Source organism: Ambystoma mexicanum, chromosome 5q (genome assembly GCF_040938575.1).
Source record: "Ambystoma mexicanum isolate Mex_15411 chromosome 5q, UKY_AmexF1_1, whole genome shotgun sequence".
Taxonomy (NCBI): domain Eukaryota; kingdom Metazoa; phylum Chordata; class Amphibia; order Caudata; family Ambystomatidae; genus Ambystoma; species Ambystoma mexicanum.
Window position 1 is genome coordinate 567,877,923 of NC_090933.1, and position 288,358 is coordinate 568,166,280.

The following is a 288,358-nucleotide window of genomic DNA, read 5'->3' on the forward strand; positions in this document are numbered from 1 at the left end:
TTCCACAGCAAAAGTGGCCTGCCTGTGGGTCTGTCAAAAATCTCTGTGCAGCAGAGGGCTGCTGTGATGACAGCTGTCAGGAGCCTGCCTGATTAAACTTTAACATGTATACACTGAAATCAAATGTTTGCAATCTAAGAGGCCTGTTACTGATAGTAACCCATAGTGTAATTGTTTTGATCCCATGGTTCAAAATCTCGAATGAGAATTTTAGCTGTGATTTGATACAAGTTGGTTTTATGCTAAGGAAAAATTCAACAGAATTAACAATTAAATTAAGCCTGGCTGAAGCTACCAAACTGGAATAACAGGTTTTCTCACAGAAGGAAGGTCTTTCCCCAAGCAGGAAATCACACAGATGTGTTAATTATAGGGTAGGAAAGAACCTGGTCTACAGAGGCAAGAGGAACAATGACCAGCTGTCCAAAGGAAATGTGAGGTGTAAAGACAGTCATAAATGGCCTCTACCAGGAGCAAACAGGGAGGAGACTGCTCCTGAACAGCAGGGAGACAAAAAGAGGCGGACCCAAACAACCATCTCTGGCTGAACATTAACAAAGAACATTCTTTTTAAAGACTTGCCAGTCAAAATTGTAAAGTAACAGTAACAGTAAAGCAACAGATTTGTGAATCTAAATTTTGACTGCATGTTCAGAAATTTGTTTAAGAATTGGTCATTGTGTTCCTAGTGAAAAGGGCAATATTCTGTGAAAAGCGGAGACAAGATCCCACAGCTACAGGGTTTTGAGGAGTAGCTGCTATGTAAAATATGTAATCTGTGTATGTGATTGTTATAGAGGTTGCACATGTGTAAATATGTTTTTTGCCAAAAGTAGATTTTGTGTTCCAGGGGCTAGGGGTGGATTCTCAGCCTCATAAAATCACACCATAAAGGTGACACTCTGTTTTTCTCCTCCTATCAAGGCAAAGAGTAGACTCTGACGAAATCACCTGTCAAAGGGGCAAGCTTAGGCTAAACCGGCCCACACACCCCCTTTATGACATCTGTTCATAGCATAAATAGACACAGCTCACCACACAAAAAGACAGACAGATTCACTCACATCCTGATGCTGGCGGAGCACCCTGCTGCTGAACTCTACATCTTCTCTGCTCCAGACTCCAGAAACTTGGCAAAGCAGAAACCCATTGCATAGCTGAACCATTTTCAGCTAGGCCTCAAATTCGAGAACCGGAACCCCACAAACCTAAGGGGAAGCATCATACTACAGCCGGGCTGCACTGTACTGCTTGCCTGCTGAAAATAAATATCATCATAACCAAGAAGGGCAGATCCAGTCCAGTCCTGTGCCATGCTGTGACCAGAGTGCCTTGCAGATCCAGTCCAGTCCTGTGCCGTGCTGTGACCAGAGTGCCTTACTGATCCTGCCCATTCCGATGTGCTCAGCCATAAGTCCTAAACCAGATCCTATCCCCTGACCAGAACTGATGGTTCCATTTAAAAACTTATCCAGTGAGTATCTATAGGAAGAACTGTGTCACTAGCATATGTACTTTGCATAGTCCAATCCCTATCTTAAATTCAACCTATCTTCTATTCAGAACCTGTATTGTTAGGAGTATTTTTGAATTGTCTGAACGCTCTATCCAAACTATCCTATCTTTCGTCCTGTACTAGTATTGTTAAAACTATCTTTGCGCTGATCTTTTCTCATCTGAAGAAGGCGAGTTTCCTCCGCAGGCAGTCATTCTGAACAAGTGACTGCGTTCCTGTGTGGTATTCATTTTGTTCATAGTCATCCTCTAGTGTAAGAAACCCTTTTGTCATTTTAAAAGCGCATTCCTGATTTCCCTTCATGCGTCTATCTCGAAAAAATTACCTCTACTAAAAAGCCTATAATGCCCTCAGTTTTTATGCTAGAAACAATAATTCAACTTCTGCTTGTAGCTAAAATCCACAGCTATAAATCACACATATAACATTCCAAATCAATACGGTTCTCCCATTATCACAAATATCGCGCAGTGAAAAGTTTGCCGCAAATTTTCATTTTGGGAAATTCTTACACGCGTAAAACAGCTTTTAATTGCCTCCGACTTGAGTTTTAAGATTTCAAATTGTTTCTTGAAATTAAATCATTGCTCGTGTTTGTGTGCAACTATCCAAAGCTGCTCCCATAAGAATTTATAATAATTTCAGCAATTTTGACCACATTTAGTGTTTTTACCCAGTCCATTCTAAAGATAACTTCAAAAGCCATTCTGATAGCTTGACAGTCAATTCCGTTTTCTCTTGTGTTTGAAAGGGGGGACATTGGATTGATATTCTGTTTGAATTCTGCCATTCCTGAATACCTGCTCTCTCCTCCTATCTCTTTACATTGCCTATTGGGGGGTTGAGGGGTGTGCAGGGGGAACCTTTAACCAGAGTGCTATCCGATCTGAAGCCAACACAAAAGTATTATTTTCTGTGCTGAATTGTTTTGCTCGCTACTTTCCTTGTGTATTAAAAAGATCATTCAGTGTTACATCACCCCATTGGTGATTGTTGTGTACCTATTAAAACATATTGTGATAACATTTTAAATACATAAATAAATCTTTACCCTTGCAAACCAGCCTGATTCCTGGATCAGTGTCACCGGGGGTCAGGGGGTTCCAGAAGAAGGGCGTGATATGAGTGGTATATCGTTCAGAATAAAGAATTTTTTAGACAAAAATAAATAAGGATTTCAGTTGTGCACTACATGCTAGGCATCGGCTTGTGTGTGTGCCGGATTGAAATCACTTACACAAGCAAATGTTCTCTTTATTAGAAGGTACCACAGGGAATGACGCCCTTTCACTGGCTCATTCTGTCTTTATCCAATGTCCAGGAGAATGCCTCTCCTCTCCTGATATATGTTAATGCCATTCCCAATAGAACCAGGGAGAATTATTACCTTCCCCTGCTGTCTCCAGTACCACTCTCAGCCCAGTGCCAAGAGACTACCTCCTTTCTCTTGGCGTTACTTTATACAGTTCACAAGGCAAGGCATAATGACTACCTTCCCCTGTCTTTAACATGCGTTCTGGGCCTGCAGCAGAAAAATGGCTCCCTTCTCCTGGTGTTGCTTGATTTGATTCACAATATGGCCAGGGCGAATGACTCCCTTCCCCTGGCGTCTTTATCACTTCTCATTGTCTGAAACCAGGAGAATGACTACCTTCTCATGCTATTGTTTAATACAGTTCTTTCCCACTTTTATGGTTCCAAACCCTTCTCTGGAGGTCAGTGGTTTCCTCACTACCAGTGTGCTGATGAAGATTTCATCTGATGCTTTCCTTTTCACTTGCGTGGACCGAGGCCTTTCTCTGGTGGTCAGTGGTTTCCTTGTTACCACTGCACTGACACAGATTTTCTCTGGTGTGCTCCTTATTGGTAGTGTCCCAGAACCTTCTCTGGTGGTCAGTCATTCTGCACTACCACTGCACTGAGGAAGATTTCCTTTGATGCGCTTCTTCTTACACTTGTGGTCCCAGACCCTTCTCTGACGGTCAGTGGTTTCCTTATTACCACTGCGCTAAGGAAGATTACCTTTGATGCTAGCCATCTCACTGCTGGGTTCCCAGACCCTCCTTTCATTATGCCCATTAATGTCCTTGCTAATACTGTGCCATAGCCTCTGTGTCAACCCCTGTGTCCCCTCCCATTTTCATGTACCTCCCCTTACCTCTTAAGGGGCTTTGGTACCTTGCCAGGACTTCCTCAGACCAGGGCACACTTATCTGGTTCTGTGGGCTTCTCTCATATGCACTCGTGGCTTCACAGCATCTTCCTGGCTTCGGAATGTGGTTTGCCTTCACTGGGCAGGAGAAGAACTTCCTTGGCATCCTCTTGGCACTCTCCGCTTCTCCACAGCTGTCGGTCGGCATTCAAATCTCCCACACTGGACTCTTTGGGTGCCGGCTGCTTTCCCCAACAGAACTGGTAACCGCTGCTCCTGCAACCACTATGCTTCTAGATATGCCTGGATCCGGCTCCATGGCCGGGCTTCTCTGATATAACAGTCCTTCGTTCATTTTTATATTTTGTATCCAGTTCCTTCCATGAGGATTACACAAGTCTATCCTAATCATCATGCCTCCTTGGGGCCACCTTGTACCAGTGTTAGCACAGTTAATGATCTTTATGTCGCCTATATTCTTCCTCATCCTAGTACTTTTGGTCTTAGGCCCAATGTTCCAACAATCCATAGGCCTGTTCTCAATGTAGTGGCTCTGGACATTAGGGAGGACTAAGGAATGTCGGGGAGTGCCAACATTCCTTGGGATGTACCCCAGATTATTGCCCTTTTCCCCAGACGGGGAGTGCCTCCCCATGAGGTCCTCCTGCATTAAACCACCCCTAAGGGGGCTATTGGTTATGGGCTGCACCTCCCTGTCTCATGACAAAGGGCTCCCCGCTGGGGAGAAGTGATGACACCTTGTGAATCATCACAATACAAAGAAGAGAGGAACAGAAGACAAACATTGCAAAGAAAGTATTTCACTTCAGATAAGCACAACACAACAGGTGTTCCAAACATGATCTCAGCTTGATGGCAAGAAAATAATAGCCTCAGTTTATACACAAGACATTTTATTTACATATGAGCACTAAAATAGCCCTCAGTCAATCTCGCAAAAAAAATACATTCACATGAATTCCAAATTACAAGACTTCCCCACTTGTCACGGCGTCCAAATACAACCTAGGCCCCACTTGGGACAGAAACCATTTGAAGAATAGAACACAATGTGTGGATCCCAATATATTTCATCAAAACCATCCCCTTATGGTTAATCACTGTGGAGAAATGGAAAGGTTACTTCTCGGATAGTTGAAAGCATCTATGTATTTATTCTCATAAAAGAAAATATCAAGGAATAAGAAAATATAATAAGGCACTCGGAACAGAATCACAGTTTACAAATCTGCATTTAATTTGGCATATAATATACTATTATCTTACACCATTTTGCTAAGCAAACCAAAGCACGTGTTCCATCCAAGGACCCATGGACCCGCCCACTGCTCTCTTTTCCCAACATCTACCCCTTGCCTCTGCGAGGAAATAATTCATTAGGTATACTCATGAGGGTTTCTACGGTGGAATCCTCCTCTTCTAATGGCTCCCATCTGAATCCTGATGACCCCTCTGACTTCTACTAGATCTTAGGCTTCTGGATTTTTTCAAACAATCCACGAAAATATGTCAACAACAAGTTATGGCTGATGTAAAAACATTCTCCAACTGGATACACAAACATCATCTGAGCCGATCCCTAAACAAACTTTGAGCAGATGCCCAAGCAGACTACCTATAGTGCCTGGACTGTTATCAATTAGCACTGAGACCAAGGGTAAAGGCTTTCTGCAAGCTAAGTAATTAATTTGCTAAAAACACAGGGATAGGCCCTAAGCCTTGGTTCTCTGCACAAAGCTATTCCCTAGATTAATATAGGATTGTCTCTCTACACACTAAATATGACTATATATATATACTTGCAGTTTAAACCTGTACAGTGCCTCACTATGTTGTCTTCTATGAGTGATGTGAGTGAATGATTGGATACATGCTAGCTCAAAAACACTTATTCAGAAAAGTGCCCACATCTAAAAGCATTCCTCATCTATGTATTTTGTAGAGATCTGTATAGTGCCTATTAAAGCTTTCTCAAGTGCAGCAATGCACTTCTAAGCACTGCAGCCTAAACAACATCAGGCAATGACACATCAGCAATTGCAACATGTACTTGTAATAAGACAAATCATGTCTTTATAGTCATAACACCAGACCTGATCTGCTTACCTCACCAGGTGACCCAAGCCAGGTCAGTCCTGTTAGGCCTTTAAAGCAAAAACTAAACCAAGGGTCTATTATGAACTTAAATAAGGCATGAATCAGTGGCATCCCTACTCCTCTTGTTTTCTGCACAGTGGATTGGGCAAAGCTACATGTCAAGGGAGACATGCCTTTCCCAATTTGGGTGGGAGAATAATTGCATCAGAATTGGTGCACCCCAGACTATGATAATTACCATCAACATTAGATTGCCCTGATAACAGAGCAGAGGTAGCTTATTCATTATCAGCCTGGTTGACATGAAGTGGACCAGAAATGTGTACTCCCTAAAAAGGGATGCATATTCCCCAGAAAGACAATATGGAGTACAAATATGTCCAACAAAAAATAGGAAACAATTGACATGTAGAAGTTTATCCCCTGCGTCCACCCACAAGGTTCAACCAATATTTTCAGATCAGTTGAACCAGCAGAGAAGTGGAATGGGAAAGAGCTCTAGTAATATTACTGCTTGATCTGAAGAAAATCTTTAAGGGGAACATTGAACTTTAAATTGTCATGAATTAGTAGGAGCAAATAAGTACACATTTCAAAATGGTATCTCTTCTAAAGTTAACTATATTTCCAATTGTCTACTAGTTACCCTCATTTGTCCCTGAAAAATTATTTAATTTGAAACATACAGAAAATAGTGATTAGTATCCTCCCAGTTTAAAATCATATCTGGAGTTATGCTTGGAAAGCTCCCATAGGAAGTGAAATGACTGGGCTCGGACTCTGGCCCATAGCTGTTTTGGCCACCCTTTCACACCCTAGCCTAAACAAATATGAGTCTCTCTATGGTATCCCGAGGTGCCCTTAACCAGGTTTCCTAGACTGTTACTAGATGTGGTTGTCCTTAAATGCAGACAGCACATTTCCTTCACTGCCAAAACATCTGATTTTAAGTGTGGCTAATTTGTTGTTCACCTTAAAGGATGGCGCACCAGTGCCACTCTCCTATGCTGGCCTCCAATACTAGTTGTCAGGGCTCAGTAATAAAGCAAAGAAGACTTCTCGGGGGATTGTAGAAGTAAAACACTCACTGGGATATTTGCATAACCAAAATACTTTGCATGCAAACACATATTCAAAGCTTCACCATGATATAATGGAACACTTTAAGAATAGATAGAAAATGTATGACTCTACATAAACACAAGTTTGCAGGAAAAACATGATTTTATTACAACATCGCATGGCTTTAATATTGTTGGATAGGATTTTGCAAGTGATCAATGACACCTTGATTTACCATCTCATACCATTTGTTAAGGTCTCTTTCCAAAGGAAATCTAAAAACCTCCTAAGTATGCTGCTTGTCAGGAGACTAGTGTAGTCTATTCTTATATCTATTGCCGTAATGCTAGGTATGAGTAATGCCAGATATAGTTCCATATTCTTTGTAGGAAACGAAAATGAGAAGGCAATGTAGCCTTTCCCCTTACAGACTAGTGGAATCACTGCTAAAGTAGGAAAGACCAGGCATGAAATATGCCTACCCTACATCCTTGAGGGCACATTAAACTGGTCTGTATGACCCCACTTCTGTGGTTGGTGTAATGTCAACAGGACTAGATTAGGATACTGGGGCTAGTTAGTATAATTTCGTTTGCTTAACAGAAAAAGAAAATGACAAGTACCTGCTACTGCTTGAACAGTGTGAATGCTTTAGAAAGCAGTAATTGAGTGCACTGCTAATACATTTCTGAGCTGCGCAGTGAAATAATCTCACCTTAGAGGGAACAAAACCCTCAACTGGGTTTCTTGTGAAAAGCACATTTAAACCCTTTTGAATCAAGAGGTTGCTAAAAAGGATATGGCTAATTGAGAGCCATTCCTCTATCAATACCTTCAGGTAAGCCCCTTTAATTTCAGCAGTCCAGCTGTTTAACAAATCTCACATTTGTTTCAGTGGTTCTGAATCTCAATTCAATGTTGGCTTGAGTAAATTCCTCAATCTTTAGTTGAGGATCTTGCTGTCCATCCTCTCTTCAACTACTGATGTTCTATACTACCATGACCCAGCACACTCCATGCAGCCCCAGCCAGTGCTGGAAATCGACACAGTGTACTGTGGGAACTCACCCCCATTCACAGGGAAAGGGTGGAGGGGGTGGATTGTCAGTAGTGTGGGCAGGACTGGGGGCAGAGTTACGTTTCAAATTCTATGTGTGCCTTGAATATAGGATGCTGGCTGCTTTGCATAAAACAAAGTGGATTTTGGGAACATAAGAATGACCACCAATTTATTAAACATGTCTGTGCTAGTTATTCAAATGTACCTTTCTTCTGAGCATGTAATGTACCCATTGTTTATGTTCATGTTCTCTATCAGAATAGCCACCCTGACAGTAAAATGTGTGCAAAGCATTAGACGTATATACAGCTTTGGATGATTTAGCCATTTGAGCTTTGGCTATTGAGCAAACGAGACTTTCAGACATCTGTGAAGGCGCTGCATTTCGCCGCTCAGCTGCATGCATAGAAGCATTGTGTCTCTATGTGTACAACTGAGTGTGAAGACATGCAATGAGCACCATAATACCCCCCTAAAGTTGAGGAAAGTCTTTATCCTTGGCTACCACTCCAGGCAATTTCTCAGAGACACAGTGTTCAGGAGATTCACAGCACTCCCACGTGGAGAGCCTCCACAACTGAGGGGTGGAGGGGTGGAGGGGTTAGGGCCTCATGTCTACATGGACTAGTGCTCCACAGAGCTCAGCTCTGTCTTGTTCTGGTGGAACAATTCTTCTTCTGGCCCCAGCAATATCGGTGCTATTTGAGGATGTTATTCAGAATGCTGAGTATGTTCCAATAGTCTAGCAATATAATGTACAAATATGTGCCTAATCGTGTGTGTAGCTATGGTAAGCACTCCTATTCAGACATACTTAAATTATAACTGGAGTAAGATCCACTCTTTGTATTCCACTAAATAACCACACTCAAAAGTGTAAGCTGAACACAGGTGAGTAGGCTAGCACCCAGTATAAATGGCTGTTTACTCATGGAACACCAGAGGAAATTCTCATCAGGTCACCCACCCCTCACCGTACTTAATAACCATCAAATTATTTGTCTGCAAGAAACTTGGCCCACCACAACGCCTTGCTGTGAGGGATTCCTCACCTTCCTCAATCCAGCAATAGTCAAAAACCAAGGTAGTCCTGCATCGGGACTCCCTACCCTGATCAAAATCAACCCACATTGGACTGTACTTAATACTGAAAACATCAACTCTTGGACACAAATCACAACAATAAGAACTACAGAACTCCCCCTGGTGGCCCAGGATAAACCATCTTCCAAAATAAACGGGAGTATAATTGCAATACTCAACCTCTACTGGAACCCAGCAGCCATTGCCAATGAAAGGTTTATTGATGGGGTATTCTTGTCAATTGATACACTAATCGCCAATAACCCGGCAATCAAAATCATAATCTCTGGAGACCTAAATATCCACCTGTACACACAAACCAACCAAATTTGTCCATACAAGCCAGAAGGTGGATGAAAGAAATTGCTACTCGTAACCTCATTCTACTAGAACATGCTACAGACAGCTCGAACAAAATCATTCCAACTTGGTCTAGAGGAAGCTCAAGTGCTATAATTGATTACATCTTTCTATCGGCACACTTGCACAAACTAATAACGAAAGTACAAACGTTGATATCAGACAAAAGCGACCATAACAATTAACTATACATGGATGCGGCCTAGCTCAGCAACTCAAAACCAAACCGCAATGTACGCTTGTACTAACCAATACAACAACCAGATTGCGCATTCCTCAGCAAGCGATGTCTACATTACCAAAGACTCTTCAAACCCTAAAAGATGCGGACAAGCTTAAATACCAATGGATTGTGATACCCTTCCAAAAACCAAATCAAACTAATTCCCTGAAACAACATCGTCACACACATAATGACGAAACAGCCAAAAGGAAAAGTCCTTACGTCAACTTAACAAACTCAAAACACCAGAAAACAGAGACATAGCAAAGAAACTGAAACAACAGTACTCGAACTCGAGAAAATCCCCCAAAAAAATCCTATAACAGCTGGACGCTGAAAACACCATGAAGACTTACAATACGAGAGAACTGTGGAACTTATTAAACAACAACTCTCAGATTCAACATAAATTGACAGCCAACGTCTCTCAAAAAGCCTGGACTCTCCACTTTTCAAATATGTACAAAGCTCGGCCTGTGCAAACGACTGACAAAAGTACTCTCATCAAAACAAAATGGCAAGTAAACGTAGATCACGATGACTTCATGTTGGAGATTAAAACATTAAACTCTTCAAGAGCACCCGGGCCTGATGGCACTTCCAACGCATTCATCAAAGAAGACCCTTCCACATGGGCAACGTTTATGTGCAATCTTCAAAGTCTGATTACACTCAACCAGATTCCAAATTCCTGAAGGACCGCAATAATTGTTCCTATACACAAACAGGGAGTACGAGATGACCCAGCAAATTTTCACCCGATCGCTCTATTCGATCCACTAGGAAAATTGTGTCATGACCCTTGCCCCTGGCCCTCACTGGCAAGTCAGCCTTCCAGTTAGGGCCAGGTCAAAGGCCTTAAAACCTCATCCAAGACTCATCGCCAGGCTCATAACCATCATGAAGACCAACATTAGAATGGGACTATTTATTTGGAACTATTTAACTTGGGGGTGGGGGGTTCAGCAATCAGCCAACATGGAGGCACACACATAGCTCAGATACAAGGAACTGAGCTATGCGGTCTAGTCGTTTGGGTGTGGCAGGCCTGGGACTACTTTACCTGGACTACTTTGGGAGTGGCCACGCTGAGACTATTTTACCTTGACTACTTTACCTCAGCCTATTTAAACCGCACCCAAACAGCAGAACATGCTTTGCGTTATTCTGCTGTGGGCAGCGTAACGCTCACCATGTCCAGTTCTTTGATGCCAGCTTACCTGAAACCAAGGACCTGCAGAGAGAGAAAGAACACTACGAAACCTACCTGGAACAGTATCCTGTCTTCAATCCATCGCTGACTTCAGTTCCACTCACCTGAAGGTACGAACTTCATCATCCGGCACCGCATGCATACTGGAATACCATAACCTGGAAAGAGGAGAAAGACAGACAGCATTAGTAAGCGTTTACTCACGTTTCCTCCCGAATGAAGAAAGACACATAATTCCTACCTGGGTAGTCATCTCCTGGTCAGTATCATTGCTGGAACATTACGGTGCTCGACGAGGAACATCACAACCTGCAAAAGAGAAAAGACACAGGTTAGCAATATAAAAGGCGAAACAGCGCCACGCATCGTGCATTACTCACCGGACAGCATTGCGCACACCGCGCTTTCGCCTACCATGCTAATCTTCAAACTGCATGACAACACCAAAATACCTTTCCATACCTAGAAGGAAAGAAGCAAGACATTATTATTCGAACTAAGAGGAACATAAGAACTGAATACAAGGACTGTAAAGCAGCAAACCTACGGAGTCACAGCAGGCTTGGATTCCCACAGGGGGGTTGCACCAGTGAGTTAACTTGGTCGCTGCTCGCCCCCCACATCTACGCGCCCCTGCCACGAGGAGCAGGACGGAGAATCCACCTTTTACAATATTAAGGTGAGGAGAAGGCCCAAGGGGGAGGAAGGAGTTGAGGCCAAGAAGGTGGGAACACATAAAGACAATCTGGTATTGAATCCAGCTCTCCTATATTGCAGACCTATCTTTAACCACAGGCCTTACCAAGGGACCGGGAGAGGGTTCGAGAGTGCACATCATCCAACCAGGGCTGGGTGGCGTCCCCGTGGATACCAGGTGAGTGTAACAAATTGTTTGCATCAATCCTCCTAAAGCATTTGACTACCTGGGCAACTGACACTGGAAGATGTTCTGCCAGATAAACTGGCTTCACTGCAAATGTCGGAACCAACATCAATCTGATACTCTTAAATCTAATCAAATATGAGGCCATCAACAACCATACCACCATACACACGGCCTTCATTGACTTACACATGGCATTTGATGCCATATAAAGAGAAATACTCTGGATCAAACTGAAAGCATGGAAATGCCCAGATGGAAATGCCGAACAGACATCCTAGAACCTTTCAAACTATTATATTCTAAAACATCGATCAAGGTCAGACTATCGAAAGAAGGGGCAACTACAGAATCCATCGACACCCATACTGGCCTAAAACAAGGAGGCACACTTGCTGCAACCCTATACAATCTCTTCACGGCTGACATCGAGGAACACATATTCAGCATTACAAAGAATCCACCAAAGATAAACTCCATCCCAGTTCCAATCATGGTATACGCTGATGATATTATCCTTCTCGATAAGACCCAATCAGGACTGCAAACAAGCTTGACTTCATTAAGCACATACATGAACACAAACGAATTGTCCATTAACATCGCAAAAACCAAAACAATGCCCTAGCTAAGATTCCATTCAAAAAATAAAAACAAGCTACTTTCATCCTTGATGGGACACACCTAGAAACTGTCACCACCTTCAAATAACTTGGCATCCCAATAAACCAATACAAAACAGAAGAACAATGGCTAGACAAAATCGAACAGAAATCGCAAGCATTAGCTAGACAGGCGTGTCTTATACACCTCAAATACGGGAAATTCTCTTTCAAGCCTATCATTGCATACTACACGCAAGAATTCATCCCCATCATCACCTTTGGGACAGAGCCAATGCTCAATGCAAGGACCATCGACTGGACAAAATATGAAGCAATCTTCTGGCGCAAGATTTTACACCTAGCAACGTCGTACCCAATGCCAAGAATAAGATACGAGATGTCAACCCAATCACTAGAATCGATTGTACTCTGGAAGCGACTGGACATATTCTGGAAAATACGAACTGATCAGAAAACACCAGCCATAGAAACCCTGAGGCTCCACCCTGAAACATTTAACAAGACAGTACTCCGAGATTGGAAACAGAAGCTCCTCTAAGATATGGCCAACAAGGACATCTCAGAGGAACTTTTAACGCTTCGCCCTCAAATTGCAAAAACTAAACTCTTGCATAACGACTGGATAAAAGCAATCCAAATCAAAAACCCTTATCAACAGAATCTTCAATGTATCACAGATATTCGACCAGTTCACGAACTACCAAAATATCTCTCAATCTTTCCAGATCCCAACATCAGATCAACGTTCCTGAGAATTCGACTAAACATGATAACCACAAGAGCAAATCTCGCCATCGCAAGGCAAATACCTTTCGTGGATCAATACTGCTGATTCATAACCAAAACTCTTCATCACCTTGTGATGGAATGCCAGGCACTTTCTGTCCAACGGGAACAATTTGGCGGCTTCTTCAAACTTTCAGCGCAGCAAATGGGAACAGAGGAAAGATGGTCCATGCTACTGAGCGGTCAAAAGAACAATTATACTTACACAATCACTTTATTTCTACAATCAATTCTGGAACTTAACAAATGGAGGCAATGGGTCCCCATCACTCTCGAACTCTACTTAAGTCTCTCTATAAATGGAAAAGTTTACAATTAAGCTACAACATTTTAATTAAAAAAAAGAAAAAATGGCTGTTTACTTTTCCAAAACAGTTATCTAGCATCAGTTCCACAGTTGCTGTAGCTTGGATGCACGTGCAAATGCCCATGTATGCGGACAACCATGTGTGTTGTTGACAGAGCAAGAGCATATAATCTCCAGGGCACCTGCTATAAGCTCAAGCCTGTACGCTGATGGCTATTGTCACAGCATGACTCTCACAAGTGATTTCTTATGAAGTTGACTTTTGCATGGGAGGGTGGACAGATCAACTGACGCTATGCCACAAGAGCCACTGTACAAGGCAGGCATAGAGGTATTCTAGGAGGATCACTGGAGGCAAACTGTCAGAGCATGTCCACAGCACAATATTGCCACACAGAAGATGGCATCAGATGAGTGAATCATAAATTAAATTCATCATCACATTTACAGTATTGAATCTGCTTAAACATACATTATTACGAAGACTCCACTGACAGGTACAAAATAGTGTTACTGTTAAGGACTATAGAAAATAAACATACAGTAAAATGGTTTTGATTGACAAAAGAGTACCACGACAAAAAGATAGAGTGTACAAATACATTCAGGCAATGTATAACTTTCACTTGACTCTATCAGTTCTGGTGAGCTACAAGCACACTGCTCAAATCTGCCACACATATCTTAAGGAAATAAAGTAAGAATGTACACAGGGTTGGAAATTGCTGGACATATTTTGCTCCTGGATCTAGCCGAGGCGACCTTGGTTACCTGTACAACTATATACCAACAACTACCAAGAGCTACCTTTAGCTCCACTGGTGTCATACAAACATAGGTATGTGACATTCACTTTGTGTATTTGGGAATGTTTATAAAGAAGCCTTAGGACATATCTAGAGCTCATTTGAAGCACAATAGATCAGACACAAAGAAGTAAATGTGTACACTATTTCACGGGATACTTAGGTTTGTGGTGTGCTATGTATTATCTCCTTGTACCAAAGAGTTATATCCTTCCTACCCTGTGATGCCCAATACCCAATAGCTGGTTTTATATCCAAACAATCTAGAACAACATGTTGTTAATTAAAGGAGAGCCTGAATGATGGGAATGCATTGCCTAGTGGAAGTGACTTAGCTTGCTAAAAGTCATCAGCAATCTTATTTTTGCTATGAGGCTCTAACCAAGCACTTAGGGTGGGTGGCTTTCCCAACTGAGTGTTCCTACACCAGGTTCGCCAATGCTCTGTCTATGATGGCCGCTTGAGCATAGCACAGATATGTAAACCCCTTTACCAGGGTGTTCGTGCTTCCAGCATGTCTTTTATAGGTGATCTTTCATTTGAAATTGCCTTGGATATGCGAAAGTGACAGGTGCATAGGTACTGTGATAAACTCATATTAGAGTCAAAGAGAATTTTTTATTCATTGCGTATTTATAATGCGCATATACAGCCAAATGGTGTTTCAAGGTGCATCAAGACAAAAAAGGGGCGGGAGAACAAGGGTGAAGCGAACCAAACAAAAACATTCCTACTACGGCATGAAACAATACGGAACATGCAAATGCTGAGCAAGAAAGCAGGTGAGAGGTGGAGAGCAGGTACAAGTAGGTAAAAAGCATTTTGGAAAGCCAGACAAGCAAGTATGACAAAGTAGGTATGATGACTGCAGACTGGAAAAGCCTTGCTTCATGGCATGAGGGTCTACATCAGGATTCCATTTATGGTAAGTGGGGGGCTACATCAAATGTGCAGGTTAAAAAGGGAAAAGGCAACGTTGGGCTAGGTACACAAAATGGGAAAGCCTCTCCTCATGGTATGGAGGCTACATCAAATCTCCCGGTGCAATTAGGGAAAAAGCCACATTAGGAAGGGTGCACAATTTGGAAAGGCCTCACCTCAAGGTAATGAGGGCTACGACAAAAAGGCAGGTTATAGGTAGTACAGTGCAGGGCTGGCTGAGAGTGTCAATCCGGTGGTACAGGTAGGTTGCAAACACAGTACAGTGCAGGGCTTAGCGTGTCAGTCAGGATGTTAAGATAGGTAAAGTAAAGAACGCATCAGGAGTAGAAGGTAAGCAGTGGTATCATCATGAGTGCACAGTTTGGAGAAAGCCTCAACTCGTGAAGCGTGGGGCTGGTATGCAATCTGCCTGAGGAAGGTTTATGGCTCCAAAATGTGCACAGGGATAGTCGGAAGATCCCGGGTAGGCGTGGCATGGAAACAGGTGGGTAACGAACAGACTACAAGGTTAAGGTAAAGGAATTGGTGTAGAGTGCCTGCTGGAAACGCAAGCAGTGCAGGGCTGCCAGGAAGGGTCTGAAGCAATATCATGCAGATGTAGGTAAAGGCAATGAACAATGCGGTTTCTGACAGGCATGGAGAAGGAATAGTGGGGAAAGAGGGAATCGGCCTGCTGCAGGAGGGCCATTACACTGGCAGCTGTCACATCAGTCGCTATGGCAGGAATATGGACATAAGAGGGTGCATAACGGCGGTGTTTCCCATTATAGCCGGACTCGTGAGGCAGAGCAGAGCTGCAATGAAGTAATTTTAATGGTTAGAACCATTCAGCCCAGGCCAGGAGATAGGCAGGATGATGCTGAATCAAACAAAAGAAACTGCAGCCATGGCGGCTAGGCCTGGACAGGGCCAGACAGGGGGGATTCCTTTGGTAAAGCTTAGGGCACCACATTAGGTTAACATCATTAATACTGCCCAATCAAGACTTTCAATGGCCTGAGATAATTTCCCTTTGCTACCAATGCCCTGATGGAACCTTTGTCTCCGCTTTTAGGTACAGGTACTATGATGTAGGAGACATTTGGAATCAAGAAGGGCATCATGACCAAGCACCCATAGACTTCATTTAGGCACTCTATACAGATAGAGTCCATCTCAAATTCCAGAAGCCAGGTATTTTCCCTAAAAGAAAAAACAAATAAGGGTGGCCTTCTCCCAAATGTCTCTCTCTCGCTCTCTCTCTCTCTCTCTCTCTCTCTCTCTCTCTCTCCCTCTCCCTCTCTCTCTCTCTCTCTATTCCTCTCACGCTCAATGTCGGTAATTAGGGCACAGCCTCAGTAACAACAGTGCTAGTCCATAGAATGCACAAGAGGGTTACTTTCAAATGTTCCAGATGTGTACCCTGAGCACTTATGCTCAACCTGAGTCTAGTTGAGGGCTTTCTGCATTCCTGTAATCCACAAAAAATCCAGTCTCTGAGGAACTATAATACTGTCCAGCTCTTTTCGAAGATGACATAGGTGTCAGCCGGGATGGAGGAAGAGGGCTGAATTCATAATGACCTGTCTTTAGTGGAACCTCTCTGCTCTTCCCTGAGCTATTGTTAGCCTAACTGACCCCAATTGGAACCTCCACCTAATCCATGGACCTGCCTAGGGCCTGACCTGGCCTTCCAGAACCATTCTCCTCTAACTGTGGGAGGAAGGGTAACACATCCCCTCAAGTCCAGAAGCTTTTACCAGGAGATACATCTCCTCTGAACCATACTTAAAAGAGGCACACACATACCAAAGGCCAGTCTCACAAAAGGGAGTTGCACACCAAGGGGCCTTTGAAGCTGCAAGCTTTCAAAGTAGGTGGGGTTAGTGTAGACAGAGATGACAGAGGGGAACTGAGAAGGGTTTCATCAACTTGCTTGTCTGTGGGGGCTTTATTTCCTTCCTGTCCTGTCCACTTCCTAGAGGTGAGGGAACTCCAGCAGGTGCCAGCCTCCTTGGAATGGGAGTGCAGAATAGGAAGGACTCATCTTCTCCTAGAATCCTAGATCCTCTGGAGTAGGGCCCACAGCAACTGAGAAGCCGGACGTAGACAAGACTCTTGTTTGAACATTTCTAGCCATCCTGGAACATATGTTATTGTGTTAAAAGCTTTCAAAACACCCAGGACCCACATTACTTACTTTGTCACTCTCGTTGATGTTTGAACCGCCACTTGCATTCTGTAAACCACTTCAACCAGTAGCATTCACTCTAATAACAGCTCACCAATGCTGAAACCTTCATACTGCTGACGCAAACATTTAGCAATGTTTCGAACCACCAGGACCATCATGTCAAAATAATCAGGACTTTGACAGAGCATTGTGTCACACACTGACCCTGCAGTACCCATTATCCCAAACAAGCTTAACCGTTGAACCGACCCTGGTGGGCTAATTTGACTGCGCTACTTGAATACCTCATTGAACCGCACAGAGCTCTGCTTTGAACCTGACTCAATGCTGACTCACAGACGGGATAAACAACACTTCCCACATTCAAACCACATTGCCCTTGCAAGTACAGAGCCTAGAAGCCTACTTCGACCCTTCCAAATGATCCAAGATCAGGAATATAGCATTGTTGAGAAGCCTAGATCCCGGATCCATTCCAGGCACCCTAGTGACTGATGTACCCCCTTTCTGCAACTTTTTCTAAATAAGACATATGCTTTTCATGCGATATTGCTGTAATTTCATTTCTATTCACCCCTGCTCCAGTACCCAAGGTACTATCACATATACGTCCTGGATCTTGTGTGTTCTTTTCATAGGGTTGGCTTGTTGTTATGGTTTTCACTTTAGTTATTTGCACTCTTGATTGCTTAAATAAAGTATATATGTATATTTATAGAAACATGATTGAGCATTATTTTATTTTGGTGTCTTTATGCTATTGCAGTTGAGTTGTTACTGTTATCACATTAACACCACTTTTAAGAGTATAGTCTGCCCTTGGCATGCTTTTCCAAAAAAAATAAAGGAAGTATATATTTTCACTATGCCTGTTTCACCTTTCTGATTAGGGTCACTGTTGGTTTGTAGAAGTGTGAGTAGTGAGTAGGCAGTTTAGCCACTACGCATCCCTCTGATCCTGCAGAGCAGTAGTCATTTTGTCACAAGGCCATTTTAGAATGATTTCTGCTAGATGAAGAGATGAGTCTGATGGAATTCCAAGAGACCAAGATGGGCCCGACGAGACTCCAGACCAGCTTGTTTTCTGCAAAATTGATCTAGCCGACAAATGGCTACAACCTTTGACAATGTCTGTAACTGCCCTTGTAGATCAGATAAAACGTGAGCAATTATTTGAAGCCCTACCACCGCCCATCCAAAGGTTTTTATGGCAACATCACTGCTCAATCCTTAATGAGGTGCTCAGTATAGCCTCTTTCTACCAGAAAGCTAGGAGTAGCTGCTAACATATCAGAAGGGGATAGTACAACAAACAGGGCCTATTCTCAGTATATCCAGGCATACAAGGCCTAAATCCCAAAGATAACCATTTGCACAGAAAACCTTTAGAAGAGCAAATTCCTCACTTGGACCACAAGCCAGTGCTCCGATTATCTGTGGCTACCCCACAGCAAGTACACTGCTATGAGTGCAGGAACTGGGGTCATATTGCGAAGCTGTCCTCAAAGGGATAAGCACAAGAACCAATGGAGATCAGGCCTACTCTGCATATGATGAGGAGGAACAGAGTGCCATCCTCTCAGACAATACTCATATATCTGCCAAGTGCAAGTTGACCGGGAATCCACTTATGCATTACTGGACTGGCGAGCTAACAGCGGGGAGTACTTGTTTTGGGACACCCCACAGAGATGGGATGCTTCCATACAGATATGATGCATCCACAGGAAAATTAAACCCTACACAACTCCACAACTTGGCAGCAGCGATTACAGATCAAGCATCGAGAGACGGGAGATGTTGGTCTCGGCTGCATTGCTCCCCTCCCTGCGGGCCTCGGTATTCATTGGTTCAGAAATGCTGATTTTGAAGAATTTATCAGTGAGCTGATGGAGAATTATGAAGGGAGGATCCATTCCCCCACACGGACTTAGATTCCCAATAACACCCCACCATTGGAAAGCATGGAAGGAAAAGAGAACATTATGAAAGGAGTGGAATATGGCATTGGGTCTGATGAATCTACAAACTGGAACCCGGGCGATAGGGGCAAAGAATTACAAGCAGCCCAGTTAACCGACCTGAGCCTAAGAATTGCCTGCAAGCAAGCTGAAGGGGGTGTCAAACCGACAAACCCAAAGGAACCTTTTTTTATCAAACTGAATGGAGTAGTGTATCAGGTTACAGTTGATAGGACTGGGAAAGAAGTACAACAGCTATTAGTTTCCCAAGCCTGCAGAGAAGTCACTATAGAAATGGCTCATGGACAACCAAGAAGAGGTCATCAAGATGCTGAAAAAACCCAACTATCCCTGCTGCTGAGATGCTGCTGGCCAGGCATATATGGCAAACTGTCTCAACATTGCCAACAGTGTCCTATATGTCAACTCAAAAACATAACCACTACACCAAATGCCCCCTTAAAATGTATGCCCCTAACCAAAGTACCATTTCAAAGGATCAGCATAGATATTGTGTGACCCCTCAAATAATTCCACTGGGGATAACTATACATTCTGGTGATATTGGACTATGCAACTATATACTCTGAGGCCTTTCCCATGAGGGGAGTATCCACACAACTGGAATGTGACATACTAACGCCCCTTTTTTTACAAGTCTCTTCACCAAAGGAGATCATAACCAATCAGGGCTCCAATTTATTGACCACTGCCAAGAAGCAGGTTTTCCAGTTACTCCAGGTGAACCTGCTGTGGACAGCCATATATCACATGCAGACAGATGGTCTGGTACAGTAGTATAATAAAATAAATGATATGCAAAACCATGGACCCACAAGGGAAAAGCTGACACAAGCTGTTTCTGCTAATTCCATTGACGTTACATGACGCTCCACAGTCCTCCACTAGGTACACCTCTTTTTAAGTCCTCTTCAGATTACATCCCCAAATAATTTTAAACATCATCCTGGAAGAGTAGGAAGAACATGTGGAAAACATAAAACCATTGGGGGAATACATGGAGGACCATAAGCCGCTTATCACCACTCTACAAGACATAGCCAACAGGAACTTGGTCAAAGCCCAAGACCACCAGGAACAACAACACATCAAGGGTACATGTATGAGAAGTTTCCAGCCGGTAGACTGGGTTCTAGTACCCATTGCCTCCAGTGAAAATATAATGTTGCCTCAGTGGAAGGGGATGGGGACCAGAACACAATAATTCAAGCTCTCAATCCCATCACCTATAATGTGTAGTCTCCTGAAGAGATTGGACGATCCTACACTGAGCATGGGACTGTTGTCCCACAATCAACAGGAATACCCAGAAATGTTCCCTATAAGCCCGTTGGCTTGACTCCATTTAACCCTGGAGAGCACCTTTACGGAAGACCAACGACTGACCCTGGCAGACTCTCTACACCCCTGCAGGATAGTGTCATGAAATCTACTCAGAAAATCAATCACAGCCGAGCATGCACTTAAACCCAACCATGAGCTTGGGTATGACAAAACACATACAGGATCCCCAGAGAAAGATGCTAAACCATCTTACAAGAAGTAACATGTATGCTCCATCTTGGTATCACTGAACAATCCCAGACCCACGGTGCTCATCTATAGTCCTGGTACCAAATCCCAATGGTTTAACTAGACTCTGCATGGACATTCAGCAACTGTCGACCTACAGGACCTATCCTGTTCCTACAGCAGACACACAATTTAGATATTGGGATCAGCATGTTACATCAGCACATTTAGCTCACAGGAAGGTATTGGCAAATACTCTCAGAACAGATGATAAAAAGAAAAGACTATTGCAGCCCCACAAGTCTTTTGCCACTTCACAGTTGTAACAGGGCAAGTATACTTTGACTGTGGCACTTCAATGGTCTCAGTTTGTTATCAGAGGAAGAACAGAGTGCTTCCAAGTTCGATAGGGAACAGTCCATTTGCATAGATATTTTGGGGAAATAGACGTGTGTGCTCTCCACAAAAGAATCAGTGCCTTTTATGTGGGCTGCTGCTCTATGGAGAACCAGAACAGTTCTAATGTTTGATACAAGATGTGATCCTTTCTCCTCAGGTAACAGACAAGCCTCACAGTTTGGATTTGTATCATCTGGAGTTCAACCCATATAAATCTGGAGATGCCCAGGACAAAGCCTGGAGATGTCCAGAGCCTTAATCAGAGTGGCCTGAGGGTCAGGAGAAAACAGAAGACATATGTGTGCAATGAGGCCACGATGGTATTGGCCACTCTTTATCATAGTACTACTGTTTTTTCTAAATAAAGTGTGGTATTGAAAAGAACAACTAGATTGAGAACAACCCTAACGGAAGCTAAAGAGGGCCTAGTAAAGGGGAGATTGCATGTCCCAACTCAAGGTCTTTACATGAGACGTTCTGACTTACCTGCATTGAAGCAAAGTCAGTTATCTCGATCCATGCCTGGATTCGAAGCAAACTATTCAATTTCAATTATTTTTCCACAGTGCTTGGATTAACGTTAACAAACAACTGGATGTCATCAGAATTAATTTGATACCCATTTCAAACCTCTTAAACAGAATTTATTGGAGGATGTAAGTAAGATTTGAAGAGCACAGCTGAGACTGCAGAAACTTGAGGGGTCCTGCAGGTGACTCTCATTTCCCCTCCAATGTCCCCCAAATTATACCCACTGAGACATCCCAGTCAACAATAATTCGATCCATTTTTATGCACTTGCACGTTCTTAATGTCACTGGGCCTAGTGAGATTGTTGTTTTTGTTCTCCCTTTTTCCCCTCCATTTGCTTGGTCATGCTCTGAAACACTTGTGTACGAATGCGATATAAATAAAATTTCATATCATATCATATTAAGCTTTACATGTAACCCCAAACACGGAGAAGGCCTGTCAGGGAAAATCCAACAGGATCAGCACTGTGGAGTGATCCCAGTCGCGCAACTTTAATAGAACATCTCTGATATCCAGTATGCAAGTTTCTGTCCCTCTCCTAGGGACAAATCCTGATTTCTAGTCATGCAACAGTCAGTGTTCTGTCCGATTGTGTAGTTGTGTGGTTATCCACTATCCATGCTACAAGCACACATTGGGAAATGAGTCTACAGTTGACAACCAACCCCTGAGATTTTCTTAAGCGCGGTGTGATTATGCCCTTTTCATGACTCTCATGGCAGATCTCTTCACCAAAAGATTCATGAGCATGAGCCGCTTTTCTCCGTTCACTGGAGAAGTCGCTCGCCGTGTACGGACATAGCCACAGCTCCGGCAGTTCCACTCGCCAGCAAGACTGATCAGACCTTGCAGCGTGATCGAATCTGACACGGGACCCCACCTTGAGTGAATTTTGACAGAGCTGCGCCACAAACATCACAGCAATTATGCTAAGTGCAGAACCTCCGGCTAATAGCCATGAATAAGCTAACTTCTAGTGTCGAATATCGGTTCTTCTAGAGGCAGCTTTAATCATCACCTGCCATGGCATTTTACCTGGGTCAAGTCATAATCCACAGGCACCACCTGAACTAGCCAAACTCACGAAACTCCTGCAGCCTCTGTTCAAAATAAGAACAGTGCACAGCACGGCCACACCATAGGAAGTCTACGATTCCAACAGTAATATTACACCTCAAAAATACCCCTGGTCAAACTTCAGGGAGACTGAGGTCCCTGTGTTTGCCACGAAGAAGGCTGAAACTTTTGACGCTGCCAATCCTGGCCAGCCGTACCGTGTCACAGAGCTTTACTTAACCCCACTAATCCTTTTCTTTTTCTTTGTTTATCATGCTGTGGTTTATTACTCTAAGAAACTCTCCACGACTATTTTGCAACACAGGCAAACACGTTGCCAAATTTGGCAAAGATTTACACAACCAGATATGATCAAAATCTGATCATACACACACATTAATCTTTAGCCTTCAATGTAACCACCTACATGACTTAATCCTAACCTATGTGGGGAAATGTTGATACATACTTGTCGCAGATAAAAATATTTAATTGCTTTCTGATCTTTCTGTATATTGTTCCTACCACACAACTAGTTTATGTAACCCCTTTAATGTGGGTTCTGTTCAATAATGTTTTTACTTTTTATTTACTTCAACTTTTTCTTTTTACAAATCTATGAATGTTTGAAATAATTTCTACATTGAAAATAAATTCTCATACCTTTGAAGACATATCTGTATTCTTCTCGCTCTCCCTTTCTCTTGATGACTCAATTTCTGAGCATTAGTACTGTTCTCCTCTAAATATCTATGACTAACACCTCCAAATAACTTGGTGAACACATGTGGATTTTCCCCTTCTTTTTTGCTTCAATACTGTTTACTGTCCCCAAAAATCCACAATAGCAAATCGGGACATCCCTACCTTTTCGTGTATGTTCTGACTTACCTGTATTGAAGCAAAGTCAGTTATCTCGATCCATACCTGGATTTGAAGAAAACTATTCAATTTCAATTATTTTTCCACAGTGTTTGGATTAACCTTGACAAACAACTGGATGTCATCAGGATACATCTGATACCCCATTTCAAACCTCTTAAACAGAATTTATTGGAGGATGTAAGTAAGCTTTGAAGAGCACAGCTGAGACTGCAGAAACTTGAGGGGCCCTGCAGGTGACTCTCCCATTTCCCCACCAATGTCCTCCAAATTACACCCACTGAGATGTCCCAGTCAACAATAATAAGTTCCATCTTTATGCACTTGCACGTTCTTAATGTCACTGGGCCTAGTAAGATTGTTATTTTTGTTCTCCCTTGTTCCCCTCCCTTTGCTTGGTTGTGCTCTGAAACACTTGTGTACGAGCGCGATATAAATAAAATATATCATATCATCTTAAAGCTTTACATGTAACCCCAAACATGGAGAAGGCCTGTCAGGGAGAATCCAACAGGATCAGCACTGTGGAGTGGTCCTAGTCGTGCAACTTTAATAGAACATCTCGGATATCCAGTATGCAAGTTTCTGTTTTCCTGATTTCTAATCATGCAACAGTCAGTGTTCTGTCTGTGTAACTGTGTCTTTACATTTGTATCCACTATCCATGCTACAAGCACACATTGGGAAATGAGTCTACAGTTGACAACCAACCACTGAGATTTTCTTAAGTGGGGTGTGATTATGCCCTTTTTATAACTCTCATGGCAGATCTCTTCACCAAAAGATTTATTAAAAAGCTTTTAACAAAGCCTCGAAAATGGTGGCCATTATGTTGTTAAACATTTTGGTCGACCAAGGATTTAGAGGTATCGAGTTGCCCCTGTTCTTGTGAAAGACATTTATTTTATTATGTGTGTTTGTTCATGTCATGCGAGTAAATAGTCTTACACCACTTATAACATGTAGTCCTGCACGTTGTCACTTTAACTCAACCTTTTCTTTTTCTGAGTTAATACATGGACATTTCTAATAGGACTAAACTTGCTATACTATATTTTTGAAGCATACTATCTTACCTCTACTTTAAGCGTATTCCTATTATTTAGAATGGACGTGATAATCAACAAAAGAGATTGACTTGAGATCACGTGTTGTGGAAGAACTCGGAATGTTGACCTGTGGATGTGATGATGGAAATTCAATGCCACGAGTAGCAGGAAAGGTCATCATTCGGCAGGAGCAATTAAGAAGTATTAGGCTAGGTGATTTTTAAACAGGAGACATCTGCATTGAGAACTGGACAGTGGATAGGAGACCACCAGTGGTGGCTGGTGATTTTGAACGAGGATGAAAGAGCAACTTTGTTGGCCGAATTGGCAAGCAAACTCAGTGATCGAGCTTCAACCCCTTAAGTGGGAACATTTGGGAAAAATGCAGTCCAAACTGTGCAATTAACTGCACAATTTCTCACAAAAATTGCAAAAAAAGCATGAGGTGTAGGTACTAATGATCATCATAATTACATTTACATTAAAATGAACTATATCCTAGCTATTTGTTTTGAACCTAGTCAACCTCGTCAGTGCACCTCCACCCCTGGACATCATCAGAAGCAAAATATAGTCAATGAGTGGGTGGGTTGGCAGTTTGGTTAGAGCCAATATAAGATAAGTGGGAGCCCATTTCAAAATGATATTTGAATCCTTCTTTCCTACAAATGGGAAGCCCCACCTGCATATGATTACAAAAAATGCATTGATATGGGCTAGTTCAGTGGCATGTGCCCAGTGGCTGCATGTTATTACGGGGCAGGTTTATTGCCCTCTCTATAGCATAACAAAGAAAGTCATTCAGGAAACAGCAAGGCATCCATCAAACCCTAAGGGGCTGATTCATGGAAAATCAGGGATTTGTGTGCCATTTTGCGTGCAAACAGTGTCCTTCGAATCATGGAATTGACTGTGCAGCACTTTTTCCTGACCTGCGTGGACTTTGCACAGGCTCGGCACGTCTCTTCAAGTGGTTGAGTGCCTTGCGCAAGACACCACACAGAGCATGGGCGAGGCCTGTGTTTGCATGTCAGATTTAGAGGTGAGTGTGTGCAACAGGGGTTCTGATCAGAGTTAGGGGTCCGCATGCACTGTGCAGGAACGGTTTACGGGTGTTCACCTACAGATTTTACGAGTTTACCCGAGTTACGGTACAAAGTACGCTTGTTGTCGGGGTGCCGGTAACAGTTATGGGGACTGCGTGCAGGGTGCTTGAAATGCAGGGGCGCTTGCGAGAGACCACACGCACTGTTTGAAGGGTGCGTGTATTCATTTCCTTTGCATGGGGGGGTGTCGGGGCGTTCTTGATACAAATTGCATATACAGTTCTTTGTGCAGGGAATTCCATGAAAATGTGGGCGCACATTTTTTATTCTGCACGCAGGCTTGCACAGTGTCCTTCTCGGCGCGCAGACTTTGCAGGAAAAACTTTCACTTTTCCATCTGCCCCAATTGACTAATTTAAGAAAAAAGTAAATAGTAATAATGTGCCTATTAATGGTTTAAAAACATGACCACCTGCATAATTTGTTAAATTTCCATCATTCGGACATGGGCCCACAGGGCTGAGACAGTGAGAAAGATCTATAATTTTTCATTATCAAATGTGACTTTGCGTGCCCACACTCCCCTCCCTCAACACGTTACAAACATAGGTGAGGAGCTCTGCCCAGGATATCGGACTGTAAGACCCTGGTGATGTGACCAGCAGCGAGGCAGGTGCGGTCCAACAGGTTGGTGTGACTGAAGGTGACGAATGCATGAAGAATGTATGTCTGACATGAAATAATGACTGGAGAAGGGAGTCTGCTTTTTGCATTATTAGGCGCTAGGATGTCATATTTGTGGTGATTTTGCAGATTTTCCACTAAACCAATGGCACGATGGGAAAACTGAAAAGTCACGTGTGCCTTGTTTAGTTACTTCCCATAAAATGCTATTGCTGCTGACAAAGTAATGCGAAACTGAAGTAAAATTATAATACAAATACATCTGGAAACATCCCTTACCCCTAAATGTGTAATTCTAAATACAACTGAGAATGAAGTTAAGTGCACAGACATTACATTCTGTGCAGGACAATACTTCAGAAGGTTAAATGAAAATCTGGATCAGGGCAAGACAAAGCTGTCTGGAGAGAAACAATTACATTATTGCGACAACTTTCTACAGCTGCTAACGTTTAGACCCATAAAGTCAATTACTTGAAATAGGCAATTAAATATGCCATGCACATTTTTTAGAACCGTGAATAGCACCATATCATTGGATTCATTTTAAACGAAGTACACGTACACGAGGGACAATGAATCTTGATATAGCATGCATTGTTTCTGTCATGATTAACTGCCACTATTAGCTTGGCAATCAAATGTACTGACTTTCGCTATAGTTTCTGGGTATCATGTTACAGAAGTGTCAATATAATACAGGCTATTTTGAGCCCCAGATATATTCACCTACAAGGTGAACACCTATCGCTGCTGCCGGGGGTCAACAGAATATATATGTATGAAGAAGGGAAAGGCATAGCACATTGCACATTTCCAGTGACTCTCTCATATTCTTTCCTACTGCTCAGTCCTGAAAAAATTGACTTTGTAGCACACAAACATAAAATCTTCATCAACAATTTGATTGCATTTATATATCAAAAGGTTCAAACCTATTACAAATATAAAACATTTGCATACATGTGTTTGGTCTAAGAAGCCCCTCACACGTTTCTAGAAAAATACAGCAATCAAAACATTCTACACATATACACATTACTCACAAGCAACTCTAAGTAAAACATCATATAAAGACACAATAGGATACACAGATGAATTGCACTTGATCCAATTCGTTTATGCCACACTCATAGGCCTGACATCCAGTTTTTGATTCTTTTATCTTGGGTGTTCCAGTTCACATAAAACACTGACTGCTTATTGTGCATGGTAGTTTCCACGTATAGAAGAAACAAATCGACCGTCCTACTTAATAGGAGGCAACCTTTTTGCCTAGCATATTTCTGTATGGATTTATATATTTGTATGAAATTTGACTATGGTTTGTGTACTTTTCAAGTCATCTTTATAAAACAGAGTATTAGTGAAAGCCAAACATGGGGGTAAGAGGGCAAAGGATGAGATGGCGAGAAAGCCAGGAATATTTGCCCAGGATGTGGTGGAGAGTTTACAGTCCTGGAGAATGAAGGGGTTATTATCCAAGGTTCTTGTCCTTTGCGGATTTTCAGGGCAGAAGTCCTGTAAATAGGCTCTATCGCACTATAGGCCAATTATGCAGTAGACACAATCTGCCCTGTCTGCCCCATGGCCAATCATTGCCCTAACATGTCATTTTTGGAAGCTGGCTGGAGTTTATTTCTTCTGAGAGCAAAACAAACATCTCTATCTGTAGCTTCTGAAATAAAAACATGTTGCTAGTTTCGACAATATGGTCAAATGTATACACAATTAAAATTGAAACAATTGGGGAACTGCTGCAAACACAGCAGTTAACTTTAGTTAGCAAAACACATAACTGTATTTTTGTCACTGTCTTCCACAGTCAGATGGTGTTTTCAAACAAATGTTTCAACAGAAACTTTTGCATGCACTACTTTTATATCTGTAAGAAATGTGTACAGTTTCCTTAATTGCAGACTGTTCTCAAATCCCGTCTTCTCTCCTGGGCAAGTCCTTTTATCTCACTATGCCTTATCTGCCAAAATAAAAAAGTCTATATGGGGTATTCAGCTCACGCTGTTTGCTTCCTACATCAGCAAATATTCCTGCACGTACAGTGCTTCAGGCTGTCTGAGCTCTGCAGCTTGTACTCAAAGGGGTGTAGGGGCTATGCCACTCGCTCTAACCAACCATCCTCCACTAGAGACCACCTCTTTAATTATAATGTTACAGTTTCTGTTCCAAAATGATCCTAGGTAGTTTCATTCATCTCAAAAGGTCAGGGTATATAAAGGTGGAGGTCTGTTGGGAGGGCCAAGTTGTTGCAGGTTTGTTCCAGTAGAGAAAACCGGCTGTTCTGCTAATTGTCTTGGATGCAGCAAAGCTGCTTTTGACTTTGCAACCAAACGGGAATTATATTGACTGTCTGGTTTCTCTGTCATTGTTCACCAGCCTGCAGAATCAAGAACTGTTAAACAATTTCATTTTAGAGCAGGCTACCCATGTAATCTTAGTAATTGGCTGGGCTGTATTTCACCTTACCAAGCTCTCTATTAATGATCTATTGTTTTTTTCCTGTCCCCAATAGTCTTAGGTTTTCAGGAAAATATCTGTCCAAGATCCCTGTAAAAACTGCAGATTCTTTATGGAAAAGGGATAGAATTGGTGAGGATATAAACACTTTACAATTATGAACTGCTGACAAGTAGAAACTATAAAGACACTTTATAGAAACGGCTATATAGAAATGACTGACATTTTTTTACAAGGAATCTGTGCAATTATAGTAATTGGAAGTAAAATAAATATGTGTACCTTATTAAATGCCCTTCTGAAAAATATTCTGTTAGAGTAACTTTGGGAAAGCTACTAAAAGTATTTGGCAACGTTAATCACATCTACTTAAAAAGAAAACTTCCAACTACTAACTGTTAACCACTTTGCAAAGTACAAGGATGTATGTTGGTTGATATTGGAAGTTAAAACACTTGGTGAAGAAGAGACATCCATAGAGTTCTGATTCTCGTATCTTGAATGGATCTTAAGACTTAAACAGCAGAGCAATGGCACAAGCAAGTCTGTGGGAAGACCTATTATTATCCTGTAACCAGGGAGTGCTTCCAATCATTTAAGCAACTACCTTGGCAGGCTTGCTCTTAACTTAAGTCTATAGTTTTATTGTTGGGCTTGATATTTGTTCACTGTATAAGGATGGTTAAGCTTTTGACTGCATGAGAAGAGATTACGTGGTATCATATTACAAAACTATTACACTGCAGACATTACATTTAAGCATATATTGATGCCTCATCAGTTGATCAGTACCATACAATCTCTAAATTATACATCAAATGGGGAGCAAGTCAGTGACAAATTGAGGAAACTATGCAGGCCATAGAAGTCTTCTGTTTAACTTTCCAAGATGACTGCACGCACTTAGGGGCATCTACTATCAAATGCAAAACAGGATTCGATCTTAACATTCATACTAATGAACTGATAATATCTCCAGTAATGGATTTGGGGTTGCACAATTCCAATAGTGCACCTCTATAGCAGACAATTAGGTGACAATTGAACAGGAAAAGTGGGCTGGTAAGGAAAACGACATAATGTTGAGGCATGATGATATGGCTAGACATACTGCAACACTAGCATATGGCAATGGAGGAATTGATGAGGCTAATACAATAATTACCTAAAGTGAAGCATGTTCAACATTCCTGTACACACCAGCAACTTTTTAAAATGATAATAAGGCTATAGTAGTCTACATAAAATGCCCTCTAACTAAAGAAGGTAGAGTGTCGAAAAGGAGAGTGTGTAACACCCAAATCCAGAAACGAGTAGGTGATTGTTATGAAATGATCATATACGTTTCTCAAAAATAATATTAAATGTATAAGAGCATATTATAGATACATTGCACATTGTAGCTATGCATTAGGTGGGATACATACTGTGCTGAGTTGCTTCTGTGTCCTGTTGGACTGAATTAATATGTGTGAGTTCATAAGACTGGCATATGACTGATATATTTGTTTTTGATGTAAGTGAACAGTAAACAACGTCTTGTGTTAAGACCTTCAGAATGGTACTTTTTAAAATCATATTGAAGAATTCATTTAAATCATTTTACCAATAACAATAATTCAAATAAGTGTATGTTTTGAATTCCTGATTTATGTGTAACTTTGTCATGCGGCCATGTTTGCTTCAAGGATTTTGGGGCCTGATTCACAATGATTTGCACTCCAACATATTAGGAGATACCCTTAAGGGCTCAGATTGTCTGCTGGTATGCTGTCTATGATATGCTGATGTGAAAACGTGATCACTCCCTAAAAAATGCACGACTCACAATTAACCCTGTGGCCCAGCACACAGCATGATGTCCTTGACAACTGTCTGAATGGTAAAGATTGAGCGCTTGAAATGACGTCAAGAACAGGTTTTTCAGCAGTAAGAGATATGTGCGCAGTGGATTTAATGTTGCTCACTTTCTGCATATGCAGTGGAATAACTGAAATGAAACTGTGAAGACAGTATACCTAAGGGATTTACAGCATCTAAACCACACTTTAGAAACATCTGAGATTCCAGCTCATTACAGGCAGCACCAGGACTAGTCAGAGGAGGTTGTGGTAACAAAGGAGCAGGAGGTGGTAGCAACTGATCTGGAAATGGTAATATCTGGGAGGGGGTTGGGACTAGTGGACATGACAAGGAGTGAGAGGAGTGGGGGAAGCAACCCTGTATTGAGTAAGTGCACTAAGGCAATGGTTTGGCTTGCACCAAGGCATTTTGAGAAAGTAAATGAAGGAAGGAGACACCAGCAGGAAGGACAGATGAGGAGCCATGAGGGTATTGAGGAAAGTAGGCCCTTTAAAAACGGAGAGATAAGGACCCTAAGCAGTGAGAGGGTTAATAACCAACCAATGAGTCAAGTACCTGAGTTCTCTGCTAATCTGAGAAGATATTGTACAATATATTGAATGCAATTGGAACACACAATAGCTAAACAAAATGTATTTTGCATTACTGTTCACCTCTATAATGTATTATCCCAGAGGCAACATGTGTAAAATAATCTTTAAATTGAGCAAGCGTTACTTTTGCGCAGCCCGGTTACACAAAAGTTATGACAGGTGCATATAAGTACGCAAGAAATACAAAATGTATTCAAGTCACAATAGTCATTATTAGTATTGAATTATCTTTCATTATCATCTGCTAAACTCAAAGATACACCACTGCCCTATGTTCTATTTTGAACGTCACTTTAAATGGACAAATGGAGATAAATGCAGCTGGGCATGACTACCTTTGAAGCTTGTTTCCCACGGCAAAGACGACAAAAATGTAGCTTTCTGGTGCATCATAGGCCTATGATTAACGAGTAACTGATCCAATTAAGCTGAGTTGCACACCTAGATGGACATTGAGACAATTCGTATTCATTCATTCATTCACGTCATTTGTATTGTGCCATTCACCATAGGCATGGTCCCAAAGTGCTGTTTGTTGAATGCCACAGGGGACCAAAGTCCAAAGTATGAAACATCAAGAGGTGCAATTATGCGTGTGTGCATTACGGCCTTTAAAGTTACGAGAGTTTGGCCACGTCCCTGCTACTCACCCATGTCTAAATGTGTAAGAGGATAGACAATTATGTGTGTAGCTAAAGTTCAAATTTTTGTTGGGAAAAATAGACGCAATCTTATGATATTGGGGTTGTGCAAATAGTTTTTTGAATTACATGTGAAAGCAGATGAATGTGAGATTGAGGCCGTGCCTTGGGCTAAATTCGGAAGGTGAAGTGTTAGAGAGGAATAAATAGGTTAGTCAGACATTAAACATTGCCCACCCCATGGACTCCATCGAGGTGCAAAGCAATACTCACTGTGAACAGGGTCGGACTGGGACAAGAAATAGGCCCGGACACCCAAAGAAAAGTGGCCCACCCCTCACCCCAAAAAAGTGGCCCACCCCTCGCCTCAAAAAAGTGGCCCTCAAACCATCATCCGTGAATTGCGTCAATTCACGACTTTAGAGAAAATGCTACTTATGGAGGGTTCATGTGTCTGTTACATTACAACACAACTCATAAAATAACAACTTTGCATACAAGAATGGATCACCATATGTATCATTAATATCTGTATTTATAGATCCATATTGTCAAAATACTGTGATTGCAAGCTGACGTCCAAGGCCAAATGATAATATTTTATTGTATTGCACTTACGCTTAAATTCTTATTTATAGAACACATATGCATACAATATCACCTAACCTGTGTTGGTACTCATTTATCGACCTCAGAAGCTTGAAAGGGTGAGATGGCCTTGTTGGGATTTAAACGTGCAACCTGCAGATCACACACACACACATTGCAGCAGTGAGTGCTGAACCCACTGAGCTATCATATCATCTATAGCAAAATGAGCAATTATTATGTAGTGGATACCATTAAACTGGTAACTGAGATTTAACAGCAGACCAGTTAAGTTCAGTTTGGTACGCCCTGTGCTAAACCTATGTCAAATACCAACATGTCCCAGCTCCCCACTCCATCCCAGCTGGAAGGGTTAGCATTTCATCAGTTCTGCGCTTACCTTCTGCTCGCACCGCGCATGACGCACGCTTATCTGCTTCTGCTTGGGTAACGGAGGCACAGCATTATTTGCACCAAGAGTACACATGCACTTAGGATCTGCGCAGGATTTGAATTAATTGCCACTTGGCTCTAAGCCCAGAGACCTACATTGGCAGCTCTACCCAGGACCCTGGGTATATACTTCCAGCATGGCAAATTTCGTTGCATATTATGGGTCCCAGAAGCTGTCACTGGCCACATCTTTCACGATAAGTCAGTGAATGGTGTGATTCTGGTTTATGAACTTCTGCTCTACGTGGCTAAAGGTTGCATTCAGGGAATATGGCATGAGAGGAAGTAAACATATGTCGATCATCAAGCCCAAACACTGTAGAAATTCTATATGATCCTCAAGGGGACAAGGTAATGTGTCCATACGGTGCTGGCTAGTATCAGGGCGGTGCATCTCTTACCTCAGCTCAGGGTTGTTTGCGTCTCTCCGTCTCTCCGCTACCAGCAGCAGGCAGGCAGTCTCAGCCACCTGTGGTGGTGGTGGTGGTGAGTGGGCTGTGGGGTAGGGGGTCAGAGGGTCGCCTCTGTGCTGGCTGGCTAGCTGGCCTGGGTGGCTGCCTGAGTCAGTGCCGCTCTGTGCCCTCCTGAGCTGGCTGGGGCAGGGTCAGCAGCCCTCTCTGGCTGTTGCTTCACACTGCTGCTTTGTCTGGACTCCGAGTCCATCCGAGACTCCTAGACTCAGTGAGGACAACAGCCGCCTGGCCTCCTCCGGACACCGGCCTCCTCCTCCACCTCGACTCGCACAGCCTGTGGCACTGGTCCTCCTGAGTCCTGGACTCCTGGGCCCTGGCAGTGGTCCTCCTTTCTGTCTGTGCGTGCGTGGCTGAAGCCTTGAAGGAGCTCTGCAAGCTGCAGCCCGACCTCTCTGCGCTGTGAGTCTGTGTCAGGGCAAGTTCAGCTCAGCACAGTCGATAGCAGGGTCAGAGAGAGGCTGCCGGGCCCAAGCAAAATATAGTCAGTAGGGGGCAGGCAGTGCCAGTGAGGGCTGGTGGCGACACGAAGTCTTGCTGCATTTTAATTGACAATAGTTGTTTTCAATTTGCAAAGTGGCGTGCAACAAATTGGTTGCTTGCATCCTGCAAAGTTGAAATCAACTTTAATGTGCACGCCCCTTGCCCAGCCCAACTCTGCAGGCATCCTGCCTCCAGGCTCCTCAGCCTGCCCTGCCGCCTCAGACCAGGTGTGAGTTCTCACACCGACAGTTGCTGCAAACAAACACTATCTCCTCTTGAGTGATGCTCTCTCTGTGTGAGCGGAGCATGAGCCGGGCTCGAGCACCATCTGGTCCGGACCACCCGTCTACTTTTTTGTGTGCATAACCATAATTGCATGCATGGAAATCAATACAAGGTAACAAGTGTTACCTTGCTTTGATTATGCTGCCCTGGCCCCAGCAAGCCCAACCCCTTGGGCTGAGGCAGCTCCGCCCAGCATTGCCGCTCCCTCCCAGTGTTTTGTAACACTGACTGCTGCTGGCGCCAGGGTGTCGCGGCCGGGCCGCGGCAGTTGGCCGCCGGCCCGCCGCATTTATCAAAGAAAGGTAACACTTCAGTGTTACCTTTCTCTGCATCTGCGGCGGGCTGGCGGCGGCGGGCGCAGGGCTGCAATTGCAAAGGATCTGTAAGTTGCTTACTTACAGATCCTTTGCAACTTGCATCCATCCGTCCGGCGAGGCTGAGGCCTTGGGGGCTGGTTCCGAAGTGTGAAGGCTTCACAATGAAGCCCATGCCTGGGCCGAAACCGGCCCACATGGTCTTCAGGAACCGGCCCCCAGGTCTCCAGCCATGATTTTGAATCGGCCACGGGCCGATGGGCCGACGACCCAATCCGACCCTGACTGTGAATATCCATCTAAGTGCAATAAAATACACACACAGCTTGTTCATTTAAGTGTGATACATTACCCATCCCCAGGTCCCTCCAAGTGCAATACAAATTCCCACCTTAAAATGTCCAGGTGCAGTGGCAATGCCCAGCCTCATTTGTATCATTGTGATACATTGTCAATCTCCAAATGATTCAAATGCAACTACTTGTCCTGCTCCTCAGCAATCCATTGCTTGCCATCAAGGTACCTTTCAGTGCGAAACATTGCCCACCGTCAAAAAAGATTTTAGTTTAATACCTGGCTCATTCTTAGAATTCTTATCAAGTGCGAGATACTGGATGCTTTCCAGGGACGTTGTTTCGCCAAAATGCTGGACGTAATGGAAGTTACATCACATGACCCTTGACCTCTGATGACATCACAGGAAGGGATGTCATTTGACCCCACCGTGAGGTGTCATCATGGGAAGCAATGGAATGCAACCTTTCATCCCTTGACAAAGCAGGAAGTGGCATCACATAGCATTATTCCCAAGTACACTACAAAAAATATGGTCATGAAATCACTATAATGTGAAATACATTTCATACAAGAATGGTTCACCGTATTTATCAGTAATATCACTGTGTATAGGCCCATATTACCAAATTACTGTGAAGACAAGCAGACATCCAAGGATGTTAGGGAGAATTTTCCAGAATGGCACATTCCCCTTACCTACTGAGTCCCTCAGCAGCTTTACTGGATTTTTAGGATTTATTTGTTTCTCCTGGTAAGAGTGTGAGCCTTTTTTTCCTAATCGTACATGTGTTTTTCTGTGTGTTGTACATTTTTGTGCTCATGGACTATGGAGACTCACCTACTCCATAGGCATCATCCTTTTACTGTGTGTCACATAGCACCTTTACTGCAGTGACACAGGGTTATCTTTTTAAACTTCCCTCTTTAAACTCCATTTTCTGGGACTGACTACTGTCTCCCAGAACATATAAAGTTGCAATTGGCTTTACTAGTCTTTTTAAATTTACAGACCCAGTACAAACTATCTTCCGATAGAGTACCGGAAGAGTTAATAGTTTTCTGATTCTCTTGGAACATTATTTTGTTCCCCTTCCTCTAAGATTTGGCTGGAGGCAGTGGTATCTACCATTTTTAATTTACCGCAAGCTATGAAAATAGCCTTGGTATTGTTAGAGGCTATGTTTGTAGCCTCGAACTTTAATCCACTGGACCTCTTTTACTTTTATTTGGTTCCGGTTGGGTTTATTCGCCATTTCTTTTTGTAAAGGTCTTTCTCGTGTTTTACTCTGCGCGGCAAACCAGGTTTGGTTCCTTTGTTCGCCGTCCTTTGGCGGGTTTCTGCACAGAAGCCCTCCTTAGGCACCTGAGTGTCTGGGTGGACAGGATGGGAGGGAGGGGCTTGAGGCCCCCTGCACTGGGTCTCCTTGGAGACCCAAGTCGTACTCTAGTTTGATTGGCTAGGTGGCCGTCCTGCCAGGACAGCCACCCTGCTTTGTGATTGACAGCCAGGTTGTGTGAATGGGGGAAAACTGCTTAAAAGCAGGTCTCTGGGACTTTGAAGGCAGAGTCGCCACTGGAACGAGAGAACCAACGAGGAGCTGAAGGAAGAGGACTGCTGCAACTAGTAGACATCCCGGTGAAGCACTGCTACAGGTCCAAATCACCCTAAACTCCGATGACAGAGAAGATCTGCAAGGAGTCTTCTTCCCTTGAGCTTGGTGGGACCAACCAGCACGCCAAACACCAAACGCCGGCCTTCGTCTACTGGAATTTGCTATGCATCGCTGCAGTGAACCGGATAGCCAGGAGGAATGGAACCTGCTTGGGTTTTAAGGAGCGCCCCTTTTATTCAATGCTTTGATCTGCTGCTGGCTTCTTCCCATGGCAGTGCAGGACCCTCCAGTCTTCCTCGTTGTTGTCACCACGACAGTCGCTTCAGGAACCGTGAGCCTGTAGGAATTGCATTCTTCTTCATTTAAAGTACTGTGCAAATTTTGGTCTTTCATTCCATCCGACCGCGGTGTAAGTGTTTGAAATCGTTCGCCTCTCCGAAGACTTGTCCTTCTCTTCTCTTTAGAATAATTTTTCTTCCGACCAACTTTGTTTTGAACTCTTGGCAAAGACTTAACCGCAAACTACTCTGAACTGTGTGATCCTCTGCAAAGACTCTGAACCATTAACATTGGCCCAGGCCTATTGATTTGATCCTAGTTGTAGTAAGCCTTTTCTAGATTGCCCTGCCTATTACTTGTTGATGTTGTTGATTTTGGATAACCTTGTCTTTTCCTCCCTTTTAAATTGCTGCCCTGCCATTTTGCTAACACTTCATTTTGGGCTTAGCTTGTCCAGAATTGATTGGGAGTTATTGTAGTGTATTAAGATTGTGATTTTCTGCTGCTTTATATTAGTGAATTGTTTTATAACTGCTGGTGTAAATAAATGTATATTCTTTTACTCAGAAACCTTGAATCAGTGTTTGTTTCAACCATAGTAATTGTAGTCGTTTGTGTAACCACTGATACTGCTCACTTTACTTTTGAGATAAGTCTGGCTCCTCAGCCATCACTACCACTTTACTGTGTAGTACAGGCTTATGCCAAAGGTGCATTTGTACATATACGTGTAGTCTTAATTGTGTGTGGTGTTCCCAAAGGGTACTGCATATGATTCTGCCTAACAAAGGCGAAATATAATGATGTGTTATTGCATAGCACTTACACTTAAGTGCTTCATATAGAACAAATACACATACAATAACACCCAACCTGTGTTAGTACTCATTAACTACCTCAGAAGGATGAAAGGCTGAGTTGAGGTATTTAAACAAGACTAAATCCGTGACTCCCCCCTGAGGTGTGCTTTAAATAAACCTTTAATGAGTCTAGCAATTATTATATAGAATTCCAGAAAGACAAATTATTTGTTATTCTTATTCTTTCTTATTTAAGGTCACTACTCAAAGTGTTACACTTGTGTAACCCACTGTTTTTTTAAGAGGCTTGACAAGAAAACCAGCCACTCCAGAAACAATGACCCACAGCCCAGGTGCATAAATGTGTTTAGGGGTAGCAAGGAGACCACTGGGGTAGCAAGGGAGACCTCAGCGGTGACTCCTGGTGACCCCCAAATTATGTCCCTGATGCCTTCTGATTCTTTTGGGCACTGAAACCTGGTTGCTTTCCTGGAAGTGGGGCAGTGGTTCAGAGGGAAGTGAGTGGTGGGCAGAGCTCAGAGGATAAATAAAAGACGAAGCAAGGTAACTGAATGGCAGAGGGTGGGAGCAGGGACAGGGTGGGGGTGTCTGCTGCTGGTAAGAGTGTGTGTGTGGTAGAGGGAGGTGATAGTGGTTCAGGATGCTGGCAGCAAGAGTCCGTATTTTAGGGCCTTCCTGCCTGAAAGAGAGGTGATCCTCTATGAGATGGAGGATGAGGCGAAGTGAGTTCCAGAAGGTGGGTGCTAGAACGGAGAAGGAGGCGCATCATAGTCTGGGCGACTTGAAGGGGGCACTGCCAGGGGGTGTGCTTAACCTGATCTGAGTAATCAGGTTAGGAGATACCAAGTGAGTTTGTTTTGGAGGAATTCATGGCCTTTCATGTGGATAGCATGGTGGCTAATGCACAAGGCTTTGAAAGTGGCACGTCGGCTGTTTGGTAGCCAGTGGATTACCCTGAATGCAGAGGAGATGTGTTCTCTAGGAGAGAGTCCAAGGAGAAGCCTTGCTGCAGAGTTTTGGATCCGTTGGAGCTTATTGAGTCAGACAGCAAGTGGGAACTGGCGTTGTCTAGGTAAGAGTGCATGATGGCCATGATTGAAGACACTCTGTGTGGGTAAGAGACATGAGAAGAAATCTGCTTGAGGATACAGAGGTGGGAGTTGCATGATTTGGAGACACCATTGATGTGGCGATAGAGGGTAATGTCCGAGCTAAAGGTGCATCCTAGGTTTTTGACTGAGAATGATGCAATGGGTGAGGGCCTTAAGGAAGGCAGCCAAGGGTTAGGTTGGGGAAGGAGAGCTGTTTTGCAGCAGATTAAGATTTTGTTTTTTCCAGGATTGAGGAGAAGGTGGTTGTGCGTAATCCAGCAGTCTATGTCCGAGAGGCAGGCATAACGGTCTGGAAGGTGGGAAGTCGGCGAGTTGGGGATCTTGAAAATAATCTGCATGTCATTGGTGTAGTTGTAGCAGGCAAGATTGTGGGAGCATATAAGAGTGGGGATGGGGGAAAGGTAAAGGTTGAAGAGGAGAGGGGAGAGGGAAGCTCCCTGAGGGAAACTGTGATTCTGTTTGTGAGAGTGGAGTGTCAGATTGTGTTAAAGGATTGATTAGTGCGGCACAGCCTTCAGAGTCGGATGCTCTTTTCAGGTCATCCCAGATTGTGACAAGGGAGGTTTTGGTTCCATGGAAGGTTCTGAAGCCTGACTGGGCTGACTGGGCTGTGGGGTCAAATATAGCCCCTGAATGCCAGAAATAAAGAGGCCAGAGTGATTTGGGGTATCCCATTGAAGTCTAAAGCCAGCACATAAATGGTGATGTTGTACATGAGGCCTATTGAACTACAGATAGGCCTAAATCTCAAATGAAGGAGACAAATGCTGGGAGGTTCAAAAGTGTGACAATGTGCACAGTGCATTTCAGTAAGGAAAGGCAAAAACATGTGGCTGAAAATGCTGTTTTACTAAATCCATGGAGAGTTGCACTTTTTACTTAAAGAGACAGATGGCAGCATGTACATTATCTTCAATGTAATACCAGATTGTGGTCCAGAAATCTCAAGTGAAAGCAAGCTTATTGCAATTATAAGAAATAAAAGAACTTCCTTGTTTTTCTTCATCCCAATGACAGTATACAAAGAGAAGTGCCCATTTGGTTTCAAGGTAAACATGGTGTTCTCATATAACGGCCCTTTGTATGGACCTTGCAGAAGTGATACTCATGTCTTTTGCAACTGTGAGATTAAAGAAAATACATTATACATAGATATGATGCCTGGATGCCTTATAAAATGCTTCATGAAAAATGTGTAGTGTAAGTTTAAAAGCCATTTCTTGCAGAATTGTACATGCAGCTGGGCAATTCTACTGAAATGACACTTTCACCTCCAAGACCTTTCCTCTGCTTGTCCCGGAGAGGGAGGTCTGGTTGTCAACAATCAATCAGGTTCGTATTTTAGGGCCTTCCTGCCTGAAAGAGAGGTGATCCTCTATGAGATGGAGGATGAGGCGAAGTGAGTTCCAGAAGGTGGGTGCTAGAACGGAGAAGGAGGCGCATCATAGTCTGGGCGACTTGAAGGGGGCACTGCCAGGGGGTGTGCTTAACCTGATCTGAGTAATCAGGTTAGGAGATACCAAGTGAGTTTGTTTTGGAGGAATTCATGGCCTTTCATGTGGATAGCATGGTGGCTAATGCACAAGGCTTTGAAAGTGGCACGTCGGCTGTTTGGTAGCCAGTGGATTACCCTGAATGCAGAGGAGATGTGTTCTCTAGGAGAGAGTCCAAGGAGAAGCCTTGCTGCAGAGTTTTGGATCCGTTGGAGCTTATTGAGTCAGACAGCAAGTGGGAACTGGCGTTGTCTAGGTAAGAGTGCATGATGGCCATGATTGAAGACACTCTGTGTGGGTAAGAGACATGAGAAGAAATCTGCTTGAGGATACAGAGGTGGGAGTTGCATGATTTGGAGACACCATTGATGTGGCGATAGAGGGTAATGTCCGAGCTAAAGGTGCATCCTAGGTTTTTGACTGAGAATGATGCAATGGGTGAGGGCCTTAAGGAAGGCAGCCAAGGGTTAGGTTGGGGAAGGAGAGCTGTTTTGCAGCAGATTAAGATTTTGTTTTTTCCAGGATTGAGGAGAAGGTGGTTGTGCGTAATCCAGCAGTCTATGTCCGAGAGGCAGGCATAACGGTCTGGAAGGTGGGAAGTCGGCGAGTTGGGGATCTTGAAAATAATCTGCATGTCATTGGTGTAGTTGTAGCAGGCAAGATTGTGGGAGCATATAAGAGTGGGGATGGGGGAAAGGTAAAGGTTGAAGAGGAGAGGGGAGAGGGAAGCTCCCTGAGGGAAACTGTGATTCTGTTTGTGAGAGTGGAGTGTCAGATTGTGTTAAAGGATTGATTAGTGCGGCACAGCCTTCAGAGTCGGATGCTCTTTTCAGGTCATCCCAGATTGTGACAAGGGAGGTTTTGGTTCCATGGAAGGTTCTGAAGCCTGACTGGGCTGACTGGGCTGTGGGGTCGAATATAGCCCCTGAATGCCAGAAATAAAGAGGCCAGAGTGATTTGGGGTATCCCATTGAAGTCTAAAGCCAGCACATAAATGGTGATGTTGTACATGAGGCCTATTGAACTACAGATAGGCCTAAATCTCAAATGAAGGAGACAAATGCTGGGAGGTTCAAAAGTGTGACAATGTGCACAGTGCATTTCAGTAAGGAAAGGCAAAAACATGTGGCTGAAAATGCTGTTTTACTAAATCCATGGAGAGTTGCACTTTTTACTTAAAGAGACAGATGGCAGCATGTACATTATCTTCAATGTAATACCAGATTGTGGTCCAGAAATCTCAAGTGAAAGCAAGCTTATTGCAATTATAAGAAATAAAAGAACTTCCTTGTTTTTCTTCATCCCAATGACAGTATACAAAGAGAAGTGCCCATTTGGTTTCAAGGTAAACATGGTGTTCTCATATAACGGCCCTTTGTATGGACCTTGCAGAAGTGATACTCATGTCTTTTGCAACTGTGAGATTAAAGAAAATACATTATACATAGATATGATGCCTGGATGCCTTATAAAATGCTTCATGAAAAATGTGTAGTGTAAGTTTAAAAGCCATTTCTTGCAGAATTGTACATGCAGCTGGGCAATTCTACTGAAATGACACTTTCACCTCCAAGACCTTTCCTCTGCTTGTCCCGGAGAGGGAGGTCTGGTTGTCAACAATCAATCAGGTTCATTGCTTAAAAATACAAAGAAATACATTGACATTGATGGAAACCATTGTGGCAATATATAAAGCCCTGCTTGTTTTTTAGAAGAAGTGACCGTGAGGTCACAACTCCCATAAAATGTGAATTAAAGCTATAGCAGGGACCATTGGGAGGCCAAGGAGGGATAGGCTAAAATAAACATAAGCCAGCAACAGGCTGGTCACATGTTTAAGCAGAAATGAAACTTAGAGGGACAAAGGTGGGGGCTAGAGGGAGCGAGGCCTCTGAAGCTGGGGTTTAATTAAAAGAAAACTACATTCTATTGCATAAAAAGGGCAGCGCATATGCCAAAATGCTCATCTGAGACTTTTATTAAAGGTGACAATAATCCCCTTTGAACCATGACAATTTTTGTGCGATAAACATAACAGAAGTTATTAAGGAAAATTTGATTTGGGCCTTCCCATGATTCTGAGAGATTTGAAAGTTGCTGTGAGGGTGAAAGACAAAATTAACATGGGAACGATGAAGTGTCATATTTTTCACTGGTGCGGCTCCTGAGTTTACAGTGAAAAACTGTATCTCTGTACAGGAAGGGCATGCCGACTTCAGATTAGCACCATCTGATTTGCCTTCAAATGAAATTCTTAAAAACATATCCATAGATGTAAAGATTTGAAACATTAGGGTACTTGCCAAGTTGATAGATTTTCAGAGTTTAAACAGGCCAAACCCAATTGTCAGTTTGCGATGACAAAGCTTTCTCCTCTCCCAGCTTTCTTAACTCACACCCCTAAACTTCTTGTCCTACTAGCACTCAGGTGAGAGTGGGGTGGAGAGAAGCAACCAATCCCTTACGAGGGAATCATGACAGGTTAAGGATGTAATTTTCCCTATAGGTAGACCAGTTTGCATCAGAACTGGGCTTTTTTACTTTATTTGGGGAGGTAACCTGCTGTTGAGAAACACCCAAGCAGAGAGGCTCCAAATCTGGTATTGGACACAGGGACCAGAAGACATAGTAGCTTACTAGGACCCCTTGGAGAAACCGTAAGGGACTATCCTTGACTGATACCCTTGCTGTCCCAGTGGTGCCCTGCTGTTCCCTGATGCACAGTCCAAGACTTCTCTTGTAAGTAAAACTATCTCAAAGCCATAGCCTGTCTAGGCCCTGCATTTCTCAAATACTGCTCTAGTTATTTCCCCATAGCAAAATACCTTGTTTGTCTTTGTAGATCATTAGCACATTCAATTAAATTAAATCAATTTGCGGGGCCGCTGTTCCGCATGTTCGTGATGGCTGCCTAGCTGTACATCTCTGATCCGGACCAGACCCTGAATGAAATATAATCCGCTTTAGGAGCCACCCGGCGATGAGATTTGAGATTTCCTGTAAAGTTTGTTTATAACAGGCTGGAGAACACCCGACATGTTTATTAAAGCAAACCGACAACAACCGGCTGAGAAAATCATTTTGTAAAAGCTGAGCGAGTGCAAAAAGGAGCTGAGGCTGACCGCAGGAACCACGAGATAAACAATCAAGCCCACAGGGTGAGCTGAGCGCAGAGTCTGTGAGGGAGGAGGAGCTTATTTGGATTGCCATTACTCGTCCACGCTCAGCACAGACATCCTCTCCATACGGGAAAGCTTTATGGCAGTGGGACACTTTGGTCATCCATCCGACATGGAGACTGATCTGGTTGATTGCGGTGCAGCTCTTTGAACGGAGGCAGTGAGTTTGGTTCGGGCCGACACATGGACGCATTATAGCCTGTCTGGCCCTTGAGGTGCCGCTGACTATCCCGCCGTGGTGCTGCCGACTCTGCAGGACCTGTCACCTGAACGGGTGCGTGCTCCGGTGAGCTGTAGAGGCCGCCAAAGCGGTGAACTGCAGTTCAATTTATGCTCAGCATTAGCTGCAGAATTCCTCGTGCCCACCTTCCAGGACCTCACCGGCTAGCCCGGAGGTGGCGTGGGATACATATCCGGCGGTCAGGCCCTACGAAGAGGACCCCCATCGAACACCACTCAGCTGGAGGTTATGAGTACTACGGGTAAGGAGTGATGTCCCCTCCCCTGCCCACGCTCCTAGCCTCACACCTTGACCAGGCTATAGTATTACTTCAGCGCGAGACCGACCACACAATAGGGGCAGTGCCATCTTCCCCGCTTGCACCCTGTGCCACACTTGCAGTGGAGGCTCGCTGTCCCAGCAAAAATTTACCTCCTGACCACACGGCCTGATGCGGATCCTTGCAACTGGGAGATGGGACTACCCACTTTGTGATCGGAGAGGGGAGCCTGCATAACTGTTGGGAACTCCATTTGGACAGAAATAAAACGGGCACAGCAATATGATTATACGCCCGCCCTAAAATGTATTACCCAAAGTTACAGCCACACTCCCCCAGAATGTGGGAGAATACAGTCCATTCCTCAACCCGGGTTGGGGTCGGCGTGAGATGCTCATGGACACCATATTGAGAACATTCAAAATAATACATTCACGCCCAAACTCTACAACTTGATTTTTCTGGATATGGGTGCACAGCAGTTGACGCAGATCCAGCAACAGACCACAAACATCTCTGCACCTGCCACTCTAACTGAAATGCTGAACTAGAATGTGATGGATGCCCTGGCATGGGGTGGAGAAAACGAGGTGAGAACACCCGTCAATAACGTTCAACTGATTGCCACGAACACTGTGAGTAAGGAGTGATACCTAGCCCATGTTTACATGTGTGTCCTGATACACAATCTTGGCCACATGGCCTTCCAGTTACACAAGTCAGAGATAAGCAGTGCTGCAACCTACCCCCAGCCATGTGCACTACACCACAGGTGCGGCAGGTACTACCAGCTCAATCAGGTCATAACTATAGACACAAGTGGCCCAAGGGGGGCACTGTTGGATGAGAGGCAGGGACTACTGTTGCACTGTGGAGCATTTACATGCTGCAGCAATGCTGATCACTGCACTCTTCAAATAATACAAGAAGCGCAGGGACATATAGGTCTAACACAAAAAAGTGGTCCGTACCCGAAGATGTGGGAGAACACAATCTATCCCTCTAGCCAAAGCACAATACATGTGAAGCACTCTACGGCAAAATAGAGTGAACACCCTGAGTAACCTGGGCTGACCGAAAATCTTACACATAGCCTCGAGCGTCAGTGTGCCACAGGCATGACACTTGACCCAGTAAGGTCCGTACAGAAGACAGCACAGTCTACTCCCCAGGATATTTGGTACAGGTTCATTGAATCTGTCCCAATGTCCCTGTTGAACCATGGGGAAACTGTTGCCTGAATATATCACGCAGTGCAGCTTGGGCTAGACAATACCAGATCACTGTCAAACATCGAAAGACTCGGACTGTGAATATGGTCCCCATGGCATGCTGAGATACAGACACATAAGAGACATAGTGCTCACGGTTGACCAGCGATGTGAAATGCAGCCATCAATAACAAAACCCATCCTGAACACGCCGGCCTAATCAAAGCGAGTTGAAGGCCTCAACTGGGCGACTCCGCAGGGGCAGACTCCACTGCACGAAACAGTCTACTCCTGAGCACTATCCCATCAACAATTCTGTTCAACATTTCTTGTCAGTTGGTCTATAGATCAGCCTCTATACAACCAATCTTTGATAATAACAAAGGGCTTTGGAACTAGGAAAAAGGGCCAGATGGACTTGTTCACGAACACTCAGACACCAGTGGCAGCGTCAACAATGTCCTTGACTGGGGATATCCCAACAACGTCTGCAACCAACTCTAGAGACGATCATTTACTTGCCACCATGCAAAATGGATTTTTATCCGTAAATATATAACTCAACAATATCGTGTCCACCATGCATGAGTTTGCACATTATTCTGGGCATAACATTAATCATTCGAAATCAGAACTGTTTATACCTGCTACCGAACGCCCATTAAATGCCAGTGGATTCAAATGGGCACCTGTCTGAGTTCACTACTTGGGCATAATCATGTCCAGAGAAAGACGAACACTAAATGTGGACAACCACAAAACGTTCCTACAGCTGTTAGCTGTGAAACTCCAACTGTGGGCCTAACTTCCTATGTATTTATGTGGTCGGGTAGCACTCCTGGAAATGGTGGTTCTCCCCAAACTATTCTACTATTTTGGCAATATTCCCCTTTGGCCTGGCAGAGTATTTTTTACCAGACTGAATTACCTGGCTACCTCATTTGTGTGGGACAAGGGAGCTGCGAGAATGAAATGGGATTAACTAGTGGAACCGTACCCGAGTGGTGGCATTGCTCCACCGGACTTCAGCTCTATTATTTAACTGCACAAGCCCAATTCGCGAAACACTGTCCCGATCAAGAAGATACCACCACACATATCCATATAGAAAGGTATGCATCATCCCCCACTGATCTCAGATCTGTAATGTTTAGCATTCTCCATAAAGACCCCTATAGTTATGACCATGTCAGTGCTAAAGTCCTTGCTTGGTCCATGATATATAGGAGAATAAATGTAGAGGTACCTTACGACCCTGAGGCCCCGCTCAGGCACTTCCCCGGAATCTCCCCCACATTTGACAACGCCATACAGAGAACATGGGACCCAGATAAACAACAAGTTCCCAGAGGGAAAATATGTGAATCTGGGTGATTTTGTGAATACAATTGGGGAGGCCAGCTAAAATTGCTCCTATATCACTGCATGAGGGCCGCTTTAGGTGAGAGATGGCAAACATTTCCAGAAGAACCTACCACACAAGAGTGTATTCGTGCGATAACCACCAGAGATGGGGTGAGGGCAGGTGTTTCCAATCTATATGCACTGATACAAACACATTCCATATCCCTGAATACTATTAAAACAACATGGGACGCAGACCTGGGTATGACATTGGGTGAAGAACAATGGCGCAAATGCTGCCAATTGACCAAAACAGTGTCGCTAAATGCTGGCCTACAAATGATCCAGTTCAAAATATTAAACCAACTTCTTTACACCCCAGTCAAAATGCCAAATTCACAGAGAACTGCTCAGGGGAATGTTTGAAATGTGGGGAACCACGTGTGAACACTTTCCATATCTATTGGGCATGCCCGCTGATTGCTGTGTTCTGGAGTAGCGTTGCTGATATACTTGAGCAAATAACACAAATCCTGGTCACCCTTACCCCCTTGAAATACCTATTTGGGGATATTGGTAAAGTGGCTGAAACCACTAGAAGACTATTCAATGTGATGCACTGTAGCGAAACGATACATACTTAAATACTAGAAGGCCACATATGCTCCCCAAACGAACAATTTCCTTTGAGATTTGACATTTGTGAATGAATGTGAAGAGCATTATGCATTATCTATGCTAGTAACAAACAGCCCTAAAGATTTTTGGGCTCCATTTAGGATTTATTTTTGTGAAATGTTATCTAATAATGACGTTTCCTCAGCCTCTACACCTTGATCATCTAATCCCTGTATAAACGCATATTGTTGTAACCACATTGCATTGCAGAAAATATTGGGGTACTATGTTAACATCAACATGACTGTTTGATAAATCAAATTTAAAAAAAATGTAATTAATGAATTCCCCTATAGTAATCATGGGATGTGTTTTGTTAGCATTATGTATTAACAGGCTCCTCCTAGTGTGTTTCGAGTGGTATAGACATAAAGATTTGATTCACTATTTGTAATAAAACCCCTGAATTAGGTACAGAAAGAGGGGTCCTGAATCCAAAAGAATTAATTCCCAAAACCCTGTTTCCAAGTGAGTGTGTAGGAATGCAAATCAAAATTCCTCATCGATCCCCTGCACTGTAAATCAGAAACGTGAAGCCTTTTTTTCCCTCATATTGCATCTCTAGTCAAAGGTGCAAAACAGTTTTTCCCATTGAATCTCTGTTCCAAAGAGTGTATTTTTCTATCAGAACCCAAAACCATTTTCCCATTGTGTTCCCAATCTCTGCTACTTGCCTTCAGTTCAAGGGGGGTCAAGTCTAATTGATGTTTGGAGGGTGGGGTTTTCTGGGAGAAAAGGTATGATGACCAAATCAGCAATCACTGTGCCTTGAATTGTAATTTTTCTGTATTGGTGGGTGATTTGAAAAGAAAGTTGCAGGAAATTGTGACTGTATATCTAAGTATTATCTCTTTGTTGGTGCCATTACGGAGGTCATTTTCATGCTTGTGTTGCCACAGCATTGGTGGCTGATGTTAGTCTGCTTGTCAAATTTGGTTTAAAAAAATAATAAATCTATATCCTTACTACACACCGGCCTCGTTCCTAGTCCATTGTGGCACTGGGCATTTCTTGGGTTTCGGTGTGAGACTGGTTGGAGGCCTTACCAAAGTGAATCCAAATAATAGTGTTTTGTTGTGTGCCACCTTAATTCGGGGGAAAGGAACTCCCTGAGTTGAGTGTGACCATGTAATAAACTGCAACAAAACTGGGGGCTCGTTCGAGATTGGCAAAGAGTTTTCACTCATGGCAGTGTAGTAGTAGCAGACTTGAGTGTTATTGCATTGGAGTGGATGGAAAGTTGTGTTGCGTTATGAAGGCGCCATTCTAATAAGTACCATGGGTTCCAGGGCTGTGTATAGATAAAACAGTGTTGATTTCAGTTGTCATTGTGAGTAGAACCTAAGCAGGAACAGGTTGAAGATATTTGCCCTTGCATAGGGAGCATATTAGGTGCGAGGTTAATGGGTAGAACAGGAGCATGATAAAATGTGGCAAGCTAGAATGATTCAGGAGGTTACCTATGCAAATGTTGATATGTGAAACGATAATGGGCTGTTACATCAGGCCTTGACACACTTTTATATGACAGACCAGCAGAGATGAGCAAATTAAAATGGCTCAGCTCACAGCATATATGTACTTCCATATGATGATCATGGAAGAAAGACACCATGATAGTGTAGCCTATGTGCAAAACCAGGCTGATCTTTTGGATCAAGCAGAGAGAGAGATTTGAAACAATAAGAGGAAAAAGTGCAACAGAGCTACAATTCAGAGTACACATTAGAAAACATTATTCAGCAGTTAAAAGATGAGTTAGTGACACAACAGCAGGTAAATTTAGAGCGAGAGGCTCCATTTTCTGCACTGAAAGGAGAGTATCACCATGGTGTTGAAAATTTGAGCAGGAGCCAACACAAATTAAGTGAGCAGGCTGTTCACAATAGAGCCTGCTTAGAGGGCATTTTTTCATTTCAAACTCAGATTAAAGAACTGAAACCTGAAAGTAGATAGTTGGTCATTAGGTATGTCATTTCCCAGTGTGAATTTGATAAAATGCGCCAAGATCTGAACACCCTAAAATAACAGAGTGAGCAGTTCAGGGAAGAAAATACCAAATTGTGTCAGGAGAAAAATACCTTGTTTAAGGAAGTGCGTCAGGGAAGGACAGACATAGAGAAAAGTGAGTTATGTTCTCAGGAACTGACTGGCATGAGGTTAGAAAATGAAAAGTAAAGGGAACATGTCAGGCAAGCAGATTTTGACATAGAGCAGACAACTCAGTCCAAAATTGCACACAAAATTGCACACAGGGAAGAGATTACTCTCCTGGTTTGAATATGTTCAGACAATACAAGCCAAAGAAAAGGAAAATTAGTCCCTTTGTGAGTACAAGGGGCTCAGAGACTGACTACCGGCACAAAAAAAGGGATAGAAGCTACTCAAGCACTTGTATCAGAGTTAAAAACTCAGGCCTCTATATATCACCAATAGATAATGGCAGAGGAAAACAAATCTGGGAGGTTGGAAATGGAAATAGCCAAATACAACCAGGCTTTGAGGCACCCCAACCAGTTAGAGTATGGAAAAGCACCCTCCAATCATGGGGTAATGACCTCTTTACCAGGGACCTCAAACCAACTCACCACCTCATATGTACATGGTGCCGCTACCTTCCTGCCTGCCAGTTTTCAAGAACAGGGAAACACAAGGCAGCTGGACTCAACCAGGCCTAGTCCAACTGAGCCGGAAGGCCAGTCCTTATCAGATATTGACGGGGATTCATCTCTACCAAGAATTAAAAATACCCAAGCATGTACTTCTGACAAGGTGGGCTCCTATGATGAAAAGATCAGGGAGTTAGACTGGCAGAAACTAAAGTTACAAAGGGACCACCTGGTCCACTTTGCAGACAGAAAAGAACCAGAGTCTAGGCCGCAAAAGAGTATTTTAAAAACCTTCACACATTTAGGGAGGTGGGGTAATTCACCACCATACCCGAAAGAAGGGATGAGGAAGATGAGTACTCCCCTGTGCGAAAAGGGGTGTACAAGGAAAGTGACCCTGAGAGCCCACAGCACTAAGGGGAGAAAATACCAGATCTCATCATTCTGGGAGCGATTTCCAGTCTCATAGAGGTAGGGAGCGCCTAGAGGACAAGGAATGGACCGCCAATAGTAGCAGCTCTGAGTCAGAGTGTAAGTGGACTCAGGTGCAGCAGAAAAGGAAGTCTGCCAAACAGAAGAGAGGTCTTGTGAAAGACACAATTCGGCAGATAAAGGCTGTAAAGAGCTTTATGACTTCCTACCAGAAGAACGTCAAATTCTCAGTATGGGAGCATCTAGAACTTTATGACCAAATGATGACTTCATTTGGTATCAAGAATGATACAAATTCCATGGAATTTGTCAAATGGACATTCTACCCGGAATACTCCAGCTTTGCAGGGCTGGAGGACCTAGATCACCAAAGATGGTTCACCTATGAGGCGGCTATCTTAAAGCATTTCTCCATTCACAGAAACCCTCAGGAGTTCCGCAAGGCAGCCTACAACCTGCAGTGTGGGGAAGACTAAGCACCCAGAGAGTTTGTGCAAGAGCTGAAGCAGGCATTTGCACAGACCTCTAGGTGGGTGAACACCAATAGCCAGGAGTTCATTAACACTTACTTCTATGCGCTCCCGAAATACATTATGACCCGCATGGTAAGGGACTTCCATGAGCGTAGGACCCTGGATTGGGTGATAGAAAAGGCCACCCAGATTTATGAAGTAGAAAAAAGCCCTCTGAAAATAAAAATAACCCTAAAAACCTCAAACCGTCAAACACACCCACTGCTTCAAAGGTGTCAGAGGTTAAAAATACCCCCAAAATGGACTTGGAAAGGGGGGGCCTAAGAATAATCCACCCGCTAACACCAATAAGCAAAATAAGAGACAGAGGAGACCCTCTGATCCAACCCAATTTGGTGGTAGCCAGGCAGGGTATGAGACCAACGCTCCATCTGACCCTACTACCCATGTCAACACTAGATACAAGGTTAACAGACCCATTCTTGGGGTATGTATGGACTCCCCTGGCACAAGGGGGCCCAAACAGGTAATTACTGACCCAGGAAACCTCCCTCCAAACTTTTCTCAGCAGGGAAGAAATACTCCACCCCCCAACCTCAGTTTCTTTCCCAGATAATCTTCAAACCCCAATTTCCAGAACAATTCTCATCTCTCTCCCTGCTGCTTTCAGGACAATAGATTCCCAAATCAGGGAGAAGGGAGACCAAGGATGGAGGGTTATCAGGGAAACTCCCAATACCGAGATACTCTGGGAGAATGGACAGCTACCCTTACCGTGAGCAGGAAAGGCATGAATCCAGACCCCCCCTACCAACTAGAAAGGATGTCTCAAGTGGAGCTCCAGGTCCAACACTTAACATAGGACTTGGGTGTCATGCTGAGGACTCAGCTTAGCCCTCAAATGGAAATTGCTGCCCAGAACAGCGTGACACCTGGGTCTGGTGCCCCAGAGCAATGACGGGAAGAAACCTCTGACAACCGGTTCCACAGGAGGGAGCCCGGGGAGAAGGGAGATGCAAAGCCATAGAGGAAGCTTCCTTTCTCACCAGAACAAAACCCCTGGAAACCTCTGAATCTGAACACAAATCTTCTACCCCTGAAAAGCTGGAACCTAGGGAACAGAGGTTAAGTAGGAAAAATCAAGAGCAAAAGAGAACCCACTTTGTGGAGGAAGTCCGCATCATCCTGTTTGAAGGGAAGAATCCCTGGAGGATTCCAGGTAGAAAATCTTCTCTTTCAGGGATGGAGGGATCCCTATGAAGGAAAAATGGGTTCCAGGGTAAGTATGGAGACTGACCCAGAAAAACAAATTCGTAAACCCCACCAATGTCACCCAGATGACCGTGAAAGCACTGAGGGATCCTCCATCAATCAGGTTCAGGTAACTGTCTCCAGGAAAAGGGGCACAGTAAAGAATCAGGGGAAAAGGGGGACTCCCCCATTCCCTTTGTTGCTGGGTGCTAAATCTTCTTTACAGGTTACTGGACTCTGACAAAGAAAACTGTTCAAGATCACAATGTGTAGGAGTGCAATACAAAATATATTGCCAAGCTAGGACAAAATGCACATTTTCTTAGTCCCCTTTAAGACAGAGAAGGAAGATTGTATGCCTCGGCCAAGGTATAGGGTCAATATGCATTATCAGCACTGGTGAACACTGGGGGGAGTCACCAAATTCCCCTCAAAACCCTTTTGGGAGAACTCCAAAACTTTGATGAGAATGATATTTCCATCAAAGGGACTGCGGACCTGGAGATCAAAATTGGGGGACATAGGGTGAAACACCCGGTGATAGTCGTCACTCCAGAGGGCACACCTTATCTACTGGGGAATGATCACCTTTGGGGGTTATCACCAATGATTGACTTTGTGAACAAGGCAATCTGGCCTAACCGGACAATCAAAGTACACATTATGTGAGTTTAAATGGTACATGCCACATGATTGAACAATGGTCCGACAAACTAGAATTCCACTTTAGGACAATCAAGTCCCAGATATCACTGTCATCTCTGTAGGTTATGGGAACCCTTCTTCATTTTTCCAAATAATGAACCTCCCTCCCAGTTTTAAGTGACATTCCACACTGGAAGGAAATGCTCTGTAATTTTATACCAATCCACAATCAGAAGAAAACCTAAATCCTATGATAAACGATGATGGAAAACCAGCTCCAAGTTTGACCGACATCCACAAAATGGGTGAACAGATGTTTTTCCCCATTCAGGTAAATGGGGGGGCTGTCCTCGGCAGAGTATGCCTGAATAAGGGAAGAAGCTTCATCTGCAAATCATTATTCCGGAAACTCCCAAAAAGATTAGACCATCACCACGTTTAAGGTGATTGATAAGTGGGAAATGGGCGGGGAAACTCCAATTTCAAACATCTGCCTAGCAGGTGCATGCTTAAAAACGTCCATTGGCGATAAAAAAGTATAGCACATAACTGTTGGGTTGTGAGAGATGCCCCCTCCACCTTTTACTTAGGCAGTGACATTCTCAATTGATTTGCAATTAATTTGGACCTAATTAAAAAGAAAGCCTGGTCCAGACTGGGGGGGGGTGACCCCATGGGCTTTGACAACACCAAGAAAGCATTTTGGTCAGCTCAATTACTGCCGTATGCAGTTAAAGTTCAAGAGAGAGAAGAGGTTACCATCCCAGGACAGGACAGGTGCAACAATTTACAATTCTCCTAAAAATTAAGCGAGGACAGAACCTCAAAAATAAGGACGCTTATGTACATCTTAAATATCACCTCCAACAGCAAGGTTTGTATTTGCATCTGACACCCCTAGTTGACCTAGAACATGACACCATATTATACTATTGGTGGATAACAGAGACCCTAGAAGTACCACTTTGGTCGTAGACACCTTTATTGTAATGGTGGTTGATGCCCAGCATTATTCTATTTATTTAGGTAATGAGATCATTGGAATAATTCCATAAGACTGTTACAATTTTGACAAAGATATCCCTCCAGAAAAGATTTCCACCCGGCAAGGGAGACATTTCTTGGTATACTCTTCCTACCCTTACAGTGTGGAAGAAGTGACCTGTGACATCATGAAAGGATGAGGTGGTATTTCGAATCAACAGTGACTACCTCACATCCTTGAAACTTCATGTGCAAGCCAACACCATAACAAGAGATCTCTCCAGCCATCTGGAGGATACCACCGTAAATGCCAAAGCCGAGGTCTTTCCAGGCTTTAAGCAGATGATCGAAGAATGAATCAAACTCACTGATGCCTGTGGGACCGAGGAACAAAAGCAGAAGCTGAAACAGGTATTTTTGGATTTTTAGGATATCTTTGCCATGGATTCATATGACTTTTGATGCACAAAGATGCATTCAACCTCCATACCTACAGACCCTGAGATGGCTCCAGTGTTTGTGAAGCAATACCGGTTGCCTCTCACATCTATGGAGTCACTCATGAGGATTATTAAAAACTATTTCACAGTTACTACTGCTAATGAGAATGTTAGTTTGCAAACGCCTCACATGAACACCACATATTCACTACTTAAGCAAAAACGTTGCTTTGCAGTTACTGCATTTACCCCCTGTTGACCATGTTGGAACACTGTACTACTGCGTAGCCTCTCGGTTGAGGCACTGACGATAATAAGTCTCGCCCACGTACATTGCCTGTATTACTGTCTATAATACTACCGAGCCTGGCATTGTGTTAATTACGCAAATCAAACCGACTGCCTGGATTATCTCAGCCTATTTGCGCCCAAATTACCAGCGCTGCCACCTCAGAACTTACCTCTATACTGCTTTCCATGTCTGCATTTAACCTAGCAATGCTCATTGCCTGCTTTTAACTGGGGATTGCATTTAGCCCTGTACTGCCTTCCATGACTGCATTTAACCCAGCACTGATCATTGCCTGCTTTTATTTGGGGATTGCATTTAGCCCTGTACTGCCTTGCATGACTGCATTTAACCTAGCACTACTCATTGCCGGTGTCCAGTTATAATGTGAACTGCAAAAAGCTGAATGCAAAAATGTCGAAAGAAAAAAGTCGAAAAAAGAATTCAAATGTGTTTTTTTAAATTTGTATGTTTTTTTGGGGGGTCTAGCTAGTAAATAAACAGGGGGTTGGTGGGAACCCACCCATTAAAAAAAAAGAAATAAAAAAAAGCACATTCGGAATTATTTTTTTTCGACATTTTTGCAGTCGACATTTTTGCAGTCGACATTTTCACTATAAACCCTCATTGCCTGCTTTTAATTGGGGATTGTATTTAGCCCTGTACTGCCTTCCATGACTGCATTTAACCTAGCACTGCTCATTGCCTGCTTTTAACTGGGGTTTGCATTTAGTATAGTAATGCCTACCAGCGCATTGCTGTATCTAGCCTACACACCACAACCTATCTATGGCCTCTCCGTCCAACAAAACAGCTAGGATACTACCCTGTCTCACTATTTACAACATATTATTATACATAATCTCCAACAACGACCCCCTAAACACAACAAAATATCAATCCTGCAGCAGCACAAAAATGATTCAATCTGGCTATAATCCACCTACCAAGAAAGCCAGAACAGCCACACAGTACTGTGCTACCACGGTACTGTGCTCAGTCAACATTAAGCCTACCACATTCCTTCAACCCCTCAAACAAACAGGTGTAAAACCCATAACTGAGATTGCCTACGAATAGTTCACATCACAAGAATGGATCAACCTATTTGCCAGGAAACCCACATCGAATATACCCTGCCCTACCATAATCAGGAACTCAAGACTAGGTCATAGACGCATCAAAAGACACTGTAAGGCACCCTCCAACCACGCCCTCAAACGCCATAACACAGACCAAGACCAGACAAATTTCCCTCAACCTTCACCGAACATTCCAAATAAAAACGCTAGACACCAATTGCCTGCAACTAGCAACAATGAGACTGTTCAAGGAGGCCTCATGAATGCCAACTCATTAACAGCCCATGCAATGGATATCAATGACCATTTACTATCCAACAACCTAGACCTCTTAGCTATCACAGAGACATGGCTCCACCCAGCCTAATGCCCGCTCTTCTCGCTATCCATACCAGACCAATACACTATCCTCAGACAAGCCAGACCATCCTCCAAAGGTGGAGGAGTCGCCATTATCGCCAAATCCTCCTTAGGCCTCAGACAAGTCGCTAGCCCAACACTCCCTTCCACAGACCACCTATCATTTCATTTATACTGCCCCTATAACATTCACAAACCATTACAGCCCATCTGATCTATAGACCCCCTGGCCCTCTCACCTCCTTTGAAGAAGACATCACTCTATTGCTCACCAACAACACTAAACCAAGCTCACAAACCCTCCTTCTGTGAGACTTTTACTTGGGCCTCCATGACTCTTAAGACATCAATGCACAAGTAATCAGTAACAGCCTCAAAGATCTTAGATTCACCCAAAGACTCACACATCCCACGCATTCTAAAGGAAGACTGCTAGACTGGATAGCTGACTGCAACTGTAACACCACTATTACCGCCAAGCAATCGCTTGCATGGACCGACCATCACGCCATCCTCTTCTCCATTCTCAGAAACACCTCTACGCAAGACAAATCAATAGCCCCACCTAGATCAACCAGACATACTAGAGATATTTCAACTAAGCTAAGATACTCCCACTATTGAAATCAATCCTACAGATGGTCACAGACACCAATCTTATCGAAGACCCAACGCAATTGGTTAACCTCTACAATACCACCATCCTCAATGCCATTGACAAAATAGCACCTATAAAACTTTGCAAAACTAAACCCATTGCCCACCTAAATATTTGGTACACCCCACATTTGAGATCACTAAGAAAAATCTGGAAAAACCTCCCCTCATCCCTTAACAAAGAAAACTTCATTTCAGCTGCAGCGACATTCAAATCTGCCATCTTCCTAGCTAAATCTGAATCCTACAATGACCGTATTCAGAATGCAAAATCCAACACTAGAGAACTGTTCATCATACTTAGAGAACTTGAATCACCAACACCACCTCCTACCTGCACTAAGGATGTCATATGGTGTCAGAACACCCAGAAAGCATTATCAGATAAAATGTAACTCCTACAAAGACAAATTGAGTCGAAAAAGGTGAACCTAGCCAACAATCTTCCTTCACTCATAGCACCTACACCGCCGACTGATCACTAGAAACTATTCAAATTCACCCCACTCAGTGTCAAAGAGGTAGAAGACATCATCCTTAGCCTAAAACCCTCCCGATGTATGGGTGACATTTACCCTGCACCTATCATAAAGGAAACAGAAAAGGAGATTGTCCCCTTCATTACCTCAATAATCTACGCTACCTTCAAATCCAACCCTATTCCTGCTAACCTTAAGGATGCATAGGTCATGCCTCTCCTCAAGAAACCTACATTGGACCCCAATAACACGACAAACTATAGACCAATCACCACGGTACCCTTCCTCCTGAAGATCATTGACGGAGCAGCCTACCTACAAATCCAACACCACCTAGAAAACAACAATCTGTTAGGACTACGACAATCTGGATTCCGCCCAAGACATGGCACTGAGACTGCCCTGATAGATCTAGTAACCCAAATTGAACAGATCAAAGACTCAGGCATCCTTGCCCTCCTCCTCTTACTTGACCCAACAGCATCATTCGACCTTGTTGACCATAACAACCTCTGCAACCACCTTTCCTCAGCAGCAGCACACTTTTCTAATGATGCCATTGCCTGGATTCAATCATTCCTGAGCAATAGAATGACCAGAGTATTCACACCAACAGCCACTGCCTCACCATCGAAAGTCACTTGCGGAGTACCACAAGGCTCTTGTGTCTCCCCTCTACAACATATTCACAAAACCAATATTCGACATACTTGACCAACTAGGTATTTCATACACCAACTATGTGGATGAAACACAAATCCTCACACACATCACAGGCAAGCACGGTATAGACACACAACGACTCAATGACATCTATCTCATCATCCAAGCTTGGATGGCACAACATGGCCTCTGTCTCAATGACAACAAGACCTGCAATAAGATCAAAGTCTCAAAAGACGTAAAAACATTAGGTATGTACATTGACTCCACTCTCTCACTAGGAAGACAAATCAATGCCACAGCATCCACCACTGCCTACACATGTAAGCTCATCAATGCTTGCATACCCTTCCTGACACCTTCCAATTGTATCACCCTGGCCAGAGCACTGGTACTAACCAAACTAGATTACTGCAATGCGCTATACTTAGGCACAAGTCAACATATCCTGCACAAACTTCAAATCTACCCAAATGTAACGGTCACCTGACTCCCACAGAGGCACTGGCCTGGTTCGCGCTGCTGTGACCTCTTCTAAGGTGATGCGCAGGGTTCGGAAGACGGACTGGACCGGGCCCCCAAATCTGGCTTGTCTGGCTCGCAGAAGTATCCTGGCTCGCAGAAGTATCCTTCTGTAGGCGAAAATAGGGGATTAACTGTCTGCGGGGTAATGCAATCAGCCTCCCACTTTCCCCTCTCACCCTCCTCGAAACCTTTCTGTGATTCCCCATAGCGTCTCACGTTAGGGTTTGGAAGGATGAGCTCTCCATCCTGCTTCTGATGCAGGGGCGCGTTGGTATCCAGTTACTTCACTGGATTTTCGGATTGGTGAGAACCAAACTTGCTTCGCTTCCAGGTAAGTTTTTTGATAAGAGGTTCCCCTTGTGTCCATGCATTAATGTACTAATGCTAGTGTCTTTTTCCCCATAAGGGCCGGGGTACGGAATGCCGGGGAACAGGCACCGACCCGAGATGAGAGGTGAAATCCTTGTAGAAATCAGGTAAGTCTTTTATGAGAGTTTTTTGGTAATGTCTTTTCATTCGCTCATTAACGCTAATGTCTCTTTTTCCCCTTAGGTGCCGGGGTCCGGAAATGCCAGGATGCGGCGCGGACCCGAATTGTAGAGGGAATGAATCAACAGGTAAGCCTTAACATGGAGATTTAGCTTTCCTTATTCCCTTCTCTCTCTCACCTTTTCTTCTTGTCTTTTTTCTCCCTAGGCGCTGGGGCGTGACTGCAAATCCGGATGATCGCTGCTGAACATGGAGGCGCCCTGTAAAGGTGAGTGGAATGCGGCGCTGCAACGATCGACGCGATGAGCTTTTAAATAAAAGTCTTCCTTTTCAGGATTGTCGGCGAGATGTCTCTGGGATGCAGATTTAGCAGGTAAGGACTTTTCCTTCTTCTGCTCTCTTCTCTTCCTTTGCAGGTGATCCAGGATGCTGGTAGGCGTGGCAGAAGTCAGGATGCAGGAGCAGACACGGTGAGCGTCCAGCTGCTAGATGCAGAACAACGCGAAGCATGTGTGGCTGTTCGGGTGGGGTTTAAATAGCCTTAGAAGAAGTTCCAGGTATGTATCCTTCCTCCAATCAGGTATGTATCCTTCCCCGACCACGCCCAGATGGTAAATTAGTTCCACAGGTAAAGTAGTTCCTTTCAGGCCTCAAGGAGGCCGGGATCCTGCAGCATGGTTTGCATCAGGTAAGTGCCCCCATGCACTCCCATAATGAGCCTGGCGCCTGTGGCGCCAGGACTGATGTCTTTTATGAGCCTGGCGCCATAGGCGCCAGGACACTGTCCAAAGGGCCCCTATATGGGGTTGCTGGGTCCTTCCTTGGGGACTGGATGTCCACTTTCGGGGACGCAGGGCTTGAACCGGCTCCCCGGGAGCAGGCATCATGACACCAAACAATGCACTCAGAGCAGCCACTAACTTCCCAACAAAACTACACATCTCGGAATTGAGACGTAATGTTAACTGGCTCTCAATAAACCAAAGAATTAAGCTCAAAACCCTCACACGCACACATAAATGTATACACAACCAAGCACCAACCTCTGCAACAAATTCAACCTGAACAATTCAGCCATACTAACCAGATCATCCTTATCCAATCACCTGATTAGACTAGAACCCTCATTCAACAAGTTCCGGAAGGAAGCTAAATCCTGGCTCACACTGAACAAAAATTAATCCTGCCAACCTTGCCACACAACTTCCTCTTGTGAGTTCTCTCACGACATTCTGCACTACTGTGAAAAAATGTCACAATGTATAAATGGTGACTATATGACCTTTGATAACTATACTTTTCAAGGAGTTCCCCCCTCCTCACCTAAATCCGTTCTTTACCGGTGTTCTTGGAGGCTGCCTTCTTTCGGATGGATCGGGTTTTGAAGAAGGCGGCCTGTGTCTCTGCCGAATCCAGAATGCATTCAGTTTTCCAGGAGGTCGAATCCAGGAGGCAAGATAAGTTCGCTAGAACTAGAAACCTGGAGGATAGAGAAAAGGGGGGGTGGTTTGAGGAAGGGATAGCGGAGTGGAAAGAAGAAGAACCGCGAGCTACGGAGCCCACGTCTGGTCGCTAATCGCTATAGCATTGAGACCCGCGGAGCCGTGCAAGGCATGGTCTAGAAATAGAGAAGGTTACGTCCAACGCATGGAACGAGAAGGGAATGCGTTGGACGGCCATATTGGAGGTATTAGTTAGTTTAAGTCCGTTGTGACAAGGACCATGAGGCCCAAAAGGGGCGCACCCTGCGATTCATGACAGCATGCCTCCTCCGAAGACCCTTCCCTCCTGGTTTGTCCGGGTGGATGAGGTGGAACCTTCTGAGCAGCCGTGAGGCCTTGATGTTTGGGAGAGGTTCCCAAGTTATTTCGCTAGGAGGATATCCTTTCCATTCAACCAGGTATTGAAGCTGGCCCCTTCTATACCTGGAGTCACAAATCTGAGATACCTCATATTCCAATTGGTCATCGACCAGTACAGGAGGAGGTCTGGAGGGTTTCTGGGAGGATGGATAGTAGGGTTTCAATAAGGATGTGTGAAACACTGGGTGTGGATTCAGGCAACTCGATCCGATAAGAAACAGGATGTATAATTTCATTAATGGAAAATGGACCATAGTACCGAGGGGCCAGTTTACTAGGCCGTAGATGTCAGGGTAGTAATTTGGAGGACAACCAGATCTGATCACCGACTGCATAAGAAGGGCCAGGTCTTCTTCTGGAATCTGCATATTTCTTGGTTTGTTTCCTGGCCTTCTCCAAAAATTCTTTGGCTTCTTTATGTATGTTGATAAGGGTTTCAATCCAGGAGTCAACTGTAGGTACTGGTGTAGATTGGGGAAGAACAGAAGGTAGGACCGACGGATGAAATCCTTGACTGCAATAAAAGGGGCTGATCTTAAGTGCCGAATGGTCAGAATTATTGTAAGCGAATTCAGCCACGGGTATCAGGAGTGACCAGTCATCCTGGACCTTGGTGGCGAAGCATCGAAGATACTGTTCCAGGGTTTGGTTGACACGTTCTGTGATTCCGTTGGTTTGAGGGTGGTAACCTGACGAAAGGGCACGTTGGATCCCTAAGCATTGACAGAGATGTTTCCAGAATTGTGAGATGTATTGAGGTCTGCGATCCAAAACGATCTTGCAAGGAAGTCTATGCAAACGGAATATGTGTTCCAGGAAGATTCCTGCTAGCTCAGAGGAGGATGGTAATTTACGCAGGGGCGTAAAATGAGCTATATGAGTGAACAGGTCTATGGTTACCATGATGGTGGTATACCCACGGGATGATGGCAGTTCCACAATGAAGTCTGTAGCGATGATCTCCCAAGACCTAGTTAGCAATGTAGGTTGTAGTAGAAGGCCCGCTGGTTTCTTGTTATTGTGTTTATTTTGACTGCAGACAACACAGGATTGAATGTACTGCCGTATGTTGGGTCCCATCCTAGGCCACCAGAATTACCTTTGTATCAGACGGAGGGTATTGGTGACACCACAATGTCCGGAGTGTAGGGTATCGTGGCAGAGATTCATTATTCTTTGTTGTAGTCTTTTTGTAGGGATGAACAAGAGATTGTCTTTGAACAAATAATGTTCCCGGACCTTTACATTCCAAGGATTTCTTTTGGATTTGTCCTTCCACGGATCAGAGGATTGGGTTTGGGCTTGGATTTCTTCGAGGAGGTTGACTGCCTGGGCCACAAAGATCTTGGGGGAAAACATCTGAGGATATGCCTTGTCTTCAGTGGGCTCGTAGTCTGGTCTTCGAGATAAGGCGTCAGCGATCAGGTTTTGTGATCCAGGAATGTGAGTGATATGGAACTGGTACTGGGCAAAGAAGTATGCCCAACGTGCCTGACGACTGTTCCTACACTCCAAAGACTGTAGAATGTGGAGGTTTCAGTGGTCAGTTCGGACCTGAACTGGATGTTTAGCTCCCAAAAGTAAATGTCGCCATTCAGTGAAGGCTTGGCGGATGGCTAACAATTCTTTTTCCAGGACTGAATAATGTGTTTCACTAGGAGTCAGAATTCGTGAGAGGAAAGCAATTGGGTGTTCCAGTTTGTCTCCTAATTCTTGTTTCAGGACTGCCCCAATGGCATAATTTGAAGCATCTGTTTCTACCAGAAAAGGACGGCTAGTATCAGGTTGAGCCAAGATAGGAGCTTGTGTAAACTCTGTCTTTAAATGCTGGAACGCCATATCTCGCGGTGTTGACCAGAGGAAGGGAGTGTCTTTCTTCAGGAAAGCAACAATCGGTTGAACTATCTCAGAGAAATTAGATATGAATTTCTGGTAGAAATTGGCGAGTCCCAGGAAAGATTGAATTTGTTTCACGGAAGTAGGAGCAGGCCAGGTGAATATGGCTTTTACCTTTGAAGGGTCCATACCGATTCCTTCTGGGGTAAGAATAAACCCAAGGTAGTGGACGGAGGTCAAATGAAACAAACATTTTTCAGGTTTGGCCAGGAGTTTATGATCTCAGAGTCTCTGCAACACTGTCTTCACATGCTCTTCATGTTGTTTAGGATCCTTGGAAAAGATCAATATGTCATCCAGATATACAATAACAAAGAGAAACAGCATGTCAGAGAACACCCTATCCATAAAACGTTGGAAAATTGCCGGGGCGTTAGCCAATCCGAAGGGCATGACTAGGTACTCAAAATGGCCAAAGGGTGTTCTGAAGGCAGTCTTCCATTTGTCTCCTTCCCTGACACGGATCAAATGATAGGCGCCCCTGAGAGCCAACTTGGTGAATATCACTGTGCCTCTCACGGCTTCCAGGATATCCAAAATCAGGGGTAACGGGTACCCATCCTTGAGGTTACATTGATTTAGGCCGCGATAATCAAGGCAGAGTCTGAGTTCCTTGGTATCCTTCTTGGGAACAAAGAATAGAGAAGCACCAGCAGGGGATTTCGAAGGTCTTATGGTGCCATTTTGAAGGTTGCTATCCAGGTATTCTCTTAGGGCCTTCTTCTCGGGTTCGGAAAGAATGAACATCCTGCCGAAGGGAATCACTGCAGAGGGTTCTGTATCTATTGCGCAGTCTTCAGGTCTGTGTGGGGGTAAGGCCTGGACAATGGCAGTCGAAAACACATCAGCATAAGTTTGGTAGACTTCAGGAACTTGCATGACATTGAATACCATTAGTGGTGTCTGTTGTTCCTTTGTTGGTTCTTTTGGGTGTGTTAATGGAGGTTCTAGGGATAGACAATGAGACATGCAAAACTCTGAGCCTAGGAATAGGGAACCCGCAGACCAATTGATATATGGATTGTGTTTCTGTAGCCAGGGCATGCCCAATACCAAGGGGTAATGAGCTGACTTAATAATGTCAAAACTGATCAGTTCTCGATGGTGATTTACTGAAAGCTGGATCTCCTTGGTCTGAAAGCTTATGGGTCCTGATGTGAGGGGTCTTCCGTCGATAGCCTCAACAGGCTGCATGGTGCTTCGTGACTCGTAGGGAATTTGATCAACCCACTCATGATCGATGAAAATTCCCTTAGCTCCGCAGTCTACCAGGGCCAAAATGGAATAGTTCGTATTCTTGGATGGTGATAAAAAGGCCTGCAGTACCACCAAATTGTTTTGTCCAGGGGTGTTCAAGGATGGGATGGATGTGGAGCAAACATCTCTCTCCCGAAGCTCTGATCCATCTAGGTTCGGGAGCTGGCATTTCCCAAACGCTGAGGGGGTGCTAAAGGACACTCTCTAACCAAATGCTTATCTGAGGCGCAGTACATGCACAAGCCCGTATGAATTCTCCTCATTCTCTCTTGTGGAGATATGCGTCCACGAAAGGCCCCAATCTGCATGGGCTCGGATTCTGAAACTGGGCTTGTGTTGATTTCCGGTCTGGGGGTACCCTCAAATGATACCTTGGAAGGAGTTCCCCTGGATTTCTTCTTTTCTGACTTCCTTTCCTGGATACGGAAGTCAATCTGCATGGCAAGATCCATTAGTGCCTGGAATGAGCTTGGTGGTGCCACTCTGGCCAGCTCTTCCTTAATTTCTTCGTTCAATCCTCTCCTGAACAGGGTAAAACCTGCCTCAGTGGACCAGTCAGCTTCCTTTGCCAGTTGTTTAAATTGGGTAACATACGTGAGCATATCCTGGGCCCCTTGCTGAAAGTCTAACAAGCGTTCTTGTGCGCTATAGACCTTCTCAGGGTGGTCAAACATGTCTTTTAGGGCACGTATAAACCCATCATAATCGTCCAGGAGGGCAACGCTGGAGTTAACGAGGGGAGTGGCCCAAGTTAAGGCATTCCCGGAAAGGTGAGAGATTATAAAACCCACCATGGCCATGGGGCTCGCAAAATAGTAAGGCTTGAAGGTAAAATGAACCAAGCACGAATCCAGGAATGCACAAAGGGTCTTTTCGGAGCCGTCGTATTTATCTACAACTCCGCCCAGTATAACACTCTCTTTTGTAGCAGAATCCCGGGATAGCACCAATTGTTTGAGAGCGGCGTTCTCTGCTCTCAGATTCTGTACCTCGGTTGATAGTTCCTGCATACTACGCATCAAGTCCTGCACGGCAGCCTCCATGTCGATATTGCTTTCGATTGGGTGGCGTCTCAAATTGTCAAGGAGTTCCCCCCTTCTCACCTGAATCTGTTCTTTACCGGTGTTCTTGGAGGCTGCCTTCTTTCGGATGGATCGAGTTTTGAAGAAGGCGGCCCGTGTCTCTGCCGAATCCAGAATGCGTTCAGTTTTCCAGGAGGTCGAATCCAGGAATCCAGGAAGCAAGGTAAGTTCGCTAGAACTAGAATCCAGGAGGATAGAGAAGGTGGGGAGTTCGAGGAAGGGATAGCGGAGTGGAAAGAAGAAGAACCGCGAGCTACGGAGCACACGTCTGGTCGCTAATCGCTATAGATTTAAGACGCGCGGAGCCGCGGAAGGCGTGGTCTAGAAATAGAGAAGGTTACGTCCAACGCATGGAGCGAGAAGGGAATGCGTTGCACGGCCATATTGCAGGTATTAGTTAGTTTAAGGCCGTTGTGACAAGGACCACGAGGCCCAAAAGGGGCGCACCCTGCGATTCATGACAATACTTCCTGCAAAGTGTACAAACAATGTATATGAATATGCCTGTAAATTTATATATGCCAGTAGCTGTAAATACTGTAACGCCTGTACTAAGAAATGTGCCCAGCTGCCTCAGGGTTTAGAGCACTATACAAATAAATATAAACACAATACAATACAATACAATGTAATACCAGATTGGCTCCAGAAATCTCAAGTGAAACCATGCTTATTGCAATTGTAAGAAATAAAATAACTTCCTGTTTTGTCCTTATCCCAATGACAGTATGCAAAGAGAAGTGCCCACTTGGTTTCAAGGTAAACATGGTTTTCTCATATAACCCCCCTGGGTATGGACACTCCAAAGTGATACTCATGTCCTTTGCAACTGTGAGATAAAAGGAAAGACGTGACACATGGATATAAGGCCAGGATAATTTATAAAATGCCTCATGTGAAATGTATTCTGTGTGAGTTTAAAAGCCATTTCTTGCGGAATTGTACATGCAGTTGGGCATTTCAACTGAAATGACACTTTAACCTAAAAGACATTTCATTTCTCTTCTTGTCCATGAGAGGTAGATCTGGTTGTCAACAATCAATCGGGTCCATTGCTTAAAAATACAAAGACATACACTGCCATTGATGGAAATCATGGTCGAAATAGATAAAGCCCTGGCTGTTTTTCAGCAGAAGTGACCTTGAGGTCACAACACTCGTAAAATGTGCATTAAAGCTATAGCCAGGACCATTGGGAGGCCAAGGAGGGATAGGCTAAGATAAACATGAGCCAGCATCTGGTTGGCCAAATGTTAAGGAAAAATTAAGCTTAGAGGGATAAAGGTTGGGGCTAGAGTGAGCGAGGCCTGTGAAGCTGGGGTTGATTTAATAGAAAAATACATTGTATTGCATAAAAAGGGAAGCTTATATATAAGAATGCTCATTCCAGACTTTTATTAAAGGTGACAGTAATCGCCTGTGAACCATGTCAAAACAATGTTTGTGTGAAAAACATAACAGAAGTTATTAAGGAACATTTGATATGGCCCTTCCCATGATTCGGATAGACTTGAAAGATGGTGTCAGTATGAAGGACAAAATTAATATGGGAACTATGAAGTGTCATATTTTTCCCTGACGCGGCTCCTGAGTAAACAGAGGGGGTGGAGATAACCAACCAATCACTTCCGCGGGAATAATGATAAGTGTGTGATGTCATTTGCCCTATAAGTAGACCAGTTTGCATCAGTTTATTCTGGGAGGTAACCTGCTGCTGAACTCTGGCGAGAACTCTGGCGAGAAACATCCAAGCAGAGAGGCCCCAAATCTGGCATTGGTGTCAAGGACCAAGAGACATAGAAGCTGACTGGGACCCCTTAGAGGAGCCAGAGGGGACTATCCTTGTCTGACACCCTTGCTGTCCCAGTGGTAACCTGGTTTTCCCTGATGCCCACTACAATGCCTCTCTTGTAAGTAAAACTCTCCCAAAGCCATGGCCTGTGTAGGCCCTGCAGTTGTAAAGTAATGTTCTAGTTATTTCCCAATATCAAAATACCCTGTTTGTCTATGTAGATAATTAGCATATTTAATTAAAGTTAATCAATTAATTCCCATTGAAATCACAGGATATGTTTTTTTAGCATTCAAAACTAAAAGGTTCCTCTGTGTGTTTCTTTCTGGCATTGTCATACACATTTGATTGACTATTTGTAAGAAAACCCATGACTTCAGTGCAGAAAGGGGGGTCCTGAATCCAAAAGAATGAATCCCCAAAACCCTGTTTCCAGTGAGTGTGTAGGGTGCAAAACGAAAGTCCCCACTGATCCCCTGCATTGTAAATCAGAAGTGTGAAGTATTGTATTTCTTTTTCATGTGTGGTGTAAAACATGAAATTGTCCCTTTGTGTGCTCTGACCCAAACCACAGAGCCCTGCCTGCTCTTTTTAGTCTATGGCAAAAACATATTTTCCCATAGTTTTTCTTTCCCCCATATTGCATCTGTATTCAAAAGTGCAAAATTATTTTTCCCCTTGAATCTCTATTCCAAAGAGTGCATTTTTCTATCAGAACCCAAAATGATTTCCCATTGTGTTCTCACTCTCTGCCACTTGCCTTCAGTTCAGACGGAGCAAGTATAATTGATGTTTGGAGGCTGGGGGTTGCTGGGAGAAAACATATTACAACCAAATCAGCAATCACTGTGTGCCTTGAATTATTATTTTGTCTGTACTGGTGGGTGATTTGAAAAGAAAGCTGCAGGAAATTGTGAATGTATATCTTAGTATTATCTCTTTGTTGGTGCCATAACAGAAGTCATTATCGTTCTTGTGTTGCCACAGCATTGGTGGCTGATTTTAGTCTGTCAAATGTGGTTTAAATAAATTAATAAATACATATTCTTACTACACACCAGCCTAGTTCCCAGTCCATTGTGGCACTGGGTGTTACTTGGGATTGGGTGCGAGACGGGTTGGAGGCCTTACCAAATTGAATCCAAATAATAGTGCTTTGTTGTGTGCCACCTTGATTGGGGGGAAAGGAACTCACTGAGCTGAGCGTGACCGCATATTAAACTGTGACAGAGCAGGGTTTAGAAGGCCTTGGAATTCTATGAAGAAGCTAAACTGGGAGAAGGCTGTGTGATCTGCAGTTTGCCAATGAAGCGATTGTTAGAAATGGGGCAGTATTTGGAGGGGATCAAGAGCAGACTTTTTTAGTGACAGTTTGATGTGAGAGTTTTTGAATGCATCTGGGAGAAATCCAGATGTTGTTGAGTGGTTGATGATACATTTGGCACTGTTTCCTGTGCAGGTAGAGGAAAGAATGTTTTTGAGGAGGGAAGGGGCAGGGGTCCCCAGGGTATCCTGCGTGGCGGCTATTTTAGAGAAGCCTTAGGATCTCCGGGTAGGTAGAAGGAGGATCCTTGTCAGGGTCAACGAAGGTGGGGGGAGCTAGTGTGGGAGAGAGGTTGATAGTTTAGTGTTGATGGTAAAGTCCCTTGAAATGTTGTAGTAGTGGTCAGACAGAGCATCACAGAGTGCTTGGGAGACATGGGAATGAGATGTTAAACAGAAAGGAGTCTTATACTTGAATTTGCATTCCAGAAAATTATTTTTGTGGTGTATGAACAGTTTTAATCAGCTTGTCCTGATTTCGCCCTAGTATTATAGATGAGCCCTAGTTTTCAGGACACAATCCATCAAAGTGAATAAGTGCCAGCCCAGCCTTGAACCCTTTGACTCATGGCTTGATCTTACAATATCAGCATGCATGTCTGTTCTGAGGGCATTAAACAATGGAAAGACAAAAGGGCAACTAAATAATGCTGCGAGATCCGTCCCCCTTAGCTAGACCTACGGACGTTTCAAAACATAAAGGATCTTGCAGCAACCATGTGGGCCCTCCTATAAGCATTGAAATTCACCAAAAGAAGACAACTGTAAACATTAAACCTTAAAGACCACTAAATAATACAAATCAGTATAATATTTTATTAAATTAGCATACGAAATTGCATAGTTTCATCAAAAAAGTTAAAAAAAATACAGTGGCTATCACTGAAGCACTTAAAACCCTGTTTAGAATCACATAAACATTGATACACATAATAAAGTGCACAGTAAGCCCGAAACAATCGGGAAACTAAAAAAGCTCTGATACAAACAACTGGCTTCAATAACGAGTTGTAAGAACAGAGTGTGAAGACCCAATTTCATGAAAACAAAATGTTATTTGTTTTTAATACTAACCTAAGGGGTAGTCCCTACTTTACCGGGTACTGCCTCTCTATACCAAATGCCTAATTGAATGAATCCACCTGAAATTTAATCGGCGGTTCTAAATAGTTAAATATAACTTAATTGCATTTAAATGTTGGCAATGATACACCATACTCACTAACCCTGTTTTGAGGGCAGGCATCTTAAGGCACCTAGGTCATCCCGTTAAAGTTAATAGTTAGCTTAGATGGGGCTTTTAGTGCACAGTAATACAAAAATAAAATTGCAATACTGGATTAATTTAGGAAGGCACAAAATAAAATCACTCTTTTGTTCATAGCTTCTAAATAATTTGTTTTATTTAAGAACTGAAAACAGATTTTGGATTCAGTGAATCATTCTCCATAATACAAAACTAAACACAATATATTCACACCTATCAATTATTAATATCAATTAGGGCTGTACCAAATAGCATATTTAGTATTCGGCCGAATACAGAATAGTTTGTCAACTTTTCCGCCGAATCTGAATATGAAGCCGAATAGTTGCTTTATTTAATAAATCATGTTCCAAACTTCAAAAAACACACTTATTAAAAAAACAAATAAAGCACCATTTTGTGCATTATATACTTTTATTTCTCTTCATTGTAATATTATGTAGCATCTTTATTTAAATTATAAAAGCCAGAAATAAAGCATATTTAACCAAAATGAAGGGACCAAATGTACAGAAGATTGTTCCACAGTCATTGCCAGTTAAAGTAGGAGGCTTCACAAAAGCCAAAGGACTGCCTTTGTGAATCAAATACATTGCATTCTCTATCCAGTTGCAAAGTCGATGCGGTCGAGTTTCGAAACTTCTTTGCAGCTCACATAGAAATGTATTAAATGGTTCATGTCGGCTCATGTAGAACACACGTCAAGAGGAAATCTGAAATGCGTGAACTCCATCTCACAACTATTCACGCTACCCAAACAAATGCTGCTCACTTCTCACCTATCCTAGCCAATCCTTCTTGCCAATACACAAACATGTGCAACTTATAATTCCTGATAAATACCAAATAATGTTAAACTCAGGACTCAAGTCCTTAACATATGCAACTGGAAGTGACATGACAGGAACTGAAAGTATCTATGCACATTTCTTTGAGTTTATTTTTCCAACTGAAAAAAGTGCACATTGCATATAAACATTCTCCAAAAGAAAAGATGTTCCTGTATGAGCAGATGAGCACCTTTTTGTCCAAGAATCTGTAACAAAACATGCCCTAAAGAGTAGATTACAATATGAGATATTTTTCAGCTCTGTGATAGCAATTTATCTGGCCTAATTCTATTCAGTTTTGCAAGTCTATATTTGCCTTTCTGAGTTCATGTTGCATTGTATTGAAATGAGAATGTCAAAGTATTTGGCAAGAGCCGAATAGCAAGAAACTATTCGGCCGGAGCAGAATAGCTTTTTTTCAGCTGGAATTCAGCGAATACTTACTCGAAGCCGAAGTTAGGTACAACCCTAATATCAATACATATTTCAATTACATTTCATATTACAAGTTATGGGGGCATCTAGCATGTCTATAGATTTAGGAATCCCATGGGGTTTCAGAAGTGTAAACCTCCATAATGGGAAATGTTCATAACAGAAATTATGAGAGAATAATGGGTTTGACTCCAAATCTGAGCAGTAATCCAGACGTGGATGCAGAACCTCCCGTTGTTACATGATAAAATGCGTGGAACAATCAAAATAAAGGAGAGGATAATTGAAAGGGTCTGTATGTGAAGGGAACTAATGACAAGTGCAGACCAATGAGAATGCTTTGCACTAAATTATGCTACATGTGTGAAATGTAGCATCTATTTAATCGCAAACACATAGAGATTAGGGGGTGTTTTTGGAAAGTCTGTAGAGGAAAGGACTTTTCCGATTGGAAAGGTGCTGAGTGTGCTTCTTCTTGGGTTATAGTTGATGGGAACTGCCTTAAGAAGACCTTTTTTCCAGAGGGTGCCTGGTGCAAAAAAGGTTTCCCGATACAGGACCACATTGCCTGAAAGTGAGTCTGAAAGCAGGGAGTAGACTAACACCAGAGCTAACCTGGAAGAGATTGCCTGGAGCTGTTGATGTCTCTAACCGCCCTGTGTCTTAAAAAGACAAAAAGCGAGTATAACAATCATTGTGCATTCAGATATCTGCCTGTAATTAGTTCAACCCCTGTAAGCAATTGGAACCCCTTCAGAGGAATGTTTTACGAGATGGGCCACTATTGGGGACTGGACTATAAGGGAAGCATTGGGGAAGTGTATTTAAAAATAAAATGCCATATAATGTGTACCTAGAACAGATTCAGAGCACATGCATGTGTGCACGGATTTCTTTTTGTGGCAGTTTGGATGTATGATTGGCATTTGTGAATATTTGAAATGTATGAATGCGGTGTTGTACAGGCCAGGCCTTGCTCCAAGAGCCCACTTTTTCTTGGCCCGGTTGCTGCAATGTTTGCTGTGCATGAACATTTCAAAAGTAGATCTGTGGCCTGGTAGTGGGTAGAGAGGGGTCCACTATTGTTTGGGAATGTTGATCCACTGATTGGTGTATTCTGAGCTTTTGGAAGTTCTACGGTTAGTGCCCTGACACTGTTTAAGAAAAATGCATGAGGTTCTTGGGTGGCTGGCTCATTTGCCTTTGAATGATTCTGAGAAAGGTAAATATAGTGTGTGGAAAAAGAGGCATCTGAGCGCTAAGTGTATTCAGTAACAAATCAGAAACAATTACCTTTTCAAAGAATTATCATCATCTGTGTGTGTTTACAATTCACCATGCTATGACACATTGGAAACACTTGATCCAATTTTATACCACAAACTATATACCAGAGCACCTAATAAATGAAGACTGGGCCATTTAAGGTATCAAGATACTTTATATATATGACCAGCCAGTGAACCCGCAAATCTCCCAATCCCACACAGTTTTCTTATTCTGCGCTACACTGTTAGAAATGCACAAAGAGAATTTAAGCACATGCGTTTTTTCATTTGAAGTGCCACTCCCATTCCAGAAACAGAACACATGTTTGGCCCTCTCTGTGTTTGCAGGCACCTGTGATTGTCCACGGGAATGTTAATGCTCTTTACCTGCTGAATGTTAAACAGGCATGGCGGAGTGACCTGGTGGCACATGTGATCAATCTGTGAACAAACGCATGTATCCGTGGACTGCAGGCAAACAACACACAGGGCCTCATTATGAGGTATGCCGGTAGCCATGCCGCGATTGGCGGCATGGCTGCTGGCAAAACCGCATCTGTGTCCGTGTCCTCGGAATAAGGACTTACCGGACCATTCCGAGTTCGGATGGCCCGGTAATTCCTCACTCGAGGACACGGACACGGTTCATCCCCATTCCCATTACAGCCCCCATAGGGCTGAATGGGAATGGGAGAGGGAGTAAAAAACGGGCCATTACGAGATGACCCGTTGTTTGCTCCCTCTTCCCCTCGCGGGACCCGGTAAGCACGCCTGGTTTTCCCAGGCGTGCTTAACGTGTCCCGCGAGGGGACATCGTAATGTGGCGGAATGGGTTGAACGGCGCCGCAGCCTTTTACGGTGCCGTTTAACCCGTTCCGCCAGGGTCATAATGAGGCCCACAGTATCCTGTATTGTCTTTCTACCCATGTATCTCTAAATCACTCTGACTAACTGCATTCAAAGAGCTACAGAGGTGTCTTCCAATCAAATTCACAAACTCTCAACGTAACCTTCTCATATCAGCTCAAGAGCTCAACATTGAGAGTGTATTTGTGCTGTGAATCTGAGCCTGCTGTATCAGAAGCTGCCATACAAAGGTTTACAGTTACTCTTGCATGAACTACATTTATCACATCTAAGAAGACATTCTGCAGATATGTTGTAATAAAGTATTTGGAAAAAATGTTCAAGGATGTTAAAACAATACCATAGCATGTAAAAATGTACTTTATAGTAGCACACAACTTTTTCGATTTATGTAAAAAAATCATAATCTGTGAATTCCATTATAAATGCCTTTTTGAATTTGAAACAAAGCGATTATGGAAATAAGTAATATTGGCTAGTGTATTGAGAAAGTATTTTACTATCATTATTTGCATTCAATACAGGGTAACCAGAATATATAGTTTTACAAAGGTAGCGGGCGCCCCTCTCTCGCAAGAACAGGCATGATAACCTGTTCAGTGGTTATTAACCACTTGAGAGTTCGCAGCGACTGCTTTTACTCACTGTGCCTTTCACAGATGGGAAATATCCATTTGCATATCAGTCTTTGTCCTGCAGTCCAGCACCGAAATACAATGGCAATTCCAATCTGAACGAGAGTACCACCAGCAACCCCATACACGTGTTTCACCCTTGTTGGGGATCATCAGTGAGGTGAAGTTGATGCCTCTCTAAGCACAGTGAGAGGGAGACCACGTCTGGTTGCCCCCAGGAGACCTAGGGTTACCAATCCCAGGTTCCTTAAAAAATAGTTTTACAAAGGTAGCGGGCGCCCCTCTCTCGCAAGAACAGACATGATAATCTGTTCAGTGGTTATTAACCACTTGAGAGTTCGCAGCCACTGCTTTTACTCACTGTGCCTTTCACAGATGGGAAATATCCATTTGCATATCAGTCTTTGTCCTGCCCAGGGGCAGTCCAGCACCGAAATACAATGGCAATTCCAATCTGAACGAGAGTACCACCAGCAACCCCATACACGTGTTTCACCCTTGTTGGGGATCATCAGTGAGGTGAAGCTGATGCCTCTCTAAGCACAGTGAGAGGGAGACCACGTCTGGTTGCCCCCAGGAGACCTAGGGTTACCAATCCCAGGTTCCTTAAAAAATAGTTTTACAAAGGTAGCGGGCGCCCCTCTCTCGCAAGAACAGACATGATAACCTGTTCAGTGGTTATTAACCACTTGAGAGTTCGCAGCCACTGCTTTTACTCACTGTGCCTTTCACAGATGGGAAATATCCATTTGCATATCAGTCTTTGTCCTGCCCAGGGGCAGTCCAGCACCGAAATACAATGGCAATTCCAATCTGAACGAGAGTACCACCAGCAACCCCATACACGTGTTTCACCCTTGTTGGGGATCATCAGTGAGGTGAAGCTGATGCCTCTCTAAGCACAGTGAGAGGGAGACCACGTCTGGTTGCCCCCAGGAGACCTAGGGTTACCAATCCCAGGTTCCTTAAAAAATAGTTTTACAAAGGTAGCGGGCGCCCCTCTCTCGCAAGAACAGACATGATAACCTGTTCAGTGGTTATTAACCACTTGAGAGTTCGCAGCCACTGCTTTTACTCACTGTGCCTTTCACAGATGGGAAATATCCATTTGCATATCAGTCTTTGTCCTGCCCAGGGGCAGTCCAGCACCGAAATACAATGGCAATTCCAATCTGAACGAGAGTACCACCAGCAACCCCATACACGTGTTTCACCCTTGTTGGGGATCATCAGTGAGGTGAAGCTGATGCCTCTCTAAGCACAGTGAGAGGGAGACCACGTCTGGTTGCCCCCAGGAGACCTAGGGTTAACAATCCCAGGTTCCTTAAAAAATAGTTTTACAAAGGTAGCGGGCGCCCCTCTCTCGCAAGAACAGACATGATATAACCTGTTCAGTGGTTATTAACCACTTGAGAGTTCGCAGCCACTGCTTTTACTCACTTTACTCACTGTGCCTTTCACAGATGGGAAATATCCATTTGCATATCAGTCTTTGTCCTGCCCAGGGGCAGTCCAGCTAAAACTATTTTTTAAGGAGCCTGGGATTGGTAACCCTAGGTCTCCTGGGGGCAACCAGACGTGGTCTCCCTCTCACTGTGCTTAGAGAGGCATCAGCTTCACCTCACTGATGATCCCCAACAAGGGTGAAACACGTGTATGGGGTTGCTGGTGGTACTCTCGTTCAGATTGGAATTGCCATTGTATTTCGGTGCTGGACTGCCCCTGGGCAGGACAAAGACTGATATGCAAATGGATATTACCCATCTGTGAAAGGCACAGTGAGTAAAAGCAGTGGCTGCGAACTCTCAAGTGGTTAATAACCACTGAACAGGTTATCATGTCTGTTCTTGCGAGAGAGGGGCGCCCGCTACCTTTGTAAAACTATTTTTTAAGGAACCTGGGATTGGTAACCCTAGGTCTCCTGGGGGCAACCAGACATGGTCTCCCTCTCACTGTGCTTAGAGAGGCATCAGCTTCACCTCACTGATGATCCCCAACAAGGGTGAAACACGTGTATGGGGTTGCTGGTGGTACTCTCGTTCAGATTGGAATTGCCATTGTATTTCGGTGCTGGACTGCCCCTGGGCAGGACAAAGACTGATATGCAAATGGATATTACCCATCTGTGAAAGGCACAGTGAGTAAAAGCAGTGGCTGCGAACTCTCAAGTGGTTAATAACCACTGAACAGGTTATCATGTCTGTTCTTGCGAGAGAGGGGCGCCCGCTACCTTTGTATAACCAGAATATATGTTTAAAAGCCTTCAAATAATGATCTCATTACATACGAGTTCTGACACCACTGCTGACCTGTAATAAGAAAATTACATCACTGCTGTTGTCTAATCAGTTATCATGCTTCAGTTGTGAGGTCATGATGTCTCCTGCTTGAGCCAGCACAGAATTGAATTCCAATTACAGCACTTAATTAAATCCGTGCAATGCTTTTGAAATTATTTTATTGTACAAAAGCTTGCTATAAAACTTTACATCGATTAACGGATAAGGAAATGTTTATGGTTGTAGCTTTATTTTGTGCATTGAGTATAACACATGAGAGGAAGAATCTGTATGGTATTGCTTATTTCAAGATCCATTTTAATAAAACTGCATACATTTTGTTTTCTGGAATAAATAAGAAGATTCATAATAACTATTCTGCAATTGCAGCAGATTGAGATTGATAATATGTATCAGCAAATGTAACAGGATTTGAAATTGTTGGGAGGTGGGAGCTGTTTTGCTCCTGCTTCAAGCCTAGGAGAGCCTAGTTGGCATGAAACAAACAGCTTTCAGGAGTTAAATTTAGCTCTCCAGGGTAACTGGTGCTATACAACTATATCTATGGGACATTACATTTGTGTGTGGTTATGAATGTGGATAAGGAAGCATTAGGACAAATTTAGAAGACATTTAAAGGGTAATGGATCATACAAATGGGACACAAAGTTAAAGTTTACATCTCATGGTGAGTAATAGACCACGGTTCTGAGTGCAAGTTTTAAAATGTGCTACTACATTTGGTAGTTCATATTAATGCTATTTGCAGATAGCACATTTAACACTATATAGTGGAAAACATATCATTGTTGCATAGATCAACTGCAGTCTCACAGAAGTACACAACGATCTTTGAAACTATGCTATACTCTGCTATACTTTCAGCACTATAAATTAAAATTACATGTTCTTCATTTCTTAAATAGAAGACATTCTATCATTTACAGTCTAAAGTAGCAATTGCAATATTTAAAATGAATAAACCTAACAACGTGAACATACAAAGAGCACATCCAGTCCTTTTATTTCTGTTTTAATACAGTAATGGAATAGTAACAATAGCATTTTAAACTTGGTATTGACACACTTTAAAAAGGCTGCACGGTGAAACAAAGTCATGCTTAGTATAACCGACTGCATCTATTCTCATCAGGAGCACAACATGTATGAAACTTCTTTACATTGCAAAGTGCATTTAATTTGTACATTTAATATGTGCATTTAATGAGCAGATAGAAATGTCCCTTTAATTTCAGGGGACAATATCAGAGTTAAAGAATGCATTCAAAAGCATGCACTTATTTCATATGTTGTGTAAATTCCACAAAATAATTAACATTGCCTTTTTAATTTCCACAGAAGCAGAATTACTGACTAATATTTGTTGACCAATATTTGTTCTGCATTTCGCAGCCCAGAGAAAGATTACTTTTTAATTCTGGTTTCTGCAGAATTTAAAATGTGCATATGCTATCAAGTTTGTTAAAACTGAAACAATTCTGCTTTGGTTTTTTCAAATTTAGGAGGCATTTCTGCACTTTAAAATTCACATGCTAAATGTACAAATGAGCAAATGGCAAATGAGATGCACAGTGAAATGTACAGGAATTATATACATACTTGCTCCTGATGGGAATATGTGCATTGGGTTGTGCAAAGCATGATTTAGTTTGACTGTACACATTTGCTGTTACGTGGAGCAGTAGCAAGCTTTAATTGCTGTTGTTACTATTCCATTGCAGTTTTCAAAGAGAGTTTGAAGGACTAGCATGTGCATTTTGCATGTTCACGTTTTTCTTTTTCTTTTCTATCATTTGCAAATTATGAAATTGGTAGTTTGTAATTGAAATAATGTCAATGTCAATATATTTTGTATATATATTTTACAAATGAAAACCACTGTATTGTTTTTGTAGTTATGTGACGCATGCACAAAGTGTAGATCTATTTTTTGCACTGTAAACGTTTTATTGTGCTATGTAGAAATGGTGGAAATAATGGAACTGCCGTATATGGTAGCACATTTCAACACTTGCACTCAGAACTAAGATATATTAGTGGATGTATACGTAAATAATGACAGAATAAAACATTTTAAATGTACTAGCATACCTGTATTTGTAGGTTAAGGGCATTGCTATATTGATATCAACAGTTTATAATGTGGAAGAGTTTAATTTAGCATACAGTAAAAATGTATAGTGGTAGGATATTGTACATTCTTAAATGTATATACTATATTGCCTTAACATACTTCCCATATTTTCAAATGGAATAATAAACCCTACATGCAGGATTTCTTCTTAGAAGCTTATGCTTTGGATCCTGGTAATGTAAAGCTGAAATAGCTTCTAGATCAGTATTTCTGGTTTGCAATCCAAAAATGTGTCATTGCCTTTGTATTTCCTGCCATACATGTTACCAAAAGAGAAGCCAAGAGATGTGGTCCCGGTTTGCACACAGGTGGTATGTGGGTGTTGGTCCTGATTGCACAGCAGCCTACACTAATATGATAAAAAATAGTAATTAGTAGGTGCCATTTACTATTATATTTTACTGATGAAATAAACTTGTTGTAAAGTAAAGAATATATCTTAAATAAATCTAAAATATATTTTCCAAAGGTCCCTCATGCGTGCTACTTGTACAGGGCGAGACAAGCATAGCATACGAAGATGGGGAAGAGCTCCAACAGCCATTAATGTAACACACACAGCATTACTCTAAGGTTCCAGGCAACGAAACACTTGTGGCAGCCTACTTTCATCACTCCCATATGCGGTGCTGTTCAAAAGTATTGTCATGGGTATCAGGCAGGTAGTTGGGGCAAGCTGGGTGGAGGCTTGGCAGGCCTGGGCATAGGCACACAAAGAACCCATAGCAAATCCCTCCTTTAATTCCTTCCTAGTGTTTGTAGAAACTTCCTGATTACCATTTCCTTTTGCCAAACAGGAAGTGCATGATGATTCATGAGCTCTCTATTGTTTGGGTGTGGCTGGTTATATAAACCACACCCAAGATCTTCCGTGCTTCGTCTTGCTTACTGTGAACTGTATCAGCAACACACTTACTGTGCTCTGGATCAGCCAGCTTCTGCTTACCTGCTCCGGATCATTCTGCTTCTGCTTACCTGCTCCGGATCATCCTGCTTCTGCTTACCCGCTCCAGATCATTCTGCTTCAGCTTACCTGCTCTGGAAGAACCTCCGTTCTTACTCCACGCCGCAGCTATCACCAGTCAAGAGGGGACTTCTACACTGGCACCTGTAAGAACAAAGAAGAATTGCGTTAACACGCGCACATCAGTAACACTGCGCATTCTCACTGAATCTTCCACGACGCTGGAATCCAGGTCAGTTGTACGAGCGCACAAACCCCTGCAAAAGAAAGAAGAGCCATTATTCATTGTGCTCGCCCCAATAACGCGGACACTTATTTCACTGCGCTCGCGGTGCATACTTAGCAAAAGCCTCTGTGAATACTTACCCAACCACCAAGTCTCCAGTAGCGCTAAATCCGGACTCGAGGCGCTAATACCACATAATTTTTCCTGCAAGGGAAAGGGAGAGACATTACCAGGTGCACTCGAATTGAAGGCGCTGTGCAAACCTACCAGTAGCTAGCTTCTACACGCAGCGCTACTCACCGACGAAAATCCTGGCAAACAAAGACAATACGGACAATTTTAGATACTCAACATTCTCCGCGCAATGTTCACTTGTGGGAAGGACTTTCTAGCCAGTGAAGAAACTGGCACCTTGAACACTCGGCCTATTTGTGAAGGCAAAAAACAGCATTTGGCATCTGAACTCAGCCTACAGACATTGGCACCAATCAATTGCACCCCTGCGAATGCAGCATGGAGTGCACATCCTACTAAAGATCAAGGTAAGCCCATAGGTGGACATCACAACACACAGTAAAGAGAAGGGAAGGGCCCCGGGGAATCAGGTGAATTCAGGTCTGAGTGTACACCTTGTATTTGACAGGTATTCTTCCGGGTGAAACGGGAAGTGAAGACTCGGGGTCAAGGGAGGCTCGGCCAACGCTCCTGCAGAGACACAGGTGAGTGTGACAAGTATTATGATGCAGATACAATCGACACAAGGTTTGGCCCTGTCCCCAGACATTCACAGAGATGAACATACGCACAAGTTGACAAGTGACCTGTAAACAGCTACATTAAACATTAGGCACTGCATTTAAAAGCTTGTGTTCTACATTATAACATTCAATAATGTTCTTCTGTATCCCCTGGCAGTTCATGTTTGAATAAAGCTGGGTGTTCTCGTGCACTTGTAGTTACTCGATTTTCATCAGTTTGTTTCATTATTCATTATCGATTGCTGCCACCTTAACAACATCTTCGGCTCTCTCTCTACAAAAGTGAAACATGCATTATATGTGCAGCATAAAATGCACACAGAGGTGCAGAGCATGCTCCAATAACTTTAAAAAGGGCAGTGAACTCGTAATAAAAAATTCAACTGCTTGACGAAAGATTAACAGAAGATGGCCATTAAAGATTATGATGCAATGAGACTACTTTTTGTGGAAGTGTCAGACATGAGTCTCTGCAAGGCTGCATGATTTGCAAATGGAGCTTTGTTATTGTGTCATCTTAATCAAGTATAAACTGACATGGTGTTTTTCTTTTATTTTAAGTTGTACTTTTATTGCTTTTATCAACTGTTTTCATGTATGGTTATTTGAATATTTGCAATTGGTTTTGTGAAAGATGTATCACATCTCTGTTTTTATCTTGATGTACAATGTCCCACTCAATTTGGGCCGGAGATGCACTCTTTTGAATTTAAAAACTAAATGATAAAAAATAAGCAGGTCGTTTTGACCGATTCCGAGATAAAGTCAGTTAATTCCTGGGAAAGGAAACAGTGGCAGTAAAACTTTACTGCCACTTTTTTCCAATCTATGGTATACTGCCCTAGTAATAATAATAATAATAATAGTAATAATAATAATAATAATAATAGTAGTAATCATCATCATCATCTCTGATTCCCTTAATGTGTACATTGTCCTATCATTTGTAAAGTGCTGTATTGCTTCTCGAAGCCAGGTCTGCGCTCAATAACTATCCAAATAATGATAACAGCTTTTTCTTTAATTTGACAGTTGGAGATGGAGAGTTGAGAAGTCTTAATGTGCTTTTCTGTTCGTCCTCTCCGACTGCCAAATCCACCTAGTTGTACACCAGCCTGCATCTTCATGCAAACGGAAAAGCAATAGATTCCTATGGAACGTTTCTGACTTTACGACCTGGTAAAAAAGATTCCATAGCATTCCATTGTAAATGCCACCCGCAATTGATTATTGCAGGAAGCAAAAGCACTTTTCCGCCAACGTAGAGGAAAAGTAAGGTGTTAAAGCAATTTCGCCAATATTTTAAAGTTTATTTTTCCGCTACTTGGTGGAAAAGTGGATAATTACGTGGTGAGGACCTTTTGCAAACGGGCCTGACCCCCTACAATTTGCATTTTTTTTTAAATAAAATGAGCCCCATAGAAAGGTAAAACTAGTTCGAATCTACTCTTAAGAACAGTGGCAAAAGAATGTGCACAGGAGCTTGCTGCTATGGATTGTCAAGAAATAATTTGCAATCCTTCTGTGCCACTAGTCAATGGCTAAAAAGCACTTTATATGCTAATCCATGAAGCCTCCTGTCGAGAAAAACGATTGTCAGGCCATTATATTACTGGTAATATTAATACGAACACTTTCTATGTTAATATTTGTATCATCTAAAAGATTAGTAGGTGTGCAACACATGTACTCTTGTAATACATCTGATGTACGAGTTGTTTAGGGACATTAAATAAGCGATCAAGCCTTTTAAATTTTAAAATTTGACAATAAACATGAAGAAATACGTCTTTAGAAATAAATCACTTTTTGTCCATCACTTCTAAGACTCAAAACAAGATAAATGCATCACAGTTGAATGCGAAGATATTGGAAAGTCTGAGAACATTACAATGATTTGTTGCAGCTCTGAAGTGCTATCTGGCATGGCCAGAATGTGTCCACTAACCAAAGTTAACAGGCGCGAGCATTTCATGGGATTTCCCCTATGGATTCGGGCCATTATGAGCTGGTTCAGTCCACACAGCAGTCATTGACCCGAAAAATGCACCGCACGTTAGACTGGGTAAAACATGGAAACAAGCAGCTTCCCAAAGGCAGGTGGCAGTGTGTTGGGCTGAACCAAGTTCCTGGAGGCACACCTAGCGGTGAAGTCTGAGAGAAAAGGTGAGGATGATGAGGGGGAAGCACAGCCACCTGAAGAGTAGTCCCTCTCTGCCAAGTATTTGCGGACTATCCAGGAAGTGCGCCCAAACAAAGATGGCGTTGTCGAGAGGACCTACCTGTGCAGAGAACACAAGGGTTTAATGCTGGAGATGGCCCACATTTACAACAGGTTGATTTGCTAACAAAACAGCTTGATCATTGTGTTCATTAATAGACTTCAGGCGCCCAGAAACATTTTGCTGTATTAGGGAACTTTTTGGCAGTTTCTTGTACCCACCGAGAGAGGGAAGGATGAGCGTTACTGACAGGCTGTCATTCTGTGAGAGGGTCGATTTTAAGAAGAGGGGAGGGTGATTTTGGGAAAGGAGCATTTTGCTTTATGCAGGGCTTACATGAGCATTACTGAATTCTATATTTTTTCAGTGGTAGAGAAAGAGCTCCTGAGAGAGAGAGATTGAAAGTGATTCATTTGGAAGGCATCTTTTGTTTAGAGAAGAGAAATTAGGTACTCACACAATTTATTGAATAGTGTATATAGTGATGTACTTGCTTACGCGTGGGAGCAGCACTGCGCGCCTACTAGCACGCACCCACACCATCATGCAGTGACACAAAGCGGCATCACTGCAAAAAATTAAAGGGATCTGGTCAAGTGCACAAGCTCAAAGTCTGCTACAACGTGAGCAGTTTGTAGGCTGAATTATCGGTGCTGCTACTTGCCCGCCACAGGAGTCTCAATATGTGGGGTTCTGAAGCCAAGGTCAAGTTCCTCTATGAGGTTAGCAGACATGCCAAACCTCCCGATTTATATTGGAGATTTCCGAATTTTCTATTTAAAGTATTATTATTTTTTCCATCTGAAATAATTCTATCCCCTATGAATTTCTAATTAATTTCGCCTGATTTCTCTGATGAAATCTCCCTCCCAGGTGCTTCTGCATGTTGGCGGGTATGGGTTAGTTTACTAAGAGGCCTTCCTGCCTGGTAATCCTATTAGGCTAAACCATTTCCAGGCCCACTTGAACACTGATCAATATTTTTGGATTCAGGGACGTCCTCACAGTGAGGATACAACTCAAGGAAACTTGTGAATTCAGTTGCCACTACTTATTTGCTGCTGGATACGCCAAGTCCTGATCTTCCTCATCACAGTCCTGATTTCACAGAGGTGTCGTCTCAATGAATAACTCTGACGAGGAAGCTGGATGATGGGGTAGTGTACCTATTACTTACTGGTAATCTTTGTTACTCTATTTCTGTATCTTTCTCATCACAATTCTTACTACTTTTAGGCGACAGTGATGAGGAAGCCAGACAATTGGGTAATGATCAGGGAGTGGAATCAATAATTTCAGGGATTTTGGTTCTGTAATGCAACAACACACAGCCTGCTTGAGGAGGAATTTGCACCAAGCACCTTGATTGAACATGTAACCACAAAACCTATAACAGCTTTCACACTAGTTCATTCAAATAGTTAAATTCAATTGCCACTAAGGATATATTGTTTATGATATGATAATGATATGATATGGCATTTATAATGCGCCTATACACAAGTGTTTCAAGGTGCAACGAGGCAAAGGAGGGGAAACAGAGGGAAGACAGAGACAACAATCCTACTAGGCGAGGTGACACTGAGATCGTGCAAGTGCAGGAGAGAGCGGAAGGGGAAAAGTGCAAGGTGAAAGGGGGGGGGAAGTGCAGTACATAGGATAACAGTTAAATAATTAAAGACAATAAATAAAAGTGCGGCCAGCTGGTGGCAAGGGTAAGTGCAGACGTCAGGTGTCAGGTGCTAGTAGGCGCTGTAGGGATGCAGAACAGTCCCCTAGTGCAAAGGTTGCCAGGGGGGGAAGTGAAGGTGTGCAACTGGTGGGGAGGGGACCTTTGCCCGGAATCAGAGGGTAACCAGGTAACCAGTGCAGTTTCAGATTCAGCCAGAAGATCAGCAGGGGAGAGGAGGGGTGAAAGCAGAAGCAAAGAGGAAGGTCTTGAGGTGCTCCTGGAACCAGAGATGGTTCTCCTCAAGTTTCAGAGTGGCTGGGAGGCTGTTCCAGAGGGAAGCCACAGCAGAAGGAAGAGATCTACCACCACTCACTGCTTGGAGAAGCAACTGACCCTGAGGGAGTTGGAGGCAGATGAGCGAAGAGCTCGAGAAGGAAGGTATTTAGAGAGTTGAAGGTATTGAGGTCGCAGGCCCCAGAAGGCCTTGTGGACAATGCAGAGCATTTTGAAATTAATCCTTGCCGCCACTGGGAGCCAGTGCAGATATTTCAGTCCTGGAGAGATACGATCCCTGGGCTTGAGGCCAAGGACAAGTCTTGCAGTCCTGTTTTGGATGAGTTGCAGAGGGCAGAGAATAGAGGCAAGCAGATTTAGAAAGAGGCCATTTTTAGAAAGAGGCAGTTGCAGTAGTCCAGCCTAGAGAGAACCAGAGCTTTGGAGACAGTGAGCTTCCGGGGGAAGGAGAGGAATGGAAGAATACATCTGAGGCGGTGCAGCTGGAAGTGTGACTTCTTAGAGACATCACAGATGTGAGGAGAGAAGGAAAGTGTGGAGTGGAAGATGACCCCAAGGTTTTTAGCCTCACAGGTGGGAGCAGGGAGGATAGCTGGGAGGGAGATGTCCCGGGAGGATAGCTCAGCGGCAGCGTGCGCGTCTTGGAAGCAAGACGACACAAAGCAACAACAGGTTCGATCCCCGGGTCTGCGCTTAGAAACCTCTGGGTGTTTAAGCGCGTTATAAATACGTAACTAAGACAACAAAAAAAACACAATTACGCAACTAAGAAAAACAAACAATTCCTGTAACAGCGCCTCGATTCCTGCGGGCTGTGTGAGCGCTTTATAAATGTAAAAATAAATAAAAATAAAATAGGAAGAGGGCCAATAGAGGCCGGCCAGAGAGTGACAGGAAAGGAGGGAGCAGGTGTGATGATGAAGAGAATCCCGGTTTTACTGGCATTAAGGCAAAGATCATTGGGATGGGATCAATGCCAGGGGTATTGGAGGGTGGTGAATGATGGACAAGCATTGGCATAGATAGTGGTAGGATGATTGAGTGCATGACAAAACAACACATCACATGCTTGATGAGAAATGTACTCTGTTATATTAACTAAATTATTTTTTATTTATTCAACAGGTCGTTTGGTTTACAAATCGAAAACCTTTAACCCTATGCTCCAAAGTGTGCATATAACAATGCCATTCCCGTAGTCCGAGCTGTTATCCAAATTCCAGGCTGGAATCGCGAAATAGTCAAGTCCTAACATCTTTAAATTCCTTACCTAGGCCTTTATGCGCTCTGAATTGGAAGTTATTTGGCAATGATCTTCGCCTGTTTGTTCAACTTGTGCCTTCGTGGTGGTTCCTTCAGGCGAAAGAGCATTTAGTTTCTAAAGAATTACAATGACCAGTTTTAAGAGGGCTATGTTGATGTACATTTTTTCCCCCTCAATCAGAATTCGCCACCAATCATCCGCACTTCTGCAGGTATAGTTTCGCAGGATAGACCTCAGAAAGTTTTCACGTTCATTCCTTAAACCAAGGCAATTTAAGGTCAGGTGTTTCAAAGACTTTGTCAACCCGGGATCCTCACATAGTCTGCACCCAGAATCTCCTCTAAGGATGTTTCTTCTTTGTAGTATTTCTCCAGTTGGCAGTACATTAAGTCTGAATTTCATAAAGAGTGATGGAAAATACCAGTTTGGAAATAGGGTCAAGTAGCAAGGCAACTGATTAAGCTTTCCAGGCTGTGACCAAAAATCATCATAGTTCTTGTATTTCCAGTTGTGTTGCTGGGTTTCTATCCAGTCAGCAGTGTACAATTTTCTTTTTGTTTTGTCTGGATTTGTTAGTAGATCATCCCCTGTTTCATTCAGGTTCGCTAAGGTTGCTTGACAGGTTCCTTACCATTTGGATAGGACAACATCCGTCCGATCTTTCAAGGCTTTTTTCAGGATGCTGAAGCCCCCTGTTGCGTCCTCCTCCAGGCATTTACGGTAAAAGTAAATTGTTTTCCAGTCAGCTATGGCTTTTATTGAGGTCAGAGCCAGCTCTCTCCTTATGATTTGTATTGGTAGAGAATTGGTGAGCTGGAGCACCTTCTGCCAAAACAGGCTCTCCAAAATCGGCCATGTTTGAGCTGGAAAAAGCATTGACGTTTCGGCTCCATAGGACAATATGGGAACAACTTTCATCCTATAAAATTTCTCCAGAGGCATTAGAGTAAATCGACAATACCTCTTCATTACAATGTTCCCTTGCGAGGCAAGTAAACTGCTTTTCGTCTTAGCCCCTCTATTCTTGGTGCCTCACTTTTGGTGTTGTTAATTCAAACGCCCAGATATGTGAAAGAGTTAACTTCCACATTTTTTGGCCTTTTAGCGACCATCCAATCTTGCTGTTTGAAAAATACACCCACAAACAAATGTATACTATACTACACACTAGCAAGAACATGCATTTAAATCCGAAAACTACAAATATGGGAGAACTGAACACATTTTTGGAGGGGAAGGATAGTATTCAGGAGCAGCAGTATTATTGGTGAATGTTGGGTGTGTGACACATGTGACAAAGGCTAACGAATGGAACTGGGGAGTGATTGGGGGCTGGGCGCTGGGAAACCCCGCAGATCCATGAAATAGGCAAACGTTGGATCCCTTAGGAGCAGCAGTCTATCCCAGCCCCCTCTCCCACCCTACTCTGCCCCTCCACATTATCACCCCTAGACCTGCCTCTCCAGACATCTCCCACCGCATCTCCTACACAGACCCCAACCAAACCATCCCAGCCCACCCACACCCACCTTAGTGCCCTTCATGCACCTCCTTCCCAAGCGCAGCTCGGGCTTCCCTCTCAAACCCATCTTTCTCGGCTGCCCCATTGACCCTCACACACACACACACACACACACACCACTGGCACCCCAGAATCCTTTAAAATACAGAATCCACACAACCCTGACCCTCTCATCTGCCTACATCACCCTATCTCCACCCAGATCCTTGTCTGTACCTCTCACTTACACCCTTGTGACCTCCCCGAATTCACCCAACCCAGTGAAATCCCTCTTCAACCTATCCATCGATACCCCTTGCATTGATCCCATTCAGCCCTCTCTACACTCCTATTGAAATCTGCAACCCAATCCCATCCCGATCTTACACCCTCCTACCTGTCCACCTCCATTCATCATCAATCCCCCTCGACAACCCCAGTTTCTGCCCTGAACCCACTCCATCCCCCATTCCTACCACCCACTCCACACCTCAAATGAGGGTTCCTCTGAAATCCCCTCTCACACACACCCTCCACTCACCACCACTAAACTGCACCACCCCTTAGGAACTGCACACCACAAGCACTCTTCTCACACTCCAAGAGTGCTCCCATCATCCTCCCACAACATAGACAACTATCCTTCGCTTAACAACCCCACTCCTCCTATTATCCCCCACACTCCTCCCGTCACCGCCCCTCTGATCTCCCTGATTCATACTGACCCCTCAATGGGGCCCCACTAAGGGATCTCTGCCCTCACTGACCCCCCTTGCATGCCCTCCACAACCCCCCTCTCCGGGAGCCAAAAACCACCATCCAGTTAAACAACTTTCATGCATCTTAATTAACGCCAGATTTGTTGCCAAAACGCAACATATATAACATAATTTCCTCTGACGGCCTTAACATCTTTTTCATCACAGAAAACAGGTTCATCTGAGGACCTCTGACCCATTGGACATGAAGCATTTCCCCCAGGCTACACAGAAATGATGCACAAAGAACCAGGACGTGAGGCGCGATCGCAATAATCCACACATCACACCTCACCATCTCACACTCTGAGGAACAAGCCTGCAGTGCAGACTGTGAATCCCTACTAGTGAAATGTATCATCACCCCCTCTCTTACCTAGACCTTCTTACTCATATACAGACCTCCCATCTACAACAGAAACTTTGCTGATGCCCGAAGCGACTCCCTACCGGCCAGCCTGGTCACCCACCCCTCTCTCACCATACTAGGATACCTCCACGCATGGTTTGATGTCTCACATAACCCTATGAACTGACTACTCCTGGGTAACCTGGAAGCACTCAACATGGCATTACTGATATCAGGTGCCACACAGTACACAGGACATACCACTTACCACCACCAGATCCTCCTCCCACAGACAAGGCTCTACCCCCAGGTGGTTCACCCCTTCCCTCAAAACACAAAACCACACCCTGGAACACTGATCTCAGGCTGCCCCATCCCCCCAGAATAGTGATGCGTACACCAGTCAGATCAAACCCTACAAGGCAGAAATCTGGAAGGTCAAATAATCAGTCTACTGGAACAGAATCTCTAACACCCGTAACAGCAGCACGGAACTCCACAAGATCATCTCAGAATTCAAGGCCCCTTCCTGCACTTCCTCACTTGCTCCCCACTCATAGTATTCTGTGACACCCTCACGGACCACTTCCAAATCATAGCAGTGGAAAGAAACCACACCATCAGCGCTAAACTAGCAGTGCTTCCAACCCGTTCACTTGCACTCTTGTCCAACCACACAATCCTTCCCACCACCCTCCCTATCTTCTCCTCCTTCTCTCTCATCTTATGACCCCAATTCCTGAAACTTCTTGTTTGCAGTCATCCGTCCAGACCCTAGAGATCCATGCCCTCTGCTCTTCTAAAATATATTCTTTCCTCAACTTGTGCAGGCAGCATTGCAAGTACTATCATTAACTATTCCATCACCTCAGGCATTTTCCCAGCAGCTTTCACGACATCTCACAACACACCCCTGCTCATAAAACTCTCCCTTAACCCTTCCTACCGGCCAATTACAGACTTATCTCTAACACCCGCTTCATAACCAAAATTATTGACCAAACAGCCTACTCCCAGCTTTTACTCTTCACCAAATCCAACCTCCTACTTGACTCCACCCTGTCCGTTGTCAGTCCCCTATGAAGAACAAAATCATTCCTAATCTCCATTGAGGATGACCTCAAAAGAACCACAGACTCAGAGGGCTGTGCCACGCTTACCCTCCTCATCCTCCTCATCCTTTCGGTGGCCTATGACTCTATCGACCACCACACCCTGACGGACAGACTCCACTCGCTCAGCATCAGGGACACAGCATTAAGGTGAATTTCCTCCTTCTTGCTAACCAATCACAAATTACCCACATTCTTCTCGACCCCCCCATCCTGTCATCAACAGAGTAACTCAGGGTACCTCCCCACACCCCCCCCACTCTTTTACCTCAACCTGAGCCCTGTGAAGAATCCTACGGATCCCTCACTAAAACCCTGCCTAAAGTCTCCTCCAGGTGGACAGGGAAAGGCAGACTCTTCTTGATCCTGACCTTGGGGGTGGTGTACTGCAGGGGTATCACCTGGGAGGAGACAGGGCCCAGGGTGGTGAGGAGATCCTGTGGGATGTGATGCAGTATTTGTCCTCTGAAAGGATGTGCCTGTCTGGGTTGCCAAAACAGGTGATGGCATGTTGCCATTAGAGTGTCCCTGGCACACATATAAGATCTGTGACCCGAGGTACAGCTCTGTTACATCTCTGTTAAATCTGAGCATACCTTGTCAATAGAAAGACCTTTTGAGAATAAATACCCTTCTTACTCCCTAAGGTGTAATATAAAATGATCTAGAGAAAATGCCTTAAATCCAATGTGCTCCTCTGTAATAACCAATCCTAACGGTCCATCTTTCACTGAGTTTAAAGGAAACACATCTATCCTTAAAAATAGCTCAATCGTTGAGAAAACAAACTTTACTAATGGGGACTAAAAATCCCATAATCCCAGAAGTACTGGAAAAGGAAGAGGGCTACAGAGACATACTGTAGCTGTAGTCAGGCAATTGAGCATAACAGCCCACACCTGTAGGAACCTGGGAGACATGTAGCCTAATTGCCATGGTTGCCGAGCTGTGACATGCTGGAGACTGACGCAAGAAGCAAGTGTCAAGCCGTGGGTCTCGGGAGCGAGAGGGGCTCCTAAAACATGTGGCCGGACTGGAGAAACCTTTTCAGGAGAAGGGTGTGGAACCCCAGTGGGCCAGAAGGAGTAGAATTTGTGGCAGAAGTCAGAAAAGCTGCGACATGCAGAGCAAGTGTCTAAGAAGCCTGTGAGTGAAGCACAGTGTTCTAACACATTGCGCGAGTATTGCAAGCAACAGTATCCAGCTCCCTGTTAACTCGTGTAACACTTTAAGGGAGTAAAAGTTGTTTGATGCATCTAATTTACCCTGAACAGTGGCAATGTAGCACTCGCGTATATCGTGAAAGGTCTTTTACTCGAATGAGAAGCTAACGGTACTAAAAGCCATTGTTCCATTATTAAAAGACTGTTACTGCCTGAAGGAGTGACCAAGTCTTCCTAATTTAGGAGAGGGAATGCTGCTAAAACCATTAGCGAATACCTAACTTTGACAATACAAGACTTACAATCTTTAACTACATCAAAGAATGGTTGCGTGTGCCTAATTGTGTTTCCCAAAGGGGGCCTGAACTCTATCCTTTACTTTCACAAGGGAATACAATTGTATACCAATCTTTAAACCTTGAAAACTATATCAAGAAGAGGTCATGTGCGCCTAATTCTGATTTTCAAATAAATACTGAATTCTATTCTTTATTCTTACACGACATACCTCTCATTAAAAGTTGTTGTGAAGTCGTATAAAAGTTGAAGAGGAAAACAAGAGCCTCACCATATTCCCATTGAAACCAACCTTTCCCAGGTTTAAGGCGCAATCTAAAAGTACTGTGAAGTTGAAAACAGTGGGCCTCATTATGAGTTTGCCGGTCCAGTAACAACAGTGCCGGTAAGCTACCGGCACTGTTGTTACCGGACCGACATACTCCAAGTTCTGCCAGCGGGGGTGCCCTTCCACCCACCAGGTATAACCTGAATAGGCACCCGCTCGCAGACTTTGACGGATGCACCGGCACTGTTGCACACAGTGCTGTAAGGATATTTGGCGTGTTACAGCACAGAGTACAGCACTACTACACAGGTAGCAAACAGCACAGAGTACAGCACTACTACACAGGTAGCAAACAGCACAGAGTACAGCACTACTGCACAGGTAGCAATTTTTTTTTGCAGCACCACCACAAGGGTGCGGTGCATTGCTATATGTGTTACCAGATTAACAAGAAAAGACAGGCTATTCAGTCAAAAACGATTTTAACATATAAGATGCAAATCTATTTTTACAGTTAAAAGCACAAGTGCACATTCAAAAATGCACACTATTTTTCACCTGAAATGCCTATGGTGCGAGAGACACATTTGAAAATAATAACTAACCTTACTGACAACTAACCTGACTAATGAAACATAATCCACTAATAAAAATGTGTCTCCACTGCAGAATTAGGCCTATTCTGAAAGTGAACTTTTAAACGCACATCCATTTTTTATTTTTTCCTTCTCTCTGCTGCCCTGTCCTCATAATTACAGGAAGCAAAAGAGCTCGAAAGAACAGGAAATCAGTTGGTTACAAAGTATTACTATAAAAATGAGCCATTGTGTAGAGAAGGAGGAGATGGCATGATTGATTCTGATTGGAGCAGCGTCATAGCAAGTATCATGCTAGAGGGAGTGATCAGAGTTTTGCTGGGGGGAGTTGGAGGAGAAGGAAAGGCAGTCAAGATTTGGCAGAGCTGGGAGGAAGACCTTTTCCTGGTTGGAGCATTCCTATCTGCAAAAGCTGACAATTCCAGGCAATGACCCCGGTTTGAGAAGGCAGGCGTTCCTTTTACTGGGGTTAATCTTCAAGGGAGACACATTCAGAAAGAGAACAGCCAAAGAAAACTCTGAACAGATAAGGTAATTACATAAGTGTGGGAGCTGAGTGTGTTCGAGGCGATAATGTTCAGTCAGAGTAGGAAAAGAGATTCCGGTGCCTTAATCACATGTTAATGTTGCAAATTATGTTCTGTTCTCTGCCAGTTTTTTTTTCAGTGTATTTCAGACAATGCTGTTAATATGCTGTTTTAGTTATTTCTGTAAAGAGTGAGATCGTGTTTAAATGCAACTTTTATAATACAGAAAAATATTTGAAAGCAGGCGGGTGGGGTGTCTTCTATTTACCAATAAAGTGCTGATGAGGGGAGATTTTTAAACAATGCAATTGTCATTTTAAGACAGATGTGTGCATGACATATTCAGTATGGAGAGTTGAGAGTGATTGTTTGTAGCATAGCTCGTTGGAGGTACATGAGCCAATGGGAAGAGAGACTCTCTGAACATAGTTCCCTACCGTATATAAGGTAGTGGAAATTACCACAAAATTACCACATATAGCAGCTCTCTGTCGTAAATAAGTCAGTGAGATCGCCCATGGTGGCACACTAACACTAACACTGAAAATGTGGTATTCCTAAAATGTAGGTCTGAGGTCTCTCTAGTGATTACACGAAAAATCTAAGCAAAGATAAGGGATTCTGGACATTGGGGCCACAAATAAAACAAGGGAATTATGCTCACCAAAATACCACCAACCACGCATTCCAACCACGCATACCAAATATGCATGTCTGGGTGCTGAAATAATGCATGTCCACTGTATTATTGTTGTACAGGGCCCAATCTGAATACGAGGAGTGATTATTGCTAAGTTATTTTTCGGCGGTAATAAAATACCGTCAGGCCCCAAATCTCCACAAAATACCCTACATATTTATGGTGCGTTGCAGGCCGGGAAAGTGATCATAGAGTACCTACTGGGCATGGCAAGCGTGTCTCACACTGCCATTTGCACATTAAAGGGAACCCATTTTATAATAGCAGTGTGCCACTAAAAACGAATTTCAGAATGTCACAAAGGGAAACCACATTCTCAGATCTAGTGCAATATTTAGAGGCAAAGTTATTTGCACATGGGAATTGGTCTTCGAATAGCACATTAGAATGGAGTAACCGCATTCAGGGTGAGGTGCAGAAAGAAAAACTAGACAATATTTTTGCAGAAGGCAGCATAATTCAGGTCTGCCTTACAAGATTATTGAATGCAGCCGATAAAAGTGCAGAGAAAGACTGTTTAATACGGCTATGCGGCAAAATATGGTTTATTTTAAACAAGTCCCTGCGAATGCAAGAGAATGATACTCAGCTAATTAACAGGTTAAAGACTGAATTAGATGGGGCAAGTAAAAATCAGGAAATGTTGAGAGCAGAATTGGATGTATGCCAAAAAGACATGCAATTAAAATGCAGAGACTTTGATACTCAGTTATCCAAAAGCAAGAAACAATTTGAAGATAGTGAGCAAGAATTGACACACTTAAAAGCCTTAGTGGATCACATTAGGCAGGATAAAGATGAGGTTGTTTCAGAAATGCAGATTTTACAAAAAGAACATTGTGAAAAAGAAGGTGATCTCCAGAGTGCAGAACAAGAAATGATTAAAATGATCCAAGAAAGAGACAAGAGAAATAAAGAGTTCAATGAATGCCAAATGCAAATGTGCGAAATGCAGGAGGTGATTAATAAAATGAGTGATGAAAATAATTATTTGCAAAATGAAGCAACCAGACTCCTTAAAAAGTGTAAGGACTTAGAACAGCAAATGTGCATTCCCAGGTCCCAGGAGAGGCGGCAGGGTACCACATTCAATGGAGTGGAGGTGAATTCTAGCTCTGCCCAAAGAGCTAGTGCTCCAGTGACTGGGCCGGTGACTGAACTTGGTTGCAGCGCCCTTGGGGGATTTAATACTCCCATTGGGGGCGGCCACCAATCTCATACACCTGAAAACAGGAGTGAATCACAAAATAGTGCAATTCCATGCATGGCAACAAGTAGCCCCATAAAAATAATGAAATCCATTAAAGCCCTGATCAAACCATTTAAAAAGGGAGGTGAATGCTGCATTGAGGATCACTTTGAAGCGGTGCATGACATTTTTAAAGCACTCCAGATACCTAAGGAACAGTACAGACAATATTTTCATTTAACTTTAGATGCCCTGACGGCCAGCATCATAAGGGGATTAAATGAACAGCAGAATATGACATGGCTGGAGTTTGAAAAAGAAATTAGGCGTCATTTTTCTCCTTTTCAGTCATTGCAGGAGGCAAAGAAAGTCGCGTACACAATTACTGCTGGACCTAATATATCCCCTCGCCAATTTTTACAAGACTTAAAAAGAGCATTTTCTCGCTTTGATGTATCTTTTGACTCAAATTCCAATGAGTTTAAAACTGCATACTTCTATGGGCTACAGAAAGACATCATATCCCAATTGGTCCGTGAATTTGACCGTGACAAGTCCCTTGAATGGATTGTACATCAAAGCACAAAACTATATGAGGTACTCTATTGTCAGGGTAGAGAAAGTGATAAAATGAAAGATACTAGACCTAAATCTAAAGAACCCTCAGCCACAGTAATGGAAATCAGGTCAGCCAAAATGTCCCTTGAGTCTGCTCAAAGCCAAGGTAAAAATAATGTGACACCTGAACCAAGGGGTAATCAACAAAGATCGCCATTTCCTGTACCAATGTTCCAATCACATGATCCTAGTAATAGAGAGAGCTACATCAGCCCTAGGTATTTAGGGGACAGACCCCGGGTAGGATACCGGCCTGATATGGCAGGTATGAACAATAACCAGAGACAAAATCAAGATCAAAGAAATGATGGTCCCTACCAGTCATTGGGGACACAGAGCAGATTTGATCCCAGCACCATGATATATGGTAATCAGGATAGGCCCCGATATGTGGATCGATTTACTGATAATGGAAATCAACATAGGGGCCAGTACCCACAATCTGAGAGACAGGACATGAGGCAAAACGTGAACCACAGTCCATGCCAGTACAATGATTCCCCACCAGGGGACTTTAATCAAAGGGTGGGTGCAACCCGCTCCCCTCCACAAATGAATCAAGAGTTCAGAAACCATCCCAACCGACATCAATCACCTGAGAGGTATCAGAATAGATCCAATCAGGGGGAAAACAACCAATATCGACCTAGGCCACAGAAAGAGGATCCTAGAGAGATGGAAAGGTTCCAGTGCCTTGAGGCCCAAGTGAAAATGTTAGCTGAGCAAATAGGAAAGCTCTATACAGCGCAAAAACAACCTTCCAAAGAGGGGGCTGATGGCCATAGCAATGACCGGGGGGCTTCCGAAAAGTGACTAAGTACTCATGATAACTGCAGTGCCAAAATGACAGATTGCTCTGATATAATTTTGCATAACGACTCTGAGATGCCTAATGGATTAAAAATGAAAGTACCAGTAAATGAATTTGTGACAGAAAGTGCAAATACTTCTAAAAAAGAGGTACGGTTTAACTTAGAGCTAAATAAAACAGTAAAGATTTGCACAAATGAAAAAGAAACATTAGGAATTCCAAAAGAACAAAGGAACGGATTTAAGAAAAATGACTCATGCATGGGGAATACCAGTGAACAGGGAGTAAGTGGGGATGCTATAGCTCCTTCCCTGGGCAAGCAAAACAATGACCAAACACAGACAAAAAAAGGAAATACTCACAAGGAGGGTACAAGTCAATCACCTGAAGAATTCTTTGAGCCACATATTTTTGAAGAGACTGAAAGGGCTGGTCTGACACTAAATGATTACAAATGCACAGAATTAAAAAATGACAAATTGCTGAATGATGTTGTTACACATGTTCAGTTGGAGGATTGTAATGTGGTCTCTGATGTTACCCAGATGGATGGGCGAACAGTGGCCACACTCCAAAAAACCTCTGATCATGCAGAAATGAATAAAGTCTCTCGCGCAGAAATGGGTAAAAAGGAGGGAAAAATGTCTTTTCATTTACCAATGTGCTTAGCCAAAAGTGAAAAAGATCTGAGAAAGGTGAGCCCTGAAATCAGTAAGAATTCACATTTCTTAGGTGTATTAGAGGAAGTTGAGGCCAGATATTATGCACCCATCACTGTAGAAGAAAAATGCCACACCTTTGCTATGATTGACACTGGCGCACAGGCCACAATTATGTCCAAGGAGCTGGTAAAGAGTATCAATGAAGGGAGGCCTCCACAGAGTCAGATCACAGTGAAGGAAAATCAAGGCCCAGTGCATAACTTTAATGGGGAGGAGGTGCCCATCATAGGTGTAACTGAGGTTGACATAAAAATAGGAAAGCACAGAATGAAACAAGAGGTATTATCACATCTATTTGTGAAATTCCATTTCTGATGGGGACAGATTGCCTGAAAAGATTGTCTCCTCTCATAGATGGGGTGAATGGAGTGCTGTGGTCCTTAACCAAAAAACCATTGAGGCCTAAGAAATTAAAATCACAAAACAGCAATATAAATGAATGTCACACCGTTGCCAAAACAAATGATGCTGTGGAGGTATATCTCCAGAATAGCCGCATACCTAGTGTCACTGTCATATTAATGTGTCAAGACAAAATGCAGAGCGACAATGAAAAACTACCTGTACAAATATACTTGGACCCAAGGAAAGATTGGCAGACTGCCATAGATGAGCACACATTATGTTTTTATCTAAAAGAGAAAACGTGCAAACAGAATATTGCTCCTAAAACAGATTCAGAAAAACACATTACCACTCTGGCAGAAATACACATGGAAGATGAGCAACCATGGGTTCATGTTGGTATAAATGATTATTTTAAAACAATAAAAGCCACTTTAGCGCTTGGACATGAAAGGAGCTTCATTAATGAGAAATTGTTGCAAAAAATTATGGAGAGGGAAGAAATCCCGAAATTTAGGATTAAAAACCAATATGTTTCTGGGTTGGACAGTCCAGACTTTGAAAACCGAATTGCAGGCAGATGCATGCTTAAAATTAGCATTGGGCAGAAAACAATTTACCATAATGTATGGATAGTGAGTGGAGCACAAAATGAATTTTACATGGGAAATGACATCATGCACAGAATGTGTATGGTGTTAGATTTCCTTAATCAAAAAATATGGTCACGCCTAGGTGGTCCGGCACCTGAATTTGAAGCCAAAAGAAGGGCTTATCATTGTGCACAACTGGTTCCTTATGCAGTCGAATTACAAATGAGGAAAAATACTATTATTCCTGCATTTACAAAACAGTTTGCAATAACACTGAAATGCAAAAATGGACAGCAGATGAAAGGCTCTGATGCATTTGTATGCCTGAATGAATCCATAAAACAGCAAGGCCTGGATTATGAATACATTCCATTGGTAGACATTGGTGAGGGATCTGTAAAAATCATGGTAAATAATAAAGGTTGTCAGGATATTCATTTAGAGGAAAACTCCCCATTAGGAATGGCCATACAAAAATCACATTATACGGCAGATTTAAATAACATGGTGATTGGGAATATTCCTGAAAAATATGTAGATGCCAAGGGCGAGTTGCCAGAACACCTGGACTCTCAGCCCAAAGGAATATTTAAAATTCATTCTGTGTATCCTTATGATTCAAATGAGACAGTGTGCTGCCATCAAGAGGATTGCATAATATTTAATTTAAATGAAAATGAAACAGGAAATCAGTCCATTGAAGTGGAAGCTGATATGCCAAAATATTTAAAAGTGGCAGCTTTACAAAAAGACACAGCCACACAGTTAGAGGAAAGCGCCGAGATTCCCTCACCAGAAGCTTTTCCAGAATTTTCCAAAATGGTAGAAGAGCAGGTCTCCTTAGCGGATGCATGTGAAAGCGATAAGGATAGGGACAACCTGAGGGAAATATTTATGGAGTTTAAGGATGTATTTGCAAAAGATGCTTATGACTGTGGTTTAACTGATTTACATGTGGCCACACTACCAGAAGGTTGTAGCAGAAATCCAGTGTTTGTACGCCAGTATAGACTACCGCTGGCATGTTTAGAATCATTGGCTGAGATTATTAAAAATTTGGAATCACGGGGAATAATCAGGCCCATTCATAGCACATCCAATACGCCTATTTTAGGTGTGTTAAAGCCAAATGGTCAATGGCGGCTGTGTGCAGACTTGAGAGAGTTGAATAAAAAAGTACCAATATCTAGATGGCCACTGCCATTCATTGATCAGGGCCTAGCTCAGATACATGGTTCAAATGTATTTACCACATTAGATCTCACCTCTGGATATTGGTGCGTGCCATTGGCAGAAGAGATACAACATTTATTTTCCTTTACATTCGACAGGACTCAATATGCCTGGCTTAGAGCTCCGTTCGGGTACATCAGTAGTGGGAGTGAATTTGGCATATTTTTGAGAAAGGCCATGCCGGATGCAGCGGAAAGAGGAACAATAGTTTATGTGGATGATGTCCTGATAAAAAATGAAAGCCTGAAAAGCCATTTTGATGAAATAAGACATGTACTTGGCCAATTACAGAAAGCAGGCGCCAAAGTATCTTTGCAAAAAGCACAATGGTGCAAGAAAAAAGTGAACTTTCTAGGGCATGAAGTGACTGAACATGGGCTAAATCCACAAAAGAAGAAAATAGAGGCCATACAAAGATTAAAAGATCCTAAAATTGTGAAAGGAGTAAAAAGTTTATTAGGGATGACAAGATATAACAGAAAGTTCATTGAAAATTATGCAGAAATCACTCAACCATTGACTAAACTGCTTAAACTGAATACTCCCTGGAAATGGGAAAGAGGGCAGTCTGATGCAGTGGCTAAATTAAAGGAATGTCTTGTAAAGGCACCATGTTTAGCATACCCCATAAAGGACAGGGATGTCTTTATAGAAATAGGTTTTTCTGAACATTGTATGTCAGCAGTGTTATCACAAAAACACGATTTGAATCACAAAACCATTGCATATGCAAGTAAGGCATTTTCCCAAGTTGAAATGAAATTTAATGAATGTGAAAAGGCCCTATTAACCACTGTGTGGGCGCTACAACATTTCCGCCCCATTGTTCAGGGAGAAAAGGTGATTATTGAAACAAATCATCAACCTTTGCAATTTTTAGAGAGTAAAAGAATTAGATCAGGCAATCTAGCACAATCCAGAATCACTTCATGGACGCTGGCATTACAAGATTTTCCCGTAGAAGTGAGATATGGACAAAATAAAAAGAGCCCAATTGCTCAAGGGTTAGCTGACTTACATGACTGTGCAGCTGAACAAATAACAAATGAAATGGAAGTGGAAACTAGTTTACAGGAATTTGAACAATCACCACACAAAGCTTTTGATGAAAAAACATGCAAGGATTTGCCAACTGTATATGTGGATGGTTGTGCTTTTCACATTGAAAATGACAGTAATAAACAGTTAGTGGCAGGAATAGGAAATGTCTGGTTGAAATGTGAAGGCGTTCCCAGTATAGGGATGAGGATTGGCGATAGGAGCAGTCAGGTGGCGGAATTGGCAGCCATTTATAAAGCAATTGCTACTGCAGTTGATAAAAAGTTCAGTGAAATTGTCCTGGTGACTGATTCTGACTATGCACGGAATAGCTTTGTGGAGTATTTGCCTGATTGGAAAGCAAGAGGCATGGTTACATACAACAAAAAGCCACTTAAACATGGAAAAATGATACAAGCCATAGACAAATTGGTGTCAGAAAATAATTTAACAATATACTGGAGAAAAATTCGTGGGCATTTAAAAACACCAGGAGAGGATAAGGAGGGAAATGATAAGGCAGACCACCTGGCTAAGATTGGGGCTGTGATTGGAGAATTGCTACCTATTGATTATTTGATGGGTGAAATACAAATTGATGCAGTCACACGTTCTAAAGCACCAAAGGAGGTAGATCAACCGGTGGTGCAGTGGAGTCATGACACGCCAGACCAAGATTTGATTGAGGCACAAAAGAATGATCAGATTTTGGGAATCTATTATAATCATTTGATAGACCCCGAACAAAATCCTTTAACAGAAAATGATTGTATGGGAAAAGAAGAGTTGAGGGTGTTATTAAAGAACAAAACACGAATTAGATTACAGGATGGACTCATGATTAGAGAGTCCATAACAGGGCAAATACAGTGGGTAGTACCCCTTTCATTCAGAGGACTAATGCTACACCATGCACATGATGCCATAACTGCAGGCCATAGAGGTTCACAAAAAACATTAGAAATACTATAAGATTATGCTTACTGGCCACATATGTCCCAAGATGTGGAATTATATACTAGAGGATGTCTAGTATGCGCCCAATTTAAACCTGCTTCACCAATGCATAGAGCACCATTGATGAAAAGAGGCCTAACTCTCCCATGGTCAGATTTGCAAATAGACTATGTAGGTCCTTTAAAAAGGTCGAGCAGGGGACACCGTTATATTTTGAGTGTGGTATGTTTGATGTCGAAGTGGATTGAATGCATTCCTGCACCAGATTGTAGTGCGCAAACAGCAGCCACATTGCTGGTGAACCATGTGTTCTCAAGGTTTGGGTTGCCACAAAGAATTGAGTCAGACAGAGGAAGTCATTTCACAAGTACTCTAATGAGTAAGGTATGGCAAATACTAGGTGTGAAAAGGAAACTACATATCGCATATCGGGCGGCGTCTTCAGGTACAGTTGAAAGAAGCAATAGGTCTGTTGTGGATATTTTAAAGAAATTTGTGGCAGAAGCAGGTTCCAGCTGGGATTTGCGTTTACCATTGGTTTTGATGGCAATCAGGTTGACTCCTGCCAAAGCAACAGGTGTTAGCCCCCATGAGATCTTAACAGGTAGGAAAATGGTGTTACCACAACACCTACTATACAGAACACATGAGCAAACCCTTGTGAGTGCATCCACAGTTCATGAATATATTGATGAACTGAGGAGGCATTTGCAACATGCATTTGCTTTTGTGCAGAGAAATCTGGAAAGAGCTGCTGACAGTGCAAAATCGCATTATGATAAAAAGACATCAGTAAAGGAATACAGTGTAGGGGATCAGGTATACAAGTTTCATTTTGGAAAAAGTAAACAGAAAAATTCTAAATTTCTAGCAGCCTGGCAGGGGCCATTTCGAATTATAGATAAGGTCTCTCCTGTGGTTTATAAAATTTTGAAAAATGAAGGTGAAACAGCAATAGAGCAGTTTGTCCATGTAAATCAAATCAAACCATGCCATCCCAGACATGAGATCAGGCAGCTTGAGCATGTAGAAAGAGATAAAGTCCCTTGAACACAAAAAGAGAAAATAAATGGGTGTAATCAGGAGGCAGTGACAAAGAAAAAAAAAAGTTGATTGTTATGATGGTACATAAACACTGTAATATATGTAAAAATATATAATATAAATAAATAAATAAATGCACATATAATGGAAGCTCATGGTTGTTGTGCAGAGAGAAAGTGTGTTAAATATTGAATATCTGCTTGTTTTCTTTTAACTTGTGTTTAATTTAAAAAAAAAAATGAAATATTTTTACCAAGCATGTTTTATTTTTGGCAAAAGGATGAAGTTAGTATTATGCTATGTATTTAATTTGTTTATTTTCTATTTTGATTTAGACAATTAACATTATTTGGTCGGAGGTTCCGGGATCAGAGCCCACGGGAGACGATGGAGTCCTGGAGTCGCCTGGATGAAGACCAAAAGATGCCTGCCTCCAGGTGGAGGTGAAGACAAGATAACCAGAATGCTGAAAAAGATGACTCCTATGGATCTAAGATTGCCAAGATGAAAGTGTGCTCGAATGAACCAAATAACATCGCTGGTCGGGACATATCAGAGACAGACAAGAGTGCTGACATATGGAGTTCCACGTATTTATTATTTTAATTATTTATTTTAATTTGTTATATTAATTATTTGTTTTGGTTAGTTGTTTTATTTAATTGTTTTTAATTGACTTGAAAATCTAAACTTAGAGTAATGCCACTTCCACTGAGAAGGCAAATGTAGAACATTTTGTAAACTAATGAACTCAGATGAATACTGTATTGATTGCAACTTTTTCATTGATGCACATGAATATTCATTTTATTGGATTGCTATATTGTGAAAAGAAGAAAAAGAACGAATTGTTTTTAGGAATTGGATTGGATTATAGCCAAGTTCTAAAAACAAAAGGAGGGTATATGTAAGGATATTTGGCGTGTTACAGCACAGAGTACAGCACTACTACACAGGTAGCAAACAGCACAGAGTACAGCACTACTGCACAGGTAGCAATTTTTTTTTGCAGCACCACCACAAGGGTGCGGTGCATTGCTATATGTGTTACCAGATTAACAAGAAAAGACAGGCTATTCAGTCAAAAACGATTTTAACATATAAGATGCAAATCTATTTTTACAGTTAAAAGCATACGTGCACATTCAAAAATGCACACTATTTTTCACCTGAAATGCCTGTGGTGCGAGAGACACATTTGAAAATAATAACAAACCTTACTGACAACTAACCTGACTAATGAAACATAATCCACTAATAAAAATGTGTCTCCACTGCAGAATTAGGCCTATTCTGAAAGTGAACTTTTAAACGCACATCCATTTTTTTTTCTGTTCTCTCTGCTGCCCTGTCCACATAATTACAGGAAGCAAAAGAGCTCGAAAGAACAGGAAATCAGTTGGTTACAAAGTATTACTATAAAAATGAGCCATTGTGTAAAGAAGGAGGAGATGGCATGATTGATTCTGATTGGAGCAGCGTCATAGCAAGTATCATGCTAGAGGGAGTGATCAGAGTTTTGCTGGGGGGAGTTGGAGGAGAAGGAAAGGCAGTCAAGATTTGGCAGAGCTGGGAGGAAGACCTTTTCCTGGTTGGAGCATCCCTATCTGCAAAAGCTGAGAATTCCAGGCAATGACCCCGGTTTGAGAAGGCAGGCGTTCCTTTTACTGGGGTTAATCAAGGGAGCCACATTCAGAAAGAGAACAGCCAAAGAAAACTCTGAACAGATAAGGTAATTACATAAGTGTGGGAGCTGAGTGTGTACGAGGCGATAATGTTCAGTCAGAGTAGGAAAAGAGATTCCGGTGCCTTAATCACACGTTAATGTTGCAAATTATGTTCTGTTCTCTGCCAGTTTTTTTTTCAGTGTATTTCAGACAATGCTGTTAATGTGCTGTTTTAGTTATTTCTGTAAAGAGTGAGATCGTGTTTAAATGCAACTTTTATAATACAGAAAAATATTTGAAATCAGACGGGTGGGGTGTCTTCTATTTACCAATACAGTGCTGATGAGGGGAGATTTTTAAACAATGCAATTGTCATTTTAAGACAGATGTGTGCATGACATATTCAGTATGGAGAGTTGAGAGTGATTGTTTGTAGCATAGCTTGTTGGAGGTACAGGAGCCAATGGGAAGAGAGACTCTCTGAACATAGTTCCCTACCGTATATAAGGTAGTGGAAATGACCACAAAATTACCACATATAGCTCTCTGTCGTAAATAAGTCAGTGAGATCGCCCATGGTGGCACACTAACACTAACACTGAAAATGTGGTATTCCTAAAATGTAGGTCTGTGGTCTCTCTAGTGATTACACGAAAAATCTAAGCAAAGATAAGGGATTCTGGACATTGGGGCCACAAATAAAACAAGGGAATTATGCTCACCAAAATACCACCAACCACGCATACCAACCACGCATACCAAATATGCATGTCTGGGTGCTGAAATAATGCATGTCCACTGTATTATTGTTGTACAGGGCCCAATCTGAATACGAGGAGTGATTATTGCTAAGTTATTTTTCGGCGGTAATAAAATACCGTCAGGCCCCAAATCTCCACAAAATACCCTACAGTGCCAGTGCATCCGTCCTCCCCATTCCCATTGTGTCCTATGGGACTCAAATGGGAATGGGGAGTAATTGTTTCTGACGCCTGATGTTGAAGAATTACCAGGACCGGCGGGTCTGTAATGCCCGGTAATTCCCCAAAGCCAGGCGCCGGAAAAAATTCACAATTCCAGCAGAAGCCTGCCGTTATTACCTGCACGGCTACCACCGGGGTTGTAACAATCCCCAGTGTATTGGCCTAAGATGCAAGTATGTAAGTATTACCTGGAGATAAGAGAGTGGCTCCAAGGCTTCTGGGTAATTAATTGGGCTGAAAATTGCAGAAAGGTGCAGGTAAAGCCTATTCTGAAGTTGACACAATCTGTGGTGCCAGATACTGTGGATGACAGTGAGAAGTGAGTCTCAAAATCAAACCCAGATTGTTATTGTGGCAGACAGACAAGAGAGGTAAAGAGGCTGCCCCTTTTGAAGAGAGTTATTCAAAGGAAGAGTGCCTTGTCTACTTAAAGTTGTTGAAGTACTTTGAAGTATATTTTGTTGAAGCCGTTCTAAAAGTACAACTCACTAAAGCTATGGTAGTAGCCCAAAGTACTGAAGCTATGCTGATATATCTGGTTGTGAGTGTATTCAACATTGTAGTAGTTGAAATCAAAGAGGAGCACTGTGAGTCAAAGGTGACTGTTCTCATAGTGAAATAAGTAGAATTGTGAAGCCCAAACCTGTAACCAAGAGAATAATAACTGTTAACCAAGTATTGTGCATCACTTGTAGTTTTGGATATGTGTTTTTCATTTGAAAGTCTTCTTGAGGAAGGTGACAAAACATCATGGCTGGAATTACCATTGGTGCTATTTGGAGAAAGTGGAAAGTGGATATTTCACCAAGACGAAGAGATTTGCTAGTGGAACTTTGGTTAGCAAACTTTTACATTGACTTTGAAGTATCAAGAACTGGTTTGAGGCATGTCTTTCTTTGGTTGAATACCAACCAACCTGACTTTGAATCCTGGGGAAAGGAAATTACCCAGGACATTAAAAAGTTAAAAAGACTGTGAATGTTGTTCATGTGATGTTACATTGCCATATATTTTCTTTGTGTATTTATTTCTTAGTGTGAGGGTCAGTTATCCTGTGTTAGAGTGTTTACCCTTAGCTATGGTTAGGCAGGGAAATCCTCTGCAGTGTAGGGACAGTGAGGCATTTTTTAATACATTTTCTTTAAGAATAAAATGGCATATGAGAACAATTCATCAAACAGTTGTCCACCTCATATTACAGACCCCTCACAGCCCTCCTGCTCTTATTAATTCACATGGCCTAACCTGCTACAACTATGCAGATGACACCCACATCATATTCAAGATACCTAAGACCTCTGCCAAGGCCCATCTCGACCTCGCCTCATGCCTCACAGAAATTGACCACTGGATGACGGCAACCACCTCCTCCTCAACCCCGGAAAAACTGAAATCATGATCTGTGGGATGACTGCCCTCTTCCCCCAACCGGCCTGTGGATGTCCTCCCTAGGCTCTCCTCCTGCAACATCCAATTCATTAAAGAATCTGGGATGTAATATGAACGCAGATCTGATACTTTCACACTACATCAACTCTGTATCCAAATTGTGCTATCTACATCTTCACATTCTCCAAAGCATCTCCCCTTACATTTCCTACCTTCACAGAGTCACTGCAATCACGACTATCGTCCTCTCTCGCCTACACTATGCTAACTCTTTATACCTAGGTGCCACTGAATCTCAAGTCAGAAAACTCCAAAGGGTCCAAAACATTGCAGCTGAACTCCTCCTAGCCCTTGGCCACAGAGACCGCATCAGACCCACCCTCTGCATCCTTCACTGGCTCCCTGTCGGATGACAGTCCTCTTTCAAAGCCATGTGCCTCACACTGAAGCTGATGTGTAATCAATCATTAGATTGTTCAGCACGGCAGACGTAGTAAAAGGCAGTTCTCCGGTGGAGTTTACATTTTCTCTGATTTCTCTGATTTCAGCATCAGAACTGCTAAAGGTCATCACAAAGCTTAAGAACTCCAGATGTAGTGGTGACCCCGGCTCATCAATGAATATTAAACCCTTCCAGACTCCGCTCTTACCGGCTATATGTACATTTGTAAACGCCTCTTTTGCTGGTAACCATGTCCCGGATAGTGGTGTCCAGACATTTGGTCGACTGAAAACTGGTCGAAAGACATTTGGTCGACGCAATTTCGTCGAAAACCAAATGGTCGAATTTTTTTTTTAATTATAGATTTATTTTTCGGGTTTTCGTTTTTAAAAAAAAAGGGTTTTTTAGAAAAAAAAAGGGGGTTGGGGGGACCCCTCCAAAAAAAAGTCATTCTGCTCACTTGAACACACAAGGAGGATGAGCTCAAAGTCAGCCTAGTTTATGATATAATCCGAACTTGGATGCTTCAAAACGGGTTGGCTCTTAACAAAGAAAAAACCAAACTAATGGTGGTTGGCTCATCAAAGAAAATTCAAAAGTTAGGCCCACTCTATAACTGCTTTTCCATCGCAGACTGCAAAATTGAGGTTTAGAGCAAAGCTAAAACTTTGGGCATAGTTCTGGACCAGAACTGGAATATGAGGTCACAGATTAGTTGTTTGGTTTCGATATCCACCTACTACATCAAACTACCTGCATCAATTCAGCCTTGTATTTCCCAAAAGAACTCAGAGACATTTGCTCGTGCTATAATCGGCTTAAAAATGGATTATTGTTGCAGCCTGCTTATCTGTAGACCGCAATCAGAGTGTGATCGCCTTCTGGCGATACAAAACAGCGCGGTCAGGGTGGTCGCTGGACTGAAATAGAGTGACCATGTCTCAGATGCAAGGCGAGGTCTGCATTGGCTGCTTGTAGGTGTCAGAATTCAGTACCGGCTATTTCTGATTACACAAAAATGCTGAGAGATCGGTTGGTTAGAAAACATAATGTGAGAGACTTAAGATCAAATAACACTAATCAACTAATGTCCCCCACTGTAATTCTAATAAAGCTCTTACGGGAACGTTTGTTAACACCACCCCTAGAGCCTGGAATACCCTCCGAGATGATGTTAGGGACATAAAGTCAACTGAAATAGTAAAAAAGAAATTAAAAACAATTATTTTCTGCTAGCTACGTCCTCCAGCAACCGTCTCTTTGATAATGTACCATGGAAACAATGTGAATGTAATTTTGCCCCACTAGCGTTAGTAGTTGCTCTTTTTTGTTTGTCTTTGTCGGCACCTATAAGACCTTGGGTCGTTGGAGCATGATATAAATTCATATACAATACAATACCCACCATTAACTGTACAAGACAGACCTAGAATGCCTACAACACAAGCTGACCCTTTAGAAACCCAACAGAAACTGAAATCAGGTACTGCATTCCTCTTTGTTATCCAGCCTTTCAAATCAACCAGAATAGGGGGGTCCTCTTTTTCCATCCAGGCTCCCACAATATGGAACACAATTCCCCTCAGAATCTCCCCTACCACTGATTTCGGTCCCCTGACGGCGTTCACCTGTAGCGCTTTGAGGCCCTACCAATGGGAATAGATGCTATACAAATGCCATATTACATTATATTACATCAGCTCACAAGTCCTCACAATCTGACCTTATGATGCCTGTGGTGAAAAGGAGAAACGTGTGCTTGGATCAGATGGCACAATGCTGGCTGCTGGCAAAAGCATTCCCCGGCCAAATAACCTCTTGCCGAGCAGATGTGTGCCAGGCCCCTTTCACAGATCAAAGAAAGCTGATACATTTGTAGTTCTCTAAAGCTAGCACCAATCACAGTGCTAGATTTGCAGTTACATACAGAACTTACAAATCACTTAATCAACCCATGAGCGGGAGCACCAAAAGATAAAATCAGGCAGGAGAAAATGGGAAGTGAGCCAGGAGTTATGGGTGAAAGCAGAAAGGCACTGCATATTGGTGCAACAAGGGGTAAAGTGGTAGATGGGAAGAGGAAGAGATGAAAGAGAGGTGCAATATGGACAAAGGGCATGGGAAAATCAACTAGAGAGAGGAACGAGAGGGGGTGAAAGAGAAAGAGATGAGCAGTATGGAGGAGGGTAGAACAACAAGAGTGAGAGGAATAAAGGAGGCAAAAGAGCTGGAGAGAGGCCAGACTCAAGGCTAAGAGGTGAGACCACCATTAGCGAGGGGAGTAGAGGAGGTTATAAAGCTTCAAAAGAGTTATCAGGAGGAAAAGGAAGTGCAAAGAACATATGGAGGGATAGAAGCAGCCAGAGCGAGAGAGGGGGGAAGCTACAAACCAGTTGATCAGAGGAGAGATCTAGCGAGAGGGAGGTCTGAGGAAGAAGATAGTCCATCTTGAAACATCAAAGAGGAAAGCATGGGAAGAGAAGGCTTTTGCCTAAGGCAGGTGCTACGAGAAATTCCAGGCGATTGAACCTTCCCTCAACCATGAAACCCTAGGCCTGGGACGTCATTTGGCAATCACCAGGGGTTGCAACTGCGACCCCTTAGGTCTCCCTTTCTACACCTGTCTCCATTGCTACCCCTAAAAAAGAAAAGTTTTTTTTAAATTATTTTTTTTAAATGTGAGCTCCTGGGCTGTGGCCAGTGCCATGCAACTCTTTGTTTCTGGAGTGGCTGGCTTTCTTGCTCAGGCCTCTTAAAAAACATGGGGATCCAAAAGTGTAACACTTTGAGCAGAGACCCTAAATAAGAAAGAATAGGAATAACAAATAATATGTCTTTCTGTAATTCTATACTATAATTGCTAGAATCATTAAAGGTTTGTTTCGGGCACACTTCACGGTGTGAGCCACTGACTTAGTCTGTTCTTAAACACCTCAACTCAGCCTTTCACTCTTCTGAGGTTGCTAAATGAGTACCCACACAGGTTTGGTGATATTGTATGTATATTTGTTCTATTTAAAGCGCTTAAGCATAAGTGCTATATAATAACACATCATTAGCATTTGGAATTGGACATCTGCTTGCAGTCACAGTAATTTGCTAATATGGGCCTGTACATATTGATATTAACAATACATATGGTGATCCATTCTTGTATGAAATGTATATCACATTATAGTGATATCGTAACCATATTTTTTGCAGTGTTATGTTAGGAGCAATGCTATGTGATGCCACTTCCTGTTTTGTCAAGGGGTGAAAGATTGTGTTCCATCACTTCCTATGATGTCACTCAGGGGTGGGGTCAAATGACATCACTTCCTGTGATGCCATCAGATGTAAAGGGTCGTGTGATGTCACTTCTGCTACCCCTGGCATTTTGGTAAAATGACGTCTCTGGCCCAGTGATTCAAACCTCCTGAGGTTCCCTAAGTTGGACCAAAGGTTGAGAGGAATCCCAACCAGGTTTTCTCTCAGGCTGAAGAAAGGGCAAAATCGGTACACTGATTTAGACAGTGCACTGACAAACTTGGAGAGCTCCCTTCCATTAAGTAGGACCCAGGTATCTGAGTTGTGTCTATGCAAGCAGAAAATACCTAAGCTTGGAGGAGGTGTTGTGAGGATAACAGCAGGAGAATATCTCTGCAAAGCCAGTTGAAGCAATAATACTTGAATGATGAGAGTCACAATAATCACAGTTCACATGTATCAGTTCACAGTTTCAAATACATTCAGGGATGCAATCTCACATAAGCAGTTAGTCCATCCAAAAGCAAATCCAGGCCAGTTCAATAGGCAAACAGGGGTCATAATCTGTCAAATCAGTTCTGTTGGCTGAGGTCAAAGGAGAATCCATTCGGAAGTTAAAGACACACACAGGAGTCTGAGGCCGGTGAATCGAAATTAAAGCCATAGATGGCAAGATATGGAACACCATACAACCACCAAAGTATGCATAGAGACATGCAGTGGTGGACAAGGAAAGCTTTAACATTCTAGTTTGGAGAAGCATTACATCCTGGATTGGTGGGGAGCATGTTCTCTGGCAGAGTTTGCTGAAAAGCCTCTTGGAAATTACTAGTCACAATGGCAGATGCCACAAATGCAGGTAGGTGCCTCAACTGGTGTCAGACCCGAACCACCTACATAGGCACACCCTTGACTTAATTTTTGCAGAGGCCAACATCGTTGTCGTCTATATTGCTTTCCTGGTGGTCTGGTCAGACCATTTTGTTATATCCTTTTTTTCTGACCTCTGGCACCAGAGCGATTGCCAGGCTGGTTTGCCCTTCCTTTTACTCTTGGAGTCAAGTAGACTTGGTTTGTCTGTCTGGCCAGCTTGATTAGGACCCACTTTGCTGTTGTTAGTACTTAGTCTTGTGTGGACACGTTATCAGCATTTTATTCGGCTATTACATCAGCAGCCGATGTCCTCGCCCCAGTAAGGTGGCTTGAGAGGCCTCATAAGGTGTCCACCCTCTGGTTTACAAAACACCTGCGCTCTCTTAAACCTCTGTATAAACCTGCAAAGCGAAAGTGCCGCTGGGATTATTCTGAGTCTGACAAATTTCTCCTGAAAGCTCAAAGGCTTGTCTGTCATCAAGCCATTAAGGAAGCAAAAATAGTTTTCTTTTCTAATCGTATAAATGAAGAGCAAAACCACTCAAAATAACTTTTCACTGTAGTGTGGGGGCTTTCTCAGCCCACTATGATTGCACCTAAGGATATTGGCATCACAGGCTGTCTGTGACCTGCTCTCTGATGTCTTTGTTCTAAAAAATGTGATGATCCGTTTGGATATTGTGGCTTCTAATAATGCTCAGATACCCCCTCTCTCTGTGGTGCTGCCTCTTTCTTCTATTGATTATTCTTTAGTTTCCTTCCCTATGGATGAGGAATTACAAGTTCTGCAGATTATAAATCTGCTCAACTCAGCTTCTTCACTTGACCTTGTCCCACTCTGAATTCTGAAATCCAATGGTCCAGAGGTAGCAGAGCTGGTCACTGGTGTGGTTAACCACTCATTAAAGACTGGCACCCGCCCATCATTCTTGAAGCATGCGCTGGTTACCCCCCAAGCTCAAGAAGCCTTCTCTGGACCCTGCTGTCCCCCCAAGATTTCACCATATCTCACTGTTGTGGTTTCTGGTGAAGGTTCTTGAGTCTATTGTGATGCCCCAATTGAGAGACGGTCTAGAGTCTCAGCTCATTTTGGACCCCTTCCAATCTGGCTTATGGCCTCTTATGGGTACTGAGGCTGTTCTGGTAGCTGTTATTGACGATCTCTCTTATTCTTGATCAGGGCGTAATTGGTGATCTTATATTACTAGACGTCTCTGTGGCATTTGACACTGTTGACCACCTATTCTATGTTAACGCCTCACAGAGATCGGAATTGGTAGCACTGTCTTGTAGTGGTTTCAGCCTTTTTTGTCTGATAGAACCCAGTCCTCGTCCTTGCCTACTTTTTCCCCTGCCCTGATTCCCCTTACCTGCGGCATCCCATAGGGCTCAGCTATCTCACCACTTTTGTTTATATCTATAAGCTCCCCTTGGCCAAACTCATTTATGACCATGGCTGCAGGTTTTTTACCTATGCCGATGACATGCAAATTATTTTATGTGTTGATCGGGATCAGATGATGGCGGCTACTTGTTTAACAATTTGCTTGTCTGATATTGGACTCTGGATGTGTAGAAATTGGCTGAATCTCAATGCAGACAAGACAGAAATGATGGTACTGTAAGAGGATACCTTGGGGGCTTCTTCTTGGTCTAACTACTTCTGGCCTTCTGTCTTCGGCCAATTTCCCATACCTGTGGCTAAAAATGTGTTACCATTGCTGTCTCCCTTCTTGTTGCTCCTCAGATTAAGGCAATATGTAGAGCTGCCCATTTTAAAATTAAGCTTTTTAGGAAGTTTATTCCCTTTGTGCCTGCTGAACTTCGTGGTTTGGTGGTTTTCACCTTTGTCATGGGAAACATGGCGTATTGTAATGCAACCCTCTATGCTCAACCAAAAACCCTTTTCCATCATTTTCAGGTTGTGCAGAATCCCGCCACCTGTCTGGCTGTGGATTGCCTAAATGTGATTGAACTTCTATGGTGCTTCAGAAGCTCCACTGGCTCCTGATTGCCAGTAGGATTCAGTTTAAACCCCTTTGATTGGTCCTTGGGGCTCTTCATGGCCTTGGAGCTGGTTTTCTCTGCCAGAAAATCAAATGATATTGTCCATCTCTGAATATTCTGTCTGCTGGTCAATTCTTGCTCCAGGTCCCACATTTCTGTAAATCAACAGTTGGGGGTTGAGCTTTTTCTGTAGCTGCTCCTGCACTATGGTGTTCCCTTCCCATGTCTCTTTGGACGATTGAGGACCATCTGCACTTCTGATAGGCCTTAAAAAGGTTCTTGTTTAATCAATAATTTTAGGGCACTGTTGAGGGGCCTCCTTTCTCTTCTGTTTTACCAGTTGTCGGGCTCCCTTCCTCTAGGTTGGTGGCCTTCTGCTTATCGCCAAGAAGCCTTTCGGACCATTGCAGTGCTTTACAAGTTGTTATAACATAACGTAACTGCCTTTTCGGGCCATGCACCGTTTTTGCAGGGCATGGGTTTGACCTGTATATTTGATTTTTATGAGTGATTTCAATATTTGAAGCACTGCAACTGTACATGTGTCATGCGAGTCAAGACTAACAAAGTCAGGTGAACACTCCCGAAGCACCTCCTCACCTCTTTCCTCGGATGAGTTGTTCAGATCTTCGGTACTCACCCTCCTAAAGCTCTTCTTGTCTGTTGGCTTCCTTATCTTGACCCTTCTCTCTTTTCGATCGTGAAGGTAGGGTCTGCCTCTGCCAGAGACCACCTTGCCAGAAGAGTTACCTAGCCAAAGGGAACTCCAGGGAGCTAGCCCTTGTGGCAGGGAAAAAGCCTTGGGTAACAAAAAATCCTGGGTGAGTTTCTTGGGTAGCAGCTTCTGGTTGGGTATTGCCAGAGAATATTTCCGTTTCGTGTCTTATTGAAGTCTACTGTTTCTTGCACAGGAAACCCATTCCTCCGGCAAGTGAGAAGCAGTCCCAGATGGATGAAAACTTGGGAGCGCTGAATGCAATGAGCAGCACTTGGAAAGGAAGGTAAGTACAGAGAATGCTGTAGAGAGAGACCCGAGATTTGGGAAAGGAACGTGCAGTGGCACTGCAGTATAGTTAGAACGGCTTACGTGAAAAGACGTTGCCGAAGCTGGAAGGCAAGATAAGCAAAGATAGCCGAGGCTGGAATGAAAGGAAGAGCTTACCGAAACGGGGAGAAGCCGTAAGACAACGGCGAGGGCTGTGTGAAAATAGTACATAAGAGGAAACAAAGAAGGAAGGGGTAGCGTACGAGAACGCAGCACAGAAGTAGGAAGGACAGGGAAAACACGGAGAAGCACTGAATAGTAGGTAACAGGAACGAAAACAGATCCAAGGATATGGATAAAACGCACAGAGCGTCTATCCTGAGCTTGTCTCATAGTCATGTTACCACTTCTGGCGGTGGCCATCTTGGGAGAGGACTAGACCTGTACTATGGTCAGCACATTGTTTCTTGTACTTCCTGGAAATCGCAAAACTAGCGGTGCAATGTAATAATTTCCATCTCTTCCATACTTTCCATGGTCTGGGCATGACAACATGATGAAGTTCACTTCTGTAACCAATTTCTTAAATTCCAGCACCTAGAGGCCTTTGGGCTACGTGTGCTTTATAAATGTACAAAGAAATAAATTACATGGGTTAATATACTCTTCCATGCAGAGGCTATGCAGGGTGATGGTGTGACATTTGAAGTCATACCTCCTATAGTCAACTAAATAATGTAAGCCGAGCCAAACACTGGAGTCCAAGATGGTCTGATGTTTTTATTCCTACTACCCATCCTGCACATGGACTGGTGCCAGATGAATGGGTAACTTAGTAGAGGGAGAACAGGGCCAAATGAGTAAGGCATGAAAGACAGGGTGGGTATGCCGGGAGCAAGGTAACAGTCACTTGGTTCAGAGTTTGGGCTACTTTGTAAGAACTAACATATCAAGGTATCAGCTTCTTGTTTCAAGTGATATGAAGATATTTCTCTGCCAATCAGACCATTTTCACTACCTGATTTGCTGGTGCTTCTTGCCTATATAGGTAAGTGTATATTTGAGCTTTTATATGCACTCTAATCTGCTGACTCTGGATGTTATCCTGCAGGTATTCCATGTGTTTCATGCAATCTTCCACACCTGGAGCACCTGTAATAAAAAAGGGAAACCAATTGGGAACATTTATTTATTTGTATTTATATACAGGGGGAACAATGTTCTTTTGATCACAAAAGAACATATAATAGATAATAAATCAGATTTGATGGGAAGCAATGAGCTTCCTACAATGGGGTGAGTTTGAGTGACATTCTGACCAGGATGTAGAGTGGAGTAAATCGAGCAGTACATAAGTGGACATACATAGATTAAGGACAACCAACATTAGACATGTCTAAGTGCAGGCAGGCGGTACAGACAGCAGCTGTATTCGGGATATGACCATCATGGATGAAGTGCTAGAGTGGCGGCGGAGAAATTGAGGGACAGAGGCAGGTTCAGGAGGTTAGGGAGACATGTTAGCTAGACGGCAGATGAGAGATATGTTAAGAGGGTAACTCGGATGGGAGGAGGTAGGCTTGTATTTTGGTTTTGAACAAATCTGTGTGGCCGTTTCTCAGATTTCCAGGGGAAGAGAAATCCATGCAATTGAAGTAAGAAGAGAGAAAGAGCAGAAGTAGGAGGAAGCACATGGAGGGCAAGGTGCCACAGTGTATTTGAAGAGGCAGAGTGGAGATAATGAGAAGGTTTGCTAAGTTAGATAAAGGAGGATAGATAGAGGGTGCCTTACCATGAATAGATTTGTGAACCAGGAGAAGAAATGTAAATCTTGCCCTGTTTTACATCATCAACAATCCAGCCTGTTGACGATACGAGGAAGAAGGTGTTCAATGAAGGAGTTCAAAGAGAGTCCTGGTAGTGAAGTTAATGATCTTGTCTAAAGTACTGAAATACTATTTGGGGAGACCAAAGAGGATGCAGGCACAGTAGCTCAGTTAAGAGCAGTCAAGAGTGGTTAGGAGATGCTTGGTAGTGTTGAAAGGAAGGAGGTGCCTGAGTTTCCTAATATTTAGGAGGTGGTGACAAGCTGATGTTGCAGTTTTGGAGATGAAAGTACAGAGGTGTGAGAAGGGACAAAAATGACTGTGAGGTTTCTAGCTGTAGAAAAGATGGGAACTGGATAGGCAAAGGAATAAATGAGTGAGGGTATTTGGCAGGGATGCACAGCACCTCTGCTTTGGTAGACTTTACCTTCAGTGTACAAAGCCAACTAATATTCAATGGCAAAGAGACAGTTGGACATTCTGATACAGAGATCGGAGGAGAGTTTAGGAAAAGAGAAGAAGATTTGGGTGTCATCCGGGAAGCGTTAGTATGAGAACGAACAGGAGGAGAATATTGCCCCAAGAGTACAGTTGCACAGTATAAAGAGGAGAGGAACCAAGATAGAGCCTTGTGGACCACCAACAGTTAGAGAAGTGAGTTGAGAGGTGTTGTGCTCCACAAGACAGAGAATTGGAAAGGTGACAGGTAGGATTCAATCCAGGCAATGGCTCAATTGTGAATCCCAAGAAGAAAGAGCGTATCAAGGAGATCAGAGTGATCAACAGTGTCAATGGCAGTGGACAGGTCAAGGAGAACTAGGATAAAGGATAGGTTATAGTGTTTATCAGAAGCGATGACGTTGTACACATTCATTAGAGCTGTTTTGGTGGTGTGATAGGAGTGGAAACCTGCTTGTATGGGGTCTCAAACATTGTGGGTGTCTAACAAATTGGTAAAATGGTTGAACACAACCCTTTGAGCACTTAGAGTAGTGCAGAAGGAGAGACACAGGGTGAAAGTTAGCCGGTAGGTTTGGGCCAACACACTGCTCTTTTAGGAGTGGATGACAGTGGCTGTTCTGAAAAATAGAGGGAAAGCAAGCAAAGTTTAAGGACAGGTTGAAGAGTACACTTTAGGCATTTGTGTATACCACCGGAAAACTTCAAAAAAGGGTGACACCCTGGTAATCGAATGGACATCATTGTTATAAGCAAACACTGCAGTGCTGAGTAACAAGATACAGGTTTCTTGATATTGGAGACAGTCATCAGCGGTATTGCTTGAGGGTTTACTTAACTCACAGATGACAAAACCCAATTTGGTTATGAGGATAATCCAAACATGCAATGCGAACTGGGGTCTTCTATCAGTGATCGGGATAGATAGGAGGCCATGTAAACAAGTAAATTGGCTGTAAAAAGAGGTTGGGAAGTTTGGACGAAAAGGGAATACCAAAACAGGAAAGGAAATTGGACAAAGTAGCACCAGGGCAAACTTTGCCCTGGTGTGAAAATTCATTGAGAAGGCATGTTTTTTGCAAGAGGGCAATTTCTGCTCTTGTGGTTATACCCTAAAAAGTGTCACTTGTCAAGGTGCACATATTTTCGAATATAGTCCCAATTTATTTTGAACAAAGCAAACTTTGCCCTAGTGCTAATTCGGTGCAATACAAGAGGAAAAAAGAGACGGATTCAGGACAACATCAATTTATTCAGGGGAAAACCCAACCAGGCCAACTACCACCCCAGACTGTGAAAATGTCAGCGCAAGCACCACCAGATGAGGTAGGGCTCCTCCAACAACAGCAGGAGTTGCAGAACACTTTTCTGGACAAGTTTAAAAAACCTGATGGACATGTGAAGCAACATGTTTGCTCTCTGAGGAAGCGACAAAAGCAAGTGTCACTGCTTAAGTAATTTTTTGGGTAATTGACTCCCATTTTAACTGGCACGATGACATGTATGATCAACTGCTAAGTCTCATCACCCCTGTGTTATGCCTTCATTGACACACCCCTATTCCCCAACTCGCAGCTTCCTAGCCACAAATCTCCACTGCCTCTCTGATAAAAAAGAATTGGTGGTCTGAAGAACTAGAAGCCCTCAAGACTGAAATACAGCAGAAACGCTGCTGTGGCTGTCCAAGAAGGTTTCCTGTGTTGTGTGTGCATGCCATGTCTCGGGAGGATAGCTCAGTGGCAACGTGCTTGCCTTGGAAGCAAGATAACACAGAGCAACACAGGTTCGATCCGCAGGTCCGTGCTTAGAAACCTCTGGGTATTAAGCGCGTTATAAATAACCTATCATATCATATCATATCATAGCCATTTACTGTACTTAACACAGAGCAACACAGGTTTGATCCCCAGGTCCGTGGGCAATTTCTGCCCTTGTGCTTATACCCTAAAAAGTGTCACTTGTCAAGGTGCACATATTTTCGAATATAGTCCCAATTTATTTTGAACAAAGCAAACTTTGCCCTAGTGCTAATTCGGTGCAATACAAGAGGAAAAAAGAGACGGATTCAGGACAACATCAATTTATTCAGGGCAAAACCCAACCAGGCCAACTACCACCCCAGACTGTGAAAATGTCAGCGCAAGCACCACCACATGAGGTAGGGCTCCTCCAACAACAGCAGGAGTTGCAGAACACTTTTCTGGACAAGTTTAAAAAACCTGATGGACATGTGAAGCAACATGTTTGCTCTCTGAGGAAGCGACAAAAGCAAGTGTCACTGCTTAAGTAATTTTTTGGGTAATTGACTTCCATTTTAACTGGCACGATGACATGTATGATCAACTGCTAAGTCTCATCACCCCTGTGTTATGCCTTCATTGACACACCCCTATTCCCCAACTCGCAGCTTCCTAGCCACAAATCTCCACTACCTCTCTGATAAAAAAGAATTGGTGGTCTGAAGAACTAGAAGCCTCCAAGACTGAAATACAGCAGAAACGCTGCTGTGGCTGTCCAAGAAAGTTTCCTGTGTTGTGTGTGCGTGCCATGTCTCGGGAGGATAGCTCAGTGGCAACGTGCTTGCCTTGGAAGCAAGATAACACAGAGCAACACAGGTTCGATCCGCAGGTCCGTGCTTAGAAACCTCTGGGTATTAAGCGCGTTATAAATAACCTATCATATCATATCATATCATAGCCATTTACTGTACTTAACACAGAGCAACACAGGTTTGATCCCCAGGTCCGTGGGCAATTTCTGCCCTTGTGCTTATACCCTAAAAAGTGTCACTTGTCAAGGTGCACATATTTTCGAATATAGTCCCAATTTATTTTGAACAAAGCAAACTTTGCCCTAGTGCTAATTCGGTGCAATACAAGAGGAAAAAAGAGACGGATTCAGGACAACATCAATTTATTCAGGGCAAAACCCAACCAGGCCAACTACCACCCCAGACTGTGAAAATGTCAGCGCAAGCACCACCACATGAGGTAGGGCTCCTCCAACAACAGCAGGAGTTGCAGAACACTTTTCTGGACAAGTTTAAAAAACCTGATGGACATGTGAAGCAACATGTTTGCTCTCTGAGGAAGCGACAAAAGCAAGTGTCACTGCTTAAGTAATTTTTTGGGTAATTGACTTCCATTTTAACTGGCACGATGACATGTATGATCAACTGCTAAGTCTCATCACCCCTGTGTTATGCCTTCATTGACACACCCCTATTCCCCAACTCGCAGCTTCCTAGCCACAAATCTCCACTACCTCTCTGATAAAAAAGAATTGGTGGTCTGAAGAACTAGAAGCCTCCAAGACTGAAATACAGCAGAAACGCTGCTGTGGCTGTCCAAGAAAGTTTCCTGTGTTGTGTGTGCGTGCCATGTCTCGGGAGGATAGCTCAGTGGCAACGTGCTTGCCTTGGAAGCAAGATAACACAGAGCAACACAGGTTCGATCCGCAGGTCCGTGCTTAGAAACCTCTGGGTATTAAGCGCGTTATAAATAACCTATCATATCATATCATAGCCATTTACTGTACTTAACACAGAGCAACACAGGTTCGATCCCCAGGTCTGTGCTTAGAAACCTCTGGGTATTAAGCGCGTTATAAATAACCTATCATAACCATTTACTGTACTTGGCCATGAGCACAATGTACAATAAACACAGCCCGCGTTCATCGAGGCGCTGTTACAGGAATTGTTTGTTTTTTAGTTGCGTAATTGTTTTTTTGTGTCTTAGTTGCATATTTATAACACGCTTAAATACCATCCTCCTGGGACGCTGAGCTATCATGATCGGGCAAATGGGTTCATGACAACAACTAAGTCCCAATGATGGACACATTGCATTGGCCAGGTTGTTAATTAGAAAGGCATCAAAACTCTCAACCAAGGCCACAATAAAGGTGCTTGTTGCCCCTGACCCACATAGTCTGATCCTGTATGGGGCCTCTCCTTGCTGGCCTATCTGGTGCTTCTGCATAACTCAGATGATGGCTTTTGACATCAGTGCGATGTGTTGAGACAAGTAATACATACCAAGACGGGTGTCTCTGTTTGAGGCACACTGCAACACATAGTACTGATGGCTTCCTAGGTAACTCAATCTCCAGGTGACCCATTATTAAACACAAGGCTTCATTGTAGTACATGTGCACATTAGTTACCTCTTGCATGACCAATGCATTCCTTCTAGCAAGTAAAATATAAGAAACCGGAAATCCTGCTTTCAAAGTACCTTTGCCCATTGGTTTGAGGTATTGGACCTTCTGGTAGCACACAAAGAAATGTCAGACAGTACCTTTGCATCTCCACACAAATAACTGCCTTGGTTCACATCAAAAAAAATAATTACACATATAAGTCTTTGTCGAATTAATCATTTGAATGTCGAATCCCCCAAATTTGAACTGTATTCAGGCTCGGCCTGAACTTTTGATACATTTGGATGGCATATTCGATCGGGATAAGCACATGACAATTCAATGCTTATGAAATGCTGACGAAATATTGCTGTAAACATTGGGTTGAGGAGGTCACTATTGTTTCCCTGCCATCACATGCTCAAAGAAAACAAAGTATAAAGTTAATGGAATTGGCCATACCATTCCTGCCAGGGGTGCACAAATAAAGCAGATTGTCTAAATGACGAATGTCTTGCATCTGGTTGTTTCATTAATACAGAAAGCAAAATTAACTCTTTGTTTGCCGCTGATACATAATGTCAATCTTTTCAAAAAGAACCCTGGTGATAAAATTACAAAAACGTATGCAAATAGGACAATGTGCAATGGATGCATTTTTCTATTTGCATTACTTTGAGAAATGCTATGGTAATTTTATTCACACACTTAGGGAATTTTTTGCCCAGTGCAAAGGGACTTTTAACTGGTACAAAGTGACTTTGCACTGCCAGCACACATGCTGATTCATGGAACAGTGCAAACTGTCTGTTTGCCGTGCAAAGTCGCTTTGCTCTCTGAAAATACACTTTGCACAGCTGCTCCCTGTTTTATGGAGCAGTGCAAAGTGCATGTTTGCATGTTTGCGGCGCAAAATGAGTTTGCATGGCATAAAGACACTTTGCACTGTTCCATGAATCAGCATGTTTGTTGGCAGTGCAAAGTAATTTTGCACCAGTGAAAGTCTCGTTGCACCAGGCAAATCATTCCATGAATCAGGCCCTTAGTGAATAGGGCACATCTGTTTTGCACACATGTGACGAGATGCACTAGCGAAAGCATTGGGAGTGGGCCTCTTACTGTTACAATGTTGTGTGTTTTTTCCCCCAGGTACACAACTCATAGCATTGCGATCCTACCTGATCTAAAGGTATTCCTTTAAGGAATGTCAAAGTCTACACCATGAATGTTTTAAACGTGATTAACGCTGCCTTGGGGACGCACAGTCCTTTCTGAGGGAACTGGCCTGCAGCCACAGACTCTCCCTGTTATTAAATATATAACCTCAGGACTCCTCTTGGAAGTAAACTCAGCGGAATGAAGCCTCATGCACCCCTAATGCATGATTGTCTCTTCGCTTGCCAGGAACACGTCTGGTGTGAATTCCCTATACTACAATGTCTTACACCTCTAGAAAACTCAGTGTCTCAACCTCAGAATGATGAAAAGAAGACCCAGGCATCCCCGACATGTGACTCACTCTGGTAGTCTCACAAGCAATCTGACAATTCCCCAATTCAACTTTACTAATTTGATCAACTTTATAAGGCTGAGTTCCTCTAACCCAGGCCCTGCAGGTTGCACATAGATATCTGTAGTAGGTGCATTATATACAGAGATATCTTACTGCAGAGTTTAATATGTTGTTCTACTTGAATGACATACAAAAATAATGCACAGGAATCAATTTCCTCGTGCTGCCCCGAGCCCCCACAACCACCTTTGCCGAACCTCTCCTTTTCCCCTCACCTTTCTCTCCTTTCCCGAAGCTTTTAGGTTATTGTTTGTGTTTCTCAAGATCCAGCCTGAACATGCCCAACATTCTCCTAAACTTTCCCAAAGACGTGTGGCTCATTGAGGAGATTCAGGCAGATTTTGGCTGAAAGAAAAATATGCAGGAACCTGCGAACCTGTCCAAATCTCACTATGAGATTCATGGGAGTCTGCGACCTCTTCTGAGAAATGTCTCCCTGGCTTAGCTAAGAGCAACAGACAATAAAGCAACGCTGTACAGCACTGCACACTTTCCCTACAACCAGATGGCGGATCTCAGCAAACAGATAGGTTCCCCTTGTCATGCATAGAACTCCTTCTATTCATATAATTCTTCAACATGATGCTAACTTGGCAGAATCATACTTTGTGCATGCAGACCCTGAAATGTCTAACTGGAGTGTTACCCCACACTATCATGATTCACTGAGAGTGCATTGCATTTTGTGTTTGCCTAGCAAAGTGTCTGTGTAAACAAGATGACACTACAGTTCTGCCATGACCCACAGACAGATGGGTTCAGCAGAGACATAATTTGACTTGCATGACACACCTGAACATTGAGACACAAGAGGCTTCTTTTCCAATGAGTCAGCTGTCATCTCCGTCACCAGATGCCCAATAATCAGGTGCAGTGTACAGAGTCCACACATCATGCATGCTCTATGGACATTAGGCCGGGTGAACCTAAACATGCTTCTCTTCCCTCTAGGGAAACAATATAGTGCACCATTTCAGAAATCTCAAATAATGCTTTGGGGGTGCATCACTCATGTGACAGTGCATGCACAGGTGTAGGAATTAATCCCGAGCATGACTTCCAAGTGACTAATTGTGCCAGAATGCCATCTGGTTCTGGAACATAATTCTAAGTTTTCTAATGTCTATTCTTATAAATTTTGTTTCGGAAAGGGAGGCCTGTTAATCAGACCCCTCTTTGAAAATGCTACATGCCACAATTATAGTTCACAAAGGTGCTTTGTTGTAACCGGTCTACTGACATGACAGTAGCAGGTCTGCTGTAAAACAGAGCCAGGTTAAATGTCACCTGTGTAACCTTGACAATGGCTGGGAAATAAAGTAATGATGATAGAACTAGAACATTAACTTCTGTACCACGGATCTAAGTTATAGTAATTGTCTGCCTTAATCAGTCTGGTGGCATATAAATCCCTAAAAACAAATAGCATGCCTGGTTGTGGCATGGCAACTGATACGAGCACACAATTAACTTCTCCATCCAGTAGGTCACAAAGTCTTCCATTACCACCAACCCAACATCACCTTCCATTTCCAGTGTCTTCAACAGATAAACCAACACTGCTGCTGCTGAACAGCACTACATTGTTGGGACCTGTCACCACCACTTCATGGCTTCACCCTGGCCCATTGCCAACAGTGGCCAGACTCCTGCTACAACTCTTAAAAGCTGGTTCAAAGCTGTTGAGCTCCAAAAAAAAAAAATAAGGTACTGTGAAGAGGCCCTGTACCCGGTCCACTATTTGGGACCATAGTGACCTAGAATCACTCTTTTACTGCCTTTTTCTCATTACATTTTTTATTGAACACTGACACTGTGCGATTTGAGTGCCTGAACATCCCTGCTCATCTTTACAGGGTGCTTGCATTTTATTTGTTTCTTTACAGGGGTGGGATTGGCTTTTTTCTATATAGTTGTTTGCATTTCATTGTTTTTGTTTTTTTTGAAAATGTAGTTTTTATTAAGGTTTTCATTTTCATAATAAATAATACAAGCTTGAGTTCAGCAAAGTATACATTACAGACGAAAGAAAAATGTGTAATACAATGTATTCCCCTTTTCCCGCCTTTCCGTACCCCCTTACCCCTCCTTCTCCCATATCATGGTTCGGAGAGCAGTAATAACAATGGAGTCTACTTCGGAGTCTGAAAAAGACGTGACACGGGCATTGGGCGAAATCGAGATGGGCATGGGTGACTCAACACGTCAGGGCCCACACGTCCGGGGGGCTGTTCCCGGTCTGGGCTATATCTTCACAGTTCTGGTGAGGTGAATGTGTGTTTTCCCATACTTATCAAAGAAGGGAAGCCATAGGGACTCTATGTTCGACTTGGATTCATCGAGCAGATGGGTCAAAAATGTCATGTCATATATTGCCCGTGTTTTCGATACCCATTTCTTTTCCCCAGGGGGTTGGGGCGATTTCCACCTTTGGGCCCAGCAGCTTCTGGCGGCTACCAACATCACCTGTAGCATGTGGTCATGTTTAACCTTCGCACCCCCTTCCACTTCAATGCCAAACAACATTAGCCATGGGGATAGGGCCCTCTCCATCCCATCCACCTCCTTTAACCAGGACAGAACCTCGTTCCAGTAAGTTGTGCCACCCGACATTTCCACCACATATGTATATAGTCTCCCTTTTCAGTTTGACATTTCCAACAGTGTGGGTTATATCCCTTTCTCATTTTGGCTATCCTCTGTGGGGGCTAGTGCCATCTATGGATTAGTTTGAGAGCCTGGTGGCGGTATTGGGGTGCAGTCGTGCAGTGGTTGGCCTGTCTACATATTTTGAGCCACCTTTTTTCAGTAATGGGTGCACCTAGGTCCCTCTCCCATTAGAGCTGGGCAGGCGTGGGGTCCCGCGGGACAGAGAATAGGAGAAAGCTATAAAGTCGTGATATCACCCCTCTGGTTCCCTTGTGTGTGATGAGGAACTTCTCAAAGTCCATTAGGTCTCGTCTAAGTGTATCACCCCATCTGCTTTCGGTCAAGGCCCCCTTAAGTTGTAGGTAGCGAAAAGGGGAAAGGTTGGGAAGATCCAGAGCTTCCTTCAAGTCCCCCAACGATATCAACACCCCCTCCCGCCAGAGCTGTCCAGCTCTACAGAGGCCCGCCTCGTACCATTGCTGGAACGCTAGTGGCTTGTTGATCCCTTCCCAAAGTGGGGGAGCCCAGATGCAACTCAGGGGTGAGGGCCATGTTGTGAGCCATCTAAGGTAACCCCCTTCCTTCCATATGGACCACAGGACCCCCAGGACCGGGTGTCTCAGGATACTGGCCTTGGGGACCCACAACCATTCATCCAGTGTAACTGGGGAGAAGGGCAGGTTATCTAGTCCCACCCACTGCTTTTTCTGGCCCATCGTCAAGTGATCTACCAGAATCCGGAGCTGTGAAGCCTTGTAGTATGTATCTAGGTCTGGGAAATTGACTCCACCCTCGTCTTTGGGTCGTATTAAGGTGTCATATGCGATGCTATGGGATTTTCCCCCCCAGAGATATCGAAGGAGGGCGCGTTTAATCTCTAAAAGGAATGACTTTGGTATTTGAGTCGGGAGCATTTGGAAGAGATACAGAAATTTAGGGAGGATCACCATCTTAATAGAGTTGAGGCGTGCCATCCATGAGAGACCGGATTTTGCCCATCGTTCGAGATCATGCTTAATTGCCGACCAGAGGGGGGGGGTAATTTGCTCTAAAAAGATCTGCTAGGTCCGATGGTATCTGGATCCACAGATGGCAGAACCCCTCGGGTTGCTTATGAAATGGGAGGGTTTCAATGTACTGCTTCTCTACCTCATCGAGGAGACCCACTGAAAATGCGATTGATTTATCTAGATTTACCTGTAGCCCGCCAGAGTCCCGTATTGTTCTAGGCTATGCATCACTTCTGGGACTGATTGGGATGGGTTGGAGAGGTATAGTAGTACATCGTCTGCGAATAAGGTTATTTTGTGGTCGGTTTCCCCCATCCTAATGCCCCGGACTTTGTTGTTACTCCTGATTGCTATAGCCCAGGGTTCCATTACAAGGGCGTAAACAAGGGGGGACAGTGGGCACCCTTGTCTGGTACCTCTTCCCAATGGCAAGGCTTCCGATTTGCACCCATTCACTACCACTTTTGCTGTGGGGTTAGAGTAGAGCGCAGATAACCAACCCCGCCACTTTGGTCCCATCCCCAGGGTACGACAAGACACCCTCCATGAAGGCCCAGCTCACCCTATCAAATGCCTTTTCCGCGTCCAGCGACTGGAGAAGGGTGCCCTCTGTTTTAACTTTTTTTGAGCTCAGTATGCGCAGGGTCTTGCGCATGCTGTCGGCCCCCTGTTTGTTCATCACAAAGCCGACTTGGTCTGGATGTATCAGTCTAGGGAGGTAGTTTTCTAGGCGTGTCGCTAGGATCCTCGTAAAGATCTTCGCATCTGTGTTAAGGAGCGAAATGGGCCTGTATGAGCCACGTTCCATTGGGTCCCTGCCAGGTTTGGGGATTACCGTGATCAAGGCATGTAGGAATGTTGGTGGGATAGTATTTGGGGTTTTAATCTGGTTGAAGAGTTTGGTAAGTGGTGATGTCAGTACCGGTTGATACTGCTTGTAGAAGTCGGGTGTATAGCCATCCTCCCCGGGGGTCTTACCTACTTTCAATTTTTTAATGGCCTCCTCCACTTCTTCCTCCGTTATTTCCCTTTCCAAAGTCTCCCTCTCTAGGTCTGTAAGCTTGGGTAGGGGGTTGTCTTTAAGATAGCTACGGATGTCTTCTGGTGGTGCTCCCTCCTGTGCAGTATAGAGCGTTTCGTAGAAGCCCGCAAAGGACGTGGCTATATGTTTGGCTGTCGAATGGACTGTACCCGACCCATCTCTTACCTTCTCTATCCGCCTGTCAGCTCTGTTACCTCTAAGCCTATGTGCTAATAATGTTCCAACCCTGTCTCCCCTTTCATAGTATCGTTGTTAAGTATATCTCATCTTCTTGACTACCTCTCCAATTAGAGTCGTATGTAGGGCCTGTCTTTTATCTCTCATTTCGCTGAGGAGGCTTTCACGGTCTACGGTGTCTTCGGTGAGCTGTGCCCTCAGGGCCCTTAGGTCGTCTCAGAGTTTGGATTCTATTAGGGTTCTCTCGCGTTTCTTGCGTGAGCCCTCCGCAATAAGGAGACCCCTAAAGGTTGCCTTCGCTGCTTCCCAGACGGTAGCCATGGGGACCTCTCCCCTATCGTTTGTTTCAAAGAAGGCTTCAATTTCCTTCGGTAGGAATTCCTTGAACACCTGGTCCCTTATGAGAGTGTTGTTGCAGCGCCACCTGTATGATTTGGGGTCATCTTGTAAACACCATCCCATGACTAGAAGTTTGTGGTCTGACCAGGTTATTGGTTCGACCGTGGGGCCACTGACCTCCCACCCACCCTCCTCCGATATCAGTAGTAGGTCAATCCTGGTGTATGTCTGGTGGGAGGGGAGAAAAACGGGTAGCCCCCTGGCGTCTGCCAGCATTTTCGCCACATGTCTACCCAACAGTATTCTCGCAACAGGTCGCCCATGGCTAGGTTATCTTTAGTGGGGGGCCTTCGGTCCCGTCCCCTTGGTGGACCACCAGTCTAGTTGGGGTTCTTTGCGAGTTTAAAGCCCCCCCCCTGGATCGTGGCCCCTTCGGCCCATTCGTCCATGACCTTGGGGACTTTATGAATGAATTTGGTTTGGCCGGTGTTTGGTGCATACAGGGTGGCCAAAGTAATCCGTGTGCCTTGGGATACTCCCTTGATCCCCAGAAATCTGCCCCCAAAGCCCCTTTTCGTCTCAATGTCTGTAAGGTGAAGTGATTTGATAAGGAGGATCCCCACTCCCTCCTTCTTTGATGACTTGTGTGAAGCCCAGAAGTTCCTGCCAATTTCTTTTCCCCTTATTGTTGACTCGGCCCCCTCCTGTAGTGTGTTTCTTGTAGGAAGAGGATTAGCAATTTTTGTTTGCGGAACATATTACTTGTGAGAGATCTTTTATTCTGTGAGTTGAGACCCTTGACGTTGAGTGTGCCAACCCGTCCCTCAACCATGGTCATTGCAGCCCATGCCCTGTAAAGCCAAAGTAAGTGCCCCTTGTGTAAATCTTGTGATAAAGCCCCCGTTCCTTGGTATGGTATGAACATCCCCCTTGTCCCTCCCCCCTGGCCCCCCCTGTCCCCTGTCTCCCTTACCCGTTGTGTAAGGCGTTCGTTTCCACAGCCCGAAAAACGTCGGGTCTAGTAAACGAACCACCAGGGCCGCTGCCCTGGCCTCGGGAGATACATTGATATGGAGCATGTCCTCCATTTATTCGATGTGAGGTGGGTCCCAGGTCTAGTTGGGTATTAGGTCACTTCATGGGACCTTTCTTTTGAGTCTCCCCTCCCTTCCATTCAACAACATGAACCACTACTATAGAAACCATGGGACTGTTTGTACCTTGACTATAAATACAAGACCGAAGGGGATCGCCCCGGAACGGATAACCACCACGGGTTACCCCTGGACAGATCCGCACCCCTCCAACCCTTTATGGGGCGAATTATGAACTTTTTCCATTATATCATTTAAACCAAAACTATGCCAACTGTGGCAACATCCTATTGCAGCGTATGTTTACCCTGTACAGTGGGGAGTCCCCTTGAGCCTAAATAGCAACCACATCCTGAACAACAACCACATTTTCTTCCCCCCCCCTCTATCTCGTTCCCCCAACCTCCCTCCGTGATCATATGGGTTCATCTCGGCTCCTCGAGGGGTGTCTGGTTTTCTGAAATTTGCGGGTGCCTTTCACTTTGTGCTTTCCTTGACTTGGATCTGGACCTCGTGGGCCCCGGGCAGGGTCCCTGTCCGACCCCGTGTGTGACCCCGATGGGTTAGAGGGGTCCCCAACCAGCTCTTCTGTGGTTCTCCGAATATCGTCCTCAGTCACAAGCTGGTATTTCTCACCCTGCCATTCGAACGCCAGATAGAAGGGGTGACCCCAACGATATCTGACCCCCTTCTCCTGTAGCCACCTGGTGATTGTCCCACACTGTTTCAGCAGTTGTAGCGTGAACGCGGATAGGTCCTGGTAGATTGCCAAGTTCGAGTTGTCATATTTTATGTCTCTTAAGGTTCTCGCTCTCTCCAGTATCCTTGCCTTGTCTCTGTAGTAGTGGAACTTTGCCAGAACTGATAGCGGGCCTCTACCTCCTCCGCCAGCTCTATGGACCCTGTCGATTAGAACGGTTTCCCCAGAGTCGGTTCCCAAGACTATTCTAATGATTTCCTGGACTTTGTTCTCTAGACCGGTCTGGGTCTCGCCCTCCGCTTCTGTCAGGCCAAAAATCTGCAGATTGCTTGTCCGCTCCCGATTTTCCATGTGGTCTACCTTGAGGCGAAGCTCGTCCTCCCGTCTCTGCATATCTCTGAACCGCATCTCCATTTGTGTCTCTAGTAGGTCTGTAGATGCCTGGTTATTCTCCACTCCCACTATTCGGTCTTCAAGTGTGGAGACTTTGGCGGTGAGGTCTGCCAGTTTAGCACCCATGTCTGTCTTCATGCCCCTGATTTCATCTAGAATCGTCTGAATGTTGTTTTGCATGGTGTTCATGTCTGGGGCAGAGGGGGAAGAGGTGCCCATCTCCATCTTCGGGGCTCCTGGGGTAAAGTGGTATTTCGCCAGGGTTTCTTTCCAGCTCATATGGTGTTACCCTTTTCAGATATCCACCGGTTTCGGGTGTCTTTGATGGTACCTTCTGAGAGTGGCGGTGTGCTTGGCAGTCTCCTGGGTCTCAGTGGTGCAGTGTTTCAAGGTGGGCAGGTTCCCGTGCCCCCCCCTGTTGTTCCCCAGCTTCCCGTCCCCTGTCTTGATCCAGCTGTGGGCTTGGGAAACTATATCTGAGAGTGGGGTCCCAGGTCTTGTGGAAAGGGGGGGTGTCCCCAAGAAGTTGTGCCTCTATATCTCGGGTCTCCTGATCACCGGTTCTGTGGCGGGTGCCGATGTGTTAGGGGAGGCCCAGGCCCGGTCCCACAGAGGGGCCGCCCCGGACTGATGTGCCCTTCGATGCTTAGTTGCGGGGCACCACTTACCCCGGTGTGGCAAGCTCTGCGGGGGAGTCCAGGGGGTTCCCACGTAATTGCACCTCTTGTTGGCCGGTTCTGTAGTGGGCACTGGATTGTCAGGAGGGAGCTCGGGCGCGCTCCTGCATCGGCCCAGCCCCACGAGGGGGCAGCTTTGGATTCACGTGCCCCTCGCAGCCGTGTAGTGGGATACCACTTACCCTGTTGAGATAAGCTTTGCTGTGGGCTATGGGCAGTCCGGGGGGCCCCGGTGTACTCCCGTGCTGGTCCGTATCTATGTGGGTCCTCTCACAGGTTTCCTGGGACCAGCCGGTGCTGAGTGTAGCGGCTCGAGGGGTGGGGGGAAGGATGAGGGGCCCGGGCGCGCTCCCGCGACGGCCTGGACCGACTGCTGGGATCGCCTGGAGGGTGTGCGGCGGGTTCAGTGGTGCTCCTCGTGGTCTGAGTCCAAGTTCCTCTCCGGCCGCTCCACCGTGCAGTGTCTCTCACATGTGTGGGGCTGTCCCGGGCCGGCGAGCGGAGACCGTTACCTCAGGCACTCCGATTCCCAGCTCGTCTGTGTTTTTGCGAGTGCAATGTATGGCCGGTCCACTGATTGCTGTTTCCGGCCGGTCCGCCTTAGGGGGGCGGGCGGCTCTGCTCTGCCGGGCCGCCCGCGACGCCGGTTCAGAGGGGGGAGGGGGAGCGCGAACGCTCCAAACCGAATATCTCCCGCTGTGTGTCACCCTGGAGGCTCAGAAAGGTGTCGCCTGGGTCCTGGGGGCTTCCCACAACTGTTTCTTCAAGAATGGGGAAACGATTGCTCCATTTTCACGACGAACTCCACGATTCTCCCGAGGCCATTCGGGGAGCTAACAGATCAGGCAGCCATCTTGCCTGCGACCCTGGTGGACTCCTGCATTTCATTGTTTAATAAAACAAAATATAAGCATTTGATTGGACATTCTCATATTTTGGACTATTGTACTTAAGGTGTTTGGGTTACTTTTGCTATGAGGAAGATGAGGTAAAGGAAGTTCCTACCTCCAGCACTCAGACAGAGTCATGGGTGTGGCAGTTCTTTAAAACCATTAGAGTTGTACCAAATGCTCAGGTTGCCAAGGTTCAATGCATTGAGTGCGCGGTCATACTCAGTGACAGACAACCTAGGCAGTACTTTTTTGGTACCACCTCCATGCGATGCCACACTCGCTTCAACCACCCGGGTACTCTGAGAAAGGCTGTTACTTTCTCAGTGAAAGTAGGTTATCTTCCATTACCCCATCGTCCTCAACCACTCCTGCAACCACACGGGATACTCCTGTGGGGCAGAGGATCCCACGATCTACCTCTCAGGTCATACAGAATGCTGTTGACCCTTAACTTTCGAGGGTCACAATACTCTGTTTGTACTGAGACAAACTGCTCTGCGGGGGGAAAAGTTCCAGAGTTCTTTCGAGGCCACCGTCAAGGAGCAAGTGAAACACTGCCAGAAACCATAGATTTAAGGCACACCCAACATCTTCCCCTGTTCACCTACCCCCCGTATCTGTGGTTAGTGCCCCATCCCTCCCTGCGCTCCCCCACCTTGCATGCTCACCTCTCCTACAAAAAAAACAAAATCCCCAAAAATATAAAAAAACAAAGACAAAGAAAAAAGTTCCTTTAGGACCCACCTTTCACAGTTAAAAATGTTAACTAAAAATAAAAATCACAGGACAGTTGGGAAGTCTGCAGACACCTGGAAATTGCAGGTGAGGGGTGGGGGAATTAAACTCAACTAACTTGTTTTTCATAATAAAATGGTAACTCTTAAAAGAACCTTTTTTAAAAAATAAATTTTGGGGGGTTTTATTTACTGAACTAACAAATGTTCTAGTGAACATCGTTATTTTTTTGTATTTTTCACAAAAACTGCTTCTACATTTTTTCTGCTTTTGTTTTTTACTACAACTACTAAAAAATACATCACAACATATTTCATGAGTTCACAAATTTCAGTGAATTTTGGATATTCAAAAGAAAAATCTGACTTCCAACATCAGTCAAATGCACTCCATCTCCTCGAATAATATTTACGCCAACTTGATATTTTCATTGTCAAACGATGCCATTCCTAAAGCATTTAAAAAAGCACATACACCTTTATTTACATGCTTCCTAGCTTCTTCCATATGAGAACAACAAAAGTTTTGGCACCTCCATATTTGTCTTTGCCTTATTTCAGAAAAAATGATCTTCGCTGCTGGAAACAATTCAATTAGGCTTCTGAACATATCCTTCATAGCAAATTGCAAAGATCCTGCAGTGACATATCCCAGACTGTTGCCTCCACAATGAACAATAATAATATCTGGATGTTTAATTATTATTATTATTATTATATTTATTGCAATTAGTCAAATGACATAACTTTTACACAATGTTAAGCATAGCAATGGTATAAATAACAACATTGAGTTACATTTTAAATGATACATACTTCAATTCCAATTAACAATTATAAAGCAAATAACAGTACCATTGATTCAGGAGGTTAAGAAGAAGTTGAGATCACAATGTCTGTTTCAATATTGAAGCAAGAAATTTGCAAATACGCAAGGTGCAAAGGTATATCGTGATTAAACAGCTGTACATATAACCCTTCGTTGAATGGGAATGGAGAGGTGAATGTACCAGCCACTAACAATACTCAAGTTACATGTGCAAAACAAACACACAGTAGACAAAGCTTTCAATGCTTGCAATTAGAAAAACAGCTGCATACAAATCGTTTGCCAGTTAAAAATATTTTATACAAGAGACGAGTCTCTTTGATATGGCGTTCCAAATCCTGTAAAGTGCAAGGTGGACTGAATGTGAAGGTGAATTCAAACTGATGTACGAAGATCTCATAGCTACACTTAGAAAGGGTACTTAGGGACGTACTCTCAGTGAACAGATGTTTTGATGTTTCCCTTGGTCCCTAGGCACTTACACATCCGGCACAGTCTATCTTCTGGTGCTAAATTCATCTGTGCACCCAAGACCATTAGTAGTGATGATGGTTGGTTCAGACACAACATTAACCTACAAAATTTTGGCCTTGGGCTCAAGATAATGTAAGGTTGAGGTATTTCTGAATCTATGTACCACTCTAGACATATATTTGAAACTTTTCAAAGTAGTTCGCAGTTTTTGTTCTGGTCCTCCAGATCAAATTTTGCTTTGAACAATGATTTCAAGGCTAAGTACCCACTACTGTTTTTGTTTCCCAGTTTGGGTACTAATTTATAGCTTAAAAGGTGGACATCACAAGGTAGGCTTCTAGGGTAAGCACTTTGCACCCAATATTTTTAAAACCGGACATAGTGAGGACATCTTGGCCTTCAAATATAACTCACCCCTTTTCCTTTCCACCAGGCCACCTGAGGAAATCAGACCCATCTCAGGTATTTCAGATTTAGCGCCTTAGAAGCACTGCCTAAAGAGAATTAGAATCCCCTCAAGAGAGTAACCCGCTGTGTGATGAGCGAAACTACTGAACAAGTAGGTCAATACAGCAGCTTTTCTCTTTTTGTTGGTAATAATGTGAGAGTAGTGGTTTTCAGCACTCATTCTCATTCCAAGATAAGGGTAGTGGTCCACAAAGTCTACTTCTGAGGCTGGTAATGAGTTTCACTTTATTAATCTTCTTCCCAGCCACTAGCAATATTATAGTTTTTTTCAATATTGACCACCAGGTCATTTTCCTTGCCAAGTCATCTAAAATACTTCTACAGCCAGAGAGTGTATGGTCAAGAATTACAGGGTTGTCAGCATGCCACATGCTGGCAACCCTCGTCCTTCTGATCTTATGTGGACAATTTGATCTGGCCAGCATCCTCTCAAGAAGGTCAGAAATATATAAATTGAACAGCAGGGTAGCATGCAGACAGCCTTGCATAACTCCCCTGCTGAGCAGTACTGTTGGGTCACACCTCAATCATTGTCCAGACAGACTCTAGCACTCATTTCCATTTGCAGTTTCTTCACTATGGCCAGTAAGCACCCAGGGAATTCCAAAGATGTCAGTTTATTCCATAACATGGCTCTATTAGCTCGGTTAAAGGCTGACTAAAGTCAACAAATGTTATGTATAACGCCAGTGCATCCCTCTGTGAAGCCTCCAATATCAGGCGATCAAGCATACATATGTTGTGAGTTGTGGAGGAGCCTAGTTGGAATCCCATCTGAAAGTCGAGTAAGATGTTTTCAGATTTTACCCAGGCCTGTATCTCCTCCAATACCAGACCAGAAAACAGTTTGCCAGTTATGTCTAACATGGACAACAGTCTGTAATTTTCAGGCATGCTCCTGTCACCACTCTTGTAAACAGGAACACACACAGACTGCCACCAAGATGATGAATGGTGTGCTCACATCATACCCTGTCAAATAATGCTTCCAATAAAGGAACCCAAACTGCTGGGTTCCTCTTAAGAACCACGTTTGCGAGCCCATTGGGACCAGGGGCCATGGAAGATTTTAAATCCTCAATGGCTGATCATAAAGTGTCAATCTATGTATTGATAGGCCAGCACTCGCTGTATATGGTATCGTCTATGGTAGGGGTAGTTGGTAAAGCCCTCATCCTCCCACCAATGTAATTCAGCCATACCCCCTCCCCAATAGGGTTCAAAATACGTTGTTCTTTGAACCTTTGGCAGCAGCCAATAACTGCCAAATGGTCCTTGTATTTCTGTTACTTAGGACACCTATCAACCGCTGCCATTGGGTATTTTGTAATGAGTGCTTCAAGTCCTTAAAAGATCAGTTTAGTGCCAGGCGGGGCTCTCTTTCTCAGATCACACAGTTTCCTGTGCATTATATGTTTAGAATTGCAGATCTGGACGTCAAATGGGTTCCTATTTGCCTTGACCACAATCATGGATCTGCCCGATTTAACAGATGCCACGTCAGAGGTGAAGGGACTTACCCAATGATCCATCTTGTCTGCACTCAAGGATGAATAGATCTGCCAGCTGTCCCTATCAAGGTTCTTTACCCATTGCAAGGCCCTATCAATACTAGTGCCATATCATAGAATGCAATTTCCAGAGGGACTAACCTCAAGGTCCCTGAGCACAGAACCTGTGACTTCCTTGTGTAGGAGCACTAGGCTCAAACTCAAGGGTGAATAGTTGCTGTGCACGTGATGAGATATTTGGAGTGATTGAACACATTCCAGGATGTCATTACTAACAAATGGATAGTCCAGGGTATCCCAACTGTGGACACTTCTCCAGGACCCCCTACCCGGGACTTCACCTCTGGCTCGACCATTCAAGAGTACCAGTTCCCATTCCCTAAGAAAATTTACCCATCTGTGCCCACATCCATTCTCTTTCTGCTGCAACAACGTGGAGTTAGAATTAACATTCTCAAAGGAGGGACAGAGGACATTGGCCATCATTCCGAGATTGGTGGTAGTCATGGAGCTTTTTGCGCCATGACTGCCACCAATAACGGGACCGAGTCCGGTGTGGTGGAATGGGGACTTACCGGTCTAGTCCGACCCTGGCGGGACCGGTAAATCCCCATTGCACCAACCATTCCCCATTCCCATTTGAGCCCCCTTAGGGCTCAATGGGAATGGGGAGGGCACAAATAACGGGCTTGCGAGTGGCAAGCCCGTTATTTGCGCCCTGGTCCTTTAGCGGGACCCATAAGGGACGTGTGGTCCGACCACACGTTCCTTACGGTCCCCGGCAAGGGACATCAGAATAGGGCGGTAGGGGATTACTGGCATCGGTCTGCTGACCGGTGCCCGGTATCCCCTACCGCCAGACTCGGAAAGAGGGCCATTGTTTGTAAAATAAGCATATAAATCTCCTGCTACTAAAATCAGCTAGTTTTCACTTCCACCACCGCAGTCCACACACACGTCATCAATGTATGCAAAAGAGTTTTCAGTGATGTTTCCCCCTGGGGGGTCATACACATTTATCAAAAGCAAACCTTTGGGTTCTGACTCCATGTTTAAGTTAATTACAACAGCCATAACGTTAACTTCATGGGTTCCAGCACTTACGAACTGGGAGGCCATAGGTTGCTGCACCCAAATGATGTGACCACCAGATGGTCTCCCAAAGGCACCTTTCATTGCCATGCCTTGATGTATTACATATCCTTCGAAATAAACATTGTCAGTAAGCCATGTCTCCTGGCACATAATGATATCATGCTCTAAAATTAATGGCAACAAACCCTCTTCAGAAAATAGATGGCGATAGCCTCTGGTGTTCCAGCTTAACAGCTCTAGGCCTCATCTAGAAGCCTAACATTTCTATGGAAGAAATCTCTTTAGCCATTCCCAACCCTGATATTTGCGGAATCTCAACACATTTTGGCCCTTCAACCTTGAGCACTTCTTTCGTACACTTCTCACAACAGAAAGATGACGTTATTCCAGGGATCTTAGTATCTAGTTCATAACCAAAAGATCTGAAAGTCAATTTGTGGGAGCGTATTAAGTAGCAGTGTAGGCTATACAACAGTGTAGGCTAGTTGTTTTCCATTTGTTGTTAGTTGGTCAATAAAGTCAAATTAAGTAGGGTTGAGAATCCTCAAAGAGGGTATTTTACCCAATAGCTACAGGACAGCTTTACAATATAGATGCTTATAATCTCATGTTGGTTTTGACAGTGATATGCAAGATTAGGGAATTAGTTACAGTTGGATTTTGCAATAATACCTGATCTTGTTGACATAACTCATCAGTTGTGCAGACCTCAGTAAGAGCCACATTGGTTGGCAGTTGCTCGCCCAGGCCGTGTGCTGCAGGTGTGCGACAGTAGTCAGAGCTAGTTGTTTACTGGCCGGTAACAACCATTGCTGCCGGCACCTCCTTCGCCAGCCACCTGGTGAAAGTCCCCATGCTCTTCTGTTGTCTGGCCTTCCGACAAGACTCTCTTTACTTTTGTTTTTTATATTTTTTTGAGTGCCCCACTGTAGTGGAGTTCGATGGACTGTCGCCGGGTTCGGACATCCAACTGATTGCAGTTCAAAGACATTATTTCCCATGGGCTGAGTTGCACGCTTAGCTCGGCACCGTTCTAAGGGAGTTTTGTAAGTGAGGGGAGAAGCCTCAGCAGCTCCCGCTGCAGTGGGAGGACCGGAACCTCCCTCGTTATCATCATCCATAGGCCCCTGCATTACCTCCACCACCTCACTACCGTTAACATCAACATTTACTCCCAAAATCCTTGGCAAAATGGGCTTAACCCCAAACTGATTCTGCTTGAGATGTGACATCAGAAGTTGTAGGGTCAACTTCTAGGTCGCACCCTGATTTAGCAAATACTCATGTATGTGGCTGCACAGTTTGAGTAAGATTTTCACAAAAAAAGTGCATTACCACCTACATTGAGGTCCACTGTGGAACTCCCAGCACTTGTGTTTACTTTACTAACACAATCCGGCTCCTCCAAATACCTAGCAAGAGGGTCTGTTTCCATAATCGGATATAAATCAGGAGTCAATGACATCCTCAGTGATTTTCCAGTCTGAGAGACTATGGCTGGAGAGGAAGGCTGTGTTGTAGGGGGAATGCCTTTATAAGGTAGTTCTAAAGTATAGTGATCACAAGGGATTTTGGCGGCTTCATGTAATGAGTAACAGAGAGCAAGCAAAGATTGGTTATTGTCGATCCAAACCCTTGGTCGATTCTCATTCCCAGAGGGTTCTACATATAATATAGAAGTTAGTTAAGTCAATGCTGCTCACGTTATGTGCCATCTTTGTGTCTTGTGCAGATTATAGGCCCAAATATGACGTGATTAAACCCCCAGGCGAGTTGACTGACAACTTCTGAGTTGCCACTTCCGGGTGGCTAATATGAGCGGGGGCGAGCAAGTCCGTACTAGTGCTAGTACTAGTCGCACGTGAGCATGTATTAGCCTTTTTGTAGGGTTTGTCTTTTCACAGATTATCCGCTACAGACCGATTTGTGGTCTTGCATGTCACAGTTAAGTAACTCAAGCCTTTTCGATAGCACGGCGCCAAGGTGGTTGGAGGAAAAGGACGTCACCAAGACACACCGCAAATTCACAAGTGGTCCTAGACAGTTAGTAATAAATGTTTTGTGACAAAACCAACTTGTACCTCTTTTTGAGGGTCCAAACTGTGTGCAGTGAAACGCCTTCCCCCGCTGAACTCCAGCAGACCACAAGCAGACCACTTTCACAATCCACTTCCTTGATCCGCGCTGCACTCTGCACTATGCAGACAGTTTTATGGGACCGGGCTGCAGCGGGCTGAGACTCCTCCCATGTTAGGTGAAACTGCAAAAAGACTCTGCACAGCTCACACAAGCAGACCACTTTCACATTCCACTTCCTCGATCCGGGCCGCACTATGTGCTATGCCACAAGTTCTATGGGAGCGGACTGCAGCAGGCTGGGACTCCTCCCAGGTTAGGTGAAACTGCAAAAAGACTCTGTACAGCCCGCACAAGCAGACCACTTTCACAATCCACTTCCTCGATCTTGACGTTTAAAATGAGCCATAATCTCACAGAATGGTAATAAAGTTACCCACTTTAAGCCACAGTCTGCATACCACGAAACTTCCACTTCACCCAAATCAATAGTAGCAGTGATGCCACAAGATTCAGTATAAACTTTTAATGAATCGATCCAAGAATCTCACACCATCCACACACTCTGTTTCTTCATATGTACAGCCATGGCCATCTTTACTACACATAACAAAGAAAGCACTTCCTACCCTGTACTCCTGTACATTTCAACTCCTCCTCCAGACCCACAAAACCTGACAGCTGCTACCTGTTTGGCCCACTGTCATCCACGGATCCAAATGAGGAAATGAGTCCACGGACTGGACCCAGATATCAAGAATTTTATTTTACCTACTTTTTGTCTATTTTAAAAAAAAAAAAATACTGGACAGATTTACACCAAATTTACAAAAGCAAGTTTGGGGAAAATCCCTCTAGTTGTTTGCGCTGTAGGCACAAGCAAAATTTGTTTTCCATTGTGTCTATGAGGATTACAAAATGTTGGGGCCCCCCCTATAATTTTTCGCCCCTTGATGAAACCGCACCAAATTTTGCATAAACTTTCCAAGGTGGGCATATACTTTCTTTTCAAAGTTTGGTGAGGATTCATCCAGGAGGGGCAAAGTTATAAGTCGCTCAAAAGGAGCTCTTTCTATGAGTTGAGCAATTTAACCATAATTACAGGGCTGTTAGCGCATTCCCTGTACTTTGTGAAACTGTGTTTGTATGTCTGGGGTTGCCTCCAGCCCCATAACTGTTGGTGGGCGGGGATTTTGGCCCAAGATTGGCATACCAGTCTGGGATGTACTGGCGATAGTGACATTTCACCAACATCACCCATTGGCCCTGCATAGGGCGGGGTCTGGCCCTGTGCTATCAGTATAGGTGATTACGGGAGATTGACGATTTTGCGATTGTTGGCTCCAGCCCCACAACAGTTGGTGAGCTAAATGTAAGGCCTGAGGTCGGCATATCAGGCTGGGGTGTACAGGCAATGACAAAATTTGACCAACCCCACCTATTCACCCTGCATAGAGGTGGAGCGGGATCCAGCCCTGTGCTATCAGTATAGGCGATTTGGGGAGTTTGCCAATTTTGCGCTTTTTCCATAATAGGAAGTTATGACACAATAAAACATAAACGAGGCTATAGCAGACCCCAACGTGCATGTCAGCTATAGACCCGGGCAAGGCCGGGTGGTACCACTAGTTCATTATATGAAATTAACTTGTGAACTACTACATGCATTTTGATATGATCTATTGATTGGTTTTGAAAAAGGTGTCCAAGGGACAGGGGTATCCCTGTGGGATACTATTTCCCTATGCTATTTGCACTAGCCATGTGTTAGGGCAGTGTTACCACACCTGCACCTAAGTGACTTTGAATTTATCTTGAGTATTTATTGGCATTCTTTAAGTGGTTGGTTTGCACTTGAACATTCATATATTGATTTGCTGTATTCCTGCATAGGTTTAATAAGCTCGCCAGATAACGCCCAAAGTGCTGTGATTCCATGTCATGGGAAAAAGATACATGGTTAGAAAAATAGGGCTGCAGTCAATCAACGTGCATAGAGTCTTGGTTATATGTTTTCTATTGCTTTAGACAAAAAATGTCCCAGGGACAAACCATCCATGGAATTTCAGATTCAAATCATAGTACATTATGACCACTGATGTGAGGCATATGTTTCACATACAGGAGTGCATACCCATCCCTTATGTGTGTAAGTCTTCAAACAGCAGCCTTGCCCTTCTAGTCATTACAAGTGCACTTGAGATTTGGAGTGAGTGCAAATATGACTACCACAAAATTCTTTCAAGGTAGAACAATATCTTGCCTTATCCCATGGAGGACGATGGGAGACATGCTGAAAAGCTGCCATGACTAGCCAGGAGAGTGTGAATATTCCAAGGCTGTCGAAATTGCACTACCGATGGACAGCATGGAATGAAAAAGGAACACCTTGAGGCACTGCTCATCCAGCGTAGGCACTATAGATCAGAGAATGTATATTTGACTTGCCTTCAACATATTTAGACAGCAGCAAAGGGCATCACCTGACACCTTGTGGTCCCATGTGTAATGTATGATGGAACAGTCTGAATCAAGCAGCACAGGATCCAAACCATAGCCTTGCCATTGGTTTCATGTCATGAATAAATAAAGTCAAAAAGTATCTAGTACTCTGCGCATTGGCAAAGCAAGGCAGTCTCAGGGTCAGAGGTGAGCGTGGAAGCTTCCACCTATAGTCAGGAATTCTCCAATTATTCCTCTGCGGCAGGCACCTTGCAGAAGTCCGGACCCATGACCTATGTGTGCCCAACTGCATCACAATCCCGACGGTCTGGGGTGCTGGGCCAGAATTTGTGGAATGTGGGTTGATGTGAAGTCATAATATAGACTTCTCAGAGGGGGTTAGTAAATTAGAAATATAGGTTGCTGTGCCAGGGCCTGGCAAACCATTATCAAAAAGGTAGCACAATTTATATTTTTCCACACAAAGTGAAGCAACGCAGGAATCAATGAAACGATCTCTGTCACTACACACAGTGAAAGTCAACACCCATCATCACTGTTGAGAGTGAAGACCCCACATATGCATGGTTGAGGACATGAATGGCAAATGACAAGCTTGAGGACCTCCACAGGTTGACACCAAAGATGTACTATGGGGTTCACCTTCTTGAGCACCTTCTAGAGAGCCAACAACATGTGTTGGCTAAATTGGGCATGCATGCAAATACCAGTCCTGTATGTCCTACTTGTAAACATGTCCTGGCAAATCTTGCCTTAGGATGGTTCAGTAACTCAGTGCGATATCCTGCTTGTATTAAAATTGCCCACTTGGTTGCATCCCACTCTTTTGTAACCCACTCAGTTACTTAGGGTTCCAGGTGAAACATTCCAATTTAGCCACCCCCCCCTGTTGCAGGTGGAGTGCCACCAGTATGTCACATCTGGTGGACAACTTTACACTCACATAACCCTCCCCGTGTGATACAGACCTTTCAACCCTTTCTCACTTTTACAGCCAATCTCTTGGCTCTTCTGCAACAATCCAAGCCTCGGGGACTCCCTTCAGAGCCATGGTTATCCCCCCAAATTGGCAGTCTTGCCTTTGCTCCGCAGGCAGGCAAAACAGAAATGGTTGGTGTCCTAAAGCCCTCCAGGCGCTCGGAAATGCGCAAGGCTACGTCCATCTTCCAAAAACCTGTGCTTGAGGCTAAGCGTGCCTTTTTTAATTCACGGTTTCCTGCTGCGATGAACCAACCCAGAGAATTATTCAGGCTGGTTCAGTTATTATCCTCCTCCGTGGCCGCCGCCGGCACCATTGAGCCCTCCCAGGAGCTGTGTGACTCCCTGAGTTTTTTGTGGATAAAATCACCACGATTCACCAGAAAATTGTTCACTCAGGGACCCAGTCCTCCTCTACCGCAGGGCCAGTCAGACATGTGTCCTCTCTTCACAACTGGGCTTGTTTCCCTGTCTTTAGCAAGGAGGACACCATGAGGGCTACACTTGCCCTTAAGCCAGAATCCCCCCCCAACCTCATACTACTCTCCATTCTCAAGAAGCTCATCCCTCTGATCGCTCCTTTGGTGTCATCTGCTGTTAGTCACTCTTTCTGGCACAACTCTATCCCTGCTTCTTTTAAGTATGCCTCAGTGATCCCATTGCTGAAAAATCCCTCCTTGAATCCCAATGTACTGTCTAATTGTCTTCCCATCTCTCTTCTCCCATTCTTCATGAAGCACCCAGAATCTCTGGTGATGCCTTTACTTGGTTAATTTCTAGAAGATGCTGGTCTCTTAAACCCTTTTCAATCTGGCTTCCTTCCTGGGCATGTGAAAGAGTCTGCGCTGGTGTCTGTCATGGATGACCTGTCCCTCATGGTAGATCAGGGTGGTGTGGGGGCGTTGATTTTGTTACATCTATCGGCCGCCTTCAACACCATTGATCACACCATGCTGCTGGACAGGCTTGCCCTGGTGGGTATCTCGGTCTCGCTGCTCTCGTGGTTCAGTTTCTTCCTTTCAGGGCACACACAGTCTCTTCTCCTTTCTCCATTCCGCTCTGCCCCCTCCTCTGTCTCTTGTGGGGTCTGAAAGGGCTCTGCCGACTCTCCTCTTCTTTTCAATATCTGTAACCAATCTTTTGTTCTTCTTATGCACTCGTTCGGGTTTAGGTGTATTCTTATGCAAACGACACCCAAATATTGTTCCAACAGATGGCTGTCTGCTGTCAGGACAGCTTGTTGGCAATCAACACCTGGATGACCAATAATTGGCTCCTCTTAAATGGTAACAAAACCGAGGTCCTGGTCATAGGTTCTGCCGCTGGTGCAGCTCTCTGGACTTCTGATTTCTGGCCCCCATCTCTGGGCCGCTGCCTAAGCTGCACCAGGTTGTCAAAAACCTGGCCATCAAACTCTTGTTCTCATTGTCCTTTGAGCCACAGGTCAGTGCAGTGTGTCCGGTGGTCTACTTTAAACTTAAGGTGCTTTGCAAAGTGCTCCCTTACATTCCCCTTCACCTCCACTCGGTAGTGATATCTGTTATGGTGGCTGGCAGTCTAAATTACTGTAATGTGTTGTATCTCGGTCAGCCGCTCCATGTCCTGCAAAACACTGCCACAAGATTGGCCACGGGGGGCTCCTTTTGTGCCTCTGCTTCTCCCACCCTTGCCTCTCTGCACTAGCTGCCCAGGCGGGTGGGCTTCAAGTCACTCTGCCTGGTGCATCAGGCTTTTTATGGGCTTGGCCCAGAGTTTCTGCAGGAGCAATTCTGGCCGTATGTCCCCTCCTGCTCCGTTTGTTTGGCTGCTTTGCTTTTGGTTCAGGATCCCTGTGTTTACCGGTCTAAATCTGGGCATGGCACCTTTTCAGTCGTGGTTGCCATATTATGAAACTCCCTTCCACTGGCCCTCTGGGCGACCAAGGTACATCTCCCGCTCCGCCGGGCTTTGAAGATTTTTCTTTTGTTGAATATTTATTTCTATCTACTGCTGTGTGTGCCTTGCCCCCCGCCTCCCTTACCAAAAGTGCCATGATGCCCACACCAGTATAGGTGCACTTTAGAAATGATTATATAAATAAATAAATTAGGGGAACGTGCACTGAGAACGCTCCAAAGAAGGCCTGTATGAATGTGTACTAAATGCTGTGCAGATGCCAAATGAACCAGTCACAACCAGACCACTGTGTGCAGACCTGTGCAGACAGATGTGTCCCTGACAAATGTATTTCATTTATTTTATTAATTGAGCATTTGTTAGGCGCCTATACAACCAAATGGGTTTCAAGGCAGCATAAGACAGAGTGGGGAGGGAACAAGGGGATTATAAAATAATGGCAAAAGACATAAAATATACAATCGTTGTCCTACTAGGCCTTGTGACATTCGGACATGAAAGTGCTGTGATAAGAAGTGCAGGAGAAAGGGGAAGGGGGAGCAAGGTAAGGGCAAGTGCTGTGAGAGCCTGGGTGGGAAGTGCTGAGGGGTGCCAGGGGAGAAACCTCTGGCTAAGTGCTGGAGGAGGAATCTCATGGGTGGGATTCACAGCTGCCCGTTAGGGTTCCCACAAGGTCAGTGCTTGGGGGTTGCTGGTGTTGACTGGGCAGGGGCCTGGTACCTGTGAGATTCATGAAGGTCTAGGCCATCAGTCTCAGCGGCAGTGGGGTGATTAGCAGGCAAGGGAAAGAGGGAAAGAGAAAAGCAGGGTTTTGAGAAGTTTCCGGAAATTAAGGAGGTTTTGCTCAAGTCTAAGAGGGGCAGGGAGGCTGTTCCAAAGAGAGGCACCAGCCGAAGAGAGAGACCTGCTCCCCTCTCTCTGCTTGGAGAAGTGTTTGAGTTAGAGGAGCGAAGTGGTCTAGCAGTATCCTTATGCAGTTGGCACCCAAATACTGTTCCAACAGATGGCTGTCTGCTGTCAGGACTGCTTGTTGGCAGTCAACATCTGAATGACCAATAATTGGGTCCTCTTAAATAGTAACAAAATAGAGATCCTGGTAATAGGTTCTGCCGTTGGCGCAGCCCTCTGGACTGCTGATTTCTGGCCCCCTTCTCTGAGCCGCTGCCTAAGCCGGACCAGGTTGTCAACAACCTGGGCATCAAACTTGTGTTCTCATTGTCCTTTGAGCTACAGGTCAGTGCAGAGTGTCAGGCGGTCTACTTTAAACTTAAGGTGCTTTGCAAAGTGCTCCCTTACATTCCCCTTCATCTCCACTCGGTAGTGATATCTGCTAAGGTGGCTGGAAGTCTAGATTACTGTAATGCGTTGTATCTTCGGTCAGCCGCTCCAGGCCCTGCAAAACACTGCCACAAGATTGGCCATGGGGGCCTCCTTTTGTGCCTCTGCTTCCCCCATCCTTGCCTCTTTACACTGGCTGCCTGTGGACAGGCAGGTGGACTTCAAGTCACTCTGCCTGGTGCATCAGGCTTTTTATGGGCTTAACCCGGAGTTTCTGCAGGAGCAATTTCGGCCGTGTGTCCCCTCCCGTTCCGTTCGTTGGCTGCTCTCCTTTTGGTTCAGTTTCCCTTAGTTTAGTGGTCTAAATCCAGCGTGGTAGCTTTTCAGTGGTGGCTACCAGATTATGGAACTCCCTTCCACGCACGACCAAGGTGCATCTCCCTCTCCACTGGGCTTTGAAGATTTTTCTTTTGTTAAATATTTATTTCTATCTCCTGCCGTGTGTGCCTTGCCTTGCTCCTCCGCTTACCAGAAGTGCCATGATGTCCACACCAGTGTAGGTGCAATTTAGAAATGATTACATAAATAAATAAATTAGGGGAACATTCACTGAGAACGCTCCAAAGAAGGCCTCTATGAATGTGTACTAAATGCTGTGCAGATGCCAAATTAACCAGTCACAACCAGACCAGTGTGTGCAGACCTGTGCATACAGATGTGTCCCTGACTAATGTATTTCATTTATTTTATTAATTGAGCATTTGTTAGGTGCCTATACAACCAAATAGGGTTTCAAGGCACCACAAGACAAAGTGGGGAGGGAACAAGGGGATTAAAAAATAATGGCAAAAGACAGAAAATATACAATCGTGGTCCTACTAGGCCTTGTGACATTCGCACATGCAAGTGCTGTGATGAGAAGTGCAGGAGAAAGAGGAAGGGGGGGCAAGGTAAGGGAAAATGATGTGAGAGCCTGGGTGGGAAGTGTTGAGAGGTGCCAGGGGAGAAACCTCTGGCTAAATGCTGGCGGAGGAATCCCATGGGTGGGATGCACAGCTGCCCGTTAGGGTTCCCACAAGGGCAGTGCTGGGGGGGTACTGGTTTCGACTGGGCAGGGGCCTGGTACCTTTGAGATTCATAAAGGTCCAGACCACCAGTCTCAGTGGCAGTGGGGTGATTAGCAGGGAAGGGAAAGAGGGAAAGAGAAAAGCAGAGTTTTGAGAATTTTCCAGAATTTAAGGAGGTTCAGCTCAAGTTTGAGAGGGGCAGGGAGGCTGTTCCAAAGAGAGGCGCCAGCCGAAGAGAGAGACCTGCACCCCACTCTCTGCTTGGAGAAGTGTTTGACAAGCAGAGCTTTGGAGTCAGAGGAGCGAAGGGCTCTAGCAGGGAAGTATTTAGGGAGAGAAAGGGCCTCATTACGACTCAGGCGGTAAGGGGTTTACGGCGGCGTAAACAGCGCCGGCCCTTACCGCCTGATTCCGAGGTCCCTTAGCGCCATGGAGGTTTTAACACCTGCTTTTAGCAGGTGTTAAAATCCATGGCGCTAAGGGACCTTGATGTTAATTACGCCACCGTAATTTACGGTGGCGTAATTAACGCCTTCCCCACTCCCATTATGCCCTATGGGGCAAAAATGGGAATGGGGAAGTGTAAATGGGGATTGGGGACTTACCGCCCCGCCAACCTCGGAATGGGGCGGTAAGTCCGCCAACCACCATGGCGTAAACATAGTTTATGCCATGGTGGTAAAGGTACGACCCAGGCGGTAATTTACCGCCTGGGTCGTAATGAGGCCCAAAGTTGGAGAAAGTGTGGGCCCAGGCCCCAGAAAGCCTTGTGGATAATGCAGAGGATCTTGAATTTAATCCTTGCAGTCAGTGGGAGCCAGTGGAGAGATTTTAGTGCTGGAGAGATATGGGCTTGAGGCCAAGGATAACACGTGTAGCCCTATTCCAGATTAGCTGAAGGGGATTTAAGGAGGAAATGGGGAGATTTAGGAAGGGACTGTTGCAGTAGTCCAGCCTAGAGTGGACCAAAGCTCTGGAAGCATTGAGCTTCTGGGGAAAGGTGAGGAAAGGGAAAATGCCTCTAAGCAGGTGAAGCTGGATATGCAGTAGAAGTGATGTGTTCACGTTAGTATCAGGGTTGTATATGGAATGCATCTTTCAAAGCTTTCCTGCCATGCAATCTGAGTTGGCAGATGTGAAAAGGACATGAAACATTCTGAATGTATTGGGTTGGTGCCAATCAAGGTGCAGCCATCATTTTTAAATACACCTCACTTGTGCACTTAACACTGCCTATGGAGAAGTGGTTCATGAGTAGTCCAGTGGCACATATATAGCTGGTTTTGCATGCAGAATGAATTTCTGGCTCAGAGTCCTTCCATTGTTTTTCTATTTTCTTGAGCCTGTCAGTCGCTGTCCCAGAACCATCTTTGTATTGTAGTTGGCAGCATTTGTAAAGTGTCCATCAGAATTAGACTGCCGAGAGGCTTGTATAAGCGGGTGAAAGGCGCATAAACTGCATTAGCCTTGCTCTCACCATAAACACGCTTTTTTCTTCCCTCAAAATATGCTTTAAACTGATACTAGCACTGATCGATGCTGGACTGCCCTTGGGCAGGACAAAGACTGATATGTAGTGGACATTTCTCTTCTGTGAAAGGATGGTGAGCGAAAGACTCTGGTTGAGACTCTAACCCGGTATATAGGCCGGCATAGAGACACTCCCAGGACCCCCCTTGTTTCTGCATATTAAGTAGCTGTGGGGTTTCACCCATAGTTACTAGGGTAATCCAGATGTGGAACTCTTGCTCACTGGTCTTAGAGAGGCACAGCTCCACCTCAGTGACGAGGCCAAATCAGGCCGAAACACGTGTCTGGGGTTGCTGTTGGTACTCCTGTTCAGAAGAGAATTGCCTGGCATTTCGGTGCTGGACTACCCTTGGGCGGGACAAAGACTGATATTTAGTGGAAGTTTCTCTTCTGTGAAAGGATGGTGAGCTAAATACTCTGGTTGCGACTCTAACCCGGGATATAGGCTGGCAGAGAGACACTCCCAGGACCCTCCTTGTTTCTGCATATTAAGTAGCTTTGGGTTTTTACCCTAAATTACTAGGGTAATCCAGACGTGGAACCCTTGCTCACTGGTCTTCGAGAGGCAGAGCTCCACCTCACTGACAAGGCCCAACCAGGCCAAAACACGTGTCTGGGGTTGCTGTTGGACTTACATTAAGCTTCTCTGGTGAACTGAAACTATTTGAACTGTCTAAAAAGTATATATGATCTATTTTACTTACCTTGTGCCTTTTGCTCCCTTCTAAGTACTGAACTGCTATTTGGCTCCTATTTCAGGGGAGCTCAAACTGTTTCACAACCTTAGTATTTTGTATTGAAGTGTATTGGTTTATAATATTAAGTGGCCTTCTTCTAGTGAAATGTTTTCTAAATGATTGGGTAATAAATTAATACCTGTTTTTACCAAGAAACCTTGAGTATAAGTGTTTACTTGAACCACTTTGATTGAAAGTCCTCTGTGTAACTACTTGTATGGCTCACATTCACTCTTGAGATAAACCAGGCTGCTCAGCTCGCTACCAAAAACTGTGTGGTACAGACCTATAACAAAGATTGTTTTGGCTAACACCTGTAGTCCTAATTGTGGGTAGTGGTCCCAGAGGGTACTGCCTGCAATTCTGCCTAACATTTGTGTACAGCGGTGAGGATAAAGTATAGTTGTTACATTGAGAGTGCTGATCTTACTTTTGTTCAAATAACCTTCACAAGGCTAAGCATCACTAGAAAAGCAATTGTTTTATAATGCCAGATATGGATAACTTCAATCAGGAAGCCCTGATCATTCTAACAGTAGATCAACTGAAACATATGTGTAAAGTCAGGTCTCTCTCTGTTAAGGGCAAAACAAATGAATTGATTGAGAAATTGTTGAATCATCAAAGACTGGGAGGTTGAGCTATAACCCCTACGCCCTCCACCACCCCCAGGACATGTGGATAATGTTGAAGAGGATGATAATGATTCAGAGCCAGACTCTGATGTTGTTGATGAGTTAGAAGAGTCAGAGGAGTCTCAAGCTGTGAGCCCAACTGCACCTCTACTTGCCTTAGGTCCTCACGCTTTACCACAGGGACCCTACCAGGTCCAGTACTGAGTCCAGAATGTGTCTTTCTTGAAAACATGAGACCTGAGTTAGAGTTCAAAAGAATTCAAATGTAAACTGAAAGTAAACATCAAGAACTCAGGCTCAGAGAAATGGAATTGAATCATGAACTTGAAATGAAAAGAATGTCTCTTGAAAATGGTTCTCTCCCAGAGTCTTCTAGGTCTGCCAGTACTAAGAGGCCTTGGATGCCTTAAGAAACTGTGAGTATGTATGAGGTGAGACTTGATATTTTAGATTGGCTGGCTGCTTTTGAATATAACTATGGGATTCAGGGTTTCACAGGGAATCAGTTGATTCATTGGCTTTTGTCTAGGCTCCCCCAGGTTGCAACTGATGCTGTAATGGAGGTGGGGGAACTTGAAAGATTGGAGTATGAAAATGTGAAGCTAGCTTTGATAGCTAGATTTGGGAAAACTCCTTCCCATTACCTTAAGAGGTTTAGGACCCTCAAAAAGCATGATGCTAACCCTTGGGCTACATGGGTGTGTGAATGTTTAAAGAACTTAAATGGTTGGGTAAAGGGTTACAGAGTTAACACTTTTGAAGGAATGAGAAATCTGTTTTTATTGGAAACTATTTTTGATGCCTGCTCTCCTGAGCTGAGACAGCACTTGGCTGACTCTAAGGAACTAGATCCCAAAAAATTAGCCAGAGCAGCTGACTCATGGGTAGCCAAAAGGACCACTCATAAGGATTCTGGGGCCACTCACAAAAAGGACTATGGGAAGCAGCACAAAGATGAGAATAAAGATAATTATAATTCCAACCAACCAGAAGAGGCCCCCAAACCACATAAGGGTAGATCCCATGGGAAACCTGGTAGGTCTAGTGAATCCGCTGGTGTCCAACCAGAGGAAGGTCAGCAGAAACCTCCATTCCAGATAGCATTTGGTAAATGCTATGTCTGTGGGTCTGTAGATCACTTGAAAGGAGATCCCAGGTGACAGGGTAAACCTGCAGGGGTCAGCACTGCCTACTTAGCCTTCTCCCCAGAGAAAGATGCACATATGGTTAGTGCCCACTTTCACTTATTGGCTGAAGAACTCTTGGGTGTTCAGGCCAATGTATCCTTGGAGCCCCTGGGTCTGGTAAAGAAACAGAATATGGATGTGTACAACTCCATTCTCGAGAATTCTACAGGGTATTATATGGACAGTGTTCTTGTAAATGGCCAGGATACTCCTGCCAGGAGGTGGGGGAACTTGAAAGATTGGAGTATGAAAATGTGAAGCTAGCTTTGATAGCTAGATTTGGGAAAACTCCTTCCCAGTACCTTAAGAGGTTTGGGACCCTCAAAAAGCATGATGCTAACCATTGGGCTACTTGGGTGCGTGAATGTTGAAGAACTTAGATGGTTGGGTAAAGGGTTACAGTGTTAACACTTTTGAAGGAATGAGAAATCTGTTTTTATTGGAAACTATTTTTGATGCCTGCTCTCCTGAGCTGAGACAGCGCTTGGCTGACTCTAAGGAACTAGATCCCAAAATTTTAGCTAGAGCAGCTGACTCATTGGTAGCTAACAGGGCCACTCATAAGGATTGTGGGGCCATTCACCAAAATGATTAGGGGAAGCAGCGCAAAGATGAGAATAAAGATAATTCTAATTCCAACCAACCAGAAGAGGCCCCCAAACCACATAAGTGTAGATCCCATGGGAAACCTGGTAGGTCTAGTGAACCCGATGGTGTCCAACCAGAGGGAGGTCAGCAGACACCCCCATTCCGGTGAGCATTTGGTAAATGCTAAGTCTGTGGGTCTGTAAACCACTTGAAGGGAGATCCCAGATGCCAGGGTAAACTTGCAGGGGTCAGCACTGCCTCCTTAGCCTTCTCCCCAGAGGAAGAAGCACACATGGCTATTGCCCACTTTCACTTATTAACTGAAGAACCTTTGGGTGTTCAGGCCAATGTATCCCTGGAGCCCCTGGGTCTGAGTAAGGAACCAAATATTGATGTGTACAACTCCATTCCTGAGAATTCTAGAGGGTATTATATGGACAGTGTTCTTGTAAATGACCAGGATACTCCTGCCAGGAGAGACATTGGGGCCAGCAGAACAGTAGTGGATTAAAGCTTTTTCAAGCCTGAGGATGTTGCTAAGGCACCCGAAGGTCCCACTAGATTTGCTGGAGGCCCTGTCCAATTGGTTCAAATTCTACCAGCTCTCATTCAGTGTAAACATATGACAGTGAGGATTCCTGTCAGTATTTAGAGTGAGGTGCCTGAATCCTGTTGGGGAATGACTTAAACACTCTAGGAGTAGTGTCCAGTACCCCCAGGCCTCCCAGTGAGAGGAAACAGAACCAAACCAAATTGGCTAGAGAGGCAACCTTAAGAGACCACTTTGAGCCTGTGGGCACCTCTACAGAGACCCCCACTGTAAGCCTTTGTGTTAGTAAGTTGACCTCTAACCAAGGCAAATCTGAGGCTAGAATAGTAGGGAAATGGGACCCCCAACGAAGCCCCATCATTGCCCATCCAATTTTAAAGTCTTTGACCCCCCTTCTTCTGAGGAAGAGATGGATAGACAAATTGGACCCCTTTCTAGGCCTATGAGAACTGGTACTGGGTTCATCTAATTAGAATGAAATCGCTGCATCGGATCAGTACCATGCACACATCAAGGATCTATCGTGATAGTCCCGATGGTCTGCCACAACTCACTGCGGTTCCAATACATCTCGAGCCCACAGGAAGCTCCCACAACCACTTATCTCATCCTAATGAAGGCCCACACAAGAACAGCTGCAAACCCAGCACTTTAAGGCCGAAACACTGTCATGTTGACCATATGAATTTGATTCTCAGTGTCCACCTCACACTGGTTCCATTTGTGTTGCATTTAAGCACTATGTACTGTTTGTTTAGAATATGTTACTCACGTGACCCTTCGAGGTCCACAGGGTATGTATTTGTCATTTAACCACAGGATCCAAGACAATGACTTTGGATGTGTATCAAATGTATCTTTTGTTGACTTTTTGTATAAATATGGAGCATCCTGCTGTGATGTACAGAAAACAAAAAATTGAATAACCAGCAAATACTGTGGAATTTGTTCAATTTGTTGTATATCAGAGTGTGTGCCTCAGGTTTCCATGACCCTGTTCACTCCGTCTTATTGAATGCTTCTTTTCTCTGCCATAAATCATTCTCTCCATCTCAGCTAATTTGCACATTTCATTTGTCCATTCCTACACAACTGGGGCCACCATTGACTTCCAACCTCTTAATATTAATTTATTTGCAACTGAAACCCCCCATGAACAAAAATTGTTTTTGGCAGGTATTTAAGTTGTCCAGCAATTCCTCATAGCCAAGTATCAGTGTTTTAAAATCATAGTTTAAGGTCTCACCTAGCACATCATGAATTATTTCACGTATCTTTTTCTAAAAATCATGCACTCTCACACACTCCCACAACATATGCTCTAATGTTCCAATCCTATGTATACATCCCCAGCAGTCATTCAAGTCCAATAGACAACGTTTGTGCAAACGCTCTGGGGTCCAGTAAACTCTGTTAACAAATTTGATTTGTCGTGACCGTTCTCCTAAACTGATTGAACACATTCTAACATTCTTACACATGATCACCCAAAGCTCTGGAGAGATTTCACGTTGTAGTCGTCTACTCCAATCCAGTATTAATGACTCATTCTCTTTGGATCTTGAAACAATTAGTCTGTAATATCTACGTGCCAAACATCCTTCTCCCTTTTTGGTGCTAAAAGATATGGCCTCAAAATCCATCCCGTTCTCTGAATCCACCATACCAATTGCTTTTTTTTAACCGTCTATAGTCAAAAGGTGAGAAATTATGTATTTCCCACTTGTTCCTTCCTTCATTCACCGTGAGCCATTTCCCATCTTTTGCAAGTCCCCAATCCATTTAACCCCACTCAAAAACCTTTCCGCCCAAAATAAACTTTTCCCTTTTTCTTTAATTTTTGGGTTATACCGTATTGAAGCATCTAGGTTCTGAAATGCACTCTCACCTAGTAAACTCAACAGCACATTCCATGAACTCCTTAAACACTCAGTAGTGGGATTAACTTTGCTTCCTGGTTGTCATGATCTCTGCTTCCAAAAGGTCAGGGTTTTCCCAACTCCCTTGGAAGCAGATCCATAACCCAGGTTCCGAGTGCCAACCAGTCCCAATTGGGACCTTTTGGACCCAGTCCTGGCGCCAGTGGCACCAGGCTCATAAATATGCCCAGTCCCAGCGCTGGAAGCGCCGGGCTCATAATGCTTGGGTGGACTTACCTGCAGCAGACCATGCTGCTTACTTGCCTGCCAGTTGAGCCTCTGATCCTCTTCTGTTTGGAACTACTTTTCCTGTTGGGTGGGGCTGGAGCCACTCCCTAGAATTAGAACACTGGAACTCTTCTGGAAGGCAGGAACTCTTTTTACCAGGAACTCTTTTCTTACTTAGGCGTGGCTGTGGAAGGAGACACCTAAGCACTACAGGAGGCTATTTAAACCACACCCGGTGGATGAATCTTGCTTTGCGTTATTCTGCACCCTCTGCAGCAGGACGCTCATCGTGTCTTCTGCATCCAGTCCTGGGACTAAGGAAAAAGGCTTACCATCCTGAATCCAGTCTTCAGCAACACCTATAAAGACAAGAAAGAACAGGTTAGCATTCCGGCATCTGAAAGGCAAAGGTTTACCTACTCTTCGTGCGCTCCGGAGGTCTTCACACTGCATTCCGGCATCTGAAAGGCAAAGGCTTACCTACTCTTCGTGCGCTCCGGAGGTCTTCATACTGCATTCCGGCATCTGAAAGACAAAAGCCTACCAACTCTTTGCACGCTCCGGAGGCCTTCGGCGCTGCATCCGCATCTGAAAGACAAAACAAGGTGCGTTTAAAGACATTGGGGAACTTTAATACTCACGTGCCATTACTCCTTTCCACATCTAATCCAGTGGGTATTCCGGCACCCTGCAGCCGCTCCGGACTCGTACCTGCAAAATAAAAAGACAGTTAGAGCGCATCGTGAAGCAGGCAACAAGCGCTTACTCACGTGCTTCCAGGCGCTTCTATTCATCACACGGGCTCCATCTTCAACTCACTTCAGCCCGTCATCCGCCATCGCCGGAACCCTGCAAAACAAGAGACATCATTACTAAAGACTTTAAAAAGACATTTGAATGACTCGAAACTTACCGTTCGAGCAGTAAACGACGGACAGCAGTCCTCTGAAGTCAAGAGGCCTGCGCTACCTATCCAGTGCAGAAACTGGCTACAGCACCCTGCCCCGAGGCAGATGGAGAGCTCGGCATTCACTTACCTAAGGTGAGAGCGTTAACCTTTGGGGGTCTACAGGAGAGGAGAAGAGGAAAGAGATAGGGACACCCCAATAACCCCAGTTCATTAACCCCATATTTTCTATCTGCAGACATCTTACTCTACACGTCAGGCATACAGTGCACAGAGGTACAGCCCAAAGAGCCAACCGGGTGCTACACATCACCTTTGAAGATACGGTAGTCGCCCAGTCAAGACCGGCGCCTCTGCGAGAATCAGGTGAGCGTTACAGAACGCAAAGCCTACCGCAAAACTCTCGCCCAGGCGCTATGGAAACCTCGGATACTGACCCCCTAGCCCGGTTACTTGGGGAACTAAGGGCAGAAGTGCATGCAACTCGTCAGGAAACGAATGCTCTAAGAAGGGAACTAATTATTTCCAAGGAGAGAACAGACAATCTTGCTAGACAAGTGCTACAGTCACAAGCCGGACAGACCCCGTTACCCGCATCAGGGGCAAATCTTCCTTCAACATCCTCTATGAATCCAGTGCAGATCAACCTACCTGGGAATGTACCTCTGGCTCCGCCCGAGCGATTTTCTGGTGACCCAAAGAGGTTTGCAGTATTTATCAATCAGTGCCGGTTGCACTTCTTATGCCGGCCAGCAGCCTTTCCAACTGATCAAGCTAAAGTAGCTTTTGTACTTTCGTACCTTAGTGGCAATGCGGCAGACTGGTCGATCCCTCTAGTTAATCAAGATGATCCGGTTCTCCATGATTTTCAAGCCTTTCAGTTTAGTATGGAAAAACTGTTTGCAAGACATTCACAGGGGCAGGCCTTGGACAATGAGCTTCTTTCGTTGCGACAGGGTAATCAAGACCTTTTGGCTTATATTGCATCTTTCAATAGACTGATAGTGGAAACTCAATGGCCTGAGGACAAAAGGATTACGCTGTTTTATAGAGGTCTATGTGGAGAGCTCAAAGACGTTTTAGCCCAAGTAGTGAATCCCCCACAAGACTGTTCGGATTACATAGACTTGGTTGTTCAAATAGATCACAGGCTGCAGAACAGGAAGGCCGATCGTTCCAAGTTTGATGCTCGAGTATTTTCCAAACCGCCAACTCCTTCCAAAGGAGTAGACTCCGGGGAACCCATGCAAATAGGGGGTCTGAAAGGTCCTCTAACACAACGGGAGCGGGAAAGGAGGAAACAGTTGCAATTATGCCTATATTGCGGAAACTCAGGGCACTTTCTTCGAGACTGTCCGGTGAAACCTGCCAAGAAGGCAGTAGGAGCTGCAGTTACCAAAGTTACAAACTCTGAGCAGGGAAACGACCTCGCCCGACAAGAATAGAGGTCCTCTTGCCGAGCGTAAAAACCAGTTCCGTGACCTCGCATTTCGTGATACCTATGGTCCTCATTAGCCCTGATAATCCGGATCGATTACATGCAATTGAAGCTTACGTTGACAGCGGTGCCATCAGCAATTATGTGGATCATGAAATGGTTTTGAGGATGAATCTAACTCTTTGTCCCAAGGCTGTAAAGGGCGTCATTACTACGGTGGATGGTACGGAGATAGCCTCCGGGCCAGTAACGCATACCACTCAAGAAGTGACGCTAGTAAGTCAAGATGGACACCATGAGAAGATCGTGTTCGATGTGATCAAGGCCCCTCAGTTTCAGATTATTCTAGGAATACCTTGGTTAGAGAAACACAATCCTCTGATCGATTGGCGAGCAAGAACGGTCCAGTTTCCAGAATGTGTCTCTACTTGTCACCCTCCACCTGGTGTTGCACTGGCCGCAATTTCCTCAGAGACTCCCCAGTTACCTCCCGAATACCTAGAATACCAAGATGTTTTCCGGAAGGATCAGGCTAACTCTCTACCTCCTCATAGGTCTTATGACTGCCAGATAGACCTGATACCTGGATCTACTCCTCCTTGTAGTAGAATTTATGCCCTCACCGAGCCTGAGAACCTTCACCTTCGACAATACCTGGATCAATACCTGGCAAATGGGTTTATTCGTCCTTCCAAGTCCCCTGCTTCTTCAGCTTTGTTCTTCGTTCCAAAAAAGGAAGGAGACCTTAGAACTTGTATCGATTATCGCTCCCTGAACCAGATCACCGTTAAGAATAGATATCCGTTACCTTTGATCCCTGAACTCCTGGACCAAGTCAGAAAAGCATGCATATATACAAAGCTGGATCTTAGAGGAGCTTACCACTTGGTACGAGTAAAAGAGGGCGATGAATGGAAGACGGCCTTCCGCACCAAGTATGGGCTATTTGAATATCAGGTCATGCCCTTCGGACTTTGCAATGCCCCGGCCGCCTTTCAATATTTTATGAACGATGTCCTCAGAGAGCTCATAGATGTATGTGTTGTTGTTTACATTGACGACATCCTCGTTTATTCTTCATCGGAATCTGAACATCGGAAACACGTGAAAATGGTCCTCGAAAGATTGCGTCAACACAAACTTTTCGCTAAGTTGGAAAAATGTGTTTTCAACGTGACTGAAGTTGAATTCTTGGGATTCATATTATCACCTGGCGGAGTGCGTATGGATTCAAAGAAAGTCGATGCAGTTCTCAAATGGCCATCACCATCCTCCGTAAAAGGTGTGCAAAGCATGTTAGGCTTCGCTAACTTTTACCGCAGGTTTATCCCCGAGTTCTCTCGAATAGTCCAGCCCATCACTGCCTTGTTAAAGAAAAACAAATGTTTTGAATGGTCTACCGAGGCGGAACAAGCTTTCCAGGATTTGAAGACTAAATTTATCTCTGCACCAATCTTAAAACACCCTTGCCCCGAACTCCCCTACATCGTGGAAACTGATGCTTCAAGCCTTGCCATGGGGGCAGTTCTATCACAAAAGGACCCGGTAACCAATCAGTTGCATCCCGTGGCATTTTGGTCCCGCAAATTCTCGCCTCCTGAAGTCAATTACACGATTACTGACAAGGAACTTCTGGCTATCAAGTCTGCCTTTAAGGCTTGGCGGCATTATCTGCTGGGGGCCCGACACACCGTTACTGTGATTACGGATCACCGAAACCTGCAATATTTGAAAACCGCAAAAGCCCAATCCTCTAGACAACTCCGTTGGGCATTATTCTTTGCCGAGTTTGACTTCATAATTACCTATCGACCTGGTACAAAGAACGGTAAAGCCGATGCCCTTTCTCGGATGGGAGTGGAAGAACACTTGATCAACCCTAAACCTGTACCAATCATTCCCGAACAAAGAATTCTGGGTGTAATCGCCACAGAATCCATAGAGGAAGTTAAGGATAAAGCCAGGCAACTTGTAACTCCAGCAGATATACAGAATTGGCATCTGCAGGGAAAGGACTTTGCAGCAAAGGACAACTTATTGTATTTCCAAGAACGATTATACCTACCCAGCACAGATTTACAGAAAAAAGTAATCTCTTGTTATCACGACTCATTAATGGAAGGTCATCCCGGTATAGCCAAGACCTCAGAAAAGATCAAGCGCTACTTCTGGTGGCCGTCTTGGAAAAAAGATATCAGAGACTTTATAATGTCCTGTGGAGTATGCGCCCAAAACAAGAGTCAAAAGGAAAGACCAGCAGGCCTCTTACGCCCTATTGACATCCCACCTCGCCCTTGGCATACGCTTTCTATGGACTTCATCACCGATCTACCTCCATGCTCCAGATACAATACGATTCTAGTAATCGTGGACTTATTCTCCAAGATGGCGCATTTCATTCCGCTCAAAGGCTTGCCAACAGCAGCAACTCTGGCCCGAGAATTTCTCAAAAACATCGTCCGACTGCACGGTTTTCCTTCGGTTCTAATTTCGGATCGAGGTAGTCAATTTATTTCTCATTTTTGGCGAAGTTGCTGTCGGTCGGCTCAAATTGATGTGAGACTATCGACCAGTCACCACCCTCAGACCGACGGACAAACCGAGAGGACCAATCAAACTCTGGAACAGTATTTACGCTGCATGCTGCAACAAACTGAAAAAACTTGGAAAGATATCCTTTGGATAGCCGAGTATGCCTACAATAACTCTGTCCATTCGGGAACTGGGAAAACCCCGTTTTTTCTTTTGTACGGCAGTCACCCTCGAACCTCGGAGTTGGATCCCCTCCAAGATCTTGAAACACCAACAGTAGACTACCTGCATTCTACAATCACCCAAGCCTTTAAGGAAGCTGTTTCTCACCTTCAAAGGGCTAAAGAACAATACAAGAAAGGAGCAGATCAACATCGGAAGGAAGCCCCTCACTATCAAGTAGGGGATCAAGTCTGGTTATCCACCAAATATCTATCTCTAAAAGGGCCACGCACATTCAACCCAAGATACCTTGGTCCCTATTCCATCACTACCATAGTAAACCCAGTAGCAGTCAAGTTGGACTTGCCCCCGCACATGAAGATACATCCGGTCTTCCACGTCTCCCTATTAAAACCCGTGCAACCTCAAACCCGACTAACCAAATCTCCAAAACCTATCCTAGTGGATGGAGAACTCGAGTTTGAAGTCAAAAGCATTCTGGACTCCAAGATCTCCAAATCTAAACTATTCTACCTAATTGACTGGAAAGGCTACGGCCCCCAAGAGAGATCCTGGGAACCTGCTGAATATGTCCACGCTCCTCGCCTAATCAAAAGATTTCACCGAACATTTCCTGACAAGCCAAAACCCCCGGAGAAGCCCAGTTTGGGAGGGGCCTTGAGGGGGGGTACTGTCATGATCTCTGCTTCCAAAAGGTCAGGGTTTTCCCAACTCCCTTGGAAGCAGATCCATAACCCAGGTTCCGAGTGCCAACCAGTCCCAATTGGGACCTTTTGGACCCAGTCCTGGCGCCAGTGGCACCAGGCTCATAAATATGCCCAGTCCCAGCGCTGGAAGCGCCGGGCTCATAATGCTTGGGTGGACTTACCTGCAGCAGACCATGCTGCTTACTTGCCTGCCAGTTGAGCCTCTGATCCTCTTCTGTTTGGAACTACTTTTCCTGTTGGGTGGGGCTGGAGCCACTCCCTAGAATTAGAACACTGGAACTCTTCTGGAAGGCAGGAACTCTTTTTACCAGGAACTCTTTTCTTACTTAGGCGTGGCTGTGGAAGGAGACACCTAAGCACTACAGGAGGCTATTTAAACCACACCCGGTGGATGAATCTTGCTTTGCGTTATTCTGCACCCTCTGCAGCAGGACGCTCATCGTGTCTTCTGCATCCAGTCCTGGGCCTAAGGAAAAAGGCTTACCATCCTGAATCCAGTCTTCAGCAACACCTATAAAGACAAGAAAGAACAGGTTAGCATTCCGGCATCTGAAAGGCAAAGGCTTACCTACTCTTCGTGCGCTCCGGAGGTCTTCACACTGCATTCCGGCATCTGAAAGGCAAAGGCTTACCTACTCTTCGTGCGCTCCGGAGGTCTTCATACTGCATTCCGGCATCTGAAAGACAAAAGCCTACCAACTCTTTGCACGCTCCGGAGGCCTTCGGCGCTGCATCCGCATCTGAAAGACAAAACAAGGTGCGTTTAAAGACATTGGGGAACTTTAATACTCACTTGCCATTACTCCTTTCCACATCTAATTCAGTGGGTATTCCGGCACCCTGCAGCCGCTCCGGACTCGTACCTGCAAAATAAAAAGACAGTTAGAGCGCATCGTGAAGCAGGCAACAAGCGCTTACTCACGTGCTTCCAGGCGCTTCTATTCATCACACGGGCTCCATCTTCAACTCACTTCAGCCCGTCATCCGCCATCGTCGGAATCCTGCAAATCAAGAGACATCATTACTAAAGACTTTAAAAAGACATTTGAATGACTCGAAACTTACCGTTCGTGCAGTAAACGACGGACAGCAGTCCTCTGAAGTCAAGAGGCCCGCGCTACCTATCCAGTGCAGAAACTGGCTACAGCACCCTGCCCCGAGGCAGATGGAGAGCTCGGCATTCACTTACCTAAGGTGAGAGCGTTAACCTTTGGGGGTCTACAGGAGAGGAGAAGAGGAAAGAGATAGGGACACCCCAATAACCCCAGTTCATTAACCCCATATTTTCTATCTGCAGACATCTTACTCTACACGTCAGGCATACAGTGCACAGAGGTCCAGCCCAAAGAGCCAACCGGGTGCTACACATCACCTTTGAAGATACGGTAGTCGCCCAGTCAAGACCGGCGCCTCTGCGAGAATCAGGTGAGCGTTACACTGGTTTTGATGTAGTTGACAAAGTTAACAGTTGAATGGTGTCCACTACAGAGTGTAATTAGCTTTCTGACTTTGAGAACATTCAGACATGTAATTGCTCATTTGACTATAGCTGGTAAGACAGCTATAGTCAAATGAGCAATTATGTATGGACCTAAGTTGGATGTGTTGGATTGGTTGAAAATGTTTGAATATAATCATGGGCTCCAGGACATCACAGGGAATGAGCTACTTCCTTGGTTGTTCTCTAGGCTCTCGACTGTTGCAACTGACGTGGTAATGGAGTTGGGGGAGGTGGATAAGAAGGATTATGAGTGTGTGAAGCTAGCTTTAATAGCTAGATTTGGGAAGACCCCTTCTCAGTACCTTAAGAGGTTTAGGACCCTCAAAAAGCATGATGGTACCCCTTGGGCTACCTGGGTGAGTGAAAGTTTGAAAAACTTAGAGGGATGGGTTAAGGGTTACAAGGTGAACACTTATGAGGGAATGAGAAATCTTGTAATGTTGGAGTCAATTTATGATGCCTGCTCTCCTGAGCTCAGACAGCACTTGGCTGATTCAAAGGAATTAGATCCTAGGAAGCTAGCTAAGGCTGCTGACTTGTGGGTTGCCAACAGGGCTACTCACAAGGATTCAGGGGTCAATCAGAAAAAGGATGAGGGAAAGCAGCCACAAAAAGGGAACCAAGAGATTTCTAATACCTCCCAAACCAAAGAGGGCCCCAAACAACAAAATAACCAGGGTAAGCCCCAGGGTAAACCACAACAGGCTAGTGTACCTTCTGGTCACAAACCAGAAGGAGGTCAGGCCAAGCCACCCTTCCAGAGAGCATTTGGATCATGCTATCTCTGTGGGGCAACTGACCACATCAAAGGAGATCCCAGATGTAAGGGTAAACCTACAGGGATCAGCACAGTCTCCTTAGCCTGAGGAGGAAGTCCAGATGGCTAGTGCTCACTTTGAAGTCTCTGCTGAAGAACCTTTGGGTTTTCAAGCAAGTGTAACAGTAGAGTCCATGGGTCTGGTTAGTGATCAGAATAGGAGTGTGTACAACTCCATACCAGAAAACTCTAAAGTTTATTATATGGACAGTGTTCTTGTCAATGGCCAGGATACTCCTGCCAGGCGAGACTCTGGGGCCAGCAGAACAGTAGTGGATGAAAGCTTTTTCAGGCCTGAGGATGTTGCTAAGGCACCCAAAGATCCCACTAAGATGTCTGGAGGCCCTGTCCAAATGGTTCCAATTCTACCAGCCCTCATTCAGTGTAATGACATGACAGTGTTGATTCCTGTCAGTGTTCAGACTGAGGTGCCTGGGAGAGTCCTGTTGGGGAATGATCTAAGAACCTTAAGGAACCACTCTAATCCTGTGGGAACCTCTACTGAGACCCCCACTACAAGCCCTGGTGTTGGTAAATTGACCTCTAACCCAGGCAAATTTCAGGCTAAAATGTTAGGGAAATGGGAGTCCCAACCAAGCTTCATCATTGTTCCCCCAGTTATAGAGTCTGTGACTCCCCCTGCTTCTGAGGAAGAGGTGGATAGACCTACTGGAACCCTAACTAGGCCTAAGAGAACTGGTAATTCTCAGTGCTGGTGGAAAACCAGAAAAGAAAAGTCTAAGGCCAAAAACATTCAGACTGTTGGACCTTCCACTGAAGACTCCAACCCAATTCCTAGTCTTAAGGGGGAAACTCCTAAAGTAGGTAAAGGTAGATCTAAGAGGAAGGAGAAGCATGTACCTTGCTTATCTCCATCCCCTCCAACCAAGAGGCCTAAAACCCAACCTTCTCCCAACAGAGAGGTGATGAGGACCTCTGGAGGCCCCTCTAGATCTAAGGGAATCCTTTATAAGGACCCCTTAAAAAAGCCTAACACAGGTTGAGAAGTTGTACCAACTTCTGAGGGACTGGTCAACCAGATCCCCTATAACTTTAAAAAGACTGATGTTCCTCAAAGGGTTTGTAGGTCATATAGCTTACAAAGGAAATCCTTTGATTTGACCATAGAACATAGGTCAGGGTGTCACCACCAAAATGCTGATGGTCTATCTAGGATGTATGTCATCGACTAGAGGTATGAGATTCATCCAGGCGTGGATTAAATCCTCCTGTCCCTTAGTCTGGGGGGGGCGAGTGTTAGGGAGAATTCTCTCTTTAGGCTGAATTTCCTAACCTAGTGAGTCCCCCAGCAGCTTTGCTGGATTTCTGGAGTTTGTTTTTTTCTCCTGCCAAGAGTCAGACTCTTTTCCTCACACTCTTGGACATGATTTGAGGGGTTCCTCTGACTGTTAATCTGTTTTATGGGCTATGGGGTCTGTTACTCCATAGGGTCTCATGTGTTTTTACTATGTGTGTTACACAGCACCCTCAGTGCATTGACACAGGGGTGTCATAGTGACACCCCACCATAGACTCCATACCCTGGGACTGACTACTGTCTCCCAGGGCATGTCAAGTCACCATTGGCTTTACTAGTCCCAAATTATGAACAGAAACCAGTACAAACCATCATATTGTGGACGTACTGGTCGGGGCAATTCGATTGCCCCGGGGTCTGTTATTCGAGGGGGCACATCTCCATCCCCCCTGATCGAGTTTTGGCTGGTGGCAGTGGATGCTACTTTTTATATTCGACCGCAAATATATCTCTATGGGATTTTCCCATTGTTCGAGGCTACCAACTTTAATTATTTAATTCCTATAGCCTCGAACATACCGCTGGGGTATTTATTTAATATTAATTCACTGGTTGGTATTTTTTGCCAGAACTCGATTCTAAAATGGCGTTTGTGTTCTCTTCTGTGACTCCAACCCAAGCCGAGCCCTTTGTTCCACATTTTGGCGGGCTTCTCCACAGAAGCCTCCAAAAGTGGTGCCACTCTGTCAGGGTACCACAGGGGGTGTGGGAGGGGGTTTAGGCACCCTGGACTGAGTTGCCGTGCCAACTCAAGTCGCACTCTTGTGTGATTGGCCCAAGTGGTGAGCTGGCCGGCTCACCACTCAGCATGTTTGATTGACAGCTATGCTGAATGAATGGGGGTTTCTTGCATAAAAGCAGGGCTTTTGGGACTGGAACTTCAGAAGTTGCCACAGGACCTGAGAATCCGAAGAGGGAGAAGCTGAGCCGCCCTGCAAGAACGACACCACCAGTGGAGCCCTGCTGAACTGTCTCACCATTTCCCGACGACAGAGGAGATCTTCTTGCCGGAGAGTCTCTTCCCCTTGAGCTGGTGGGGACAACCAGTTTGCTTTCTTTTTCGCCTACCAGGACGTCTAGTGGTCGAATTGCCCGTGCAAAGCACTCCGGCAACCGGATAGCCACTTACCACTGAACCGCGAAAGAAAGGACCGCTCCTTTGAATCGAGAAACTCTGCGGCTGGTTTCTTCCCTGGCAGCAAAACGACCTCCTGCTTTCCTCCCCGACGAGATCTTCTCTTCTACCGGACGAAGCACTGACTCGCAACTGCTGCCAGGAAGAACTGCCCCCGCTGGAGTGTTCTCACCATTTCAAGGTACTGTGTCCGCCTGGCCTCCCTTTCTATAGATTGCTACAAGGTGACAGTAAATCCTTAACCTTCTAGACTGGGCTGGCCGCTTGACCATCTAACTGGTCCCTTTCTTTTGGTCCAACTTCTTTATGAACCTTTTCGAGACTTTTGTGCACTTTTCAACAGTGTGACCTTGGACACATTTCGTTCTGATCCTCTTAAAGTGGATCCGGCTTTCTGAACTCTAACTTCACGGTTTGATTCTGCCTTCCTCTCTTGCTGTGTTCTTTTGAAAGTGTTGGGATCTCAATTTATGCTCTGCCTTTCTCTCCCTTTTAAACCGAATTATTAGAGTGCCATCTGCGTTAAGCGCTCACCGCTGTCTGAAAATAAGTGGTGCTTTACTTAAGACTTGTCTAATATTCTTTCAAGGGAGTGTATATACTTTAGTGACTGCGTTTTTGAACTTGCTTGATATTAGTGCCAGTGTGTTTTCATAGATGTGTTTTTAAATAAATAATTATATATCTTTTACACCAAAGCTCTGGTCAGTGTTTGCTTGTTCTACGGCGTTTACCTGCCCTATTGTGTATGCTCTGTATACTGCCTAACTCTTCTTGAGAGAAGTCTGACTGCTCAGCCACAACAACCAGGTAAATCTGGGTGGTGCAGACTGCTACCAATTGGGTTTACTGCTAACTCCTGTAGTCCTAAACTTTTTGCAGTGGTCCCTAAGGGAACTGCACAGGTTTCTGCCTAACAAGGATCATTTTAGGTGTTGTGAGATGTGGCAACAGGATTAGCTGTTTTTTAGCTGGGCTTCCTGTGAGAGACACAGTGGGAATTAGGGAACTGACTAATGGGCTAACAACAACCCTGTGCATTAGCCATCCCTCGCCAGAGCCAAGTATTTTTTTATTTTTTTTTATTTATGTGCATTTAAGACAAAATTAGTCTTTTTGGACCATATACAAAATCCATCATATAAAACATAGCAACAACCTTTAACATGATAAAAACAAACAAAAAGAAAGAACCAATAAAATATGTCAGCCTTGGGTTCTTTCCACATATTACATATATACATATTATACATTACTAAAACATTGCATTAAAGAAAACATTCACACCAAATTTCCTAAAAAAAAAAGAAATGACTTATACATGCTGTATTCTTTGTTAATTTTAAGTCACATATAAAAGGCCAAAGCAGAGAGAACATGAGATTCTGCTGAATAAAGCATGCTCCAAAACTGGTCAGACTCGAAATTAATAAATTTAGCACCGCCCCTTAGGTATAGAGCATACAAGGCACCCTGCAGCCGTTCGTGCAGTAAACGACGGACAGCAGTCCTCTGAAGTCAAGAGGCCTGCGCTACCTATCCAGTGCAGAAACTGGCTACAGCACCCTGCCCCGAGGCAGATGGAGAGCTCGGCATTCACTTACCTAAGGTGAGAGCGTTAACCTTTGGGGGTCTACAGGAGAGGAGAAGAGGAAAGAGATAGGGACACCCCAATAACCCCAGTTCATTAACCCCATATTTTCTATCTGCAGACATCTTACTCTACACGTCAGGCATACAGTGCACAGAGGTCCAGCCCAAAGAGCCAACCGGGTGCTACACATCACCTTTGAAGATACGGTAGTCACCCAGTCAAGACCGGTGCCTTTGCGAGAATCAGGTGAGCGTTACACTGGTTTTGATGTAGTTGACAAAGTTAACAGTTGAATGGTGTCCACTACAGAGTGTAATTAGCTTTCTGACTTTGAGAACATTCAGACATGTAATTGCTCATTTGACTATAGCTGGTAAGACAGCTATAGTCAAATGAGCAATTATGTATGGACCTAAGTTGGATGTGTTGGATTGGTTGAAAATGTTTGAATATAATCATGGGCTCCAGGACATCACAGGGAATGAGCTACTTCCTTGGTTGTTCTCTAGGCTCTCCCCTGTTGCAACTGACGTGGTAATGGAGTTGGGGGAGGTGGATAAGAAGGATTATGAGTGTGTGAAGCTAGCTTTAATAGCTAGATTTGGGAAGACCCCTTCTCAGTACCTTAAGAGGTTTAGGACCCTCAAAAAGCATGATGGTACCCCTTGGGCTACCTGGGTGAGTGAAAGTTTGAAAAACTTAGAGGGATGGGTTAAGGGTTACAAGGTGAACACTTATGAGGGAATGAGAAATCTTGTAATGTTGGAGTCAATTTATGATGCCTGCTCTCCTGAGCTCAGACAGCACTTGGCTGATTCAAAGGAATTAGATCCTAGGAAGCTAGCTAAGGCTGCTGACTTGTGGGTTGCCAACAGGGCTACTCACAAGGATTCAGGGGTCAATCAGAAAAAGGATGAGGGAAAGCAGCCACAAAAAGGGAACCAAGAGATTTCTAATACCTCCCAAACCAAAGAGGGCCCCAAACAACAAAATAACCAGGGTAAGCCCCAGGGTAAACTACAACAGGCTAGTGTACCTTCTGGTCACAAACCAGAAGGAGGTCAGGCCAAGCCACCCTTCCAGAGAGCATTTGGATCATGCTATCTCTGTGGGGCAACTGACCACATCAAAGGAGATCCCAGATGTAAGGGTAAACCTACAGGGATCAGCACAGTCTCCGTAGCCTGAGGAGGAAGTCCAGATGGCTAGTGCTCACTTTGAAGTCTCTGCTGAAGAACCTTTGGGTTTTCAAGCAAGTGTAACAGTAGAGTCCATGGGTCTGGTTAGTGATCAGAATAGGAGTGTGTACAACTCCATACCAGAAAACTCTAAAGTTTATTATATGGACAGTGTTCTTGTCAATGGCCAGGATACTCCTGCCAGGCGAGACTCTGGGGCCAGCAGAACAGTAGTGGATGAAAGCTTTTTCAGGCCTGAGGATGTTGCTAAGGCACCCAAATGTCCCACTAAGATGTCTGGAGGCCCTGTCCAAATGGTTCCAATTCTACCAGCCCTCATTCAGTGTAATGACATGACAGTGTTGATTCCTGTCAGTGTTCAGACTGAGGTGCCTGGGAGAGTCCTGTTGGGGAATGATCTAAGAACCTTAAGGAACCACTCTAATCCTGTGGGAACCTCTACTGAGACCCCCACTACAAGCCCTGGTGTTGGTAAGTTGACCTCTAACCCAGGCAAATTTCAGGCTAAAATGTTAGGGAAATGGGAGTCCCAACCAAGCTTCATCATTGTTCCCCCAGTTATAGAGTCTGTGACTCCCCCTGCTTCTGAGGAAGAGGTGGATAGACCTACTGGAACCCTAACTAGGCCTAAGAGAACTGGTAATTCTCAGTGCTGGTGGAAAACCAGAAAAGAAAAGTCTAAGGCCAAAAACCTTCAGACTGTTGGACCTTCCACTGAAGACTCCAACCCAATTCCTAGTCTTAAGGGGGAAACTCCTAAAGTAGGTAAAGGTAGATCTAAGAGGAAGGAGAAGCATGTACCTTGCTTATCTCCATCCCCTCCAACCAAGAGGCCTAAAACCCAACCTTCTCCCAACAGAGAGGTGATGAGGACCTCTGGAGGCCCCTCTAGATCTAAGGGAATCCTTTATAAGGACCCCTTAAAAAAGCCTAACACAGGTTGAGAAGTTGTACCAACTTCTGAGGGACTGGTCAACCAGATCCCCTATAACTTTAAAAAGACTGATGTTCCTCAAAGGGTTTGTAGGTCATATAGCTTACAAAGGAAATCCTTTGATTTGACCATAGAACATAGGTCAGGGTGTCACCACCAAAATGCTGATGGTCTCTCTAGGATGTATGTCATCGACTAGAGGTATGAGATTCATCCAGGCGTGGATTAAATCCTCCTGTCCCTTAGTCTGGGGGGGGCGAGTGTTAGGGAGAATTCTCTCTTTAGCCTGAATTTCCTAACCTAGTGAGTCCCCCAGCAGCTTTGCTGGATTTCTGGAGTTTGTTTTTTTCTCGTGCCAAGAGTCAGACTCTTTTCCTCACACTCTTGGACATGATTTGAGGGGTTCCTCTGACTGTTAATCTGTTTTATGGGCTATGGGGTCTGTTACTCCATAGGGTCTCATGTGTTTTTACTATGTGTGTTACACAGCACCCTCAGTGCATTGACACAGGGGTGTCATAGTGACACCCCACCATAGACTCCATACCCTGGGACTGACTACTGTCTCCCAGGGCATGTCAAGTCACCATTGGCTTTACTAGTCCCAAATTATGAACAGAAACCAGTACAAACCATCATATTGTGGACGTACTGGTCGGGGCAATTCGATTGCCCCGGGGTCTGTTATTCGAGGGGGCACATCTCCATCCCCCCTGATCAAGTTTTGGCTGGTGGCAGTGGATGCTACTTTTTATATTCGACCGCAAATATATCTCTATGGGATTTTCCCATTGTTCGAGGCTACCAACTTTAATTATTTAATTCCTATAGCCTCGAACATACCGCTGGGGTATTTATTTAATATTAATTCACTGGTTGGTATTTTTTGCCAGAACTCGATTCTAAAATGGCATTTGTGTTCTCTTCAGTGACTCCAACCCAAGCCGAGCCCTTTGTTCCACATTTTGGCAGGCTTCTCCACAGAAGCCTCCAAAAGTGGTGCCACTCTGTCAGGGTACCACAGGGGGTGTGGGAGGGGGTTTAGGCACCCTGGACTGAGTTGCCGTGCCAACTCAAGTCGCACTCTTGTGTGATTGGCCCAAGTGGTGAGCCGGCCGGCTCACCACTCAGCATGTTTGATTGACAGCTATGCTGAATGAATGGGGGTTTCTTGCATAAAAGCAGGGCTTTTGGGACTGGAACTTCAGAAGTTGCCACAGGACCTGAGAATCCGAAGAGGGAGAAGCTGAGCCGCCCTGCAAGAACGACACCACCAGTGGAGCCCTGCTGAACTGTCTCACCATTTCCCGACGACAGAGGAGATCTTCTTGCCGGAGAGTCTCTTCCCCTTGAGCTGGTGGGGACAACCAGTTTGCTTTCTTTTTCGCCTACCAGGATGTCTAGTGGTCGAATTGCCCGTGCAAAGCACTCCGGCAACCGGATAGCCACTTACCACTGAACCGCGAAAGAAAGGACCGCTCCTTTGAATCGAGAAACTCTGCGGCTGATTTCTTCCCTGGCAGCAAAACGACCTTCTGCTTTCCTCCCCGACGAGATCTTCTCTTCAACCGGACGAAGCACTGACTCGCAACCGCTGCCAGGAAGAACTGCCCCCGCTGGAGTGTTCTCACCATTTCAAGGTACTGTGTCCGCCTGGCCTCCCTTTCTATAGATTGCTACAAGGTGACAGTAAATCCTTAACCTTCTAGACTGGGCTGGCCGCTTGACCATCTAACTGGTCCCTTTCTTTTGGTCCAACTTCTTTATGAACCTTTTCGAGACTTTTGTGCACTTTTCAACAGTGTGACCTTGGACACATTTCGTTCTGATCCTCTTAAAGTGGATCCGGCTTTCTGAACTCTAACTTCACGGTTTGATTCTGCCTTCCTCTCTTGCTGTGTTCTTTTGAAAGTGTTGGGATCTCAATTTATGCTCTGCCTTTCTCTCCCTTTTAAACCGAATTATTAGAGTGCCATCTGCGTTAAGCGCTCACCGCTGTCTGAAAATAAGTGGTGCTTTACTTAAGACTTGTCTAATATTCTTTCAAGGGAGTGTATATACTTTAGTGACTGCGTTTTTGAACTTGCTTGATATTAGTGCCAGTGTGTTTTCATAGATGTGTTTTTAAATAAATAATTATATATCTTTTACACCAAAGCTCTGGTCAGTGTTTGCTTGTTCTACGGTGTTTACCTGCCCTATTGTGTATGCTCTGTATACTGCCTAACTCTTCTTGAGAGAAGTCTGACTGCTCAGCCACAGCTACCAGGTAAATCTGGGTGGTGCAGACTGCTACCAATTGGGTTTACTGCTAACTCCTGTAGTCCTAAACTTTTTGCAGTGGTCCCTAAGGGAACTGCACAGGTTTCTGCCTAACAAGGATCATTTTAGGTGTTGTGAGATGTGGCAACAGGATTAGCTGTTTTTTAGCTGGGCTTCCTGTGAGAGACACAGTGGGAATTAGGGAACTGACTAATGGGCTAACAACAACCCTGTGCATTAGCCATCCCTCGCCAGAGCCAGGTATTTTTTTATTTTTTTTTATTTATGTGCATTTAAGACAAAATTAGTCTTTTTGGACCATATACAAAATCCATCATATAAAACATAGCAACAACCTTTAACATGATAAAAACAAACAAAAAGAAAGAACCAATAAAATATGCCAGCCTTGGGTTCTTTCCACATATTACATATATACATATTATACATTACTAAAACATTGCATTAAAGAAAACATTCACACCAAATTTCCTAAAAAAAAAAATAAATGACTTATACATGCTGTATTCTTTGTTAATTTTAAGTCACATATAAAAGGCCAAAGCAGAGAGAACATGAGATTCTGCTGAATAAAGCATGCTCCAAAACTGGTCAGACTCGAAATTAATAAATTTAGCACCGCCCCTTAGGTATAGAGCATACAAGGCGCTACAATTCACATGACGGGCCATTTCTACTTCGACATGGCAAAGTCGGCAAATACGGCCCTCTTTAGGGATCCCAGTCCAAGCCCTTTTATAAGCCAATACCGGCAAGAGATCAAAACGTAGGTATAGTATAAATCATATACTGGAAAGCAAAGCGATACTAGATACTTATGGGGAACCTCCAGGGCCAGTTATGCTTTTTTGTTCCCCTAGATATGACCTATATATTTCCTGGGATATGGCTCACCGTCAAATGGATCTGTACTCCAGATTCAATACCATTTGCTTTACTGGTGTGGGGAGATACCAGTCACTTCACTGGTTGGATGACTCAGACTGGCTGTGGTCTCCTCCTGTTTTTGCACAAGACCTAATGTTTCTTAAATGTCTTTCAGCAGCTGCACTTGTTCCAATGGTTTTCTTGTTAGTGACTTTCTTAACTATTCTTTGTTTGGTTTGCTTATTCCAAAGTCTTTCTTGGTTTACGTATACTACTGTTTTGTTTGCAAATTATGTTCTTTCTTCTTCTAGCAGCATGCTGAGGTTGCAGAACCTAGAGCTTGGTTTCTTAAAAATGCGCTTACGGAATTCAACTGGGTTTCCATTTCCAAAATATGCTGGATTGCTTTGAAGATAAGTCATGAATGATGTGTCTCACAGAAGCCAGTGATTACTTCTGCTTACGATGTGAAACAAAGTTGTCCTGCATAGGACGATGCCAAATTAAGTTCTTCTGCTGCGCTCAATATGAAATGCAGGTCTTCTGATGCATGAAATATGAAATGCAGTGCTTCTGATGCATGCAATATGAAATGATGTTCTTCTGCTGCGCACGCTGCCCTCAATGTGTATGAATGTTTTGCTTTCTACTGCGCTCGCAATATCACGGGTGGTTGACCACTGCGTGGTCTTCAATGCGCTTCCCTCAAAGTAATTTCAGCTTTTTTGTTTTCTTCTTGTTGCAGGTATCAAGATTATCAAGACGAAGGGAACCATGATCCGGTGATTGGATAAGTGTTTCCTTTAAATCAGGTCAGTGGTAAGCGTTCATGCAAGTCGCGTGTACTTGCAAATCAGTGTGAAGTATGGGTGCGACGCAGGGCGGGGAATTATTTAGCCCTGGGTCCATGACAAGCTTTCCTGCTCCCTGCACTTGGACTGCAGTGGCCTTCTTGGCAGCCATATTGGTGGTGTGACATTTCCAAAGACCTGCGGCCATCTTTGAATGGACTATAGACATGTATTAAACAAGACCATCAAGTGTCTGTTCTGCCCTACTTCCTGGTTGGGTATTGGAACTGCAGCCTTGCATGTTGGACCTTGAGGCATGGTCATGACATAGTGTTAGATACTGAAGATGATCTAGAAAAATTAGATGACATGGCAGACCATGTATGTTTTGTGAAACATTTTGATACCTTTCTTGTTTACAAACAAATGCCAGTACAGTGGCCAGGCCATGCCTACTAGAAGCACTGTCCTGTTCTATTACCAGACTCACCAGTAGAATTTAAGGCACAATTCCCACACACACCAAAACTCCTGTGAGGGAGAGTGGATAGAGTTGAACATCTACAAATTTCCCCTGCCACCGGCAAATGGCCAGTTTGTGTAGTGTATGATAAAACATTCTATGCCACAGTGACAGAGAAAACATGGAAAGACACAGTCAATCACAACACGTCATGGGTGGGTGAATCTTGGCAAGCACATGGAATAGACACTCTAGATTTCGCAAGTAGACATCCATATTTAATGTAGTTCCACAATTATATTTGTTATGCAGAATTCTGTAGTTCATACCTTCTACCATACTATCCAGATTGGGTAGCTAAAAGGGTGCATTTTGGTTTACAACTAAGCAGCTAAACAAATCAATGCAGGAAAACAGATATTAACATATTACAAGTTTCTTACGTATTCCAATAGCCTGGAACCTTGGTGTCAATGGGCCTCATTACACGGTAGGCGGTAAGGGTTAACGGTCACCTGTAATGGTACCGGTGACCGTTAACCCTTACCGCCTTACTACGAGGTCCCTTAGCGGGTTGGTACTTTAACGCCTGCTTTTAGCAAGCGTTAAAAACCAACCCGCTAAGGGACCTTGGTGCTAATTACGTCACCGCAAATTTGCGGTTCCGTAATTAGCACCTTCCCCATTCCCATTATGCCCTATGGGGCAAAAATGGGAATGGGGAAGGGCAATGGTGGAAGGGGGAATTACCGCCCCGCCAACCTTGGAATAGGGCGGTAATTCCCCTTTCCACCAAGGCGGTGCCGGTATTTATTTTATGGGGCAAAAATGGGAATGGGGAAGGGCAATGGTGGAAGGGGGAATTACCGCCCCGCCAACCTTGGAATAGGGCGGTAATTCCCCTTTCCACCAAGGCGGTGCCGGTATTTTACCGGCATGGGCCAAGGTGCTAGTAGCACCTTGGTCCACCGCCTACCGTTTAATGAGGCCCAATGAGTGTTATAAAAGACAAAAACATTTCACATTCATATGGCATTTCGCATTTCCATAGGCAAAGCATGTGAATTAATGGCAAAGCAAGCACCACTAAAAGAGGTTGTTAGCGATATATACACATGGGGAAGAACAGGCAATTGGTCAGTAATCCTAGACAGGATAGGTCACCTAGAAGGTGCTAGGAACAAAAGGGAGGTAGAACTTAACTGGAAGAAAACTGACCTGGATATCCAAGGACTGGATAGAGTTCCCATTGAGATGAGCCTTTTTTCCGTTGATGACAATTTGGTTGCGGTGCAGCAGGGAATCTACAAGCTGAGAGCTGAGGGTTTGTACTTGGTGCATATCATCCAAAAAACTTGGAAACTTTATATGATGAACAACAAGCAATGGTTCAACTTCTGAAAGTCACAGACTTCTTGGAAACAATGACTAAAGATGTACCAGACTGGACTAACTTCACATGGCTAGAGCAACTGACAGACCTGAACCTATCAAGACCAGTTCAGGGACAGGCCATTGCAGAGTCCACCTACACTCGGGTGAGTGTAATCAGACACCCAATATTGGTGATTTTGAGAAATTAATTTTCAGCCGCAAATTGTTTATAAAGGTCACTTAGGCATCAATCAAAATCTGGAGGGCCTTAGGGGTTTCGGCTATTAACATGGTATCATCGGCATAAGCCAGAACCAGAAAGGCCCTATCCCCCAAGATCAGATAGTCCGCCCCCGTGTTCACTAAGGCTTTCAACAGCCAGTTGATATACAGAGTGAACAAAATCATGGCCAAAACACAACCCTGATGGTCACAGAGCCCAACATCAAAACGCACAGTACGACCGGTTTTCTCTTTGCAATTCACGGAATACTGTTAGAATTTCCTCTGGACAACCAATGGACCCGAGCAGGGCCAATAACTTCGATCGGTCTACTTTTTTGAAGGCCGTGCTCAGGTCCATGAATGCCAGATACACTGCCTCCCCCCTTCTTTGTCAATGCCAACATTGGTTATATCACCAGTGAAAAATTAGGGATCCACTGTCTACAGTAAGAAGCCATTCTTATCAAGGCTCTGACCTCTTTCTGTGTATTTGGGACAGACATGCTATAGATGCTTTTTATAAGTTCAGATGTCAATCTTCTTCCCTCCTTTGACAGGAGATATCCTAAATGGGCGACCTCCTGTCGACAATATTGAAACTTTTTCAATGAAGCTTTATTCCCATGCTCCGCTAGATGAATAAGCAACAACACAGTACCCTTCTTGCAAGCAATTTCTGAGGCTGCAGCTAAGAGAAGGTCATCAACATATTGCAACAATGTACAAGTGGAAGGCAACTCAAGTGTATTGAGCTGCTATTTCAAAGCCCTACTATAGATGCTTGGATTCTCCGTGTACCCTTGTGGTGCACGAGTGAATGTAAACGAGTGTCCCCCTAGGGTGAATGTGAACAAATATCTACTATTCACGTGTATGGGAATACTAAAGAAGGCATTCTTAAGATCCACTACACTGAAATGAGTAGCAGAAGCTGGGATCATTGTTAATATCGTGGATACATCAGGCATAATTGGAAATTGTGGAGCAACGATCTTATTGATAGCGTGTAAATCAATAATAAAACAGAAAGGAATCGCATTATCCCCTTTCTTATACACCAGTAAAATCGAGCTATTGCACAAACTTCATGCAATTTCCTCAATTACTCAACGGTGGACAAAAATAGAAACTATGCTCTTCAGAGCTTGCTCACCATCGACTGAAATCTCATATTGTGGAATACATGGCAACTGAGCTCCTGGTTTCAAAACAATTTTAACAGACTCAATTTGCAAAATGCTGTCATCTTTGTCATCAACCGCCATTGATTGCTGGGGTGAAATCGTCAAACGTACTCCATCCGAAGAACAATTAATTACTGCATTTAATTCCTTCAAAAGATTCAACCCCAACAAATTCTCACCACAATTCGTTGTTAGAAGAAATTGACAATAATCCGTGAATGGCCCCAATGTAATCGGTACCAGCAAAGAAACCGGACTAACCACTGGCGTGCCAGAAAACCCTACAGAAATGTTAGTCTGTCCTGACAGTGGAATGTCTGGAACCCGTGAATTATTAATGGAACACTTCTGTGCTCCTGTATCTATGAAAAATAGATGCTTCCTATTCCCTACCTTCCTCTCAACGTAGGGCCCTTTTATCTAGATTTCTGATTATCTTGTGAGAATGACTGTGGATTTGGAGCAAACTAGCTTCTACCAGAACCCCCTACCCCAGGGCGACCTCTGGATCTAGCCATGACACCATGGCCCTCATTACGACCCTGGCGTTGGACCATGGTGCTAATAGCACCATGGTCCATGCCGGTAACTTACCGACTCCGCCATGGCGGAATGGGGAATTACCGCCCCATTCCGAGGTTGGTGGGGCGGTAATTCCCCATGCCGCCATGGCCCTTCCCCATTCCCATTTTTGCCCCATAGGGCTCAATGGGAATGGGGAAGGCGCTAAGTACGGTGCCGCAAATTGCGGCACCATACTTAGCACCAAGGTCCCTTTGCGGGTTGGTTTTTAACGCCTGCAAAAAGCAGGCGTTAAAATCTCCAACCCGCAAAGGGACCTCGTAATCAGGCGTTAAGGGGTTAATGGCACCGCCACCTTTTACGGCGCCGTTAACCCCTTAACGCCAGGGTTGTAATGAGGGCCCATATGTGTTATTCGATCTCTGCTGAAGGATCAGACATTGTGCTCGCCAATGACCCTCTTGTCTGAATTAAGCACGTTGGTTCATGTGTACAGAACCAAACTGTGCATTACTTTGTGGAGCAAACTGGCCTCTAAACTGTGTACTCCCACCTCTGGTTCCTCTAACTATCTGGTGCAATAATACTTTGGTTTTCAGGTCTCCCTTTTTCTTTTCAATCCTCTCTTTTTCATTATTGACCCTTTTTTCATAATATCGAGCCATATGCAATACTTCGGACTGCGATTTAGATTGCCAATCACTTTCGGAAGTCATGATTTGTGACTGGATATCAGGCAACGATCAACGCACAAATTTATCCACAAACAACCTTTTCCCTGACTCAGTGCTTAAATCCTGTCCGCTAAAGTCTGAAAATACTTGTTGGAACCGATTAAAGAATTCGGTAGCACCTTCAGATTTCCCTTTGGTACAAGCAGTGAGTTTGTCCCAAACAATCCTTCTCTCGGGAACCAGAGCTTTTAATTTTGTTACTATCTTATCTGGCAAAGTCAGTATCACTTGCGGTGGTCTTTCACCAGCTTTTCTTTCTCCGTATATCCTCACCAAGTTAAACCACGTGTCACCCAGTCCTGCTTGATCATCTACACTCCTAATGTGTTTCCATAAATCAGCAGGTAGGATCACAGGGAACAACAAGTCTATATCACCCAAGGTGAAAACTGACAAATGCAAGACAGATTCTATTTCTTTATAAAATCTTGTTGGATTTTTCCTAATTTCTGGAATGGACTGCCTAATAGTGTTCACTTCCTATCTGGAGAACGGGACATGAACAAATTGTGATACATAGTGAGCTTCAACAATAGTGGCTGCTGTACCTGCTGCAGTATTAGATGGAATCTCAACTTTAGGAACCTCTCTCATAGGCAACTGAGAAGTAGGCAACTCCGAACGTTTGTTAAGCAATAAAGCCAGATCGAGTGCTAAAGTGGTGGAGGCAGTATCAGGCACAAAGGCTCTCTTATAAATAATCATAAATTCTGCGGGACAACAAATCCTTTTCTTCATACACTCATACTGCAGGTATTCTACCATTACCTGTAACACTTTCTTCTGCATTTCTGGAGTATACTGACTAAACTTATCATACACTTCTATGGGAGATATCGACACCTCTGAAATCCATCTAAGCGCATCTCTGGTGCAAATTCGCGTTTCTTCACTCGTTGATTTACAAGGAGGAAGGAACTGTTTCTGCACATACAGAGCGTTCAATCAATCACCATCCACTTCATCATTCTGCAACCGTTCTAACTCCCTTCTTAACTCAAAAACCCTCTTGACATGCTCAGTTACTTTCTCTGCAGTATCCATTGAATAGGCTAAAACATTCAAATCCCTCAACCCTTGTGAGACATCCATGTCGGTCAAATTATTCCACATTACAGCCAAGTGTATTCCCATTCCTTCAATAAAAACATTCTGTTCGGGAATACATTCTAGATCAAGAAGTGTAGCTAAGATAGCTGATTATTCACCGTTCTCTATACATTGCTTAGCCCATGCATACAAATCTCTCTTCTTATCTTTAGAAACTGTACTACGAGTCACTACTTTTGATTCAGCACTCGTCTCTTCATCAGCTACAAATGGAGCAGAACCGCTTGAGAAAGAGAGAATAGACACATCCTGTAAAACAGGTAGTGGAGACACTAACACTGGCAACAAAGACAGAATCATAGGAACAGTAATAGTCGGTAATAGTCGGTAAAGGTGGAGATACAGAAAGGGAAGCGACAATAGGAAGAGGAGCAACAGCTGGCGGCGGAGGAACAATGGGAAGAACAGGGATTGCTATGGGAGGAGGTGCAACAGCGGGAAGAGGTAAAACAGCAGAAAAAGGTACATAAGGAGGTGGTGCAGTGGCACCAGGCCTAAGTTCAATTAAAAGTGTATCAATTAGTTAATCTTAGACTTGAAAATCTTTACACGGATATATTTTCTGTACACCAAGTTGAAAAGCCCTATCCATGTTTCTAACAGACTCTTGGGGTCATTACGACCCAGGCGGTAAGTACACCAACTACTTTTACACCATGGTGGATGACGGATTTACCACCCCATTCCAAGGTGAGTGGGGCGGTAAATCCCCATTTCCCATTTACCCTTCCCCATTCCCATTTTTGACCCATAGGGCATAATGGGAGTGGGGAAGGCGCTAATTACGGCACTGTAAATTACGGTGCCCTAATTAGCACCAAGGCGGTTTAGCGCCATGGATTTTAACGCCTGCTAAAAGCAGCCGTTAAAATTGGAATCAGGCGTTAAGGGTTAGCAACGGCGTTAACCCTTAACGCCTGAGTTGTAATGAGGCCCTCTGACTGTTTTTGTTGATCATGAAATAATGCCTTTTCTGAATTTGACACATGAAGATGGGCATGCTTCTCTTTACTCTTAATTTGCTACATAGCTTCTTTTTTCCAATTCTGAAATACATCAAATGCTGAAGGTCTAGCTTTTTTCTTTAACAATATGGACTCTAAATATTCTATACGGGCAATTTCAAAACTACCATTCACTGACCACTGAAATTTGGAAGCATGTCTAGTTTATCTGTGCCAAATATCCTTGAATGCTATACTACCAATGCTGTACTTACAGTACATATTACATGCCAGTGACCGCTCCTGTGGCTCCGGATGGCCAAATTCCAAAGATTGTCTGTCTCTGCGGAATAATCCCCTGATACAGGCAGACAATTTCCCACTGATATCAGATCACTGATGTTACCTGTTGAACTTGCAGGTACAAAACTACAACCAAAGATCAGGATACTTAGGAATCGGGGCATGACTCACCTGATTGCTAAGGACAAAGGAGGTCCGATCAGATTACAAAGGACAAACGACCCTCGTGGTTGGTGATTTCGTCAAAGCTGACCGCCTCGATGTGTGGACCTTCGTCAAGATGCCGTCTCGGACCGCGTGCTCACCGTTCAGGGATCGGATCGTGCAGTACTGTCGAGGTATCACGTCTCATACAAAAGGGCCCCCTTTTTTCTCACTGTCTGATCATGGTCCGATAGTCGTGTCTTCTCTTCAATGAGGTGGCATCAATCTTGAGGGTCCCTATTCGGGCGCCATCTGAAAGAACAAACAAATACCGAGGCTGAGTACCACGAATGAAATACACCAATCACGGGCTGAAAAGATACAAGTATCTTTTATTACTGTACAGTTTACAAAGCAAAACAGATAGCTATCTGGCTCCCAACACCTCGCAGTGTGTATCAGCCGACACAATGAGGAGAGAGAGTGCTGGACATCTAAACACAGGCCTTTTTATACAATTTCTACAATATTGTCCAGCCTCTCTTCAGGTTAATATTTCATGGGCTAGAGTTCGTGCCTAGTTCACATGACCGATGTTACAATATTATGCAAAGGATTATACAGGTTTACATTTCCATGAAAATACAATGGTGTTGTAGGTTCTCAGATCCGTGTTAAGCCTTATTTCAAGAGTCACTTCAATGCAGTTCAGCTGAAACATAAGATCGACGTTTACTCTTCGTTCTTTCAGTGTTCATGCAATGATGAGGCTTGTGAGCGCAGACAACACTTGAATGGTAGGTCGTATGAAGCACAAGGTTTCTTTGAACAGTCGGCTCACGGTCAACCTAAACATTAACAGAACTCAAAGGTTGTTCGGCTCGACTGCAAGACGAAAACACAGTCCACCATTTTAGAGCATGGAACATGAGTTGACATCAAAATGGCGGATGAGTCTCAAAACGGCAGCGAAGTTAACCCAAAATCTGAACTTTACAACGCGGTTTCCTTCGTAAGGTGAATGGACTTGGGTCAATATTCATAATAAGGAGGCACTACATGATTACGGTTTAACATAGCAATTCAAAAAGGGAGGGAAAGACAAGGTTGTACAAAATTAAGCAGCACCAACAAGTAACTAGGCAGGGCAATCTAGAAAAGGCTTACTACAAAGATTCAAATCAATAGGCTTAGGCCAATGTTAATGGTTCAGAGTCTTTGCAGAGGATCACACAGTTCAGAGTAGTTGCTGGTTAAGTCTTTGCCAAGAGTTTGAAAAGAAGTTGTTCGGAAGAAAAGTTACTTAAAAGAGTAGAGAAGGACAAGCCCTCAGATTGGCAAAAGATTTAAAACACTTTCACTGCAGTCGAATGGAAAGAACAACCTGGTTTGACCAGTACCTTAGAAGAAGAAGAATGCTGTAGCTGAGGCAGAAGTTCCTGGCATATCCTGCAGGCTCACAGTTCCTGAAGTGACTGTCAGACTGACACAAAGGAGGAAGACTAGAGGGTCCTGCACTGCCCAGGGAAGAAACCAGCAGCAGGGCAAAGCAACGAATAAAAGGTGCGCTCCTTAAAACCCAAACATGGTCCGGTCCTCCTGGCTATCCAGTTCACTGCAGCGCTGCACAGCAAATTCGACCAGGGGAAGGAGGCCTTGCTTGGTGTCTGGCAAACTGGTTGGTCCCACCAGCTGAAGGGAAGAAGATTCCTTGCAGATCTTCTCTGTCGTCAAAGTTTAGGAGATTCAGACCCGCAGCAGGGCTTCACCGGGAGGTTCAGTAGTTGCAGCAATCCTATTCCTTCAGCTTCTCTTCGGTTCTCTCGATCCAGTGGCGCCTCTGCCTTCCAAGACCCAGAGACCTGCTTTTTATGCAGTTTTCCCACATTCACACAGCCTGGCTGTCAAACAACACAGCAGGGTGGCTGCACCGGTAGTATAGTTACCTAGCCAATCAAACAAGAGTGTGACTTGGGTCTCTAAGGAAACCCTGTGCAGGGGGCCTAAAATCCCTCCCTCACATCCTGTCTACCTAGACTCTAAGGTGCCTAAGGAGGGCTTCTGTGCAGAAGCCTGCCAAAGGACGGCAAAGAAAGGAACCAAACCTGGTTTAGCGTGCAGAGTAAAACACAAGAAAGAACTTTACAAAAAGAAATGGCAAATAAACCCAGCCAGAACCAAATAAAAGTAAATGGGGTCCAGCGGATTAAAGTTTGAGGCTACTAACATAGCTTAAAACAGTACCAGGGCTATTTTCATAGACCGTGTTAGGAAAAATATGGTAGATACCACTGCCACCAGCCAAATCTTAAGGCAAGGGGGACAAAATAATGTTCCATGAGAGACAGACAAAAAGGGATAAATATTAACTCTTTCCAGTACTCTATGTAAGAAAGTTTGTACTGGGTCTGTGAATTTAAAAAGACTAATAAAGTCAATGGCAACTTTACATGTTCTGGGAGACAGTAGTCAGTCCCAGAAAATGGAGTTTAAAGGGGAAGTCTGAAAAAGACAACCCTGTGTCACTGCACTAAAGGTGCTGTGTGACACACAGTAAAAAGATGACGCCTATGGAGTAGGTGAGGCTCCACAGTCTATGAACACAAAAAATGTTAAACACACAGCAACACACATGTAGGAGTGGGGAAAAAAGGCTCACACTCTTACCAGGTGAAAAAAAAAATCCTAGAAATCCAGCAAAGCTGCTGAGGGACTCAGTAGGTAAGGGCAATTAGCCATTCTGGAGAATTCTCCCTAACAGTTGGTCCAGTATGAAAACCTCCAGAACCCCATTGCCTCTGCAGCCGCTCAAGCTCAAGTGTGTAGAGATTTAGAGTGGAGGCCACAGAAGGAGCTAGAGGAGGCATTGAAGAGGACAGAAGAGTATTTAGCAAGATTGAAGTTAGAAGGAGGAGATGGGCTAAGAGCACTATTGGAGCAGATAAGTGGAGAGCGGGGTACATTTGTCAATAATTGGCAGTATGGCAATCAAGGATGTGCATGTGGAGAAAGAAGGTACTGGACAGTATTCTGAAGGGCAGCACAAGGGAGGGCCACAGGAGTATGGGTCAGTTCCGTCTGACGCTGATATGGGTGCAGGTGTAGTAGAGGAAGAGCGGGACATGATGGATGAGTTGGGAGAGGAGGAGACCCCACCCATAATATCGCAGTGGGTCGCCATTTTTTGGAGGGCCAGGTTGAGAATGCGCTCTGGGCACATGGTGGTAGTAAAGGGAAAGCAGGGGGAAAAGAAGGTGGAATGGTTGGTGGGGGCAGAGTTTTCATTGTTACACAAAAGTCCCGGGAGGGCACAATATGTACCCTGGCCACACATGGACAGAAATAATCTGATAAAGGCGTTACCATCACTCCTGCAGGTGCAGGTAAGTGGATATACACATTTGAGAAACAAACAGCAGGCATTACCCTGGCTCAGGCCGACATGAAGATCTTGTTTGCCACAGTGTTAACAGATCAGGCAGACAACATTTGGGTCAAAGCAGGGTATTCCGGGCTACAGATAGGGTATGACAGCCATGGCAAAGCCCACTTTAATGATTGTAGGTCCAGAGTGTGGGCAGCGCTGTGACACCCATACCCTGACTATAATCAAATGAACTACATGGGACGATGAGGACCCAGCTCAGTATATGTTACATATACAGGAGATGTGGAGGGCAGAAATGGGTGAGTCATGGGAATGGTGCATAGCATTTTTCTACTTTCTGGTTAAGAAAGGCCTCCCCAAGGAGGTGCAGAAGGCACAAGATAGGTGGTGTGGATTGAAACAAAGGGGTGGGTGAAGATATAGTCTATAATTGTGCAGCATTGTAAATGGTTGGGAGAGAAGGCAAAGGAAACAGCAGAGAGAGTACAGACTGAGTGAGTGAAAGTAGCTCAGAAGAAGTGAGCACAATTGTCAGTGGAGGGAGTGGTGAGTAACTGTGTCACAAGAAGGGCAGACGGAGCAGAGGGTGATCTTAGGAGAGGTATGAGCCACCCCTGCTTGGGGAGGAGGGTATGATTGGAACATTGGGTATCAAGGACAGTATCGGGTCGGACTCTCAGGAGGGTACCCCAGGGGGAGAGTAGGATTTGCAGGATCTTGTGGAGGTAGACGAGGATTTGGAGGGATGGGCCTAAGGGGGGAAATATGGGGCAATGTTGATTGTTTGGTACTATGGTCCATTTCTCATGGGAGCGTAGCAGCAGAGAAGCATCTACACATAACATGCACATGTTCCCATGCGCACAAGCCTCAGCCACCCTGTAACCACTGCCTTATGCCATGGCACCTCCAAATGCTTCATAAAGCGCACCACTGCTATGACCCCTTCCGTGCCTTCACCACAGTTCCTGCAGCTGTCAGCCCGAGTGCCCAACGGTGCACCGGCCCATGTGATATATCCAGTGCAGCCGCAGATCCCTCAAGTACCCAACAGTAACGTGGCACCCCATGGCAGGGTAACACATTACCAGAGGCTAGTGTGGTAGGGGGGGACACTTCATCTTCCCATGGACAAACACATATCTAGACCAGGACAGCCCACTGAGAAGTTTATTGTGCCCAGTCCTGTGTGTCACTGCCAACCCAGAAGAGGAACCTTTTGTGGGCATGGAGATGAACCATTTGTTTTGTTCTTAGGTGTTATTGGTCATGCAAGGGTTCTCTGGGGCAATTAAATTGGCTCCATTCACAACAGAATTGCCGATCAAGGTCGGTAATAGAGAGATATGAGCCCCACTGTTGGTTTCAATGGTGTATCCAGTAAATTTGCTGAGAAGAGCATTGTTGAGCAAATTGAACATGATGATCTCATTCATGGAGGAAGGGGTAGTGTGCTCCACCCCAAGTATATGTTATGTGAGAACAATGATTGTTGTGCAGGTATTCGGAAATGAGGTAGCAACTAGAGGAGCACCTGTGCACCCGGACTTTTTATGTCCAGGCCCACAGTATTGCTCAACGCAATGTTAGGCCGGGCTGAAGAGTCGTGGAGGGTAGCATTCAGTTTTTTGTTCAGACTAGCCCATCCCCAAGACAATGTAGCAGGGACAATTATGACACTTGATTTGGAAGGGGTGGTGGTATCAAAGGACAAGATCATGTTGATAGGGGCAGATACAGAGGGGACAGAATGGTGCACTGTTCTGTGCATTGACCCAGCCCAGCCATTGAGGGGGTGTCAAACGATCAGTTGTTTGAAGATATGGATTATTGATGGAGAGATAATATTGGTTGTGTGTGTCTCATGTGAAATAATGATTCAGTATTGAAATGTCCCTTTCCCACATGCTTTTAGCAGAGAATCTCCCACAGGTGGCTGAAGGTGATCTAGTGCAGGCGCCTGACCGTTTGTGGACAAGCAACCTTCAGGACATGGAACTGTTAAAGAATATGCCACCAGTACGCATTACCCTCAAACCAGGCACAGTGCTGGCCAGAGTAAGACAGTACCCATTGTCCAAAGAGGCAGAGAGAGGAATACAAGACACCATCACTGCTTTTGTACATTAGGGTATTATAGCACTATCAAACTCCCCCTGCAACACACCTATTTACACTGTCAAGAAAGTAAAGGGATCAAGTTGGAGGATAATTCAGAATTTACATACCCTAGACAGCATAGTGCAGGATGAGTTCCCTGTTGTACCAAACCCAGCAACAATACTTTGCAATACACACACCACAGCAACCCACTTTACTGTCATTGACTTAAAAAATGCCTTCTTTTCTATCCCCATGCACCCTGATTCGGAGCACCTCACTGTGTTTACCTATTGTGAGATGAAATTCCCATAAACTAGGTTCCCACAGGGGTACTGCGAGTCCCCCAGCATCTTTAACAGGGTACTACATGCAGATTTAGGTGACATATAGGTGCCCAGTACCATCATTCAATAAGTTGATGATTTATTTGTATGTAGAGTCAATGAGCAGCAATGCGGGAGGGACGCCATCACGCTGTTGAAACTGCTCTCAGACAAGGGATACAAAGTACACAGGGCAAAGATGCAGTACTCTCAACAGGAAGTGCTATATTTAGGTCAACAGATTTCTGTTGATGGTAAGAAAGCAGCTAGTAACAGTAAAACAGTTGTGGATGTTTCTAGGGTTGTGCAATTACTGCAGGGAATGGGTGTATGACTACACTGCATATATAAGGCCATTATTACAGGCCCTCAATGAAGCCCAAAAGAGATGCTCATGAGCTTCCAGGAGCTCAAGGACATCAATAGCACTGCCCCTGTCTTGGTGACCGCTGACCACCCACACATTTTATTTGTTTTATCATTCAAACAGCAAGATGATCACAGTTGTACTGACACAAACGACTGCCATGGGTCACAAACCTCCTATCCAGAGTATGTTACCACCACCATACATCCTGTACTATCATGGTTGAAGATTTTTTTTTCGAAGGGCTGTCGGGTCCCTTTTACAGCATACAGCAATATTAGATAGGTGCTCTCTCATGGCCTACACTTGTAGCAGTCGTCAAGTGCACCAAACATACTAACAGTACTGACCCATTTTCTCTTCGTACCAAGGCAGCAGATCAGGTGACCAACATGGCTGCCTATTTCCCAGTGCCAGATATTGTGGCCTACCCAGAAGTGGCGAGTGTAAAATACAAATAGAGGTCCCATGAACAGCACTTCCCATTACCCAGATTATTGAACTACAGGGTCGAAGCTCCAGCGGGAGAACCCTTGACCGGGAAAGATCCCTTGGTGAAATGGGGCAACCAAAAACACTCTTCAGAAAGTGGGCTTCAAGCGGTGCAGTGTGACCCACCCTTTCCCAAGGTTCCTGAACTTCCCCAATGGACACCAATTGTGCCCTGAGAGAAGAATGTGCCAACCTTAAATCAGACCCCTAATGGAGAAATTGGGAAAACTCCATCACCCCACATTCCAACATGAACATTAATTTCATATTCACAAAATTACAAAGGAGACTGAAAGCTGGGGCTAGGAGGCCAGGGCAGAAGGGATTTCCGAAGCCAACCATTTTTACTGGAAATGAGTAGAACATTTTTCTACAAGATCTCCATCTAGAAGGGAATCTTCAGAACCACTTGACTGACCCCCCTCAACTTGATGACCAGGCAATACTCTCCTGAATAACTGGACAACATGAATCAATTGCAAAAAAAGCCAAATCCTCTCACCTCGAGAGGAATCTCCAAAACAGCACCCTTGAAACAAAGAGACAGGATTTACCTTACCAGATCCCTTCTCTTCCTGTGATCTCTTGGCAGAGGTGTGAGAATAATTCCTGTCCCTTCCAGTATCTACATGAATTTTTGTATTTTATTCAATTTATGTAGTGCTCTTCGCCAAGAGCGCTTATACAAGAACATTTTGTAAACAACGTTACAATTAAATGAGTAATGCAAAACAATTCACACAGAAGAGGAGCAAAGAACAATATTCTGTTAATTGAAAGAAGAGACAAGATATAGGGCCTCATTCCGAGATTGGAGGTAGTCATGGCGCTATTTGCGCCATGACTGCCTCCAATAACGGTACCGGCACCAGTCTCGTTCAATGGGGTCTTACCGGTATAGTCCGACCTTTGCGGGACTGGTAAGTCCCCATTGAAAAAAGCATTCCCCATTCCCATTGAGCTCCTACAGGGCTCAATGGGAATGGGGAAGTAGCTAATAACGGTACCACAATTTGCGGTACCGTTATTAGCTCAGAAGTTCCTTAACGGGTCCCGTCCTTGACACCTGGTCAGACCAGGCGTTAAGGAAGGGACCCGCTAAGGGACCTCGTAGTAGGGCAGTAAGGGATTACCGGCACCGGTCTCCTTACCGGTGCCCGGTATTCCTTACCGCCCTACTCGGAATGAGGCCCATAGACTTTAAGATTAGTCTGGAAGATATGAAGTGCGGAGGAAAATCGGACAGAGAGATTGAGAGAGTTCCAATGCTTGGGTGCAAGAAGAGTAATAGAGCGTGAAAGTCACACATGGAGGCTTCGGAACGATAAGAAGGAACTGATTATGAGATCTGAGAGACTGAGTACAAGAATAGAATGAAATCAGCATGGAGAGATATGGACCAGCAAGACCTTGTATATGCTTGAAAACAATCAAAAGAAAGTGATAAGGAAGATGAAATTCAAAAGGGAGAAGTGATATTGAAAGTAAGGATGGTGTAATAGAGGAAGAAGGAGACCAAGAAAAGAGGACGCAAACCAAGGGATTATAGCTAGAATGAAGAAGGAGAAGATGAGAAGCAGGAAGACCAAGAAGAAGAGATGAACAGTAATCAATGTGAGAAAATATCAAGCAGACATGAAGAAGCTTAGTAGTGGGATATGAGAGATATGGATGAGTACGACAGATATTGAACAGAGCATAGCGACAGGAATGAGCAGTAGAAGAAATATGCAAGGAAAAAGAAAGGGAAGGGTCATAGATTACACCAAAGCTATGAGCAGAAGGGGAAAACATCAAAGTAGATGTTTGGAAAGAAAAAGAGGGGGGAGTAAGTGGGATCGTAGACGGGAGGAAAAAATAGGACCTCAGGTTTTGATGTTTTGAGACCAAGAAAGTGGGAAGGAAATCCAATTTAGGATGGCAGAAAGAAAGAAACAGTGAAACACAAGGGAGCATCAAAGGAGTACAAAGACCAGAAAATGTGAGTATGGTTTGTATAAAGAATAAAGGAAGAGATAGGAGCAGAAGGAGGAGCAGTATAGAAAGACAATAGGAGGTTGCAGAGAACAGACCATTGAGGAACACCATAGAGAAGAGGGTGCGGTGAGGGGTGTTACAAGCCCAAGTTACAGAGTACGACTGCTGAGAGAGGTAAGAGCTAAACCATTGAAGAACAGAACCAGAAAGACCAAGAGCAGAAGGAGAGGAAATAAGAAGAGAGTGGTCAACAGTGTCAAGCGCGACAGAAAGATCTAGGGCAATAAGAATCAAAGAGTGTTTAGCAGTCTCTGTGGAATAGGAAGGTCAAAATCCATATTATTGATGGGGCAAGAGGGAGTGAAGGTTCTGATAGATTGATACTTGAGCACAAGCATCACACTCAAGAAGCTTAGATGGGAATGGAAGAAGGGAAATTGGTCAAATGTTAGCAGGGATAGAAGGATCCAAGGACTTTTTAGGATGCTTAAAAAGAGAATGAAAGCAAGAATTAGAGAAGGAGGAATTAGTGAATGAGGGATGGCAGTACAGGGAATTGATTGGAAGGGGAAGCAGTAGGGTGAGCACGAGTAAGAAGAGCAGAAGTATCAGAGACAAAAATACATGTGAAGGAAGATTGGGAGTATGAAGGAGAAAATACAGGAAAGGAAGGGGGCGTGATGGCAGGAGAGGTAAACGAAGAACAAATAGTGGCAACTTTAGATGTGAAATAGCAAAGTCAGAAGAAGAAAGAGAAGAGGGGAGAGGGAAGAAGGGAGAAACGAATCATGAGGTTTAGGAGACATAATATATGAGGAGTTGAAAAGAACAACGAGCATGGTGAGAAGGAGAAAAGTATATAAAAAGTATGTTTTTTTGCAGCAAGTAGAGGAATCATAAGAATAATGTAGGGATGAAAGTATGGAGAGAACAATAGAAGAGCAAGACTTTTTCAAGTGACGTTCAGCTTTGCGTAGATGTCAACGGAGTAAAGTAGGATCAAAAGTGAGCCACGTTTGGCGAGATTTACGAATGGGTAAGAAGGGGTAAGCAGGAGAAACAGAATCAAGTGCGGGTGGTAAAGTTGAATACAGAGTACTAGCAGCGCCATCAGTAGAAAGAGAACAAAAAGTGTAAAGAACTGTAAAGAACTGGAAGATCAGAATTTAGCAGAGGAAGAAATAAGGCAGACTTAAAGGAATGGAGATTGCTTTGAGTGAAGATAGGAAAGGAAGAGGGAGAAGGGAGTAAAGTGGGAGAAGAAAGCAAAAAGGAAAGTAGAACATGGTCAGTAGGATAAAAGGGGTGAGCAGACACAGATTCTAAAGAAGAAAGTGATGAAAAATGAGATAAAGGTAAGAGCCAGATTGATGAGAAGGTGGTGACAGAAAAGGATGTAAGTGGTACAAATCAATAAACGATATCAGCAAAGAATAGGTTGAGGTAGTGGAAAGAGGGAGATTAACATCTCGAAGAAGAAAGAAAGGTGAAGAAAAGGGAATAAGTGACGATAAAAGAAGAAGAAGGTGAACAACGAAGTCAGCAGTAGAGGCCAGAATCCAATAAACAACAAGGAGTGAGAAAAGAAAAGGTTTAGAAAAAGAAAGAAAATATGATACTTGAAAGAAGCAAAACTCAGGAAACCAGTTGGAGGGAGCAGAAGGGTCCAGTAAGAATTAAATAGCATCCCAGTGCCTCCACCATGGCCGGAAAGGTGAGGACGATGGGAGAACTGGGAGGAGAATCTATAAAATGACGCCTGAATAAAGGAATTATCCAGAGTAATCCAGGTTTAAACAAGACAAAGAAAGTGTACATTACAATGAAAAAACAATACAGATAGAGTGAGAATTATTGCAGACCGAGCGAGCATTGATGAGACCAAAGTTAAATGCGGGTAAGGCATCTGAAGAAATAGGAGGAATGCAAAGATTAGAGCAATCACGAGTGCGTGCAGAGAGTGGTGATGGAAAAGAGTGATGGGAGACGCTGGATGGAATAGGGCTAGGCATAGACAGAAATAAGGTGAGGAAAAACATGAATATATATAAGTATGGAACGTGATCAGGACTGAACAGGGGCAAACAGGGATAGACAATGCGCTTAGAAGGGTCACCCTTTGAATGGGATCCCCAGGGCTAGGGATGCCCTTGAAATGCATCCCGAAATAGCAGTCACATGACTGCTCAGCTTGTCAGGGGGTTGGAGGGACCAGCAGGGACTCCCATACAATATGTGAATTCTATCTTGTAACCCTGGGAAACATTTGCAATACACAGTTTCTGAAAAGCTGGTTTCCCATTACTGGGAGAATTGTAACAAGAACTGTAACAATGTGGCCTCCACATGATGCCGAATAGCATAGTAAGTAAGGCTAAGTTGTAACCACCAACCAGAACCTGTCATTTGCTCTGAGACTACGACTGCCCTTGAATACTGAACAGACACAGCCTGATCGAGCTCTGTAAAAAGACATGGTGGGAGGGAAATTCCTCATCCTTATTGACTGAGAATGTATCTTCCGACAGAGGGAACCTGCTTGTTTGGCTGATTTGTAGACACAATCATCATCACAAACACCTTGGAAGGGCCACTGATTTCTCTGGGTTCTTAATTCTCCAACCTTGAACATAATCATGTCTCCTTGCTGAAATTGTTGTCTTTATCACCAAATACAATGCCCAAACATATTTATACACCAACTCAGACAGAAATTAGGGTTGTATGTGCATAACATTGATTTAGACAATAAGCCCCTTCCTTCATTCTATTTTAAAGTTCCTGAAAGTCCCCTAACAGAGATTTGGGAATGTTTGAAAAAATAAGTCTCTATGAGCAAAACCAAGTGATCACCTGCATAGGATGCATTCAATGAGAATTCCACTTTCTCGTCAGTCAGCTCTTTTATGGTCAACAGCTTGGAGGACATAGAAGATCTGAAATGTTAAACTTGCCAGCATAAAGTCCACCTAAACGTTCACAGGCAATTTACCACCCATATTCCGATTTTTCCTCAGACTTGGCAGGTCATTGGAGGGTTGCCTAAGGTCAGTTCATCCAGCATTGGTTCCAGTCGCAGATGCACAAGAGCTGTGGGTGCAAGGTTCTGGTCAGGTCCAGGTGCAGAACGACAACACTTCTACTGTGGTAGCCCAAACTGGAGCTGGTCAGCCCACTGGATGGCCTAGGGATACTTTTGAAGACTCTAACTTGCTGGGTTACCACAATGCATTGAGACTGCTTGTTCCCACTGGTTCAGAGGGTCAAAGCACTGATGAGGGTCTTCTGAGGTCAGTAGCCACACAGGGCTCCATCAGGACTTCAGCAAGAATTGGTTGTGAGCCCGCTTCAGGGATCATCAACGGGTCTTCCATGTTCTTCGCAGCTACAGACGGATACTTGGCTCCTCTTCAGATCTGGAGAAATGGTGGCAGGACCCCTCTTCTTATCGTAGTTTGAGGTGAGCACTGAGATGCAGCCCAATCAAAAGAAGATCTCTTACCCCCACACACACTCCAGAATTGGTCCAATCAGGGACCACTGTTGGGACAACTCATGCATACATTCCAGACATACTGAAACCAGTTTGTGCATTGGGACCAGCCAGTCCGATCTCACGTCCTGGCTTCCAAGTCACACGGCCTGCACTAGCCCGCAAAGCTTTCCCAGGCGAATGCTTGACCATAAAAGAATGTTCCTGACCTGGCAAGGCAGGAAGAAGGCAAAAAAGACAAGATGGCCAAAGAACAAACGAAAAACACGGTAGCACGGCCATTTTAGGAAACTAGCCACTGTTGGTAGCCTAACACAGTAAATACGCGAAGGCTAATAAAACGTATGAAACAGTAACTGCTGAAAACATTTTCAGAGAGGTAATTTATAGTGAAACTATAATATTGAAAACATCACCAATTTGTTTTTATTTGGGCCCTCCAAGCTCCTCTTTTCATATGTTTGCTATCCCACCCCAACCCCCTCCCCACACGTTTTAACCCCTTACCCCACATACATATTTGTTTTAAAATTAAATGTTTTCTTTCAATATTATAGGTTCGTTATAAATTACCTCTCTGAAAATGTTTTCAATAAATTCAATGGATACCCTTTTTGCAGCTGAACCCTTAGTGCCACCCTGAAAAGCTAAAGGATCCTTCTGACTTTCAATGGGTCTATTTCTGTTGCTTAAGATGAGACTCAACAGTGTCGAAAGAGGAGCTGTAGGAGTGGGTACAGATGCTGCTGAAGCTTCCTTTTTAGTTTCTGTTTGCCCATGACCAGTTTTTCCCAGGACTGCCATTACCTAGCTAGTTGCGTAACACAAAATGTGGGGGCCCCCTGAAAGCCCTGCTAGTCCCCCTCCCCACCGCCAAGCTTCTCAAAGAAGCAATGGGAGTGCCACCATGGGGCCCCCTGCACTTCAGGGGTGTGGGGGCCCCAGTTACGCCAGTGTATCTAGACCATGATACACTGGGATACAATCTTAAATACCTCTCACAAAGGCATTTCCCCTTCTTTTTCTTTTTTCTTTTAAATCACCTCGCTCAATGGATGATGTAATGGAATGATGAGTGCTCACCTCAGGCCTCACCCCTAAAACCCCAACCCCTTTACTTCATTCCTTACACCCGTCCTGCCAGGCGTCCATGTCCGGAGCCCATCACTGCCGCTCCCCTCAGGGTGGGTCAGTGACGGCAAACTCTCTTCACAGGGAAAATGCATGACAGGCGCCTTTGGCAAACTGGCATAACTCACACATCTCACCATGTTCGCCCTGAGTGGCGGGAGTCACCTTTCCGACAGGTCCATGTGCCTCCAGTCCCTATTCAACTCTGGAGCCCTAAATATGAGGAATCATTTTGGCAAGAGGACTCTATGCCCAGGCATCTGCTCACCCTTTAGGGCTGTATATCGCTGGCCTAGGTCACTTTGGGTCCTACTAGTGGGGATTGGGGTTTGGTGGGAGTAGGTACTAATCATATTTTCAGTGCTTCCCCTGCCCATGACAACAAGGCAATGTCAAAACACGGCTAGTCGCCAGGGGCGGGACCTCCATGAGGCCCTTTGAAGTCCCAGCCCTGCTTGAGACCCGAGAGGGTTCCAGATACTTTCTTGTAGGGCTCCACTCTCTATGTGCCTCCACTGCACCCTGCTCGCCCAGGTGGGCTTTGGGGGAGATTCTCCTCCACCTGCAGCTGCCTAGTTGCAGGGGTATCACTAATCAGTTGGTTTAGCCCAGCAGGCCTGTCAAAGGACTGACAGGAAGGGCAGGATAAAAACAGGAGGTGGGATGGAAGAGTACCCCTGTTAAGGGCAAGGAGGGTTAATTGTTGGGGCCTAAACAGAAATTGAGAACTTTAATAGGACGGGCTGTGGGGATGGCAGGAACTGTTCACGGAGTAAGTGCTGGGATGAGGAAGAGGTACATGGATGCAATGGAGGACATAAGAGGTGAGAAAAAGGGGTAGCCCCAGAGCCAGGCAGATATGATAAAGCTGTCAGGGCAGTGAGAGAGTGTACACACTTTGTTGGTTTTGTGTAGTATTGTTTCCCCTTTTCCTTCTTCTCCTCATTCGCATTCTTGTTACACCACTTTCACTGCTTAACATTTAGAGCTGAATTTAGGGGACAGCGGGTACTGGGGGTGTCCCTTAACGAATGTAACATTTGTACCACTTTTAGAACACCTCAAATGATGATAAGGGGGTGGCAATAGTCTCAAAAACATGGGAGGTATGTCATCATAGCCTGGCATAATTGCCCTTCCTCAACATCGTTACCGGTCTTCCGTTCGGGTCCCAACTGAGTGAAGACAATGATCCTGCGTTATTGACATCCCTAGAGCTCGATAGGCATAATTATTGCTGCCCCATAATTTACCATATGCAGGTGGTGCCGTTTGAGGTGGGGTTGTTGCTTTTGGGATTGTAGAGTGTCTGTCACTCTTGATCCTGAAAGGCTACACTCATGTAGAGATGAGCATCCTATGCTGGATCCAAGGAAGCATAAGAAAGTATGCAACACTTTCCTTTTCTGAAAGAAAAAATAATCCATAGAGAAAGCACCTTGAAATGCAATGTTTTTTCTTGGTAAACAATCGTGCGTGCATCTGGAAATAGGTGTCTATTTGCAAAACCTTGGAAAGAAATTGTCGACACCTCAAGGAAATGCGGACATGCTAAGTAACTTTCACTTGTCAGCTTGTCATTTTTCCCCAGTTTTGACTTTCAAATTTCACTTTAAGGTGGTCCATAATCATGGCTACTTCCTGAATAAAACATAACTGTTCGCCCTTCTGTGTATGCAGTCAGAAAATAACAACATTAACTTGAGAAATTGCTGTCAAGAGCACACCCGTCTCCTCCCGTGTTTCCCAATAAGGCACGTATTCCACGGATCATTAGTCTTGATCTCTCTCCCTCTTCTGTGATTCAGTGGTTCAGTGCCACTGAGCGCAGATTTTTGACGTGTAACTCAATTAAATGAACTGAGTTTGTTTCTGCTCCGAAGTTGAAAAGGACAGCGCTCATCCAATTGAGAGGGAGCCATTTCGGGTTATTTATAGAATACCAAGATTGATGGTAAAGCATTTTAGCAGCTTACCTCGCTGATTTAAATTAATTCCATCAAGGCAAATCATTTGCAGGTTAGAGGGTGTACCTATAGCAGTGACTGTCTTGGCGTTTGTAAGTAGATAAAGTGTGATTAATGGACATGCATTTTAGTTTGTGCGTGCCCTTTTCAGGGGGCATGCCCTACTTTAAAAACTCCAATTTGCCAATGGCAGGCTTTCTTCTCCCCAGAAACCAGCACTTTACCCATAAGCTAACCAGCGTGACATGCAAAACGTTCGTATTTCTTTTAAATAAAAATTATTTCGAGTTATATATAGTTCTAATTGCAATGGAAATATAATATCATACTTGAGGAAGCACTGACAGGGAACCTGGAGCCTCCTGTCTGAAGCCATCCCCCATATGCACAACGAGGTGCCTGGGAACATGAAGATGGCCGCAGCCGAGTTCGGCATTCACAACTGCAGCACAGAGGCTACGTCGAGCCTGCCAGCGGATACAAAAGGAAGCACTGCCCCCAGCCAGGAGGTGCAGCTGGCCCTGATTCAAGGCCAGAATTTAAGGCCTTGCAAAGTCTCTGCCGGTGTATACCTGAAGAAGCACCAACAGGGACACTGCAGCCTCCTGCCTGAACCCATCTCCCATATGCATAACAAGGTGCCTGGGACATGAAGATGGTGTCCACCGAGTTCGGCATTCACAAATGCAGTACAAAGGCTCTGTCAAGCCTGCCTTGGAAAGTCTCTGCCATCTCAGGCGATGCTCGATGTTCCAAGCCTCTACCACCTTTCTGCAGTCTCCAAGCAACCCTCTATTCTACCCACCTCCTCGGGTAAGCCTATTACGCTGTTCTCTTCATGCTCTCAGGCTCGGATATGTTTGACTGTGAAGCCTTGAACTATTGTATCATCCACCTGTCTGCCACAACCCACTCCCATCCTCCCTCCCCTACGTCCATGGCACGATCAATGTCCCCCGATTTGGCGCTACATTGCAAGCGCATCTGCAAACACATATCCTGACCCACCCATCACATACCTACCTGCCTCGTCTCAATGGTGCGCACTCCCATGAAATATACTTCCCCAATCGAAAGGCCCCCGCCTGCTACACTCTTCCTGCCTGCATTACTGGAGCTAAGTCCTTCAGGAGCAGCTCCGACACAGTTGCGAACATGAAACCCCTACCTGCTTCAGCCAGATCCTCCCCCTCTTCCTTAATGTGTGCCCGCCAGCACACTAAACAGACCCACGACCCTCTGCCAAATTTACTAAAACCTTCGGCAAACACCCTACACACCAGCTCATGCCTATCCCATACCTGCTCATTCTATACACAGAGCCTCATTACAAAATGCCACCTAACATCCAGGGTAAACACATACCTTCCGACCTTGCATAAAATATATTGACCACCATGTCTTGCAAAACTCAGTCATGCCTGCCTGGCGCAGAACCCCCAAAGACACGAGTCCCTACTAGTCCCGGGGACCACCAGACCTACCAAGCACATGCCACCATTTGTCTCGGGAGGATAGCTCAGGGTCAACGCTCTCACCTTGGAAGCAAGACGACGCAGAGCAACACAGGTTTGATCCCTGGGTACGCGCTTAGAAACCTCTGGGTATTAAGCACGTTTTAAATAATCAAACATAATCTTAAACATAATCACCTAGCAATGCTTGGCTCTCCGCTGCACATACCAAACAAGAACTTGGCACTGCCAAAACCCCTGCCCCAATACGCAGCCAGATCGCAAGCTGCATCAGGATTCAAACCCCCCCCCTTGCTACACGCCCCTACCCTCCCGCCACCTAGGGCTCCCTCATGTACACTTAGTAAAAGCATAGATGCCACACCACCATCCATGGTGATACCTCGCACCCAAATACAGGGCCTCCGGCCAAACAACCTTTCTGGTGTGCCCTCCTCAACACCAGGTCAATTATGGCCCACCCACATGAAATTCTTGACCTCATCACGGCAGACAACTTGGACATCCTAGCCCTTACAAAAACTTGGGTGTCCCCCACTGCTAGCCCAGTCCTATCCATTGCTGTCCCCACAGGCTATGCCTGCTCTGGTATGACAGAACAGTAAAAAACAACAGTGGGGTGGCCTTTATTTACAAGGACTCCCTTGCACCCTACACTATATGCCTCTAATTTCACCCCGATCCCTAAGTGTGAATCCCTCTCCGCAAAACAAAAATGCTTGCAAAATTAGTATCCACTGTTATGGAGAATTCTCCAGAATGGCTAATTTCCCTTACCTACTGAGTCCCTCAGCAGCTTTTCTGGATTTCTAGGATTTATTTTTTTCACGTGGTAAGAATGTGAGCCCTTTTTCCCACCCTTACATGTGTTTTGCTGTGTGTGTTTAACATCTTCTTGTGTTCATAGACTGTGGAGCCTCACCTACTCCATAGGCATCATCTTTGTATTGTGTATTACACGGCACCTTCAGTGCAGTGACACAAGGTTGTCTTTTAGACTCCCCAACTTAGACTCCATTTTCTGGGACTGACTACTGTCTCCCAGAACATGTAAAGTTGCCATTAACTTTATTAGTCTTTTAAAATCCACAGACCCAGTACACCATATCTTACATAGAGCACTGGAAAGGGGTAATACTTATCCCTTTTTTTCTGTTTCTCTTGGAGCATTGTTTCACTCCCTTTTCATCAAGACTTGGCTGGTGGCAATGGTAACTACCCTATTTTTCCTACCACTGTTATCTTAAATAACCTTGATATTGTTTTAGGCTATCTTGGTAGCCTCGAACTTAAACCATAGACCATATAGGTTTTTATATGCTTTCGGCAGGGTTTATTCGCCATTTCTTTTTAAAAATGTCTTTCTCGTGTTTTACTCTGCACGCCAAACCGGGTTTGGTTCCTTTGTCCACCATCCTTTCGTGTCCTTCTGCACAGAAGACCTCCTTAGGCGCCTGAAAGTCTGGGTAGGCATGGTGTGAGGGAGGGGTTTTAGGACCCCAGCCATGTGTTCCCTTGGTAACCCAAGTCGCACTCCTGTTCGATTGGCTAGGTGACTGTCCCGGTGGGACAGCCACCCTGCTGTGTGATTGACAACCAGGCTGTGTGAATGGGGGTAAACAGCATAAAACGCAGGTCTCTGGGATTGGAAAGGCAGAGTCGCCACTGGAACGAAAGAACTGATGAGGAGAAGACAGAAGAGGACCCCTACAATGACTGAACTGCCCGGTGAAGCCCTGCTGCAGGTCCGAATCTTCAAGCTCCAACGACAGAGATGATCTACCAGGAATCTTCTTCCCCTGAGCTGGTGGGACCAACCAGTTAGCCCAAACTTCAAGCCAGGACTCCCTCGTCTGGTCAAATGTGCTGTACAGAGCTACAGTGAACCGGATAGCCAGGAAGGTTGGACCCTGCTTGGGTTTTAAGGAGCGCCCCTTTTCTTCATTGTTTTGCTCTGCTGCTGGTTTCTTCCCTTGGCTGTGCCGGACCCTCCAGTCTTCCTACTTCGTGTCAGTTTGACAGTCGCTCCAGGAACCATGAGCCTGCGGGAACTGCCAGGAACATCCGCCTCAGCTACAGCTTCTTCTTCATTTAAAGGTACTGTGCAAATTCCGGTTGTTCGTTTCGTCCAGCCACGGTGAAGGTGTGTGAAACCTTTCACCAATCCGAGGGCTTGTCCTTCTCTACTCTTTGAACTAACTTTTCTTCCGACCAACTTCGTCCGGAACTCTTGGAAAAGACTTAACCACAAACTACCCTTTACTGTGTGATCTTGAGCAAAAGACTTTTGTCCTATTGACTTTGGCCCTAACCCTTTTTGATTTGATTCCATCACTGTAGTTCCTCTTTCTAGATTGCCCTGCTTACTTACCTGTTGGTGCTGCTCTATTTCTACCTTACTTAGTCTTTCCCTCCCTTTTTAAATTACTGAAGTGCCATTTTGCTCATACTTCATTTCGAGTTTAACTTGTCCAGAATCTATTGGGAGTTGTGTGGTGTATTAAGAGTGCGATTTTTAAAACTGCTTTACTTTAGTGAGATGTTATACTCAGAAACCTCGAGTCAGTGTTTGTTTGAATCATAGTAATTGCTGTCCTTTGAGTAACTATTGATACTGCTCACTTGCTCTTGAGATAAGTCTGGCTGCTCAGCCATCGCTACCACTTTACTGTGTAGTACAGGCTTGTACCATAGGTGAATTTGTACTGTCATTTGTAGTCTTCATTGTGTGTGGTGTTCCCAAAGGGTACAGCATATAATTCTGCCTAACATCCACCTCATCTACTGCCCAACTGGATCAATCGCCTCCTTCGAGTACATCCTCATGCAGCTTATCTCATCTAACCGCAAGCCTTCTATACAATTTTTAGTACTAGGCGATCTTAACCTGGGGTTTGAGTGACCCGACTGACACAGATTGCACTGCCATGTCTATCTCCCTGGCAGCTCTAGCTGCAACCAACTCATCACATAGCCAACTCATTCCCATGGATGCATCCTTGACTGGCTGTTGGACCACAAAAGCAACATCTCCCTCCTCTGTAACAGCCTGTGCCCATGGTCGGACCACCACACCATCGCATTCACCATACCTATATCCAACAAACGCCCTAAGGAAGAGCCTGCCCCATCCAGCATCATGGCCCACAGCTCACGTAATCTGACCAGTAGTAACATCATCCCCAGAATCAACCTTCCACTCCTCTCCACTCAGGATCCCACATCCTTGATGGGCCACTACAGTGCCATGCTCCACACGGCCATCGACCACCTGGCGCCCCTCAAAGCCAGGAAATCAAAGTTTTCATCTTACCTGAACTCTTGGTTTTCCCCAGACCTTCGTGCCTCTTGAGCGGTAAAAAGAGCAGCTGGAGACACTTGGCATAAAGACCCCACCTTGGGTAACAAAACTATCCTCTCCAAACAGTCACTCCACTACAAACAGCTTATTCTGAACTTTAAAGCAACTACCTCCAATGAAAGAATCTCCAGCGTCACTGCTAGCTCTCATGAGCATTTATCCATTCTCTGCCATCCTGGAAGACAATGCCTGGTGCAACAAGATTCAAGACGCCTTCACAGGTAAAGTCTCACAGATACAAGCTAAAATAAAAGCCAAATGATCATCAATACCAGCTGTCTCTCCCTCACTGCCCCCAGCCCAAAGTGACATCCTGTCCTTCAAGTTCTAAACGATTAGTACACCTACCCTTGCCAAAAACATTGCTGCGTTCAAACCATCTCATTGGATGGGGGACATATGCCCAGCCTGCCTGCTCAAGGAATGCATTGAACCTTCACTTCCTCTCATTGCCACCATCATAAACTCCTCCTTTGCCTCCTGTACTGTCCCACCTGCCTTGAAAGAATCCTGGATCTGACCATTGCTGAAAAAACCTACCCTTGAACCGGCCATCCCCACCAACTATTGACCCATCACAAAGGTCCCCTTACTCTTGAAAATCAAGAATAGAGTTAATGATAATGATAATGATGTATTATTTATGTAGCGCCTTAAATCCAAAGCGCTTTACAGAGCACATATTTACATCCAATATCATCCAACCGAAATTGGTACTTATTTATCGACCTCAGAAGGATGAAAGGCTGAGTTGGCCGTGCTGTACTAATCCAGTTCTTCCTAGAACACCACCATATTCTAGGGTCTCATCAATCAGGCTTTCGTCCAAAGCATGGAACCGAAACAGCACTTCTAGATTTTAAAAAAACTGCTTGATTATGCCAGCTACCAGAACACCCTCTCTTTGCTCTTACTGCTTGCCCTCTCAGCGGCGATCGACCTCATTGACCACGAGATCCTCTATCATGCCCTTACCTCCGCAGCCCACTTCTCCATAGAAGATGCCAAATGGGTCTCTTCGTTCTTGGCCGATAGATCTTCTTGAGTATTTGCCAGAGAGGCTGGTGCCAAAACCAAGCGCACATCATGGAGGGCACCCCAAGGCTCCTGTGTCTCTCCTACCCTCTACAATGTGTACACAAAGCTCCTCCTCATCGGCCCTTGACAATATGGCTAAACTGCCTCAAGCTTACAAATCTTTCATCATTGTTGGCCACAACATCTCTGTTACCTCCTCTGTCAAGACCCTCAGCGTCTACCTCGACTCTTCTTTGACTGTGTTCCGCCAGATCAACCACATTACCTTCTCATCTGCTTGTGCCATTAATCTCATCAACACCAGCAAACCCTTCCTCAGCACTACAAACAGACTCAAAGTTGCCTAGGGACTCATATGGTTGAAGCTGGACTATTGCAACTCGCTACTCTGTGGCACTTGCAAAAGGAACTTGCATAAACTTCAAACAGTCCAAAATAATGCCCTCAGGGTAGCACTTGACATTGGAAAATGAGACCATATTTTTGAGGCTAGAAAAAGTGCCCACTGGCTCCCTGTCAAGGGCAGAATCAACTTCAAGATTCTATCCCTCACCAACCGTTCGAATGACACACCACGCTACCTAGCAGACACAATAATAAAAAACTTGTCAGCAAGGCCTACACGATCTTCTCATTGCCTAGTCATGTCTAGGTTCAAGCTGTCAAGAGCAGGTGGTGCCAGCTTCCTGGTCCACGCACCGGTTCTCTGGAACAAGTTACCTGCCCATTTATGAGACAAACCATCCTACAATGCCTTTAGAAAGCATCTCAAGACTAACTTTTTAACTGACACTCACTCTCCTTTGCCCCCCCTCCTTTTCCATCATGCTGGTACTAGCACCTAGATGCCTGTGGGTTTTGTGTGCTGCATTAAAATTACAAATAAATAAATAAATATGGGAGAGATAGAGAGAGAGGTAGAGAGAGAGATGGTGGGAAAGGCGGGAGGGAAAGCAGGTGAGGGAGAGAAAAACAGCAAGTGAGATAGAGGATAGATGAAAGAGAGAGGGTAGATGAAAGAGAGAGAGAAAGATAGAGGGGGAGATATTAAAAAGGAAGGCCCACACCTCAGGAATGGGGTCAGAAAATGGCTAACTATCACAAGGATATAACATTTCCAGACTTTCTTTTTCCCTTTACAAGTCAATGATATCAGGTGCATTAATCCCAATTGTTCAACTGCAGTCGATTTAAGACTGCAGCTTACAAGATGAACTTTATGTGAAAAGAATAGCAAAGCCTGTAAAGAATGTTACCTTAACTGATCAACCTGTTCAAAAACAAAAGCATCAAATTTAATGAACACTGATCCAACACTTTTGTATCTTTGCTGCCCCCCGTCCACCACTAACATAACCACCCTAGGGAATGTCCGCTTTGTAGCCTGCAGGTACTGGGAGAAGAAGTATGGAGCTGGGAAAGATGAAGACAGAGACCTTGGTGATTAGAGAAAGGGAATACAGTAGCTGTATAAATCATGACATTTTCTTCGCTACTGAAGTTTAAAAAAAACTATGAATTTCTCCAAAGAATTTCAAATATCTCTAGATAACAATAGTGACTATTATCTGACTCATGTTACTATTACCCAAATAAATGGTACTCATTTTATCTGCCTCAGAAAGAGGTCAACCTGAGTCTTGTCTAATATTTTTAAATTAACTGTCCCAATCCTCATTATGGTACTCATCCCATTTTGTACACTTCAATTGGGGCTAAGGGTTTGCAAGGGAAGCAGGGGAGGGGAGACAAATATGTTGCCCCTGAATGTTGGTGAGGCAAGAAAAGCAACACTGTACAAACGACATACACAAACTGAAATGCCTGAATGTTGTCCCCCAGGATAGTTTACAATGCCAGCCCCGGATATAGACAACTATGAGGCATCCTGTGTCAATTGTTTGACTGAGGAATAGACTTGTTTGATATTGGATTGTTCCCCAGAAGAGTATGAGGACTAAGGGGGGAGCTTGTGGAAGGTGACAAGACTATGACAACCAAAGGGTAAAAATTGGGAGCTCATGGCTATAGATGTGTCAATCAATAAATCGATTGAAAGGGGGAATGTTGTAAGGGTCCAGGTCCAAAGCTGCCAAGGGGGGGCTCACGTACAAGTTATGCAAGTAATGTGGTGACATCAACAGTGATTGGGTAGGTGACATCAGGAGTGATGATGTCACTGCACAAGGTGCAGGTAGCATAACTGTAGTTTTTCAAAACACACGTGCTGGCGCAGCACTGTTTTATAAATGGGGAGCTGAAAAGTGTGCGTGTAAGTGAGGGTCATTTGTTTAGCTGGTGTATCGTGGGCTTAGAGGGTAGGGGTTGTGTCGAATCCCAGGGTTTCGTCACTACTTCCATGGGATGAGTCCCTTCCCATGAGGCCAGGGAGGTAAGGCCACTACCCGATATTAGCTCCCTGGTCTGCTAGCGGGACACACTAAGGGCGCCTGGTTTTACCATGCGCTCTTTGCGGGTCCCGTGAGCAGACTCGTAATAGGGCGGTAAGGGGTTAATGGCGCCAGCACCATTACTGGCGCCGTTAACCCCTTACCGCCCAGCTCATAATGCCCCCCAAAATGTTGATGCCATGAACACAAGGGAGATCACTGTCAAAAGCCAAATGGGCAACTCATGACCACAAACTTGCACGGTACGCAGATAGGGAAGAAATTGGAGAAGAGGTTAGTTATTTTAGAACTCTGGAAGATGCAGATCTGCCTCCTCTGGAAGATCTGCCTGCTGAGGATTGGATGCTTAAACAGTGTAGGGAGGAAGGTGTTCAGCCTTCTACTCCCCTTACCTTGTCCGAAGTAAGCAGCGATAGTACAGAAGATGTAGGATTGTATCCGTTAAAGGAACTAAAAGCGGTGACAGGATATAGTATTCCGATATATGAACCGTCTGCCTACAGCAGCGATGATAGTCCAGAAGACACTAAAAGAAAGGAGGAGATCTTTAAGGTCTTACAGGACAAGGAGGAGAAAAGTGAACAATCGAATGTGACCACAGACATAGAATGAGAGATTAAGAGAGATTAAGAGAGATTAAGAGATGGAAAAGGGAAAAGGATAGATCTGATGAGGTAATGCTCCTGCAGAATGAATGGATGGGTGGATAGATATTGCTCAAGCTCGTTGGGAAAATGATTGAGGAAGTAAGGCAAAGGGAAGATCAAGACAAACAGGATAGAAAAGACAGGGAATGAGAGAAAAGTCTGAAAGTAGATGAGCACACGAGAAAGAATATGCTGCAATGAGAACAGATGTATCAGGAAGAACAGCAAAAGAAAGAGTAAAGGGCAGAGGAGCAAAGGAAGTATGATAATAGGCAGAGAGCAATCAAAGAATGAGATAAGCAAGAAAAGAAGAGAGAAGAAGAGGGAGCACAGAAATGAAGGGATAAAAGAATACAAAGATGAAGGGAAGAAGAAGAACGTAGAGCGAATGAAAGAAGGGAAGATAAAAGACAAGAAGAGAAAAGATTTGGATGGGAAGCAAGAAAGCAAAGAGAATTACACGAAGAAACTGAGCAAAAAAGAAGACAAAGGGAACACGATATGCTTTGCCCCGCTCATGCTACTGCTACTGTTGGAATTGTTTGGAAGTGCCTGGCAGCTGTGTCTAAAAAGTGATTGACGGACTGTCTTTGTCCCACCTTGGGTGATCAGGGATTGGCTCCTACAACAATTTGAGCTTGTCTATTTAATGCGAAAGCCAGCGCACAGCGCGCGCACACTCAGGCAAGTACCGGTATAAGTACCGCTTTGCAGCTGAGACTCGTTGCTTTGCCCGCTCCTGCTACTGCTACTGTTGGAATTGTTTGGAAGTGCCTGGCAGCTGGTTCTAAAAAGGTGGCTTTGGTAACTTTGGAGCTGGTCTTTTTGCTGCAAACCAATAAGGAAGACGTATGTGATATGCTTTGCTCGGAACGAGCATTTGTTGACACCCATTGACGCTGTTCTATTTCCTTTTGTCACAGTGATTGACGGACTGTCTTTGTCCCACCTTGCGTGATCAGGGATTGCTCCTGCAACAATTTGAACTTGTCTGTTTAATGCGAATGCCGGCACACAGTGTGCGTGCAGTCGGGCAAATACCAGTATAAGTACCGCTTTGCCTCTTTGCAGCGGGGGTGCGGCATGCAACATTAGGGTACTAACTGCAGTGGGGTTGCTGATTTGCAGTTTGAGTTGTGCCTGCGTTATCTTGTTTTGAAGGTTGAGAAGGCTGGGGGTTGTTACTTGACACTGTTATCTGTGCTTTTAACTTGCTTGACTATGATATTCAAATGTATACCTTGAAATCAAATATGCCAATGAGTATTGCAAATATTGCAGAGTTAGCGGAAACAGCGAAAATGTCACACTTCACACACACTGCAATTACGCTTACCCCTTGCAGCAACAGGGGGCTAGCCCAAAGGGGGGCCAGGGGCACAACGGCCAGTACATCTGCTAAACCTCTAAAGTGTGGGCCCCCAGTTATGCCTCTCGTTGTCAATGGGTTATTTGTACAACTGCCCTCTCATAAAATTGCACAGAAAGAAGTTGTTTCTAAAGCTAAGTCCTAAAGGAGTCGCACACTCTCTGATCAAACGATTTTAGACTCAGTTAAACCACACTGTTCTAAAAATATGAATTGTATGCCTTTGGCATTGTTGCCCATCCCTTTCCCATCTGATGCGGGCGATTGCTCTGCTATTTCGATTTATGCCAGCGAATGCAAGTCTCCAAACTCCATTATGGAGAAGATTGAAGCTTGTAAGGGCGTGGTAGAATCAATTTCTTCCTTCATTTCGCTGTCACGGAAATCTTCTCATTCATTTGTGCAGCCCACTCCAAGGGCACGCAGGAACATCTCATTGACTAGTGAAAATAAAACTACTAGCTCACCCAAATCTGCAATGATCGAACTGGTATTAGTAGCAATCAATAACTCGGTAGTAAGTCTTTTTAGACTGTTTGAAACCTTAGACAATAGGTTAGCAAAACAAGCTACTCTGCTAGAAGAACTAACATGCGGTCTGAATGCAAACCACAAACTTTTGACTGACCATAGCCTAAGATGTGTGAGAGTGAATGAGGATGATCACCCCATGGGGTGCGTGGGTCGGATACTATTCAGGTGGAATTTATGACTGGCCTGATTAAAGCTCCGCCAGCTGTGGTGCATGTTCCGGTTCTGCCAGTCATAGCGGAGATCATTCGTCCTATGGAGGGTCCCTTAACGGCTGAGCTTTCACAATTGGCTAAAGATTACTCATATATTGATCTCTCGTCGGAAGATGCACAGTTGGGAAATGAAGGTGATTCACAGGCTTATTTGCTCATAGCCATTAAAAAGCCTGACAACTTGCCTCAAAAGAAAAATAGCATGCAAACAAAGTTAAAGGGGCCGAGGGCCATATCAAAGAAAAAAAAAATATGCCTAGCATTAAAGGGCCAAAACAGACCCTGAATGCATTTTTTCAGGCCATTGGTGGCACCATTCCACCTCCCCCCCTTTCTACAGCAATTATCAGCGATGTTACAAATGGTGTAGATTCACAAGTGACTGCAAGGAAGGAGAAACTACCGCATAATATGACTGCTAATGAAGCAGGGAAGGTAATTGCCCCTTCTGCTTGCCCGCCAGTACACTCACCCCTGAATCAACTCGTTGAATCACTGAGGTTGGCAACGGTTGCTGAACAGAGAACATCCACTGTTCCCCTGCCTAACAAAGTAGTGATGAGGCAGGTAGATGTTAACCCGAGTGCAGGCACCAGCGACAAGCAGTCTCAGTCTATGGTTGCATCCATCAAGCAAATGATAGGCGCATACCTATCAGAACGCTCTGTAGCACATCCCGCATTACCTCCTCAAGTGTTTCTTGATGGTCACCATAAACAAGGGGAGAAGGGAGCAAATATGTATCCCTCACTATTACCAGTTGCAGGTGGACTACACATGAAACTTTGCATAATATGAGGAAACCAAACATGCAGAATCCCCATGTATATAACTGCTGAATCCTTGCCCACTGCTCCCAAATCAATACAGCAAAAATGGGGGAACTCACACTCTTTCATTATGAAATGTAGAGAAGGGAATTTTTCTTCCTACGTTCTGAATTGGAAAAGTGTGTTGAACATCTTTAGTGATGTGAGAACTCTCCAAGATGTGTCCTCAAATGATATTGAACAAATGTTATTTATTTCTCAGTTCACCAATTCGGTAATCAGATTGTGGATACCGTCTGGAGTCTGGAGTTGTGGGCAATTTAATATGGCAATAAAAAACAAGCTTGTTTGATATGGGTTTTTTGCTTGCAGAGTATTCAGAGTGTGTGTCCATTGAACCACAAAGTGTAGTTCCCATACCCAACATTTATCAAAGCACAAATAACATTGAGCGCAGAGAGGGGTTGCCCTCACTGGGAGCGCTAAATAACCACAAAGGTTGCCCCCACTAACAGTTTTGAACATCGCAAGCTGGAATTCAAGAGGTCATTCCCATCTTCACTACAAAAGTTTCCAGTGGCGTTTCATATCATTGCCCTGCAAGAAACTTGGATGACCTCCATTCCATTTTGCGGTGGCTTTGAGACTGTCTTGCTCCCTGCACTTTCTTCAGGACTGGTGGTCTCAGTGAACTTGAAAATGAGTTTGACTGTTAGCGAGTGGGCGACAGAAAGTGTGTTCATTCTGTTGGTAAAAATCAATGTTGGAGCGTGGATTATAGCTCTAGTCAATTTATATCGCAACGTGGTGGCAATGCCAGATGAAGCTTTTTACAACGCTTTAAATAGAATCTTGCACTTAATTAATACTGCCACCAATATAACACAATATAACAAATATAACACATACTATTATTCTAGGAGACTTAAACCTGGATTGTTGGAACCTGAATCATCAAACCAAAGATGTCCGAAAATGGATGTTATTATTGGAAGAAAGACAATTCCATATGGTAAATGGAGCAGTAAGCGGTGACAATCTACTCTTTCAACAGGTTACAAGCCTAAACTTTTTCGAATCATCAAATAGTGATCACAAATTATGATCACTAACCATTGCAGGAGACTGTCTTCAGGATAGAAGACTCTGTACAAAGCATTCAGTGGCCATTCATTCTAAAAAAAATCGATTAAAATGGTCTGATGGAAAGGTGTCTGCTTATAGATATTCTCTGGAAAATAATGCAAGGGTGGCCACACCAGTACACTACACAGAGTTACTGTTGCTATTTATCAATACCATCGCCGGGCCCTTAAAAGCTTGTGTGAAGCATCAGCATGTTTTTGACTATGATATACAAACTGCATGTGCTGCTTATCGGAAAAAAGAAAGATTATCTTAGCAGCAGGAAATATATCATGTCAAAAAGATCTAAATCATGCTAAATGTGTGTACAAAAATTGGGTTAAATCAAGAAAACGCATTATGTTTCAACACGACAGCAAACACATGACCAGCACGATGGCGAATAAAAATTCTGCGCAGATGTGGATGCAACTTAACAGCCAAGCTGGTAATTCACAGGCTGATGCTCAATTTATGGCCGTCCAAGAAGATAAATGGGTTGAGTATTTTGCTGATCTATACGCTGACCCTAATTTTGTGGAAACGCGAGTGGCCCGTCCACAAGCAGCTGGTTGGTCTTTGGAGTTTTCTCCAACAAGCATTGCAGTGCTTATACAAGTACATCTAGAGCTGCTGGAGCCGATGGCATCACTAACGTTACACTAAAATGAAATGTTCACGAGTGGGCGATCATATTAGATCAGATTTTTCAATTAACAGTGAAAATTTGCAGGGTGCCGGGGTCATGGAAAACATCAGTAATCATTCCCATTTTTAAAAAGGGAGATTGCTCCTTGCCCCAAAATTATCGGCCCATTGCTTTGATGGACGCCCCTGGTAAGATCTTCACAAAACTGGTGTTGCGTGATTTCAATGCCTTGACTAAGGCATGCCACCTGCGTGATCCGTGCCAAACAGGTTTTGTCCCTGGGATGGCCACGCACATTAATCCGTTATGTTTGAATGCAATTAAGGCACAGTGTCAGGCTATGAAACAACCAACATACTTTGCATTTGTAGACCTACACTCTGCGTTCGACTCAATCTCGCCAGTGCTATTACTGAAAAAATTAGTCAGAGATCAATGTCCAACTACACTATTTGAAATTATTCATGCATTGCACTCTGACACATCCATTCGTGTTCGGGCTCTCGCTAGATGGAGTGTTGTCTGCACTAATTAAAACAGCTTGGGAACTTAAACAGGGGTGCCTTCTGGCTTCCTCCTAGCTTCATCTGTCTTTAATTATTTCATACATGAACTTAAAAATGTGTTTCATAACATCATCTCAGATTCACCAAAGTTGGGCATGTATGCTATTAAGGCATTGATGTACACAGATGATTTAGTGCTGATTTCCAAAACTCAGATGGGCCTTCAAAATTTTCTGGCATCCTTTCAGACATTTATCCACCAGAATGAACTCAGAGACAACACACAGAAGACACAGATTGTGTACGCGCCAACAAGGGCGGGTTCTAGATGATTTCAATGGTTAATCAACCATGTAGAACTGCTAAGAGTGGCGCATTATACGTACCTGGGAATGTGCTGCGAGGGCGTTAATAATGTGAGAACCCAGCTGGAGTGGGTGGAGAGGAAACTTGACACAGCTATAGCTCAAACAAAGTTAATCATGTTCAAATTTGGAAAATTTTCCATTAAGCCAGCATGGTCATATTGGAACCAGAAGGCGATCCCAGCGATTTTATATGGGCTGGAGACCCTCCCTATTTCCACTCATTTTCAATTTGACCTATGAGAAGCCAAATTATATTTGAAGTATACGTCTACAAATACAGTACTTGAATTTCTTGTTCCTAACTATTTCAGGCCAAGATATATCACCAAAGGAAAAAAGAGCGAGTCAGACATGTGATGTCATCAGTGATGTCATCAATGACATGTGTGATGTCACCTTTGATGTCCTGGGTGTTAGTCTTAGCAATGCACGGTGGTGGCACGAGTTATGGTTGCTTAGCTTACCATAACTAGCGAATTTCAGGGGTTTTTCGGCTTTACTTGGAACCATAACGTCCCTTTAACAAAGTTTCTTTAATGAATTTTATACGTTTTTAGTAGCGCAACTTAACCATAACTTCCCTTTAACAAGGTTTTTTTAGTGAATTACATAGGCTTTTAATAGCACAACTGTACCATAACCTCCCTTTATGAAATTTTATTTGACTGAATATACATTTTCATAGTGTGAATTTGATAGAAGTTTACTAGGATTCCCTTACTTTATATACATGTAACATAAAACATACTGACCCCCCAGCTAGTGATTTTGATGTCCGCGGACTGTGCGTATGTCCGCGGATGGACGCAGGCAACATCAACACTACCCAAAAACTTAGGGGGTATCTTAAATTGTTCTATCATGCCATATAAACACTGCACAAGTTCAAAAAGCAGCACATAAACACATTATGTGTAATAATAAATAAGAAGTCGAACCTATATATCTAACACAACAACCATCCGTTTAAATACCATATGTACTAAAATGGAATATACCAAAACCAAAAAAGATATACTTCCAACATAATTACCTCACAGAAACTGCACAACAAGCAGCAAAGCAGACCTACAGAAAAGTAAGAAGACAATTTACCAGAATCTAGTAAGTAAACTTCATTTTTCTTATATGTTTCAAAACTTTCTGTATTAGGTACACTAAAAGCAATATATATATATATATATATTTATATATATATATTCAGTGAAAAAAACTTTGTTAAAGGGACGTTATGGTTAAGTTGCGCTACTAAAAACCTATGAAATTCAGTGAAAAAACTTTGTTAAAGGGACGTTATGGTTCCAAGTAAAACCGAAAAACCCTTGAAATTCGCCAGTTATGGTAAGCTAAGCAACCATAACTCGCACCACCACCGTGCACTGCTAAGACTAACACCCAGGACATCAAAGATGACATCACAAATGTCATTGATGACATCACTGATGACATCACATGTCTGGCTCACTATTTTTTCTTTTGCTGACATATCTAGGCCACATGGTTTTCTTCAGTAACAGTCAGAAACTAAGAATTTTATTTTATTTGTAGACATATCCTTCTAGTAGGTTCTTACAGTAATTCCCTTAGAGTACAGTCACATCATATGAAACATATACATATGGGAAAACACAAGCTTGAAAGACAGCAATCCTTTTTGTGCATAAAGATAATCACTAGACTTATGAGCACTTTCTGATAGTTCTGTTGTTTTTTTATGGCAGTACTTTCCCTGTATATGGTCATATTTGTATACATTGTACTCACACTACTTTCCTTAGGGTCCAATCACATCAAGTGATACATATACATAGGGTAAATAGCAGTTTTGAAACAGAGCAATCGTTTATTTGCATGAAACTAATCAGTTAAGTTATGAATTGTTTCTGCTACTACCTGTGCTTTTTTGCTACCTTCACTTTCCCTGTATATATCCATATTGGTATGTGTTCTTGTGTCTTTGTGTTTTGTATATAGTAATGCAATTATGTAATACATGGGTTTTATTAGCTACTTATTACATATTTCACAGTACACAAAAATCTATTAAGAAAACAATTATCATTTCATTATTCAACATATTAACATTACAAATATCATACCTTCATCTTGTACGCTGCACACAATGTTATGTTTCTGTATGAGTAGCTTAGTATACTAGATAGAACCCCATAATAGGATGCTATTTATATCAATGCATCGTTCAATGCACTTATTAGGGTATATTTCTTGCAATGATTCTTGACACTTTTTTCGCAACATAATAAGAATCCCTTCTACACATATTTCATGAGAAGTACAAACACATGTGATGTCATCAGTGATGTCATCATTGACATTTGTGATGTCATCTTTGATGTCCTGGGTGTTAGTCTTAGCAGTGCACGGTGGTGGCGCGAGTTATGGTTGCTTAGTTTACCATAACTGGCGAATTTCAAGGGTTTTTCGGTTTTACTTGGAACCATAACGTCCCTTTAACAAAGTTTTTTCACTGAATTTCATAGGTTTTTAGTAGCGCAACTTAACCATAACGTCCCTTTAACAAAGTTTTTTCACTGAATTTCATAGTTTTTTAGTAGCACAACTTAACAATAATGACTTTGACTTTATATACATGTCATATGGAACTGACTAGATCTCTTCTTATGAACTTGATGTCTTGATGTCCGCGAACTTATTTAATGTTTGCGGTCATGTTCGGAGAACAGTACCACTACCTAAAAACTGTAGGGGGGTGGTGGGGTATGTTTGATTGTTATATCATAATATAGGAACATTTAACAAATTCAAAAAGCAGCACACAAACACATTATATGTAGTAATACATAAGAAATGTAACCCATATATGTAACACACTAACCATTCATTTAAATACAATATGTTCTGAAATGGAATATACCACAAGAAGATAAATTGGCTTCCAACATAATTACCTCACAGACACAACAGAACTGAGAACAAGACCAGACCCACTGAATACATAGGACTTATCTTACCATAAATAGTAAGTGTACTTCATTTTACTCATATATTTATAAACTTTCTGTATTAGATTAAAAAATATATTATCTTTTTTTTTTTTCTCACAGAAATGTCTAGTACTCTGGAATGGCTAGAGGACCATTTCCCACATGAAGAAATGTCACAAGATAGTGAAACTAATGGTAAACACTTTATAATATAAATCATTTTTTTTTTATATACATTTAACATATATATTATTTCTTTGTACAGAGCATACCAAAATAGAAAAAACTTCAGAAAACCCTGTTATGGATAACAATCTTCACAATATAGAAGAAAAAATGGATGTATTGTTGGCTAATTTTAATAATTTAAAAACTTTTGTAGAAAATCATTTCAAACCAAAAACCTCGTACCATTGCCCCACATGTACTTGTCCCTCCTCACCATATCCCAGTCAATTATCCCCACCCCAAACCCTCTCCATAATCCAAAACGTTTTGATGAAATTTCCATCCCTTCTTCACCTAATGCCAATCATGTTGAAACCCCAAATTCTCCTGTTTTTGTTTCTGTTTCTGCCTCACCTTCTCTGTCATAAATTATTAATATATGTTAAATAAAGTTTAATTTTTATATTGTATTGTGAATAGATTCCGTTTTTTTTTTTTTTAAACAATAAAAGTGTCCGCGGACAGTGCGAGTGTTCTGAAATGTTCGTACATAAACGAAAATGGAGGTGTCCTGAAGAACACCACACCTGTTCGTACTGTTCGCTAGCAAGTTGAAACTGTTCTAAGAACACACGTGGTGTCCTGAAATGTTCGTAAAGAAACAAAAATTAAAGTGTTCTAAAGAACACTATATCTGTCCGTAATGTTCACTATCAACTTAAAACTGTCCTAAGAACACAATTGGTGTCCTGAAATGTTCGTAAATAAACGAAAATGATGTGTCCTGAACAACAGTACAACTGTTCGTAGTGTTCGCTAGCAACATGAAACTGTACTAAGAACACACGAGGTGTCCTGAATTGTTCGTAAACAAATAAAAATTAAAGTGTCCTAAAGAACACTATACTTGTCCGGTACTGTTCGCTAGCATGTTCAAACTGTTCTAAGAACGCTATTGGTGTCCTGAAATGTTCGTACGTAAACTAAATTACTCGTGTCCTGAAGAACACTATATCTGTCCTTACTGTTCGCTACCAAGTTTAAACTGTTCTAAGAACACACGCGGTGTCCTGAAATGTTTGTTTCACGTGTGACGCACTTTTAATTACTTCAGAACCCGAACAGTGTCCGTAGGACATCAATGCGCATGCGCTAACCAATCTCCGTGCACTTGGTGTCCTGCGGACAGGCGCTTCCTTCGCGGACTAGTTCGCGAATGGATCATATGACCGCGCCCACGCTCATCGTGTGTACTAAATTGCGGACAGTGTTCATGTCCCCGAACAATTTAAAAGTACATTTTCAGTTAATCCATAATATTTTTCAATAAAATCTCACCATGGCACAAGTCCACATAGCAATCTTGAGTTTCTATATACCTTTTGAAACTTTCCGATCCTTTTTTTGTGTTCGATCTGTCCGCGGACAGTGCGCATGTCCGCGAACCGCGCACAAGCACCCCTATAAAAGACCACGCCCAAGAGCTTATTCCCATTGTGTTTCTGGCTATTCTTCAGAACACAGTGATATTTGCTGCCACCTGCAGACTACACCATCATCCAGATGGCATCCTTGGCTGCTGAACTGCCACTTGGTGCTGCACCTGCTTCAGCACCACCCCAAACCCCTCCACCACCACCACCTGAAGAGGGGAACAGGAGTGAGGATGCGGAGGAGGAAGAAGAGGATGATGAGAATGAGGTAGAGGAAAACCCTACTACCCGCACTAGGCGTGAGTCTTGGGTGTGGCGGTTATTTACCATTCATGGTAATGTTCCTAAGGCTCGTGCGAACCGTGTTACCTGCAATGAGTGCAAAATGATACTCAGTCGCGTGAAGCACGGTAAGTACAGCTTTGGGACCGCTACTATGAAGCGACACCTGAGGTCATTTCACTCTGGGGCTATTCGCAGGGTTGTACCTTGCGAAGAACGTAGCAGGTTGATTTCCTCTACTTCATCCTCTGTTTCTGATCCTGTCACCACAAGGACCACCTCTGTGGGACAGCGTCTTCCTTAAGCTGCCTCACAGGCCATACAGAATGCTGATGACCCTTACCTTTCGAGGGTCACAGTTGTATGTATGTACTGTGACACAGTACTCTGCAGGGGGGAGCGACTTCGGAGTGCTTTTGAGACTATCGTCTCAGAGCACGAGAAGACCTACTCACTACCTAAATAAAACCCACTCTACATCTTCCTCTCTCAGCTCACCCTTTCTTATCCCTGTGGTTGGTGTCCCCCCCTTTACCCTCCTTTACCCTCCTCTCCTAGTGTGTCGTGTCTGAAAAACCAAAAAAAATACAAAAGTACAAAAATCAAAAAAAAAATAAGGCTCTTTTCAGAGCCGCCTTTCCCAGTTAAAAAATAGAAGTGAAAATAAATGAAGCAGGGTTCTTTGTATGTTTTTGAAGTCCGCGGACAGTTCGCGAACATTAAAAAAATTGGGTTGCTACTCCATCACAAACATTGTAATTTTCTCTGGAAAGAAGTGGTGGATCTGAAAAGAGCCTTTGGGTGGTGTTTGTAAGTCAAAAATTGTAAATGCTTAACATCTACTTCAAAATCGTTGTTGTAATTCCAAAAAAGGTTGCAATGCATTTTGTACATTTCTCAGAAAAATCTGATTGCCAGCATAAGTAAGATGGACTCCATCTCTGCGAAAAATGTATGTACTACAAAACATAATATTTTCATTGTGAAAAGAAGACATGCCAAAATCTCTTAGAAAGGCACAAACAGCCTTATTAACATTGCGCCTTGCTTTTTCCATTTGTGGACCAAATGAAGAAGAACGAAGCCACATTTGTCTCTGTGCAATCCGTGAAAATATCACTTGAGAATTAGGAAACATGTCGATAACCTTCCTAAGTCCTTCTTTCATAGCAAATTGCAAAAAAATTCCAGTCACATGTCCTAAACTGTTCCCTCCACAATGAATTACAATTATGTCTGGATGTTGCTCTGTCTCCAAAGTAGCACAGAGAGGTAGCAAGTCCAACCACTTCATTCCACGTACTCCATGCCAGTGTACTTCCACATGTGGGAATCCAAGATCTACAGCTACTCCACAGCTTTCTGCATGCACCTTCAACCAATGTATCCACGAATCTCCTAAAATCCAAACAGTCTGTTTTCTGAAACACACATCCATAGCTATCTTTTGTTCTCTCAGCAAAAAGAGTATCTGAGAAAATCTCTCCTGGTACAACACACCCACCAAACTTTCCTGACCAATCCCTTTCAGTGCTTATACTCATTTGCATGACATCTGAACCCAAAAATCCCCGGTTGTAACTCCCGATGTCCGCGAAGTACCGCCATTTCCGCGGACATATCGTAACATGAACAGCCCTTCTACCATTTCCACTACACTCTCTCTGCCATTCCCTCATTGGATGTACCTCAAAAATCACATGACCATGCACCAATCACATTCAAGACCTCTACATCTAACTGCATCATCATAGATCAGCACTGCAAATGTACTCTGAATCTCTCTGAGTACAAGTGTCATATCATTGGCAAGCACCATCTACCAGAAATACTGTACAAGTCTTCAAGATTTCTACTTGCAGCTCCATGCATATCCATATGCATGAACACAAACTTCAGGTATGCATATTTTCTGTATAGTAGATGAACACATTTTCAAACAGACTTTTACCTTGTAAAATCTGTAAAATGAATATACTGTACTTTTTCAATTTCCTAAAATCAACTATCACTTATACACCTTTATACTATTTACTTTCTTTATACACACACACTCAAATCATGTTAAACTAACATTTTTTAAATGAAATATATAGACTACATATATTCAAACAAAATTGCATGCAAACAAAATCTAAGTTTAAACCTTTATAAAAATACTTATACAATTTCATATTTTTTGTTTTTATTTATTTATTTACTTAATTACTTTAAATTAGACATGACATTGAGGCGCTATTACCTAGAACAGTTTACTTACAGAAATAGTGGTAATCACTAATATATCATAAATTTCACAAGATGTAGTAAAGATATTTTTTTTTGCTACAGTTGGTCATTCAATACAATTTGTTCATTAAGAACATATCATATGTACTGAACTGATGCAATGTATCTTATGTAAATAAATTAGTTTAATGGTTGTACAGAAGGCCCTGAGCATTTCAATTAAAAAAATCAATATCTAAATTAAAAACAGTGCTATATACAAACAAAGTTACTAATTTGAAACTTTTACAATTGCAGTGAAGACCAGTTTCCTGAAAAGAAGCAGCCGAATTCGAAGAAGAAAGAAAAACTAAGAAGTTACCTGTTAATTTAAAAAAAAGTAAGTAAAATATCACCATAATATTTGTATTATTAATCAAATATACTATAACATTAATACGAGCTATTTTGGTTTCTAAAAATAGAGGTTTTGTACCATTTTGTCCAAAAATTTCCATGTCTTAAACAGCGATTTACAGCCAGAATGGCCCACAAATTTCTATTTTTGGACACACAAATTACCCAACTGAACCACTACAATTTTCATATTATAGAACAAACAACTGTTTTAATTGTATACATTAGATTTACTATTTGTACTTTCCAAACCACTAGCTTACTTTTTCTTTGTCATCTGAACCCCAGTTTAGTAACACATAAATTCAAGAATACCTATCCCTACTAGTTTTAGTTCCCAATGCACAATCACACATTATTACATACATCTTTATCATCTTGCTCAAACACTCATGCACACAGCACACATACATTCCAGAACACCCCAACCCATATCTTCTTTATTTTTTTCAACAGACCCTAAAGAATGCCTACCAAAAGTCAAGTCCGTAGAAAGCAACGCAAAAGTAGAGCAAATGAAAATAAAGGTGTCCAACATAAGCATCCATCTCTAGCAGAATTTGTAAAAAAAGTTGAAACAAAACAGCTAATACAGTCATATACTGAAACGCAAGAAGTTTCAAGTACAACAACTTCGCTTCCTCTATCAAAATGTAAAACAAAGCAAAAAACAATTAACAGAAAATCAGCTATCAGTACAGATAAAACTACTTCTTCAAATTTTAATATAGTGCAAAGTAAGCATACCAAGAAAAGTATTTTAGCCAAAATATACCGTCACAAAGTCCTTCAAAATCTTATAAAAACAGGAGAGAAATCAGGTTCAAAGCTTAAAACCTATCGTAGGAAATTAATCTTAGAAGCATTGATGGACAGTGCAATTCTTCTCAAGAGAAATTTATTTATTTTACTGTTAAACACAATGAAACCACTAACAAAACTAATAACTAAATTACAAAAAAGACTTCTCAATAAGCGAAATGTCAACAGAAAGAACTTCTTAAGTATCTGCGGAGGTGAATGGAATCACACTACGAGCACAGAACCATATTTTAATGAAGAAGCGTACAAACAAAAGCAAACAAATACAATTGCCATAAATAGCAGTGGTCGAGGTTATGAAAAAGTGAATAATACCATAATGGAACACGAAGTACTCCTTACAAAAATATGCCCTGAAAACTTAGAATTACCCCTCCATTCAACTGAATCAGAACGTCTAGTGTACAAATGGCCATGCACGTCAATGTGTAACATTCCCAAACAATGTTTCAAATCTTTACGCCAATTCCTCAATAAATATGTAAAAAGCAAAGACAAAATCAAAATTAAATTACTGCAAAATATAGATACCTGTCCAGTGCGCAAGTACACAGGACTACAAGGACATTCATTCGCATGCATTACAGGACCTACTTGTAAAACCACTTTCCATGATATCAAAAGGATATCAACACATCATTCAACTATAAGAAATCTAGTCTATAAACTGTACTATGCTAAAAGTCCTGCTTTAGCACTAGCAAAGTTAAATAACATCCTTCTACATGGTACAGCAAAAGACCTACTTGAAGAAATTCACTATATCCAGAAAAATTATTTTGGAAGTGAAAGCCATTTACAGAATGAAATAGCTTTAAACCAATTAAGCAACAATTTTACACATGGCAACCTTTTGCTAAACACATACAAAAAAGAAATACTAAAATTTAAAAGTACATCAGCTGAAGTACCAAACCATGTATGTGTATGTTGCTGTAGAATTTTTTATAAAAGTAACACAAAAACTGTGGACCTATCATACAAAATAGAAGACAATGAAGATTCTAAATGGTTTGAATTAGCTCTCTACCTTGTAGCAGAAAACAAATATGAAATAACTGAGCCCTTAATACTTTGCAGTTATTGCACTACAAAACTTGACAACAACCAAACTCCTTCACGTTCTATCACAAATAATTTGGAATCATACCCAGTACCAAAACCTCTACAACAACTTAATTTATATGAGAGCATCATAATTCAAACAGTACACATTCATTTCAAGCAATAATACGCCTTCAACCAACAATAGCAAAATAACCTCCCTCTGAATTGGTAAAAGGCATTCGTGGAAAAGTAGTTTATTTACGATTAAATCTAAAAGAAAATGTGCATACTCTAGGAGTGCAACGTCCAATTCAGCAATCTTTAATTATATTAGTAAATGGAGTACCTACAAAAGACAAAAAAATATGGCAACAGCTGGTAGATTTATAAAAAGTTAGACAAGCCTTCCAATATCTTAAAGAGAATAATGAATATTACAAAGAAATTAATATTGAAGAAAACTTGAAAGATACAACTGAAATAATTCAAGAAACACAAGAAGCTGGTCAATTTGAGCTACTAGATCCTGCTACAATATCAAATACTTTAGACCATTATACAATTCATCCTTTGCACTGTAATGACACCGTACAAGATGTACTGGAAACTTACCAAATGCGTCAAACAAAAGGATCGCCAATAAGTATATGGGAAAAAAGTATAGAAGCACATGCTTTTCCTCTACTCTTTCCTACTGGCAAAGGAGGAAGGTATGATGATAGACCTATTCAAATATCAGCTTCAGAATACTGCTCATTACGGATGTACTCTGAAGATCCCAGATTTAGACAAAATGTGGAATACATATTCCACCTACTCTTTGAAAGTGAACTAGCAACTTTATGTTACGGAGTTGCACACATATTAAAATCAGGATCACACTTTCAAAATATGACAGCTACACAATTATTAGAGAAAGTGCAACAAAAGGATGAGGTTTTACAATCAAATATTGCAAATCTATTAGCAAATATGCGTGGTACTAAAGAGTACTGGTTTCGACGTCATGGAGATGTACGTTGTATGATCAGAAACCTTGGCCCACCCACTTGGTTTGTTACATTAAGTTGTGCAGAATATGCATGGGAAGATTTACATGATTTCCTACGCATATCAAATAAAAACAAAACAAACATAGATATTCTAACACCTGGAGAACTTTGTTCTTTGGATCCTGTTAATGTTTCAAGATATTTTCACCATCGCTTCATTGCTATGCTACATTTTATTTGTAATAAAACTGTTCATCCCCTTGGAGAAGTGCAACACTTCTTTTGGAGAAAAGAATACCAAGCCAGAGGAGCACCACATATCCACATGCTTTTATGGATTAAAGATGCTCCTAAATTTGGTCAAGGCAGTGATGCCACTGTTTTACAGTTTATTGAAAAATATGTCACTTGTGAAATTCCATCAGAAGCCACAAATAGTGATCTTCATGCCAAATTTTACAATTTCAAAGACACAAATGTGGAAAAATTTGTCGTCGCAAATACAAAAACAAAGGCAAATACTACACCAAATGCCGATTTGGTTTCCCTAGACCAGTTACAAATACAGGTCAAGTAAACAACCTCATGTCTTCAGTTAGACATAGTGTTAAAGGTAAGTCACCTAAAAATACATATTACATAAAAAGAAAAGAAGAAAGATATATCAATGATTATAATGCAATCATTGCCCACTTATGGAATGCAAACATAGATGTGCAGTACATTGCAGACAATTCTACTGCAGTTGCACGATATGTCACAGCATACTTAACTAAAGCAGAAAAGACAGAGCTCCAAGACCTCTGGAATGACCTGTCATCAGATAAAACAGTATCTCAGAAATTATACAGCTTGGGCATAGAAATGCTCACCCATAGAGAATGTGGATCTTATGAAGCAGCTGATCGTTTAACTGGTACTTCATTGTATGGTAAATCTGAAAATATAGTATGGCTAAGTCTTGGTCCAGCTAAATCTAGAAAAATAGTTCTAAAATCATATGAAGATATAGAAACAGTAGCCAAATATGATCCCAACAGCCAAGACATTTTAAAAAACAATTTATTGGACACATGCTACCCAAACAGAAGTAATACTTTGGAAAACATGTGTCTTTACCAAATAGCCCAAAACTACACATACAAAAATAATCTGAAACCTGATGAAAAAAAAGGTAAATATAGAGTGACAGACTGTGAAGGCAGCTTAGTTAAACTCACTGAACCAAATGTAATTAATCATATCAAATTGTTCAACTCTTCAAACCATGGAGAAAAGAAGAACAATTACTAGATAACTATGACTCATATGAGGATGCTTTCAAAGCAAATGAAAGCACTATAACTGATGTAAACTTTACACCGTACAAAACAATGTTGCACAATGAACAGCAACATGAAGAAGAACTCCAAGCCCAACTAGATAAGGATACTCCTGACAGTAGTCAACCTTCTGTAACAGGAAGCCAAGAACCACTGGGAGAACCACTAATAACAAATGAGGCAGAATTAGCTATGATAGAAGTAGAAAACACCATGTGTCAGTATGAAGATAAGGAAGACTTAACTATACTACAATCAAAACTAAACAATGAGCAAAGTAGCATTTTTCAAGAAGTAACAAAACAAATTGCACATGGTGTAAAACATGAAAATAAAGAATGTTCCTGCCATAATTATAAACCTATACTACTGTACGTCAGTGGTGAAGCTGGTTCTGGCAAAACATTCCTAATCAAAATCATTAGTAAGTTCCTTCAACAATTGACAAACAACAAACTGTCAGCTGTTGTCACTGCCCCCACAGGTTTAGCTGCCTACAACATAGGTGGTGTTACATTACACCGATTACTACTATTACCAGTAGACTATTACAAACTTTCTGCAGAAGCTGCAATGGAATTATGCAGAGTATTGAAACAAATGAAAATGCTACTAATAGATGAAGTGAGCATGGTCTCCAATCTGATGTTAGCTTTGATTCACCTCAGATTACAAGAAGTACTCAAAACAGACTATGAAGAGCTCTTTGCAGGAAAACACATTATTGTTTTTGGGGATCTGCTTCAATTAACACCAGTAAAAGGTGAACCTATTTTTAAAACATTAGGGCAAAAACTCTGCCGTAAAACTGTTGGCAGCATTGGAAATGTCAACCTTTGGCAACATTTCCAATACAGAGAATTAACAGAAAACATGCGCCAATCTGCAGATATAATTTATGCCAACATTTTAAAAATTTTGAGAGTTGGTATACTTTCTAAAGAAGCAGAAGCAACATTGAAAACCCGGCACATTAATACACTTCATGGCGATAATGCATGTGCTACAGATGTTATGGAACAATTAGCCCACACAAATGTCAATTGTATGGCCTTAATGCCAATTCTTGCAAGCTGTCTCAAATTCAATGAAATAATGTTAAGTAAAGAAATGCAACCAATAATGGAAATTAGCGCCACAGACAAACTAGATGTACATGGTATGACACTACCCATGTGTGACCAAGCCACAACAAGACTAAATAATTTAGAAAAATCAATCTCAAACACAGCAGGTTTAGAAAAGATGTTAAAATTATCCTTAAATTGCAGATTTACTATTTTTTTTTTACCTACTTTTTGGTCATTTTAAAAAGAACTACTGGACGGATTTTCACCAAATTTGCAAAAGCACGCTTTCGGGACCAAGCCGCTGCTCCTGGTCCAAATTTGGTGGAAATCCGTCCAGCGGTTTGGGCTGTAGGTGCGAGCAAAAATGTTTTCCCATTCAGTCTATGGGAAAAAAAAAGTTTTGGGACCCCCCTATAACTTTGCCCCCCCTGGACAAAACCTCACCCAACTTTGCAGTTTGGTGAGGACCTGTCCAGGGAGAGCGAAGTTATAAGCCGCCCAAAAAGTGCTCTTCCTATGGAAACACTAACTTAACCATAACTACATGGCCACTACCGTGGCCATGTAATATATATATATATATATATATATATATATATATATTTTTACACAGAAATGTCCAGTACTTTAGAATGGCTTGAGGAACATTTCCCATGTGAGGAAATATCTGAAGATAGTGATACTAATGGTAGACACTTCTCTATATAACCAAATTAATAATCATTATTTTATGTGCACTTAACATATATATTTCTTTTTAACAGACCATACAAATATTGAAAATAATACACCAAAAGAGACATTAGAAAATATTCTGTAGCGCATGGAACAAAAAATGGACATGCTCATGGAAAATTTCAGTCTTTTGAAACATTTTGTGGAGAACCACATAAAAGAAAAAATTTAATATTGTTGTGCAACATGTACCTGTTCCCCCTCTCCATATCCCAGTCAACTATCCCCAAACCCTCAACAACAAGAAAAACGTTACGATGAGACTTCCATCCCTTCATCTCCTCCCATCCATCCATTCCAAACCCCCAATTCCCCTGTGTTTGTGTCAGTTTCTGCTTCCCCCTCTCTTTCATAAATTTTATATTTGTATATAATTAAAAAAATATTATGTGTGTTTTAATTCAGTCCTTTGTGTCTTATTTTTTTTAAAAAAAGGCAGTTAACAGCACGGGTGTCCGGGATGTCCGTAATTACCCAAAATGGGGGTTTCCTAAGGACACTAAACCTGTCCGTACTGTCCGGACGCAAGATGAAACTGTTCTAAGAACACACGCGGTGTTCAGAATGTACGTAATTAACCAAAATGGAGGTGTCCTAAGGACACTATACCTGTCCGTACTGTCCGCAGGCAAGGCGAAACTGTTCTAAGAATACGCAAGGTGTCTGAAATGTCCGTAATTAGCCAAAATGGAGGTGTCCTAAGGAACTATACCTGTCCGTAATGTCCGCAGGCAAGGTGAAACTGTTCTAAGAACACACGCGGTGTCCGGAATGTCCATAATTAGCCAAAATGGATGTGTCCTAAGGACACTATACCTGTTTGTAATGTCCGCAGGCAAGGTGAAACTGTTCTAAGAACACGTGCAGTGTCTGGAATGTCCGTAATTAAACAAAATGGAGGTGTCCTGAGGACACTATACCTGTAGGAACTGTCCGCAGGCAAGGTGAAACTGTTCTAAGAAAACACGCGGTGTCCGGGATGTCCGTAATTAAACAAAATGGAGGTGTCCTAAGGACACTATACTTGTCAGTACTGTACACAAGCAAAATAAAACTGTTCTTAGAACACGTGCGGTGTCCGGGATGTCCGTAATTATCCAAAATGAGGGTGTCCTAAGGACACTATACCTGTCCGTACTGACTTTAGAACATCTACGCACATGTGCACCACACCCATAAGTCCTACGATTATTGCACCTGTCCGTAACTGTCCGTCTCACTTGTGTCGAACTTTTAATTATTTTCAGGACCTGAACACAGTCCGTAGAACACCCGTGCGCACGCGCACAACCGGTCCTGTCCATTTGGTGTCCTGCAGACACCCGTTCCCTTAGCAGACGTGTTTGCAACATCATCATGTGACCGCACCCACGCTGAGCGTGTGTCCTGAATTGCGGACACTGTCCGGGTCCCCGAACATTTTAAAAGTACTTTTTCAGACAATCCAAAGTATTTTATAGTTAAAAAAATTAACCATTGCACATGTCCCAGACAATAACCCTGACTTTCTACATACTTTTTGAGCCTTTTTTTGAGTGTTCGATCTGTCTGCAAACCGCACGGGTGTCCACAACGCGCGCACCCGCACCTCTATAAAAGGCCACACCCCAGAGCTCATCTTCATTGTGCTTCTGGCTATCTGACAGAGCATTGCCTACTTTGGCTGCTAATCTTCCAGATTTTGATGCTCTTGCTGCTTTCCATCAGACCTGATGGCATCTATGCTTGCTGGTCCAGCTGGTGCTACATCTGTCTGAGCACCACCCCCGGCCCCTCCACCACCACCACCTCACCAAGAACCTGAAGAGGGTAACAGGTGTGACGATGTAGAGGAGGAGGATGAAGAGGATGACGAGGATGAGGTAGTGGATGTCCCTATTACCAGCACTCGCTGTGAGTCTTAGGTGTGGCGGTTGTTTACCATTCATGGTGACGTACCAAAAGCATGTGCAAACAAGGTCACCTGCAATCAGTGCAAAATGGTGCTGAGTCATGGGAGGACTGGTTCGTACAGCTTTGGTACGACATCTATGAAGCGTCACCTAAGGTTGTTACACGGTGGGGTTGTTTGCAAGGTTGTACCTTGTGATCAATGTAGTAGGTTCAGTTCCTCTACCACATCCTCCGTTTCTGATCCTGCCACCACAAGAGACACTCCTGTGGGACAGCGCATCCCTACAGCTGCCTCACAGGCCATCCATGATGCTGTTGACCCTTACCTTCTGAGAGTCACCATTTTGTGTATATACTGCGATGCGTCAAGGAGCATGAGAAGGGCTGCCCACTACCTAAATAAGGCCCACCCTACATCTTCCTCTCTCCACCTACCCTTTCTTATCCCCATGGTTGGTGTCCCTTCCTTCCCCTCCTTTCCCCTCCTCTCCTAGTGTGTCATGTGTAAAAAAACAAAAAAAATATAAAACAACAAAAATCGCAAAGAAAAAGGCTATTTTCAGAGCCACCTTTCACAGTCTACAAATAGAAGTGGCAAATAACTTGAGCAGTACCCTGTGCATTTTTTAGAAGTTCGTGGACAGTTGGCAGACATCTTAAATTTTGGGGTGCGGCCCTATCAAAACCACTGCACTTTTCTCTGGGAGGAAGTGGTGGCTCTGAAAAGAGCCTTTTGGTGGTGTTTTTTTATGTTTGAAAAACTTGAAATAGTCAACACCTACTACAAAATGGATGGCTGTAATTCCAAAAAAGGTCGCAATGCATTTTTGTACATTTCTCAGAAAAATCTGATAACCAGCATAAGTAAGATGGACTCCATCTCTGCAAAAAATGTATGTGCTAAGAAAACATAATATATTCATTGTGAAAAGAGGACATGCCAACATCTCTTAGAAAGGCACAAACAGCCTTATTGACATTAAGCCTCGCTTTCTCCATTTGTGAACCAAATGAAGAAGAATGCAGCCACCTTTGTCTCTGCGCAAAACGAGAAAAAATTAATTGGGAATTTGGAAACATGTCCATGACCTTCCCAAGTCCTTCTTTCATTGCAAATGGCAAAGAAATTCCAGACACATGTCTTAAACTGTTCCCTCCACAATGAATTATAATTATGTCTGGATGATGCTCTGTCTCCAAACTAGCACAGAGAGGTACCAAGTCCAGCCACTTTTTTCCATGCACTCCATGCCAGTGCACTTCCACATGAGGAAATCCAAGATCTGAATCTACTCCACAGTGTTCTGCATGCACCTCCAACCAATGTATCCATGAGTCTCCCAAAATCCAGATAATCTGTTTTTTGAAACACACAGCCATAGCTAACTGTTCTTCTTTCAGGAAAAAGAAATTCTGACAAACTCTCTCCTTACACAACACACCCAGTAAACTGTACTGACCAATCCCTTGATCTGTTCATTCTCATTTGCATGCCTCTCCACCCCAAAATCCCTGTATGTAATACTCGGTGTCCGCGGACTACCGTCATGTCCGCGGACATATCGAAAATCTGAGCGTGGTGAATGTACATTTAAATAGTGTGCCCCATTTCCCCTTTGAGGTTGGCTCTGAAAAGAGCTGTTTTTTTTTTGTTTGACAAACACCTGTTCTTTTGTGTTTTTTTTCTTACTTTACTACTCAAATTTTCACATAACCTTCTTCAAAGCAATCCTTACATTCCAAAACAGCATGGCATTTCCCAAAAAAGATAAGGAAATGCCATTTTCTTTAAAATAAACAGCATCACTGTAATCAATATTCTCATTATTATAGGAAAAACATACCAGGTCTAAGCATGAAAGCCCAAATGCCTCAGTTGATTGCACACCTAGCAATGTTTTGCTGAGGACAAAAAACAGAACTATTGTCCCACCTTGCCCTAGGTACTAATCCAGAAAAAACATTACTTTGGCATTTGGAAGGATGTTCATTACTGCTTGAACCAAGTGTTCCAAATCTACCAACAAAGTAGGGGCACTGACATAGCCCAAATGGAAAGCATCTTAGTGCAAAACTACCACATGGGGACTGTTCATCCTGCCCATATCTTCACAAACGTCTACAATTCCCTTTACATTGCAATCAGGCACAGTGTTCTACACCACCTCCACTCCTTTAACATCGAAATTGTTTGCCACATGCCTGCATTGAACATACTGCTGTAAACAATGCACAAACATATCTCCAAGCACCAACATCCTGACTTTCTCCACCTCTGCCATCGTCACTATACACAGTCTCTTTCAACACAAATCCACAACCTCAACATCTGATTGGCTGATCCCTACAGTCCCCTTTCCATGCTGGAGTTGCTGGATAACCCCAGATGTGGCACGCCCTGTCCGCAGAGAGCCGCAGTGTCCACAGACCGCGTAACTCTTTTTCAGCCCTTCTACCCTTTCCACATCACTCTCTGTGCCATTCCCTCATTGGATACAGCTAAGCAGCCACACAACCATCCACCAATCACATCCAAGACCTCTACATCTAACTCCATCATCAGAGTTCAGCACTTCAAATGTACTGTTGATCACTCTGAGTACAAGTCTCATATCATTGGAAAGCACCTACTACATAAACTACTCTACAAGTCTCCAAGATTTCTACTTGCAGCTGCATGCATATCCACATGCATGAATACAAACTACAGGTATGCATATGTTCTGCACAATACATGTACAACTCTTATAAATGCATATAAACAGAGTAACAGCCACTTAACCTGTATAACCTATACAATGAACTTACTGTCCTTTTTCCCATCTGCTATAATCAACTGTCACTTCCAAACCTGTCTGCTATCTAAATAATTTTTTACACACACAGCTATCTAAAAAATAATAATATCAGAAGATGGGAGAAATAACAGTATAATTGTAGAAAAACATTTAGTAGTGTATTATAAAGTTACACACAGCCAGGATAATGTCATGCATCTTCATAAACTCACACAGATAGACACTATCATTGAAAAGCTCCCAGCTGCAATAACACCACTACCTGTAAACCACATCCTTCTGATTTAGTACCCAAATCTTCACAAATGCATACATTCCATGCTTTTCTATACAGTTTCTGCCATTCACCTTAGAAAAATTGCAAAATAAGTATATCATTACTTCTTCTTTCTCCTAACATTCAATAACACAGCCTTTAAAAAACAAGTGAGTTTCATACACTTAGTATTCTACTCATTTGCAAAGCATGTTCAACTAACATATTGTAAGTAAAATATAAAGGCTGCACATAGCCAAAGGAAACTGCAGGCACATACTATGTTCAGATATCAAACAAGAATACTACTACAAAAACATAAAAATCAACGTCTAAATTAACATCAGTGCTATAAACACACAAAATTACTAACTTCTTTCTTTTACAATTGCAATGAAGACCACTCTCCTGAAAAGCAGCAGCATCTGAACTACAAACAACATCTCTGAAGAAACCTGCTCATTCCACAAAAAAAGAGTAAGTACAATACTACTTTAATATTCTTACTGTTACTGAAACACACTGTGTGGTTGATTCATGTAATTTGTGCACCAAATAAACAGAGATTTCTGCACCATTCTGTCCACAAATCCCCATTTATTAAACAGGGATTAGCAGGCAGAATGGCACACAAATCCCCGTTTTTTGGAACACAAATAACATAACTCAGCTCCTAGAATGTTAGTATTACAAAGCAAAGAACTGTTTTAATTTTATACCATTAGATTTACTATGAGTGCTTCTCCTCACCACAAGCTCACTTTCTACTGCCATCTGAACCTCAGTATAGTAACACACAAATAGAAGAATAGCCTTCTCAACTAATTGCAGCTGCCCAATGCATAGTCACACACCACCACATACATCTTTACCATCATACTCAGACACTCATGCACACAGCACACATACATTGCAGAACAGCCCAACCCATACCTTCTTTTTTTTTCAACAGACCCCAAAGAATGCCTACCAAAAAGCAAGTCCATAGAAAGCAACGCAGAAATAGAGCAAATTAAATTAAAAGTGTCCAAAATAAGCATCCATCTCTAGCAGAGTTTGTACAAAAAGTTCAAACAAAACAGCTAATACAGTTATTTAGCGAAACAAAACAAGCTTCCAGTACAGAAACTTTACCTCCTCTATCAAAATGTAAAACGAAACAGAAAATGACTAACAAGAATTCAGCTACCAGTACTGTTAAAACTGCTCCTATAAATCTTGATATACTGGCAAGTAACCATACCAAAAAAAGTATTTTAGCAAAAATGTTCTGCCACAGAGTCCTTCAGAATCTTATAAAAACGGGAGACAAATCATGCAAAACTCTTAAAACCTACGTAGAAAATTAATCTTAGAAGCTTTGATAGACAGTGCAATCCTTCTCAAAAGAAAGGTATGTATTTTAGTGTTAAACAGAATGAAACCACTAACAATTACTAAATTACAAAAAAGACTTCTCAATAAACTGAATGTCAACAAAAATAACTTCTTAAATATCTGTGGAGGTGAATGGAGTCACACCACAAGCACAGAACCATATTTTAATGAACAAGCATACAAACAAAAGCAAAAAAAAAACTATTGCCATACAAAGCAGTGGACGAGGTTATGAAAAACGTAATAATACCTTAATGCAACAAGAAATACCGCTTACAAAAATATCTCCAGAAAACTCAGTACTACCTCTCCATTCAACTGAACCAGAACGTCCAGTATACAAATGGCCATGCACGTCAGTGTGTAACATTGCCAAAAAATCTTTCAAATCTTTACGCCAGTTCCTCAATCAGTATGTGAAAGGCAAAGACAAAATCAAAATGAAACTGCGGGAAAATATGGATACCTGTCCAGAGTGCAAATACACAGGACTACAAGGACATTCATTAGCCTGCATTTCAGGACCTATTTGCAAAAGCACCTTCAATCATATCAAAATGATATCAACACATCATTCAACTATAAGAAATCTAGTCTATAAACTGTACTATGCTAAAAGTCCTGCTTTATCACTAGCCAATTTAAATAACAATCTTCTACGTGGTACAGCCAAAGACCTACTCGAAGAAATAGAGCATATCCAGAAAAAATATTTTGGAAGTGAAAGCCACTTACAAAATGCAGTAGCTTTACAACAGACTAGCAACAATTGTACATATGGCAACCTTCTAATACACACATACAAAAAAAGAAATACTAAAATGTAAAAGTACATCTGCTGAAGTACCAACCCATGTGTGTGTGTGTTGCCGCAGAGCTTTTTATAAAAGTAACACAAAAACTATAGACGTAACATACAAAATAGAAAACAATGAAGAGTCCGAATGGTTTGAATTAGCTCTCTACCTTATATCAGAAAACAAATACGAAATAACTGACCCCTTAATACTTTGCAGTTACTGCACTACAAAACTTGACAACAATCAAACTCCTTCACGTGCTATCACAAATAATTTGGAATTATTCCCACTACCAAAACCCCTGCAACAACTTAATTTATATGAGAGCATCATAATTCAAATAGTGCACCCATTTCAAGCAATAATATGCCTTCAACCAAAAACAGCAAAATTACCTCCCTCTGAATTGGTGAAAGGCATTCGTGGCAAAGTAGTTTATTTGCCATTAGATCTAAAAGAAAATGTGCACACTCTGGGAGTACAATGTCCAATAGAGCAATCTTTAATTGTCTTAGTAAATGGTGTACCTACAAAAGCCAAACACATTTGGCAACAACTTTTAGACTTACATAAAGTTAGACAAGCCTTGCAATATTTAAAAGACAATAATGAATACTACAAAGAAATAAATATTGAAGAAAACTTAAGGGAAACAACTGAAATAATTCAAGAGTCACCAGAAAATGGTCAATTTCAACTTCTAGATCCTGCTACAGTATCCAATATTTTAGACCATTATACAATTCATCCATTACACTCTAATGACACCATAGATGATGTACTAGAAACGTACCAAATGCGACAAACCAAAGGATGACCAATCAGCATATGGGAAAAAAGTATAAAAGCACGTGCTTTTCCTCTACTCCTTCCTACTTTGAAAGGAGGAAGGTATGATGATAGACCTATTCAGATAACATCATAAGAATATCGCTCATCACGAATGTATTCTGAAGATCCCAGATTTAGACAAAATGTGGAATACATATTCCACCTACTCTTTGAAAGTGAACTAGCAACTCTATGTTACGGAGTTGCACACACATTGAAATCAGGAACCCACTTTCAAAATATGTCAGCTACGCAATTACTACAAAAAGTGCAAGAAAAAGATGAGGTTTTACAATCAAGCATTACACATCTGTTAGCAAACATGCGTGGTATTAAAGAGTACTGGTTCCGATGTCATGGAGATGTACGCTGTATGATAAGAAACCTTGGCCCACCCACTTGGTTTGTTACATTAAGTTGTGCAGAATATGCATGGGAAGATTTACATGATTTCCTACGCATATCAAACAAAAACAAAACAAACATAAATATACTAACAGCTGTAGAACTTTGCTCTCTAGATCCTGTTAATGTTTCAAGATGTTTCCATCATTGTTTCATTGCTATGCTACACTTTATTTGTAATAAAACTGTTCCTCCCCTTGGAGAAGTGCAATACTTCTTTTGCAGAAAAGAATACCAAGCCAGAGAAGCACCACATATCCACTTGCTTTTATGGATTAAAGATGCTCCTACATTTGGTCAAGACAGTGATGCCACTGTTTTACAGTTTATGGAAAAATATGTCACTTGTGAAATTCCATCAGAAGCAACAAATAGTGATCTTCATGCACAAGTTGTACAATTTCAAAGACACACATGTAGCAAATATTGTCATCGCAAATACAAAAAACAAAGGGAAATACAACACCAAATGCTGCTTTGGTTTCCCTAGACCAGTTACAGAAACAGGTGAAGTGAACTACTTCATGTCTTCAGTTATACATAGTGTTAAATGTAAATCACCTAAGAACACATATTACATAAAAAGAATAGGAGAAGCAAAATATATCAGTGATTACAATGCAATCATTGCCCTCTTATGGAATGCAAACATAGATGTGCAGTACATTTCAGACAATTCCTTTGCAGTTGCATGATATGCTACAGCCTACTTAACCAAAGAAGAAAAAACAGAGCTTCAAGACCTCTGGAATGACCTATCATCAGACAAAACACTGTCTCAGAAATTGTACAGCTTAGGCATAAACATGCTCTCTCATAGAGAATGTGGCTGCTATGAAGCTGCAGATCGTTTAATTGGTACTGCTTTGTATGGAAAATCTGAATATATAGTATGTCTAAGTCTTGGTCCTGCTAAATCTAGAAAAAGAGTTCTCAAATCATACGATGACATAGAAACAATAGCCAAGACATTTTGAAAAACAATTTACTAGACACATACTACCCAAACAGGAGAACCACTTTAGAAACCATGTGTCTATACCACATAGTCCAAAACTTCACATACAAAAATAATATAAAACCCAATAGAAAAAAAGGTAGCTACAGAGAGACAAATTATGAATGGAGCTTAGAGAAACTTACCAAACCAAGCTTAATTAATCATATCAAATTGTCATTAAAAACTCCTCAACATAAAGAACTATATTACATGTCCCTGCTACAACTGTTTAAACCATGGAGAAAAGAAGAAGATATACTAGATAACTATGACTCCTATGAAGACGCTTTCAAAGCAAATGAAAGCACTATAACCGATGTAAACTTTACACAGTACAAAACAATGTTGCACAATGAACAGCAACACGAAGAAGAACTCCAGGCCCAACTAGATAAGGACACTCCCGACAGTAGTCAACCTTCTGTAACAGGATGCCAAGAACCACTGGGACAGCTACTAATAGCAAATGAGGCAGAATTAGCTATGACAGAAGTAGAAAACACCATGGGGGTTATTACGAGTTTGGAGGCAGCCATGGCACTATTAGCGCCATAGCTGCCTCCAAACCCGGGTCTGGGTCCGGTATCACTGAATGGGGACTTACCGGGACATTCCGACATATGCGGACCCGGTAAGTCCCCATTCAGTGAACCATTCCCCATTCCCATTTGAGCCCCCAGAGGGCTCAGTGGGAATGGGGAAGGCGCTAATAACGGGCTCTCAAATTGCAGGCCCATTATTAGCTCCAAGGTCCCTTAATGGTTCCTGCAAAGAAGGGTTGGTCAGACCAGCCGTTCCTGCTGGGACCCACTAAGGGACCTCGGAATATGGTGGTAGGGGCTTAACGGCACCACCATCCTTAGCGGTGCCGTTAAGCCCCTACCGCCATACTGGAGTCACTATGAAGAAGATACAGAAGGCTTAACTGTACTACAAACAAAACTGAACAAAGAGCAGCGTTCCATTTTTCAAGAAGTAACAAAAGAAATTGCACATGGTGTACAACATGAAAATAAAGAATGTACCTGTCAAAATTACAAACCTATACTACTATGTCAGTGGTGAAGCTGGTTCAGGCAAAACATTCTTAATCAAAATCATCAGCAAGTTCCTTCAACAATTGACAAACAACAAACTGTCAGCTGTTGTAACTGCCCCCACAGGTTTAGCTGCCTACAACATAGGCGGTGTCACTTTACACCGATTACTACTCCTTCCAGTAGAACACCAAAACAAATTAGAATATTACAAACTTTCTACAGAAATTGTAATGCAACTACTCAGAGTGTTAAAACAAATGAAAATGCTATTAATAGATGAAGTGAGCATAGTCTCCAACCTAATGTTGGCTTTGATTTACCTGAGATTACAAGAAGTACTTAAAACAAACTACAAAGAGCTCTTTGGAGGAAAACACATTATTGTTTTCGGAGATCTTCTTCAATTAAAACCAGTGAAAGGTGAACCTATTTTTAAAACCATAGGACACAAACTCTGCCGTAAAACTGTTGGCAGCATAGGAAATGTCAACCTTTGGCAACATTTCCAATACAGAGAATTAACAGAAAACATGCGCCAATCTGCAGACCTCACTTACGCCAACATTTTAAAAAGTATTAGAGTTGGTGTACTATCTCAAGAAGCACAAGCAATATTAAAAACCTGGCACATCCATGCACTTTATGGCCATAACTCATGTGCTACTGATGCCATGGAATAATTAGCACACAAAAATGTCAATTGTATGTCCTTGATGCTAACTCTTGCAAGCTGTTCGAAATTCAATGAAACAATGTTGAAAAAAGAAATGCAACCAATAATTGAAATTTGCTCCACAGACAAACTGGACATACATGGTATGACACTACCCATGTGTCAACAAGCCACAACAAGACTAAATACCTTAGAAAATTATATCTCCAACACAGCTGGCTTGGGGAAAATATTAAAATTATCTTTAAACTGTAGAGTAATACTCAAACATAACCTTGACGTGGAGCAAGGACTAGTTAATGGAGCACTGGGAACTGTTGTTGGCTTTCGAACATACGCACGTGACAACAACATTCTAGCATACGCAGTCATCATTTACAAATCACAAGGTCTTACCCTAGATAAAGCATTGATAGATATTGGGAATACAGGGCCTCATTACGAGTTGGGCGCAAAGGGATACCGGGCACCGGTAAGGACACCAGTGCCGGTAATCCCTTTGCACCCTATTCCGAGTTCCCTTAGCGGGTCCCTTCCTTAACGCCTGGTTTACTAGGCGTTATGGACGGGACCCGTTAAGGTACTTTAGAGCTAATAACGGTACCGCAATTTGTGGTACCGTTATTCGCGCCTTCGCCCTTCCCATTGAGCCCTATGGGGGCTCAAAGGGGAATGGGGAATGACTTTTTAAATGGGGACTTACCGGTCCCGCAAAGGTCGGAATAGACGGGTAAATCCCCATTGAACCTGACCTGACTTGGTACCGGTATTGGAGGTAGTCATGGCGCAAATAGCGCCATGATTACCTCCATTCTAGGAATGAGGCCCACAGTCTTTAAAGTAGGCATGAGCTACGTAGCACTATCATGCTTACGTACACTTGACGGTCTATTTCTAATCAACTTTGATGCAAGTAAAGTAAACGCTGATATTCCTTGCATTTTAGAATACAATGGACTATGTTCACTATACACCCCATCTAAAAACATATCCTGTTCCACAAAAAGCAAAACGTTGTAAAAGAAAACTAGTTCAAACAGAAATTCAACAGGATCTCATTGCAAATCCTCCAAAGGGAGTAAAAGAAGCTAATACTTCATCAATTACTACAACCAAAGAAGAATCTATTACTCAAATTAACTCAGGTACTTCTTGAAAGAAGCAACACACACTCCGAAAAAAACTTCTTGGACACAGAACTATCTGGTCCATTAAAATTTCCAAATATAACTGTTGTAAATTGCTACGCAAATGTAGCAATCAATATTCTATTTCAATTGCCACCAATTGTTGACAACATTTACTTACACAGTACATACCAATTGTGTTTGCAAATGTTAGTCCTTCATAGAAATGCAACCAACAATCCTGACAACACATATAGTATTCATGGAATAAGACAAGAATTGGACTACTGTGCTGGAATGGTGAAATTCACTATAAACTCACAAGAAGATCCACAAGAATGTCTAATGTACTTACTACAAGTACTGGAAAACAAAATCATACCTATACATGAAATCTTCCAGATTTCATACATGTGGAAACATACACGCACTCTGTGCAACAAAATGCACCACGAAGAAATCCCTAATGAACGTTTTGTCTATGTTTCCATACCTAACTGTAAATCCATTCCATTTCAGCAACTTGTACAAAATGCAAACCATGGCAGATTATGTACTACCTGCAATTCAGATACTTGTTTCACCTTACTAATACAAACACATAGTAAATACGTAATACTAATGCTTCTACGTTACAATGCAAATGGTACTAAAAACAACTGCAAGCTGACTGGATTCACATATGGTCAAGTATCACTTGGTAAGAAAACCTTCACAACCATAGGTATAATCTACCATGCAGGAACCACAACCAATGCAGGTCACTACACTGCATATATAAAAAAGAATTGTGGATGGTTCGAATGTAATGATAGTACCATTACTTTAAAGCAAAGATTGCCAGCACATCTTATAAATGCTTATTTAATATTCTTAAAACCAAAATTTAATAACTAATCTGTGCATAAACATTAATAAAACTTCAATTAGAAAACTATAAACAGTTAGAATACGCCAACAGGTATCTAACCGCCCCAAGATTCTGCAACAACCAAACAGATAAATCAATACCACTAAATTATAAGAAGAAATAAACAGTTAGAATACGCCAACAGGTATCTAACTGCCCCAAGATTTTGCAACACCCAAACAGATAAATCAATACCACTGGAAAATAACAAGAAATAAACAGTTAGAATACACCAACAGGTATCTTACTGCCCCAAGATTTTGCAACAACCAAACAGATAAATCAATACCACTGAAAAATAAAAATAAATAAACAGTTAGAATACGCCAACAGGTATCTAACTGCCCCAAGATTTTGCAATAACCAAACAGATAAATCAATATTACTGAAAAATAACAAGAAATAAACGGTTAAAATACGCCAACATGTATCTAACTGCCTCAAGAATCTGCAACAACCCAACAGATAGATTAGCAACTTGAGAATATAAATAAAAAACTATAACAAGTTACAATTCAACAACAAGTACCTAACAATCTGCTACAAGCCAACAGATAGAACATTAGCCAGAAACAACAAGTAAACACTGAAAACACAGAAATACATGTACTGTACCAAAACAAAAAAGGGTTTTTTAAATCCAACATGGATCTTCTTTCCCACAGACCCAATGATTTAAGCAACAAACACAGAAACTGAGCAAATTGCACAGTACACTGGTTTGTAGTCTAGTAAATATGAGGGTTGAAATAAATCAGAAATGTCTATTATTCAATGTCATAAGTCTTTAAAAACTACCGACACTAACATTATCTTTTCTTTTATGACAGAAATTGACAAAGAATATATGTGCTCCAGTTACCAAACCAAACAGTAAGTATATTATAATAAATACAACTCATAAATACGACTCCATAACACAACCATTGAAGCAAACATGTAACCGTACACCACAATACAAAATGTTTACTTCCATGGATATGTTATACTGCAGTGCTTGTTACCAAACTCTACAATCTTATTGACATGACGTAGCCAAAACTTCACATACAAACTATACAAATCAAACAGTACATAAACTGTAGATTTGCAAATATTTCATAGAAATTCAATTCTATGGGTGTGATCTATGGGTGTGATATGATGCGGTGGTTGTGTCCAGGGCCTAGAGTCTTGGGTGCATGGCCTACTGCCTTCGGCCTTGCTCCCAAGACTCTAGGCCCTGGCCATAACCACTGCAGCATATCATACCCATAGATCACATCCATATAATCAAACAGCCATGCACCCAAGACTCTAGGCCCTGGCCACAACCACCGTAGCATATCAAACCCATAGAATCTAACATTTTAACTGGCTATATGACCTACCGCATTCATTTTCTATGTCCGCAGACTGCACAGCTGTCAGTGGACATGACGAACACAACAGGGTTTGCATATAGCACGGACAGGTATAGAGTCCTTAGGACACCTCCATTTTGTTTAATTACAGACATTCCGGACACCTTGCGTGTTCTTACAACATTTTCAACTTGCCTGCGGACAGTATGGACAGGAATAGTGTCCTTAGGACACCTCCATTTTTGTTAATTACGGACATCCCGGGCACCGAAAGTGTTCTAAGAACAGTTTCATTTTACTTGCGTACCACACGGACAGCTATAGTGTCCTTAGGACACCTCCATTTTGGTTAATTATGGACATCCCGGACAGCATGGCTGTCCGCAGACAAGACGAACACAATGGGGGTGCATGCCACCTAAATAAATACAGCATTTGACCCATCTCTTACTCCCCCACCCACCCCAAACACTCTTACACACCAACACACTTGCCCAAGTTGTATTTCTCCCCCATTTGTCACTGCGCTGTTCGCGGATGTCCGCGGATCCAAGATGGCAGGCGCATCGAAACAATCTGACACACTTCACGCTCTTCACCATCCAATCAGCGAACACGTTGCATGTCTGCAGACATGACGCGAGCCGATCAGCCAATCAGTGTCCTGTCCGCGGAGCGAACAGGGAAATGTGTCCGCAGAGCGGACATAGATATCACAAATTATTTGTGACATACTTTTTGGTTGTTTTAAAAAAACTACTGGATGGATTTTCACCAAATTTACAAAAACCCTCTTTCGGGACCAAGCCGCTGCTACTGCCGCAAATTTAGTGAAAATCCGTCCAGCGGTTTGGGCTGTAGGCGTGAGCAAAGCTTTTTCCCCATTCAGTCTATGGGAAAAAAATACGTTTTGGGACCCCCCCTATAACTTTGCCCCCCCCCCCCGGACCAAACCTCACCAAACTTTGCAAAATTCAGAGTGGGCCATATACTTTTTTTTGCAAAGTTTGGTGAGGATTCTTCCAGGGGGAGCAAAGTTATAGGCAGCCCAAAAAGTGCTCTTCCTATGGGATTAGCAACGTAACCATAACTTCACAGCCACTACTGTGTCTGTGTAATATGATCATGAATATGCACATGAATATGAATTTGAATATGTATTTGAATATGAATTTGTATAGTTTAATGTAATGATATTGAAAGGTTGATTAATTTCAACTAAATCAATCAATTAAAAAAAAGAATGCCATATTGATCACATTCAGAAAGGATATGAGTCCAATAATATCATGGGGCAATATAGAGGAGCTCATCCCGTCACAGGGAGCAATGTCAGGACCATCCAGGGTAAGAATTTTGACATAGGGAGCATTGGGGAGAGGATCGATAAAGCCTATCAAGACTTAAGAGAAAGTAGCAAATTGGGAAGCCAAGGGAAGGGAGAAATGTCCCTGGCCGTCCAATCAGAAAGCAAAGAAAGAGATCTGTTCAGTTTCGAGCATAGAGCCTTGTCCTTATACAGGCTGATTTTAAATAAGGGTGAAGGGGACGAAAGCCATATTAGCTGGGGACTAGATATGTCAGTCGAAGAGAGAGAAACCTTCCGTGGGGAGGAGGTAGGAAGTGCATGCAGTCCCTGGGGATGTCTGCAGACAGACAAGGAAATGAGATGGACTAATCTAGAACAGCTTCAGGATAGGGCACCTGATCCTATACCATACCCAGAGTGATCTAAAGGATGATCGGATAACAAGAAGGGAGAGTCACCACCATATGTGAGCAGGCTGAGGTCATTGCCAGGAAGAAGGCGATCAGGAACCATTGTGCCCACTATGGATAGGCAAACAATGGGAGCTGATTGCTGATTTGGATTCACACAGTTCCCTTTATTGGAGAAAGGAGGGGCCAGACCACAGTGTATTCCCTGGCCACAAATGGATAAGGATAATTTAAGATGCACATTTCCCAGTTTAACGGGGGGTGCTTGAAAATTGATTTATGAGCTAGAGAAAATGACAGAGGGAAATACATTAGCAATAGGGATCATTAAGGGTCTCCAAGCAATACTTGAAGGATACTCAAGTGTCACAGCACATAACCCAGCGCATGATGAAGCACCATTTAATAATTGTAGAGCAGATGTCTGGAGGGCGCTCAGGGTATCCTGATATGTCAGATATGGGTGCAATTATGGCACATAAGTTGAAAGATGACGAAGATCCACTTGCTTAAATTCAAAGTATTCAGGAATGGTGGACTCTTGAAATGCGGGAACCGTGGGGAAGACAGTGGCTGTATTCTACCACATTTTGTGTCAGTGATTCCCAGAACAGGTATAGAGACAGCTCAAGAAACTAGTAGGAATGGAAGCAAAGCCATGTGCAGAAATACAGTCGTCCATAGTGCATCATTGCCAGCTGTTACAAGAGAAAAACAGGAAGAAGGAAAATGCTTGAGGAAGCAAAGTTAGTTCAGAAGAAATTGTCAAAATATGGCATAGAAGGGGCAGTATTGACAAGCGGAGAAGGATTGGGAATTCAATAAGCAGAGGGTGCATCACAGGCGAAGATTCAACACCAAATGGATCAAAGAGGGAATGGGTTTATGCTGCGAGGCAGAGGAATGGGCTACAGAGGAAGGGGTGGTTTCCAGAATAACCAAGGTGGTTTTCAGAATATGCAGAATGATAATCAGAATGTGCAAGGAGGATTCAACCAAGGAGGGCTAGTCAGAAGAGCTCCTCCTGTAAGTTGGACATGTGGAATGACAGGGCACATTGTGCGCACATGTGCAAGCCATGGGTGTGTACAGAATGGGCCATTCTCAAGAGGGGGGACAGCTTATTCTCCAGCATATAGCTCACAGGCTAGGGATGGGTTCACCCAAGATCAAACAGTGTATCAAGCACAAGCACCGCAAATACAACAAGCATTGCTTCCACAGCAAGCAACATTGAATCCACCGCACCCATGCAGATACAGCAGAATGCAAACATGGGGCAGTTATTGGCACCTACAGTAGGGGATGTCATGGTGGTGGGAGGAAGTCCTTTTACAGGTACAGGGATATGCATGTACCCACAATAGGACAGCTCACAGGGCAACTTGATGTGTTCAGTACTATCAGTGACACAAGACCCTCAAGAGGAACCAAGGGTCGATGTGACGATAGGAGGCACATCTTTTTCTTTTTTAGTAGACACTGGGGCTACTCGTTCATGTATATGAGAGGGAAAATACCCAATGTCGGGAAATGCCATGAATGCGCAAGTTTTCTCTGGAGCTACGAGTCGAGTTTCTTTTACTGATAGGAGAGTGTCACATGTCTGTTCCAATATAGTATTCAAGACAGACACTGGTTAACATTCTAGGATGAGATTTAATGACGAAACCCAGGGATAAATTGTATGAATGTGGGAAAATTCATATTGGCATTTACAGGGCAAATGGCTCTGCAAAGAATGCCATTAGAGCCAGAAGTCTTTCTTTATGGGGTACGCATTTTGTTGGCGTGGCTACCCAGATTAGTGGGAAAGATTATGAGAATATCTGATGAGTTTTTGTTCAGGCCACAGATACCTATGGACGAAAAGGAGAGACAGACTAGTCCCATAGAGTTAAATGCAGACATAGTGGGAGGGGAATTGGCCATGCTCGAAGGAACAGATGATGAGGGCAGGACATGAAGAACAGTGATTGCTATTGGGGAAGGGTATAGATTGGCTGACGTCACTGACGAGGATATGTTTAAAGATGGTCCATAAGATGATGACGTAATGTCCGATGTGAGTATTACATATTGGATCAGAATAGAGAAAAGAGAGATCCCACAGAGAATGGTGATAATGCGGCAGCGCCCAGAATTTTTTAATGACGACTCAGAAAAGGTTCCAAACCCTTTATGGACTACAGGCCCCTATGACATAGGCCTATTGAATGGGGTAGGGGAGGTTAAGATTAAGCTGAAGCCAGCAGCAATTTTACCTTGAGTAAGACAGTACCCAATGTCTCGAGAGGTGGATGAGGGTATTTTTAAGACTAAATCAACCCTGATGAAACAAGGTATTTTAGTGACGTCAGCGTCATTGTGTAATACCACGGTGTACCCTGTGAAAAAATCAAAGGGAGGGTCGTATAGAGCCATACAAGATATGAGGCTGATCAACCAGATTGTAGAGGCAGTTTCCTTTAGTTCCAAAACCGGCGACAATACTATGTAGCATCACAGCAGAAGCACTGTATTTTAGGATGATTGACTTGAAAAATGCATTTTTCTCAATCCCGTTACATGAGGACTCCCAAGAACTTAAACCATTTACGTTTCACCAAACTAAATTGAAGAGCACTCGTTTGCCACAAGGGTACTGTGAGTCTCCATAGATCTTTAATAGGGTCTTGCAGATGGACTTAGGCAACATTGATTTGAAAAGTGGTGTGCAGCAGTACGTAGATGATATTTTGGTTGGTAGCATGAGTGTGGGTATTTGATTATAGTTCATGCACAAGACCCCTTTTGCAGGCTCTGAAGAAAGCACAAGTGAATAAGGAAAGAATAGAATGGAATGAGGAAATGGACGAAGGGTTTCAAGAATTGAAGTAAGCAATTTGTACAGCTCCAGTTTTAGGAATTCCCAACTATGATGAGGAATTCTTTTTGTTTTCACATATGAATGTGACAGTCATGACAGTGGTGCTTACATAGAGTAATACATTGGGGTACAAACCCCTGGGATATTACAGTGGGATTTTAGATCCAGTTATGAGAGGGCACTTTCCTTGCGAACAGTCACTGGCAGCAGCCTGCGTTCGCAATAGTAAAGTCTACTAGTATTGTGATAGGGTGTTCTATGACATTGTTTGTTGAGCATGCTTTGTTTGCCATTTTGGAGAAACCTAAGGGTACATTGACATCTCAGCCTCAGAGGGCTTCCACAAATCAGGTAGTTATATTGAATCCAACAATAAAAATAGTGAGGTGTAAAATAGTGAACCCTGCCATGTTTGTAGCTGAGCCTGTGGCAGATGGTGAGTGCGTGCATGATTGTGCTAACTACAAGGAATTCTATGATGACATCCCACGCATAAAGGAAAATGTGCCAGCAGGTGGGAGATTCTCTTTATTGACAGGTCTTCAAAAATTGATCAAACTAATGGGAAAAGGCATTCAGGAGCTGCCGTGGTGGGGCATAGAGCAAATGGGGAATTTGAGGTTGTAGCAAGTGCAAGACTACCGTCTCACTTTTCAGCTCAGACAGCAGAATAAGTGGCACTTGCTGTCGTGCTTTAGAAACATGCAGGGCAGGAAGTAATGGTGTACAGTGACTCTGCCTATGTGACGTCAACAATGTACGCAGAGCTAGCACGTTGGAAAAGGAGGCACTACCTCCGAGCAGACGGCACTCCAGTGCAACATGCAGCATTATTGGACAGGCTTATCAAAGCACTACAACTCCCAGTAGCCATTGCAATAGTTAAATGCGCATCACATACTAAGCAAACTGACTTTATTTCTCGTGGGAACTAAGCCGCAGATGAAGAAGCCAAAAGGGTTGCCTATTTACCAAATATTTCAAGTTTAAATAAACCAGTTGTAAAGGAGAAAGTAGTCACAATTATGATTGTAAATGAAGGGTTTAATCATTTATCAAGAACACAGTTGATGGAGGTTCAAGGTGTAGCAAGAATTGTGAAAATGGAGTGGGTGTTCTTTATCCCCCTCAGAAGCATTGTGGCAACAGGACAGCACATGAAAGCCGGTGATGCCTGTAGCCTTGTTAAGGGTAGCTAAGGGCAGCACTTGAACAGCTGCACTTCTCTGCACATGTAACTAGGGAAAGCCTGGCAGCAGCTATTGTGCATCGAACTTGTTAGAACACGTTGCATTTTATGTAGTAAATTGCTTCATATGTCAAAAGTGTACTGCTGGGCATACATTGCGAACAATCAGAGGAGTGATTCCTCAACTGAACTGTCCTTTTCAGCATTTACATATTGACTATGTTGATATGCTGCAAGTATGTAGTGGATACAGGTATGTGATAGTGGTGATGTGTTCCTTTTCTAGGTGGATCAAAGCAGGTTCTTGAACACACCCTGATGCCACTTGTGCAGTGAAGTTTTTAGTCTGAGAAGTCTTTCCCAGAAGGGGAGTATGTGCCATGCTGAGATCCGACAATGGGGTCCATTTTGTTAATGAAGTATTTGAACAGATTAGGCTATTGCTTAGTATACAACACACATTTTGTTTATCACCCGCAAGTGAATGGAATATGTGAGAGACTCAACAGTCTCCTTAAAGAGAGAATTGCAAAATTTAAATTGACATTGAAGAAGCGATGGCTGTCTTGCCTGCCCCTTGCATTATATGTATTAAGGAATCAGCCTGGGTCGGACCACCACCTCACACCCCACAAGTTAGTTACAGGGAGGATAATAAGAATGCCTTTGTCTCCTCCATCGAGGAGCAGAAGTGATTCCCGGAAGACTGCAGAAATGTTAGGAAATGAGTTACATGCTTAGTTGACATGTATGATGGCTTGTATCTCTGTCATTTCAGACTAATTCAAGCATAAGCGGGGTCGTCTCAGAACACAGATGAGGACCATTCAGCAACCAGACTTCAGAAATTACTTCCTGTACCGCGACTATTTGTGGGAGATTCTGTCCTAGTGGGTAACTTCAGAAGGAAGTGGCACGAGCCCTGTTTAGTGGTCCCTTTATTGTAGAGAATATTACTCCCTCAACAGTAAAAGTCCAATATAGACATGCCTGGATCCACTTAAGTGACGTAAAGCCTTACGCCGGTGAGACTGATGCACCCCCAACCATCGATTAGGAAGCAAGACATGAAGAAGAAGTTCAGTACGTGCAGATTCGATCGATGATGAGGTAGAAGGCCGCTAAGGTTGCTAACTAAATAAAAGTGTTCATTTGAACTGTGGCTCACTCTGCACACTCTTTATAGATATTATAGTAGGAGTGCAAAACTAAGTTCTTAACTCACAGGAATCTTTGAATTGGACTTTAGAAAGTGTTTATTTACTGAATATGCCAAATCTGGAGTTCGAATTTGATGACTGGAAACGTGAGCCGTTTCCAGATTCATTTCTCACTGAGTTTCTTATTAGTTAATTGAGATGTTCCTAACAGATGCAGATGCCCATAGCCTACTTCTCGCTGTTTTTATTTACATACTTCAAGCTTATCTTGCTCGTGTTGGGTGTAGTACTAATATATATGTTTTTCAGCAAGATCCTAAAAATGGTCCTGCAATTAAGAGGCTGCTTATGGTGATAGTTGAACAAATCCTGCAGTTACCTGATCATTAAACAAGGTTGCCTGATTAAAAAGATGTTTTCCTTCCTTAAAACAGTACACAGGCACAATGAGGAATGTTGGGAGTGGAAAAGTGAGCAAACTCAACGACGTGTGGAGAATTGTAAATGTTGGGGATTAATGTATTGGTGCATAATATATATGTGCTCACCATTTTTTTTTCTGGTTTTGCTAATCTATACTGTCTACTTCATTGGTCCAAGTAAGGTAGAAGTCCCTTCAATTCTTCCCACTCCAGTGACTTATGCAGAATTATCTGTTACAGAAGGACCAAGGCCATTTGTGATTATCCCTACACCAGTGACACGTGTAAGGTCATCCATTTCTCTAACAAGTGTTCCTATGATTCCCCCTGTTGGAACGACCTTTATTGATGGACTTCATGAGCATTATGCACAAGACCTCCTTGCCAGTGGGAGACACAGGAGAAGCACAAGGGAAGGTGATTATGAGTTAAATAATTATCTAGACAGTACAGCACATTAGGGGAATAACATGTGGTATCAGCACATGAAAAAGGTGGGAGAAAGAACATCACATCAGAGTTGCTATGTTTGTGCTCTCATACCTTATGCCATGGGGAATTCCAAGATGTTGATAGCTATAGAAGTAGCAGTCCCTATAATTCACTGCCTGACTGTTAGGAATCAACACAACTGCCTGTAGGGGCTGGCTAACATACCTGCAGGTCTATCCACTCAATTCATAACATCGCAGAAACCCATTAAAGTACCTTCCGTGTTATCAACGTCTTCCTTGCTCCAAAGGAGGTGTCGTTTCTTTCATGGTACATGTTACCATGGTGACAGCGGAAGCATCTCCCTGCATGTCACCTGGCAGGAAGTAGACGTATGTCTCCTACTCATGTTACTCAACTACACATACACCAGGAAGATAAAACCCACCCATCCTAACAGCAGGTGCTTCTAATTGAAGTTTTCTAGGACTTCTGTGTTCTGTAGCTTACGTTATGTTAATGAATTCTTAACTCCTGCTTTGTTTCCCGGATTGCCTCATTCAGCCCTTTGGTACTTCGTTCTTGCCCTATTATCTCTGGTGTGATTCATCCAGCTTAAGGACTACCTCTGCCTTACGTCTGATTCCTTGTTTGCTGCCCCCAGGTTGCTGACTTGGCCCACATAATGAACTGCTCTGCCTAACATTTGATTCCTTGTTTGCTGCCTGCACGTTGATGACTTGGCCCACATAACGGACAGCCCTTGCCTAACGTCTGATTCCTTTTTTTGTTGCCCAGACGTTGCTGACTCGGCTCACATAAGGAATGCCCCTGCCTAACGTCTGATTCCTGGTTTGCTGCCTGCACATTGCCGACTCGGACCGTTGAAAGGATTTCCTCTTCCCAGACTACATTCTGCCTCTTGTCCTGAAACAGCACTCTTTTGTACCATCGCTCAGGAAACCGTACGCACCAGCACTAGAGATGCGCCATCTCCCACTTAGGTATCCGTGTTTCTGGACATTGTGATTTCTCAGAACACTTCCTGGCATCCTCGTGCTGTTGGGACAGGAGTCTGAAATTGCATGGACAGAACATCAACCTTCGAAAATACTAGTATCCTGGTAAGAGTATTTCAATATTTGACTTTCAACACCGACCCCTTCTCCTATTCTGTTTGGGTAATTGACTGCTCTTTGTTACCTCATATATCTGTACTGGGATCTTTTAGGGACATAGCATCACCTACTACGACCCTATGTGTGGTGGGCCTGCCTACCTTCTTACCTCTTAAGGTTGGTTACTTTTGTCTTGTAGGTGGTGTATCCCTAATCACATACCAGTAGTATTAAAAATCTTTTGTTGTGTCTATCTACAGCCGGTGTGTCATGGGCATGTGTCTCCTCTTCCGACTGCTAGATTCTTCTGTCTGTATCACACAGCAGAGGGTTACAACAGTAGGAATAATTCTTTGGATACTGCTCAAGCTTCCTTGGGTCAGCTTTCCCTCCAATCGGTGTACAGTCTTGGCGGTGAGTCCTAACAGTGATGCACCTTGAACTCTGCAATACGAGAGGTCAGTTCCAGAGTCAAATGGCATCCTTGGTATGGGTGACCAAGAAGACATCTCCAGAAGAAGATGATTATGTGGAAGCTTTGAAGAGACGAGAGAGATCTCACACCAGATATCAGGTGATAAGATATGAACATCCTGGAAGGAAGGGAGCAGGAATCAGATGGGAAATAAACAAAAAACTCAATTGTCAAGGAAAGGACCGTGCAGAAATATAAAGATGCAAGGACAGATGTCAGCTGCAAATGAAGAGAACAGTGCTTTCTCCAGTTGAACGGGAGGAAGGCCTGATTGTGTGTAAGGTGCCAGCACTTACAGGATACTATGAGCCAGCTATAGATACTGCTGAGAATGAATGCAAGCATCACTGGCAGAATATTGAAAAGTTGCTGACATGAGTTGATGATAAAGGAGGACCTTTGCAAATAGTACCTTTAGTGAAGGCATCCTTATATTTCAGAAACAATGGCACAATAAAGTTTCAAATGAATCAGCAGTGCGGTTGAATTTTTGATGTACCAGGAATGAAGGATAGAACAGTAGTGATAATGGACCACTACTGGGCCTGCGGATCCAGAGCTTATATGAAGTTGCCCAAAGACTGGGGAGGGCTGTGTTCTTTAAAGATGGTTCATGTTCCAGCATTGGTGACTTCAAAGAGTGACTTGAACATTGGAGAGTTTCCAAAAGCAGATGCTCATCTAAGGAAAAGGAGATCATTTGAATTTCTCAATTGAACAAAAAGGAAGAACTACTATTCAGCTAAATCGATATAAGCCTTTGATTCTATTCCGTACAAACACATGTTATTCAGTCAGACTTCAGCAGTTTTTGCGACAATCTTCATGCCAGGGATCCAGACGATGGCGAATGTGAAGTGGTTACAGATCACTTGCTGGGAGCTCCTGCAGACAATCAGCACTACCATAAAGGGATTCAATGCTATCAAGGAAGAATTGAGAGCCATAAGACTGATGACCCTCCAGAATAAATATGTCCTGGACATGATTATAGCTATGGATGGAGGTGTTTGTGCCGAAATCAGAGAATCTTGTTGCACATTCTTACCTTCTCGCAATGATGAGAATGGGACCCTGACAGAGGCCATAACGATGCTGATGAACCTGCACATCAAGATGGAAGACAAAGTAGAAGATATTGCAGATGATAGCTGGTTTGCATCAATCTTCTCATGGGTTTTACAATGGATGGCGAATATCTTCAAGTTCCTCAGAGCATTGTTGGTGATGATCATGTTTGGATTCTGTGTGATCAGAATAATAATCACACAGTGCACGAGGACGGTGAAGAAAGCAGTAGGAATGAAGATCATGATCGATGTCGAGTCAGGGTTTGAACCAACAAGCTGACAGATAAAGAAATCAGAAAGTATATAGAAGCAAGTATTCTAGCACCTGAGGGAACAAAGTTCTTGTATCCAAGACACTACAAAAAGTATGTGGGAAGATGGATCTACCGCAGCCCGAATGGACAATGTTATCACATGACTTGGAATGTTGATGACCATGTAAAATCAGCAGGATGTCTGAGTGGCGAAATGAAGATATGGACTCTTAAGAAGCACTTTTTATAGACAAGGATGTCTAGATGTGAAGTCTGATAGGAGAGTGGTTGATGAATCAATCAGAGGGGAGAGTGTAGAGGAGGAGCAAAGGGCCTCTACCAGAAGTCCTGCCCCCATTTTGCCTATATGTTGGAAACCGTAAATTGCAACATTCAAAACAACAATAATGGTCCCTATGAGGGGGCGTGGCTAGGCGCCGAGGCAAGATGGCTGCCTAGAGGATCGGCTCCGCCTCACATAAAAATAAAATAGCATTAGGGTACACAATATAATATAAAAACTTACCTTATTCTTCATACCGAGCATTATAAACAATCCGCTCGCACTCGGTGGAACTTCTCCGCGGCTCCGGCGTCAGGAAGGGCTTCATACGCTGCAGGCTTCTATCAAGGACTTCCGCATCGGAAGGACGTCGGAACGCGAACCGCCCCTCGTGAGGAGAGGTGCGGCGTTCTTCATCAGCTGACACCGCAGGCTGGGCCTTGACTTCGAGCACGTTTCCACGAGAACGCCACCTGCTGGAAGATAAAGTAACAACCTTACAGTAAGAAACAGCCTTTAAGCGAACGCACTAACATTTTATATAAAAGCATACTGAAGGAAAAGGCTTAGGAGGAAAAAAAAAAAAAAAAAACTTTTAAAATTAACATGAAAGACTGAAAAGTTTGTTTTATAATAGAGGCAACACGGGTCTCCAACCTTATTAAGGAAGCTAAAAGTAATTAAAGGGGCGAACAGGCTACTCTACAAAGTCACACAGAAAATCACAATACTGAGCACGTCAGTCAATCTCCCTTCTACAAAAACCCATTTCTCCTTTAAACTTTAAAGTCACACAGAAAATCACAATACTGAGCACGTCAGTCAATCTCCCTTCTACAAAAACCCATTTCTCCTTTAAACTTTACATCACTACCATGCCTTCTTGCTGCAAATTACCGATATTGTACTGTTAAACAGGATTATAATCACACAGCCGGTTTATTCCTACAGCTCCACTGGTCCAAACCTCTATCTATGGACAACAGCTCTAAACAACAAATCCATTGCAACCTCCGGTAGTATATTCCTTATTATTCTGGGCGTTTCCACGTTTTGGTCTCTCCAGGTCAGAGATATGGCAACCAGCAAAGCAAACCAAAAAAAATGGTACCTCTACCAAAGACGCCACCGCCTCCTCAACTACTCTAAAAAGACCCAAAAGTGACTCACCACCTCCAATTGGAACCACAGACTCCGCTATTGAAACCATTCTTGCTGAAATAAGGGCACTCAAACCCTTTATGGAAACCACTAACATTAAGTTACAGCAACTAGATGAAAGGTGGATGGGAGTTATCAACAGAGTAGATGAGGCAGAGAAAAGAATTGGCGCGCTTGAAGATTTATCACCTAAGGTAGCACAAATGGAGAAATCCATCAAAGAACTTCAAAAGCATAACGAAGATTTGGAAAATCGAAGTAGGCGTAATAACCTACGCATATCTGGCCTTCCTGAAGGAGCTGAGGGCACAGACCCCATTGCCTTCCTACAAAAATTCCTACCGGCCATACTACATTTGCCTTTGGAAACTACTTTTAATATACAACAAGCCCATAGGATTGGTCAACCCTCAATCTCTCCCTCAGCTCGTCACCCACCAAGAACGCTCATATTTTACCTTTTGGAATATTCTCAACTGCAACTGATCATCTCCACAGTTAAAGAACGTAAATCTCTAATCTGGCATGGCAGTAAGTTATTTATCTCACAGGATGTTGCTAGAAGTACAGCACAAAGAAGAAAGGTCTTTTTGGAGTTCCGGCCTGCTCTTAAACAACTTAATGTCCGATATGGCCTGTTCCACCCTTGCTCCTTCAAAGTTACATACGAAGGACGCTCTGCAGTCTATGATGATCCCGCTGACTTAAGGCTCTTCATACAATCCATCAAAAATGAGAGCATGGACACCTCTTCTCCAGCGGCGGCCTCTAATTCATCTACTACTTGAAACTGGATCTCCATCACTTGACTTTTACACTCATAAGTATCTAATTACCTAATGCTTTGAATTTACATTGATATTAACTATGTGGGGTGGGCGCTCTTTTGGGTCCATCTTCCACAGGTAGTCGCTTTTTCCTAGTTAGCGACTTGGTAGGCGTTTCCTATCCCCCATATACATCTCCCTTTAACTCCTTTTCCCATGTCCTGTTTGATCTCTAAAATTATTCACTCGCCAAGGTATACTAACCATCATAGCGTTATCAAACCCCTCTCTTCCCTCCCTGACCCCCAATGTTCCTTCCCTCTGAACAAATATTGGTGTAAACATAATTTCAATCGAATAACAATGGTATATGCTTTTTTCTGTACGATAGCCATAGGGTGTATGAATATCAAACCTACTCCAGCTAAATGATCTTTAAATGCATAACATGGAATATCAAGGGTTGCAAAAATCCTATTAAAAGATCCAAAGTATTATCTCACCTGAATAAATTTAAACCAACAGTAGCTTGTCTACAAGAGACACACCTATCCCTCAAAGAAACAATGAAACTCAAGTCTCTTTGGGTGAAAGAGGTGATAGCTAGTCCAGCTTTATCCAAGAAAAATGGTGTTGCAATACTAATTAGTAGGAAACAACCCTACAAAATCCTTGCTCAGGACGCAGACACAAATGGTAGATGGGTTTGGATAAAATTACAAATTGACACGACACAAGTATCTATTCTCAATATTTATGGTCCTACACAACCAGATCCATCCTTTTGGAATAATATCAAACAAATGATTTTGAAAAATGACTTCACCAACTTAATAATGTGTGGCGATGTCAATCAGGTTCTTGATCCTTTTTTGGATCGTAAATCCAACTGCCTATTTAAACCCAACAAAACTCACAAATCCTTTATAAAATGTCTAGGAGAGACAGGACTTATTGACTCGTGGAGGAGATCTCATCCTTCACATCTGGATTATACCTACCATTCCCCCCCACACAACACACTGTCACGTATTGACTATATTTTTGCTACAAAGACTTTATCCATTATAGACTCCAAGATATCCAATATCATTATCTCTGACCACGCTCCAGTCGTCACTTCCTTCTCCCTTACAGATATGAACAAAGGTTCTTCCAGATGGAAACTCAACAATTTTCTTTTAAATGATCCTAAATCTATTCAATCCATCAATACTTTAATTCAACAATACTTTAATGAAAATCAAGATCAAGATACCTCCACTGTCAATAATTGGGATGCATTTAAAGTGGCCCTTCGTGGTCACATAATGTTCCTATCAGGAAATAATAAAAAAATAAGGGAAAAACATCTCGATGATCTTTATGCTAAACTCACTACTGCAGAACAAAACTACTATACTGACACTAACTCAACTAACCTACGACAAGTCATTAAGATACGCGTTGAAATCAATAAAGAAATCACTGAGCTAGCAGCAGGTACCATTCTTAAATATAAAACAAAGATCTATCAAACATCTAACAAAGCAGGTAAAATGCTAGCCTCTTATTTAAAAACCAAGAAAGAAAAAGTTCAAGTCTCTCACATTCAAGACAAATTGGGCAAGATGCATCATAGGTCTGATAAAATATTGGAATGCTTCAGAAAATTTTATACGGATCTATATACTCCAGAACATGCTATTCCCAAAGAAAACATTGATTCCTTTTTGAAAAACATAAGCAGAACCACCTACCCCGAAATTGATCTATCTCATCTAGAAAAGGACATCACCTCTATTGAGATTACCAAAGCCATCCATGGCCTCAGAAAAGGGAAAGCACCTGGCCCTGATGGACTATCCACAGAATTCTATAACACATTTTCTCAACTCTTAACACCTAAGCTCAAAAACCTTTTTGCATATTTCATATCACAAAAATGTTCCTCTGGATCCTTCTCTGAAGCTTTACTTATCATCTTTCCAAAACCAGAAAAGGACCCAACTCTTCCCAGCAACAATCGACCCATTTCCCTTATTAATATTGAAAGCAAAATTTTTGCTAAAATACTTGCCAATAGAATCGAGTCCTCTCTCCCAAGTCTAGTAAAACCAGACCAAACAGGTTATGTTAAAGGACGCAACATATCCTCCAATGCAAGACTCCTACTAAATGCCATCAACCTTGCTGCCAATGACAAAAAAGACACTCAAGGCTATGCGGCCATCGCATTAGATGCGGAAAAGGCTTTCGATCGTGTTGACTGGAATTTTATGTTTGAAACTCGTTGGCATGGGTGTGGTGATAAATTTATTTCACTGGTTAAACTTCTTTATTCTGCCCCCAAATCCGCTATTTACTTAAATGGTCAAACCTCCTCCTCCTTTCCCTTACTAAGAGGAACGCGTCAAGGCTGCCCCTTCTCACCATTACTATATATCCTCTCTCTTGAACCACTACTTGAATTGATAAGATCTAACAAAAACATCCCGGGAATTCAAGTTGGTACCTCAATAAATAAAATAGCCGCATATGCGGATGATATTCCAATATTAATTAAAAACCCCAAACATCATATTCCCAACCTCTTGAGTGTATTATCGCAATTTGGTCAGGTCTCAGGATATAAATTAAATACACAAAAATCGGAAGTTATGCCCCTAAATCCATACTGCCTTAAACATGATATTGCCACTTTTGGCCTCAAATGGTGCAGTAGCTCTGTCAAATATTTAGGTCTTCATTTTGCCCCAACTATCCCAAATACGATCAAACTCAATACTGAAACCCTACTAGGCACCCTTAAGGATCTAACATCCAAATGGTCTCCATTATACCTCTCCTGGTGGGGGCGCTTAGATACCATCAAAATGATGCTTACTCCCATAATTCTATACTATTTGCAACTTCTCTCCGTCCCATTATCCCTTTCCTTTTTCAAATCCGTTTACTCTATTCTACTCAATTTTCTTTGGGGAAAAGGAAAAAGCAAAAGAATTGCTCTGATGAAACTGAAAGCCCCCTATGATATGGGAGGAGTTAGATTTCCTGATTTTAAGTCATATCACTATGCATTTCTTATAAAGCAGTCTCGTCAATGGTTCATGGACCCTATATCCGCTGATATCCCGACCTGGTGTACATTAGAAAAACAAGTAGTTCTACCACACGACATCACAGACTATATATACATATTTAAACATTCGTCTAAAAAAATGATAGACCCTATTAAAGCTTCAATCTCAGCTTTACAAACCTTTCTCTTTCCCCACACTATAACCCCACATAAGCATCTTTCCCCACTATTATGGCATAACAAAAACATAGTAATTAATAATAAGATCCTCAACCGCAAAACATGGATTCAAAAAGGTATCAGATTCATCCAACACATTATAGATCACCCGTGTATCCTCTCCTTCCAGCAACTCTCCATCACATTTAACATTCCTAAGAAGGACTTTCAATTTTATAACAACTTAATTAATTCCTGCCTTGATGCACTTGCCCAATTTTCCAATGAAATTCTCACTCCAGATGCTCTTAGACTAATGCATCTTACTATAGTTGGTGAAGTTCGAGCCTCTGAAATATACAATATGCTCACCTCAACTTTTAAGATATGTCCTATACGTCTGAAGTGGGAACTTGATTTAGGTTTCATGTTTGATGACGAAACATGGCATCGTTTGTTTGCTAAGATTAAACAAATATCGGTATCAGCAAATATATCACAACACTATTATTTCTTCATGCATAGAGCATTCATTACTCCGGCCAAACTGGCCAAGTCTAATCCGAATTATAATGCAAAATGTTGGTCATGTGGCATATCTCCAGCCACGTATATGCATATGTTTTTTGAATGTTCATTTACTGTTAAATTTTGGCAGGAAATTTGGATGCTTCTCAAGCGTATCTTCTGTGTTGATGTGCCCTTTACCTTTGTTAACATATTCTTAGGAAGTATAGCTATTACATCTTATTTCCCATCTGACTCTGCTAGACTATATGATTTATTTATCTGTATAGCTCTAAAATGCATCACTGCTAACTGGAAAGACTCTAGTTTGCTTTCTACTAAAATCTGGTGGAACACTATTTGTAACACTCATAAACTGGAAATGTGCATGGCCAATAATCATAACACAATTCCCAAATATAATGCTAAGTGGTATTACTTCACCCGGTATCTTAACTGTTTTAATGCAACTGCTCATGGTACATGAATCTACACCCATATATATGCATCTTTATCTATATTTCCACACTCATATTGAAATGCTTGTACTTAATAATATTCGAAATGATTAGTTTAATTTTTGATGAAATAATCCAATATACCCATTCCCCCCCTATCCTCTACCCTCCTAATTCTTATATGTCTCTTGTCTGTCTCCCGGTACGTCTCCCCCTTAATCTCTATATTCATTACATATAAGTTACTCTTTGCAGACTTATACTACTATTAATTTTAGACTACTTGTTATGTTAATGCGGTTAATAACTACTATAGTACATATGAAATTCGTAAGTGATTTTAACAAATGCTTTAACACATGACTTAGCTATATAGAAATACTACTACAAATGACCAGAATCATTTACTATGTCATTTCTTTATGGTTCTTGTTTTATTCAAAGTCTGTAAATTGTTGACATCTGTATCATACTCAATATTTAAACAATAAAAATCATTAAAATAAAAAAAAAATAATGGTCCCTATACCGTGAAGAATCTTCAAAACAAGGTATCCATTGAGAAAGCCCTATATGATATGCCCACAGAGAAATGACAGTCTTTTAAAGAAGTTTGCGGAAGAAGTGTGAAGATTAATGAAAGAGAAGACTGGTGATGTCACACGAAGCAGAAATGACACAGCCAGAAGAGATGCCAATGAAGAGAGTATATAGACCTTATAAAATCTGATGGCATGGTGAAGAATTGAGCAACATTTCATGTTCGGAATGAAGATTGCACGTGCGGAGAGCACTGAAGAAAATGCAAGCCGTTTCTTAATCGTACAGATGCTGAAATGCAAGTAGACTAAGTAATCATGAAGGATCCCTATAAGTAGTGACTAGACTGATGTCGGTGCCACCAATATATATGTATATAGAATCTGGATGTTCCACGTCGTGTTTTAGCAAACTAGGACCCCATGAACAGAAGGGCTGAAAGTGTGGCGCAGTAGAAGAAAACAGCTGACGATGAGGGAAGATTCGAGAAAGGTTGTCTGGCCCAGTGTCAAGGGTTGGGTCAGCCAACAAACTGGTTATCTATTTGAGAAGATACAATGAACATGAGAAGCGAGGCGAGCTCCTGTTGAGGTGTAATGGAAAAACACTAGAAGTGCCAGGTTTTATTCATTGAATAGTGTTAAATACGAAAGAAAGTGCTCATACACGGTCTCCTGTCACATGGTCTGTATGAAAATAGACTTTGGGCAAGCCACAATGAGACTTGAAGATAAGACCACGCTCACACTCCCTTCTATTCTCTGATGCAGTAATACTTTGCAAAGCCGAGTTCAAAGACAATTTGAATGGCAGACACAAGAAGTGATGATGGGCTAATTGGGAGGGGAGGCATGGTCAATTCCAACCCTACCCGCACCTGGGGTACCAGCTTGCGTGCTGCTAGCGAGTGGAATATTCCAGAAGAGTGCAAGCATGCCGACCAATCGTAGAGGGTGACATAGCAAAGAGCCCTATAGTTTGAAAGCCAATGAAATATCATGTATTTTATGATGCTGAAGATGACTTACACTAGGGGTGCGCATAGGTGTGCACCTGACCTTAGAGACCCAATCACAATCCAATCCCCCATAGAAAGTATAACTAGATGTTCCCCTTAAGCCTATCACAACCTCAAGTAGGTTTTCTTATTTTGCCATGTATCATGACATCATTGATGACAGGTTTTTACTACATAACTTTGTTTTTTCATGTAAATCGTTGAGGGACTTGAGCGAACGTCCGTTGATGTCCATTGTATTCCCTGTTTTAGACAATTGCAATTAAAACAGTTATGTTTTGCCAACTTCTTGAGTCGGTCTCATTATTGGTGTAAGAGTAAAATCTGCATCCCCATCCACCCCATGTAGCGCTACCTCGCTTAAAGGCCTACAAGTTCAATTAGCAGGAGAGTAAACTAAGGCTTTGGGTGAAAGAGAAGAGTGAGTATCTTCCTTGGCAGGAGAATAAACCACGAAGGAAGGGGTGCTAAGGAAGTAATAGGAGTCCCCGCCACATAATGCAGTTTAATAGAGGCACATATACAGTGGAAAGATCATGTAGAAAGGGACCCAAACCCTTGGGTTTTTGTGAAACATTTATGTGCTTTCATATGCTGGAAAGACTCTGGGGAAACAGAGACAACTCTTGAGTCTTGTGTAACATTTGCTTGGTTTTCTACACCTTTTGGAACTTTTGTGTTTTGCTGACAAGATCGGGCTGCAGGTCGGTAGTCAAGAGACATTTTCCCCTTGCATATTATACTTAGTTTAGCTTGTGGGGGGCAGAGTAGGTTTTGGACACAGGACAGGGAACTTTACTTTGAACATTCTGATGCAGATATCTTCATTAGCTGGTTTTGTTGAGGCAGGGAATTCCCTCTTAGAGATAAGGCTAGTTAGGTTTTCTTCAACTCCTCCATTGTACTTTATAATTAATATTATTATTATTTATTTATTTGTTTAGTTTCGAAGAAACTTTACAAAATTACACTAAAATCACAATACAATACAAAAACACAGTATATCAAAAACACAGTATAACAAATACTGTATATCAAATCCAAGTCAAATCAAGTCAGATCAAATCCATTATGACAATAACACAGTAAAAGACTAAAACAAGTACAATCTATCATACAATAATAAAACCGAGCATTTACCAGCAATTTACCAGCAATTACCAACCATTTTGTTCAGACAACCCATTAGTGCACTTTACACTATCTAAACGTTTTTTAATAGTTAACCACAAATAATACATAGCAATATGGACTTTTTGGCTGTCTGTGTTGAGACAATAAGCCCAAAAATGATCACCCTTTATGTATTCCAAATTGTGAACAAATGGTCCCAGCCACTTCATATATTCTGGGCCCAATGTCCTACATTCAGTGAAAATATGTTTGGCAGTCTCTGGGCTAAGTGCATTTTGACACAAACGACAGTATCTGTCTTTTTTAAGAAGGCCCATCTGTGGACCCATTACTGTTAGTATCTGTAGCTGATTTATCCTCAGCCTTAGCCTAAATGCCTGCATACCCCTATTTGGGCATTGTCTAAGGTAGGCTTATAGTATATATTTATATATATAATGCAAGTATTTACCAAGCAACATGCCACCATTGTGTCCATCTCTTACGCCTAGACCCTCACAGGGTGTAAGGTGTTTTATGAGGTAATATGATAGGGGGCAGTGCAGCTGCTTGAACAATATGTGTTTGTGACAGCAATGGTCATTTCTTGAATTTCCAGCAGAAACAGTGCGCACAAATGTTGCAAGGCTGAAGTTTCCCAGGAGAACACACTCCCATGGAATTCACTCTAGGCAATACTTTCATGGCCACAGAACTAGGCACCTGAGTGTCCGAGAAGAATTGGAATACAAATAGAAATCAAATACAGTTAATTAATATCTAGTGACAGCATGGTACAGTTTTTTCAGACTACACTTGTCAGCGGAGCATGAGAAGGGAGCTGGGGATCAGAGCAATGGGACATGGGTTGTGTGGCACACAACAGGGAGCCAATCAGAAGGGAGAGGTGTTAGAGTCCTTAGGGTGCAACATTGTAAAGAGTCCTCGCTGATGTCTGCGAGCCACATCATTTGCTGAACTCAGTGGCAATGTCTCACCCCTTGCCATCTTGAGATGACATGTCCAATCATAATGCAGCAGTTTATCCATTTGTGCACTGAACATTGCCAACCAATGGCAAATAAGTGTTTTTGATGGATCAGCACAATCACGTAATTGTGGGGTGGGGTGGGAAGGTTTGTGAGGTTTGAGGGGTGTTAATGTGATTTTGTTCCAAGACATGTTTCACCAAATAAGGGTCAAGTACGATATAGCTTGCTATGTCTGACGTAGTCCCACCAACCAGCCACTGTGAAAGCCCCAGAAATGTAACTAAAATATTGTATGGTCAATCTGTAATTCATGTATAAAAGGTACAGTCGCAGTGGGCAGCATCAAGCTCATTTCATTTAGGTCAGTTCAGTCCCAGGGGCCTGTCTGAACCGTAGTTCCCAGTTGGGCGGGTCCAATACATCTGCGTGACTTCTTGCTTGGTGTACGCTCTTTTTTGGATTACATTTTCTCCCCTGGTATTACTTTTTGGCAGAGGTCCCCTGGTACAAAAGTATACACATTTTTACAATGCTTAGTGGGTATAAATACATTAAATCCACATTTTTGGTGGATGCAAGTAGATGCAGCATTATGAGTTAAAAATGAACCTCCAAATCATGAAGGGACTCATTTTTGAGTTACCTGTAAATTACGTGGAGGGGACCTGTTATGTATGCACTTTTGTGTAGGATGGTTTTGCACTCTGCCATTTACATGGCAGAGTACAAATTTAGATGAAAATGTCGCATACACGCATGTAAGCCACACTTTTGTACTCCACATTGCAAATTGTTTAAGCACCACCTGCCACGGCAGGCAGTGACACAATGAATTCAATAGGAATCCACAGCATTTTTGTTGCATGAAAATACAAGGTAGTACAAATGCTTTGAGCATTTGAATGGTGAAGAGGAAGGGCAAGGCTGAATTAACCCTACCATCCACACCTCCTCTACGCTACACAAATTGCAGAAAATGAGCCGTGAAGTAACTCAAATGTGTAAAAGGTGGTTAATAGTCATACACAAACCTTTTACACATTTGATTTCCTACACAGCCCATGAAAATGAGCTCCTATGTGTTTACTGTATACAGTATTGTATGACGCCATAATTGGTGTGTAAAAACATGCAGTATTTTTAATACTTCCTGTTTTCACAGTTACTGCCATTCTCCTAATGAAAGCCAATGTGTTTTATTGTTTGCCTTATAATTCATTTTGGATTGCTTTAATGATCATTAGCAGTTAATTGCATTGCCTAAATTGTCTTGTTGCTATCTTTATTCATTTAGTACTGTTCTCCATCAACATGATTTGGTAAAGTTTTAATTTTAAACTACTTTTGACAATTAAAATAATAGAAACTTGAAACACATTTGCATTGTTTCAAGTTTCATGGAACCACCAAAGCTTACACTTGCATGTTGCTGGTACTGCATGCAATTTTAAACACGCCCCAAGTGGAGTCTAAAAGTAAAGCGCATTTGAAGGTAAAAATGCTTCTTATCTTCACTTTTACTCTCTGCTTTAGGAGAAATAAAACACTGCCTGCAAATGCGCTTTGTGGGCAGTGTTTTATAATGTATTGCAATTGAATATGCCTGCTTCTTAGCAGATGCTAATAAGAGGTTAGTGCTATTGGAATCCATTGGTTGTACACCTGCGATTAAACCAAATGCTCTCTTGAAAGAGGAGGAGGAAATCAAAGCGGGGATGATATTTGCGCTTTACTGCCTTCCTGCACCTCAGGACAGCTGTACAATGAACTACAGTGTGAAAGGAAAGTGTAAACAGCTTGTACTCATTCCTTTTATGCTTCACTCCACTCTAAAATGACCCCCTGTATTGAAAAGGGTATTTGCATCCCTTGGACCAGCGCTTATTGCAATACATTACCCTATCACACACCCATAAAGGTTCTCCATGCAAAAGCCATGAACACAATGTTGGAAAAATCACACCTTCAGCATGAATTTATCATTTATTTAGATAGAAAGCACAATATGAAAGAAAAGTATATTAAGCAGCAATTTGGACATAATGGAATTCAAGTTAGAGAAATCACACATCAATAGAACACAGTGTTACGTTCCTTGTATCTTAGCACTAGGGGACCCAGGTAATCTAAAAAGAACTGCTGCTCATCATCCATACTTTGTACCTTCATGCTGTCAGTCAGCACGATGCAATATCTCAGTGCAAAACAAGCTTACTGATGGAAAAACCCAACTTGCTTTCTCTCCAAAGCGCTCCTTCCTGCCCCCCTTGGAGCCCATCTGCCATTTCAGGAATGTTTGTTATCAGTGCATGCAAGGCAGTGCCGTTTCTTCTCATGGGCCTATTTAGGGAGGCTGTCAGTACTACGGTTGCAAAGAAAGAATATTCCCATTAACCCCTAGTGCACAAGCTTTACTGGCCCTGCGCTTCGCTAGCTAGTGTCATAGTGCTACAAGGTGGGCGCTATATAGGTTCTATAATGCTTCACACACTCAAATACATGTCTCTATTAGCTACGAAACTTGGGCCTCTGCCCTGCCTTTCTATGCACAATGTAACCTTCCACACCTTTGATGCCTGCACATTTCAATGTAGCTCTTCGTGCTACCAATGTAGGCACTACTAACACATTACTAATGCATCCGTAAGATCTATTTCAGCATTTAGAACATACTTTGAATAAACTATTCCCTTTTCAAAGTGTGGGCAACAATGCTGGCTTATATCTATCTACATTTTATACTGTGCAGTGATAACTGGACAGCTAAAGTTCTTGAAGATTTCCAAGAGGTTTAAGCAAACTGTCTTCTACTTTTTAGTCAGCTCGGCATGCAAGGTTAATAAAAACCCTACCTAAACAAAAATGTGAATAGTGGCATTTAACCTAGCCACAACCCGGTCTACACAAATACCTACAAAATATCTTCTAACTGATCTTGTTAATAAGCAGCATGTGATTAAAACAAGGCAATCTGGTGTTCGTCAATCTGAATGAGAAATTGCAATCATGTGTGGTCTCCAGTACTAAACCTGGCATCCTTCCACTTTAAGGGCTTACCCACCCCTCTGTTCACAGGGCCTACAAAGGTGACTATGGGATGTGTGGTTAGAAACTTCCCCCATGTTAGTGGAACCCAACTGAAACCATCTAATTTCATGAGCAAGATTAACACATGGGCACCAGGTTAAAAAAAGAAAAAGTTCCACTAATTTGCATTAAAACTCACATTATGGCTCTAACAATCAAAAGCAAATGGCTTAATCTAAACATTTTCAGGTAAATATAACTCTTTGTATTAGTGTGCTGGAGACAGCCATCCCCAGAAAAAATGAAACTTGCTGGTTCAACAAATAGTGTCATAACATGTATCTGCTGTCCATTATGATTTCATTTACCCATCCTAAGGCTGCAAAGATTTCCTCTTAGCTCAAATTCTACCATCTCCAATTAGAGCTGATACTCTTGGCAGCATTTCTTTAAAGCAAAACCTCAGTCAGCACCATGGCAGTTCAATAAAAGTTACTAGTCTGTTGGGCACTTCTAGCCGGTTGTAGTACAATTGCCATCACATGAGTCAGTAGCATTGAGTGCGGTGCAGGAAATGTTCACATGGCACCCCAGAGTGACCTGCTTTCTCTGCAAATGCGTCTGCTTGACTGATCAGAAGCACCCGAAAATTGCACACGTCTAACCCCATTCATGGCACGCTACTTTCTTGGTTTTTGCCTAGGCAAAAAACAAACAGGAATGTTATAATTTCACAAAAGTACAATATCAGTGTTGTCCACCCCTTCGCTTAATACCTCCCCCGCCTTCAGAAGGCTGATCAGGTGACTACACATTTTCATATCATTGCTACCTAAACCATTTTTCACCCTTCTGTGTGGTATCGGGGGCTTATTTGCCTTCAAACACTTGGGGTATAACTGCCTGTTCACAACTCATTTGTGCAATGCGATCATAGTTGGTCAATGGTACCTCAGATGGATCTGTGTAGTTTGCAAAAGCGTATTATAAGTTCCCCAGTAGATCACATCTCCCAATAAATCAATGCTCTTCTTTTCACCATAGCGTACACGAGTGCCAGGCGGCAACTTGCTTCCAGTGTCACATGATCTCGATTTGGTTTGCCCTGCTGGCATTACCCCATTTTCAAAGGTAAAGTCTTTTTGTCCAGTACTGCTTGCAGTTGCTTGCACAAGCAGTCTTGTTTATTTTTTCCAGTTCTCCATGCACAGTGTCTTTAAAGTCTCTTGTTTTTTACTCGTCAGTTTCCCAAAGGGTGCGTGCTGGTTTCTTTGACCACCCCTTGGGAGCGTTAGTCTTAGTCAATTTCTTTATTTGCTTCAACCAAACATTCATTCATACCCTTGCACTAAGCCTTGAGGCTTCTGGATTATGGCTAATGTGCATTGTTCATGTTATACTCCGAAGCCCAGTTTTGCATGTTGTATGTTGCAGAATGGCTACCTTCGTCAGATTTGATTTAATCTGGAACGCCATAATGTCTCATGAGTTACTCCAGCGCTTGCAATGTAGGTCGCTAATGCTGGCTGTGTTTTTTCACTTCTTTTCAAAGCGCCTAGAGGTTTCTTTTCTAGTGCATAGCACTTTATTCCACAGCATATGGGGCACTGGGCTGCAGCTTGCATGGCAATGTCCCTTGAAATGGGCAGCTGTCTTTTCATAGCCCATTCAAAGGTTCCCAGTTTCCCCAAATGTTCAGATGTTTGATGCGCCCAGTCAGCCATTTCATGCAGCATTTCTTTTTCTTCCAGTGTTGTCACTGGGCAAATCCTTTGCCATCTGATCTGCTCCATCATTGCATGCTAGTGTCGGAAAGCATGCGTGCATCGGCATGCACAAGGTAAATTGTGCTCTTTGTCACCTTCTCAATCACGGAAGCTACCGCTTTCAATTCATCATTCTGGCTTGCACCCCCACTTCTTCTCTCATTAACAGTGTTTCTCGATGGGGATGGAATGCAATTGCTCGCCAGCGTCTCTGTTCTTTCTCATGCTTGGCAGCGCCGTTCGTGAAGCAAGGCTGTTTCTTTGCTCTTTCTGCCCATAAATCATAAGCGGGTGCAACTTTAAATGGAGATCTGGCAGTGCTACAGGGGCATTCAATTCAGACAATTCCTCTAGATTTACTGCTTTTATCATTTGCTCTGGCAACTCGGAAACCCCCGTACTGCTAGCCTTTGTGCGCTGTTGTAAACACCACTTATACTGGACATGAGCAGCATTCTGCACCTTTCTGCCTTCCTGCCACTGCCAGTTTCACGCACCCATCCCATGACAGGAATTTTTGTGCAATTTTTCTTCTCAAGCCACAAGCTCCATACAGCAAAATCAAACTTTCTGTTCAAAAGAGGTGATTTTTGTCATCAGATTCTTTGTAATTCTGCAAAGCGTCTTTAGTCTGTTTTAAAGCAGTCTGCTAATCAATATCCCATTAAAAAGCATATTTCTTCCTCATAACCTTGTAGTTTGGCTTTACAATTAGACTCTGATGCAGTGTGTGATCTTTCCAAAGAACCCTGAACCCACTAAATCTTCGCGCTTTATCACGCAAAGATGTTCCAATCTGTGGTACCATTGCCACAATAAAACAAATCCTTTTCTGAGCCAAACCACATTGCACTTAAAAATGTCACTTTTTGTGCAGATCCCTGCATTTTCTCTGCATGAATTGCCCACACTGTTCTTTTCTTGGGCTGTCAATTCGTCAACAACTTTTTCAACTTATGTCAAAATTAACACTATCTCAATGTCTCTGTTAAAGCATACATCACTCAATTGCAACATTTCCATGTCTTTAGCAACCAATCCATGGTATAGAGTGGGAATATTTAAATACTCTTGGGGAAATTTAGTAAATGTAAATTGTCTGTCCCCCCAAACCAATGTAAACTGACCCTGCAATTCCAAATCAATGCACAAGTCGAAATTCATATGCCATTCACCCACTTCTTTAGTGAGTTTCTCACCCATTGTAACCATGTCGGGCACAGCTAAATGCAAGGAAGCCAATTTAGCGTGTTCCATTAAAACAGAATTGGCCATCTTCACATGGATTTTACAGTTGCAAAAACCTCCCAAGTCTCTCAACACAGAGGTCACTAATTTTCCCTAACAACTCGACCATTCCCAATATGTATTCTGGAATGTCAGTAATTAACACTTAAAGCATCAGTTTCAAAAGGTGAACCCTCACCAGTCAACATTTCAGCCCCACACACTCATTTGCTAGTACACTGGGGCCAAATCACAATGTTTGAATCACCATTCACAATTTCCATTTCAAATACTTTTGCAACTTTTCTGCCCCTCATGCCAAAATAGTGCGAGAACTCTGTTTCACTTTGCAATCTAAATATAAAACTTTTAGTATGGAAACTGCATGCAATGGTTTCCTAATCTATACAATAAAGGAAATAAATCCTTCTTTACACATTCCTCGGAGCACACATGCACATAGCCATCTCCCACTTTGCGCGCAGATTTCTGCTCCCTGGTTTAATTCCCAAGCAATAAGTCAGCCAAGCATTTACTGATTCACTGAGAGGGAAATCTGAACTACACCAGCTATCGGTCGCAGCAGAACGACACAGAAGTACTGTTATTTTGTTGACTCAGAGCTGCAGTGAGGCAACAATGGAAATGCAACAGCCTACCCCTCTATCTGCACTGTGTTCTCTCACACATTTGTCATTTCTCCAGCATGGTATGGCTTTGCACCATCCGAAAAGACTACGCCAAATGTATTGTAAAGGGTTTTTGCATCCCGGGACCAGCCTGTATTGCAATAAATTACCCTATCACACCCCCATACAGGTTCTCCATGCAACGCCCATGAACACAATGTTGGAGAAATCACACCTTCAGCATACATTTAGCATTTATTTAGACAGAAAGCACAACATAAAAAACTGTATATTTAGCAGCAATTTGGACAAAATGGAATTCAAGTTAGAGAAATCACAGATCATTAGAACACAGTCTTACGTTCCTTGTATCTTAACACTTTGGGGAGCCAGGTCATCTAAAATGAACTGCTGCTCATCATCCCTCAGCCAGCTCTGTAGATGACAAGGAGCCACAGGAGCAACATCAAGGTCTGGGCACACAGCAGTCCACGGTAGAATCCCCCCTGGGTTATGTGTGCATGCACACTTGTACCTTCATGCTGTCAGTCAGCGTGATGCAATATCTCAGTGCAAAACAAGCTTACCGATGGAAAAACCTAACTTGCTTTCTCTCCAAGGTGCTCCTTCCTCCCCCCCTTGGAGCCCATCTGCCAATTCAGGAATGTTTGTTATCAGTACGCGCAAGGCCGTGCCGTTTATTCTCATGGGCCTGTTTAGAGAGGCTGGCAGTACTACGGTTGCAAAGAAAGAATATTCCAGGAAAAGTTTGCAATAATATGCATTGCCATTAACGCCTAGTGGGCAAGCTTTACTGGCGCTGCGCTTCACTAGCTAGTGTCATAGTGCTACAGGGCAGGTGCTATATAGGTGCTATAATGCTTCAAACACTCAAATACACATCTCTATTAGCTACTAAACTTGGGCCTCTGCCCTGCCTTTCTATGCATAATGTTACCTTCCACCCCTTTGAGGCCTTCACATTTCAGTGTAGCTCCTCATGCTACTAATGTAAGTGCTACTAACACATTACTAATGCATCTATAAAGATCTATTTCAGCATTTAGCACATAATTTGAATAAACTATTAGTCTTAGCTATTAATGCAGCCATCTAAGTTCCTCATATGTGATATGGTTAGCTCAGCATGCTCTAATGCACCTAAGGAAAATGCAACTTCCGTTCCACTACACCCCCTTAGTCTACTTACCGTAGAGCACCAAGGGCCAAATTATAGATTTTCACTGGGGAAGGGTGCTCAGCCAATCAGGTGGCTGGAAACATGGGTAAGAAAACACGTTGTGCTGCCTGCATTTCTCAAGCCACCTGATGCCCTTCTCTGGGTGCTGTTGTCTTAATTGTGGCAAGCCAACTGGATTCCTCCATGTTATCCCCCTGTTCCCCTATGCCATCACCCTCCCCCTCCGGCGCTTCTTCATGCAATAGAAATAGAAAGGGGACTATTTTTTATTTACTATGGTGGCGGCCATCCATCATAAAAAAAACTATTCATATCCCGGATGAACCACAGAGTGCTAATATATGGGGCAGTATAGCTCAGTGGCAATGCACTCGTCTTGGAAGCAAGATGATGCAGAGAAACATAGGTTTGAATCCCGAGTCAGTGCTTAAAAACCTCTTTGGTATTAAGCGCGTTATAAATAACCTATTGTAATAATAATAGCAATCACCCCCACTTAGGGGGTGTACATGGTTGGTAACGACCATGAGCCCTCCCTCAGCCTAGCTATGCACGGGCTGGTTGGCTGTTACCAGCCAAGTGCCCCCCTAAGTGGGGTGAGTACTACCAACTTTAAATCTGTTCATGTGCAAGTAACACAGGGGCTAAAAATACCCCAGCTCAAATACTATATGATTTAAATGTATTTTTTTTGCACCAGGACAAAGGACTGAGACTATGGCACACATTGTCCTGGTGCAAAAATGCATTGGAAGCATATGATTTCTTTTTACACCAAATGAGTTTCTCCTCCCCATTGAACCTGACAACCCCATACCAGATGCCATGACTGTTCTACCAGTACCTAGCTTGAAATGTGGGGGTCCTAATATTTTGGCCCTATGAGAGCAGTTCCCCTTAGGGGGAGACAGGCATGATTTTCCTTCTTCTGCTTTGTGACACCTTTTAAGGCATTTTAAATGGTTTTATCTTGTGTTTGATAATTATTTAAGATTGCAAATTCTTTGGCATTCATGACTTTATTGCATTTGGTATTGTTTGTATGCTACCAGGCATTATACAGAGGAGGATGCTGGAACCTTAATTATCCTGAGGATGCAGGATGCTTAATTGAGCAGTATGAACTTTCCCCTCTCCCTTCGTTCCTCCTCCTGCTTTGTCACACCTTTTAAGGCATTTTAAATGGTTTTATCTTGTGTTTGACAATTATTTAAGGTTGCAAATTCTTTAGCCGTCATGATTTCACTGCATTTGGTATTGTTTGTATGCTACCTGGCATTATACAGAGGAGGATGCTGGAACCTTAATTATCCTAAGGATGCAGGATGCTTAATTGAGCAGCATGAACTATCTCCTCTCCCTTCGTTTTGTCACACCTTTTAAGGCATTTTAAATGGTTCAATCTTGTGTTTGATAATTATTTAATATTACAAATTCTTTGGCATTCATGATTTTACTGGAACCGTAACTATCCTAAGGATGCAGGATGCTTAGTTGAGCAAAGTGAACTATCCCCTCTCCCTTCCCTTTGCTCATACAAGCTGTTTTTTTTTTTATTTCACAATTGTAGATGGAGCGGACCCTTTGTATTCCCTTCACATGTTCCCCAGCACACTTGACTCACTACGTACCCACGTAGCAATATAAACAAAAGGGGTGCATATAGTTTTTGGTGGAATTTAGAGACTGGTGGAAGGAGACCTTGGTTTACATTATTTTGGATTTATCTAATGCAGCAAGATGTCAGTCCTATCCCATTGATGCTGAACAAATAGGCTTGATAAAAATGTGTACCTGTCAGAATTCATAGTCTATATAGTAACTAACATAATTTAGATAGCTAGATAACTTGTAAACAATGTATTAGCAATAACATTAATCTACAGTAACAGATTGTGTACTGCTGTTATTATCTGGGGAGAGCATATGAGAGAACCTCCTTTTCCATACTGACACTTCTCTTAACATGTTCTCACACTCACTCTGACTTATAGTTTATATACAACTGGAAGAATAAGGATCAGTTAATCGTTCATGAGATTAAACACTGCTTCAGAATGTATTTCAAAGTAGTCTGAGCAATCATATTCGGTCCTAACTTGGGGACCTATCTGGATTGAGCACTCTCATGCCTCTAGTTACTCCTGCCTTATGCAAGTGACCACATATTTCAATAATGTGCTAAATATAGCTTCACATGCCCAAGTGCTTCTATATGTTGCTTTTAATGCTGCCAATAAAAGTTATTGTAATCACAAACAAGGTACAGCCTCAAAGGCGTAAAGGGGGACCTTCTGGATCCCCTCATGTCCTCTGACATCTGTGGGAACAAGAACACAGGAACGGACGCCTGGGTGAGATTTCACAGCCGTCTTTATTACAGTTTCAGAAGAAACTGTAAGCAAAACACAGAGCTCCTACAATCTGCTTGCCGTTTATAGGCTTTTTGAGAATGATGCAATACTTCATACAATTTCAGAATACATATCTGATTAGTCCCTTCAGCCAAAAATAACCCCCTTCTTGTCTTTGATTGGTTGTTTTACCTGCCACTCACCAATCCCACTTTATCTCATCTTGGCAAGCATAGGTTGACCGACACATAGACTGATAAGCTCATTCCAGACTCAGCTAAACATAATGACTTATCCTTCAAATCCTGCCAAGAAACAGTTCTTATCTGCTCCTCGAGGTCCTGCCAAATTTACTTGGTAGTTTATACTGTGGGAAACCTCATGAGCTCATCTTATTTGTTGCTAATTAAGCAGCCGTATTGTCTATTTGGTAGCTTTCCCATGCTCTTATCTGGTTTGCTATCAATCGTTGTCTGCTTTCCCTGCCAACATTTCTAAATATACCATTCCAGACCTACTTATCTACAGTGAACTTCAGCCAAAGAATTATTCAACACCAGAATGATTCAGGGCTTTGCACACCTGCTTCCAAGACACTATTTTGTATTTGGAATCCATCCTAGAATATATCTCAGTTTGTTCAGCCTAGATGTTCGGCTACCAAACGGCAAACCAATTTACTTTTGAGCATAACTCCTTTTCTATCCAGTTTTCTGATTACATTTTTACATATTCATGATATGTGAGTAATACTGGAGACACACATTACTTCCTGAGTCATTCTGATGCTAAAAATATATATTGCCCCTTATGTACTCTTTTCCTTCAAAAAACCCTGTGATTATGATTTTTGCAACACTGGAACCATTGAACAGCCTATCATGCTACCTGTATTCAGTTTGAGAGGGGCAGGGCGGGGTCTACTACTCTTATACACCTACATGCTACCATTATATTCCAAGGTCAACCTCAAATTCCCAAATGCCATTTTATCCCAGTCAAGACCTTCTGAGTTTAACTGTAGGCCTCTTTTGACATTGCAATACATGGTGTAGGGTCGGTATAGGATTACTGAATTTGGTGAGTGGTGGGGAACTCAGCTGTGGCATCGCAATTGCTCGCTGTGCTCTTGCTCAGGAACACAGGAGGCACACCAGTGTTTTTGGTGCAGCAGCCAGAGTAAGCAGGGTGATACTGTGTTGAGATTGGGGGATTCATAGTTTAGGGCCACCATCTTTTTCTCTCTGGGTCTTCGGCAAGCAGAACAAACCATTCACTAGGGACCTATCTCGAAATGACAGTGGAGCAGGGGTTTTTACTCTGTTTGGATTTAATGTCCCAATCTCATGCATGAATAGAGAGGTAACATCACCACCCATTGACCCTATACTTACCTTCTAGCAGCAAATATGGAGCTGCAGCGGGGACTAGTATAGGGTACAGTGTGGGTATTGTTACTACCTGTCCCACCCATACCCATATGCAGCCATCTATTAGCTGTTTGGAGGTGATGTTGGGTCAAGGGGTGGGAACCACAGAAAATAAACATGCTTCTTAGCTTTGTGTACGCTGTGTCCATGGTCCTGAGACCTCTGGCCCAGAAGCAGCAAAGGGAAGCTAGGGAAAGCATATGTCTATTGATCATGAACACGTCTCAATGGACTAGTCACACTCATCATGCATATTTCAGGTACAGCTGGTAATGACACATATACCTAATTGAAAGCACCATTTGTTGCTTTTCCTTCATATACTGAGACTTAGTTTTTCCAAAATCCAAGATTATGCTTTGAGGAAATTGCAAGAAAAAAAAAAACAATAATCAACATACATAATTTAACATTTCCTTTGTTGATTCATTTTTAACAAACAATAGCATCCGTACCAAGACACACAACTGACCACATCATTATGATCATCATATAAGGTTATAATGGACCATACTGGAATGTATACAATGCAAGTTTGGCCATTAGAACTTGGAGGAAATTCTAGCCAAGAGTGAAAAAAGCATCAATACTACAGTTGCAGGTGGATGCACTGGGTTTAATAATTGGTATGGGAGTCCCTCTATATTGTCCTGATCAAATAACATCTGCATGCCATATAAACCCTTCCACATTCAGGTTGTTCATGCATTCAGCTGCAAATGAGGGCATATATGTATGTCCTGAGGGAAGCTGAATTGTTTAGACAGTGACCCTACTTCTTCTAATTTCAATTGAAAGTAGGAGTGTTTAAATTACACTGGCTAAATAATTTTCACAGAAACACAGCTTTTGGTTCCCTTATTATCCTGCTCCTCTTTGTTTAAATCCCAATACAGGTTGCTATAACGGTAAGGAAAATATGTAGGGCCTCTTGTGCCTTGTTGATACACATAATGACTATGTCTATGGATATGAACATTGTCAATAACTTGTAATTAATAAATGAAAAAAGGGTTAGGTAAAACTGTTCATCCCATTCACAGAACTACACATTTAGCCATGTCAATCCCCTCACTCTTCATTATAAGATTGGGTTGGTAATAGTAGGCAGAGCCCTACTCTCTAGTGGGATATCCCTATGCATTGCCCATAAATCATTACAATTTATTTATTTTTGTTTATTTGTATATGATTCTGCCATGAACCTTTACAAAAGAAGAATCTGGCAAAGAGATCACAAAAAACAAGCAGAGAATCAAGTTAAATGACCTAAGAAGGAAATAAAGTTACATTTTTACACAAAATTATAAAAATAGGCTAAATTTCAGCATTTACAATTGTCAGCCCGAAGCACATTATTCCATTATTTTACAGAGTTTTAGGACCCGAACAATTGAAGCTGTTAGAGCAACATTATAACCAGAAACCAGATAATCCCCAAAATATTATGCAATAAACCCATCCACGTGAGACACAAATCTCCCAAACAACATCCTTCGAGCTGCCCATGTTCCCTCATGCTCCATCAACAAATGTGTTAATGTTTGGTTTGACAGAGTCTTGCAACCATTACACAGTTTTAAGGCTTTATGTCCTTGTTGACGCCTTGCCAATACCTCACCACTATGCACCAGGTTTAGTCTGATCCTAACAAAGTCATTCCTTACAGCCCTATCAGGGAACTTCAGAAGATAGTGAGAAAGGCAGCCCAGATTTCTTTCGGCCAGGAGGAATGGGTTTACACAGGATGACTCCCTTACCTTTGCGACTGTTTCTATCCAGTGCATATTTCAAGCTTTTGTTTCACCTTCAATGGATTTGTTATAAGTGTCAACCACTAAATCAACTTTCTCGAACAATACCTTCACTCTTTCCTCTAGATCAGACAGCATAGGGGATCTTGATTGTTCCAGATGAATTCTAATGTCTCCGTATAGCGAGGAGTTCTTTCCAGTAATGATCTCCCTATACAGTGAAGCCAGTTTCCAGTTTGACATACATTCTAATGATTTAAGGCCAAACTCAAATCTTAGGCTCCATCCGGAGTACAGGGAGGCAGACCCAGAAAATTCTTTCAGATTTGCCCCTCCACAGCACTCCAGTCTGAAGACCAGAGAAACGGCTCGGTCTCCAATCCGTAAAGAATTACAGGAACCGCTTTTGCTAGATAGAATTTTATCAGCGGTAAAACTGAAAACATGCAGTATTTTGCATTTAGCTTGAGCATTTGTCAAGTCATCTGAGAGGCCTTTATAGCCACATCTGTATCCAGTTTATTGCGAGCTGGGGAGGCATAGATGTTATAGCCTAAATACTTCACCTCCTCAACCCTTTGAATTGTTTGGCCCCCCAAAAACCAATTTGAAAAGTGAATCTTCTTCTGAAGATGTTTAAAGACCACAAATCTTGATTTAAGTTGCAAACCTAAGGCTGTTCTGTCCAGCAGAATAATGTCATCTGCATAAGCCAGCCAATGGACCCTCTTTCCATTTATTTCTGGGCTGGCAAATGCAGACAACTCTAGAAAGACACCCATGTCTGCTAAGAAGAGGTTAAAGAATAACGGGGCCCCCAGTCAACCCTGCCTAACCCCCGTCTCAACCCTAATGGACTCTGACAGGTGGCACTGTTCGTCCAGCCTGACTCTTATTGAAGTGTCTCTATGCAAATTCCACCAACATGTCTAACAACGAATCTGGCATGCCCCAGCTCTTAAGTTTGTTCCAAAGTAAGGTTCTATTAACCTGATCGAAAGCTTTGGACAAATCGACCCACGCTCCATACAATGGCAGTGCCCCCTTAGTCATCATATATTCACTGGCAAGATTCAAAACTCAACGTCCTGTTGACAAGCCTTTTCTGAAGCCAGCCTGGTGGCGAGACAGAATTGTCTGCCGGTTGACCAAGGCTAATATTTCATTTAATAAAAGCCTCATAAAGATTTTGCTCTCAATGTCAAGCAGAGCAATTGGGCGACAGTTGGCTGCTACAGAGCGATCACCACCCTAGAACAGAGGTATAATCAAGGTTGTTTTCCAGGAGGGAGAAAAGGTACGACTCTCCAAAATCTCTTCAAAGAGACAAAATAGTATCCGGGACCCTAATGCTGGCTCACCTTTAAGAATTTGATATGTGAGCCCATTTGGGCCTGCTGCCTTGGATGTAGATGACTTGAGAATTACATCTTTTGTATCCTCCTTGTTGAAGGTTAATATCCAGGGACCACTTGAACTGCAGCTAGAGCTCGTGCAGCCTGGATCTCTAAAAGCTTTGGTCAAATGCTCCACCCACCCTGTCTCTGGGACTAAATTACAGAGAGAGCTATTGTCACCCGATTCTAGCTGGCCGACTATTGACCAGAAATTCATGGTGTTCTCTTCTCTCAGGAGTGCCAGCATATGTTCCCAATCTCTTTGCATCCTGGATGCTCTTTGATTTCTTGACCATGAATGGTAGTTGATTATTGTCATTTTTACTTCTGCTGTGTACTTTGTTGTACCCAATCCAGCTGATTTTAACTTACATAGATCACTTCTCAGCTCTCTTTTTATTTTCTGGGTCTCCTCATCAAAAGAAAGCAAATGCTTTTGCATATATCTTCCCCTAGGAATACTGGGAGCCAAGGTGGCCCAGATAAAATGTATGAAGTTGGCCGGATGGCATTGCGTTTCCCGTATAAATCTAGGTACCATTTTCAGCTGGGTATTCGATTTTGAGCCTACTCCCTGATACTTCATCAGTCTTATTTTACCTTTCAATCCATTTAAAGCCTGTCAATTTAAACCCAATGATAAGGTGGAAGGATTAGAGAATGATAACTCCAATCTGCAATGATCACTGCCACCTCCCTCTTTTATCACCAGTGAAGAAAGGATTGAAAGGAGGGATTGGGATAAGAAAATGTGATCCAAAACCAATGATGAGTTTCCTCGATGCCAAGTAATGGAGGGACCCACTTTGCTCTCTGCACTCCCGAGGACCATACTCAGATCCCAAGATTTCAAAAAGCTCAACTAGATTTTACAAATGGGTAATTTATCTAGACCTCTCTCTATATATACACACTCTGTATTTAGGTTCCCAGCTAATACTATTTGGGACCCTCCAGGTCCCATTTTAATTTTTTCCAACAAGGAAGCTAAAATCGCCAGGAACAACGGAAGTTCTAAACATGAGGGGTTCCAGTATATGTTGCTAATTGTCCACGATGAGCCCGAGGGCTCTCCATTTAGGAGTATGCTACAGGCCTGAATTCCAATGGGGTTCTTGAATATTGAGACATCTTCTTTTATTGTTTGATTTTTAAAGACCATCAAGAGACCTCCCGAGGATCGCCCTTTTGCCTTCTGCTGTGCTGGTGAACAAAACATCGAAAAGCCTTCTATGCTGATAGAATTTACTAACCAGGTTTCTTGTAATAACACAATATCACTAAAATCAAACAAATAATCTCTCATCCCCCTGGCCTTAAAAGTACTGGATCCCCTCGTGTTCCAACTTATTAAGTTTATTTTATCCTGTATAAAGCTGCTGAGAACCCATGCCCAGCTTCACAAGAACCTGGGAAAGGATTTCTCGAAGAAGGGTTAAAGCATTCGCCTGAAATTTAGAACCAGAGGAATCCATCCTATCCCCATCTAACTCCCTTCTTTGCTGTTCCCCCAACTTTCTGCTAAACCTGGGAATACAATGTTGCCATTGTAACTTGTCTGTATGTAAATCACATGTAATCCGTGTGCATATTGTCGTATAAGCCATAAGTGAACTCGGCATGAACTCTAGACCATGGATTATTAACTTGCAGAGGGGCTGGACATTGTTACTAAAATGTTATAAATGCGTGAATGTCCAGATGTCCAGTACCTCTCACTTCTCACACTGAAGGGCTGGTATTCACTGTGATGTACTGAGGGCCAGATAGCTATCTGATTTGCTTCTTTGTAAACTGTTCAGTCGAATAAAGATCTGTGAATCTTCATAAGCCTGTGTTTGGTGTATTTCCTTTTGTGGTACTCAGCCTAGATATTTCCTCTTGCTTTTAAAGTTGCACTATCATGCAGCTTTTGAATGGACACGCTAATTTAAGCCACTCAGTTGCCCAATTCTCGTGGTTTCTGTTCGGCAGAATAAGATGATACTGTAGCGTGAAGCTCTACATGGTATTTAAAATGAGCCAGACACATGGGTAGAGCATAGAACGTACCGATCATAAGTTTCCAAGGCACTTACTGCGGCTCACAACTTCTCTGTGCACTCCCTGGGAAGTTGCACATTCTTGTTAAGTTTTCCAGCTGGGCAGTGCTTCCTTTACATATGCCCCACACCAACACACCAATCAGTCAAACAGATGAGTCTTGCCCTTCAGTCTCCAGGTTTACGCCGCAAAGGCGCTGGGGGTGTGGATTTAAGCCACAGCTGATGCACAGCAGATGCCGCGCTGCTCTCGCCGGCACACTCCAGAAGGGAGTAAAGGGGCCGCTCTCCTTCGCTCTCCTTCGCTTACAACGTTACACTATCCAGATATTCAATGCAGCTCCAGTAATTACACTGGCTTCACTTCGCAACAGGCAAACAGATGAGTCTCGCCCTCAGTCTCAGGGCTTACCATTCATCCACGCATTCATCCAAGCAAAAATCACCCAATATCAACCGAGAAGAGACTTAAGATTTAGCACTGACCTCCAAACATAAACAAAACACTATGAGAAAAGCAAATATCAGAGGAACCACCTTCTCCTACCTCATAGCCACTCTATAAAACTCGATTCCTAAGGAAATAAGAACGATGGAAGATCACCTACCTTTGAGGAAATTACTAAGAACCTAGCTATTTAACATGCTAAACTAATCATAGACCAACTATACAACAACCACCATCACAAACCGAATGTGTAAGTCAGTCAATTCCATACATTAAAAAAGAAGGTGAGGTATATACCACAAAAAGGAATCTCTAGAAAGACAACATCTTTAATTCCTAGGAACCTTTAACCATCCTCCAGTGATCTCTAAGGTTTTGGCATAATTGAATATCAGCTGCAGATAGTCCCACACCAATGGGTTGCCGAATAAACCATTCAGCAGTGGTGTGTGTGGCTACATTGACAGTTAACTGTTCAGTAACAAAAGTGCTTAATAAAACCTTCATAAAACATTTATATCCGACCAATGTAGTATGAGGAACATCACCCTGCAGCCTTCAGTGCCAATTATCTACCTCTCGCTTTATTCGGGGCAAAACACTTGTCTGCATAAAAGATATATTGCTAGCCAAAACCTCAAACAACCAATCCCTTGGTGAGTTGTTGTGAGCATGGGTCTGTTTCCAATAAAGATTTAAACGATTCAGCATGACACGTTCTCTAATCGGAAAATTGTTAAACTCCCAGTAAACCATTCCAGATGATGTCTAAGGAGAGAGCCTCCGGATTCTCTGCAAGAGCATCATCTCTATTTTGGACAATTCTGGACTGCATCCTAATGCCCAAGCCTCAATAGTATAGGCAATAACAGGCACAATTTTGGTAGAATACAATTTGGTTCAAATTCCAACAGAATAACCACCTCCCCCATTTGCAAATGGCTCCATTCATAATCTGTGACCGGGGATGCAATGCAGTGAGGGATGCACTTATGTTAGGTATCTGTTTGCCACCTTTCCATGCCAGAACCAAATTGAAGATCGCAGTATTTGTGGTCCATTGCAGAGCCTCTTGTATCCACACAGAGGCTGCCAATTAATATTGAGCTATCGGCAAGCTGAACCCACATATAAGCACTTAGTTCCTTCCTAGATTCTGCTCTGCAAGAGGGATAACCATTCAACAAGGGAAGAGGTAGAACTGATATGCTTTACAATTAGCATGAATGCAATACTAGAAAGGTCTACTTAAAAAACATCATGAGTATTAATAGGGCTTTCTTTACATACATAGGGTTAACCTACATACATACATAGGAACTGCTCTAGAACATGATCGATATAACACTAACCAATAATGATGCCGAACTGCCACTTTATGTCAACCACTAACTCAACAGTTAGGGAGGGAACATGAACATAGATGGCCTATTCAGCAATAGTTGTTTTTAGTTTCCCTAGTGATTACATTACTTTTATTCTTATGATGGATTCCACAGAAGATAAATATTTCTCATGCCTTTGCAGGCTTGTTATTGGTGGTATTATGATTTTCTCTGGAGACTGGAGCATTCCAGCTCTCTGCCAAAACACGACAGGTCGTGTAGACTTTTACCAGCGATTTTGTTCATTACATACAAGAGATATTAACCCACATTTAGTCATACAATTGCAAAATTAAATATTAATATATAATTTGTCTATTATGTTTGTGATGTGTATGTACATACATTTTATTTTACTCGGTATGTAATCAAATATTTCCCTTTTTTTTTTTTAAAGTTTGTTTTATTAGCATTTTCATAATATAACAAACGGGCATAAAGCATTTTCAGAAAAAATTACACCGATGACTGGCCCAATAACCCCCCCCTCACCCTCTCCAAACGGACCCTACCCCCCAAAAAACGTAGTCCCAGCTGAACCTTCTTTTTTGGGGAGACGCGATGAAGGCTCTATATATCCGGAGCTCAAGAAGGAGCCTGAGCGTTGACTACTTATATGGCTGTGTATCGTCCGCCGTCAGCTGGGCCATGGGCGCCCGTTACCTCCATGTTTCCACCCTGTAGCTCAGTGAACGTCCCAACCCCAGGTCTTCTGTACCCCGTACCAGTTCGCTTGGAATGTGCCCAAATCATTGTTCATCATTGCCGTTAGTTTGTCCATCAGGAACATATTTTTAACCTTTTTCAGCCAGGCCTCCTTCTAAGGTGTCTCCGGGCTCTTCCATTTTTGGGCCAGGGCCACCCATCCCTGCTCTCAACATTGTTTCCTACATTCTTGGGTATCTGGCTATGTCCGCGTCCTCTGGGGGGAGGCCCAGCAGCATTGTCAGAGGTTTCTGGGGGAGTAGTTCCTCAGAAACTTCAGCGATCCAGCCCCTCACCTCCTCCCAATATGCCTGAGCTTTTGGGCAGTGCCACCACATGTGCCCTCTCGTACCGACCTGGTCACATCCCCTTGGGCATGCGGGGGACACTCCCGTGAACATTTTCAACAACTTTGCGGGATCTCTATGCCACCCCTGTAAGATCTTGAAGTTGTGTTCCATGTCCGCTGTAAATAAGTTCCCATGGAAAGCTATTTTAAATATCCTTGCCCAGGTGTCCTCTGAGATCTCCTCCCCCGCCAAATCATTCCAAAAAGTACGGAACCTCCTCCTCTCCCCCAGGTTAACAGTGTTCAGTATTCTATACATCCCTGATACCGCCCCCCTCCTGGAGGTTGCTGTGTCCAGTAGTTTCTCAAATTGGGTCAGCTGTCTTTTCAAGTTCTGACCCCAGGATTGGTCGTATAGGATTCCCTTAAAGTGGAGATATTCAAATATGGAGAGGGACCCCTGCCTGAGGGCGTCTCTCAGTTCCTCATAAGGCAGAAATTACCCTTCCTTAAACATTTGCCCTGCCCACTCCATCCCCGAATCGGAGCAGGACTGTGCATTGCGGAACCCCCTGCTTCCCAGTTTGAGGGGGTGGCCCCAGAGCGATGACATCAATGACGGCCACGACGTTAGGTGTGCCGTCTGGGGGCTTTCCCTCCAAATCGTCCAGAGGACTCCCAAAGTTGGGAGAGATTTGAGTCTGTTTGGGATGAATTTGCTTGGGGCCCATAGGAGGTCCCGAACCTTAAGTGGGTGCGCGTCCATGTCCTCCAGGTACGACCAGTATGTGCCCATCCCCTCTTTCATGTGTTCCAGGAGTACACGCAACTGGGCAGCATGGAAGTAGAGTTGAAAGTCTGGTAGCCCAAACCCTCCCTCCTCCCTCGATAGGGTCAAGATAGCCTTCGCTGTCTTCGGGGTCCTACCCTGCCATATGAACTCACGCACCGCATTCTGAAGGACCCTGAAGGTTTGGTCGGGGACACTAGTTGGGAGGGCGGTGAAGAGATATAGTAAACGCAGAAGTATGTTCATCTTCACAGCGGTCATGCGGCCTACCAGGACAGAATCATTGACCCCCATCTCCTTAGATCTGCAGTGACCCTCGACACAACGGGATCGTAGTTTGCTGGGGCGAGGTTGGATAGGTCCCGGGTGAGAAGGATTCCCAGGTATCGGATGGAGGCTTTCCCTACTGTTATCCCCTCCAGGCTATCCAGGGGGTCCAGGCCCGGGTCCCGTGCTCTCATGGGAAGCAGGACTGATTTGGATGCATTAATCTTGAGACCCGAGAGGCGCCCAAATGCAGCCATAAGGGATAGGAGGGGGGGGGGCGAGGATCCCGGTCCACCAGGTAACCCAGAATATCATCCGCGAACAGGGAGAGTTTAAATTCTACTTCGCCTCTCCTAATCCCCTTGATGTCAGGGTGAGCTCTAACCGCTATGGCCAGGGGTTCCATGGAGAGGACATAAATCAGAGGGGAGAGTGGACATCCCTGCCTTGTCCCCTGTGAAAGGGGGAAAGATTATGACAACCTGCCATTCACTTGGACCCTGGCCTTTGGGGCCCTGTAAAGCGCCGCCACCCAATCCCTGATGTGTATCCCAAAACCCATTTTCTGGAGGGTGAGTTCCATGAATTTCCACTCCACCCTTTTCAACGCCTTTTCCGAATCAAGGGACAGGACGCTCGCATCTAGGTCCGACACCTGGGCGTAGTGAAGCAAATCTATGGTTTTACGGATTTTGTCCCCTTTCATACCTCTGATCACGCGCTCCACCTCGTCCTCGGTCACCGGGCCCTCAAACCCCTCCGCCATCTCCCTGGTCAGGGCCGGGATCTGTATAGAGTTCAGGAACCCCTCAATCTCCGCCTCACCCCCATTATATTCAGAGGAGTATAGCTTCTCATAGTATCGGCGGAAGGCCTCACCAATATGGGGTGTGTCATAGCCTACCTCTCCCCCCTCGTTCTTCACTGCTTTCACCAGTCTGCTTCTCTGTACCTCCCTCAGTTTCCAAGCCAGAATCCTGTCCGCCCTGTCCCCTTTTTCATAATACTTTTGTTTGACCAGTTGAAGACTTCTCTCTGTCTTGTGGAGGAGGAGCTCTTTCAACTGGAGCCTGTAGTCATCCAGGGCGGCCACCTGAGCACGGTCTAAGGGCACCGTGGGGGGACCCCCCGGTTGGAGTTGGGCGATTTTCTCCCTTAGTTACCTTTCCTGGGCCTGCCTGTCCCTTTTTTTCTGGGCTCCCATTTTGATCAGGACTCCCCGTAGGGTTGCCTTGAAGGCGTCCCATAGGGTATGCGAACCTACCTCCCCATTATCATTAAGTTCGAAAAAATCTGTGATGGCCTCGAGAACCTCCTGAGCTCAGACCTCGTCTTTTAACAGGTAGTCGTTGCACTTCCACCTCCCCCTGCGTTCACTTAGCCCTCCCCTTGCTATAGTGACTCGGACCAGATCGTGGTCGGACCAGGGGACGGAGTCAACAGTGTGGCCAGAAATGAATGGGTGCAGGATCTCATCCACCAAGATGTAGTCTATCCTGGAAAACGACGTATGAATGGCTGAATAATATGTGAAAGAGGGGGTGTCCGTTCTAGGGGTCGGGATCGTGTCCATCAGACCCAGATCTAAGTTGATCCTTTGGAAGTTACGTGCCATGGTCTCATCTACCGCCCTGGATGGCTGTGGTCCTGCACGTTTCCTGTCCTGGGTTGGGTCCAGGACCATGTTGAAGTCCCCCCCCCCACCACTACCGTGCCATGAACAAAGTGCTTGAGTTTATCCCTCACCTCCTCCCAAAATTGAGTTTGGCCTTCATTTGGGCCATAGATGACGGCCAGGGTGAGTGGGGCCCCCTGCAGGGACCCCCGCACTAGCAAGTAACGGCCCCCTGGGTCTTTCAGCGTGGCCTCATTCTCAAAGCCCACATTCCTCGCTACTAAAATGGCAACCCCTCTCTTTTTGCATTTGTGGGAAGCACTGAAGACCTCCCTAATTCCTCCTCCCCGTAGTTTGGGCTCCTTCCGCCGTGGCCAGTGAGTCTCTTGCACAAAGAGAAAGTCGAGGTTGGCCCTTCTGAATTCCCTGCAGACCAGGGATCTCTTTGTGGGGGTGTTTAAGCCCCGTACATTAAGGGAGCCCACACCCAGCGCAGGCAGACTGTCAGCCATGATCTAGAATTTCCTCTCTCTCGGTCAACGTCGTCGCAATGCCCTTCCGTGCGTGCTCCCTTGGTTCAGCTTTGTGTTCCCCTACTCCCCCCTCCCCTTTCCCCCGGGTGGGCCAAGAACAGATCCCCAACTGCCCCCCTTCCCCAAACCATAACCGAACTACCCCAACTTCCGAGTTTCCCCCCACCCCCTATCCCGGCGTCCAGCCAAGTTGTTCCGCCATCGCTGGCTTTTGGCCGAACCACCAGCCTGCCCACCTCGGCCAGGCAATCCGCGTAAGAAGCTCATAACCTTGAGTCCCCAAAGACCCCTCGCAGCTGCGTCCCATCTATGAGCCCCCTCATACTTGCTGTTCGTTGGGACGGTGTTAGTAGTGAATTCTCTGATTCTGCACCCATCTGTCCAGGGCACTACAGGTTGTCCCCGTTCTCAGTCCTCTGAGTCATTCCGTTCTCCGTCCTTGGAAGGGGAGGGGGTGTTCATTTTCCTGAATTTCCTCGCCCCAGTGCACCTTCTTCTTTCTCCGGAGGGGCCAGGGCCATTAGGTCTGCATTGCTCCGGCCCCGATGGACCCCTCCTGGGGTTCATGTCCACTGTGTACTCTTGAATAGCTCCCCTTATGTCTTCTTCCGTAATCAGGGTCGATCGTTGGCCCATGTATTCAAAAGTCAGGGAAAACGGGTAGCCCCATCTGTAGCGTCACCCTTCTCCTTGAGCAGCTGTGTAAGGGGGCGGCACATTCTACGCTTGGCCAGCGTGTAGGCAGAGAGGTCCTGGTATATGGAGACCTGGGCGTTATTGTAGGTGATTTCTCTGGCCTTTCTGGCCTCTTCCAGCACTTTCGTCTTCTCCGAGTAGTAATGGAAGCGGACCAAGATCCACCGGGGGGCCCCCGCCCTGCCCCCCGCCCTGTGCACCCTATTGAATGTGAGTTCAGTTGTCATCTCATCTGCGAACAGGAGGGTGATGATATCGCGCTCCGCCCGGGTGATGTCCCTCTCCGTTTCCCCTTCCATTTGAGGCACTCCGAAGATTCTAAGGTTGTTCCTCCTCCCCCTGTTCTCGAAATCGTCCATCTGCCGGGCCCTTTCCTCGTCCCTCTTCCAAGGCCACCAGCCTCATGCATATTTGTGTGTCCTGGGCTGCTGTTGGTGATTGATTGGTCTCGACCTCTAACAGTCTGTCCTCGACCTTGTCCACCCTCTGGTCCATTTTCTCGAGTTTCTGGGCAATGTCGGAGCGCATGTCCCTGATTTCCTGTAAGATCGAGGCAAAGCCCCTTTCCATTGCAGCCGAGGAGGGGGCTGCGTCTTCCGATTGGGCCATGGTCCTCTTGAGGCTCGTGCCTTTGCTACCCCTTGCAATCTTCTGGAAGAGGTATCCCTGCAAGGCTTCCCTCCAGCTCATCTGGTGCTTCCCTATGCCCCGCCGTACAGACCCCTGTGAACCCGAAAGGGGGTGGGGGGACCACTCCAGGCCAGTCCTCGGCCACCTACCCGGGGTGTCCCGAGGGGGAGTGTGTAGAGGGGGAATGCAAGGCCAGGTCACCCCTTGCTTAAATCAAGTGTTTCACAGATGCCCCTTGGGGGTTGTTGTATTTCCAGGGGGGGCGGGCACACGCCCCGCCTATCCCCAGGCGGGGACCTCACACCCTGTCCAAACTCGTCGCCCCAGTCAGCGGCCTCCTCTGGCCTCCCCGAGGGGGGATGTTGTTAGCTGGGGGCCCTTATGGCCAGGCCAGGAGGGCCTTTCCTGTTGAGCGGGTGGGAGAGGGCGCCGAGGCTCTCACACCTGCCTTTGGGCTCTTGTCTCGAAGAAAGGGGGGGAAAAGAGGGGGGCCACCTCTGGGTGGGCACACGCCGCACCCAACAGCAGGCGGGGGCCTCACACCCGGTAGCCTCTGCGTCCGGCTGCGCTACCTCTGTGTCACTAGGGGGGGGGGGCTGGAGCATCCAACTGGTCCCTCTTGGCATTTGCCCGCGTGCTCCAGGGACCCCTCAACGCCCGAGTAGCGATCCAGGAGGCCCTCTCCACACCGCTCGCTTACCTGTGGGGGGGTGACTCCTGGACCCTCCGTTTCGCCGCCGCTTTCTTTCCCGGGGGGCTGCGGGTGCCCACGCTGAAGTTTCCTGGGCCTGCACCGCTCCCTCTGCTCTGTCTGGGGGGGGCGCCGGGACTCCAGCGGCGCCGTCCCGATTTCCCGGGTGTCGGGCGTGCTCCCGCCTCCTGCCGCGCGGGGATCCCGGCGCATTGTTCTCCGGCTTGAGGCGTAGGGGGAAGGGCAGAGGAAGCCGTCTCCCACTCCGCCGCAGCTCCCTCGTTCCGCTGGGGGTCCGGACCACAGAGGGGGGGCCAGGGGGGCAGGACGGGCAGAAAGTCCGTGTGAGCATGGGGGGGCAACGCCTCTCCCCCGGCTCCGAAATCGCCCAGGCCCTGCTGCGTATCCCGCCCAGGAGCCCCCGGGTCTCGTTCTCCGGCTCCACAGGGTTCTCGAATTCCGCTCTTTCGATCGCTGGGGGCCCAGGGGGGGCAGCAAGTCGGTCCACCACGGTGGGCCTGTCAGGGGGTCTCGGAGGGGGGGCTCAATCCCCTCGGATCTCCAGGCTTCGGGGGGAGCTGTGCACTCAGGCAGCCATTGCCTGTGCGCCCCCTGGTGGCCTCTCATCTATTTCCCTTTTTACTGAATTGTTGTATTTTTCCTTTATTTTTCTTTTCAAACTAGTGGATGCATTTGAAATGATTGCTGACACATGGTATTACAGGAGAATAGTTCCACTCAAAGTCCTCTCCACTTCACCTGGGATGCCTAGCCAATGCAGCGCATGGCTTCACACTTCTCCTGCCTGCCTTGTCTGCCCCCGGGTGGGCTGACCCCTCCCCCCCTGCACCTCCTTAAGCCTCACCTAGATCTCTGGGCTGCGCCAAACATGTGGTCAGGGATACGCCAAATGGCACCGGCCCTCCCTGTGTTGGTCTAGACATGGAGGCCAGGGTCTACACAGCCTACCTCTCCTGGATACCAAAGCCCAAGGAAGGTCACTCGAGGCTGTGGCACCCCAGGAGGGCTGTCCAACAAGGCTTCTGCTCCTTAATCTTTGACACGGCTTCTTCCCTCCGTCTCAATGGCTCTTCTACGTTCCAGCCAGTCCACTTACAGGAGCGGATGACCTGTCTGTTGTCCACTCTCCCAAACTGTCATGGACTCCACTATTAGTAGGACACACAACTGCTGACAGCAAAGTAAAAGTAAGTAAACCCTGTGGTATAATAAATAACTATACACTTTAAATAAACGATTTTGCAATACCTCTGGTGTGTCCGTTTTTTTATTTAGCTTTTTCCCACAGGTACTAAGCAATGCAATCCCACCGAGCCAGGCTCTAATTGGGCCCGCGTTCAGACGTTATTGTTTGCAGTACCTGCAAGCTTTCACGCATGGTGACAGCCGCAGAGGCACCTGTTATGCAGACATTACTTTTTTCTGTCGTTAGATAAACTCGCTCAGCCCATCTCAGATCATTTTTTTTTCCGGCACTTATCAGACATACCCTGTCTGCTGCCTTACACCCAGCACTTGCCACTTGCTGGCTGCACTACCACTGTTTGTTGCCTTATGTTATTTTATTTTTTTATTTATTTATCTGTTTTTCTTTTCCTCCGCACTTTCCACTTCTCTCCCCTTCCATGCACGTTTCCCCTTTCCCTCCCCCATGCACTTACACGTTCTCAATGTCACTGAGCCTAGTAAGATCGCTGTTTTTGTTCTCTGCTGCTCCCCTCCATGCCTCGTTGCGCTCTGAAACACTTGTTTACGAGCGCGATACAAATAAAACATCAATATCAATGTACTCTGGTCTCTGCTAGCCCTTATAGTCATGTTATTGTTGTCGGCTATTAATGGGCACTTCTAGTTTAGGGGGCAACTCTAAGCATCAGAATTTCCCCTGCATCAGCTATAGGGATGCTGGCAAAACTATTTCCCTTTCCTCCCTGGCCCTACTGCATGAATATACCTGGCTTAGGTTCAACACTCCCCACATAGGAGGTTTTGATGGCAATATCAAACTGCTTTGGAACCTTAAATGGCTTGAACAAATCCCCTACCTTTGTCTCAAATGGCTCTTGTAGTTTTATACATACATACCCTTTCACCCACCTCAACATTGTTTCATCGTTCTCATCTCCATTTATTGAAACATTTCTTTTGCAGATTCTGGGTTCGCCGTGTTTTGCTTCTCACCCTTTCATAATCAATAGTAAGTATCCCAGTGGTCGAAGTCAGCGTCAGCGGTTGGGAGCGGTGCTCCTCTACTTTTAAATATTAAGTTTCACCTATTTCACTTTTATTTTAATAAGAAACTATTCCGGAATGGTTTCATTTATTTTCTTTCAGCCTTTACAGTCGTGGGGGTGGAATGGGGTAAAGGCAGGGCCGACGGATTGGGTTTGTACTGCACGTGGGAGGGGGCATGGCGATGGGGTTTGTGGAGAGTGGGGGTAGGCCAGCAGGGAACATAGTTCCACTTCTTCTTTTCGTACACTCCGACCACTGTTTGATCCTTTGCAACCATGCATGGCACAGTCATGGCGTTCTCCACGTAAGCATCTCCAATGGATTCACATCTGTAGTCGAAAGATAAGAAAACTGTTGAGCTGTAACACTTTCTAACAATGTGGTCTTCTATTTAAGAGTGCAACCATTTAACTACATTTTAGTTCTTTAAGTAGTTTATTGTACCATTAAACATTAAGATTCACTTTAGGATGATAGACAACACTACAATTCATAGAGAGCTAGTCCACAGTAAAACTAGATTTGTACTGTAGCCCATTATTTGTAATAATTGTGGTAGGTTACGCTTCCCTCTGAAATACGTTACCCATAAAATGTGATCAACTATTAGCACCCCCGGGGAGGGTGAGCCAATTAATCAGTTGATCGAAACGTGGGATGAAACCGCTAATCATCATCATCATAAAATGTATTTTGGTTAATCAACCATAAAAGTACACACAGATAAAAAGTCAATGAATTCATAATAAAGGCAAGGTCAAACATAATAAAACCATCATATCAAATTTTACATATCCATAAAAAACATTGAAATACAATTAAGACCAAAGGTAGATCTTCGCTACAAAGTGCATGTGCTTTATGTAATTGGGTAGGAATTTTATAAGAATAAAATAAAGTGAGGAGTGTCTTAAACTCGCTGCCGCATCAATGAGGCAACCATATTCTGATTTGGGGCTTAGCTAGTGTACTCAAGATTGCGCTGTAAGAGCAATTATCTGTGTACATAGTGAGCGATTGCTGCCACAACCTGCTTGTCTGTACACTGGCTCAGTAATCTCACAGCACTGGCCGATTGTCTGACCTCTGTCTCTCTCAGTATTGGTATCAAACACATTTTCTGCAGCTTAATAGTCCTGCTACAGAACAGCAGAAAATGCATTACTGCCTCATTGCCCTTTTCACACAGTGGGCACAAACTCGAATTAGTTGGCAGCCAGTTTTAAGTAAAGGAGGCCACCGGAAGAATCCCCAATGAAAGCGCAAATACAAAGTCATTTCATAGGGTGGAAAGATCTTGTCTACATATGGTTTGTACCCTGGTTGGTGCCTCCAGTCAACATAACCGGGCCCCATTTGCAAACATTAGGCATCAGCCAGTAATGATTAATTACTTCTCTGCTTAACCCTGTTTTTGATCTTCTCAATTATGGCCTTAACAGTAGTGGGGTGCAACCACAGATCAATCATGTGAAGATCCTGAAAAAAGGACCTGACATGGGATGCCCATTTCAAGCTCCTACCACCCACCATAGCTAGGAGATGGAGTGCTGCATTCCGATAACCTTCAAGACCGTTTTGCTTCCATAGTCTGGTTCAAAAGAGAGCTGGTCTAGCATGGATCTGGGCAGCTACCGAAGTGCCGACAGCTCCGGGTGGACCAGAGCTGTAGGGGCATTGACAGGGAGCAGCAGCAATTTCTTTAGAAATCTATGTCTGTATGTGCAAAGTGTGCCGATGTTGCTGTACCCCCACAGTTCAGAGCCATATAAGGCAGCAGGAATGGCTTGCTTATGGAATAGATCCAAAGAGGGGGAAACTGCACCTCTTCCGTGCTTTACGTGGAATGCCAGAATTGCTCCACTGACCTTCTGTAAGGTGGCGGATGATCTGATAATCTGGGTCGCCCAACCACCCGATTCCTCAAATCTAAGCCCCAAATAATCATAATATTTAACCTGTTCGAGCACTGAGCCCTCTACTTTGCCCCTCAATGTTATGAAACCTGTAATCTCAGCCCACATTCTACTGGCTGCTTCCCCCTCCTGTGGCGCCATCTTACCCCCATCTTTTATTTTATGTTTCCCTGCAGCCCGTGTCCTTCTTACCTATTTTCAACAGCAGCAATGGCCCCTATAATGCCGCACCCACGCTTCTGCTGTCACTGCATGGCCACCTTGGACATGGAAGAGGGGCTTCGTATGGAGCCCTCCCTTTCATTTCATTGATGGCCATCTTTAAACAGTATTTTATTTTCATTCATTGAACGGGACATGCTCGGCATCCTATTCAATGAATGAAAATCCTTTTTTAGCACCCTGGGTTACCGCTTGGTTAACCTGGGGTGCTAATAGCCTTAAGATCCTCTCGGGCGGGGTGGATGGGTGTTATCGCACCAAGGACCCTAGTTAAAAGCCCTCACCTTGCCCAGGCCTTTAACTCTGGCCCTGGGCAGATAAGACCTAATCCAGCAAGATGGTTTGGGTCTTAATGCCATTTTAGTGTCCTTAGTGAATTTCACTCCAGCCCTCACGAGGTCTGTGGTTATTTGGAACATAATGACATTGATATCACAGCACTCACTGAAACATGGGGTTCCAATACTGCTGGCCCTGCCCTAGATCTAGCTATTGCTGAGTGCTATGTCATGTCTCGCTCTGACAGATCAGAAGGGAGAGTTGGGGGGGTTGCCTTCATATATAAAGCTGACCTCACCATTTGGCCTGTACATTGCCATATTATGGATGGTATAGAAGCCATGCACATAAAAGTAGGTCTCAATGCAGAATTGACAATCATCTTTTAATATATAGGCCTCCCTCTCTAACAGAAAACTTCATTTTAGCACTATCTAATTATCTACTAGCAACTCTTAAGCCTAATTCTTGCTTCGTTCTGCTAGGCAATTGTAACTACTGGCTTGGTCACGAAGATGACACACTGGCAGCAGAATTAGAGCTGTCTCTCACTGATTTTGGGTTTGAGCAAAAGATCTGTTTCCCCACCCACCAAATGGGCCACATATTATATTGGATGTCAATGAACAAGGTGGATAGCCAGGACTTTCTGGTTACCCCCTGACCTTGGTCCAACCATACCTTTTTGCACTTTTTGATTTTGGCTATGGTCCCTTTAAAAGTCAAAAACAGAATGCCCCATACCATGCTGGTGAGGAACTTGAAATTGCTCACCCGCGAAAAAATTGACCCCTTAATCGGCTCTAATACCCTCTTTGGGGACTCCACACCTGTGTCTGATATGTCTAAAATTGTTATTGATAACCTAGACACCATTACCAACTCCCTGGCCCCTTTGAAATCCAGAAACAATCTGGAAGGGAAGAAAAGCAAACCTCTTGCATTTGTGGAAAGCCAATCGAATGTCCCCAATCTATGGCATTTTACAAAGCAGCTACTAAAGTGTATAAATCAGAGATTGTGGCAGCCAAGAAAAACTTTAAAAACTCAAGAATTCAGAATGCCAAGTCTGATGTGAAAGAATTATTTAAAATATTGAAGCAACGGGAGAGCCTTTCCCCTCCATTAGTTAATTCCTTAATTAAGGATGCCTCCTGGTGTCAAATAATTCAAGACACAATGCAAAACAAGCTTAACGGCACTAGGTTGGACATAGTTTAAAAAAAAACAAAGCCTGCTTATCTACTCCGACAGATATCAGACGGCAGTCTTTTGCTATATGCCCCTCCATTCCTCAGTTTAATTTTACACCTATCAGTGTTGAGGACCTGGCTACGGTTGTAGAACAGCTGAAAGCTACCAGCTGCAAAGAAGACCCATGCTCTTCAAAGATAATTAAATTATTTTCCCCTGTCCTCCTGGAAGCTATCTGCAAATTTGTCAACTCTTTCTTATCAGAAGGGCCCGTTCCAGTGGATATAAAAAAAGCCTGGGTCACCCCCATAATGGAAAAAACTGGCTTTCATCCAGAGGTTCCCCTTAACGATAGGCCCATATCAAATACTTCTTATTGAAAATCCTTGATCGCATTGCATATAATCAAATTTCGAAACACCTCGACTAATTCCCCATCTTGAACCCCTCTAAATCAGGTTTCAGAAGGGGTTTTGGAACTGAGACGTCTCTACTGAAACACGATAGAAATAAAATATCAATATCAATACTGGAATTGAAATCAAGACTTTTGGAGCGATTGGATAAATGATCTACGTCTCTCTTAATATCATGGATTTGTCAGCTGCGTTTGACTTAATTGACCATGCCATTCTGGTTTCCAGAATGATGTAGGTGGCAAATCACCTCTCGCAGCTCAATGAATAGGGTCTTTTTTAGCCAGTAGAGAAGTAGGGTTTCTGTGGATGAGGTAGATGCTGCTCCGGTGCCAGTGGACTTCTGGGTGCCACAGGGGGCCTGCATCTCCCCATGCTTTTATAACATGTTCATGGCTCCCTTCTTTGCCCTTTTGTAGCAGAAAGGAGTCATGTGTCCTAACTATGCGGATGACACTCAATGTGTGATCCCCTCTGACTGGCTTTCATGCCACAGATGAAGGTGAACTTAATAGAGTCTACTCTCTGATTGAGAATTGGTTGGACTGCAATAATCTCTCCATCAACAGAAGTAAAACAGAGTTGATGACTGTAGGCACTGCATCGATGCTAGCGAAGTTGCACCCTAACTATTGTTGCTTTATGCTTGGTGAAGTGAAACTTTATCCGCAGGCAAGTAAAAATCCTAGGGGTTACTCTTGATCAACTATTGAATATGAGGTCTCACATGGCTTGCCTTGTCTCAGTAGCTGTTTATTATGTGAAGCTGCTGGTGCACCTGAGACCTTTTCTTTCCCAGGATAACACTGCAACCATAGCGAGAGCTATTATTTGTTCTAAGATAGATTATTGTAGTAGTACTAAGTGGGCCTACTTAAAGCAGACATCAACAGACTCTAGTTCGTGCAGAATGGAACAGTCTGAGTCATAGTTCATTTCTCCCGCCGTGACCATGTCTCAGCGTCAAGGAGGTCTCTGTATTGCCTCCCGGTGGAAGCTCCAATCCGCTTCCGCCTTTCGGTTATTACATTTAAATGCAGATTTGGCCTTCTGCCCCTGTACTTGCAAAACCTCATCCGTAAAAAGGTTAATAGCAGATCCCTTTGGTCCAATAATAAAGATCTGCTGGTGACGCCTAGATGTAAAACGAAGAAGGTTGAAAATGGAGCCTTCTTCGCTGCAGCCCCAAAGGCTTCGAACTTGCTCCCTTCCGAGCTACGTGTTCTTACCTCCCTAAGTCTTTTCAGAGAAATCTGAAAACTTGGCTGTTTTTGTAACTTGATTGGACGCATCCCCTGCCTCCCTCCTGTCTGACTAGTTCTGTACTCTGACCTCACCTACTTCTTACTCCTGACCTCTGTGTTTCTTGTTGTCCATCTTGTTACACACCCTAATGCGTAAGGGTCCATGGCTGCACTATAAAAATAAAAATAAAGTAAAAAGTAAAAGTAAAATGTGGTTTATCCAGACCAATGTAAAGCCAACCCTTTCCTACGGAATCTTTGTTAAATTGGTGATCAGCATGGGTGAGTTGTGGGGCGCACTGTTCTTGTCATTATTCTGGCATATGAGCCATTTCCTTACTCTCTTATCAGTCTGTTTGTTGTATCCCAGCCAACAGTAATCATATATTATTCTATGCTTAGTCATCACAACACCTTAATGGCACTTGCACTTCAAATCAATGATCCAGTTTCTCACACCATTTTTTGAGAAATTACTAAATCTTGTTCCTGGCACATTGTGACTTATTTCCAGATATGTGATTACTCTTTGCCAAGAACTTCGATAGGTGAGATCTTGCATAACTATTGATGATCCATAAACACTTTAGATGATACTCTCCATATGAATGAGCAGAATTGTACACCGCCTACTCCACCATCAAGAGTTATTTCTCTTTCACAGAATATGAACCATCTGAACTTGTAAGGGGTCTAGACACAAGCCAAATAAGTTGTCCTTCTCTGTCATCTACTGCCTAAAGACCGTACACACTGTCACCATTCACATCAGTGCTGATAACGGTTTTCCATTGTCACATAGTTGACATTGATCAATGCACAAAATGGGCAATGGATAATACATTTCTCAAA